At 43.4% G+C, this 277,353-nt stretch overlaps 38 protein-coding genes and 2 long non-coding RNA genes across 58 annotated transcripts; 24 read left to right on the top strand and 16 right to left on the bottom strand.

Annotated features, from left to right (window-relative positions):
- Positions 1-35,283: 35,283 nt before the first annotated feature.
- Positions 35,284-40,029, top strand: LOC108086584 (calnexin). Its single transcript, XM_017183542.2, is given in 10 exon segments — positions 35,284-35,666; positions 36,402-36,740; positions 36,854-36,925; positions 37,025-37,158; positions 37,655-38,243; positions 38,306-38,446; positions 38,794-38,922; positions 38,998-39,080; positions 39,082-39,229; positions 39,290-40,029. Coding segments are annotated over 10 exon segments (1,824 nt in total). The 5' UTR covers positions 35,284-35,522; the 3' UTR covers positions 39,335-40,029.
- An 18,141-nt stretch (positions 40,030-58,170) lies between these two features.
- On the top strand, positions 58,171-59,265 carry LOC108086514. The gene has a single exon (XM_017183442.1). It carries the CDS (start codon positions 58,171-58,173, stop codon positions 59,263-59,265), a length of 1,095 nt encoding a protein of 364 aa, XP_017038931.1.
- A 39,606-nt stretch (positions 59,266-98,871) lies between these two features.
- On the bottom strand, positions 98,872-99,098 carry LOC108086513. The gene is given in 2 exon segments (XM_043209263.1): positions 98,872-98,910; positions 98,913-99,098. Coding segments are annotated over 2 exon segments (225 nt in total).
- Positions 99,099-99,994: 896 nt separating this feature from the next.
- Positions 99,995-103,846, top strand: LOC108086588 (M-phase inducer phosphatase). Its single transcript, XM_017183548.2, has 2 exons — positions 99,995-100,858; positions 101,723-103,846. Exons 1-2 carry the CDS (start codon positions 100,803-100,805, stop codon positions 103,098-103,100), a joined length of 1,434 nt encoding a protein of 477 aa, XP_017039037.1. The 5' UTR covers positions 99,995-100,802; the 3' UTR covers positions 103,101-103,846.
- A 1,465-nt stretch (positions 103,847-105,311) lies between these two features.
- On the top strand, positions 105,312-110,887 carry LOC108086567 (aminopeptidase Ey-like). The gene is made up of 7 exons (XM_017183524.1): positions 105,312-105,402; positions 107,348-107,824; positions 107,888-108,043; positions 108,125-108,982; positions 109,042-109,591; positions 109,965-110,485; positions 110,546-110,887. The coding sequence occupies exons 2-7, from the start codon at positions 107,355-107,357 to the stop codon at positions 110,772-110,774; spliced, it is 2,784 nt and encodes a 927-aa protein (XP_017039013.1). The 5' UTR covers positions 105,312-105,402; positions 107,348-107,354; the 3' UTR covers positions 110,775-110,887.
- A 97-nt stretch (positions 110,888-110,984) lies between these two features.
- On the top strand, positions 110,985-115,056 carry LOC108086566 (aminopeptidase N-like). Of its 2 annotated transcripts, none has more exons than XM_017183523.2 (7): positions 110,985-111,224; positions 111,878-112,359; positions 112,419-112,574; positions 112,652-113,509; positions 113,570-114,119; positions 114,188-114,708; positions 114,766-115,056. In XM_017183523.2, the coding sequence occupies exons 2-7, from the start codon at positions 111,890-111,892 to the stop codon at positions 115,007-115,009; spliced, it is 2,799 nt and encodes a 932-aa protein (XP_017039012.1). In that variant the 5' UTR covers positions 110,985-111,224; positions 111,878-111,889; the 3' UTR covers positions 115,010-115,056. The 2 variants fall into 2 exon arrangements, with proteins under 2 accessions (XP_017039012.1, XP_043064890.1); XM_043208955.1 differs by lacking the exon at positions 110,985-111,224 and adding an exon at positions 111,239-111,308.
- Positions 115,057-115,284: 228 nt separating this feature from the next.
- On the top strand, positions 115,285-118,994 carry LOC108086598 (aminopeptidase Ey-like). Of its 2 annotated transcripts, none has more exons than XM_017183568.2 (7): positions 115,285-115,318; positions 115,854-116,325; positions 116,385-116,540; positions 116,607-117,464; positions 117,522-118,071; positions 118,132-118,652; positions 118,719-118,993. In XM_017183568.2, the coding sequence occupies exons 2-7, from the start codon at positions 115,862-115,864 to the stop codon at positions 118,936-118,938; spliced, it is 2,769 nt and encodes a 922-aa protein (XP_017039057.1). In that variant the 5' UTR covers positions 115,285-115,318; positions 115,854-115,861; the 3' UTR covers positions 118,939-118,993. The 2 variants fall into 2 exon arrangements, with proteins under 2 accessions (XP_017039057.1, XP_017039058.1); XM_017183569.2 differs by lacking the exon at positions 115,285-115,318 and adding an exon at positions 115,431-115,476 and having other exon boundaries at positions 118,719-118,994.
- A 465-nt stretch (positions 118,995-119,459) lies between these two features.
- LOC122320729 (aminopeptidase N-like) lies at positions 119,460-122,569 on the top strand. Its single transcript, XM_043208973.1, has 6 exons — positions 119,460-119,923; positions 119,979-120,134; positions 120,190-121,047; positions 121,107-121,656; positions 121,704-122,227; positions 122,284-122,569. The coding sequence occupies exons 1-6, from the start codon at positions 119,460-119,462 to the stop codon at positions 122,510-122,512; spliced, it is 2,781 nt and encodes a 926-aa protein (XP_043064908.1). The 3' UTR covers positions 122,513-122,569.
- Positions 122,570-123,192: 623 nt separating this feature from the next.
- Positions 123,193-126,576, top strand: LOC108086511 (aminopeptidase N-like). Its single transcript, XM_043208974.1, has 6 exons — positions 123,193-123,656; positions 123,712-123,867; positions 123,923-124,780; positions 124,840-125,389; positions 125,442-125,965; positions 126,022-126,576. Exons 1-6 carry the CDS (start codon positions 123,193-123,195, stop codon positions 126,248-126,250), a joined length of 2,781 nt encoding a protein of 926 aa, XP_043064909.1. The 3' UTR covers positions 126,251-126,576.
- A 474-nt stretch (positions 126,577-127,050) lies between these two features.
- Positions 127,051-132,390, bottom strand: LOC108086560 (ubiquitin carboxyl-terminal hydrolase 1). The gene is given in 6 exon segments (XM_017183513.2): positions 127,051-128,764; positions 128,822-129,461; positions 129,533-130,007; positions 130,010-130,540; positions 130,746-131,288; positions 132,012-132,390. Coding segments are annotated over 5 exon segments (3,279 nt in total). The 5' UTR covers positions 131,278-131,288; positions 132,012-132,390; the 3' UTR covers positions 127,051-127,663.
- A 134-nt stretch (positions 132,391-132,524) lies between these two features.
- On the top strand, positions 132,525-135,287 carry LOC108086583. Of its 2 annotated transcripts, none has more exons than XM_017183540.2 (3): positions 132,525-132,557; positions 133,750-134,398; positions 134,618-135,287. In XM_017183540.2, the coding sequence occupies exons 2-3, from the start codon at positions 133,947-133,949 to the stop codon at positions 135,285-135,287; spliced, it is 1,122 nt and encodes a 373-aa protein (XP_017039029.1). In that variant the 5' UTR covers positions 132,525-132,557; positions 133,750-133,946. The 2 variants fall into 2 exon arrangements, with proteins under 2 accessions (XP_017039029.1, XP_017039028.1); XM_017183539.2 differs by lacking the exon at positions 132,525-132,557 and adding an exon at positions 132,788-133,350.
- On the bottom strand, positions 135,269-138,184 carry LOC108086582 (bromodomain-containing protein 8). Its single transcript, XM_017183538.1, has one exon. The coding sequence runs from the start codon at positions 138,122-138,124 to the stop codon at positions 135,479-135,481; it is 2,646 nt and encodes an 881-aa protein (XP_017039027.1). The 5' UTR covers positions 138,125-138,184; the 3' UTR covers positions 135,269-135,478.
- Positions 138,185-138,408: 224 nt separating this feature from the next.
- Positions 138,409-139,675, top strand: LOC108086581 (CDGSH iron-sulfur domain-containing protein 2 homolog). Its single transcript, XM_017183537.2, has 3 exons — positions 138,409-138,592; positions 139,080-139,303; positions 139,384-139,675. The coding sequence occupies exons 1-3, from the start codon at positions 138,496-138,498 to the stop codon at positions 139,462-139,464; spliced, it is 402 nt and encodes a 133-aa protein (XP_017039026.1). The 5' UTR covers positions 138,409-138,495; the 3' UTR covers positions 139,465-139,675.
- A 125-nt stretch (positions 139,676-139,800) lies between these two features.
- LOC108086579 (elongation factor 1-gamma) lies at positions 139,801-141,723 on the bottom strand. The gene is given in 5 exon segments (XM_017183536.2): positions 139,801-141,167; positions 141,169-141,252; positions 141,314-141,463; positions 141,594-141,632; positions 141,702-141,723. Coding segments are annotated over 4 exon segments (1,296 nt in total). The 5' UTR covers positions 141,606-141,632; positions 141,702-141,723; the 3' UTR covers positions 139,801-140,117.
- A 613-nt stretch (positions 141,724-142,336) lies between these two features.
- On the bottom strand, positions 142,337-146,870 carry LOC108086591. The gene is made up of 2 exons (XR_001771139.2): positions 143,736-146,870; positions 142,337-143,290 (listed from the first exon to the last, which is right to left on the bottom strand). It is a non-coding gene; the product is annotated as an uncharacterized LOC108086591 (long non-coding RNA).
- Positions 146,871-159,118: 12,248 nt separating this feature from the next.
- On the top strand, positions 159,119-160,521 carry LOC108086525 (cytochrome c1, heme protein, mitochondrial). The gene is made up of 2 exons (XM_017183453.2): positions 159,119-159,240; positions 159,301-160,521. Exon 2 carries the CDS (start codon positions 159,452-159,454, stop codon positions 160,481-160,483), a length of 1,032 nt encoding a protein of 343 aa, XP_017038942.1. The 5' UTR covers positions 159,119-159,240; positions 159,301-159,451; the 3' UTR covers positions 160,484-160,521.
- A 117-nt stretch (positions 160,522-160,638) lies between these two features.
- LOC108086593 (guanosine-3',5'-bis(diphosphate) 3'-pyrophosphohydrolase MESH1) lies at positions 160,639-161,403 on the top strand. Its single transcript, XM_017183562.1, has 3 exons — positions 160,639-160,780; positions 160,848-161,192; positions 161,250-161,403. The coding sequence occupies exons 1-3, from the start codon at positions 160,730-160,732 to the stop codon at positions 161,364-161,366; spliced, it is 513 nt and encodes a 170-aa protein (XP_017039051.1). The 5' UTR covers positions 160,639-160,729; the 3' UTR covers positions 161,367-161,403.
- LOC108086592 (probable phosphoserine aminotransferase) lies at positions 161,384-163,121 on the bottom strand. Its single transcript, XM_017183561.2, has 3 exons — positions 162,706-163,121; positions 161,828-162,504; positions 161,384-161,772 (listed from the first exon to the last, which is right to left on the bottom strand). Exons 1-3 carry the CDS (start codon positions 162,748-162,750, stop codon positions 161,400-161,402), a joined length of 1,095 nt encoding a protein of 364 aa, XP_017039050.1. The 5' UTR covers positions 162,751-163,121; the 3' UTR covers positions 161,384-161,399.
- A 911-nt stretch (positions 163,122-164,032) lies between these two features.
- LOC108086530 (putative defense protein 3) lies at positions 164,033-165,866 on the bottom strand. Its single transcript, XM_017183459.1, has 2 exons — positions 165,378-165,866; positions 164,033-164,165 (listed from the first exon to the last, which is right to left on the bottom strand). Exons 1-2 carry the CDS (start codon positions 165,809-165,811, stop codon positions 164,093-164,095), a joined length of 507 nt encoding a protein of 168 aa, XP_017038948.1. The 5' UTR covers positions 165,812-165,866; the 3' UTR covers positions 164,033-164,092.
- A 1,210-nt stretch (positions 165,867-167,076) lies between these two features.
- Positions 167,077-191,747, top strand: LOC108086558. Of its 4 annotated transcripts, none has more exons than XM_017183511.2 (7): positions 167,077-167,195; positions 180,332-181,063; positions 183,460-183,612; positions 184,627-184,767; positions 184,881-184,995; positions 185,633-185,820; positions 189,001-191,747. In XM_017183511.2, exons 2-7 carry the CDS (start codon positions 180,493-180,495, stop codon positions 189,252-189,254), a joined length of 1,422 nt encoding a protein of 473 aa, XP_017039000.1. In that variant the 5' UTR covers positions 167,077-167,195; positions 180,332-180,492; the 3' UTR covers positions 189,255-191,747. The 4 variants fall into 4 exon arrangements, with proteins under 4 accessions (XP_017039000.1, XP_017038999.1, XP_017038997.1 ...); XM_017183510.2 differs by having other exon boundaries at positions 185,633-185,829; XM_017183508.2 differs by lacking the exon at positions 189,001-191,747 and adding an exon at positions 187,200-187,685 and having other exon boundaries at positions 185,633-185,829.
- Positions 191,639-197,364, bottom strand: LOC108086557 (probable multidrug resistance-associated protein lethal(2)03659). The gene is made up of 6 exons (XM_017183507.1): positions 197,178-197,364; positions 196,618-196,848; positions 194,612-196,522; positions 193,676-194,142; positions 192,661-193,618; positions 191,639-192,114 (listed from the first exon to the last, which is right to left on the bottom strand). Exons 1-6 carry the CDS (start codon positions 197,255-197,257, stop codon positions 191,790-191,792), a joined length of 3,972 nt encoding a protein of 1,323 aa, XP_017038996.1. The 5' UTR covers positions 197,258-197,364; the 3' UTR covers positions 191,639-191,789.
- A 711-nt stretch (positions 197,365-198,075) lies between these two features.
- On the bottom strand, positions 198,076-204,668 carry LOC108086571 (ATP-binding cassette sub-family C member 4). Its single transcript, XM_017183527.2, is given in 9 exon segments — positions 198,076-198,801; positions 198,866-199,814; positions 199,881-200,434; positions 200,494-200,731; positions 200,734-201,457; positions 201,459-202,479; positions 202,538-202,768; positions 204,095-204,302; positions 204,438-204,668. Coding segments are annotated over 8 exon segments (4,122 nt in total). The 5' UTR covers positions 204,175-204,302; positions 204,438-204,668; the 3' UTR covers positions 198,076-198,476.
- LOC108086572 lies at positions 203,576-204,047 on the top strand. The gene is made up of 2 exons (XR_001771138.1): positions 203,576-203,638; positions 203,698-204,047. It is a non-coding gene; the product is annotated as an uncharacterized LOC108086572 (long non-coding RNA).
- A 1,064-nt stretch (positions 204,669-205,732) lies between the features above and the next one.
- LOC108086547 (26S proteasome non-ATPase regulatory subunit 1) lies at positions 205,733-209,429 on the bottom strand. The gene is made up of 4 exons (XM_017183485.1): positions 209,314-209,429; positions 208,249-209,226; positions 206,879-208,186; positions 205,733-206,704 (listed from the first exon to the last, which is right to left on the bottom strand). The coding sequence occupies exons 2-4, from the start codon at positions 209,189-209,191 to the stop codon at positions 205,881-205,883; spliced, it is 3,075 nt and encodes a 1,024-aa protein (XP_017038974.1). The 5' UTR covers positions 209,192-209,226; positions 209,314-209,429; the 3' UTR covers positions 205,733-205,880.
- Positions 209,430-209,788: 359 nt separating this feature from the next.
- Positions 209,789-211,081, top strand: LOC108086549 (histone RNA hairpin-binding protein). Its single transcript, XM_017183487.2, has 2 exons — positions 209,789-210,090; positions 210,151-211,081. The coding sequence occupies exons 1-2, from the start codon at positions 209,935-209,937 to the stop codon at positions 210,817-210,819; spliced, it is 825 nt and encodes a 274-aa protein (XP_017038976.1). The 5' UTR covers positions 209,789-209,934; the 3' UTR covers positions 210,820-211,081.
- A 215-nt stretch (positions 211,082-211,296) lies between these two features.
- Positions 211,297-213,218, top strand: LOC108086548 (eukaryotic translation initiation factor 2D). Its single transcript, XM_017183486.2, has 2 exons — positions 211,297-211,797; positions 211,856-213,218. Exons 1-2 carry the CDS (start codon positions 211,398-211,400, stop codon positions 213,151-213,153), a joined length of 1,698 nt encoding a protein of 565 aa, XP_017038975.1. The 5' UTR covers positions 211,297-211,397; the 3' UTR covers positions 213,154-213,218.
- LOC108086551 (phosphoglycerate mutase 1) lies at positions 213,182-214,921 on the bottom strand. Its single transcript, XM_017183489.2, has 3 exons — positions 214,720-214,921; positions 213,640-214,137; positions 213,182-213,524 (listed from the first exon to the last, which is right to left on the bottom strand). The coding sequence occupies exons 1-3, from the start codon at positions 214,820-214,822 to the stop codon at positions 213,358-213,360; spliced, it is 768 nt and encodes a 255-aa protein (XP_017038978.1). The 5' UTR covers positions 214,823-214,921; the 3' UTR covers positions 213,182-213,357.
- A 307-nt stretch (positions 214,922-215,228) lies between these two features.
- LOC108086550 lies at positions 215,229-216,380 on the top strand. The gene is made up of 2 exons (XM_017183488.1): positions 215,229-215,446; positions 215,517-216,380. The coding sequence occupies exons 1-2, from the start codon at positions 215,343-215,345 to the stop codon at positions 216,196-216,198; spliced, it is 786 nt and encodes a 261-aa protein (XP_017038977.1). The 5' UTR covers positions 215,229-215,342; the 3' UTR covers positions 216,199-216,380.
- Positions 216,381-216,470: 90 nt separating this feature from the next.
- On the top strand, positions 216,471-217,714 carry LOC108086555 (UDP-xylose and UDP-N-acetylglucosamine transporter). The gene has a single exon (XM_017183504.2). It carries the CDS (start codon positions 216,578-216,580, stop codon positions 217,571-217,573), a length of 996 nt encoding a protein of 331 aa, XP_017038993.1. The 5' UTR covers positions 216,471-216,577; the 3' UTR covers positions 217,574-217,714.
- LOC108086552 (aminopeptidase N) lies at positions 217,571-224,402 on the bottom strand. 5 transcript variants are annotated; one of them, XM_017183491.2, is made up of 8 exons: positions 224,261-224,402; positions 220,506-221,205; positions 220,289-220,444; positions 219,510-220,226; positions 218,791-219,454; positions 218,521-218,726; positions 218,158-218,466; positions 217,571-218,100 (listed from the first exon to the last, which is right to left on the bottom strand). In XM_017183491.2, exons 1-8 carry the CDS (start codon positions 224,280-224,282, stop codon positions 217,875-217,877), a joined length of 3,000 nt encoding a protein of 999 aa, XP_017038980.1. In that variant the 5' UTR covers positions 224,283-224,402; the 3' UTR covers positions 217,571-217,874. The 5 variants fall into 5 exon arrangements, with proteins under 5 accessions (XP_017038980.1, XP_017038981.1, XP_017038984.1 ...); XM_017183492.2 differs by having other exon boundaries at positions 220,506-221,202; XM_017183495.2 differs by lacking the exon at positions 224,261-224,402 and adding an exon at positions 223,853-224,131 and having other exon boundaries at positions 220,506-221,202.
- Positions 224,403-224,413: 11 nt separating this feature from the next.
- On the top strand, positions 224,414-225,060 carry LOC108086556 (UDP-N-acetylglucosamine transferase subunit ALG13 homolog). Its single transcript, XM_017183506.2, has one exon. The coding sequence runs from the start codon at positions 224,511-224,513 to the stop codon at positions 225,024-225,026; it is 516 nt and encodes a 171-aa protein (XP_017038995.1). The 5' UTR covers positions 224,414-224,510; the 3' UTR covers positions 225,027-225,060.
- On the bottom strand, positions 225,061-232,133 carry LOC108086553 (V-type proton ATPase 116 kDa subunit a1). 8 transcript variants are annotated; one of them, XM_017183498.1, is made up of 13 exons: positions 232,049-232,133; positions 231,490-231,629; positions 230,892-231,068; positions 230,664-230,792; positions 229,243-229,343; positions 228,606-228,647; positions 228,045-228,171; positions 226,643-227,798; positions 226,361-226,578; positions 226,142-226,147; positions 225,765-225,975; positions 225,530-225,701; positions 225,061-225,464 (listed from the first exon to the last, which is right to left on the bottom strand). In XM_017183498.1, exons 2-13 carry the CDS (start codon positions 231,604-231,606, stop codon positions 225,362-225,364), a joined length of 2,559 nt encoding a protein of 852 aa, XP_017038987.1. In that variant the 5' UTR covers positions 231,607-231,629; positions 232,049-232,133; the 3' UTR covers positions 225,061-225,361. The 8 variants fall into 8 exon arrangements, with proteins under 8 accessions (XP_017038987.1, XP_017038985.1, XP_017038991.1 ...); XM_017183496.1 differs by lacking the exons at positions 228,606-228,647; positions 229,243-229,343 and adding an exon at positions 229,763-229,920; XM_017183502.1 differs by lacking the exons at positions 228,606-228,647; positions 229,243-229,343 and adding an exon at positions 229,763-229,854.
- Positions 232,134-232,383: 250 nt separating this feature from the next.
- LOC108086569 (augmin complex subunit dgt6) lies at positions 232,384-234,756 on the top strand. Its single transcript, XM_017183526.2, is given in 5 exon segments — positions 232,384-233,339; positions 233,398-233,604; positions 233,607-233,822; positions 233,883-234,400; positions 234,521-234,756. Coding segments are annotated over 5 exon segments (1,950 nt in total). The 5' UTR covers positions 232,384-232,477; the 3' UTR covers positions 234,668-234,756.
- A 476-nt stretch (positions 234,757-235,232) lies between these two features.
- On the bottom strand, positions 235,233-240,390 carry LOC108086568 (choline transporter-like 2). Its single transcript, XM_017183525.2, has 4 exons — positions 240,272-240,390; positions 239,705-240,005; positions 237,875-238,207; positions 235,233-237,734 (listed from the first exon to the last, which is right to left on the bottom strand). The coding sequence occupies exons 3-4, from the start codon at positions 238,196-238,198 to the stop codon at positions 235,662-235,664; spliced, it is 2,397 nt and encodes a 798-aa protein (XP_017039014.1). The 5' UTR covers positions 238,199-238,207; positions 239,705-240,005; positions 240,272-240,390; the 3' UTR covers positions 235,233-235,661.
- A 1,477-nt stretch (positions 240,391-241,867) lies between these two features.
- On the top strand, positions 241,868-245,857 carry LOC108086564 (yemanuclein; the record flags this gene model as incomplete). The annotated part of the gene is made up of 6 exons (XM_017183521.2): positions 241,868-242,122; positions 242,176-242,397; positions 242,530-243,370; positions 243,537-243,684; positions 243,742-243,981; positions 244,038-245,857. Coding segments are annotated over 6 exons (3,036 nt in total), but the record flags the coding sequence as incomplete, so codon positions are not given.
- LOC108086565 (beclin 1-associated autophagy-related key regulator) lies at positions 245,856-247,966 on the bottom strand. Its single transcript, XM_017183522.2, has 3 exons — positions 247,560-247,966; positions 246,443-247,494; positions 245,856-246,289 (listed from the first exon to the last, which is right to left on the bottom strand). The coding sequence occupies exons 1-3, from the start codon at positions 247,859-247,861 to the stop codon at positions 246,135-246,137; spliced, it is 1,509 nt and encodes a 502-aa protein (XP_017039011.1). The 5' UTR covers positions 247,862-247,966; the 3' UTR covers positions 245,856-246,134.
- Positions 247,967-248,152: 186 nt separating this feature from the next.
- On the bottom strand, positions 248,153-251,254 carry LOC108086585 (pyruvate dehydrogenase E1 component subunit beta, mitochondrial). Of its 2 annotated transcripts, XM_017183544.1 has the most exons (6): positions 251,142-251,254; positions 250,835-251,075; positions 250,168-250,329; positions 248,886-249,297; positions 248,703-248,822; positions 248,153-248,617 (listed from the first exon to the last, which is right to left on the bottom strand). In XM_017183544.1, the coding sequence occupies exons 2-6, from the start codon at positions 251,024-251,026 to the stop codon at positions 248,406-248,408; spliced, it is 1,098 nt and encodes a 365-aa protein (XP_017039033.1). In that variant the 5' UTR covers positions 251,027-251,075; positions 251,142-251,254; the 3' UTR covers positions 248,153-248,405. The 2 variants fall into 2 exon arrangements, with proteins under 2 accessions (XP_017039033.1, XP_017039034.1); XM_017183545.1 differs by lacking the exons at positions 248,153-248,617; positions 248,703-248,822; positions 248,886-249,297 and adding an exon at positions 249,387-249,909.
- An 82-nt stretch (positions 251,255-251,336) lies between these two features.
- On the top strand, positions 251,337-252,150 carry LOC108086587 (uridine diphosphate glucose pyrophosphatase NUDT14-like). The gene is made up of 2 exons (XM_017183547.1): positions 251,337-251,574; positions 251,636-252,150. The coding sequence occupies exon 2, from the start codon at positions 251,679-251,681 to the stop codon at positions 252,090-252,092; it is 414 nt and encodes a 137-aa protein (XP_017039036.1). The 5' UTR covers positions 251,337-251,574; positions 251,636-251,678; the 3' UTR covers positions 252,093-252,150.
- Positions 252,151-252,307: 157 nt separating this feature from the next.
- Positions 252,308-253,885, top strand: LOC108086599 (uridine diphosphate glucose pyrophosphatase NUDT14). Its single transcript, XM_017183570.2, has 2 exons — positions 252,308-252,950; positions 253,393-253,885. The coding sequence occupies exons 1-2, from the start codon at positions 252,547-252,549 to the stop codon at positions 253,625-253,627; spliced, it is 639 nt and encodes a 212-aa protein (XP_017039059.1). The 5' UTR covers positions 252,308-252,546; the 3' UTR covers positions 253,628-253,885.
- Positions 253,886-261,404: 7,519 nt separating this feature from the next.
- LOC108086510 lies at positions 261,405-268,854 on the top strand. The gene is made up of 3 exons (XM_017183439.1): positions 261,405-261,438; positions 263,146-263,500; positions 268,826-268,854. Exons 2-3 carry the CDS (start codon positions 263,155-263,157, stop codon positions 268,852-268,854), a joined length of 375 nt encoding a protein of 124 aa, XP_017038928.1. The 5' UTR covers positions 261,405-261,438; positions 263,146-263,154.
- The last annotated feature ends 8,499 nt before the right edge of the window (positions 268,855-277,353 follow it).

The following is a 277,353-nucleotide window of genomic DNA, read 5'->3' as shown; positions in this document are numbered from 1 at the left end:
AGAAAGTCCTGCTGTTCCTTTTTAAGTGGACAGTGCTGTTGATAAGAACTGGAAAACTGCCTCAGCAGGGGAAAAAATTTAAATATTAAAAAAAGGGTTTTTTTTTTTAAATTTGTATGCCTATTAAAATATAACGTTACATTATTTTAAAGCATTTTCAGTGCAGTTAACGAGGTATCTCGTTTCAATAGGCCAATTGTACTGGATAATTAAAGCATAAATACCAGCAAATCACTAAGAACTCAAAGTAATTTAAGATATTTAAAGGATTTTCCCCATTGTTAGCCCCACACTTTTCCATTGACCAGAATCGTTATTGTCTCGCTGCAGACGACCTGTGATTTCTGGCTCATTATTGCCTCGTTTTCGGTTCACTTGCCGCCCTTTTTGCGAGGCCTGTTAATTATGGAATTATTTGCTGCTTCCGCTTTGTCAAGCATTAACTTTTAGCTGCCGAACCGAGCCGATCGATCAGGTAAATCCAATCAAAATGCGAATGATTATTGTCGTGCAAACGGAAGGCGAATAAAGCAGGCAGGCAGTCAGTTCTCGCATTCTCCTGTCGCAATTAATTCGCTCGAGTCGGGTGCTGAATTTTCAACACCCACAAATCTGCTGGCATAGCTCTCATTAGGGCCACGTGTTTTCCAACTGAATATGGCAGCGATAAGCCGCCGCAACAGCAACTGCGGAAGCCCTCGGCCACGTTTACGTTTCAGGGCGGACAATAAAAATTGAGCTAATGCAAACACACAAATGCCAGCATGCGAAAACGGGTTAATATTTGCATACGTTTTTTTGCGCACTCACTCGCCGGGTTTATTGACCGAAATTGCTGAAATTCGAAGCAGGAAACTGCCAAATGGCCAACGTTCGCCCTGCCAAAACGAACGGCTTACGGTTTTTAAGCGCAAGTTATGGGCCATCGTGTGTCGATTGGCGGCGGTTTTAAATTTCAATAAAAGTGAATTTCGGAAGGGCAGCAAATAGTGCACTCCACCCCACATGTAATGCGAAATGGCTGAACAAGACTGTTGAACAAATCGGCGGATCAAAATAAAGAAGAAGCAGCGGAAAACGCCAAGCGAAATGGAAAACAAAAGCCGAGGTGGATGCAAAAGGGACGGAGGAGGGGTGGGAGATGTGGGGTTGTGGAGTTGTGGGGTCTCCCAGCGCATGACATTTATGCCTGACATAATCCGCTTACACAACAGGATAACAAGATGAGCACTCGTACATTTTTAATACGCTCGAGATACAATAATTTATATGCGTGGCACGTAAGCGCCCGGCAGCAGAATCAGTAGCGCCTGCAGAAACTGTGGTTCCACCGAGCGAATCCAGGATCCGGATCTGGAGAATCGGGTGGCAAGGTGGCACCGAAGGCTCAGGGGCAAACGTAAACAAAAAATGCGGCTAGAGCCCCTCTAGCTGCTCCTATTCCCTGTCTGCCAAACCATCCGAGGCATATGGCGTTGAATAGATGCGGATGGCGGGAATGGGTTGAGTAGATAGGGACATTAGAGACGGAGTATAAGGCCGTGGATACGCATACGCAACTACAGCACAAATTGTACAGGATAATGAGATGCCAGTAGTGCAGAGTGCCTCAGATTAGCATGCGATCAAAACACTTCCGATACAAAATTAATTTGAATACGAAATGCAGAGAAATTAAATTTCTTCTAGCTTACTTCAGCTTTCTTTTGTGCGAGCAAAAAAAATTTGTGATGTTCTTTACTTTACTTTTACCAAAAATTTTTTAGAACTGTTGCCCAGTCCCAACAGTTAGACACTTTTATATTTCATTGGAATCCAATTTTTCTGATGAGCAAACACGCGTTCCTTCCGAAATTATTCCAGTTAGTTAAATAAAATTTTAAACTCTGCAAAACGTTTTCCTATGCGGCACTTGTAGAATCAACCAGCTGGTCGCCGACGAGGTCAATGGAACCCGGAATCCGAATTCCAAATCCAAATCCAAATCCGAGCCCGAATCGAAGCCCAAACAAAAACAAAAGCGGAGCCGGAGCCGGAAAAACATCCCGGCCAAGTTGGAGCAATGTCAAGAGCCATTTACACACAACGCCAGCAGTTGGCGGGGCAACAATTTATGCGTTTTTGACTTGGTTCCTTGTTTGGTTTTGTTTTTCCAGCTTTTTCCCCGTATTTCCTCCGGTACAAAGGCGTTAAATTTGGGAACGCCCACACGTAAGCGTGTCGATACTCTACCCATGTGTGCGCTTGTGTGTTCGTGAGCACTTTATGTCTTAAATAAGTCAACAACAGGAGTCACAGGACAACGGCAACAGCAACAACAACAACAACAAGAAGCGAAACTGCGGCATCTACGGAGGAACACGTTTTCCAAGCTTTGTTTACACTTCTGTGGGTTTTGTTTATGATGTCAAATAAAAGTGCACAACAATACCGAATAAATATTTTATTACTTTGATGAGTCCGTTTGTCGAATACAACAACAACAACCACAACACCCGGATCGAACGGCGGAAGGCAACTTTAAGTATTATCCTGCCCAAAAAAAAAAGAAAGGAAGTTAAAGATGTCTGCGAGATTTGATCTCGTTCTTTTCTTTGCTTTCTTTTGAATGCGAGCACCACATACTCGTAAACAGCTTTTGACAAATGTGCGCCTAATAGAAATAAATGCAAATATAAACTTGTCCAACTCGAAGCGCTCACGGGCCTGTCGTCTGTCAGACATTGTCCATTTGTCAGCGCCATTCGACGACCTCCCGCCAGGAAAATGGGAAACGGGAAATGCGAAATGGGAAATGGGAAATGCTGGTGGAAAATGCGATGGCGAAATGGGAGCGAGCCTGACGTCTCTGCCGCTGCTTTTATTGTCTCACTCGTGTGATAAACATCTTGGCCTATTGCCGCCAGTATTTCGCATTTCTATATCTCATTCCCCGCCGACTTGCGCTTATCATTAAGCATTATCGCGCGACGTATGTAGCTGCGACTCGGTTTTTATTGTCTCCTCAACTTAACCGCCGCGCCGGCTAAAGAGTCGCGCCCTTTGCCTCGGCTTTGTTGCTTTTATGTTGATTAAATTATAAAATATTTATTTCGCAGTCGCCGTTGAGATGCTGTTGCTACTGCCGCCGTTACATATGTATAAATTTATCTCATACTCTGCGTACTACGCGGCGTATACACAATATTTTGCCGGCATGTGTCTACTTCCTCCTCTCACGTTCTTCTTTTCTTCCCGCCGTCAAATGATTTTAGAGTGATTATTTGCCATTGCTCCAGTAGTCATGTTATTATCTTTCTAGCTTAGCAGATTTACCCTTAACTCATGTCTGGTTTTTATAGACTACGAATTTATTCCTTACCTTATTTTGTAAAATCTTGGATGGAAAAACCGACGTTTCCTTTTAGCATACGACTAAAGTCTGAAGGGAATTCATCAAAATCGAAGCTGGGATTAGTCCCAGCTTGTTTGGGTGGCCGTCTCTGGTCGCAACAGACCATAAACAAACCAGCCACCCCATAGTGACCCATAAGTTCTCACTTTTCTGTGGTATGTGGGTAACCCAAATAGAGCCTGGCAACTGGCAACTGGCAACTTGCAACTGACAGGCGAACCCGATTCCGATTCCGACTCCTGGATCTGGAGTATCCTTCGACCACTGGACGGAGGAGAGAGCTGGAGAGCTGTGGAGCTGCAGCTGGAGCAGTTTATCAATTCCTAGCACATAGCGAAAATTGATTGCAACGATTTATACTTTCTACTTCCTTTCACTTTATCGTCGTAGTGCATCTACCACCTCAGTGTTCGAGGTGCTCCTTGCTCGGTGCTCGGTGCTCGGTGCTCGGTGCTCGATTCTCGGAGCTCGGGGCTCCGTTCTCTCCTCAGAGCTGCTTTGTCCCTTTCGCTGTATAAATACTTTTACTATAATATCCTTTCATTGCTTGTTTTCTCTGCCAAGTGCCAGGCATTGTTTCTTGTTGTTGCTCAAGCCATACACTTGAAAAAAAAAGGTCTTTAGTTGGTGCAGTTTTATAAACAGATCATTAAAAGGTTATGTCAAATCTAAATACCACAACTCTTTCTTTCAAGGCATTACCTCATTTTCATTGCCTTTCCACCTATGAATTGTTGTATATAAATATGTTTATTGTATGCAACTAATCCACTTTCTTTTCCAGTGCACCTATCCGAATCGTTTCGCTCCGTTTCGATTCGATTCGTTTCTTTCGCTTTCATTGGCCCTGCCAGGAGTCCATGCTTCCTTTCTCCAGTATCCTTTCTCCGTGCAGCTGGAGCCACCGTGAGCCACCCAACGAATCCATCGAATCCTTTGGGTGGCTCAGCGCTGGCAATCTTTTGTGTAACACAATACAATGTCCTGCGGTTGTAAAACGATTTATTTTGTTATTGATTCGCTGTAAGTGCGCCACACAGTCGTGAGCACGGTGTGCCGAGCACATCCTGCAGGATATGATGTAAATAAAGTAATGGCCGCTCCAAGGCTCCCCCGCCACCACCTCCTTTGCATACCCCACCACCACACCGCCTCGCCCCACCCCAAAGTCTCGTCCTCGTCTGCGTGCTAAACATGAATAAATATTTCGCTCAGATTATTGAAGTTTTATAACTCATTTTTGTCGATTGGTGGGCGCGGCGTGCCATCGATGCCATCGAACTGGGAGCTCAGTTCGAGTCCAAATATTGCGCCGAAGGAGGTCGAGGCTACTGATGGATACTGAGATCCAGGACTCAGATCCCTCCTGTCCTGTCCCCGTTCTCCTTCTCCTTCTTCTTCGCCTTCGCCGGCTGCTCCTTCTGCTGCACATTTTAATAAATCGTTTAGACTCCTGGGCCAGCGGGACTGGCAGGCAGACAAGGCCAACAGAGATCCACTAAGAAAAACATGTAAGACAATGATTGACATTAAAAGGATTTACCTTTGAAATAAGCACTTCAAAACCAGATAAACAACTATAAGATTTGAGAGTAAATGGGTTAAAGTTCTTCTAATGGTTTGTAAATACAAGTACTTATCATACGAAGTTATTTTACAAGATTTGTGACTGGATATAAAAGTGATTCCTTCTTTAAAGCCATCACAGTTTTTGTTTTAGTGCAGTGGCAGCAGCTAGCAGCACAATAAGAAAATTCATGATCATAAATATCCTGCAGGCGTTAAACGTTTGCCTCGTTTTCGTCGTCGTTTGCCGCCTTTAATCCTTGTGTTTTCAACTCGATGCTCCATGTAAACTCCCCTCCCCTCCCCCTCCTGTTCACCCACCCCCTCCCCTTTTCCCCACCCAGTGACCTCTGCTCCTGTTTCTGCTTTATGCACCACTTTTGATTTAATGTGCTCATTCTCTGCCACCGCCAAAGACAAAAACAAAAACCACAACAACAATAACAACAACAACAACAGCAATAACAACAACAACAACAACGAAAACATCAACAATGGGTCCTGTTTTGTTTTTGCTCCTTTTGCCTGCCGAGTTTTTGTGATTTGTGTCTATATTTAGGTGGCTCGTTCGTCTGATGTCCTCCAACTCGAATGCCTCGTCATCGCAGGCACTCCCTATTTCCTCCTATGTGTTTGTTTGTTTATTTTTACCATTTCCAAGCCATTAAATAAAGCGCCCTGACACTCCAACAATCACATGGAAAAACAACGGGACGAGAAAAAAAAAAAAAAGAAATATTTCCCGCGTAATGATTTGCGACACATTTATTTCTGACATAAATTAGACGAGTCTGAACTAGAAAAACGCCAGCAACTGACCAACTGCCACAGAAAGTTGAAATAAATCTTAAACGCTGCTTGCAAGTGGCAAATTCATTAAAATGCTGATAAGTCACAGTAAATAACTGATGAACTTTGCCGAGAAATTGATTTTTCTGATTAAAGATACGCAACGCGAATAGTACAAGCATAAAATATTACAATTGAAGATCTCCTTTCAAAATGTGTTCCATTTATTTATATTATATATAAATGCTCCTTTAATCAGTTTTCCAGTCGTCCTTTGTGCAAAATAATCCATAGTTGGCTTGAATTAAAGGTCCCAAATGAAAGTGGAACCAATTCTTTTTAACGCTCAGCCACGTCTCGGAAAAACAGCAACAATACTGGCAAGGACAACAAGGACAAAGGCAACAACAATGCGCGAGCATAACTAAACCAAATTGGCGCATGCAGACAGCTCATCGCTTATTCCATCTTTATGATTACCGAAGCGACCCAAAGCCAACATTCAGATTAAACAGCATGCGACATGTGCGACACAACCAGATACTCACACACACACAGACAGGACTCGCAGCCAGACACAGATACAGACACAGACTCCAACACACGTAGATACATTTGTATCTGCATGTCTAAGTTGTCAAATGAATGCAGAAACATAAGCTAATCAAAGCTAGTTTAATGCGTGCACAGCCAAAGTTAATCCTAATTAATTTAATTACGCTTTCGGCATAAATTATCGCAAAGTACGAGATACAGGCACACACATATGCATACATATATATGAACGCGGCCAGTGAGTTATGTATTATCCACAATTAGACGATTCTAATTGTTATTAATTGCCGATTCCACGGTGAAGTAAAACTCGCGCATCGGGATGAACGAAATCGCATTGACGATTCCTTTAGTCAGCCAATTTAGTTTCAATGGTTGGAAAAATATGAAATCATCGAAAGTTTCTTTTCTTACTTTACGTAAATATATTTTATTGAAATATTGCACCTGCCAGCCCGCCCACTTTTCCGCTTTTCCATCTCCGGGCAATCGAAAAACTTCGCTTTGCGATGCCCTGCACGTGCGGGAAATTGTCGAGATGGCAAATAGTTTTCCAGCAGCAACAACAATAACCCAAGATGGCAAATAGAAAACTGCAAATGTCCCAATGACAGACGGAGAATCCTTGAAAGGGAGACGGTCCAGTTCGGGCTGAGCTCCTCTATCTCTTCGGCGACTTCTGGAAAAACTTGAAAATTATTGTTTTTGTTTTCGTTACACTCGAAGCCCGGTCTTGTCGCAAAAGTTTTATTAGGTGTCTGCATCTCTCAGCCGATATGCTTCATCTTTGGCCAAAAATTACTTGAGGGAATACGAGAGCCGTCGAGTCCAAAAAATAATGATAAAACCAAAAACCTGTGCAATCACGGCAAAAGTTCGGGGCAATATGAAAGAGTTTTTAATTAAAATATTGTCGAAAGTCCCCCGACCAAGTCAATAAATCAACGACCCCTCTTTCAACAGGTTTTATCAAGTGCTCGAGCACCGCTCACACACACACACACACATACATATATTTTCAGGTATTTGCGGGCTCTTCGAGGGCCGGAAAATTGTGGCCGAACATGCAACCTTATGGTTGCCGAAAAACGGGTTCACGGGGTGGGTGGTGGCGGTGGAAACTCTTTTTAAGGCGCCGTGAGAAACACATATTTTATCTCCGGCCGAAATGTGAACTTGGCATGCGAACCATTACCTAGTGCACTACTTTCTTAAACAGAAGGAAACAATGTGGAAAAGGGACAAATCCCTGTTAACTAACAGGCTTCTTAACATTTAAGAGCACGGAAACCACAGCTGCGCAATCGCAAGGCTGTTAAGCATAACAGTAGCAGAGGAATGTGGAAAAACGCTGAGTGGAACGAATGGGAAATGAAACAGGACTTCTCCATAGGATTCCCCCATTACTAAAATTAATATTTCATATAATTCGTTTCCAAAATCTACATAGTTTTAATCAAAGTTGTAACCCATCTAAGTATTTAAAAGCAGTTGTCAGTTGCAGTCTAAACTGAAACCGAAGCGAAGGATTCCGTACGCAACCGTATATCCTGGTGTCTTAGGTGGATTTGTGTGCTGACATTTGGTTGGGCTCTGTGGTTACCTTAAGTGCTTGGATCGTCCACAGACGAGCAGCGGAATTACTCCTTCTCCTTACCAAATGACTGGCAGTGGCAGGAGTAAGGAGCAATCTATTTGCTCCTGTCAACCTGTTGGTTCTCCAGCTAGAGATGGTTGATTGGTTCCCAAGAATGTATTAAATACGAAACTAAAATATAAATTATAAAGATTGAAAGATATGGTTACTTAAAGTACATTTTCAATAAATTTTATACAGCCATTTTACTGATATATCATAATTTATATGTTTTTTTTTTTGCTCAGTTGCTTTGTGTTAAAACTTGCCCCTCCAATGTTCTAAAACGAAATCGAACTCCAGTCAATTTATGAACCACAACTGCTGATTGAGTCCTGAACAGCAAGTAAACAGAAAATTCACGCACATCCCTAATGCCGCGCATGGAAATGAATGCCGTTGGCGGGCAAACAGTTGCAACTCCGCATATCAAGGTCCTGTCTGTGGATCCGTGGAGGAGTCTGCGGCGAATATCAACGAGCACCTGAACCGGAATGCTGGTGAGCTGCATTCGACCGCAAGAAGCAGACATTAGCTTAAAGCCGCTTAATTTGAGAGGAAAATACAGACTTTGTTCGTTCAACTAAACTACTTAGCTACTCCAAATAAAGCGAAAGTACACTTCGGAAAACATTTCACCAGTTTTTAATAGCATTTTCTTGGTATGGAAAAATGTTTTTGTATGATTTTTTGCTATAAACTTTAGTGATTTGCAATTTTTTCTGCGCATCAGCCAAGCAGCGTAATTGAGCAAACTATCCAAGATTATTTAGCCACCGACAATGAAGGGTAGCTGTATGGTTATAGCCACCCCTATGGACCAACCTCCCCTCGTCATTTTGGCCATTAAGCCGACCCTCTCTCTTAGGGCTTATGAATAATGTGCACGATTTGCGGACGCCATAAATAATACGCAAATCGAAAGCGCGCTCGCCCTCTAATTGAAAATGCTCGACTGGGGAGCGGAAATCACGGGGAGGGGGGATTGATGGCAGAGTTTGGGGGAAAAAGGGCGGACAGGGGGCGGAGCTGCAGTGGTCAGCTGCGAGAAAGGCTCCGGCCAAATAGATTCATTCGTTTTGCCAATTAGACAGCCCAGACACGTGTCGTAAGCTTATATCCGCAGTCAGCTTGCTGAACTGAACACTGAACTGCACGATTCGTGGATGAATTATGGGAACAACGTAACCTGATATTGATAAATTAGTTCTTTATAGGTAGTAAACTTTGCAACAAACGTTGAAGTTGAAATAGGAAGAAGTCAATCTACAAAACATTTTGTTTAAGTACTTTTATTTAAAATTAGGTTTCCTTCCATTTGAACCTTTTTAGCTAACCCTTTTTGACCCGCTCTCCAGCTAATTGTTATTTTCAATAAATTTCCTACAACTCTTTCTGGGCTGCAATTACTCCACTCTAGATAAAATCCTAAAACAAAACCTCTGCCCCTGCTTGTCAGTGTAATTTATCTGCTGGAGTTCAAGGGAGCCTGACGATTGAGGATATCCGTGAGCTTACAACCGTTAGCCGTTAACTGTTAACTCGACAGTTGGCGGGGAGGAGGAAGTCCTGGGGGTGAGGCAAAGACAAGGACTCGCCGGGAGTAGGGCAAAACACCTCCCTTTAAGTGGGCCAAAAGTGCGCAATTGAACTACACACGTTACTGTTAGCGTTAGCGGCGTACTTTTATGGCCAGAAACGGCGAAGAAAAAGGCAAAAAATAAGAAGGAAGGAAAGAAAAAAACAGAACTCGAGATGCGGCAAAGTAGGCTATGAAATTTTACTGTCCTACATTGTACCGACAGCCACTTAAACTTTTTAACACCAATTTAATCAACTCAACAACAGCATTCGACACTAGTTGCCCCCTGACCTTTTTGTTGGCTTGGAATGGGAAATCGCACAATGGGTCCCGAAAAACTGAGAGCTGAGAGCGAAAACCAATGAACTGAATGACTGTGGATGCGAAAAGAAGGCCGATTGAGCCGTCAATGATCTGTGAGAAATGATGGGTGTTTACGCCGGGACATGAGGGATTTCCAGTCAATTATGAACTACAGTCTGGGGAGTGGGCGAATAAAACCGGAGAAAGCAGCTCAATTTGCGGCATTTAAATGCCTCGTAAAACATTTTTCTTGGCCCCAATTTTATGGGCCACACACCGAATTATTTATAAGCAGCTCACCACTTCTTAATGATTCAACTGCTGTGGCGAAGAATTGCATAAAATCCCGGCACTTCCTGTTTAATTTCCTCGGCGTGACTTTGGCCAGAGAACGGAGAAGGGAAGCCAAATAGCGGAGAAAGGGATGCTCGACTTTCACTCAAGCGAGCCAGAAGGCAAAGGTGCACTCAGCACTTTTATGGTTACTTCTTGTTGAACTTGCACACAGTTTTTCCGCTTTTCCTTAACAATGTTGCATGTTGCCATCGCAGCACCAAAAAACAAAGCACTAGCTGACTGAGGGGTGGGAAAAAACGAGAAACCCAAAATGGCAGCTTTATGGCAGTTGCACAAAAAGAGCGCAACTCTTACAAATTAACCAGCGACGAAGATGGCTAATTGGGAGGACCCTTCCTTTTTGGCGTTTTGCAGTTGTTCCCCCCCCAAAGAATCTGGCAGTATGTAAAGCGGCAGTTGACTTTTTGGCCGTCATGTCACCACCATATGGCTGATATGGGACTGCCGAGCTACTTAGATAACGTTTAAAAGCCAACGACAGCAACTTAAGTCATAACACTTTAAATAACGGCATCTACCGCTCCCCGCAGGCATTAATACACTAAGGAAATAGTTTTCCTAAAATATGGTTTATTTATATATTTTATTTATTAAATTAAAACCAGCTTAACAACATAACTAGCTTTAAGTATCTAAAAGAACTGATAAAGTTACTTACATTGAATTCATACTCTTTTTGTTTTTAAGGTTATATTTGATCTTAGTTTTTTTATCAGTGCACCACCACGAAGCGCTCCAGTGGGAACCCCCGGAATCCCGAATCAGTTGAGAGTGAAGTACTGACTGCGGACTACAGAGTAGTGCCCAAAAAGGCAACGACAACGGCAACGTTGACGACGCTTCATTGCAGCAATTTGCATTTTAAGTTGCTAATGACAAAAGTTATAATTGCATAACGCTCAGCTTCGAGGACTCGTGTGTGTCTTTGTGTGTGTGCGTGTGAGTGTGACAACGACACATGTGCATTGTATAGGTGTGGAGGTGTTGTTGCAACTTGCAAGGCAGCCGGAAATGAAAAGTAAATCAAATGAGTTGCCGTTGTCGAGTTGCTGCAAGTGCGTACTTCATCAACGCGAGCCCGTCCGTGCATTTCCCTTCTCCTTCAGCTCGTCCTTGCTCGTCCTTATTTTACCTTTCCACCTGCCACCCTTCCCCCTTTCCCCTCCTCCCACCACCTCGCACACATATATCACCTGTCGCCGTTTTCGTGTATCTGTTGCCATGCAACAACGTCACCTGCAATTGGCGACATTTCCATTTGTGATTGCTCGATTTCGCTGGGTCCTCAACGCTGCCGTGGGAGATCCCTCTAAATAGTACAGTTCCATGTAGTAGTTTTACATGGTTTCATAAACCAAACCATTGCAGGACTTCTGTTGGAAACATGTAATATTTAATTTATTCCATTCAATTTGTGCCTAAGTAATATATTTATATTCAAGAACATGAAAACGAATTACATCGCTTTGCAAACTTTTAAAAACAATTAATTGGATTCAAAGGCTTTGATAAATCAATTGAAGTCCCCCATTTGCAGCACTATCAAAACGTAATTAGTTTTTGTCTCACACGAAAAAGTGGCGACAAAGGCGACAATGAATGTAAAAGAAAAGCGCATTTTCCCAAATGTCAAACACAAGCCGGCCTTGAGGGCAGGGCTCATTAAAGCAGATGAATAAACAGACAAAAGCAAATGCATTTTCTTGTTGTGGGGGAGGTTCGGCTTAAATGGCTCAGGTGGGGCCAGCCCCACCAGAGCGTTCATATATGCAGGTTCAAAACAAGCAGAGCTCTTTAGAGAAGGAGACGGGGCTATTCGGGTGGAAAAGAGACGGAGAAACGAGGGAGAGAGAGAGAGAGGGCGGGGCGGGGGTCATGGCAACACACTTACAGATGAGCTCACATGCGATTCCATCTTTCCCCGTTCTTTGAGGTCACTTTGACAACTGCCAACCGCAGCTAACGGGAAGCTCTGCCACTTACCAACTTTGCAGAACGGCTTATTGCGACAGAGAAAGAGACAGCAAGAGAGGAGGGACGGGGGAGAGAAAGAGACAGGCAGACACAGAACGCTACTCGGTCTGAGTATCATTAGAGAAAATGTTAAATACACTTAAACAGAGGAGTTTAAAAGTCAAAAGCGTATGAGTGCGACATAAAAATAAAATGCAACAACGTGCCACTGAAAATAGCGTACACAAAAATTAGAAAACATGCCCCCAAGTGGGCGTGGCAAGGGAGGGAGGGATGAGGGGGGGGGGTCGGACACACTTATAGCGAGTGTAAATACTTTATTTTTTCTTTTCCTCCGACAACCTTGTTGTTGCCCTCCACCGATTCGAGAATCTAGTTGTAGTTACACTGAGCAAAAAAATACATCTTATTTTCAACAATGCAAATTGCTTTTTATAAGTAACTAAAAACAAAGCATAAAAAAGATATTCCATTTTTTATAAAAAGAAACCAAAAATAATATTTCAAACAATATTCCCTTGAATGGAAATTACAAAAATGAGTTCTACAGAAGTAAATACGTGTACTATTGTTTAGAGTATAAGCTTTTTAGCAGTGCACCGTTGCGGTTGTTGTTTTTAATATAAAATGTTGATGCTGACGCTGCTTGTTTTTAGTTTTTATACTCGCACCGTCTCTGGCCGCAAAACCGAAAACAAAATGACCCCCAGCAGCTACACACACAGCATGCGAAAGCCACCCCTTTGCGCCACCCCAACACCCAACCCCCCAACCCCCAACCTTCCAGGTCCTGTATCCGAAATGCTTAGCCAGGTCCTCGACATAAATAGGAAATGCTAAGCAGCAAAAGAAAACCGAAAGGGACAGCAGCAGGGCCAAAATGAAATATAAATAAATGTGCATGCCAAAGCAGAAAATCAAAGGGCACACATTATGCATATTGCATGGAACCACCCATCCACCAATCCGCCCATCCTCCGCCTCCCTCCGCCCTTATAAATTATTAATTGACCGCCGCAGATTGCCCTGCTTGAAAACATAACAAAGCCGCGCTGAAGCGGTTTTATTTTCCCGAAATAGTCGACGGAACTGTCGCATCACCAAACACGTTTATTGGCAATGCAGTTGTCAGTATAAATCAAAGGTAAAACCAGAAGTTTTCGGCGCCAATCACCCGAGAATGTAAGCAAACTTGGCGTATGCATTTGCCATTTACGAGGACATATAAAACCACTTTGCCAACGCTCCTCAAAGAATTGCCAATTTCCATTGGGGCAATAGAGTTGCACGTATCTAAACACCATCTCTTACACAGAAAGAGTGTGAAAAAAGAAGTTTAAGTAAGTTGAAGTTGTTTAATTTTCATACTTCCCGCTTGAAAATGTTTTGAATACATTGGTGAGAATTATAAACCAAAAATTTACTATATAATGGAGGCTATCCAGTTATAAGTCTTTTCTTTTTTTTTATTTTTTTTTTTTTTCCAAGTATCCTGGTCAGTGTGCAAGGAGCACTTCGCTGTCATATCGAATTACGAGCGACCCCGCCTAATGGCCACTGCAAATCGTTTTAGGGCCATCATTTTGGCATTGCCCTTTGGCTTATTAAGTCCCCCACTGCAGTGCAGAGCATGCATAAGATAATCATATTTCTTGCTCGCATGGAGCACCCTCCTCCTCCCCGGCGCAACTTTCCCCCCATTGACTGCAACTAAATAATACAAACTAAGTGTGTACAAGCCAAGCTGGCAAATTACGAGTTTCGGGGGGAGTTGGGCGGAAAATTCGCTCCCTGGGCGCAGCTTGCTGCATTTGCCAGCTGGCAGGAAACTAAAATGGAAAGCGCAAAAGTGGCTGCCAACAACAAGAGAACGGGCACGGCTACAAGCACAACAAAAGTCAAATTAAATTTCGCATAATTTTTTTCTGTTTGTTGCTCTTGCCGTTTTTCGGGGCGCAAACTTTTTGTTTTTGCGGCTTGGCTTGAACTTTCTTTTGGGGTTTTTGCGCTTCTTGTTTTCCTGCCAGCCACATGTCGCATTTGCTTTTATTTGTTGTTCTGGCGCAGTTTTCTTGTGCATTTCGTTTGATGAAAAATCGGTCCCGACTTTTCCCTACGAACTTGAACCAAATATGCAGCCCTTTTTATTTAACTCAAGACAGCTGCACAGATAATCTCCGCCGGCTGAGAGAAAGTTGTGACTTTCGCGGGGCAAACGCCAGTGGGACTCAGCGCAAATCAAAAGTGGCCCAATGAGGCGCACGAATCTAATTAGTTTGCCAGCTTAACGCAGCTGCACAACAAGAGCGCGAGCGGAAACGGAAGTTTGCCATCGCCATCGCCGTCGCCATTGCCATCGCCATCGCCATTGCCATTGCCTTCATCACCATCGCCATTTGCCATTGTTGTGTGCTCTTCAAGCAATTAGCCAAACTAAAGGCATGTCCCCCCTGCCTTTGGCCCCATGCCTTTTCGGTTTTAGTTGGGCACTGAGAAAAGAAATTGTTGTATAAAGAAATAATTATAGTTTCTATGAGGATTAAGTAACCTTAAAGTTTGTGTTTTGTTTTAAGATGGAAAACTTATTTTATATTAGTTCTTATAATCCAAATTGGTATTTATTAAATGTATTTCTTGAGAATTTGATCTCATAAAAGCACTCCCCTTTTCTCTGCGTGCAGTCGTAGCCCCAGTCAATGCATGTAAGCAGCCAGAGCTCCATTCAAACCGAGCCTAATGTCACCTGCCTCCTGCCGCTTCCACCTGGACTGGGCAAAACGTTGAAACAATGGCACCACGCCGACACACGTACAACAATATAAACAAAAGGCGTCTCCCTCCTCCCATCTCCCCTTCCCCTTCCCCTCAACCTCCCCCTTCCCCCTTTCGATTTCCTCCACCTGTTCTATCCTAAATCCCCCCTTCCCCACTTGGCCTGTGTGCTCGGCGCTAATCTGCACTAAATTGTTGTTTATTTTTTGGCTTTAAACGCTGTGTTTAGTCCGGACTGGCGGACGGTGGGCTGCGGACTTCGGGCCACCGACGTTGTAGTTGTCGCTACCCTTGGCTGATTTTGCGTGGCAATTGGCCATTGAGCGAACTGGCTAATTAGCCGGCGCTCTTTGTCCACTTGGCAACTTGGAAAGCGACAGAGGCACTGGCAGCGGCAGCGGCATATTAAAAATTAATACGTCAACTCCTCGGGACAAAAGTGTAAATGCATATTTATGAGCTACTCAGCTTGCAGCTTGTGATTAGCTGCAGTTTAGATAGGTTCGCCGGAATGGAGCGTCGGCTATTGAAGGGCTGTAATTATGTTTGGTGGGCGTGGCCGGGGAAATGACAGGCTAAATTGCGGCGAACAGTTAACATGCTAGCGGACTCCTTCCTTCCCCAGGAAATTGGCGAGCCAAATATAAATTAAAGACCCTTGGAAATCCTTTAAAATGTTTATACTTTTAGGAACAATTAAAGCTGACAAATTATTCATCTTTCAGATAGAAATATTTTTAAAAATTTTATAGCATCGTTGCTTGAACTCTTCGAATAATATTTAGTAAAAGAAAAAGAGAAAGCCTGTCATGAAACCGCAATTTCAGCACCCCAACAAAATATTTGTAATTAGTATTCTCCTCTAAAACATTCATGTGTGCGGAACAGGTGGAAATTCGCAGTCACAAACCCGAGGATACGCACCTGAGGTCCCTGCACCTTTGTCGTCTAATTTTTGCACTGCCGAGCAGCCAGCTGCAGCAATTCCCCAAATGAGTCAAAGCCAAAGCAGCAGATGCACTGGCTTTTGGCCTTAACAGGCTTTTGGCCAGGTGTGCGAGATTCTATTAACGCCCCTGGGCTCCCAGACTCAAAGGATTGTTCTCAGCTCGGCCCGGGCCCGGGAAATTCTCGCGGAAAGTGGGAAAGCCACAAAGTTGCGCTCAACAGGGCATGAAACGTAATTAGTTTTTAATTGATTTAAGCACAAGTAATGTTGATTAAACGAAAGGCCAGGCGTCTTGCACAACGACAGCCGCATGACAACAATGTGACAGTCGACAAGCGGAGTGGATGTGGATGTGGCTGTAAATGTAGCTGTTGCTGTTGCTGCTGCTGTTGCTGTTGCTGTTGCTGTGGAGCTCCACATATTCCCAGCTCCACTCGGTGGTCCCCAAGCCCTTTGGCTGCTCATATTTTCTGTCGAGCTGTCAGGCGACTGCTACTGCGAATGCAACTGCGAGCTGCAACAGAGCGAAGTTGTCCGTTGACAGCAGCCAACAAAAGTCCTGACATCGCCACCAGCATGAGCGCCCGAATCAGTGGCAACAAAGTGAGCCAGCTCCAGGACTTCAGGACTCGAGCACTCCGTACCCCCAGTCATGTTGCAGGATGAGGAGCGCAGGAGGGAAAAGGGGAAAGAATCAGCAGGATTCTGAGTAACTGCCGCAGAAGACATCTACGAACCCCAGGCGGGCCACCTCAAGAAGACGCCCCAACAAACTTGCCAAATGAGCTGCGAGCCACTTAGCAGAAGTAGGAAGCATTTTCCACAGAAAGGAAACTAAGAAATATATTTTTCCACCTTTTTTTTGTTGCTAGATACTATGGAAACAACGGTCAGATTGACTTCCTATTTTTGAGAATAAAATATAAGTTCATTTTGCTACCGAAATTAATAAATTATTTTAAATTTCTAAAGAATATTTTAAAGTTTCCAAGTTAAGTTTCTCGACTTCAATGGTCATGTTTTGGCCAAGTGCCCACCCCTCTCGCACATTATAAACCAACAGACTGTTCGGTACCAGCTGGGCCTATCTCTGCCTATTTGCACTCGAAGTGCGCTAATTTGATTGTGTTCAAGTGATAAACACAGGGCTCGACCCACGACGACCTGGGGATCTCAGACATGGACTGAAACCGAAACCGAAACTGAAACTAACACCCAGGGTGAAGCAATGGTAGTGTGCCGCTCTGGAAACCGGGATCTCAGACCATCAGACCAACGGCCTCGACTTCCGACGATGGGCACACATCCGGTGGCAAATAATTTTCGGGCCTCTAATACGATTTTGCGATTTATTTGCCAGCCGGGCCAAAAGACAAAGAAGCAAGTTAAGAATCCCAGCAGGCAGATAAGGCGGAAAGTCAATGCGAATGCGAAGGCGATGGCAATGGCGATGGAAGGCGGAGGAACTATGCAAAGTAATCAGGGAAACGCAAACGGAAAGCGTCTAGGCACCAGAGCACGATATCTTAATGAAGTATCGATTGGCAGGCGGTTGGCTTTTCCAGAATGTGTGGGTTTTCCGGGTGGCACAGCCGAGCCGGGGATATTTTTAAATGACAATTCAGTGGAGGGACACAATGGCGCAACTGAATGAAAAGGCGTTCCAGAAAAGTTTCATTCTAATTATGTCCTGCCACAAGCAAAGGTTTCCCCGTACGGACTGGGATTCTTGGAAAAGTGCTCAAAACTAATCAAATTCTTGGGCATTTAATCGGACTTTGGCACCCCATGGAATGCCTGTAATGCCGGAGATGCCATCAAGGTGTAAAAAAGAGCTGGCAAAAAATGTGCAAGCCAATTGCTTTTTATTATTTTTAATTCCATGTGACGGCAATGATATGAAAGTTGATTAAAAAATCACAAAAAAAGGTTTAATTGTTTCATGTTAATTGAAATAATTACAATTGACTATTTAAAAATCATGACATTTGATACTCTAATAGCTGATTTATTATAAAAAAGGACATAGGCTTTTTCTGGGCACAAAAAGGCCAAACTACCAGCAATGTCACCTGGCCCTGGGCGAGTTTGCGAGCCTTGTTCGCTTGTTTAGCGCTTATCTGGGCCGTAATCCCGGCTCATTTCGCCTGTCAGCCAGCCAGTCACTCTTCATTGGCCTGGCAACCGAATGTGATACGCAATCGGGCCCAAACAAAGAGCCAAAATAAACGAAAGGGATCACAAACAGCTGCGGGGGGCGTGTCAACCCGACTGGCTTTTGTTGTTTAATTATTTAAAATGGAAAAAGTTTCGGTTTTCTTTATACGCGATTTCTCGGGTCTAAAGCACGCATGCGAAATCCCAAATGAGTTCATTAGGCGAAGGAAGTCGGGAAGTTTGTGTCAGGTAGCTCGCTAAATATTCAATAAGCGGCAATTTTTGCAGCATACAAATGGGCGCATTAGGGCGTAATTTACAATCGACGCCGGCAGAGCCAAAATATGCACAGAAAGTCGGGGAATCCGGAAGAGGAGACCCCTGCGTAGTTTCCATCCCGGATATTTATGCATGCATGAGTTGCTGCCGGAGTGTGTGTGCTGGTGTGTGTGTATGGGTAACCAAATGAGTCAAAAGGGAGACATTACTCATGCCGGGAAAAGTGAAAAAAGAGAGACGTAAACGGTTGCGAAAACGTTGCCCCCAGAAGCTTTAAGTTTTCGCTAAGGGCAATATCGAAAATGTCCGCCAACGAGGTTTTAATTAGAAAAAATAGTAATAGTAATATAGCAAAGCATCTTGCATTAAGTAAACAGGGTATTATAGGTTTTTTCTTTTAGAAAATGCACAGAAATCAAATTCAAAAGAAACTTTGGGAGACTTAAGAATTAAACTGTCCTTTAGCAGAACCAGTGGACTTTAAGCCCCAGCCCGAAGCCAAATTGAAAACGGCTATCAACACGGTTTTAATTAGTGAAAAAAGCGTAAGTAGAATCTGAAGATGTGGAAAATGGAATGAAATTCATTTGGGGGACTTCGCAGCGTCTCCGCCTCGGAAATCGTAATAGAAACGCCGAAAAAAGATGCCAAGGTAAAATGTCTGGCGATGCAGTCGACTTCCTCTGATTTTGGACCACCGCCGCACCCCCTTCGACCACCCGAAACAGCCCCCCTTTTGGGCCAACTTTGCTGCTTGTTAGGAGGAAACAATGTCAAACTCATTAGTGCTCCCAAAAGGCTTTCTTTCACACTGAACACAAACTTACGCCCACTCCCGCACACCCACTCACATTACTATAATACACACGGTAGCTGAGAAGTGTCCTTGCCGGCCTGAGAATGTGTGTGTGTGTGCTTCTGTGTATGCGGGTGTGTGTGTGTGCTTCTGTGGGTGTGTGTGTGTGAGCAGACGCTTTGAACTTTTTCTTAGCGTATACTTAATGGATTAATGAGATTTTTTGTTTGCCCAGGCCAACAGCATGCGGAGACGCCTAGGAAAGGAAAATGGGAAATGGGAGGGGAAAGCGGAGACGGCCGAGCAAAGGATAAAGGACTCGGCGACGAGGTGCAAAGGAAGCTGAAACACGAAAGGTGGCATGAACCATTTTTTAAGGTAAACACTGTTTATGTCCAAAACGGTGCCAATGGGTGTGCCAGTGCAGCGAGGTCGTTCTTTTTAAAGGGCCAAGGAAATCTTAAATTCACTGCAGAGGCAAAACAGAATATAAAGGATTAAAATGCAAAAAATTCAATGCAGCAGCATATTTATAATTTCAAATAATTGTTTAGAACAAGTAATAGTACGGTTTTTATCTTCTTATTTTGTTTTCTGATTTATAGCTATCTTAACCAAGAGTTGATAGATACTCCCAATAAACACTAATTCTTGGCTTAGCTCCCCAATCAGCAGCCATTAGAGTACAGGCCAAATAAGTCTGTTTACTTTTTTGGAGCAACCACAAGCGAATGCAGAGTTACAAGCGCAAATAGTAACAAAGTTGCAAAGCAGTCAAAACACTCGACCTGGGCAATCGCTTATGGTCCTTCCCCTCGCAGCGTCTTCCGGATCAGAGCCCCTCTTTAGTGTCATAATCACCCGACATGGCAAAAAGCGTTGACACTTTTTTCACACTTGGCCAGCTACCTCGAAGAGCTCGCAGCTTAGCAGGAGCAGCTGGCAACTGGGGCCAAGTCATGGCGCAAATGACTTTGAATTATTTGTTTACCCGGGCTGCCTGCTGGCCTTTCAACCCACCTGACTGCCAGTTACCATTTGCCATTTACAAGTTACCAGCCACCGCTGGGTGAACCACCCCTTCCCCCCTCTCTCTCATTAGAGCTTCATGCTCTTGCAGAGGGTTATTTAATTTTGGCCAGAAGCTGGCCAGTCATTCAGGTGAAGCTATTGATCATGTCAAAATTTAGCGTGGCAGGACAGAATTATCAGTTTTTGGCCTTGAGCAAACGGAAGATTTCATAGTCGATTCGTTTACAACAAAATCTTTTAAAAATCTTCCTAAACAAATTGAGTTTGTGTCAAAAATAATAACAGAATATTTTTAAAGTAATTTATTCATTTTATTTAATACAGCGAAATGACTTATTGAACTATTTATTGACGTTATTACTTAATCTCTTTTTTCTCAATTAGCAACGCCTATAAGACCAGTATTTAATGCAATTCAATAAGGTTCGGAGCAGTGGTATTTCCCAATTAAGTTTTACTACAGTTTATTATCTGGCCATAAATTGTGTAGCTCCATAAGGGTATTAAAATCTCCGACCTATCAAAAATCAGCCTCCCCTGTGATTGTTGCGGTTTCCCCGTGCTCGATGAAACGCTCCTGTGGCCAACACGCACCATTGTGCGTAACAAATCGCAGCCATAAACAGGCAAAGGAAATCCCAAAGAACACCGACTGGCGCCTGCCTACAAAAACTGCGCAGGGAGGAAGGCGATCGGGGGCGTGGGGAAACTGCCATAATAATTCACAATTTTTCACAGTTAAGTGTCAGCGGTTGCGTCGCTCACAATTGTCGGGCCCTCTAAGCGGGGCACTAAATCAACCGAAAGACCAGCCAGCAAGAAATAAAGCCTAATCCCGGATCCTTTGTTTCCGGCGCGGTATCACGCGGCGTATGCGCGATATTCGCAGGGCAGGTGCACCGCCGCCGCCCAACAATTACTTGATTATGGTGCCTGGTGTATGCATTTGTCTGGGGAAAAGCGCCAAAACAGCTGGCAGCCTCCGGCGGACAGAGACAAGCCCATTAGCTGCGGAAAAGTGCATTGTTTAACCGGAAAAAAGGAGGGATACAGTGGGACTTTTCAGAGACATGTTTGAAAATATATTAAACTTTTTCTGAGAGCTTGTTTTCAATTCAAATAAAATTATATTAATAATATTTGTAGAGAAAAACTCCCAACAAGTGTTTTCATAGTTATGACAAACCTAAGGTTAAACAGCCATTGTACGAGGATTCCTGCAGGCGTTGCATGAGTTTTCACGGCATTTATTTGGTTGCCTGATGCTGCCGGAACGCCACTTTAACTGTCATCACCACAGGCATCAGACTCCAGACATCTCAGCCAAACAAAACCAACAGCTGGCAAGCTGACTGCAACTGGCCAGCAAAACAAACACGCACTTCACGTCCTGTGTTCACGACTGAGCCTGAAGGACTCGTTGCCCTGTGTGGGTTGGCTTTTGATGTCTGAATAGGTATTCCAGCCAGAAGTCTGCAAATTTTGATATATGAGTCAAAACATTTTATCCAGGGCCATGACATTAAGGACGCAATTAAAGTGAGCATCACAACTAAGCCAAAAATATAAACTTCTTCCTCGATAAAAGTTTGTGTTGCCCTTTGCTATTTGTTTAACTTCTTCAAGCTGGAAAACATTTTAATTAACTAATTTAATATTGACAAACAAGATGTTTCTCTCTAGAATTTGTCAACTAGAAATCGAAAAATAATAAAGTTTAATAACAAAACCAATTATAATGTCTATCAATTGTCAAATTCTTTTACTAAAACCACAATAAAACATTTTGTTTAAGACAAAACAAAAAGTAATTGTTATAAACACATATCACTGCATAAAGTGTTTAATTTGAGTTGCTAATGATTGCAAGGAGTCTCTAAACAAAAGTAAACTTTTTGATATCAATTTCTGCGCAGCTGAGTTCCCAGTTCAGTACTTATAGGCGAAAATTGCCTTTTATAAAATATATATACTCCGCTCATTGTTTCCATGACCCTCATGCAATGTCCACTTTCCTCAGCTCTCACTTCCTTCATAAAGAAGAAAACTTTTGCGCAGAGCTTCTTTTGTTTTGCTTGTTTCCACAACAATGCAAACCTAACTTTGCTAAGAATTATTATAGCATTTTCTAATAAAAGGAAATGCAATGTGGAATGTACGGGACAAATAATTCGAGAGCGGCGTACCAGGTGCCATGCAAATAAATGTGCCATAAAATTTATTAAAATTGCTTTGTGTTCGATTGCGCAACAGTTGGGCACCAGCAGCGTTTTCCCCTCGTGCAAAAACAAATAAGTTAGCCACACAGCTTTGTTTGCGTTTTCCCCGCCGATGGAAACTATCAGCTTTTCAATGCGGAACAAACAATCGAAGTGGCGATACACAAAAAGAAATTGCCGAAACTCTCATTACAGTTTACTCACTTGAGTAGTATACCATAATACCAATTTCTATGTTTTTTGAAATGAAAATATTTTTTATAAAATTTTTTTGTTTATATTAATGTTCTATTGAAATATTAAAATTTAATGATCTCTTTTTCGGGTGGAGAAGGAACATCGGAAGCGTAAACTTGTTTTCTGTTCCGAGTTTCGCCGAGTTTTCTGAGGCGCAAACAAACAACCAAGTTAGTTGCAGTCCCTACCCCTTGGCCAACTGCCCCTCCCCTCCACCCTTCCACACCTCCAACCCCCTTCTACCGTTTCCGGCCCTTCACCTCCTCGCACTCGAGTGACTGCAACTTTCAAGTTTTAAACATTTTCATTAGCGTTAATTAATTTGAAATATTCTTTTTATTCTTGTTCCCCCCATTTTGTTATTTTTTTTAGTTTGCTGTGTGCAAGCAAATTATTCAACGTGGCTGAAAAGGGGGGCGTAGGGATGGGGAGGGCGTGGCACCCGCTGCGAGCTAAAACCTCTTACGTTGGTCTAAACTAAAAAGCGCATTTAAGGGCAGCGTCAGCAGAAAAGGACCCACCGCAGGACGATCCCCCACCCACCGCTCGCTCCAGCAGCCCAACCATTTTCCTGCCTTTCCTGCGGGAAAGTGGAGAGGCAGGCGTTGAGAGGGGGTGGGTTGCACGGTCGGCTGGCCAACGCTAGCCGCAATTTTTAATTACGCGAAAGCCGATCCGCAACAGTTTTGGCTTTAGCCTTGCCAACATGTTGCGGGCAAAGGCGGAAAATCGGGTGGAAATGGCCGGAAAATGCGGGTAGGTGCAGCCAGCGACTTGCTAAGATTTGGCCGCAGGACAACCGTTTAATAAGCAGGGCCGTTATGAGGTCACCACTGCCAAGTGCAGGACCAAGACTTCGCCTTCGACTTCCCTTCGATAAGAGCGTAGATTTCCTCGAAAAGCGCCGGCTCTTCAACTTGATTGCGAAGCCAAGAAAAGTCGCAATCATTGAAGGAATTTCAATCTCATCATGGTTGTCACTGCCCCAGCTCTTCGGCCATTGTCTTTGTCTTTTTGCCCCTTATGAAAATCCCCATTAACACTCTGCTGTGATTTTATTAACCAACTTTTGCGCACTCCTCGACTGCTAAAGAGGCCGCCAATTGAGTTCATAACTTGGCATATTTAGCGAAATTCCTTTTTGCACTTTTGCTTTTGGCCAACTGCACTTCGTAAGCGTCTTTATGGCCGTTGGCAGTCCCCCTCCACCCCGCCACTCCTCCGCCCCAAAACCCCTTCGCCGACCAGGTGGACTTATTAACTACTTCAAAAATACAAAGTTACCGACCGTTGATTGCCTGTTGCTAGTGGCTCGAAGGCCATTGCACAGCTATGGAAATATTCTGAAATCGTGTAAGAATACATACTTTTAATTTATTTAAAAATATTAACAAATGGTTTTAATTTTAATTTTATACTTATGAACCACACCAATTTATAATACCCGCAGATAACTTTGTAACTTATTAGGTTCAATAGAGTATATTAATCTTATGAATATTAAAATTTGTTAAGAAAGCACCATGTTGTTTCTTTCAGTTATGAACCTCTATATTTCTGTATTTTTCCGTTTTCAGCAAAAACCAGCGGGCGGTCGAGGCAATCGACATTCGAGTGCCAACGGAACTGAATTACAGAATTGTGCATGTAGGGAAATTAGTAAATATTTTTTTTTCGCACTTGGCGTGCACGGCTTTAATAATTCACGTGCGACAGCAGAGGCAGCTTAATTAAAGCCCTCGTAGGCCGATTTAATATCCCCGTACCGCAAAACCCTGGAAGTTAGCACAAAGAACGCTCTAACTAATGCAGTGAACCGCAGGCCGCAGCTGAACGGGTCCAAAGTCCGAGGAGCGAAGAACAAGGAGCGAGGAACGTGGAACGAGTAACGAGGTCCGGGCACAAACTAAATTATGCTGATAAAACTGGGCGCTGCAAAAGTCACGTTAATGTGGCAGGAGCGACGGACAAGATATACCCGACATCCGACTTCCGACTTCCGTCCGGACGGGAGTACGTGAGCCTTCCCCGGAAAGTAGTGGATGTGGCGGCATGTGTGGACGAGATTGTTCGAGGCAAGGGGCTGGCCAAAGGACCTGGGTTGCCAGAAGGACCTTCTCTGAACAAAATTATTTTTGTTGATTTAACTAAATGGCGACAAGTTCAACGAGTGTCGCAGATGAGATTATAAGCGGGCAAGGGGCGACACGTTCGCAGATGCCCAAGGGCAAAGACAAGTGGATGCCACTTGAGCAGACGGGCTAAAACAGTGATTTACAAAAGTATAATGCATTAAAGATGCCAATAAAATTAATGCTACAAAACAATATATTTTTATATTCCAAATTTTTATTTTTATTACAATATGATTATGATGATTAATCGTTTTTTTAATCTTTTTATTACGTCCGCTAATTTAACATGATTCGTTGACTTTGCTTTCACCATTTACTTATGTAAAAATACTTTTCTTGAGGACTGTAGCTAGTATGGTTAAGCATATGTGTCCCTGACTAAGCTTTTGCCTAAACAAACACAGACGGATAAACCGGCGGACGGACAATTAGACGGACGGACAGAGACTCTGCACGAGCGTTGGCCAAAGTTTGAATAGCTGAGCGCCTCCCATATTGAATTAAACGTTTTAATATGCGGCCAGCTCTCAAATTTATAGTTTGGCTTTGAATTAGCATACGAGCACGTATGTGTGGGTGTGTATGTGTGGCCGGAATAGAGGAATCCGGGGAATACAGCCGGAAATGCAGATGGCGGCCATTTCTTTTCGCCGGCTAAACATTCGACAGCAAGGCCGAACCCAATTTGAACAAATTGTGTGCACAAAGGCGCTCATGCATATGTGTGAAAAAGAGGGAAAGAAAGTGAGTGAGCGAAAAGGAAAATCGGGTAAGGGAGATATATAGAGGTGGAGCTGGAATCAGACTTTCTGTTTATCTTCTGCTTCTGCCTCTCATATAAATTTTCCACTTCATTCTCGTTGTTCTTGAGACTTTAAGCTGATTCCAAGTTTTCACCCCTCATATGGAAATTATTCAGGTTCGCAGTGTTTAATCCTCTAACTGGGTGAACTAATGGGAAGAGTCAAATTGTGTGATGAAGAATATGTTGAGAAAGAATACCACTTTAATTAAGTTTTTGGTTTTTGTTTGCAAAGGATAGATTAAAACCACTGTCTTTAGTTTATTGTTCATTTAATAAAAAATCATTCAACTTTATTTAAATAACCAATATTGTATAATGCAATTTACGGATTTTCTACATATTTTAGTTTTAATAAACGGAAATGTAACTATGTATCTCAATACACACAAATTACTACGAACTCAATATACACACATTACTACGATTCCTTTCAGAAACCCTTTTTGCAAGTCATTCGCATTCATTCCATTTTTTCGGTATCAACGATTGTGCCGCCTTCTGTCATTTGTCATGCACAACGTGACGTATGCGTAATGATTCATTAACAAGCCAATTTGCCTGGCCAGTCAGCCCCTCTCTTTCCCACCGCCAGCTGTCCCTTTCCCTCGCTCACGCTTCATTTGCCATGACGTCGCCTACTGATTGTTGTTGCTGACAGTTTGAGTTTATTACGGACTTTTAATTTATTTCATTACACAAAATTAGCTCGGCTATCGCAAGCAGGAATCTTAACGCGACGAACAAGGACGACACTTAGGCAAATTAATGCCAAAAATATGTACAGACGAGCGGAAAGATCTGGCCGAATCAAAATCGAAATCAAAAGACACAGTTCAAAGCGTTGACGACGCCAAGCAGTCTGCAGACCGAGCCACGCCCCCTCATTTTTTTCCAGCGCCCCCGACCTCAAGGGTCGCGAGAACATCGCGATAAGCAAAGGATAATGCGGCCGTGTGGATTTTCCCTTGCCCCATTTCTTTTTTAAAGATAGATGGAGCTTCAAAAAAAATATACGAAATAAATACCGAGCGAAGGCTGAAATAACAAAGAAAACAAAATAAAGGCGGCCGCTATTCCTGTCCTATTTTTTGCTCGTTCTAAACCTCTCAGTCCTTCGATAGCTCGCCTAGCTTTTCTTGTCACTTTGGTTTTTTCTGAAACTCCGAATAAGAAAGGGTATATGAGGATTTTTGAAAACATAAAAAGAAAATCAGAAATGAAAGTTAAAGTATGGTAGAATTAACTATATTCATATTTTTGACTTGTCTCTGTATCCTTGATTATTTGTACATATTAATGTTTACTTCTAGAAATACCAGATAATAAATATAGCTTTTCCAAATGTTAGGGTCATTTAATAGTCGTTAAACTCGCGCTTTCGAAGTTTTATTTTTACCCAACTCCTGTCTCTCTGGTTTTTTAAGCTAAAGGATTATTTGCTTGGTTTATTCCTTTGACTCGATGTTTTGTTTTGTCTTTGGTTTGTTTTGTCGGCTCCTTCACATTTCGTTTGCCGTTCTGCTCTTGCGGTTTTTTCGGATCCCCGCCGCCTTTACCGCCTCTACTCCCCCCGCCCCCTGCCACACCCCTTTGGTTTATTTGCGCGCCTAAGCACGACCTTGGATATTCGCTGGTGTGTTTGTGTGTGCGAGTGTGTTTTTGTGTTTATTTAGGTCGCCTTTGGGTTAGGGAAAAGCCGGCTCTGTTAGTTTAGTTTATTGCTTAGCAGCTGATTTTGGTTTATTAATTTCGCATTAAAGCCGGGGTTTCCCATCGCTTATTTACAGCTCACTGGGGTCGTGCTTAAGCTTTAAGTACAGAATCGGGACTGTCCCCTAAACTGGTTTCTAAGAGCTGAACACATTACCCCTAATGCTGGAAAATGTCAATAAGGCAAGGGAATCTCGAATTACTTGGCAAAATAAAAACGGAAACAGGATTTAACTCTACCAGAAAGTATTGAATTTCAAGGTGATTTTTTTCTTAGAGAATAAGAATGAAGTGCCTTAAGCATTTTTTCTTTCTTTAATTTTGATTGTAACTTCACCTTGGGTCTATCTGCCATTTCCTATTTATTCTTGGTATATAAAAGGAAAAGGGAACTTGTCTTCCTCAAGTTGTCATCAAAAGTTGATCTGCAATCTGGGCAGAGCAATCTTTATGCTGCACATTAATTTCTGGCTCATATCCAATCTACGGGCGTCTTTCGAGCTCGTCAAATGTCTCAATTCCATAAAAATGCAAATTGTTTGAAGACGGGCACTAAGGCTTCCTGTCAGTCATTAAACGGGGACAAAAGCTGAAATTGCATGGGAATTATGACCTCTATGAGCCAGTCCGTCAGTCCGTGAGTCCGTCAGTAAGCCAGCCAGTCAGTCGGTTGGTTGGCGGGACTAAAAATCAGGCAGTAAGTGGGTCACAAAGTGGCTGGCAACTTTCGCTGCCCTCAGCGGATTTTTATCCCGGAGATTTATGAGCTGGGACAGGGAATGATGACCCGACCCTCGTTGCCTGACGTCCTGATCTGCTTTTGCAGCCTGGACACTTTTCATGCTCCGCCACCTGCGGTGAAATAACAACAAAAGTTAAAAAAGCGGAAAAAATAACCATCAAGCCGGAGAAAACACCATAAAGGGCTAATAAACCTGGCTGATTTGCATAAGAACAAATGTGGCCATTGGCTAAGCGTTTCTTATCAGAATGTAATTGGATTTGTGTGGCCAACATTCTTTTGATTAAAAATTTCCACCCAAAAAATGTGAAAGAGCAACTACGGAAAACCGCTGTGAGGAAAAGTTAAAAAAGCATGTGCGGTTTTTGGTAATAAATTTCCAAAAACCCAGCGCCGCAAATAACAACAGCAACAAGGCTAAGGTAAAAAAAATATATAAAAAATAAACACATAAAGGAAAAACAAAATTACTACACGGGGAGAAATGTTTTTAATAATAATTATTAAAACTAAATCCATCATATTTTTATAGAAATTTTATTAAATTGTTAAAACCAAGTTTTTCTTTGGATCATTTCCAACCAGCTTGAAATTTTACAATATTTTAGAAGATGAGAGTATATTTTTTATCTGTGCAGCAATTGTTGGCAGAGGCGCACGCGACTCCAAGGACCACGCCCCCTCGCCCCCCGCCCTGATAACCCATTACCTGTTTAATGCAATGTCTGCTAACCTGTTCGCCCAACCACCCACCGAAAATGGCCGCTGGCTGTTGGTCAATGCGGCCACCAGGTTGGCGTCGCTTTAGCCTTACATTATTTTTTCAGCCCCCCGATTTCCCACCCTTTTCCTTTTCCAGGTGAATGTGTGTGGGCTGATGATGATTTTTTCGTACTCTTTGTTGGTATATTTTGTTTGCGGCTGCTTTGTTTTCGCTTCGTGTGTCCCTTTTTTGCGCTTACGCCATTCTCGTTTATTTATTAGCAATTTTATTAGCTATGAATTTGTTTGTTTTTATCGTGCGCAGCCCTCTCACCGCAGAGAAAACGAGAAAAAGAACGGCGAACAAACAAGCAGCAACCTCTGAGCTCCCACTCATCCCCCTCATCCCTCCCATTCCCCCCAGTCTTCAGTCCAGCCATTAGCCTCAAAGGGTGTATAGGCCGACTTTGTTTTCCCGGCAAGGAAAGTGATTTATATTTCCAATAATGAAAGTGACTGCCGCCCCGGGAGTTTTGCTTCTGTTTACGTTTCGGCCCCGAAACATTTAAATTTAAATATTTTCGCCTATGCCCTGATTTATTATTTCAAAAAAGAGAATCCTTCCCCAAAGTCACGCCCGACTTGCGAACCGCTTTTATTTGTCTTGGCTTGTCAACTGAGGTGATTAAAATTTAGACATTCCAGAGCCCAACTCAAAAAAGAATTATCAAGCCAAAAAAATGAAAATAAAAAGGGACAGGTACGAGAATAAGGCATGCAAATTAGTTGCCTGGTAAAAGTTCCACAAAGAATAACTCTTTAATGCCGCAAAATGCCGCAGGACAAAACTCAATTTTTAATATGAATGACACTTAATGACCTGAAATCTGAATTCATTTCGAATTAGCTAAAAGCCCACTTCAGAAAATTTACCCTTTTTGTCTTTGAATGGTTTGCATAATTAAAGAACTTTTTATACATTAACTGCAATGACACACTTGTATTGTACATCTCATCCCAATACTTCACTAAAATGTTTTTAGCCAAATACAAATTTTGGGTTTCAATTTATTTTACTAATGCCACTTTCATGGGAATGAAACAGCTTTTGGCCCGAGTTCTGTTCTTATAAATGAATTGAATGAATTGAAAAAAACCTTATATACTTAGTTTGAATATAAGTTTTTTGATTGATTATCATAACACAGATTTAATTTTATTTAAAATACTTTTTACTTATATTCAACATAAATAGGTTAGTGTATACAAGTATTTATTTAAGTCGGCAAGGCACTGTGTTCTTGTTCTGTGTTTTTTTTCGAGATTCTGAAACACGCACTAAATGCTCCCCGTGCGGCAATTCAATAAATATAAAATCCAAGCAAGAGGCTCCGGCAAAACCTTGTGGAAACATTGTGGGTAAGCCCGGGGGCAGATTAAGATAAGAGAAAATGTAGTTCTGGAAGGAATTAAAAAAAAAAGAGAATTTAGAATGTTATATAATTTAAAACACATTTAAACATTCAAAATTTTTTTTAATTTTATAAGGTTTTATAAAAAAGTCTTTCAACATAATCTACATTGTTATCTTCCCTGATCTTTGAAAATCCGCTCCTGAATTCAGTGCCTGCATTAAATTTTCACTATTTCCAGTGGAGGACGGCGATGGGGAAAAGTCGGCGCCATTGGCCACGTCAATTGAATGGTAGGCGGAAAGCCGAAAGTGTTGGCCATAAGTCAGAAAACATGAATAACAAATCAATTCAGTTTTAACGGCGCTGCAAATTCCTCAACACATAGAGAAAACCCCATTCGAAAGGTGAGAAGACGAGGTGTTTAAAGCGGAGAAAAGGAAAAGCAAACGATAGCTGGGGAGGGCACTAAAGAGGTTTTCCCTCGAACTCACAGATACCCCCACTTCCCAAACACACACACACACACACACACACACACAAATCTATCCTGGGTGTTAATGGCGGGCAGGGCGTCGGGCATTTTGAATTTTTAATGGAAAATGGCCCGCCTGCTTACACATTTCCCTCGCCCTCGCCCCGCATTTCCTTTCCCCTCGACTGTTCCAGATTTTTTAGGCATGTTTGCATACACTTACGGCCAGCAAACTATGCATATGCATGTGTGCGGGGAGGGGGAGAAAGGGGAGACTAGGCTTGCCCCGCCCCCTTTTCGGTGGGCTCTCTTTTTTATGCCCCCGGCAAAATTGTCCGGTAATAAATTTTCAGCGTTTCCTGCCGACAAAGCGCCGCACTTTACAACACTTTTGGCATAAACAAACAAACACGTTCACTGTAAAAATATATTCTTGATTTAATATAAAAAAGGATGAAGCCTCTTGACCCAATAAAATTGAAGTCTTTAATTGGTTTCTGAAAAATAGTCAAATATAAATACATATTTGAAAAGTGGTTAATATACTTGATTGCAAATTAGCCAAAAAATACGCTATTATTAAAATATATTATTATCTCTTGCACTCCCATTTTCTCTGCGTGTGAGTATATGTGAGCCGCTGGCCATGCGTGTGAAAGGATGTGTGCGCGAGTGTGTGGGTGAGGTGTGCAGGTGTAGTGGTGGCCGTGTAACGGAAGTTAAGTACACACTAAGTTGAACTCGTGCGCTTGTAGCGGCGCTTCCTTCATATGTTTTGATACTCTCTCACACATGGATACTTCACCTCCCACCCCAGGAAAACCCACGGCCACCCGCTCTTCATTTTCCAAAACACCCCCCTTCACCCCGGAAAACACCTCTCTTCCGCTATTTGCTTGCAGGTGAAAATGTTTGAGATTCTGCCGGCGCTGTCCAAAAGCTTAGAACAAAACTTTTCTGGTATGCCATCAACATTGATGTCCCGCAGTCGCAGCTCCTCCCCATTCATCTTTCTCCGAAAACCCCCGCGTTTTCCCGCCGCTCCCACTTTCGACGCCCCCTCCATTAATGCCTTTGAGAGGGTGAGTGTGTTAAGTATGTTTTTTGAGTAATTCGTGTAGACAAGAGCTGCTGTTTTGAAAGAGGAGCACAATGGGAGACGGCTCCTCTCGCCCGTAATTTCTTTCCGAGGCGGGGATATTTATGTGCTAGGTAAATGTTATTATAAATTACCCAGGAGTTTGAAACTTGGAGTGAAAGGCTTTCGGGAATCTAAAAAGTGCTTTTTATATTCGTAATTAGCAACGATTTAGCCCAGCTCATACTTCCAAACGAGTTTGGGCACTTTTGCTAATGTATTCCAATTATTAAAAAATACAGTTTGAAAATTCGTATAACTTGTGCTGCTTAGTTTGTTGATACAATAAGTTTTTTATTAATAAGGTTTTTATTCATTTTGGAAAAGTTTTCCCAACAATTTAATTGCCACAAATTTTCACTTCCTCCACAGTGGACAGCGTGAGGAGAAATCCAGCTCAAGTGTTGGTAAGCTGGCCTCGTTGTTAATGGAACACTCGACAACACTGGCTGTTTATGCACAGGTGAGGTTCTCGAAAGGTATGTGTAAGATGTGTGCTTGTGTCTGTTTATGTAGTACCCCTGCAGTTCTGGCTGTCACCTGGTGACTCGTGTCATTTAAGCAATCGTGTGTGTAGGAAAGGAAAAGGGATATTCCTAAGTTTCCCTCTCCTTCTCACTCTTATAATGCGAATCGTTGCTTGCATCCGACGGCGGCCCGACTCCAAATTTGTCTTCGTTTTTTTTATTGCAATGTTGTCATTCTCCGTTAGAAACAATTTGGGTTTCGATGGGAAATATGGCTGAGCGGCGCTCGACTTATGTATACTCTTTTGATGCTAAAGTTCTTCATATATTAGGTATAATATATATATATATATATATAAACTTATATATATAATATAGTTTATATATACATTATTATGTAAATTATTGAACCAAGGTAACCATGTTTGGAGAGTTCTCTTGTTATGTTTATGTAAAGCGGGGGTCGGGGCTTAATAAAGCTTTCTCGCTCAGGCGAATTCGGCCGCCGATCTCCCGCTCAGTACTTTAGGTATAGGCATGTAAGAGAATTTTATGAAATTAAAAGTTTAGTTGAAATCTGAACTCCTTATCGTGCGCATCGCCGCAACTTTCGTCTTATTTTCGCTATTCGACTAATAAAAACCAGCGCAAAGAATTAACCACTGCAATCGCAAAGTTTTTCGTTTCGGCAATAAAAATGCTTATTGTTTTTTCACATGACATAACATTAATTACAAATATGGAAATAATATACATATGTAACTCGCGAGTTATTTATGGTCGGCTATAACCCAAAAAAGAAGGGTATACTAAAACGAAAAAAAACGGAGCAAAGGGTGAAAATTGAAATTGACCTGCGTCATTCTTTTGAGTAGTGCGTTGACGATTGGTTGTGAAATTCTTAATTTGTGCAACGGGCAGCGGAGAGTGTTTAAAAATCATGTAAGTGTCGATAAGATTATAAAAATAGTATGTTTTTTAACTAAAAACCTATTTAAATATTCTTAAATATTTTCAATATTCAGCCATATGTCCGATACATTCGTTTGAAAGGTAAGTTTGCTTTTAAATCATAAAAGTCATATATAATATGTAATAATAAAAATATTTTTTATACCATTTCAAGGGAGACGGACGCAAAACGCTGCCCTGCGAATATTCGTCAGAAGCCATTTTAATTTGTAACCACATATAAATGGTAAACAAAAACTTTCGAATTTCATATTATTTATCAACTTATCTCTTATGTTATAAAATAAGATATTTTAATAAAATTAAAAAAGAAATAAATATATATATATTGTTTTTCATATGAATTTGGGGATGACATTTTTAGACATTGACATTAATGATTTCACTAAGGGTATCCTCCCAAAAGCCATCGATGAAATTGTCTCCCCCACGTCACCAACGAAATCATCAATGGCTTATACGAATTTTCTCCATACAAAATTCGTATAAGCCACCGATGACTCGTTCGATGAAACGGACAAAATTGTCATCCAGAGCGTCATGCATGACAAAACCGGCGATCCCATACAAATGACTATATGAATTGTCATCGGATAGCCACCAGTGGCTGCTTCCCCTGTCATCGGTGGGTCGTCGTCCATTTCATCGACGAAAAGCCACTTTTGGAACTGCAGGGACCCTCATTAACTGTCATTACACAATTTCCATAAAAAAAAAAAAGAAACGTGTATGTGCACGCGTTTAGTTTTCTCCAGTCTGAAGCTGCAACAAAAGTTGCCTCTTCTTCGGCCCGCCCACCAACTATATACCTCCCCCATGTGTGCTTCCGAGTCTTTGTTTGTCTTTAGAAAAAAACTTTTTAAATTGTGTTAAATATTCCATTAAACAGAAAGCTTTTTGTATGCAGTTGCAAACAAAAAATAAAAGAAAACAAAAAACTGTCAATGGCAACGATGGAAAAAGAAACAGAGATACGCGTGCCGCAGATAATTTCCCTCAGTAAAAGGATGCGAAGCCCGCAATCAATATACTTAGGAAATTGTATTCATTATACATACTCCTTAAACAATTATCTATTTAGCAACAACACGGAATCGTTTCATTTTTAATATCAGAAAACTATATCGGTCAAAAAAGCCGTTGAAAGTTTTCTCTCTGTGGAAAGATTCGCTTCACACACAAACTCACTCAATAAGCCAGGAATTTTTATTATAATTTTATGCTCAAATGCATGCCACTTTACTTTACACAACAAAATACTGGAAAGGGAAACTTTTGCCAACCATCAAGTTTATTGCGGGCTTAGTCATTGCCATGGTGGCACATTAATTGAGCCACCGGGCTTTTAAAATAATTGCAACTGGCAAGCTTACTTTTATACCACGATTTGTTTGAATCAGATATGTCCGATTGTTGAACAAATGTATGCCAATATTTCAATGGAATAGCACTTTGCGGAAATATTAATTTCAAAACGGTCATCGGGGGAATATTTACCTAGAGGAGGTTTTTTGTGCTATTAATTAATGTTATGATACGACCCCAATTGACAACCTACACCTTTTTTAAAATTTGGCTTGCCAAAAATGAACAAGCTCCTGCACTTTATTGCCCACAACTTTTCCTTATAGGCTCCGATTTATAAACAAAACAGCTCGAAATACTCGTTGATTGATGCTCTAACAAAGTGCTTTTAAATTTTTAATTAATTTTTTATTATTTTTTTCCTTTCAAAGCATTGGAAAAATGGATGTTCTGAAATATGACCAATTTCAGCACTTGGCAGGCCATAACTTTGATATATATTGTTAGATTTACAAATGTAATACCTCTAAATGCTCGTGAACTAACAGTTGCGTCAAAATTTTGAAAATTATTTTTTGGTCGATTTTTTCGACATTTTAATGACATTCCCTTTCAAATTATTGGAATATCGGTGTTGCTGAAAATTTGCTTACTTTCTTTGACTGCAATTCTCATCTTTAAGCAAAGCAGTAAAAAGTATGCAATTAAAAATCTTACTGAGGGGGTTGGTTCACAGCTACTATTTTAATCGGGGCCCGAACCAAGGATTGCGTCTGAGGGGCGAAATCGATATCCCCGGAAAATCGTAAGAATGTGTGAATCGATTTCAGACCACCTCTAGGAACACAGTAGGCAGCGAGAATCAGAAAATGTATAATTTACATGTTTAATTTAATTACAAATAGTTCGACGTGCCAGATCTCGATTCTCGTTATTCCGCAACAGTTCGCCGTTCGGGAAAATTGGTGAAAAACAGCGCAAGCGGGGAAGACAATCAAATCCTTGGTTTTCCATTCACCACGGATAGAAAATCCCAGCGAGCTGAGAAAAAAGTGGCTGAAAATGGCGAGGAAAATGGGAGGAAACCGGGGCGCAACGCTGGCGTTGCTCTTTGCCTGCGGTTTACTGCTTATAAGTGCGGCTAAAGCCGCCGATTTGGGTTCGGAATCAGATGACTTCGAGGACGGTTATGTGGAAGATGTGCAGGTGAGTACCGCCATGCGATCCGAAAGATAAAAGAGAGAAAAAGTACACGTCAGTAGAAGCTACTAGAAGAGCATGGGCGGAGGTGGTTAATAAGGGGGCAGGGGGTGGTGCGGCCGGCGTTTTCGTTTTATGACCCACAATTAGCATGCGAGTGTGGTTGAGTTTTCCACCGACAAATCAAATGCGAGGGAAAATGTTTACCCACAGATGAGGTCAAAAAGATAGCAGTCATATTTATGGCAGCCGTAAAACTGCAAAGTAACCTCGAACTCCACAGGTTACATCACTTAAGAGAGAGTTACTTAAATGAGCTCCAATGGCATATTCCTTTGACTTTGTTTATTTATTCATCATTATTTTACTTTTATCTGACTATGCAATCGGTTTAGATTTCGTCAATTGGATTCGGTTGACAAAACTTCTCGCTTAATTAACTCGAAATTTATGCTTAGCAACAACTTCGCCAAAGTTGAAAAATATAAATCGTCCCGTTTACGCAAGTAAACTAGTTTACCAGAAGGATTAATGCACTTATTTATGTCATGACCTCAGTGGGGAAGCAATAAATCCACTTTTGAAGTTTGCTTGCTATTATTTTGCCCACCGGTGTAGCGTTCTACAATTTAAGACCACGTCTGCCACCCATTTTTCTCTCTTTTTATCACTTTCCCTCACTGACAACCGCGTGTTCCGGATTTTATCGCACTTTATCTAATGTTTGAACATGTATTTCAGGAGGAACCCATTGCCACTGAGGAAGACGACAAGTTGGCCTACGAAAGCCCAGTAATCGATGCCAAGAAGTTCCACTTTGCAGACCACTTCGACGACGTGGAGGAGTCGAGGAAGAAGTGGGTTCTGTCGCAGGCCAAGAAGGACGACATTGCCGAGGAGATCTCCAAGTACGACGGCATCTGGAACTGGGAATCTCCCCAGCGCATCGTTTGGGCGAATGACCTGGGTCTGGTGCTCAAGTCGAAGGCCAAGCATGCGGCCATATCCGCACCACTGCGAAAGCCCTTCGAGTTCAAGCCGGACAAACCGCTGGTGGTGCAGTACGAGGTCACGTTGCAGGTTCGTCACGCATCGAACCGCTCTGGGATTGCATCAGCCGGCGGGCAAATCCAATTAATACCCGCTTACTGACCCAATTCTCGGTTTCCCCACGTTGTTTTTTATTATTTTAGGAGGGCCAGGAGTGCGGTGGTTCGTATTTGAAGCTTCTGTCTGCCGGAAAAGATACGGAACAACTCAAAGCCGTAAGTGCGGGAGGCAATGCCCTCATAGCTCATAGCTGACTGAACCCCGCAGACCGAAAAACATAAACAACCCCCGAATTCGCATCTGTTTACTCGTAGTTCAATGACAAGACACCCTATACCATCATGTTTGGACCGGACAAGTGCGGCAACGATGTGAAAATGCACTTCATATTCCGGCACGTCAATCCAATTAATGGCACCATCACCGAGAAGCACTGCAACAAGCCAAAGTGAGTCCATAAAGCGAAAACAACTCTTTGTGAGATGGGTAATCAAGCGACGAAAGCTCATTCAAGCGTAATAATTATTTCTATGTGTGACAAAAGAGCATTCGACTTTTCATCACAAAAACCATAACGTTCCCCATAAACCTTGGCAGTTTTGCTTCGAGCTATTAGAGTTTTACTTTGAAAAGTAATTTTGTTTTGTTTTCGCAAGTGCTCAGTAAATTTTGCAAAAACCCCCGGGGTAAACCATTCAAAAAAAAGCTGATAAAACGAATTTGATATATGCAATTGTGCGAACTCAGAATCTAAAGTGATTCATATCTACTCCAAAATCACCTTTGCTCGCTGAAGCTATTGCAGTTTAAGACCATTATCACCCGCGTTTCCCATCGTCACTAATTTTGACTTTTGTACCAATTGATGAGCTGACTTTTTTAAGGGGGAGATAAGCAGTATATTTATAATCCCATCGTTAACCAATGGACTTTTGGTCATTTAGGAATCGTTTGGAAGAGCCATTCAAGGACAAGCTACCCCATCTCTACCAGCTGGTGGTGCGACCTGATAACAGCTTCGAGATTCGCGTGGATCACAAGATCATAAACGAGGGCTCCCTGCTGACCGACTTCAAGCCGCCAGTTAACCCGCCGGCGGAGATTGATGACCCCAATGACCACAAGCCAGAATCCTGGGACGAGCGCGAGAAGATCCCAGATCCCACAGCCCAAAAACCCGAGGATTGGGACGAGGATGCCCCACCTCAACTGCCCGACACCAACGCCGTGATGCCTGATGGCTGGCTGGAGGATGAGCCCGATATGATCTTCGATCCGACGGCCAGCAAACCCGAGGATTGGGATGCCGAAATCGACGGCGAGTGGGAGGCTCCCTTGGTGGACAACCCTGTTTGCGAGAAGGCACCCGGCTGCGGCAAATGGAAGGCTCCACTCATCCCCAACCCCAACTACAAGGGCAAGTGGCGTGCACCGATGATCGAGAACCCCAACTACCAGGGCAAGTGGGCTCCCAGGAAGATCGTCAATCCGGACTTCTTTGAGGATCTGAAACCTTTCCAAATGACCCCAATCGTAAGTGCTACTTTCATGATTTTATGCATACAGTTTACTGTATCAAAATTTATTTTATTTAGAGCGCTGTGGGTCTGGAGCTGTGGTCCATGTCCAGTGACATTCTCTTCGACAATCTTATCATCACCGACGATGTGGACGTGGCTCGTGACTTTGCCGCCAACAGCTTCGACATCAAGCGTCGCTACATCGACCGCGAATCGGTAAGTTTTGGCTTAAACCTTTTCCTTTCTCCCTCAACAAAACACACAGAGAAACATAATCGAGACACTGTTCTATCCGATCCGAAGAAAACCTTCTGGCACCGCCTGATGCGCCGCATGAACTACAAGCCCGGCTGGTGGGCCCTGTACTTCCTGTACCTTTTGATTCCGGCCAGTTGCTATGTCTTCTATCTCTACCGTCGCGCCAAAGAGGTTGGCCTTCGGCCTTATCTTTCGCTCTTAACTTAGTAATATGTACGATACACCCACATGTACACTCTCATCTTTGCCTTTTGCACCTTGCACCCGTAATTGCTACTGTTACATTTGGCTTTTTCATTTCATAGGACTCATTCGTGAATAAGGTAGTCGAGCTAGCCAAGGCCTATCCCTCGATCTGGGGCATTGGCCTGGTGGTCTTTGTGGCGCTGGTTGCCCTCACCATCTACTGTAGATTTGGTACCGCTAAGAGTCAGGTAATGTAGCTTGTTCTTCAGCTTTGAATCAAGTTGCCTTTTTGAGGGATTTTCTAATATTGCTTGTTGTCACAGGACTCTGCTGCCAAGAAGGCGGCTGCCGAAGCCAAGAAGACAGACGAACCACAGCCCGACGATGAGCCCGAGGCTGAGGAGGAGGGAGAGCGATCGGGCCGCTGGAGGAGACTCCAGCAAGGAGAGCACGCCGCTGTCCGCTAGTCCCAAAAAGAGCCAAAAGTCTGATTTAGATGATAACGAAGATGAGGCCAAGGCGGCGGAAAACGACGATGAGCCCGCACAGACTGAGGTGGGTTACAAAACAAAAGTCAAAAGAACCATACTGACTTCTGTTTTATATATCTTTCAGGAAACTACCACAAAAGCACGCAAGCGTCAGGCGCGCAAGGAGTAAAGCGGGCATCCTCACATGCCGAAGCCACAAGAAATACTAAAAATCTTAAAAACAAACTTAATCCAATTCCAAAAGCCAGCGGCTGCACCCAACAAGTCAAGCAAACATACATTTCAATTATATTGAACTTTCGCCAAGGCATCTGACATCATCTCCCTCAAACGAAACACCAATACATACACACGCAGAGAAACACACCAACACATATGGAGAAATAAACACACACTGTCACACTGTAAACATACAGATTCTAGTGAAGTCTCTAATTTAATTTACTAGTTTACACGGTTTGGTTTAGTCCACTTTATAAATACGTACTTTGCTGTATTATCGTTGCATTTCTGTTCAGTGCTCGACCCTCTGTCGCCACTATATCTTCTATGTTCCCTGAACCAGCCGATCCCCCTGCTTTATAGAGTTTAGTTGAAGTGCTTAATCCCCGACAAAGAGACCTTTTGATTTGTGTAAAAATAAAACACCAACTAGACCAATGAGGGAAACAAAACGAAAAAGGAAAATACCAGCAAGCAAACAAAACGGGGAACTAAAGCAGAGAAATATAATGGCAAGCGTCTAGTTTAATATTATGTAATTTAAACGAAATTGAATAGTACGATAGTTATACTCAAGTTTCCATTTTCATTTGTATCGATGAAAATTTACAGCGAAAAATAAAACTAAATGTCAAAACCAAAGCAACAGCGTTTTATTACGACCAACTGCCAGCAGCTAACCGAAAGGACTAAGCCGAGTCCTGCGGACAGAAACTGATTCAACCCCCAAAGGGCAGCTCCACATTACCACGTGGGTGTTAATTTAAATGTCAACCCCTGATGTTGGGATAGATCAGATACGAATCGGATTTATTATGCTCGATGGTGCATGTGGCGTCGACCAGACTAGACATTCGTGTGGTTTTTGGGCATTTCCCCAATGTTTTCATTATTTAGATGATTGGCTGATCTGGCGGCCATTCGGAATGAAATACATTTAACAATTGGCGAATCAAGAAATAGAAATGGAAGGAAACCCTTGCCAATCCAATTCATTTTTAGGAAACGATACAATCGACATGTGCATTAGAGGACTCCTTTTTGTCGCTCTGAATAATTCAATTCAATTTCCTAAGCTCATAAATATGCCAAACCAGACAGACAGCCCTTGTTAATGGAATTGTTATGACAACAGTAAGCCGATGACGATTTGCATACGCGGGAGACGAGGCAGTCACATACAGGCCATTCAAAATTGGGTTTATGCCCGCCAAACAGATGCAAACTTGACTCCGCAAAAATCCCTTCGATTGCCAAAAACTGGAGGGTAATTCAATAAAAAGATTAAACGATTCGCCGATGTCTGGCCCCCGGCTGGTGGTCTCACTTAAAAAGATTAAAATTTTGCGGCTAGACTGCGCTGCATATTAATATAAAATGGCACGGATGTGGCAGCCGGGGATTCCCCATAATTCATGCATAGACAAGGGCTTCAAGGGTTGCCATTGCACCCGAAAAAAAATATAAAACCACAAAAGCAACCCGTTGCCTCGGTTTGCGTAAGCATTTTAATTTTAATAAAAATATTTTCGTTTGTCAAAGGCAGCAATTCCCAGAACCCTTTGAGCAGACAACAAAATGAAGGGAAAAGAAACTGGGAGCCAGGATTTATCCCCCAAAATTTTGGAGGGGTTAGGGCTTTTAAGTGCTCCGGGTTCTCGAGTGAGCAGAGTTTGTTAAAAGTATTTCCTTTTGGCATTGGTCAGCAGTGGACACCCCAGGGAGTTCCCCAAATTTTGGGGGTCCTTATTGAAGTCAGATGCTAATCGATGCGTAAGCAAAATAGAACGCCATATGTGAGGTTTGTCCAACGAACCCCAGACACCCCATAGAGAATCTTGGGGTTGCCCCTGAGGGTTGCAATATCCTGTCATATAAATGTGGTGAGATTCCCCCTCATTACTCGCTATTTTGGCAAGTTCCGTGCAATTAAGCCGCACATTATCCGATCAAATCGCGGGATGCCCCAGGCTCGATATTCCCCCTTGACTCAACAATTAATTGCCGAGCATTGCAAGCTCGATTTCATCATAAAGATTACGTTCGACAGATAAAAGTTCATCAAAACAAATTGGTTTTTGAACCCTCAAAATTTAGAGATTTATTGGATTTTTATATCGTTTTATTGATTTCAGCATAAATAAATTCTTCTTAGCACTTCTTCTTTTTCACTGGGTGGTACTTTTTTGGCATATACAATTTTATCTGGGACTAATACATGATTGTTTGTTAATATCTCCCTATTAGCCTGGACTTTAAAAGATATCACCAATGCAAAGTAAATCGGGCATAATGCTATCCTCACAGAGATCGGTCTCAAAGACGTCTGTTCCATCATAACAGCAATCGGCAGTTACTCCGATGTAAAAAAGGCAGAAAACTGCAAGGAGCAGTAGAGAAGTAAATACTGTTTGCATTGTGGACTAAAGAAGACTGATAATGTTGCGCTGGGAAGCCGCTTATTTATGCTTTAAGTAATCAATAAGAAGATATAGAAGCAAATACAAAATAACAATGGACCCAAAATTCAAAATCAATTTAATTTTTTTCAGAATTTAATAAATTATATTGATGATTTCATAGCTTGGCTTGGGGAAATCCGTATAAACCAATATTTCAAGTGCTTCGGTTTGGAGCTCAGGTTTTCCCGACTCACGTTTCTCTTGTGTGTAGGGAAAAAACACTTCTGGAATTAAAGTAGGCATTTTACCTAAAAAATTGTTAAATATTTCGATTTATTAGTTAACCATACGACCACATAATTTCAGACATTAATTTCTACTTATGACTTAAAGACGTCATCTAGCGCTACTCTACAGTACTATTTTACATGTCAACAGAAATTTTTGACATTGAAATCGACAGCAACCATCGTGGAGTTCCAATTAAGGTGACCATTTCAAGGAATGCTTTCAAAACAAATTTTAAAATGTTTTGGATTATAGTTCATAAAATAAACGTCAAATGATAAAGGTGGCGACACTGTAGTGTAGGTTATTTTTAAGAAGGGGTCGCGAAACTAACCATCATATAATTCCATAGCAAACCAAATCACATAAGTATCCTTGTCAGTTAAGTTAACTTCATGCTGGGGGTCCTATCTAAACAGGATTTGCGCATTAGACACCTTTTCGAATGCATTTCCAGCAGGGTCCTGTCCCGCATGGTCAACGTATTCGTCCTTGGCGGTGGTCAGCCAATCATTAATATCCCTGACCGGCTTCTTGAAACTCGCAATCCCGGTGGTGTAAGGACAATAAAATTTTATTGTAAATCGTTTATCTTCATTACGCGGCCAGCGTCAAAACTCTGCAAATAACCGCAGCTTGAGAAAAATGGAAAACCGGTTGCCGCTGAATAAAAACGGTGGCTGTCAAAAATGCGCCGTTGACCAGCTCCGGGTTCAAGTGTCCACCCCACCGAGGTCCGATTCTATTCCGATCCGATCAACCCATTACAACCCATTGCAACCCCTGCAGTGCCGCGAATGCGAATGCATGAGTGACCCCTTCGCAATTATGACTCCTTTGTGCGCCGCCTAGTTTGTCTTTTCATTGCCTTGTTCTTGAGATTAAGCTTTTGTTTTTCCATTTAACGCTTAATTTCAACATTTCGATGCCCTAACGCGATTTGCTGACCCCTTCGGCGCAGGAGCAAGATTTTCCGGGGATCGGTTACACAATATCCCATCGCTGATCCTTTGAGCAAACGCAACTGACCGCAACTAAACAAACACTTGGCTTGACCAACGGGTTACGCTTCGATTCGCATTTGACTTACGACACAAGAAATTTTAATTGCATTAGAAGGGCCTGCATTGGGTGCTCCATTGTCCTGGCCTCGAGTTGTTTGTTTTACCGGACCGGATCGCTTAACCTTTCCTAAATTCCTAGCCATTGTCCGCTGGTCAGCTTTTAATGCACTTTCCGGTCAGCAGAGTTAAGCGGATCAGTTTCAACTCGAGTTGCGACCACAAACCTCTTCGCTCTTCAAGCTTGAATTTCGATTTGCATGTGCTCGATTGGATCGCACGTTTTCGCTCGTTTTTCGGCAATTTTCGTGAGCACTCCCAAAAACCCATTCAGCCAGAACTGAACTCAATTTGCCGGGATCATAATTTCGTAGGTACGTGCGCTGCACGCTTTTCTCTCTTTTTTGCCACAACAAAAGAAGTTAGTACATTTGCAAGAACAAATTGGGGAGACATTAAAAACTGAGATGGTCGCTTGTAGAAATACCCTTTAACACTTTGTGACATAAACAACTTACTTTTTCGAACACTAAAAGTATTTATCAACCTTACCATCTTTATATAATATCATGTATTTAGAGTACTCTTAGTTAGAGCAACCCTTTGAATCATTTTCTTGGGTCCCCAAGCCGACGCTCCCCATTCTGATTCGATCCTGGCATCCTGCCTCCACACAATATTGCGTGACTTTACGTGGGCCCCGAAATTGACTTTGATCTGGCACTCATTAGTACTCGCATTGCACTCATCGTCTGCACACACAGACTCCCCATGCAAGCGAATTATTTATGCAACGTCTGCCGCCCAAAAAATAAAATTGCTCAATAAGTTCAGAGCGATGCCGACGAAGGAGGATCGGATCAGGTTGTTCAGGCCGGTTGCCAAGCAAATCGACTAGGAGTGCCCACATATCCGAGAGTGGGCGATGCAGATTGAGCTGAAAAACTGGGTGTAGTGTGGGCATTGTCTTCAGAACATATATTTCAGAAAATATATAGGGCCACAGGAAATGCATTCAGACAAATATTTAAATGAAAACATTTCTTTGATTTGGTAATCAAGCAATTGCACAAGCAATATTGGTTAATATTAACTTGAAAGATCTTTGTTTATTTCAGAGTGTTTACCGGGTAAACATTTGCAGCTTGCCTTTCCACACCTGTTGGCCTGCGAAATCAGACTCTTGGCATTCCCTCGAGCAGACCCCACGACACGGTTCAAATGCCAAATAGCCCAGCTCAAGAACCACCCGAAATTGCGCGCTTTTTCCCCGGGTTTCCTGCCCGTTTGTTGAGCATTTTGAGCCAAGACAGTTAGCCACTTGCAGTTGCGTTACACGGTCCGTCGACCTCAACGCTCATAGTTCCCCTTTGAACCGCGCACTCCCCGCCCCTTTCACTTCCACTACCACTCCACTTCCCCGGCGGAAAGAAAGCCAAAATGCATAAAAAGAAACACCTGATCAAAATTTCAAATTATTACAACGAAATGCGCTAAACATAAGGACATAGCTCGTGCTACGTCGTCTACAGATGTCTATGCACCCTCAACGCGACCTGCAAACGCTTTGGTCTAATGAGCACCGCTCGATGTCGCAGTGGCCCAGTGTTTCAGCGTTCAGCGTTTCAGTGGCTCTTTGACCTGGCCCATAAGGAAAAACTTCGACTTGGCCGCTGTAATTACGCGCACGAAAAAGAGACGGGGAGTCTAGGCCAAGTGGTGGAAGGGAGACAGCGAGAAAATAAGAAAATGCATAGCCCATTTAGGGTTGGGGTCGCGGTCGGGGTCATTTCGAGGCTGCAGTGGAAGAAAATGTTAGGAGAAAAAACAAAGAGTATTAGAGTTTAAAGTTGATAAGAATTTGAAAAGTAGATCAAAAACTGGCTTAACCAAAAGATTGTACCAAAATTGTACGGTCTTATATTTATAAATATAATAGTCTTTAATAAATATATATAAGAATTCCTAATAGAAATAGACTTCCATATTGTATTAGCTTTCTATTATATTATATTTAATATTATTAATATTTATTTATTTATTTATTTTTATATTATTAAAAGTTCTTAAAAATATCAATCTATAAAAAATGATTAGATTCTGTAGAAAATATGGAACTCGAATCCAAATAGTTATTTTCAATAATAAAATACAAGTAATATTATTCATTAACTGTTTTGTTGGATAATGAGTGATAAGAAAACGTGTACTTTAATTACAGTTTAAGCGGTTTTTCTCCTGGTGCAACATGCACATGCACCTGACATGGCCAACTCATTACATTTCGGGTGCACTCGAGGAAGTTGAGGAAATGGCTGTGGCTGTGCAAGCGCGTGCTCTTGGCCCATTCCCACTCCAGAAAAACGCGGCCCAAAAGGTCGCCACTGAGGAGAAGTCGAAGTTGAAGGCCCAAAGGCAAACGCAAACGCTAACCTGAACCCAAAACCGAACCCAAACCCAGAAGACAGGGTCAGCGAAGCGCTGCAGCAACTTGAGCATAATTTGGTTGCGCTCCGCTGATCGGTGGTGCAAGGCACTCGGCGGTGGTGGTGATATATTGTGGATGGTGGTGCGGTGGCGGTGGCAGAACTAACAGTTTTCCTTAAGCGACAACCCCCGATCGCCTGGCGAGTTTTCCTTCCAGAATTGGGCGCCAAAAAAGAGAACAGCAGCAGCGCCAGTCAATGACACTCCACACGGATGTTTTTCAGGACATATGTTGGCTCGTGCCAACATCAGCATAACAATTAAAATAAAAATATTCTAGGATAACAACTTTTGGGCAATATGGGCGCGACAGCAGCGGCTGGTTTCCCTATACTTTCCTACTCTAAGATAGGTGTAGTTTTTGGGCATTACTTTAAACTAGAACAGAGGGTGGTTTGGAGTTTGAAGTTTGGGTTTGAGTTTCTGAATTTCGAGCTGGCCGGCTGCATTTAAGGGTTAGGACTTGCAGACCAACTGACGCGCGCCTGCGCACCCGCGTTTTGATCCTGGCCTCCGACTTTATAGTAGATAGCACTGAGTCATCGTGTTTGGCTCGTTTGTAACGGTCACGCACGCAAGGACCTCTCATCTGGCCCACACATGGGTGGGTGTTTAGCCCTGTTTGCTTTGTCCTTTTCGGGCCTTATGAGCTTCATGCTGAGCCGCCCCTGCCGATCGGGTAATTCACCCATAAAACTGACCAACTGACTCCTGGATCGCCGCCCAAATGTGCCGCCCATGTGTGACTCTAAAAACAGTGAAACTCTGTTCCTTTTGGTTTGACTTAGCGCGAAATGTTGCAATTATTAATTTCGGAAACAGGCCAGGACATGGCTGGCGGAATCTATTGGCCGCCATATGGCGACCTCTTCAAGTGGAACCGACTCGGTGGGAAGTTCCGCCCGCTGCACAAAGGGCCGGAAAGTTTGACTCCTTTGGGGTGGTCCTACTCGATCGCCAGCTGGGTGAGCTTGGGTTTGCAATGATCTATTTCTTTGAAGTGCAGATGGAAAAACACAAGTGGTTTTAGGTGGAAAGCAGATAAAAAACTACTGGAAAATATGAAAGTTACCAGCTACTTTTCTGAGTTCACGTTCTTGTTATTAAAAAACCAAATAGATATATCCTCCAAAAACCATTACACCTAATTCAATCTAATGATTCTGAGCTGAACCTTTCAAGAGGATCATTAATTTCATTGACATATATTTAGAAGATTTGTTCCAGTTAATGCTTGTTTATCGATCAATTCGAAGCCATTATCCTTAAATCTGAGGGACAGTGTTAATGAACCCAGAATTTCAAGAGCAACCACACCATTTCCCATTTGTTGACATTTTTCTGGAGGGGATTCAATGGAACCTGGCTGAATTCGATACATTTTGTGCTCTGCCACCAAGATAACCATAATTTCGTGCTCATCACAATATTCCCACATTAAAAGGCCACTTAATCCAGCCAGTAGCTGCCAAAGCAGCAGGAAGCACACATCAATGGACACTTGTGGGGATTCCAGCTTTGGAGGCACGTAGCAACATGTGCTCAGCGCAGAAAAGTTGCCAAAAAGCGATCGAGTTACACCAATGATCGTTGTGTATATACATATAGTAACCTTATAAGTAGGTCGCTCCGAGGGGGCATGCACCATGTTGCAACGTAGAACCTCGGAGGTCCCTGTGTGGCTTCCTTCGAACAAAGACGAGGCGCAAAAATATTAAACTGCCATAAAACGATCGAGGCGGCGAGGGCAGAGCAAGTGCACATACAAAATCAAATTAATAGTCCATGTCAGAGCCGAAAACTGGCACTTTGTTTTGGTGCGATCAGTGGGAAACCTCTGGCGAAAACAAAGGACGAACCTCTCGACAAACGCAATAAATTCGACGCACAAAGAAGAGCAAAAATCCGTTGGTCCTATCAGCTAACTGCAATCTCTCACCTTTCAATTGTCAATTAGTTCAAGTGCACAGGATCGCCGGGATCCTTTGCGGCAGGTAGATGTGTACTCCTGATTTTTGGCCTGTCTATCCCGAGTTTTATGGGTTGGAAAATCAATAAAATATTTATGGGGCGAGGGCGTTTCCACAGGAGCACTTTGTCCAGCACATGTTTTGGCCAACGATTTTCGCCAACTAAATGGGAGGCGTTGGAGATCGGTTGCTTGATCGGCAGGATTTCAGCCATATGTTGAAGAAGATGTCCTGTGGGCTGCCTCCTCTTGATCCTGCAATTAAGCAGCGGGTGGAGAGGGTGAGGAAAAGGAGCGAAGCGCGATTAGATTTCCCTGCAAAGGAGTGAAAAATGTGAAAAACGCCGTGAGTGTCGCAGCAGAGTCCTTTCGAAAAAGGACAATCGTTGCGCGTGCGCCCGGGCCGAAAAACAATGCAGTTAATTGCAAAGCCACCAAACTGAGAGGACGCCGCAGGATAGGCGCCAGCCTGGAAAACGCTTAATGAGCCGAGTGTCTGGATGTCCTGGATCGAGGAAGGACCTCTGGACGGGAGAGATCCCGCACCGATCGCCGCGTGGGAGAGGCGCAGGTATTCCCTGCAGACCGTGCGAAATTGCACCGGGATCGAAGTCGAAAAGTGTCCTGCTGTCAATTTGACACGTTAGCCAAAGTCCTGCGCCGAAATCCTCCATAAAACCCGCGTTACCAAGTCCTGACCTCGACTTGTGTGGTGGCAAATCATAATCGGCTTGCCAACTCCTTCACACCGCCGAGAAAATCCCTCGAAACTCAAACAGCCTCCCAGGCAAACAAATCCATCAGACAAACAAATAAATATTAACAAAAAATATCGAAAAAAAAGTTTACACAACACACTGGGGAAATATTAACAAGTGGCAGGGACTCCTTTAATTACTCCCAGTGTTATTTCTCATAATATTTTCGCCCAGTCCTTGTGTATTTGCTGGCTTCCAGGAACTGCGTCGACCACCAAGACTTCCCCACAGAATAAAAATCATAAAAGGGCGGCAAAACCTCAGAGAATAAAGGGCGACTCAAGAACCTGTGTGCATTTATGATATATTTTGGTTGCCGAGGTCGCCGATGACGCAGTGCATTTGATTCTAAGACGCCGACAGGACAGTCGGCCCGTGTTTGTGTCCCTATAAATTTGTTGCCTCGGTCATCCTCCTGTCGTCCTTTGTCTTTTGCACGCCACTCGAGGCCGCAATTGTGTGCAATTGAACATTTTGATTTCCCGGGAGGTCCATCCATCCATCGATCTGTCCGAGAATAGAGATCGGCTAATGGCACCGACTTCTCCTCTTGCAATTTCATGGCTGTCCGGTTTTTTAGGTTGCACTTTTTGTGGGCGGCACTTGCTTTATTTTCGCGTGTCACGAATTTTTACGATCTTATTCCTGCTAATGATTTTTTCAAGGCAGCGCCAATTGGTGGGTGGCCTAACAGATATTAGATAATGTTTTCGGTCGTAAATTGTGCGATTCGGGGAAACTAAAGACTAAAGTATGAGGGCTATAAGCATTTAAAAATCTTTGCAACAGTTTAACCGCTTTCAGAGAATTTTTATCCACACCTTTAAAACAGTAAAAAATATTTGGAAATTCAATACCAAGTCGACCTTTTAGGTAAACCGTTAAACGCAAGGAGAGAACCCTTTCTGCCACAGCAACCTTGATCCAAAATTAAAAAGGGCGCCAGATGTCCTCAAATTTCATGGCCAAATAGTTTTTAAGCCGAATCCGATTCGATCATTAATTAGAATGCACTTGAGCAAATCGGCCATGAAATTGGAGCAACCACGCTGACAGCTTCCAAATCGATGAGCACACTACCACTATATATACCATATACCATATAGCAGCGCACACAAATTGCTCAATCAACACCACATGCAAAGGAGCCCGTGATGGAGACCCAAAAAACTGGAGTGGAAGGATGAAACATGCATATTTCACCGGCGACAAGGATGTCGACGACATATGGCCGGGTTGCCAGAGGTTGACCACTTCAAGGATTCCGCACTGGCGACTCGGATTTCAAGACCTGCTCGTAATTCTCCTCTTTTTCCTGGGTGCCCCCTAAACCCTAATAAACACATAGCCGTAAACAAAACGGGCGGCAGCGCCAACAAGGACCTAATGAAAGCCGATCGCCGCTACCGTTATCCTGCCAGATTCCCGAGTCTGTGCTCTCTGTTTTGATAAGATCTCAAGTAACCCATGGTCATGGCTTGGCTGACTGCTCATTAGCAGCGTCCAGAGAATTGTCTTCGAGTTTGGGTCAAAAGTCGCGACTTCGTAGGATCAGCGTCAATTTATTGAGTCCTAAAACCGGGTTTTGTTTATGCCGCCGTTGTCCTGCAACATTGTCCACATGTGTTTGAAACTTTTATTTACTTGGCAAAGGAATGAAAACATTCCCAAGATGTCCAGCCATCTGAGCGACGATGTTTATGTCTGCTGTCCGAGGTTAGTAAATCAGGATTAGATCTATATAAATATAAAGAAACATTTTACAAACCTAATTTTCTACATTTTTCTACAATCTGGCTTTATTTTATTCCATTATTATGTTATTTGCATATCACTCCTTAACTTCTATATGTACTTCTTTCCACATTTTTCATAAGATCAATAAATGACTGCACAAGAATCATTTTCATCTTGCTTATGCTATCCTAAAATCACAAGAAACTCCAAACTGGACATTATAAATAATGCACATGTGATTATACAAATGCATTTGCTTGGCCCTGAAAATCAGTTTTTTATGTTTGGGGTCCGAGGTTCAATAGCCGGACTCCAACAGCCTTTTTTCCCTTTTTCCCAGGCCAGATCACAGATTCCCTGGGCTCCTTTGTTCGGACATTTACATTGGAACGCCTGCGCAGCGGCGAAGAATGGAAAATAATTTGGTAATCTGTGAAAAAGCCAAACCCCCATAAAAACCACAAGAGGCTCAACTCGTTTTCTTCTCCCCAACCCCAAACTATTCGTCTATGGACTTTGAATACAAAACTCGTTATTGGATCTTTGACGTTTGGAAGTGCGCAGTGCGCGTAGAGAAGAAAAGGCTTCATCATGATCGTGGATCCTGGGATCGTCCACGTGCAGGCCTCGCTTCGAAGTTGGGCCTCGGGGCTACTGGGGAGATAGGTCTTCTGATTCCACCCCCTCCTCCTCCTTCTCCTCCCTCCCTCACTGGGATTACCCCTCCCGCTACCTGTCCTCAACCTGTTTGCTTGGCATTTATCATTTTTCCTTTGCCCATCCTTCGGCACTCGGGTTTGTTTTTCCCATTTCCTTGCTGCAGGAAATCTCAGCAGGTCTTCTTATATGAGGGCTCGATTCCAGTTGGACTTTCCCCTCCGTCAAACAGGTTCTATTGTTCAGTCCCGGCTCTATATACATACACCTACCTGTATGTATTGGATTTTCTTCTATGCCCCGAGATTCTCAGCTCTTCTACTTCTCCCTCACTCCACGGACCTGTTTCTCCCTTTTCTCGGGTAGGGGGAAAATTATATGTTTTGATTCCTTAACGGAAAAACTGCTGAGCCAGCCAGTGGATGTGGAATGAACGAAATCGATGGATACGTGGAACAAAAACACTTCAAGAGATCGCAGACAAATAGTCCGATTTTAATGACACACTAAAACGCAATCATCTAATTTTTTAGTGTGTAACCTCTTCGGAACTCATTTGATCGAAGGGTTACCCGGATTCTCACGATCATTTCTCGGGGGTCATTCAACCAACCAACTTCAGAAGGATCCTCCACTCGCTGATTGCCCTCACTTAATTGCCTTTTCATAACCAACCGATTTATGCATCGCCCATTAGATACATATACCCGAAAAATAAAAAATAATTTCACGGCTTGTTAGTTGTGGTTGTAGGCAGGCGAGTGGGCGTGTGCTTACTGTTTGATTTCCATTTCAAGATAGGCTATATTCGTATCTATATGGTGGCGAATCGATTGGTTACCGTTATGGGTAGAAAGTCCTTTGATGATATTATCATTAGAATTTTGGATGGAAGTCGGTGCGTTTCATCTGCCAACTTTGGCTCCTGGCAAAAAGGTTTATTAATGATCTCCTGGCGGAATCCTACACCTCAAAGCATTGTATTCATATAACTCCTGTGGTTTGAGGACATTATGCTGTCGAGGATTGTTTGCAGAAAGTTAGTTTTGCTCATTTACAACTCATTTCTTTGGGACTCTGGCCAAAGGCAATTAGCATGCCCCAATGAGACGGCAAAATTGCATACATGCTTGGGTTTTTTTGCAACGTTTCGGTCAAATCTTTGAAGTTGAACTATGTGGCAGAGGCCACAAAGCAATCAAATGCACCGACACTTGATTGTTGGCCAAAGGAATTGATTCTAAACATAAAACAAGAACTACTATAGTTCTTTACATTTACTAGTCAAAACTGTAAAGCAGTAGATAACAAATTCCAATTCCACAGTATTTTATTATTAAGCCTATATATCTATATTCTTAAAATGATGTTGAAATTCCTTTAGAGAACACACATAAAAAAAAAAATCCCCAAAAACAAAAACATTGCGTAGCTCTTAACACTCTGCTCAAACAATCAAAGTAATTTACATTCGAGTCAAAATCCATCGACCTTTGGATTTTAGCGGCAGAGTGTGAAAAACTATTATGCATTTGCACCATATATCTTTGCCGCTCCTCACAAGTGATCTGCACGAGATTAGGTCCTGCGAAACAATAAAGTTGGAAATCAAAAAACAATAAAGTCTCTAGAACATCAAAACATTGCGTAAGTCAGCTTCTGTTTCAAGTTCCCTAGAAAAAATCATAAAAACTTCCGGTGGCATGGAAACACTTGTGCAAAAAACAAATACAAATGGAATACTTCTCCACGAGACATTCGATGAGTGCGGACTTCCAGGAAGTTGAACAATTTGGCCGTAATTTGCATATGAGCCGAACCTGTCTTGGGATGAACACGTGGACTTAGGGCGGCAACTGTTTGACGACAGATTGCTCAATGGATCGATAAACCATGTAGCTATGTGCGGTATATGGAAAACTAGTTGGCATCTGCCAGCTCGAATTTTGCACAACAAAAACCAGATGATCTCATATGTGAACAATGGCGTTTCGCACATTTACTTCCGAGTGAATGGACTTCGGTCCTTTGGTCCTGCATGTGTGGCCTGGTTGGTCGGTCGGTTGTCTCGGGTTCCAGATCCATCCTAGATATGCAGAAAAACGATCTAACTCGAGCTCTTATCCGAACTGTAACTGAACAGCTACAGGTTGCTTTTGTGGATAGTTAATCAATTTACAATAGGGCCAGCAGGGTTCGGATTTGGGTTCGGGATAAGCCTGCTTTAACTTGAAAATATTGCTAGAAAAGCATCGAGAGAATAACTAACTTGTCCGGGGTTTTGTTTGGTTTTGTTTGGCTTTCCTTAATGAATATTCCCGCTTCTATGTGGGTGGAATATTGTTTCAGCCTACGCATGCAAATTCTGCAAACGGGAAATGGGAAATGGAAAAATATAAGTCCTAAGCCGACCTAACTCTCGATGTGAGTTCGTAGATATGAACTACGAAATGCGCACACACTGTTAGGAGTTATTGGCTTTGGTCCTGCGGCTAACGAAAAATGAACAGCAGTGCGGCAAATCCTTTTCTTGAAAGGTCGCCCAAAAATCCTTTCACAGTAAAAATTCTCCTAGTCGAGTCCAAGCCAGGAAAAAGAGCGCCAAAAAATACCTTTGTCCTCTGCCGTTTTGCTCTACCCCAGATAACAGAATTCACGAAAATACAAAATAGAAAATTGGGAAAATATCCATGCAACGAGGAGAGGAGGTGGAGTTACTCAGATATTATCTTGGGTTCGGCTGGACCTCAAGTGGGCCGAAAAACTCGGGTCAGTCAGCTGACTGGCAGAGAAAATAAATAGAACCAAATGAAATCCTTTTTTCCGTAGATCTCTCCCTTCTTTGTTGACAGTCCGGTTCATTGAGGCGTTTATCATCTGGCAGATCCGAAACTTCAGATATAGTCGTTCGTTTGGGCCTCACTGTGGGTGCCATTGATAACTGGCCAGAGATCACTGTGGCCATTCATCCGCAGCTAATCTGCGTTTGCCATAATTATTTGCTCCGGGAAGACGATCTCTTCGGAACCTGCTCTCAAAAATTAAGATGATGATGCGCAAAATGTCGTTCTTATCGTGACATATCTGTATTTTCCCTTTTGGCCTCTTTTTTTGCTGCCCTTCCTGCGTTTAAGTGTAATGTATAGGGATTTGTGTGCTGATTTGTGACCACCAAGGAGGCAGTCGAGATTAAAATCAATTAGCCATAAAATGCAACATCTCAATTTGGCATCGACTTTCCAAGTGGGCGTGACTGAGTTTACTAAACGATACTAAAATCATTTAACGATGGCTATTACTATTAAACATAGAAAATTCTGTTTCACAAGATTGTGAAATTCCTTTTACTATTGCTTTTACTTGGCTAAAACTTAATATGCAGCTAATGATTCTAATGGACATGTGACCTTTTTTAAGCCTTTCAATAAATGAACATGCATTAAAATTCATGATTCCCCAAATAAACCCATCTTGCCAGGGAGGTCTTTGCCCTGACTTCTTAGCGTTTTCCGCTGTTTAATATTTTCCACGCATCATCATTTGGACTTCCTTCCGTCTTCGCTGGCAGCAAATCGGCTTATAGAAACGATTTCCTCCAGAGTTTCCGCCTGAGTTATATTTCTTCCACTGAAAGTCTCAGTAAACAGAACTGCGGTGAGGCAAGTAAACTTGACTCCTAGCCCAACGGAAAGGGGGCTCGATCGGCATTCAGATAGAGCCGAAAGGAAAACAACCGCGTTCTAAGAATGCAACAGAAGCATTTACAGCGGTGGGGAGCGTTGCACGTACGCAGTCGTTGCACTAGACAAACCTGTTGGACGTGCGCCCTTTGGAGAAAAATCAGGAAAAACACCTAGCCAGGAGAGGACTGTACCCACGTACAGTGAACGCCCTGCGACGGATGCCAGTACCAGTTTGGAGCCCACAAACAAACAAATAAGCGTGCAGCCATAGAGCTGCGAACCGAACTAAACTGGGATACTTTCTGTGGTGGGCTGGAGTTTTAGGGCGGTAGGGAGTGAACTTGGTCGTGATTACACAGTGAAATCGCGGAGGAAGCAGGCGACATGCCAGCCATAATAAAGGGGCAGCAGCACTGAAAGAAAAACCACTTTGATAGAATTAAGTTTCACTATCCCGCGGAAGTTCAGTACTATGATGTCTAAATAACATATTGTATTAGCAGATTGATCAGTGATTTTAATATTTACTATCAGTATAGCTCCCTCTCTATTAATCTTAAGATCATATCACAGACTTATAAACATTTTCTTGCAGTGCCTTGCAAAAGGCGACGAAAGGGGCAGCAACGTAAATGTTTATGTATCTACGGGATGCCTTACATATGCACACATCCATTTATGTATGTGCGGCCTAGGCGATCCACCGAAAGGTGACTGATCTTTACAATTCGACACTTTGACTTTACAAACGAGAAAGAGGAATCGAAGAGGGAATGGGGTCTAGGATGGGGTCCGCGGGGCTTAGGGGCATGTGGAATGGGGTCCCGAAACCAGCGGACAGCGCAATCAAAACAAAATCCATCGAGCGATGGCCCACGTCGAAAACAGAGTTGTAGAAAACGAAACCAAAGGTGAGGCGAGGGCAACAAGCCGACGAAACGAAACGAAGACATAAAACAAGTATAAGTATCCAGCCATCCAGATCTGGAGGAAAAAGGATGCCCAACCATCGCATCGCATCCACAAGATACTCAGCGGCAGGGTCAAGGCAAACGGAGATTTAAGTACTTTTTTAGGCTTGGCTTATGATGGATTTGCCCGGCTGAGCATGCTAATGGATTTTTCGATTTTCTCCTCCGGTTCGGGCAATCCCCCGAACATTTTTTGGAAAACATAAAAGCTGCTCGACGTTTTTCGTTTTTCGGGAAATGCGATAAATGTAAATGGATCTGATGGGGTTAGACGGAGCGGAGCAAACCAGTTCTAAATGAAAACGTATATACACACAGCATGCAGAACTTGTTGAGCTGGCAGCTGGCCGAGGATTTCCATGCTCCGTTCTTAGCTTTAATTTGGTCCGATCTGCACTAAAGCTGTGCAGTATAGTAAAGCCACCCTGCAGCCATGGCCATGCTGAGTGTGCGTAATTTTTATGACGGAATTATTACATCATTCATCTTCATCAGGCGACAATGACACAGACTTCGTGCTTATCATTGAGCGACTGCATAATGTCTTGGCCATTTCGCAGGGATGCGGGTTACAGGGTTACAGGGTTGGGCTGGGAAAAGTCTCGAATGCAAATGTCTCGGGCTTCTCTGATTCTCTGATTTGTAATCAAATTAAATTGTGTTTTGTGTTTTGTCCAAACAATGAGCGACAGGCGACAACATCCGTGATGATAACTGAAATTCCCGGTAAACGCCAAAGTCAGGCCGGAAAATGCAGTTTTCCCACAGTTACCGAACCGCTCAGCTCAGCTCCACTCTCCTCTTCTAGGGAACTCCCTCACCACTCGGGCTGAAAACCTCATAAATTCTCACTTTTTGGCAGGCCGCACACGGCGAGGGAAATTCGAGGCGGCAGGACTCGAAGGACACAGCGCCAGCAATGAATAGACATTCCCGAGATAATCAACGGCATTATCCTCCGATTATTATGTGTTCTTGGGGCAGCATTCCACAGAATCGAGTTGTGAAAGAGGCACCGAACTCGCAAAAAACTATATCGAACTATATCCGGGATGATCGGCGGATGATGAGGATGCCAGGACACCCGGGTGAGTGTCTGCGTATCCGCTTTCCTTTTTTTCGCAAATTCCCTGTGAGCTCATCATCATCTCCATCAAACCCTCGGTCACTTGAGGTTTAAGCCAACATTAAAAAAGAGCCGAAAAAAAACACCCAAAAACGAAGGAAATCGGTGGATTGAACGTGAGAACAGCGAGTGTCCTCGTACAGAAATTTGCTTGGGCTCCTCATTGTTCATTGAAGTGCTCGAGAGATTTGCTAGTTGTGTCCTTATTGTCTGCGGGTGAATGTATGAATGAGCGAATGAATGGAGTTCACGTCCGCATAAAGTATCCGAGTATCCGAGTATCTGAGGGATATTGCCGCGTTTTTAGCTGGAAAACACCGAACCGAACCGAATCCCGGATGCAGTCGAGGCGTGAGAAGGAGGCGATCTCTGCGGCCTTGGCAACAAGTCTATTGGGACCACTCGCTCACTTGTTTATGGCTTACGTAACTTGGGTGGCGGCAAAGGATGTGAAAAGGATGTGATGCCCTGATTTCTGCGCGCCAAATTGCGTTGGGTAAATAACAACACACACAGCAAACACACGGCATTCAGCTCCTCCAGCACATCCTGTTTACCCTTGACCGATTGCAAATGCAAATCACACATTAGAAGCCATGTGCAACTTTCCGCCCAGCAGTCAAACGTTATGCAACCAAAACCGAAGGCCGCCAGCCTCATTGATGGCAAATGGCCAATGGCAAATGGCAGGGAAACCCATTCGGGACACGTTTTTATGGAGGTGCGAAATGGCACATTTTTTGTCCACGAAACCTGCCGCGTCATTGAGTCCTTTTTGGAACCTCTGAAACCTGTGCAACCTGTGCTGCGACAAGCCTTGCAATTTGTCACCTGAGGCGACATTCAAACTGCCAACGCATTCCAGCTGAGTTTTTGCCTTTGGCCGCCTCACCGTTTCGGCCAACTGGGTCCTTTCATTTGGCCACGATTTGGTAGCAACGGTTTTATGAATCGGAATTTTTCCTCGCAACCGTTACAAATATTCATTCAATGCGGCAAACATTCTCGGGGGACCTTGAATGGGGCTCCGAATTTCGTTCAATGGGTTTATAAAATATTTATTAAATTTCCAACGAAAATATTTGTGCTCAGTTTGGCAAATCATTTCCTTGTGAAAAACGGGGTAAAACTTTCCCAGGCTTATGCTTGCTGAAATTGCAATTTATATTTATGCAATGGAAAAGGTTTGAGGTGGTTTGACACTCAAGGAATTATGGAAACCCCAGGAGAAACCCCTAAAATTCTTGGTAAAATAAAGGAAAATTAGGGGTATACCTTTGAAATCACAATGTTTCAATGGGAGAGACAAAAATACTTTAATTCTACAAAAATCACGATTTATTGATTTTTTAGTATTAACTATTAGGGTTGGCATTATTTTCTTAAAAAGATCTAAGTGACCTCTTACTTAAATTTTCAATTTAAGTTGACAAATGAAAATAAAAAGTCTGAGATTTGGAAATCAAAGCTGGTAAAAATGGAAAATTCCACATTTTCCCCACTGCCAAAGAAAGCAAAGTTAGCTAAAGTTGTTCAAGACTTTTCAGTGCCCGGAGAAATGGTCAGTTCCAGAATGAAAGAGTCAGGTGGGTGGAAAACCCAAATATCTATATAAAATATTATTATTTGATTTATCTATCAGCAATGGCTATAACGAACCAACCCGTTACAGTGGTAACCACCCCACCCAAACGATTGTCACTTGAAGCAGAGAAAGATCGGCGGATGTATATACCAGGATTGAATCAGGACATTACACTACGCGATATCTATGATTATTTTTTCAACTTCGGTCATTTGGAACGCGTGTGCGTAAAAAATGGCACCGAAAAATCAAACTACGCCATGGTCCTTTTTTTACGATCTGCTTCAATGGAAGAAGCCATCAAGTCAAGTCCGCATTTGATCAAGGGTCAACTTTTAAATTGCAGCAAAGCCTCAACGAGCTCTAGAAAAAAGAACAGCAATCCACCTATTGGGCTTTTTAATAATCCTAAAACCGAGTCACCAATTAAACTGCAACCCAAACCTGCTGCTTGCCACCTTAACAAAAAGGGATCAAAGGATCTTCAGAAGAATACTCAACAAACCCCACTTCGCAGGTCGATGCGCCTTCAAAAGTTAGTCGAGACCAAGTCAGAGAATTCTGTGGCTCCTAGCAAAAACGAAAGAAGCTATGTTTATAATGTCAAGGATAAAGACTCCCGGTGGAACTTCAAGTTGTCCAGATCTTCGCTGAGTCTGGATGAAGAAAGGGTACAGGAAAAGGGTCTTCCTCATGCGGCTCAAATGCTCCTGAATGCCCGACCAAAAAAGGCAGTCAAGTCCCCAAAATGTACAAGGCCCACTACTCCAAAAACTCCAAAGAGCCCTGAGTCGCCTTGTGATATAAAAAGTCCTGAAATAGTTAATGATGTTCCAAAGCAACCTCCCGATTCTCCAGAACCTCCAGTTTCAGTTTCCTTGCCTTCCCTTCTAGCTCATGCTCCTTTGGTTCCCTTGCCCAAAATAGTCATCCCAGAATTTGCAAAGCCAGATCTGCGCTCCGTAATATTGGCCTCCTTGGGTAAGGATTACGTTCATCACTGTTTCACAAATGTGGAGGCTTATAAGAGGACCAAGTGCTATGTCGATCTAGATCCCGATGAGAGGATGAGGCGACCCACTATCAAGGAATACATGGATAAAATATACGAAGCCAAAGAAATTGGATTCAAATCAAGACTTTCTTACAACTAAATAAAATATCTTATAATGACATAGGATTGACTCTCAGTAAAAATTGGGGGAACCCCAAGGGATTTGCCTTGATTCCTAGAAAATCTCAATGAAGTTGCTTGAATAAAACCCAAGATATAACCAAAAAGTTAATTCTACTTTCCGATCACACTTACAGTAGACCCTCTTAAGCTGAATGCACTCGAATTGCAGCAACCTGTCAACATAATTAATCCCCGGGATCAGCTGATGGCGGCACTGCCCTTCTTGAATGATCAACAAAATATGAACAATTCATAAGAGACAAGGGAATGCGATAAGGGAGAAAAAATAGTGGGCCTTGATTTCTTTTTAGCCTCTGTTTTGCCCGACATTCCCAAGGATGTGCCTCCAAAAACCTGGCCGTTCTTGTTGTTGGCCGTGTTAATTGTCCAACATTGTGATCGTGGACGTGAACAGGTCGGGTGCCATTAACAATCTTAACAACGATCCACAGCCGCAGCGATCCCACGGCTTGTCGCCTTGTTTCTCGAGCGGTTTTTTATGCCATTTACGGAGAAATCTTGCAACAAATCAGGAGCTCCGTTTTCCAAAGTAAATACGAGAGTGTGCGAGAGCGACCTTTATTCGTTTGATGTTAAAAAATTGTTCTACCTTTTCCCCCCTAGTTCAATGTTATTATTTTTTTTTGGCTGGCCAACTCTGTGAACCTGTGACGACGCAATTCTTTGCCATTATCAGCTGCATCCTTACAGGTCCTGCACTAGTTCCCAATCCCGATTCAATTTGGCTTTTATTGGGATCTCGGGCATCCCGATCCGAGGCGATCCTAATTGCGGTGGCAATAGCTCGGCGGTTAATCACTCTGTACCTGCGGCTTAGACAGTCAAACCCTGCAGTCACTCATCGCCGCGGAGGCGTATATGTATATATATATATCTCTTTATGGCGGTATATGGTCCTGCAAATGGATCGACCTCGATTTTCACCAGCCAAATTGCGGCTTTGTGTTACCTTTTTCCCATTTGCCGGTGGATACTTTTGGGCCGGATCGTTATCTGCGCTCCTTTGTGCTTTCAAGGTTTATGGTCGGGCAAACATATTTCCTGTGAGAACAAATCCCAGGCTTGACCTGACATCCCGACTAACAGCAACAACATTCCACTAAGTGTTCCCCTTCCGTTTTTTGGGGCGAACGTGTACTCACAGCCTGGAAAATCTACATAATGACAGGGCCATCCCGAAAACTAGTTCAGATCGCAAATTACGAACCGGTAAGGGATGGGATCGAATGGGATCTAACATATATGGTTGCAGTTCCCATTCGGGACAGGACATCAAGCGCAGCAGGAGACGCGGCCGGTGAGGTTCGGCAAAGGTCATGTCAGGACTTTGCATAAAATATTTGAAAATGTTTTCATTATGGTAAGTAGACACAAAAGCCCAACACGCACACACGACCGATTCCCACCGAAAGGGGTGTCCTTTCCCAGCCCATCCTGCGCCCAGGATCTTGGCATATATTGGTGATAAATTAGTTTAATGTTTGGAACACCGAACTTCTGCATAAAAAAAAAAACAACACAAAAAACCAAAAGACACTCGACCGCAGCTGAGGCGGCAAAGCTTGGCTGGAAAAATCGTCTTCCCATTTTGGCGGCATTTTCCCGACATGTACGTGTCCACCGAAATGAACTCGAGTCCTGGCAACTAATGAACTGCGCAAACAATGGGCCACTCTTTGAGGAAAAAACTACATAAAAATCACGTCTTGGGAATTTTCACATCGCTGATTTTAAATGGAAACTACACATTTCTAGCTGGACATTGCAGGACAAACAGGAGATCAGGACATGACACAATTGCAGGTCGCAGGACAATTGTTGCACTCACGCACGTGCAATGTGTCTCTGGATCTGTGGACTGCGAAGTCGAGTGCGCAGAGCCACGCCCATTGTCATATAGTCGACTATATCGTGCAGTAGTGGTTCTGAATGAAGCGAACCGAGTTACGAGTTACTTTGAATAGCGGCCCGAGTGGCAAGTGGATCAGATCCTGCGACAATGGCCTTTATGTCCTTTGTGCCTCGCCTTGTTGGGGGTGTGCGGTGTTGTTGCAATTTTAGTGTAATTTTATTGTTATTAATTGTATGAAATGGGTTTTTAAATGGTCTTTGTTTGAGCCGAATGAATGGCCATTCGCACAATCAAGAAAATAGTAAAAACGTGTCTTGTTAAAGGTATGTAATATCATATGTTTTTTAGGCGGGACAAATAAATCTAGCAGTTGGAACAATGGATTCATTTGTTTCTATACACCTAACAGGCAGATTAAGGATAAACCATTTATATATAAAGCAATCTCTTTGTTAAGTAACTAAGATAATCTATACTAATCTATACTAATATTATATAATCTATACTAATATTATAAAGAGGTAAAATTTGTTTGTTTGTTTGTTTGTTTGTTTGTTTGTTTGTTTGTTTGTTTGTTTGTTTGTTTGTTTGCAGGGAATAGGCTCCGGAACTACTGGTCCGATTTAAAAAATTCTTTCGCCGATAGAAAGCTATATTATCGTGGAGTTAAATAGGCTATAATTTATTTTGAAAAAAACTAGGGATCCGTAAGAAAATTGCAATATTGTCGCATATAAAGTGAGTTGCTACCTCATCACACTGACAAACACGCTCCCATAGCATTTTAACTCAATTTTTGTGTTCACTGTGAAATTGTGAAAAAAAAAGAATTTTTATTCAATTTAAGTTGAACTGTGAAAATTATGTGGATCGTGCATTTGAGGATAAATTCACCACTCTGTCCATAGTCCAAAATGCTTAGAGGACGACATGCAAACATTGGCCCCAGACATCCAAGCCAGCAGCCAATATATTCACAAAACTTAAGCGAAGAAAGACAAATGAGCACATCGAGATCATTGGCATCATTCAATCGCATGGCATTCCAATATGACCCCACTGCGAACTACGGTGATAATGAAAATTTAGATATTGGACTATATACCGATATTGCAGTGCGTTAAAGTTTAAAAGAGAAACGGCTGGATTGTGCTGCGCAAGTGGAAAAGTGTTAAATCACCATCTTTCTATATTTCCATATATTTGAAAAATGTTGCAATATTGACTTTTATGTTGTTAAATTGTGTTGACCAGCGAAGCGGACACAGGACCTCTAGTATAAGATAATATTAAAACTTAAAAGCTCAAGGCTGAATGTTTTTGTAACCCCCTTAAACTGAGTAATTATTATAAAAGAAAATATAGGAAACATGATCACTTTGAAGTGCTAAAGGAAAATTATTTTAAGGTCAGTATATAATGCTAGTAAGAATGGACAAAAAGTACTTAAAACGAAGCAACTCTTAAGAAAACAGCAGTGCCCTTTAGAAATATGAGCAGAAGTGTTTGAAACGCAAGAATCCTAGGGTCGAGCGCTAAGAAAACCGCAAGATACCTTCAAGAAGTACTTTCAAGTCGCCTCCTAAATTAAACAGAAGTTACTTTTAATAAAGGATTCTTTGGACCAAGTTCTCCTTTCACTTGTACCCCCTTGGATGCTATTCTTTCGCCTTTTCGGATATATCTTTTTGCCTGCTAAACCGATTTCCGCACAGCTTCCTATCTGCTGCTGTTTGTTTAACACCTACTTCAAGGATCTCGCGAACCAGAACGATGATTTTTTACGGCAGGCACTTAAAAAATATGGATAGTCTTAAGAAACAGAGTCGAGAAACCTGTTACAATGCCTTACATAATGGGAAAAACCCGTGCAGAGCGCGGCAGGTAACTCTTCGGGGAGTTTTGGACTCGCTTCGAGAGGCTTGTAATTCATATTTTCCAAACAATTTCTCTACGCAATTTTAACACTTTTGTCCTGCGTAATTTCTAGGTTTCAGATTCAACCGAACGAACATTCAACCTTTGTCCGCGATGGTGAAGCATAATAAAACCTTTAAAACCTTTAGGTGCTTGAAAGCCAGGCGGGGGCTCGAATGGTTTTTGAAGAGGCCGCGAGTTCGTCTCTCACTGTGTCACCCGAATGCTTTCCAGGAATAGTCTTAGAGATAGAGCAACCAGCGGTCATTCAATAAATAAGTGATTCTGGTCAATGGCAGGGAGTGGCCAGGAAATCCCATTCAGAGATGACCCGAGAACGATAAAATCGGACTTTGCCGGAATGCGGTTGAGCCTGCCGCCTCGACTGATATTTATGGATTCATTTGGTTATTTCTAAGAATGTTCAACGGAAATTTCAACTGTTTTTCACATAACTGTCTCGATACGCAAAATACTTGACATATAAACACAGCTGTGTGATAAGGTGCAGTAGGAATTTAGATTTTTCGGTAGCCGAATTAGAAGTTTAAGTGCTCTTTAAAAAAATATATTTATTAACAATCACTAACTAAGGAAATATTCTAATCTCTCTTTGAGTCAGGGTATCCAATACAATTTTTTTAAGATCCAATAAAGTAGGGTATTCAATAGCCTGAAGAGTGTATCAATTAAATCAGACGCTCAACTATATACAACACATAATTCGCTTCATTCACAAACCAAAGCACGCGCCACAGGCTTAGTAAATATTGAAAGAAGCAGAAAGTCAAATAAAATAAAATGAAATTTGCTCAAAACGTATGCACATATATGCATGGTATATGTGATAAGTCTGCATAAATTGCGGACTGGAATTGTAGCGAATTGTTATTTGACTTGAGGCCATGGGGAAATTGGAGGAGGCGAACAATTCCACAGTGAGCACGTCGCCGTCATTTCCGTAGTAAGATAAAATATGATTTGCAGATACACACATGTGTTGTTTGGCTCCCCATTATTTGCACACTTTCGTCTCGGGAGTATCTCATCTGGTCTTCTGGTTATATCTTTTCTGAGCTGCTCCCCAAGGTCAGCCTTCAAAAGAAGCGCCTCCACTCGGGAATATCGCAATATTCGCCTGCGTTCCATTGATAAAAAGCGGGAAAGAGCGGAAAGTCGGTTATAAAGCAATCAAAAATCCGTTGCCTTCATTCATAAAACTCTGTTTATCAGTGTCGTGCACATGCGGGTTAAGGGGGCAGTGGGGGGTTAAAACAGGGGGCGTATATACAGCCGATATCTTGCTGACGTCACTCGACTGCAGCTGGCGCTATTTTTTTTTCTGAAGCTGTATTTGCTGCACTAGCAACGATTTCCGTTTTTGCACAACCCGCAGACTCATATTTCCTCTACATTTTTCATAGAGAATCTTCATAGAGTGAAACGTTCCACAAATGTTAAACAGCATGCAAAAATCTTCCCCATCCAAAAAAAAGGAATGTTGTTAAAAATAATAAATCGATCTTGAAACATTTGGAGTTTATTGCTGGCATTCTAACCCCCCGCACTCCCTCTTTTTGTTATTGTTATTTATGCAAACAGATAAGTGACATTTATCGACTTTTTACGCGCTTTTAACTAAGTTCAAATATGTTTGCACACTTCTGTCGGCCAGCGCGTATCTTTCGACCAAATGTATCTGTATCTGCACTGCATCTGTGTGGTATCTGCGTATCTGATGTTTGCTTATCGAGACAAACAGCGTTTGGCAGTCAGCAGAGGTTTTATCACCAGGCCGAAAATGAAGAAAGTAACGCGGATTTCTTGTGACACCACGGATCTCTCTCGATTTTGTTGCTGCCCTCGAGCTGATACCCTTACTTTTTATCTGCGAGATGCCCTATCGACCCGGCTCTCAAGACCCGGAGTGCGGAGCTCCTCCGCTGCCACGCTTATCGAACAACCCGGAGCACTTATCTCAGAGCAAACTTTCAAATGTTTGCACAGACTTAGCAACATTGTTGCCACATCCGCGTCCAAATCGAAATTCCTTCCATCGCCGCGTTTCATTCATGCAATCTCATCCGTATCTGAACCTTTGTGCTAAGTATATATCGCAGTTATTTGATCGGGATTTCATTGATTTACGATACCTTGCGACCTTTTCGACCGGAAGAGTCGGTGTTAATGGCCATAAAATGTCGCTAGGGATCATAAATTCTACTTAATTTCTGACCAGCAGGTTATAGTTTGAAGCTATAACATGTGCATGGCAAAGAGATTGGATTTTTTACCTTATCTAAAGGTTATCAAAGATTCATTCAGTATTTAATATTCCATTGATAACTATTTTTTCATAAATGGGCTTGCATAAATTGAACAATAGAATAGTTGGCTTATCTTGCCTCCTCAACTTTCATGCAATGCAATTATTGAATAAAAAATATTTGGCTTTATAATTCCCAGCATTGTTCAGGTTCTTTCTTTTCGCCAAGGAAAGAATCTCTCTTCCTATCTTCTAAAATTGACACCTTACTCGGGGCCGTGAGAAAGTGCATTTATGGAATATATTGTCCTTTGCGTCATCGTGCCCACGTTGGCCCTAACGAAATTGACTCCCACGCACGCCAAATGCATCTGCCTTCGGTCCAGGACACTCGGAGTACTCCTTCACTTTTGTCCAGGGAGAGGTGCACGCCCAACCTTTCTTTCCCATTCCTTTCCTTTCCCAGACTCAAGTGGCCCGCGCACAAATTAGACTGTCTGTGATTGTCTTTCCCAGCGTTGACCACTTGAGATCGAGAACCGAGGATGCCGGTCGCATGGTAAACGCGTACTACACTTTCTTTGTGGCCAGTGGGAAGAAAATGGAAAAACAACGGAGCACAACAACAAAAAATTGGACACATTTGTCTAAGAAAACACGAACGAACGGACTCCGGCATTGGCGACACTTGAAGCCCACAGACAATTTTCCTTTTTTTTTTTTGTCACAATGCCCATTCCCACGATACTCTCTTTCGGGCCATCTATCTGGGCACAATGCCTGCAATTTCAACTGCAGTTGCAAGTGCAGAAACCAGAAACTGGAGATCTTTCGCAGTCCGAGGAACATAACTCATGCTCTTCACTATCCGATACGATCCGGTCCGATCCGAAACCAAAAAGAGTCGAGCCGAGACGTGTACACTTGATATCCTGGCGTGTTTATTCTACAGTACTCTTTCTTCTGTCTGTCGCAGTTTGCTATCTATTTTATTATTATTATTACTTGGGCCCGGGCTCTTTCTTTGGTCTGACTTTGGGAACTATCTTCCCAGTGACAGCATCGTTTATGGGCAGGGTCAGCAGGTCATTTATCTTGTTGTCCACTCGCACTGACTGCGCAATTTGCTCTCGTATTGCCGGTGGATATTGGACCTTTCTAAACATTCCCAACGTTCGGGATTCGCACGTGCATTGATCTCGATTTGGGAGATTTATGGGCCAGCCTCAAATGCGAATGCCATGAAATGATTCGTAGAATCGGTAATTGCTGATGCATTTTTAATGAACTTCAAGGAAGATCAAGTGGGTGAACAAAGAAATCATTTGAACAATGCTATTCTTGATTGTTTTATATATTTTTTATTTATTTTTTAGTAACTGTAATTACGGGTTCAATGACATTCTTAAATCTGATCAACGGATCTTAATTCTAAACAACGGCTCAAGCATTTGAACTGATTTTCAGTTTGATTTAAAAAATCGTTGCATACTTTCAAGGGCAATGTGCTGAAGAACATTCATTGCTTGTGTTAATGTTACTTAAAAATATGAGCATTTAGTTAAGGTGTATACCTTTTCTTAGGATTCTCCCATACTATATCCCACTGATCCTCTCCCACCAACTCTTTTTTACTGAACTTCATCTGGCTTGAGCCCCCTTTTTATCTCCACATCCTCCCCAAAACAATTGTCGCTTTCCGAGAATCTCATCTACAATAACTCCAACTTCCTCTCTATGGAAATGGTTCGGGCAAGCACTCCCCCGCCTAATCTCACTTCTGGTGATGGTGATCTGCCCCGTATGTTGAGCACACTATACTATATACCCCAATACCCCGATCTCCGCCCCGCCTGTTCGCTTAACCGATCCACCCCAACTCTTTTTGGCAGCACATAAACCAAACCAAGACTTCCTCATTTCCGCTCGCCGTTGATGTTCATGTGGGGTTAAAAATATATTTTCAATTTTGCCAGAACATTAATCATAAGTGTCTTGCTTTCGCCGTCTTGTTTCCCCCAACAAAATTGAGGCTGCCAGAAGTGGGGCTAAAATTGGAAGCCTGAAAGGGGTTTCCAAATGCCCGCCATCTAATCTTTCAGATATTTTGGGCATAAATAGTGAGCCGACCTCCCCCCCACTCACATTTCTCCATCTCTATCTCGCTATTCCCTTTGCTCTGTCTGGTTTTCAATTATTTGAATTTTATTGCCTCGACTTTGGGTCTGAAAAGTTGACACTCTATGCTGAGTGCACACAGAAAAATACAAAAGATAACTTATCGAGAATTCTTTACATACCAAACCTTTCAAAAATATCTTTCGGTATAAAATTTATCTTCAGCTTTTTTTGGGGAAGTCCCGAAAATCCTAGATTTTCTAACTATCAAATTACTTATCTTCTTTTTGGTAGTTATGAGTTTCTTGATGTTTCTACCATTGAAGTTAATACAGAAAAAACATTTATAAGGTGTTATACACTACACGGTTCATATATGACCATACATTATTATTTTTCTCTGTAGTTATGTAGGGGGGTTTGTGGGGGTAGGGGAGTTCCCAATCTCTATATCTCCTCCTCGCCGTCTAAGTGTGAGTGTGTTTGGCACACCGACAGAAAAATACGTTATTCCCGTTTATGTTGGCTGAGCCTCATTCTCGTTCCGAGTCGGATTCTCCAGTTCTGGAGATGGGGCATGAACACATGCGGAGCCAGAGAGAGAGAGCTCAATGTTGCGCGTTGAGACTCACGTTCTCCGTTTCCCTGTCTCACTCTCTCCTTCTCTCTCTCTCTTTCTCTGAGGGAGACTCTTTCCCGCGAGGGGAGTTTCAGTGGGAAGGGAATTGAAATGGGAATGTGCCCATATCGCATTTTATCAAACATAAACACACACTCACAAACACGCGCCCGGTTTCTCTCCCTCTTCTCCGATTCTCTCAATCTCCCTTTCTCTGTCGCCGAGCAGCAGATTTTTGTAACGGACAAATTCATTTTTTATGCACTTTGGCTCAATGCGAAAAGAAAGGGAAATGAAGAGAGGGTAGCTTAGAAGAGCGAAGCTTCCAAGTCTATTTATAAGGAAATAATGTAAGCTATGATCCAAATCTATTATAAAAGACCATGCTGATATCCTAGTTCTAGATACTATATTAGATTTATAACAACAAGGTTTTGTATTTATAAACCTAAAAGATTTTTAATCTTTTTATGCATTCCTTATCGATAAGAAAGTTTTTATATTTTAACACATACTTTAAACTTACGAATTTTAAAGTTAATTATCTGAAACATTTCCACTAAAATTAATACACTATCTATCTGAAATTCGATCCACGACTTAAACAAACTGAGTCCTATTGATACTTAACCCTTCTTCAGGGTATGACAATTAAGAATTTGTTGAGCCCCTTGAACGATTCCCCTTTTATTTAAATGTTTGCATAGCGTTTCGCTCATTGAGCGGGTGCCTCGTTTTTATGGGACCTCTTTGCTGTGTTGACTGCCGAAGTTTATGGTTCAAGGCGTGGGTTAACTGACGGGGCCCAAATGATCGGGAGTAGGGAATCTTGATCCCGGATTCCGCTCGGTGGTCCTACGAAAGGAAGGTGGAGCCGCTTCCCATGGCAATAATTCTGCAATTGTAACACCTCGAGGGGAGCGGACAATGGCAATAGAAACAGCGTTATTAGGGTCTATTTGTGATGGGAATATCCCGGCAGATCCCCCCCACCAAATCCAAGTAACCTGTCCTGACCAGCCCAGTACTTTGTCATTGACTCGACATTGGCATTGTTTGGCGAGCGTGAGATCAGCACACGGCAGGTACGATCCTTGATTTCACAATCCCGAATCCCAAGTCCCGAATCCCTGCCCGATTTCTTCGCCCACTCGCCACGCTCGTGCAGCTGGAAAAATGATGGTGCAATCCGACTTCGATTCCCATCATCATCATTATCATCGTCTTGGACGGCAGCACTTGATGATTTGCTGTGCCTTTGTTGGGACGAAAAATCAGGACAAAGGCAGCAAAAACCAGCAAAGCAGCAACAAGTTAGAGCATTAGGGCAACCCACACAGCTAAAAAAAACATAAACCAAAGCCAGTGGTAACAACAAAAGTCAAACAGGTTTAGCTACACTTCAGGACAAGTCAGCCGAGCTCGAGATCCAGAGCCCAAGAAAGCCGAGAAACCAAAAACCAAGACCCCTACTACGTTCCAATTTTCCCATAACCTTGTCGCCAACAACAGTTTCTAACGGCCAGGGGTTTATGTGCCACCAACAGCTGATTGAGCCGAAATTTTCCCAGCACTCCTCGGGCTCAGCTGATGTGTCCCCACGACGATCCCGTCTCAAGATCCTGCTCAACGCACACCGGCAAACACTTGTTGTTTGTCTAACAGGACACAACAACAGTGCAACAAGAGGACACCGCAGGACGGCGGCGACAGGAATACAAAAATGTCAAACTGCCTGTCCAACAAGGGATATCTCTAACTAGCCGTAAAAGAAACGCATACTTCTGCCGTTGTTGCACTTTATTTGGAGTGTCAACGGCTAAGCGAAGTGCACAACAGGATACTCGTATTTGTCCAGGATCCCTTCGCCGAGTGCTATCTCTCGGTACATTAATTGACCCAACGCATTGGCAATGATGAGAAAATTGCTGTTCGCCTCAAGTGACCAACGGATTCAAGTGCTGCGCTTAGATTTGTCCTGCCGATAGGCGCATCCTTAAACCAGGATCACTTTCCCCCGGTCGAGTATCGAATGTCTCGCCTACTATCTCTCTGTGTGTCACCGGAGGTCCGCAAAATCTATGGGCCCTTTGCGGTTCGATTCCACGAAATCGGAAAAACCAAGGATTGCATAAGAACGGTTAGTCACAGGTGCCTCGCCCACCGAAAAATCTCGAGGGTTTCCCGCTAAAGCAAACACTTGAAGAGCAAATACCAAATACTAAGTTCGCAACCTAACTGTCCCTCGTTCCGCCCTCCCTCTCAAGTTGCTCCTGATTTTATGGATTTGAGATCGTCTTCGGTCCAAGTGGCCGGCCATATAGCGATTATGTAAGGCAAAACCTGACCAAAAACCATTCGCAGCCTCTTCAAGCGTATTGGATTACAAGCAAATGTCACTTCGGTTCTACTTCTGCTCTCTGGGGTTTTTGCGGTCAATCGAACTTTGCTTAACGGCCATCGGAGATCTCCGGTTCGTCACAGTTCTCCACTGAACCTCAGGATGTGGTTATGCCTGTGGTGTATTCTTATTTACTTAGGACAAATCATGGTTGATATGCCAAAGGAAGGAGCTCCAGAAGTTGGCCTAAAGTTAGTCAGGATTTCCTTCCGCTGAAAGTGAGAACAGGAAAACGGAAGAGCCGGCATTATGGGAACTGCTAAACTCAAGAATTTCCCTTTCCTTTTCTTTTTTTTCCGCAAAGAATCTCGTATCGCATTTAACCTGCCCCACAGCAGCTCCACAAACAAGAGACGCCAACTTTTCGCGCCAAAAATTGAGTCACACACCACGAAAGCGATTGTGAACTGCACATTGGCGGTCTTTCACAAACACACGCCATAAAAGCAGACCCAATCACTTGGTTTACCCGATTTCTTAGGGGGAGGGCAGGGGGAACCACACATAACGATCTCGGCAAACAGCGATAACAGACATGTACTCCTTGCTGCTTTCAATAAACGAGAAAGATGTCGCGATTGTGGGTGAGACGAGGAGGCCAATTCAGAATCTCACTCACACCAAGGGACCCCAGCCCAAATCGAGCCGAAGATGGAGCCAAACCCCGGCGAAATGCACAATTTGGTTCTCTAATCACGCAGAGTCTCGCATTGGCGAATTCTTTCGACAAGCCGTCCAACCAAAAAGGCAGGAACTGACAGTGAGGACTTAAAAATACCTATTCATTTTCAAGGGATAGAAAACAACGTTAAGGGTATAGAAAGTTCTAGAAACCAAACAGCGGTAGGAGTTGGTTATGGTGGTGTTTTTTTGAAAATATTGTTGTGGGTCACCTTTTGGTAAACCATCGGAAACTTGACATGAACAGGGGCCAAAAAATCGACCATCACCAAAATGAAAAATTTTTAAGCAGATCTTTTAGAAATTCTATTAGAAATGTTTATAGGTATACCATTTTTAAATTGGATTTGCCGTTTTGGGTCACCTTTTGATCTAGGAAGTGGTCTTTAGAAGCAGTAGATACAAGTAGTCTTAGAAGGCCTTTAGCAACAAGAGCCCAGAAGACCAATATTCCATAAATCTCGACCAATACCGATTATAAAGGTTTCTTAGCTTTCGCATCCGATTCGCTTCGTTCCGATCCGATCCGATCCAATCCGATTCGAGGCGAGGCAAGGCGGTCGTGGAGCCCTGCACTTTCGGCTGTTAAAAACATTTCGCCGAAAATGTGTCTGGCACGTTAAATGGTTTGGTCAGGTAAACTTGCAGTTCTAACCAGACAGTGCAACAACAAATACGGATACCACTGATCAATGGCTGGCTGCTTAGGTCTTTGATACGTCCGCGGTGTTTGCCGGCCTGCATTTTGGTAGTTTTTGCGAGGCTCTCTTGGTGTTTTACTCTTGGCTTTCGGTGGATGTCCCATGGAATGCTGTGGCACCAGTTCTCGATATGCTTCAATAAGGAGCCACGGCACCGGCCGAAGTTCCTGGGAAAAAATGTTGCACAACTTTACTACCTGCCGAGGTTTTGATGACGGCCACGACGACGATCACGTCCAGTTTCGTACCGCTCACTCCGCTTAGATTCATTAAGTGAAAAGTTTAAAGGCTCAAATTTTTCGTTCATTCTTGGCAGTTCATTTTTATGACTCGGCGGTCCTCGGCTTCATTCGCTGAGAGGGGGAGGCGATGGTGGTCGGTCTGCGGCGGCATAAAGACACATTAGTCCTGGAGGTTTATTACAAATTATGCGTCGCCTTCGCCGCTGCCTTTCGTCTGGGCTCTGAATCTGGGATCCAACTTTTTGGGCTCGGCCCTTATACACTTGTCTTGGTGGAAGAACCTTAAAGGCCATCAATTATTTTAGTTTTTTAGATTAATCACGGAGGTCCTGATGGGCTTGGCTTAAATTTGTGAAAGCCATAACGTATAATTTTTACTGATTTTTTCCTAAGTTGAAATCATAATTCCTAGAAATGCAAATGGAATAATTGGTGCTCAGAAAAGTTCTTTGCTGTATTTAAATTTGTAGTTAGTAAGACTTAATTTTGGGGTCACTTAAGTTCACTGCGATTCTGGGGTGGCGGAAGGGTATTGGGAGTTCATTCTGGTTTGCCCCTTTTTTCAAACGCACAAGTATCTGAGGCTGTGGGCTGCGTGTGTGTGCGAAAGCTCGCTATAAATGTAGACCGCACTGACTGCCTCAATGACGAGCGGCGATAAGAACAGCCACATACACGTATGTACATATGACCGTGCAGACGTTGAAAAAGGCGCAAAAAAAAAAAGATTTGAGCAGAAATATGCAACGCAACTGGTTTCTCAACTTGCATTTGGCGCCAAAATTTCTGCAAATCTCTTCGTTGCCACGCCACGCTTTAAACGCCCTTCGTGCACACACAGATACTTTTCGGCGGGATTGTGTGTTGTACCCCTTTTGCATATAATTTTCGTTTTATTGAACGAAATTAATTGGGCGCCAAGATAGAGGCATTAAAAGCCACTTAAACTTACGAAGCACGCACGAAAAACGATCCGAGTATACGATCCTTGCATCCCGCAGACACTTGCTAATGAAATTGTCCGACATTAAAGCCCACACACACTTGCCGTCTATTCTCCGGAGGGTTTTTGGCAGCTTCCTGTCCGATTATTTGCGGTCAGCCCGGGGAAAATTAGCAACAATGTTGGACCCGAGGATTAGGACCATGTACGTCATCATCTTCGGGGCGAGCGCTCCATTCATTTGCCATTTTCGGCAGCCGTACATCCTTGGCCTTTGTGCGAAAATTGGAAAATTTGAGAAACCCTGAATAGAGAGATTTCCGCTTTGTGCACTTGCTTCCTGTGATTGTGATATAGTGATTCATCGGCCAATAAAGAGATCTCCTTGCAATTAGTGGTTGACTGGTGGTCTATAAGATCGAGGATCGGAGATCTGTTTATTAGGTGGTCCTGCGGCTCGCACTTTTGTACCTGTCCTCCGCTGCGAAAAGCAAACAAATTATGCGATTAGGATATATGAAAGATACGCCTATCGCATTGTCTGCTTATCTGGAGATTTGAGCTCGGTTTTAGCGCGATTCGCGGTTATTTGAGGATCTGACAAATAGGGCCTTATATCGAAGGCATTGTATGTTTCATTTTCTCCTCGCCGTTTTGTTTCTTTTCTTTTGTGGCTGTGTCCGTTGGTCCCGTGGGAATAATATCGGTCCGTCTGGTTGATTTTTTCTGCCCATAATTAATATGCATCGGGCATGCCATTTCACTTCCGATCAGAATCTGGACAAATCAGAGTGTGTGCAAAAATGTGTAATGGGCTTAGCCCAAGTCATTCATAAGCGGGAAAAAAACATAATGAAAATAAAGTATTTCATTGAAAAAAGATAACAATTCAAGCTGATATATTCTTAAGACTTTTAGATATACAAATCCAGCAAGTAGAGTATGCTTTAAAAATGTTTTTTTTCTTTCGTATTATTCAAGTAAATTATGAAGTACAAGCAGCCTATAATTCACGTTGAAAATCTTCTGACCTCCCCACAAGATCCTCAAATAGAGTTCAACTTGAGCATCAATTTGAGGCAATTACAGCTCGGCCAACATAAAGGCTCCCCCAAGTCAGAATTTTCCCCTTTTTTTCTCCGTAGAGTTTTGTAGTCTTTGTTGGGATCAACTAAAAATATAAAAGAGCAAATCAAATGCCCCCATGGCCATCGACGCCAACACGAAGAAGAGGAGCGAGTGAGAGGCGTGCGATACATAGAAAAGATGCAGGACAAGTTCAAGAACCACTCCCCACACACCAGCTCAAACACAGCTACAGCTACAGCTACAGCTAAAGATACAGATACAGAGGCAGAGATACTAAATACAGAGCGAGTCGTGCAGTTAGGTCGTTACATCCATGGGGATAGATACACGGAAAACTCGTATTTCTGCCACCAAGTGAGTCGGGAGGCTGAGGGCTGAAAAAACTGGAGGAGCCGAAAGGTCAATGCATTTAGTTAATGCATCCATGCCGGCTTATTGTGTACTATACTGCATAATACTGGATCCCTGTGGGTATCTGTGTGTGTTTACAATGGAGCTGCCTGCAGTTGCACTTAAAGCAGCCCCCTCACAACTGGAGCTACATTAAACAAGGCCCATGGTCTCCAAGCCACTCCGCCCCTTTTATCTAAGGTTCAAGAAACTCCCGGCAAACACAGCCAACTACAATCCAAAGGAACTGGAGATTGTGGAGACTTTTCGAAGTTAAATAGTTACTGCATCCCATACAAACACAGATTAGAGTGAACCAACCAGTTGGGCTAGAAATTTGTATGTGAAGAACATTATCTCTTAGCTATGGACATTTCCCATTTTGAAAAGAAGCCCCAAACAAATGTTTATCAGTTCTGAAAGGAAGTTCTGGAAGCTCTTAAGACTCCAAGGTTGCTTGGATTTTCCAAAACTAGATAAATAATTTAATAATGAAACGCCATAAATGTTGTAATCTCCTTAATTTGACCCACCCTAACCCGTACCACGCAAAGGAAGCCCCAAGAGAGCATCTATTTTGTAACGGACAAAAATCATGGGAGAGCTGCTCCAAACAAAATATCAGCCCCCACACAGATGCTCTCTCTCACACACACACACTCACTCTTATCCAGCTGCGCGCCAAAGTTTGTTGTCAACCCAAATAAACATCATCATTACCATGCCCACCGATATCTGGAGCCAAAAAATGAACCATAAAAATAAACCAAATAAATAGAACCGCCCAAAAAGACCGCTTAGAATATTCCCACGCAAATTGAAGCCTCCGCCCTCGGCTTAGGATTTTTGCTACAGTAAAAATTAGAGAAAAAACACAAGATAAAAAAGAAATATAGGCGGGTCTGGACCCGAGCTCAGAGCAGATCAGCCAAGATCTATAAACGCCGATTGGCAAATATTTAATACGCTGCGTAAACTTTAAACAACTTGACAATTTCACACTCGCCTGCGAAGCGAAACAACAACTGCTGGCGTTGTTTTATGATCTTCAAATATGCATGTCTCCATGCGATGTGCCCACCAAACCATTCCGCATACCCGCCATCCCATCTGATCCCAACTCCATCTCCATCTCCATCGTCGACTTGTTGGCTTTGTTGAGCCCTTGGACTGTCTGCCAGTCCGTCCGGAGGTCCGGCTGCCTGCCTGAATATCTGGATATCTGGCTTTCCTCCGCCTCCCTCCGGATTTTGTATGTTCTACAACAAAGTAACAGGCAGCGACAGCAGCTCCGCCAACAAAAATAACAACAAACGCAAATATATAACGAGACTGTTATGCAAAAAAAAAATAACTTAAATAAATAATGGTTAACCTCGAAACTTTAGATACTCTTGCTAAGCGATTGAAGGCAAAAAGATACTACTATATGATAAGTAAAGAAGTTAATGTAAATTATTCATTGCCCTAAGAAGGGCTATCTTTTTTATGGTTTAATTATTTTTAAATAAATTGTTACAAGTATATAAAACTTTCTTATAGGGTATGCTAAGTGCACAGATCTCTGTATGCATTGACTGCTCCATAATGGACCCATCTCCCTGCCCAAGTTCATTTTCCCCGGCTCCATTCTTTGCTCCTCTTTTGTAGCTCCCTTTTTTTTTAGCGAGATATATTTTCATAATTTTTTGCATATTCAAAATAACTTTGGCACAATATGACAGACGGCGCTCGGCGTTTCCGTTTGTCAGCTGGTTTCTGGGCTCTGGTGTCTGGAGTTCCCGAGATCCCAGTGTACCGAGCGCTGGAGATGGAGATGCTGTCGCTGCTTGGGGTACAAAATTCCGGGCCAGGCAAGCATTCGCAGAAAATGTGGAAACAAACAATTGTTTTAACTGGAAGAAGCCGTGCAAAATGCGTCAAATGCTCTTCACACTTGGCCTAGGCGCTAGTGTTCTTCATTCTTCAGTCCCTTCGCATCTCCGCAGATTTCCCCAGTCGTTCCCACACTCTTCGCACATCCCAGCTCGAGTTCGAGTTCAAGTTTTCTGTTTTCAGTTTCATTCATGTTTCTGTTTATTTTCGTAAGGCGTGAAGTTTGTGCCCAGCGAACTCGGGATGCTTGGGTGGCCGCATGGAATGCGTGTTCAGATAAGTCGGGTGTTAGTCATTCCAAATAACGGGAAACTTAGCTATCAGCAAAGAGTTTTCTAAGGAATTGGCAGAAAAAACACTGAGAGAGATATGTTTGTAATATGATTAAATTCTGAAGCTGAAAATCGTTGATAAACCATAGAAACCATTAAAAAAACACTTGAAAAAGTTAAAAACTTTATAACTCCGATTAATTCCTACTAGATTGCTTCGGGGAATATCAATAAACAGCACTCATAATAAACCAATTAGCACTTTCCGCAGAGATCAAAGGTCCAGTTTCACGAGATCTCTCATTCGATCTCAAGTCTCCTTTTTCGCAATGCAATTGCGAATGCAGTTTGTATCTGCAACTGCATCCTACACGTTCCATGCAGTCCATCCATCTGTGTCGTTAAGTACACTCAAAAGTCACGAAGCATTAAAGATGCAAACAAGCTGAATGAACGACGACCACAGGCACAAAATACATAAATACAAAGTGACTACAGTTTGTTTTCATTTAAATTGAAATTGAAGTCCGGCCCCACAACTCCAACTCCGATCCCCGAGGCTATATGAAGTCCGATCCGTGGGCCTCGGGCTTTTGGCTCCAGGCTTCAAGGCGACCGCAAACACAAACACAAATAAAAGCCCCGACTTCAACTCAATATGAAACTCCAACTGCGATGCAGATGATTTTCATTGTTTTGTTTCGCTGTAATTCTCGCGCTTTGAAAATTGCATTACAAACAAGGGCAAGAAATCAAGAAGAAGCCGGACAAAAAAAAAAACCAGAGCAAGTCTCCTCTGGGGATTCTTCCCTGGACTCTCCTCCGGATTCTCCTCTTAATTCTCGGCGGATAAGTGACGAAGATGCTGGGGGACACAAGAGCGTGTTGCAAAGACTCACAACATGCCACGCACTATGTGATCCCAGTTCCCCCAGTAAAGACAAAAAGACAAAAACAGGGTCTTGAATTTAACTGCCCAAGTCGAAGAATTAATAATCTTATTGCAGTATTCATAGGAAATGAATAAATGTATGGTTTTTCCTTGGATACAGTATCGTATTATATGTTGCAATTTTGCATAAAGCCTTGAAACTTTTGTAAACTATACAAAAATATGTTATTAAATAATCCAAGAAAAAACCTATCTAGTTCTTGAAATTTCGAAAAGTTAAAAATAAATTCGGCTAAATATATGCAGTTTCCGGAAAGAGTATAAAGAGCTTTTTTCTGTCCAAGTCAAAGTGCGTCTCGCACCAAATCGCGCGGCTGTTGATGATGTCGTTTCCCGTCCGATAATCATGCCAATGATGAGCTCAAGTCGGCTCTCGACCGGCGGTAATGACGCTGTCCCTCCTTCAGCTCCAGGCGCTCTCTTTTCCGAACCACATGCGAACAGCGAAGCCAACTTAACCCAACCCAACCCAACCCAACCCAACCCATCCCATCTCATAATTATAATTACACCCCGGCACCGACAGAAGAAGGGCCAGACGGGTTCCTCCCCCGGAATCCCCTCTATAAAGCTTCCTTTCGAACCTGATGAAGCGGTGGAATTCGCTTTGCAAATAACAAGCAATTGTCGTTGTCAATGTTCGTTTCCGTTTGGCCTGGAAGAGGAGGACCGAAGGAGGAGGCTTCTGAAGAGGCTTCGATTCGAGCCTCCGAAGTGCGTGTTAGGCTCCAGGGCGATTCTTTATATGGAAAGACATCAAAACTACACAGAAAACAAATCATAATGTAAATAAGCCACCAAGCAAAGTGGTAAAACAAGTACGAAATCAAAATATTTTCACAATTTTAAATGGCAACTGAATCTTTCTAATTTTGTTGACTCTCTCCAAAGATAACAATCTTATTAACTTAATTTTTAAATCATTTTTTTCTCTGCATACACTTGCAGAGCGTTTTGTGAATGATTTGCTCACTTTGTGCCGCCAGTTATTTACTAATGAGTGCAAATTGAGTTTAAAATGCGACTAAGAGGATATACTTAAGGCTCTGGTGTTTGGTAGGCCCTGATACTTGTGGAATTGGGAGGCTGGGGAGGCAGGACTAACGGTAGCCCAAGTGGAGCAGCAAATGCCGCACGCATTTCGGTAAATGAAATTTAACAAAAGCCGAAAATTACAAGCCACGAAGATCTGAGCAGCTGTCACTCAATGGGGAGAGTGATATCGCCCCTCGATCCTCTCGGGAATCTCGAAATAAGTGACTGTTGATGGGCATTGTGCAGCAGGATCGCCCCAATTTCCCGCAGCGCTGACAAACAGCTCAAAACTGAAAACTCAAAACAGAAGACGCCCCCAATGAACTTTGCTATTTTTAGACAATCCAAATGGAGCACAAGGTGCTGGGGAATCAAGAAGGGAAACCACTTCCGGTTTTGGCGCGTGCTCGAAACCACTCGTGAAATGCATCTCAAGAACTTGAAGTGAAAATCAAACTAATTTCTGTTTATTACTGCAGTCAACGACCGTTCCGAAAAACTGGATACTTTCGGCGACTCGCCGGCTTTTCATAAATTATGAAACTTTAATGACGCCACTGACATTTATAGGCCCGCAGCAAGTTGGCAAAATAGGTCAAGCCAAGCGATAAATGATGACGCAGCATCCGAATAAAGAACCCTCTGGATAATCCTCCTTACCCTTTCGCCCCGTCTCAATGACCAAGTAAATCACAAAGGAAAATAAAACTGTCCAAAGAAAGTGTCCACAAGAGGGGCAACAATCCCAAATAATACAAAAAAACCGAAGATCCGAACTGAGTTGAGCTGATTTTGAATGCAAATTTTCCTCCAAGGGGCTATTTGGTGGCATTGTCTGGTTAATTGTGCAACTGGGCATTATTTTTTCCTGCTTGCACGGTCATTAGCCGCATCCGTGACCTTATAGCGGACACTCATCGGGGACGGAGATCCCTGAGATCCTGAGATCCTAAGACCTCGCAGATCGCGAGATGCTGCCCGCCGCACTTTCCCATCGCAGCTTTTCCACCCCATTTTCCGCGACCTCGGGCCATAAAATGTAGCAACTTTTCTGTTTGAGTTTGGGATAGATGTTGGTCCAGTTTCTGGGTTGTTTTGTTGGGCGGAAAAAAGGGGCCAGGAGCGAGCTCATGTAAATTACGAGGTTTTACCCTTGCCATTCAGCATCCCATTCGCTGATCATTTCGTTTAGCGCTCAAACGGAGTAGAAAATTTTATGCTTAATTTTAAGTGCCCTTTTTTGGGCCGGAAAAGCGAAAAAGAATGGAAAGTGTCTTAAGCTGCTTTATGGGAATTACACTCACCTCTGCAGATGGCCCATGTCAGACCATAACCAGATGGGATCGCAAAGGTCGTTACAGCTTTCTTTTTGTGTTCCAAGATGAAATGCCACATAAAGCTGTCCGAAGGCGTGATGCTTCCATTGTGATCTCCTCTTTTCTTTCAAAAGTAAACAGCAACAAAAAGGAAAACACTTTTGGTACACAAATTTCAATAAAAGAACCCAGTGAATTAAGAACTTGAAGCTGCGTTTGCTCGGTTACAAGTCAATTTCAGGGGACTACCCCCATCAGACATACACATTCATTAGATCTCAACAGAACAGAACTTTTATGGCCGTTTCCCATGTCTCAATTAGCTCGAAAGCCCTTGGAAATTGGGGGAAGTTGAGGAACATACTACGATTGATCAATTAGAGGACCATATGCCATTGATGATCTCACAATCAACCCACTTTCCCGCTCTCAGTTCACTTGAAGGAGATCTTAATCGTCGAGCAAACCGAAAAAAGAACGGCTCCCCCTGGCCCAATTACACTAAATCATTGAGGAAACGAAACAAATTTAAATATGGAGAAATCTATTAAAAATGCTCCAGCATAAATTTCAATTAATAACGCCTAGGCCAGTGAAAAACAGAGGGACTCGAGATCCCAGCTCGAAATGAGGCCACAAAAGAGTACAACGAACCCCCGCACACAATACGAATTCATAGAAATCCAGCGACATTAAAATCCCCTAAACGGCGCGAACACAAGTGTTCTAAGCTTACCCCTGCACTGAGAAAAAAGTAAAGCCTTTCCGTCAAACTTTTTGTTATCAACTGCAAAAACTGAAGATCAATTGGTGATGAGAAACCATTTCAGTTTAATGAATATAAGTTTTCATCTTTTTTAATTTTATTGAAACATTTTGGTTTAAAATAACTTTTCCAACTTTTTTTAGTGCACTAGACATTGGGTTTTTTGGGGAAACCGAAACTTTTTGTTTAAAAAACAAACACTCAAGAAACCCGATAGCAAAATGCTAGGCACTCAAGATTGTTGAGCTTGAATCGTGTTTTTCGATTCGAGATTGGGAGGGTCTGCTGCTCTACTTTCGCCCCCAACTCATATCGATTATTTACGATCTGCCGCAAATGGGTTAGACGTCACGTAATATAGCGACAAGCGTTTCCGACGATTTATCAACAGGGCCATTGTCCTATCTCGATGCGGCGCACTTTCCCAGGATGCTGATCACGGCCACATGGTGGTAATTGCGTTTTAAGTAGCTCCATTGGCACAGGTGGCTCCACTCAGGGGATCGATGCTGCAGGAAATGTATCTAGTAGATACATTCCACACAGAAGCTGAAACTCGTTTCCCTTCACCACCCGAAATGCAAATGATCGCCGAATTAGTAATGCATTCGCCAGGGATCGTAAAGTATTCGGAAATATTCATTAATTTGTGCCGCCGCCAGAGACAGATTTTTCATATTCAAATTAGGTTTTTCCAGACGCCCGATTTTTCGCACTCTCAACGCCTGATAAGGGTCACGTATATGATTATTATGCAGCAGCAACAGCAGCAGTAGCTTTGTGCCAAGGCGTCAAGTAAAAAATGCATTTGCCAGCATCCCGCCGCCAGACCCTCCCAGAAAAATTATCTGAAGGATCGGGGAGGGGGAAGGGTAAGGGGGTTAGGGAGAAGAAAAAAAACAACAAGAAAAAAAACATGAGCCTGACGCCTTTGACGGCGTGGCGTGTGAAATCTTTGGGTTTACTTAGAGCTACTCAGTGCAGGACTGGGTGAGCAGCGATGCTATTTCTGGCACATCCAGTAGGGTGAGGATTTCTTTAGTTTTTTTTTATTTATTTCTTCTCCTTATGGATCTGCCTGAGATGCCAAGTCGACGAGGGGTGGTGGCACGGCGGGTCTGGGTGACTGACTGGCGCAAGGTTACTTCGATACTCCGATTCGCCGATCCTCTGATCCTCCGGCTTCTGGGTTCTGGCTTCTGGTTTCCCTGCCCAACTCTTTGCCAGCTTTTTTTCCATGTTTTCCTTTAGGATTGCAGCCTTTTGCTTGGCTGCATTCGCGGGTAACGGCAATTTGTACTTGTTTCGGGTTTTGCTTTCTGCTTTTGGGTTGCTTTCTGTCGCAGGGTATCATTTCAATCACTGTTCCCTGCCCTGCTGCACAATAAGCGGTCGCAAGGAATCAGGATTTGTGTAGTAAAATTAATTCGAAGGAAAAATACTCTTATTGAATGTATAATTAAAAAGGCTCAAAAGAAATATAAAAATTCTTAAATGCACCCTTTTAGCCATATGACTCAAACACTTTACAATATGTGAGCTTAAAAAGAGAAAATTCTTCAAGGCATGTATTGGTTTACTCGTAATATAAGCATATAAGACATTAAACATTAATCGTTCCTTGAATTCCAAAACTAACTTTTATGATAACTGCTAAGCAAGTTCAAAGATTTATACATACTCCTTAGGAAAGGGTATAAATAAGGAATATAATCAAGCAAACTTTTCTTCCTCATTCTTTTGTTTTTTTTTTTTGACGTCTTTTGTAGTTATGGTTTTTTCATTGAAAAATTCTTAGGGTTGATGCATTTTTTGTGATCTTCGGCTGGGCTGCGCTACTGCGCCTTATTACAAAACACTTGAAATTTTCAACATGAATTTTCCCCTTTTCCCTATAATTTATAACATAATTTTGACTGTTTTTTGTTATTTTTTTTCCAAGGCATATCAATGGCAAAACCCGGGGCGGTGCTTTCTTTACATGACAAGGGGAAGGGATTGTGAAAAAAAAGACACGAAAAAAGCATTTTCAATTTGGAGAAATGTTTTGTTCGAAATGGGATAAAAATTAGCTTAACAAAATGCTTTATTTGGCAGGCCGAAGCGTGTTCAGGCGCAAGAAGTCTCAATAGAAAAAAGTCTTTACAAAAAAAGCACAATAAAGGATATTTTTTCACTCGTTTTTTCTTGTAATAAATGTAAATAAAAGTGCCAAAGGCGGAAAGAGCTTATGACACTCAATTTAATACAGTTTTCCACGAGTTTTTCCTTTGCAGCAATAAATATTAATTAAGGTTTATTGCGTATCAGGGAAATCTGTGAAATAAATTTGCCATCTGGCAGTGGAATTTCTAATTATCCCTTTTCAAGTAAATCCCAGATCAAACCCTCCCGAACGCCTCAAATTCAAATTGCAAAAATGGCAATTTCAAGAAACGCAATAAATTATTCGCAAAAGAATAAGACGAAAAAAACGAGAAAATCCCCTGGCATTGCATATTGAAAACTTCATTGAAGGCTGCACGGATCGATTCGCTTTCCGATCGATGGGAATCGGCACCCTTGAGACCCACTCGCCACCCTGTTTACCTAATCTTGGGCAAGGGCTGCAATCGCGAAGGGATCCTTGTTGAGGAGTCCTTGCAAATTGCAAAAATTCGAGACGCACCCAAATCGCAATCCCTTTTCCCAAAAGGAGTGCTGTGGAGTGAGGATCTAGCAGCACGATATTAACCGTAATGTATGTTCAATAAATATTTGGTAATTAAATAAATAGCAGCTGTGCAGCTTTGATCAATCGAAGGGTCGATTTTCAGGCAGAGGGTTGAGCAGTGGCAACGGCCACAATTTCACTTTCCTCGAGTTTGTCGTGGGATTTTCCCGATCGCGATGGGAAAGTTATTTAAGGCGTAACTGGGTCAGTTGCTAAGGTAATATTGAATAGACACTTTTTTTGGGGTTGCCTTGCACCCTGGGTACATAAAATTAGAATACGCGAGCTGTCTTATCTTGTGGAGTTAAACCCTCAATTGCTCCATTATAAGTATCACCCAGGAATAAGTATTTCTTTTCATTCTAATTCTGATAAGTAGGGTTATAAATCGTATGAATTTAAGGAATAGCCTGATAAGACAACTGTAAGTTTGAAGTTTAAATAGTATATGAACATTATATATATTTTTTTTAATGCAAAGTTTCAACTGCTTATCTGGCAACCATTTGTAAAACTTTTCCAAGCTCTGATTTATCACGTGTTCTTCGATTCCTCCCCTTTTGACATTTTCCACATTTTCCATTCCCCGTGTCTCCTGTGACTTTTCCCAATTTTTGCACAATTGCCCTACAATCGATGCTTTCTCCGCAAATCAATTGCGAAAAAAACACAAACAAAACCCCATGACACATTGCGCTGACGAGAGGAGGAAACCTTACCCGACCTCACCGAACCCCCTTCCCTCTCACCTGGCTAGACCTCGACCTACCTTGCCTCACCTTGCCAATCCCTTGGATTCCCCCCGACCAACGAACAAAGGCAGAAGGGTAAGAAACCCGGAAGGGTTGCGATTTGGGGTACTGGATGTGCCAAAGACCAAAGACCGAAAACCCAAAACCAAAGACGTTTGCTACAAATTTTTCTGGGAAGGGGCAGGCGAAAAAACCAGACAGACTGTGAGGGGAATTAATTGCATTTTTTAAGCGCGCGCTAAGATTTTTGCGAGTTTTCAGCTGGCTTTGGATTCGAAAGGACTCCCGAGGAGTTGCCAAAAGGATCGATGCAGCCAGCGATCAAGGATCGATCGTTTGATCGGTTAGAAACGCTCGAATGCACATCCCAGGGGCTGAATAAAGTGCGCTTTGTCATGTTAATGTTGCGAAATGTGATTTTGATTGGGATCAATAAACCCTAATGAGCCTATAGGAAAAGCCCATTTGCATTTTGCACCAGCTTTCAGTCGGGAATTTTCCGTTTCGTTGGCGCTGAAAAGCGCGTGTGCCAGCTTTAGTTTAGATTTTCGAATTTCCCCCGCAGGGGATCCTCCATTCACATTTAAATTCGGAAAATCATGTTGTGCTCGAATTGGCCGCAAGGCGTTTTAAGTTGCTTTCTTTTCGGGTAGCAAGTTAATTGGTTTGAAGTTTTACACATTTCAGCATCGAATTTGCATAGGGGAGTTTTCTTTTTCAGTTCCTCCAAACTTTGATTAGGCAAATGAGGCCATTCTTTGTTGCATTTAAGGTGTCAAGAAGTTGGCGGGTGGGCTTTCTTTGGCTAAATGGAGAAAGTGCATTAGCTAGAGCAAGCTGAAAACTTTTGTAAGGACCTGCTAATGAAGGCAGGCTGGCAATTTTTCAACTGACTTGACACTTTCACCTAATTGGAAACTCCCGGATGGCCGACCACTTCCTGAAGGCCGACAAAAGGAAACCCCCAGCTTGGCGAAAACGGAAAGGGAACCCCCCGATGGAACAATGCCAAAATAATTAGCTCCTATTGATAATGCCGGAATCGAACTCCCTGGGCGTGACACGTCACAATATGTCCACACACGCCCCTCCGCTGTATTTCTGGGCTCCGCTGCCTGCTGGCAAATAAATCTCCAAAAGAAAGTCAACCGACTTGGGAGGAAACTAGGGAAAAACGGCGAATGTCTTGGCACGGGACAAACGGCCGGGGATTCCTCTAGATTATCCAAGTGACAGCCAGCCGGCATCCAGCATTGTTGCAGCTTCATCATTTTCATTTCATTTTCCTCACATTTTGCAGCCACATCCCACAGCAGCTGCAGTGCCAAGGACCTCGAGCAATCGAGGATCTCGATTGTCTGGGGGGGAAATGTTTCACTTATTTATGTCCCAGCAACTGTGTGTGTGTATTTGAATGAGTGTGTGTGTGTGTGCGTTTTCTTGTGTTTATATCGAGCGCATTATTTTTGCATATATTTTCACACACTCGGTTTCCTTGCACTTTTGATTGGGTTTTTTGTGCGGCTGAGATTTTTGCATTTTGCGCGCATTTCTACACCAAAAAAAAATTGAGAACAAAAAGCACCACCGGCTGCGTTTGCCGTTGCCACTGATCCTTCAGGTCCTGCGGCTGCTGCTCCTTCCTGAAGGAAAAAGCAGAAACGGGAGGCGGAGAAGCCCGTCGTCACCCCATGGGCAAAAGTTTTCATTATGCCATTTCTCCTTCTCCCTAGTTTTGTGACTGCCTCACTACCGCCCTTCGTCCACTACACTGAGCAAAAATAGTTGCTAAAAAATGTATACTATATTTTTGTTCAATGAAAAATATTGAAGGAATATAAATGTATTTATATCTGCCAAATATATATAAAAAACTTATAATAAGGAAATAAATATTTTGAAAGGAATCTGCGTACTCCTTGGAAAAAAAAAAACTTATAAAATCTATAAAACTTCACATAAGACGTATAAATACTCCTTATTTGTTTATCTTGGAATGTAGAAAATAGTATGGATTTTTTTTCCAGTGTAGCTTCCCACTTTCGTGCTTCCTTCCTTCCTGGCTCCTTTGCTTCCTTGCTTTCTTGCCTCGCTCTGCTCGGCTGGCTCTGCTCGCCTGCTTGCGTGTGCATTTGCCACATAGCTCGCGCCAAGAAAACGCATATGCCACCTCGATCGCCCATCGGTAATCCTGCTCCTTGCACTCACACAGCGGCGCTGGCAAGGACACACGCACACAGACACACAGGGCCATGCAATCGCATTTGAAATGAAGCAAAAATTTTAATGAATCGTGGCAAGGGGCCAAAAGCAGGGACTCAGCTCAGCAACAGCCTCGAAGTCTCGGGGAAAACTCTCCAAGTCTCAGCCACAAGGAGCAGCTGCTCGACGGCAGTTCCTTGGCAGGGCGGAGGGTTCAACTTGATCCAGAGATTCTTCGACCCGAACTCGTACTCGTACTAGCAGCAAAGCACCACCAGTAGTGGCAAAAGTACCAGTAACCACCGGCAGCAGCACCACCACTATAACCACCCGATCGATCGACTAGACTTCACCCGGAATCCCAGGAATATTGATGATGTTTGCTGGCCAAACGGGATTCTTACGTGATAAAATTAGATATTCATAGAAATCCTCTTAAGTGTGGGATATTAACAGGAATTCTTAACAAATGTTGATGGTTGATAAAGAAGATTTGGAAAATGTTTGCTTAGCTAATAGATCGTTTGGAAGATAAAAAAATATTAAAGCTTATTTCAGCTATTTAATAAGACTTTTTTTCGAAATAATATCCATTAATATCTTAATTTTCTTATAATTTTCTTACTTACACAAGAGCATTCCTGCAAGCACACTCAATACGAACCAAGCATTTTCATGGGGACTACTAATATTTTGGGTGAAAAGTACTATAGGGGGAGAAGACAGTTGCCGACATTTATGCGCCGACTCTGTAACATAAATAAATGAAACTGCCGGCGTGACAATGACCCCAAAAGTAATTAATATGCTGCTGAAAATGCAGCGGTTCCGTTAAAGCGGGGAATTCCGCGGGGAGGGGGGTGGATCGGAAAAGTCAGGGTGGAAATGGGAATGGAAATGGAATGAAATTATTCCGAGCACCGCATATGTGGGGCACTTATCTTGCCAATGTCTTAGGTTAGGGACAGCAAAGCAAACAGTTCATTGAACTTCCTTAGAGCGTGCCATGAACACCCCGTATCTATGAGCGATATAAAAAACAGACACAAACTTCCCAGAAATCTATTACACGTGATAAGCAATAAGGCATTAGACAAAATACACAGAACTATATTTAGAATTTAATACCGCACGGAAGGGGAGCCCAACATTCCCTAAAAGCCTCTATAAAGAAGGAATTTTCAACATATGAGCTAACCCAACTATTTGATAAATATTTGTACAACATTCCTTTGCTGTTAGAATAAAATGACAGTTATTGTTTTGGTCATCAAACTAATGCCATAGCTTTACTAAATACATATTTGTAGAAAAATAAAACAAACATAAGCGCTATATTTTGTTCTTCAAGATTAAAATCATATCAAGTTGTTCAAGAAAATCTGGGAATTAGTGGGAAAAGTATTTAAGCCAAATAAAAATAGTGCTTCTATGTGAAGAACAACAATTTATGAACGAATTTTCTTTTTAAGTCTAAAGTAAATTTGAGAATTTCTCTATTTTTAAACCTGTAAACCTTATATCCAAAAGCAATTGGTAGCTATATTAATGCTTATCTCCCTATTGAACTCTTATTTATGATTATTTCTTTTAACGGATCTTTAATCCAACTGCAAGCTGCTGCAATCCCCACATTTGCATAGGCGACATTATTTTCACCTTGCGCCTATTAACTCTTTATGAAAATGACTCTGGGGGGCAAGATCAATAATTCGAAATTAAGCCTGCCCATGCTAAATATGAGTTCAATTCAATTGGTGGGGATGCAACCCCTGTGGATATTTTCGATTTCAGCTTGAAGTAGCCCCCTAATCGAACTCATTAGCCAGCAATACGCAGTCCAATTGAGGGAAGGAACCAAAGAGCATTGGTGGGTCATTAAGGCATTTGCTGTGGGGATAGTGTAAATACTTGGTGGACCCCTTTTAGCTAGGGATCACTTACCGAATTTGTCGCCACGCGATAAGGTCGCTGGCACCTAGAAAACATCAGTCCGTACATTAAAACCGCACAAAATATGGGACAGATGTTTGGTAACGAAAGGTTCGTGGTTCTTGGTTCTTGGTTCTTGGCTTGCGCCAAGGAAAACACAAATTGAAGGTGTCAGGCTGACTCTGACGCGGAGGAGTGGGATCGAAGGAGTCGTGAGGGTGAGTCGGAAGAAGGAGCGGCAAAGCCGGCTGGCAGGACCTCATTATTCGCTGCATTTGCCCGATCCGCTTGGCTCGGCCGTGTTACAGTTCGAACTCCCTCCTCCTCTTCCTCCTTGAAGACGAAAACCCCGCGCACTTTGGCACGAGCTACGATCAGCTGTGGACTTCAGGGGGATGAAACGCTAAATGTCCTTCCAGGTGGCGGCGTCTAGCTTCGTCCTGCCAAGAACCTAGTGCACTGAACCGAAAACAAAACAGTTCTTAGGGAATTATGTAAGATTTTTTAACAGTCTTTTCACCTCAGTGTTGTTTACTTTTTAGTTCTTTAGTTTTGTTACTGATTTTAGACTTCATATTGATATTTATAATTATTTATTTAAGTGTTTAGGATTTTTTTCATTTAATCATTTATGAAAAATTGTCTAGTTAATAATATAATATCATTATATTTATGACCAAAATCATATTTCAATATATTTTATGTAAGATTTTTTCCATTTAGAATCTATGAGTAAGATTTTCCTCAGTGCTTTCGTAGCCACCCCTAAGAATTCTTGACGATCGTCTTGAGCATTGGAAATTGTGCAAAATCGATTACAATGATTGCATTTTGGAGACGGAAGAAGCCGGCGATCGGGGATGGAAGCTGCTGCCCGGCAGCAGAATCGGAGAATGCGAGCCATATCCACACAATGGGCCGATGTGCGCCGGAAGAATAATGGCATAAACATTGGGTCCTTTTGTCCCGGGCGAAAGGGAACTGCAAGATGTGCGCCAGGAGCCCGGTGTTGCACTGATTTTCCTTGGCCGTTCATTGTGCGATGCATTGTTGATTTCTTGATTCCATTTCTTCCTCAAAGAGATTTTTGCACACACAGCCGCTCCTGGTGACATTGCGCAATGATTACCGTTGTGCGCAGCTAATGTCCTGCCAGTAATTTATATGATTTTCGGAGGGAGCAGCCTGCAACACAGTGTTTCCTTGCCTCGTGCCGATTACTTTTGGATGGACGGTTGATGGCCCGGTGTGCCCGACAATGTCCTTGCGATTCTGTGGTCAGTTGCTTGCCGTTCTATTGCACAAATTTGACTATTGTCCTGCACAGCGAATATCGAGGAGAGTGGACCGTGCCCAGCTGCGAATTCAAGATTGTTTGGACGGGGCCACAGAGCTTTTGCAGCTGTCGATATTCAAGAGGGTGCCGATCAATTCGAGTGGCAATAAGTTCTCAATAAATTTTAAATGTTATAATAAAAATTCTTTGGAAATATTTTACATACATTTTTTTTACTCTAGCTTTGGAACCTAATCCAAAGAATTACAAAATTATCTAGAGATTTGCTCAAAAATCTGTGGTTAAATGGACTATTGTTCTGGCTATCGCATATCATAAAGCCCAGACTGTACCCTGCTGGGGTATAGAGTTTGTTTAGAAGGGGAAATCGAGCTTTTGCAGCTGCCTCTAATGTTGCTGATGTACCGCCCTGATTTATGTCACCCATGTAATCACCGCACTGATTAAGCTGCACACGGTCGTTGACTCCGCAAGGACTCGAGTGCAGCTGCCGCCCGTAGGAGCAGCATCACCAGCGGTGGAGTGGGATGGCAAATCGAAATCAGGACTGCAGGACTACAGGACTATCATCAACCGCCACCAGCATGAGACTGCACCTGCCTGTTTACAACTTACAACGGGAACGTGCCATATCCTGGGGGTTGGCAACCACCCCAAAAAGGTAGCACCACCACCACCAATAAAACACTGAACAGAAAATCGCTGTGAAAGCCTGAATATCCTGACTAGTTTGATCACAGTTCAAAAATATGATGCGATGATTTTGTTTATTAAGGTTTTTGAAGCTTTCATTCTTTGCAAATATAGATTTGCTATATGATTACTGCCTACTTAATCCATTAAAATACGCTAAAATCGTTTATAAAAGAATATAGTTCCTTTTTTCATCAGATTTTTAAACAGATTTTTTCTCAGTGAGTCGCCTGGCACCAGCGATGCCACCCTCTCGCGCAGTCTCAGCCGTTGGATTCACACGCGCATTATCCTGGCGCTGGTTCTGCGCACTGTACCAGGATAACGACGCCACCACCACCACCACCATCAGTATCACTACCACCCGTACCACCAGCACCACCATTAACATTAGCATTAGCATTGCCACCACCACCATGCAGGATCAATTAAAGGACTCGAGCCGTGCGGAAATTGCGTTCACTTGTTTTCATTTTCCAGCCCGGGGGTGAACGTTTCCCATTTCGCGTACAGGACTTCCCAGCGCACGTGCGGAAGGTCCTGATTTCGATTCTACGGCTGAAGCTGAATTCGAGGCTGATCCAAATCCAGATCCTGCTGCGCCTGCGCCACACTTTCGCGCATTTGGGCTGACAAAAGGATCTGCTGGCGCATACACACCCTCTACACATTCTGAGTTTGATATCCTCATGCCGGCCCTCTAACAATGCCACTTTAATGCAAATACAATCGCACATCCTTTCCATCCTCGCATACAAAAGGGACCTTATTGTGAGCGGTGCATATTAACAATAATATATTTTGTCGAGAATAAATACATTTTATGCGGGACAAATAGAAGAGTTGAAATTGTGTGAGGAAAACGCCGAGTAGAACGTGCCCGCCGATTTCCATGGCAATTTCGATGAAAATTGTATCCGGCACACGTGCCAAATTGTTTGGATTCCCGGAAAATGCAGATCACGCTGCTCGGGTTTGTTTATTTTTGTGGGCGTGAGGTGCAACGTGGCAAATTACGTCTTTAAATTGAGATATGCAAGGCAGACGAAAAGGGAAGGAAGGAAGTGTGGGTAACAATTAACATATTAAGAAGAAAATATTTCTAAATAATTCTAGGTTAAAATAGGCTATGTCGATATTATAATTAATTTAAGAAATATAAGAAAACATTTTTTTCTAATTTCATCTTTCGAGTATCACACTCCCATAAAACATATATATCATAATATCATTTCAAATAAGATCTCCACCGAAGTCAAAGCACTCGCTCAGCAATCGGGCTACAGAACTATGCACACATGCCCCTCTGCAGATTATAGATACATGTGAAGATATTTTTTATATCGGACCCCAAAGACACACCAAAAGGCGAGTCACAGTCGCAGACATGCCATGCAAACGAAGTTATTTTTGTAGAAATCCAAACCTGCAGTGAGTGAATTATGAGCCAGGGCTGTCAAGGCTATATGGACTTGGACTTGGACTTGGGCTGATGCTTGGCAAGCGACACACACACGCTGGGAACTCGGCTCGGATCGGATCGTATGGGATCGGATCGGATCTGGGAACGGGGTGAAGGTATAATGCCCGATCCGAAACATAGGTGTGATCGCGGGAGGAAGGGAACACCTTACGCCGAATGCACAGAACAGGTTGCAGCTACGAACCCTGGGATCCGAACAATAGGTAGACAAACTCACGTACCCAAAAATCAGCGGTGTTGTTGTGGCTGTCTTCTCGTTTCTAACGTTTTTGAAATCTGCGCAATCTGCTTTGGTATGCACGAACCGGGGGACCTGTCAATAAGGTTTCCCAGACAGCGATGCCAAATTGGGTATTTTAAAGCCAAAGAGGTAAAGGTTATAAGATATACAAAATCTATAAGTCATAAAAAAAGAAATAAAAGTTCTTATCAAAAAGCTTTACTTCTACCTTTCTTCGAAAATTGGAACATTCAAGAATTTAAATCTTTTTTCTATTTCTTTGATATTTTTCTTGAAGGTTAGATTTTATATATTTGATTTGTCTTTTTACCTAAGTATTTAAAACAAATACATTAAATTCAATTGTTTTTTTTTTAGTCACCTTGTATCTTTTTTGAAGCCAATTCAGCTACTTTCCAAAATCAAATCCAGCCAACACTGTGCGCATCTTCAGGTGGCTCAGGTTGCTGATGATGATGATGTTTGAGTTGATCATCGGCAATGACTAGGAAATATTGCCTTTCCTAAGAAGGATTTGTGTCAGCAAACGTGACTCGAAATACCAAGTTCCGAGTGCGTGCATGTGTATGTGTATTTGATTGCTGATCCCTTTGTGCGTGCCTATTGTTTGAATAGTTAATTATGGGCTGGATCGGCGGACACTCCTTTAAGGAGCCCGTAAACCCTCAAAACAAAAAAGAAATTCTTTTCCCGCTCTCAGTGGCAGCTCAGATTGTTTTGCCGCCACAAGCGTTTTTAACCATAATTTGGGAATTATTCTTAAAATTTTTTCGAATTTTCATATATGTACATTGTTAGTGGGCGGGGGGCGGCCGTGGGTGTGGCTGCATTGACAACTGCTGACAATGACTTCATTTGTGTGCCAAACGGCAGGCGCTGACAAGTATCGGAAAAAAAGAAAAGATGACAAGACGAACTCCCAAAATTCTGTTTTGCAGATTAATATTGCACACATATGGTGAGGCTGGTTAGGATCTGGTGATGGATCGATGCTATGTACTTGTCGAAGAATTCATAAACGTCATGTGCCCATTGTCTGGGCCACAATGTGCTGAATGTGTGCAATTACAGATATTCCGGCAAAAGATTGCAGACCAACAATCCATGCGATGAGCATGTGATTGCACTTGTAACGCCTTCGAATTTCGGATGGATAATCGCAGGGGTTTCGTTGGCGGTTTTCCCTCTGAAAGATGATTGCTCACTCATCGGATAATCCTGAGGTTCAGAGAAGGCATTCCCACTATCAGTTATTGATCACTCAATTTTTTCATTAAGGTTTTTCCGAAATCTTTCTGAAGTAATTGCTAAATATCTATTTTTATAAAAGGAGATTTGTAATAAGAGATCACCTTTGTATGACGTTTCAGGTTTAAAAGCAGAAAATTGAACTTAAATATCATTCAATTATATAATGGGTTTATAATCCGTATTCAGATTTTCTAAAGATATACGATTTGTTACAAATAGCCAGGTAGTTGAAGGTAGTAGTTCCAACTCATTTATTTTTGTTGACCAATATGTATAAGATCCCATGAAAAATGTACGCTAATCTTGGCACGTACTTTTCCCATGGACTCCTTGAAAATCAGGCAAAGTCGCACACCAAAGTGGAGATTCCCTATTGATCTCATTTCCTTCCCAGAAGATCAACTTCCTTATGCAACCCCCTCGCTGAACCCTGCACCACAGCACCCAACCCGAAAACCACTGGAAACTGCAGAGGGACAGGAGGCAATTGCAAATTGACATGGACCATTTGCTGATGTCTTCGGGGCGATCGGTATCTTCAAGTTTTCCGAATTTCATCCCACGGCTGCGGGGTAGAATGCACCCATGTCACATAAATAAAATTTGTATATGCGATTAAATTTGAAATTCGAATCGTAATGCATCTCAAGGTGAGCTAGGGAATGCTGCTGTCAGTCAGAAAAGGGAAACTCAGATACTCTGAAACTCAGACAGTCCGTCGATCGCTGGCATCTCGAAACTCTCCCTCCGCCCGAAAATTCCTTGGGGTGGAGTACAACGTGATAGACAAAATCCTGTCATAACTTTGATGTTGTTAGTAAAACAATGCAATTGGCCGTTCTGCTCCTGAGACTTGCTCGCCGGCTTTCCTGCTTTTTTGCCTTCTTGCCCCTTCCTTCAAGGCGAACAAGCTGTCCGGATCCCAGGACTTCTCCTATCCTATCCTATCCCATCCTATCCTGTCTGGGAATGAAAATGGTGCGAAATGGGTGCAGCTGCCAGAGGGAAGTACCGCTTTCTGATTATGCAACAACCACGAGCACATCGATGTCGTCTAATGTGCTGTGTAATTCGGCAAGACATTGAAAAATCACTGGACCAGGACATGCTTAAGATCATTTTTTTGACTGATTTCCCCTCGTGTCATGGGGAATTTGTCAAAAGTCCGTCTATTTCCGAGAACCACAAAAACTGCGCATTAGGCAACACAAAGATGAAGATCAAGATCAGCTTTCTAGAGTGGATCCAGAGATGCCCGAACTTCTCCAACCCTCCCTCATCATCTTATCCCGTATTCATTGTCCCAGATCTGGACAGGCCAAGCAAAAAAAGGAAAACAAATCGCCGATGAAAGGGTTGGGCCAAATGTGTTGAAGACCGCGCCGCTTTCGAGGCTGTAACGCGATAAGATCGACTCACATCAATCCCGGGAATATAATGTTATCCCTAAGAACGTTAATCAATTAATTACATGCTGCGCATACATGTAGGGATCGGGGTAAAAAGGATTCGCCACCAGCAAAGGGTTGCCTCTTTCCTTTTTCTTGATTAATTTCCAACATTTCCGCAGGCTATCGGGAAATTGCCTGGCCCGGGAAATTAGCTTGACCAGTGGTCAGTTCGTGGGCCAGTCGCGTGGCTGATATTAATATACAAATAAAATATTGACCATCATCAAAGGGGTGAGCAATAGATCAAAGTCAGGGGTTTGTTGTTCTATCAAGGGATTTCGTGATCAAGGAATCAAGAAAGATGAAAGGGTTTACTACTGATCGTTAAGAAATTAATCAGTGAAAATGTCACGGTATAGAAGGGTATGACCTCAGTAATCCAGGCAGTAATTACCATAAATTCTGCAAATGGGACCTGACTTTATCAGAGAAAAACATAAAGATTGCATCACTGTTGCCCCAAGGCAATCATCTTTTGAGCAAAACTCTTATCTTGCCGCTTGACGACAAGGTTACTGTGGATGCTATTTTAAGAACCCCTATATCTGGGCCACACAACCGAAGATTTGCGCGCCAAAAAAGTCGAACCACTTGAGAAGTCATTCGAGGCTCGTAAAAAACCGAGAAAAGGAAATATCCCAACTGCCTGCTGTGTGGGAACCAAATCGGTCGGATTGCATGTGACAAGAACAACAGTATTTTTGCACTGTCCGCCGGACAGTTTCGGAAGGACAACAGGATCAGAACTGTTGCATTGTACGGCACTTGTTTTAGTTGTGTTGTTGCACACATTGTGACCCAAATTGCTATTTGGCGAACACAAAACAGTGCGGACTGCGCAAGAAAGGAACGGCCATGTGCCGAGCCCTGAATAAATGACCATCCACTTGACTGGGACAAAGGACTGGCCGCTGCTACTATTCAAATTATATAGAAAATTGCCAGTAAAACACAAACTAATTGTGTTTGCCAATACAGTTCGGAGCTATGGAAGTCGGGAGGGGGTTCTGTGGGAAACCTTGCCAATCGAAAACAGATCACGTTGGAGTTATTGAACAGAGCCTGGGAAACTCAAGTGGCACTCAGCGTGTGCTCTTTGATGGGGTCTCATCGCATCGCTTTTCCTTTTTTTCTTTTTGCATGGCAGCAATGTGGCAGGCAGATGAGCCCTATTCGGATTCCAATCTAATCTCTACTTTTGCATCACCCTGAACTGGCCTGAAAACCCCGATATGTGCGACAGGCATATCAAAATCGAATTGAAGTGCGCGCAACTCATAAAAATATTTAAATAAACATAAAAATTTGGGTAGGATTAGAGTTCGAAGTTGGGATACCCTTGCTGCTCGTAAAATATCATAGATATAGTTAAATCTCTATCGTTTCTTGTAGGGTTTTAGCTCGAAAAACTTTAAAAAAGTTTTGCAAACAATTCGGTTATTAAATTTATAGAAATAGAATATAAAATGTGCTTATGATTTCAAGTACCTTATCAAAGAGGGAGTACCTCCTCCAAAGGGCATTAAAATACATATGCGATATCTAAGCATGTCAAGAACATTGTTCGCTTATTAGAGAGGGCGAACAGTGACTTTATGTTGATCTACATACGGAACTCCCCGCATTCCCCACTCACCGATCTTGCCACACAATACTAACTTTTGTTGTACCGCCCAGTCGTAGGAAACATGTATGTGGAGAGCGTGGCGGAACAGAGAGAACGCACTGAGGAATAACGCTGATTAGTACTTCCTGGGGCTGCTGTATAGTTCAGATATGAGCGCCAGTACTTCCATATCATGGAACAATGCTATGAAAATAAATATTTGCATAGAGCTCCGGCAACGAACAACTACAACAAACAGAACTTGAACTCAGCCTATCTGAAAAGCATATTAGGACTGACATTTATCGGTTAAGTACAATGTTAGAATAATGTATGAACTCTGTATTCCTTTTCATTTCTACAAAGCGTATGTCAACGCACCCAAAATCATTCCACTTTCATTATATAAACTCAAAGCTTAAACTTATGAATCAGGGCGACCGTCCTCCTGTTCATTACGGTAACTTCCTTTCCCACAAATCACATGATGACACAACACCCACCCATGGAGATCCCGGGCCATTCAGCACTAATGGACAATTGATTTCCTCTTTCTCAGCTTTCTTTCACATTTAAACTCTGAACCCGGCAATTGATTGTCCGGGAGAGAGCTTCATTTCAGTGGACAATGGAGCGCGTATATAGTATATGGGTGTGCGTTCTCTAACATCGAAATGAATTGCTTATTTTGACATTTATTAAAGCTTTAAATAAAATTTATGCAGAGAATCAATTAGTGGGGCAAGACCATAAAGACGATGTGAAAAATGAAAGAAGAACGGCACGCAACGGCGGAAAGTCAAGTAACGAAATGTATCTCGAAGATACAATATTTCTCACAATCAGTTTGTAGACGAGAAAAACGAACAGAACGCGACTAAAAAAATACATATAACAAAAAGGCAAAAAGACAACATGAAGCGACAAAGACTGCAAGAAATCACGGCAAAGGAGAAGGCAGCGAAAGATAAACAGAATGCCGATCGAACTCCTCTTTCGCCCCCTCTCTTTCCCACCGAAACGAGTCCTGCGCACACACACACACCAGTACGAAAAGGTTTTGGCGCAAAAAAAAATAAGTAAGGCTATTCCCTGCTCTTCACCTACTTCCTCGCCAGCGCTGCACTTCTCCGCTTCTCTTTCTCCCGAGAAATCTCAGCGCCGCGCCTCCTTCGTCCTTCCTCCTGCCCCCACCCCCTCGATTCTCTTATTCTCCCTCTCTCTCTTTTCTCAGCTCGTGTTAAGGAATTTGCGCGCGCACGTTGTGACCGATCCTTTTTATCCTTGCCCCTTCCCTTTCCCCTCCTGGCACACACGCACACACAGCAGGACTAATTTGGTTTCCTTGCTGCTTATATCCTTCGGTGCTTCGATCAGCTGATCGAACATATGAGAGAGGGGACCGCTATCCCTGTCTAACTGTTTCTTGGTCCTGTGTCCATGCGTATTTGTTCTAATCAGTATCTGTGTGCTGTTCTTCTTGTCTCCTACTTTCCCACCTTATGTACTTAGAGATTTCCCCTGTCCGCACCTTTACCCCTGAGATTTTCTAAGGACGAGGAAGGAGAGGAGGGGATTATGTATTTCAAAGGTATTTGGAGCATATTATTGCATCATGGTTGAAAGCTTGATTGGTTTTTGATTGAAAGATACACTGTTTCTGAAAAAGCTTGTCTGTCAGCTTAAATAAAATAAAATATTTTATAGATGATACTTAACGGATACAAAAAAGCTAATTATGTACATACATATTGCTCACCTAGACATCCAATCCTCGACTGCTCTTTGCGCCTTCTTCTAATTGCATTGCATTGTCTGTCGCACACACACATTGAAAATCGGGGACCGCCCAGCCTTTAACCCATTCCTGCCCACCTCACCACCCCTAAACCCTTTTGGCAGTGATTTGCGAAATGCGCGCGCGCGCGCAAAAGTATCTCAAACGCTTTTTTCGCACACTTCACAGGCTTTTTAATGCACAGACGTACCGAAAAAAAAAACCGATGCTCAAAGCTCACTTCTTGGAATTTCGATTTACAATTTAGCTCTTCACTTTTTGTTGGTCCTGTGTTGTTTTTTTTTTTTTTCTGGTCCCCCCGCTATTGTTGTGCTCCATTCCCATTCACGTTGTTGCTGCAATTTCTTTCTCTGAAGCCTATTCTCATTCTTTATCAAATTTACCCACACACACGTTTGTGTTAACCAAACGAGTGTGTGTGTGTGCTTTTTGCATACGTTTTTGATTTTTCCGTTTTGCCTTTTTTTTGCTCTCCGATTCTGGAGGCTAGCGATAAGCACGGTGGTATCTGAAATATTTCCAAAACTATTATTAAACTGGGAAAACAAAGCTGGATAAGAGAAGAAATTCAAACTCAACTTAGCATAGCTTAAATTAGCTGTATAAAAGAGCTGTCAAAAGGTTTGTATGTTTATAGTTTTCAACCTACAGAGAGTTACTTTTTTAAAGCGGAATAACCAATTTACAACCACGGTTCTCACTGATCCACTATGAATGAGTTTGGGTCTGAGCTTTTTCTTTCCTTTTTCCCCTATGCGCTTTTTTAACTTGTTCAAAACCACTTTATGATTTCTGCGTCCTTTTTTGTGTTTTTTTTTTTTTTTTTTGCTGCCCTGTTTGTTGGTTGTTTTCCATAAAGATGATCCTCTCGGCTCTTCCTGCAGCAACAACAAAAGCTCGCCAAAGGAATTCAGCGGAATGAAACCGTAGCTCATTTGGCTGTTTCGGCTATGGTTCATCATAAAATCATTTCCTTTTGGCATAGTTTGAAGTAATGTGAATGATATCAGCTGGCTTTCCTTGGCTGTCCTTTATTTGTTCGCTGGAGATTTTACAAAAACACACTCTGACTGCAGCCCATGGGTGTTCGATCCCCTCGAAAAACCCCTTGGATCCACCAAAGTGACTCCCGCAGGGCCTCGGCGCATATGTAACTCGATTTCTGCTTTAACTTTGCCGCGATTGCACACAAGCACAAAGCTACAGGGGAGCATCCTTAACCCTAAGTCAATCATCCCATCCTTATTGATCTGCCTAAAATCGAATATTTATTTTAAGTGAACTTGATGTTCCGATTAGCATAACGAAAAGTTATAAGCAATATTTTCTGCCTTCCAATTGCCGCAATGAATTCGTCTTATACAGTTTCTCCTGTAAATGGATCTGCGGCTGGAAGCTTTGCTCATTTAACGACATTGGCGTCTACGTCTGCAGAACACAAAGGAGCCACGCCCCCTCCACAGCTGCACCATCCCGCCGGTGCGGCGATCATATGACTGCGTCCACTACCTGCTGATATTTTTCAAGGAGGTGGAGCATACCAAGGGGGTTACGGTGTTGTGGGGGGGAGACACCAGGAATGCGTGGATCTCACATTATTACCTGCAAACGACACAATCGATGCCGCCTTGAAATTCTGCTTAAAGATTCGCTGAGATTCTTCTGCTCTGCCGCCGCTCTTCTGCCCTCGAGGGCTCCACTATTTTCACATATGTTCGTGGCTTCGGCTCCAATTCTTGGCTCTTCGGATTCACTTCGGCAACCGAGGGGAGCTTCGCGTCTGGGTATAAAAGCTCGCGCGCCAAAATCAGAGGCCTCCATAGAGCTGGCGACCTCCAAGGCGCCTGTTTCTTCCTCTCGGGTCGTCGGGATTTCTTCGGTTCGAGGAGTATGTAGGGGAAATGTAGGGGAAAGGATTCTGGTCTGGGGATTCTACCTGTTGCGGAGAACGCTCCACAGGGCAGAGATTTCAAAAACCATATTATCCCGATTTTCCTATTTTCCCTTTTCACATATTTCCTTTTGCACATGGATCTTGCGCTCCGTTATGTGTTGGTCCTCGCCCCATCTCGTTTCCACTTCCATTTCTTGGGAATCTAAGAACCAAAAAAATAAGGAACTAAGAAAAAGGCGCCCTGCAACAACAAAACACTAACTAACTTCTCTCGCGCTCGCTCGCTCCCGTATCAGCTGTGCGCCCGCTCTCCGACGATCCTCGGCCGGGGTGCATCTATAAAAACCAGCCGCTGCAAGAGAGCCAGCACATTCGTTCTCCGTTCGTCGTCGAGTTAACAGCTCTTCTTGTTCTACCTTTCGGTTCCTCGTTCGGTGACTTGAACTGTGCGGTTTCAAAATATTAACAAAGTATAACCCTCGCACAACCACACACCAACCTCAAAAATGAAAACATGCTGAAACGGACACATTAAAGAAAAACTAAACCAACTAAAATGCAATACTAGCGAAAACCAAGGACTACCATCCAAATTTCAAACAAACCAACTGTAAATGAGTGAAGAGTGAAGACTAAGAAAAAATTGTGTTTTAGCAATTTTTCGGCTACAATTAAAAACTCGCAAGCGAAATCAAAATTCTTCAGTTTTTCGAAACCCGAAACACACTACACAAAAACCAACAAAATGCTGTGGGAAACTATTGTCGAAGAAAACAACTGCAGCATGGATTGCAATATCAGGTAATTATACCGCCCAGGGATTAGCAAAACTATTTTGCACCAGGAATACCAGTTAAAAATACTCGACTCCATGAAAAGTGCAAGTTCAAGAACAACAGCAAAAAAAGTAAGACGGGGCCAACAAAAGTAAGAGTTTTATACACTCTTATTTTTTATCACGCTCGGCACGTTTACTTTTTGCCCGATTTTTTTTTGGCGCTCAGCTGTTGTTGTTGTTCGCTTGCCGTTTTTCATTCATTAAACCGGCTTCCGCGAGGCTCCAAAAAACAACAAAAAGCCCCACAAAAAATGTTTTGTCCGTCAGTCAGTCATTTTTTCGTACTTTTTCCTTTTTTCCCCCGTGTTCTTTGCGGTTCTTTGTGCTGTTTTTTATTAACGTTGCGCTTGCGTGACGTGTGACCCAAAAGTCAAACTGAAAGGCAGATGCAACGAAAAGGGAATTCCGTTTAGAGTACCGCAAATGTGAACAAGACTCTAGAAGAAGAACTAGCAGGGTTTCCTGATCTTTATTTCAAGTAAATTTTTAATTCTTAGTTCCATTACTATTGTAGTTATTTTAAGAGGGAATTTCTAAAATTGAAATTTTTTTCAAAATATAGCTCCCAAATTGAATTTCATCATTTCTGGTAAATTTCTAGTTTCTAGCTCCCTCACTCTTCACCCATTTACAACAACCCCTCTGTGTTTTTTTTTTTTGGGATAACTTTGTTGTTTTTACACCACCAACGCCACCACCACTTTGTCAGTATTTTTAGCTGGGTTTAATGACCCGCTCTTCGAGAGTTTAGGGAAGCAAAAGCAGCTCTCTTTCTCGATTCCGAACAGTTGACTAATCCTCCCCCTCTCTTTGTTGCTCTCTTGCAGTAATAACACCAGCGGTTCCAGTAATATCAACAAAATGAGTGGATCTCGCCGTGCCCGCCGTTCCTTGGAACTGATGAGCATGGACCAGGAGGAGCTGTCGTTCTACGACGACGACTCTGCGCCCCAGGATCAGCAGCGATCTGCCAGTCCGGAACTGATGGGTCTGCTCTCGCCAGAGGGCTCGCCCCAGCGCTTCCAGATTGTCCGCCAGCCGAAGGTCCTGCCAGCAGTTGGAGGAGCCAACGATGTCTTGACCCACACACCGGCTCGCAGCTTCCGCATCTTCAACAGCCTGTCCTCCACCTGCTCCATGGAGTCCTCCATGGACGATGAGTACATGGATCTCTTTGAGATGGAGTCGCAGAGCCAGCAGAGTGCCCTTGGTTTCCCCAGTGGCCTGAACTCGCTGATCAGCGGACAGATCAAGGAGCAGCCAGCGGCCAAATCGCCAGCGGGCTTGTCCATGCGCCGTCCTTCGGTGAGGCGATGCCTCAGCATGACGGAGAGCAACACTGCCACCCCACCACCACCAAAGACCCCAGAGACTGCCCGGGATTGCTTCAAGCGCCCGGAACCGCCAGCATCGGCCAGCTGCTCGCCCATCCAGAGCAAGCGTCACCGCTGCGCCGCCGTCGAGAAGGAGAACTGCCCCGCACCCAGCCAAATCGTGACCAGCCATCCCCCGCCGTTGAGGAAGTGCATGTCCCTCAATGACGCCGAGATCATGTCCGCCCTGGCCCGCTCCGAGAACCGCAACGAGCCCGAGCTGATCGGCGACTTCAGCAAAGCCTACGCCCTGCCCCTGATGGAGGGTCGTCATCGGGATCTGAAGAGCATCTCCAGCGAAACCGTGGCCCGCCTGCTGAAGGGGGAGTTCAAGGACCAGGTGGCCAGCTACCGGATCATCGACTGCCGCTATCCCTACGAATTCGAGGGCGGCCACATCGAGGGCGCCAAGAATCTGTACACCACCGAGCAGATCCTCGAGGAGTTCCTCACCGTCCAACAGACTGAGCTGCAGCAGCAGCAGAACGCCGAGTCGGGACCGAAGCGCAACATCATCATCTTCCACTGCGAGTTCTCCTCGGAGCGCGGTCCGAAAATGTCCCGCTTCCTGAGGAACTTGGACCGGGAGAGGAACACCAATGCGTATCCGGCGCTGCACTATCCCGAAATCTATCTGCTGCACAACGGTTACAAGGAGTTCTTCGAGTCGCATGTGGAGCTCTGCGAGCCCCATGCCTACCGCACCATGTTGGACCCCGCCTACAACGAGGCCTACCGCCACTTCCGGGCCAAGTCGAAGTCCTGGAACGGCGATGGCCTGGGCGGTGCCACCGGGCGGCTCAAGAAGTCGCGCTCCCGACTGATGCTGTAGGCGCTAAGGAGTTCGTTATCTAAATTTGGGTGTTATCGTATTGTATATATAGACGTATAGGGGTATTTATTTCACGCTGATTTTAAGTTGATTTTTGTTGATTTTCATTTGTTAATCCGTAGACTTAGTTTCTCGCACTCGCAGTCGCACCCAAAACAACACTCTCACTCATGCAAAACAGACAATTTCATTTGGAATTTAACGCTTTTGTTTAGTTATTATTGTTTTTTATGGATTCGGCTTTAGTTCAATTATTTAAGCACTCTAGTTCAAATTTTAAAGATAACCATCGAACAAACAAACGAAAAATGTGCATTATAATCTAAAAACGTGAGGAACACTGTCGTTAAAATTTAAGAGAGGCCGATCCCGAACACAGACCCCTTAATCATTTCTAGATGATAAGCAGAACAAAATGGCTAAAAACTAAAAAACACAAAAAATATCTCACAAAAACACACACTCTCATTATTCACATCCACATCCATTTAAATGTTTAAGAACTATCATTTAAGAGTTGAAAGTTGAAAACTTCTGCTAGGTACAATTTACGCTTATTATTTGTTTATTTTTATGTAATCCGTAACCGAACAAGCCCCTGAAACGCATACAAGAAAAACAAATATTTTACCATGTAATGATTATTATTTAAGCAAAGCTTATTTTTGCATCAAAAAAGGCAATATTATTGAACAAAGACCATCAATTTTAATTATACTTAATACACGACTAAAACAGAACTGAAATCATTGGCATTTTTATCATTGAATGGCGCCAAAAGCGCAAGATGGGCGGGGCTTTGGGAATTCAACTTGATTTTCATGGAATTTCACTTTGAATTTGGCGCGCAAAGAGAGCGTTTCAAAATTTGTGAAAACCAGAGGGCGCTGTTTGTTGTATAAAATGGAGTATAACAGAAGTGAATTCGTGCGTTTCTGTTATACATGCGTACAACATATCTGTTACTTTTGGTTGGAGATGAACGCGTGACGAATTTTAGACACGAAATGAAATTGACTCAATGTTAATGTTAATGTTATATACACCAAATTTAAAAATCGGAATAAATCGGTATTTTTCTTTCATTAAATTCGAAACAACCTTACTTTCGCCTTTGTAAGTAATTTTTCTTTAATAGTTTAATTTCGTTTTTTTATTTTCTTTGTTTCCAACCAATGAAGCTTATTTGAAATCAGCTTAGTTGATATTTTTCCGTTTCTTTTCTATCAATAAATCTCTTTAGCATAAGCTGATTATTTTCTATCGTTGCTATTCGATACCCGCCCACACAACAATTCAGCTTTCACTCCATCTCCTTAAGACCACACAAACATTAATTCTAAAATGTGGACCAATGCCAAGAGCGGTTAGTGGCAATTAGCCAAAGTCATAACCCTTTCGACCAACATGTTTTCAAGCTGCATCCATTTTTTCCTGTAAGCTTAACCCTCTAAAATCCGCATAAGTCTTAATTAAAAGCATAAGTATAATGTGACTAAATTAACAAAGAAGTTTACATTTAATCTAAACAACAATAAAAACCGAATGAAAAAACTTTAAATATTAAACTCTTTTCATAGCATCATTTAAGAAATGTTTTCGCAATCATTCATGGCTCAGAGGGTTAAAGGCCCCCTTCTGTGGACCTTCACGACGTGTTTGTCGGTCTGCACTTGGTTTGTTATGGTTTGTTTTCGCCACTTGTCATGTCCTCTTATCTGGCGAGCTCCCTCCACGGGGGGCGCGCCCAAAACAAGGGGCGGTGGGTGGTCGAGTGGGTGGGTGAACTCTAGGGTCGAGTGGCTGAAGTGCTGCTGGCATACGAAATAGAAAGAAATGGGTTAATCAGCGCAATTAAGGTCAAAAACACGTAGTGACATCTAGTCGCGCGATGTGTGAGTGTGTGCAATGTGAATCAAAATTGCGCATACGCCGGGTAAGCCCTGCCATTATTTCATTGCAATCACCCGCTGTGTTTTTCGTGTGGGTCACACATGTGCTATTTTTTTTTTTACCTCCCTTTTCTACTACATATGCTCTATGATAAAAAATAAAGAATCTCGGCTTCTCTGCGCCGACGCCAAAGCAGCGATTCAATCGCTAAGCCGTCGACGTTTCATTGCTCTCCGGTTTTTTTTTCCTCCGTTTGTGTGTGTGAGCGGTGTAACCACGGGCTATAAGATAAAAGCGCCGTGCTCAGTAAACTTTAGATTCGCGTCGACCGTCGAACAGGTCGCACTCGGTCCTCGTCCTCGTCCTCCTGCGTTCTGTGTTCTCCACTGCTCTTCTGGCGCTCTAAACGGTTGGTTTTTTTAGAATCTTTGTGTGTCAAGCACCTCCGGAGTGCAGCTTGAAAATAATCACAAAAAAGTCAAATAACCCCGAAATCATGAGACAGTAACAACGCACATACCCCAAAAAAGAACAACGTGATACAAATGTGTTAAGAACACAGCACCAAAAACAAAAAAAAATTACCAAAGTTAAGAGAAAACAAGTTTGAAGTGCTGAACTGTGTATCATAAATTATCTGTTTGCAAAAAATTTGGTGTCAACCAATTAGAATTACGTAAACGTACATTTTATTAAGCCGCAGTAAGAATCGTGAAACACCAGAAACATTCAGGAGTAATGGAATTTTATAATAACTCATTGAACAGACTTTAAACCTGTGTAGTTCATTGAAAAACACGACTTGATTTCTGACTTTAATTATTCCGATCTGATTTAAATGCATTTTAAAGTTCTTTCACCTTCTTAATATAATTTACTAATGGAAATAATAAGTTATTTATTCAGCTTAAAAGAAATTTTGGTATAATATAAGTGTAACTTCCCCTTTAAATTTCCTCAAAGGGCAGTATCTTGGTGCTAGAATTTTGACCGCTGTTGTATATGCTAAAAGGGATCAATTGATAAGTCAATGTCAGAGCAGCACGTGTTTGACATTTACGGAAAATCATAACAAAGTTATTGACTGCGTTAAATTCAATTTCAACTTGACGCTTTTATTACTTTTCAATAAGGAAATTCATTTGCACATTTTTATAAGCAACTTTCTTCCTTAGTATTTAATCAAAGAATAAAGTTTTCTAAGTTGAAATACCACAAGTTATATCCAAGGATGTACATTTAACCATCATTTATTTCTATCTGTGTCAGTCCCAATCAATATTCGGTTATCATACCTATATGCTAATCTTTGAAGTTCATTGGCCGTGCCCGCATTTACATTTATTCATATGCAACCAAAAGAGCTCAGAAAGCCGAACCGAAAGAACAACTTTTGCATAATTAAGAATAAAACAAAGAGAAGCGCAGAAAATAAACTAGAAGGGCGTTGCAATCTGGTTTATCCAGTATGAAAGAAATGTATGCAAGTCGTCTTTTTCTTTATTTTCCTGGGATGTTCTAGCAGGGCTCGATCTAGCTGGGAAAATTAATGGTTTCTGTGCAAGTAAATTACACAGCGCACGATGGGTGTCAGTTTTTCTGGTTAATTGCAAAAAATGTAAATCACACAGAACTGCAATAATTTATTTTAGTCAAACAAAAAGTACAATACTTGAAGTTTGAAATGAATGGCTTAAACTGAAGGCGTGGGAATTTGATTGACAGGTTTTAAAAACTTTTTGCTGTGACAATGAACTATGTTTAACTAGTAATTTAAGAAACAATTAACTTAATGTTCACATCAGCTGATTAACTTTGAATATCTCGTTATCTCAAAGTATTTCTGACAAGGGTATTTTCCACTACAGCAGGTAGCCGGCACATAATGCCAATTGTGAGGAGAGTCTCAATCGGGTTCCATTGGCCCAGACCTTAATACGTGCATGGCATAACGAGCCGAAATAAACACTGGCAAAGAAAACATAATAAATAAACAATTTGCATTAATTTGAAGTAAATCAGCGAAACCGCATAAACAGCAAAAAGATCGGTTTGATTTATTCAGTAGACAACAGTCGGCCGTCCCACTCGCTGATTGTTGTTTTCTAATTGTTTTTTTGTTTAGTTTTTAATTATATTTGAAATAATTACTGATTAAGAGAAAGTATAGCTACAAACGGACAATTTGAATAAATTATATTTAAGTTCAGAAAACAATAATTGAAAAATGCAATCATCTGATTTTGGTAAAGCGATATCCCCGGTTAATAATGTGCCAAAGTGATTAAGTTAATTGCTTCGGCTTGCTCTGCTTGAACGCGTTGGTCATAAACAATTTTTCCCCATTTTCACAGAATCAGAATGAAGTGGCTTTTGTTGTTCGTGGTGGCCCTTGGTTTGGGCTTAGCCACGGCCGAAATCGACTCCAGTTATAATTACTATCGCTTGCCGACTGCGTTGCGCCCTCAAAAGTACAACTTGCGCGTCTTGACACTGCTGGAAAATCCAGAGGACCTTCGCTTTTCCGGCTCTGTTAAGATTCTGATTGAAGCTCTGGAGAACACTAGGAACATAACGCTGCACTCGAAGAATCTGACCATCGATGAATCGCAGATTACTTTGCAACAAATCGGTGGAGAGGGGAAGAAGGATAACTGCGTGTCCTCCACGGCTGTGAATCCCACCCACGACTTCTATATCCTTAACACCTGTCAGGAGCTGCTGGCCGGAAATAAGTACGAGTTGTACATTCCCTTTTCCGCCGACTTGAACCGACAACTGGAGGGTTATTACCGCAGCTCGTACAAAGATCCTGTGGCGAATGTTACCAAGTGGGTTTAGAGAACTAAATAGTTAATACCTTAAAAAACTAATTTAATTATATTTTACCTTAGATGGATTTCCGTTACCCAGTTTGAGCCAGCTTCTGCTCGATTGGCCTTCCCCTGCTTCGATGAGCCAGACTTTAAGGCACCATTCGTGGTTACCTTGGGTTATCACAAGAAGTTCACTGGTCTGAGCAACATGCCCATTAAGGAAACCAAGCCGCAGTAAGAAAAGCAAATAAACTCCGTTTTATTACCCAACCCTCATTGGGATATTCCGTACTTATTGTAACCCTTTCCTTTCAGTGAAACCCTTGCCGACTACATTTGGTGCGAATTCCAGGAGTCGGTGCCGATGTCCACCTACCTGATCGCCTACTCCGTCAACGATTTCTCCCACAAGCCATCCACCCTCCCGAATAGTGCTCTTTTCAGGACTTGGGCCAGGCCCAATGCAATCGATCAGTGCGATTATGCCGCTGGTTTCGGACCCAAAGTACTGCAGTACTACGAGCAGTTCTTCGGCATCAAGTTCCCGCTTCCGAAGATCGATCAGATCGCCGTGCCCGATTTCAGTGCTGGTGCCATGGAGAACTGGGGTCTGGTCACCTACAGGGAGATTGCTCTCCTCTACTCGGCGGCTCATTCCTCGCTGGCCGACAAACAGAGGGTGGCAAGTGTGGTGGCCCATGAGTTGGCTCACCAGTGGTTCGGCAATCTGGTCACCATGAAGTGGTGGACCGATCTGTGGCTCAACGAGGGATTCGCCACCTATGTGGCCAGCTTGGGTGTGGAGAACATCAACCCCGAGTGGCGTTCCATGGAGCAGGAGTCGCTCTCCAATCTGCTGACCATCTTCCGCAGGGACGCCTTGGAGAGCAGCCATCCCATTTCCAGACCCATTCAAATGGTTTCCGAGATTTCGGAGAGCTTCGATCAGATCTCCTACCAGAAGGGTTCCACTGTGCTGCGAATGATGCACTTGTTCCTGGGCGAAGAGTCCTTCCGCTCCGGTTTGCAGTCGTATCTGCAGAAGTATTCCTACAAGAATGCCGAGCAGGATAACCTGTGGGAATCGCTTACTCAGGCAGCCCACAAATACCGAGCTCTGCCGAAGAGTTATGACATCAAGAGCATTATGGACTCGTGGACTCTGCAAACTGGGTGGGTAATCCAAAGTGGTTTGTATTTAAAATAAATACTAAATATATATAATCTTTTAGCTACCCTGTTATCAACGTGACCCGAGATTACTCCGCCAGGACTGCGAAACTCAGCCAGGAGCGGTATCTTCTGAATACCCAAATATCCCGAGCTCATCGCGGTGGTTGCTGGTGGGTTCCTTTGAGTTACACCACCCAGGGAGTTCAGGACTTCAACAACACCGCACCGAAGGCTTGGATGGAGTGCGGCAAGAACGGCGAGAGCCTGCCCAAGACCATTCAGGACCTTCCAGGACCCGACCAGTGGGTGATCTTCAACACGCAGCTGTCGACGCTCTACAAGGTCAACTATGACGCCCAGAATTGGAAGCTCTTGATTGAGACTTTGACCAACGGAGACTTCGAACGCATTCATGTCATTAACCGAGCTCAGCTGATCGATGATGCTTTGTATTTGGCCTGGACTGGGGAACAGGACTACGAGATCGCCATGAGATTGATTGAGTATCTGCAGCGGGAGCGGGAGTATCTGCCCTGGAAATCGGCATTTGAAAACCTCAAGCGCGTGGGTCGCATTGTTCGTCAAACTCCCGACTTTGAGTTCTTCAAGGTAGGCTTTGCACCTTATAGTTCCTTAACTTTTTTCTACAACTCGCTCCTCGGCGTAACCTCATTCTCATTTGTATTTCGAAACGAACCTTTCCAAATTGCTCACAACCAACTCCATCCACTCACTTGCCATGGGTAACCAACGAAAAGTTGTTCTTTGTCGTAAGTCTGAGAGTGTCGTAAAAACAAGTAAGAATGACATGGTCGGTTATTCGACTTTAAGATACTCGGCACTTCAAACACTAATCAATATTAAATTATTACAATAGAAGAGTGCTGGGTATATGAACTCTTCATATATTTCTCCTTAAATTATTTAAATTTCCCCAAATATTAAGCGAATAATATTTCTCCATTCATACCAATGTCCACAGCGCTACATGAAGAAACTGATCTCCCCGATTTACGAGCACCTCAACGGCATCAACGACACATTCAGTTCGATCCAGCAACAGGATCAAGTTCTTCTGAAGACAATGGTGGTCAACTGGGCCTGCCAGTACCAAGTTTCCGATTGTGTGCCCCAGGCTTTAGCATACTACCGCAACTGGAGATCGGAGGCCAATCCCGATGAGAAGAACCCGGTGCCCATCAATGTGAGGAGCACTGTTTACTGCACCTCCATTAAGCATGGATCCGATGCTGACTGGGAGTTCCTGTGGACGCGGTACAAGAAATCCAATGTGGCTGCCGAAAAGAGGACCATTTTGACTGCTTTGGGTTGTTCGAGGGAGGTGTGGCTGTTGCAGCGTTATCTGGAGCTGACCTTTGACCCCAAGGAGGCCATTCGCAAACAGGACTCGATGTGGGCCTTCCAGGCGGTGGCCTTCAACGAAGTGGGCTTCCTGCTGGCCAAGAAGTATTTCATGGACAACGTTGACTTCATCTACAAGTTGTGGGTTTCTATAAAGATTATTTAGTGGATTCCTTTCTTAGTTTCTCCCCTTGTTTTTAGCTACCATCCCCTCACCAAGGACATGTCTCGTCTACTGTCGCCGCTTTCCGAACAAGTCATCACGCTGACCGATTTCAACGAGTTCAAGGACTTCGTCAACAACTCACGGCCGAGTCTCAAGGGCCTGGAGCAGGCCATCCAGCAAACCCTGGAGATAATGCTCACCAATGTGCAATGGAAGGAGCGGAACTACCACCAGATGTCCCGCTCCATCCAACAGCTCCTCTAGATTACCCAGTAACCAGTCAAGTCTCTCATCAGCTCATTAAGAAACGAATCTCTTAATTTCAGCAGGATATTATGAACGTTTAAAGTCCCCTAAATAAACTATTTAATACTGTAGTATTATTCGTGTATCTCGAAGAGAAAGAGTTTTTTTTTGAGGTGGTTATAAATAAGTACTTGACTTAATACAAAAATGAATGCCTAAGTATGCACTTAAAAATACTTCAAATAAAAGTATATGTGAAATATTGTTTCTTCACGTTTGAATACTTATCTATTGATAGTTGCGTATACGCCGGGTAAGCCCCGCTTGGTTTATAAAATGATAACGACTCATTGCGCTCTCAATTTTCCGAGTTAATTTCGCTTTGACGCCTCTCTGAAAAAAGTGCTCTTCGGAACTTGTAAGCTCGGTTCGATCGTCGAACTATTCGCATTTGGTCACCGCGCTCTGGTGAGTTAACTTGTACCGCATTAAGTGCTGGTTTTATTTTTATTTTTATTGTTCTTAAACAAACAAAGTGCTAGAAGTCACATAGTAAGTTAGCACATCCTAAACAAGTTTCAAAAGTACCTTAAAGTGATACCAGTGCACTTAAAGAAAACACGTTTGGTGTCTCGAAGGAACTGAACTTTCATCCAAAACTTGGCAATAGATGAAATTTTTAATTACAGCCTGTTGTGAACAATTACAACTATTAGCTGTAATACAAAAACAATTTCGATAAAAAAAAAAAAAAAATTGGTTAGTTTCTATTGAATTAAAAAAATTTATAAACAAAAACGATTAGTTTATTTACATTTCCTATCAACAACACAATATACAATAATCGGGATGGAGTTCAAGAGTTCAGATTTCACTTTCTGATAGTGATTTATCGATAAGCCAATTGAATGAAAATGTTTGTTAATGAAAGCTACATCTTTGTGATTCATGGATCTCTATAAAAACTAGAAGCTTACAAAGCAAATGTTATTAAGATGTTACGTCTCAGTTTGTTTTAGAAGTCCCCGACAGATTTTATTGAAAATACTCGTAACATGCTTGACTAATTTATTTTTACGCTTTTGTTTGTTACTATAACTTTTACCTACTTTTGCTTTCAGAATGATTCGGCTATGAAGTGCTTTCTGTTTTGTTTACTAGCAATTGGCCTGGTTTCAGCCTCGGCCAATTATATTACCAACTATAACTATTATCGGCTGCCGGCTGCTTTACGACCACAGAAGTATTATTTGCGTATACTAACAACTTTAGAAAATCCAAAGAACCTAAGCTTTTCGGGCAATGTGAACATCATAATTGAGGCGCTGGAGAACACCAGGAACATAACGCTCCACTCGAAGAATCTCTATATTCACGAGCCTCAGATTAGGCTTCGCCATATCAGAGGTGTTGATAAGAAGGACAACTGCGTAACCTCGACCTCGGTTAATCCCTCCTACGACTTCCTTATCCTGCACACTTGCAATGAGCTGGTGGCTGGTAATATCTACAAGCTGAGCCTAACCTTTTCTGCTGAATTGAATAGACAACTGGATGGATATTACCGCACCTCTTACACGGATCCCGTGGCTAATTTAACACGGTGGGAATTCAATGTTTATGTTATCATACATCTAAGTAATATTCCTAATTACGTTTCAGTTGGTTATCAGTTACCCAATTTGAGCCTGCTGCAGCCCGAAAAGCCTTTCCCTGCTTCGATGAACCCGGGTATAAGGCACCCTTTGTGATCACATTGGGTTATCATAAGAACTACACGGGTCTTAGCAATATGCCGGTAAAGGAAATAAAGCCACAGTAAGTTCCCTTAAAAAACTCAGATTACAATAAAAAAAATTATTATATTTAATGTAATATTTTTTCTACCCTTGCAGTGAAATCCATCCCCACTACGTATGGTGCGAGTTCGAGGAATCAGTGCCGATGTCCACCTACCTAGTGGCCTACTCTGTGAACAGCTTCTCCCACAAGTCTTCCACTCTGCCGAATGGCACTCATTTCAGGACTTGGGCCAGACCGAATGCCATCGATCAGTGCGATTTTGCGGCAGAGTTTGGACCCAAAGTACTGAAATTCTACGAGCAGCTATTCGGCACCAAGTTCCCACTGCCGAAGCTCGATCAAATTGCACTTCCGGACTTCAATGCGGGTGCCATGGAGAACTGGGGACTGGTGACCTACAGGGAGACCAATTTGCTCTTCTTGGCCGGCCACTCCTCTCTGGTGGACAAGCAGGAACTCGCAAATGTAATTGCCCACGAGTTGGCCCACCAGTGGTTCGGCAATCTGGTGACCATGAAGTGGTGGACCGATCTGTGGCTCAACGAGGGATTCGCCACTTATGTGGCCACCTTGGGTGTCGAGGACATCCATCCCGAATGGCACTCGAAGGACAAGAGCTCCTTGGCCGTTCTGAGGGGCTCCTTTAGTGTGGATGCTCTGGTGAGCAGTCACCCCATATCGAGGCCCATTCACAAGGTGTCGGAGATGGAGGAGAGTTTCGATTCGATCTCTTACCAAAAGGGATCTTCGGTGCTGCGCATGATGCACTTGTTCCTGGGAGAGGAGTCATTCAGATCCGGCTTGAAATCGTATTTGGAAAGGTTTTCCTATAAGAACGCGGAACAGGATAATCTTTGGGAAGCCCTAACTCAAGCTGCACACAAACATGGCGCTCTGCCTAGGAATTACGAAATCAAGACCATCATGGATTCGTGGACTTTGCAAACCGGGTGAGTTATTGGTATAGTTTGTTACGATAACTGAGGTTATTTATTATTTCTTTCTTTTAGGTATCCCTTACTTAATGTAAGCCGTGATTACAAGTCAAGAACCGCGGAGCTCAGCCAGGAACGCTACTTAAGAAACAGTCAACTACCTAAGGAATACCGCGCTGGTTGTTGGTGGTTGCCTTTGAGCTATACCTCACAGGCGGAGCTGGACTTTATTAGCACAGCTCCCAAGGATTGGATGGAGTGCAGCAGAAATGGAGAGAGACTACCCAAGACCATTCAGGACCTTCCAGGACCCGATCAGTGGGTGATCTTCAACACCCAACTCTCGTCGTTTTGCAGGGTCAACTACGATGCCCGAAACTGGAACCTTTTGATTGCGACCTTGAACAGCGAGGACTTCCGGAGCATCCACGTGATAAATAGAGCCCAACTTGTAGATGACATCCTGTACCTCGCCTGGACAGGAGAGCAGGACTACGAAATCGCACTGAAATTGACCGATTATTTGCAGAGGGAACGAGAGTTAATTCCTTGGAGATCAGCCTTTGATAATATAAGAGTGTTAAATCGCATTCTTCGGCAGACATCAAACTTTGGATACTTTAAAGTGGGTTTTATATACTTTTCCCTATTGTTTTTAACCCTTTAATGTTATTTATTATGCAACTTTTCCAGACCTATATGAATAAGCTGCTTACCCCGCTTTACAAACACTTCGATGGCCTGAACGACACATTCAGTTCAATCCAGGATCAGGATCAGGTTCTGCTAAAAACGCTGGTGGTCAACTCGGCGTGCCAGTACCATGTTTCCGATTGTGTTACCCGGGCGAAGTCCTACTTCCGCAGGTGGAGAAGGGAGCCCAATCCCGACGAGATAAACCCCATTCCAATCAACTTGCGTTCCACGGTTTATTGTGCTGCCATTAGGTACGGCACTGAAGAGGATTGGGACTTCCTGTGGAATCGGTACGAGCAATCGAATGTGGGCTCCGAGAAACGGACAATCTTAAGTACGCTGGGTTGTTCGAGGGAAGTTTGGATCTTGCAGCGTTATCTGGAAAGGGCCTTCGATGAGAAAGGTGCGATTCGTAAACAGGATTCTGTACAAGCCTTCCATGCTGTAGCTCTTGGACAAGTTGGCCATCTGCTAGCCAAAAAATACCTAATGGATAATATAGACTCCATCTATAGATAGTAAGTTTACTCAGTTTGAGAGAAGTTATAAGATTAACAGGACAATTTTCGCTTCAGTTACCATCCGCAAGTCAAGAGCATTTCCAAACTTTTCGGAACATTTTCGGAACAGGTTATTACCTTAAGGGATCTGAATGGCTTCAGGGCCTTCGTCAACAATTCGAGACATCTGCTAAAGGACATTCAACAGGGGGTTAAACAAACCCTGGAAACGATGCTCACCAATGTCCAGTGGGTGGACCGAAACTATGACCAGTTTTCCCGCTCCATCCAGCAACATTTGCAGATAGTTAGATTGTAGATTGTAGTTATAAATGTTATTTCCCTAATAAACTTCTTAATACTATAGTATTATAAGTGTGTAGAAAGATATTTATTTCTTTTATTCAAAAATAAAAAGAGTAAAAGAGAACAGCAGCGTCTTATTAATTTATGGGCGCTTAATCGTTTTAGAGATTTTAAATATAAACTCGAATAATCTGAGTCATTCTCTCTTTTTCTCTCTTCAATGATGAGATGAGCTTGAAAAATCCATACATATATTATATATATACTCGTCTCGGTCATAAAAATAGCCGCATTCGGTCGACAGAGTTTATTCTGTTCAGAGGTAAAAATAATTACTCCGTGTTGTTCTTACTAGTTTTTTTCGTGTATTTAGTATATAAATCATTAATAAATCGCTCACCATACCATAAATTAGATTAAAATACGCGTTGTGAGTTGTTATTAAAAAAAAAAAAAGTGCGGTGATCTTTTGTCATTTAAGTTCGTATTAAATGTTCACAGGTTTTTGCTTTTGATAAGAACAGGGGCGGACGCAGGGGGGTGTCCGGGGGTCCGGACCCCCCAAAATCTCAGACTTTTTCAAATTTTCACATTTTACAGCACACGGCTTTTCAACCATAAAAACTAAAATTTTTTTTGGTCGGACCCCCCCAAAGGAACAAATTTTTGATCGGACCCCCCAAACAACAAAAATTTTTCGATCGGACCCCCCCAAAATTTTTTCTGCGTCCGCCCCTGGATAAGAACTATTAATTATAACAATAATTCAAATAATGTAACTCAAAATCAATCAATTTTTAAACAATGGTGTATTTATTCTTCTAATTTTGTATTATAACTTGTTTGTTTACCAACAGCATCGAACATGAAGTGGTTGCTATTATTTGTGGTGCTTCTTAGTCTATATTTAGCGAATGCTGATTTGAACTATAATTATTATCGCCTGCCGACGGCACTTCGACCACAAAAGTATAACCTACGTATTCTTACTCATTTGGAAAATCCCAAGGAATTTCGCTTTAGCGGCAGTGTGAAGATACTAATTGAAGCCCTTCAGGACACAAATAACATAACCCTTCATTCGAAGGATTTGACCATCGACGAATCGCAGACAACTCTTCGCCAAATTAGCGGAAATGGAACGATTGATAACTGCGTAACCTCAACGGAGGTGAATCCCAACCACGACTTTTACATTCTGAACACTTGCCAACAGCTTCTGGCAGGTCATGTCTACGAGCTGAAATTGATTTTTTCTGCCGAGTTAAATAAACAATTGGAGGGCTACTACCGAAGTTCTTACACAGATCCCGTGGCTAATGTGACAAAGTAATAATTGGATTAAACGACTCGTTACCTTGACTTACTATTCAACGATATTGTTGCAGATGGATCGCCATTACTCATTTTGAACCGGCTTCGGCTCGATTGGCATTCCCCTGCTTTGATGAGCCTGGTTACAAGGCTCCCTTTGCGATAACATTGGGTCATCACAGGAAGTTCACGGCTCTCAGCAATATGCCAGTGAAGGAAACAAAGTCCCAGTAAGCAGAAATTCCTCCTAACTAAATTTGAAATCAATTTGAATAAGTATTCTAACCTCTTTACAGTGAGTCACTTCCCGATTACATATGGACCGAATTTCAGGAATCTTTGCCAATGTCCACCTACCTAGTGGCATATTCAGTGAATGATTTCTCACACAAGCCTTCCACTCTGCCGAATGGCACTCTATTCAGGACCTGGTCAAGACCCAATGCCATCGATCAGTGCGACTATGCCGCTGAGTTTGGACCCAAGGTTCTCAAGTACTACGAAGAACTATTCGGAATAAGGTTTCCGCTTCCGAAAGTGGATCAGATCGCTCTCCCAGACTTTAAAATTGGTGCCATGGAGAACTGGGGTCTGGTGACTTATCGAGAAACTGATCTTCTTTACTCAGCTGAATTCTCCTCATTGAAGGACAAACAGGAACTTTCAGACACGGTAGCCCATGAGTTGGCCCACCAGTGGTTCGGAAACCTGGTCACCATGAAGTGGTGGACTGATCTGTGGCTCAAAGAGGGTTTCGCCACATATGTGGCTACCTTAGGTGTTGATTACATACATCCAGAATGGCATTCCGGTAAGCTGGAGTCGCTGTCTAACCTGCTCGCCATTTTTCGAAAGGATTCCCTGAAGAGCAGTCATCCCATTTCGAGGCCAGTTGGAATGGTTTCCCAAATTACTGAGAGCTTTGATGAGATCTCGTATGAGAAAGGATCATCGGTGCTGCGCATGATGCACCTGTTCCTTGGAGACGAGTCATTTCGATCTGGTCTGAAGTCCTACCTTGAAAGGTACTCATATAAGAACGCCGAACAGGATAATCTTTGGGAGTCACTCACTGAAGCTGCCCATAAAGCTGGTGCTTTGCCAAGTAACTATGATATTAAAACTATTATGGACTCGTGGACTCTGCAAACTGGGTAATTATATTCAAAAATGAAGAGGTTTGCTATCGTAAAAAAATTTCAATCTTTCAGCTATCCTATCGTTAATGTGACTCGTGACTATACGGCTAGGACTGCAAGTCTCAGACAAGAACGCTACCTTCTTAATACCAATTTATCCAGAACCGATCACAAAGAGTGTTGGTGGATCCCTCTGAGCTTCACCAACCAGGAGGAAAAGGACTTCAACAACACGGCTCCCAAGGCGTGGATGGAGTGCAGCAACGGGGGTAAAAGCCTTCCCAAGACTATTGAGGATCTTCCTGGACCCGATCAGTGGGTAATCTTCAACACTCAGCTGTCATCACCGTATAAAGTCAACTACGATGCAAGGAACTGGAAACTTCTTACAGAAACTTTAAACAGCGAGGATTTCCGAAGCATTCACGTAATTAATAGAGCTCAACTAATAGATGACGTCCTGTTTTTCGCATGGACAGGGGAGCAGGATTACGAGATAGCATTGGGAGTGGTCAACTATCTGCAGAGAGAGCGAGAACTTCTTCCTTGGAAATCAGCCTTGGACAATCTGAAACTTCTGAACCGCATTGTTCGACAGACACCCAACTTCGGTTTCTTTAAAGTGAGCTTTGCTTTTCAATTTTTAAAGATATCGCTATATAATTTAATTCGTTACTTTTAGAAATACGTAAAAAAGATAATCACACCTGTCTACGAACACCTGAACGGCATCAACGACACATTCAGTTCGATCCAGCAACAGGATCAAGTTCTTCTGAAGACAATGGTGGTCAACTGGGCCTGTCAGTACCAGGTTTCCGATTGTGTGCCCCAGGCTTTGGCATACTACCGCAACTGGAGATCGGAGGCCAATCCCGATGAGAAGAACCCGGTGCCCATCAATGTGAGGAACACGGTTTACTGCACCTCCATTAAGCATGGATCCGAAGAGGATTGGGAGTTCCTGTGGACGAGGTACAAGAAATCCAATGTGGCCGCCGAAAAGAGGACCATTTTGACCGCATTGGGTTGTTCGAGGGAGGTGTGGCTGTTGCAACGTTATCTGGAGCTGACCTTTGACCCCAAGGAGGAAATTCGCAAACAGGACTCAAGGTGGGCCTTCCAGGCGGTGGCCAAAACCGAGGTGGGTTTCCTGCTAGCAAAAGAGTACTTTATGGACAATGTGATCTATATAAGCAAATTGTAAGTGCGGTGTTATTGGGAGTACGTAATATAAGCAAATAAACTAATTGATTTAACTGTTTTTAGCAACCATCATCAACTTACTAAGTTCATCGATCCCCTTGAACTACAGGTATTCACTCAGAAAGACTACGAAGAATTTAAGAAATTTTTCAAAGATTCACGGGAATCCTTCAAGGATTCGAAGGAGGGTGTCCAACGGGCATTGGAAGTAATACTCACCAATGTGCAATGGAAGGAAAGAAATTATGAGCCTTTCTCCAGTGCCTTACAAAAAAATCTCTAAGCAAAATAGTTTGGTGTATTTGTGAGAACAATATCAAAATGTTTTAAATAAAATAATTAGAAAAAAATAATAGTTTTATTTAATTCTTATTATTTCATTAGAAACTTCTAAGTTATCAGCAAAAGCGCTCATCGTTAAACATTATGAATACGCAGATTGAGTGTTCGTATAAAGAGTCTAAGTTAATCTCTCTCAGGTTTTCCCCCTCGAAACAAAATGTGCTTCTAAACTTTATATTCAGTTCGATCGTTGAATTTGCCGCATTCGTTTTTCGTTCTCTGTTGCGATCAGAGGTATAAGCTAATACTAGTTGCTAGTTTCTATTTTCAATCTAAATAAATAACATTGAAAGTGAAAGTTTCAAAGAATCCTGTTCACAAGTGTTGTAATAGTGGTTTGGAAATTTTGAAAAAAAAGGACTAATGATAAACCTTCTTGTGACCTTTGCGGCTTTAATTAGATTAAATAATTTATAAGGCAGCCGTACTATTTCATTTAATCTTTTTTCGTCAGATTCAGACATGGGTTGGCATCTCTTATTGTTGCTGACACTTGGCCTGCTTTTAGCAGCAGCCGATTCCAACTATGACTACTACCGCCTGCCGACAGCTCTTCGACCCCAAAAATATTACCTAAGCATCTTAACTCATCTGGAGGATCGGGAAGAGTTTCGCTTTAGCGGCACAGTTAAAATCCTAATTGAAACTCTGGAGAATACCAACAACATTACGCTTCACTCGAGATCTCTTGCCATCGATGAATCACAAACTACTCTTCGCCAAATTAGCGGGGAAGAAAAAAAGGATAACTGTGTAGCATCCACAGAAGTGAATCCCAATCACAACTTTTATATCCTCAAAACTTGTCAGGAGCTTTTGGCTGGCAATGTTTATGAGCTGAGTCTATCGTTTTCCGCCGAGTTACAAGATCAACTTGAGGGATACTACCGAAGTTCCTATGTGGATCCTGCGGACAACGAGACGAGGTGAGCTATACTAATAAATGGTGACTTTTGTTAGTACTCTTTATTCTTTTTACAGATGGATCTCTATTACCCAATTTCAACCAACTTCGGCTCGAATGGCATTTCCCTGCTTTGATGAGCCTGCTTACAAGGCTCCCTTTGTGATCACATTGGGTCACCACAGGAAGTTCACGGCTCTCAGCAACATGCCCGTTAAACAAACTAAGTCACAGTAAGCCAAGCTATTGAAAAAAATAATACTGCAATTATTTTTAACATCTCTGCAGTGACACCCTTCCAGACTATATCTGGACAGAGTTCCAGGAGTCTTTGCCGATGTCCACATACTTGGTGGTATACTCAGTAAATGATTTCTCACACAAGCTCTCTTCGCTGCCCAATGGCCCCCTTTTTAGAACTTGGGCAAGGCCCAATGCCATCGATCAGTGTAATTATGCCTCTGAGTTCGGACCCCAAGTACTGATGTTCTACGAGCAGTTATTTGGCATTGGGTTTCCTCTCCCTAAAATGGATCAAATCGCTATTCCAGATTTTAGTGCAGGTGCCATGGAGAATTGGGGCCTGGTATCCTATACGGAGACCTCACTATTGTACTCCCCCGAACATTCCACACAGATAGACAAATTAAGGATTACAAATATTGTGGCCCATGAGTTGGCCCACCAATGGTTCGGCAATCTGGTCACCATGAAGTGGTGGAACGATCTTTGGCTCAACGAAGGGTTTGCTACTTATTTGGCAAGTTTGTGTATCGAGAGCATCCATCCGGAGTGGCATTCAATGGAGCTGGAATCCCATTTAAATTTACTTACTATCTTCAAAACAGACTCTCTGGAGAGCAGTCATCCGATTTCGAGACCCATTGAACTGGTTTCGGAGACTACTGAAATCTTCGATGAGATATCTTACGAGAAAGGATCATTAGTGCTTCGCATGATGCACTTGTTTCTCGGGGAAGAATCATTTCGATCCGGCTTTAAATCGTATCTTGAAAAATACTCTTATAAGAATGCCGAACGGGATGATCTTTGGGATTCACTCACTCAAGCTGCCCACAAAAATGTCGCTTTGCCAAAGGATTATGAAATCAAGGCCATCATGGACTCTTGGATACTGCAAACTGGGTAAGTTTAAAACTGGAGGGCAAAAGGATTGCAATCTATATGAGCTTTTCATATTTCAGCTATCCTATCGTTAATGTGACTCGTGACTATACGACAAGGACTGCAAGTCTCAGCCAGGAACGCTACCTTCTCAATACCAATTTATCCAGAACCGATCACAAAGAGTGTTGGTGGATCCCACTGAGCTTCACCACCCAGGAGGAAAAGGACTTCAACAACACGGCTCCCAAGGCGTGGATGGAGTGCAGTAATGACGGTAAAAGCCTTCCCAAGACCATTGAGGATCTACCTGGAGCCGATCAGTGGGTAATCTTCAACACCCGACTGTCATCACCTTATAAAGTTAACTACGATTCCCGGAACTGGGAACTCCTGATCGCAACTTTGAACAGCGATGATTTTGAAAGCATTCATGTGGTTAATAGGGCCCAGCTCATAACCGATGTCCTGTATTTCGCCTGGACAGGAGAGCAGGACTACGAAACCGCGCTTAGAGTGCTAGCTTATCTGCAGAGGGAGCGGGAACTCCTTCCGTGGAGATCGGTTCTAAATCACCTAGACAGTGTTAGTACCATCAATCAACAGACATCGAAATTTGGCGTCTTTAAGGTAACTTTTATAACAAATTTTGTTCTGTTGCAAGCATATATTTTCAGCGCTTCATAAGAAAGCTGATCACTCCAATCTATGAACACCTGAATGGCATTAACTACACAGATACAACAACGATCCAAAACCATGATAGGTTCCATTTAAAAATAATGGTGGCGGCCTGGGCCTGCCCATCCGAGGTATCCGATTGTGTGGCCCAGTCGTTGGAGTACTTCAGCAACTGGCGATCGGAGGCTAATCCCGACGAGAACAATCCAGTGCCGCTGGCTGCTCGCGACACTATTTACTGCACTGCCATTCGGCACGGAAGCGATGAGGACTGGGAATTCCTTTGGACGCGATACCAAAGGTCGAATGTAGCAACCGTAAAGCAAACTATTTTGAATGCTTTGAGTTGTACGCAGGAGATGTGGCTTCTGCAGAGATATCTAGAAAGGATCTTCGACGGAAAGGGGGAAATTCGCAAGCAGGATTCTCTTTTAGCCTTCCAGTCAATTGCCGCGAGAAAGGTTGGCTTTTTGTTGGCCAAGAAATATTTCATGGAAAAAGTAGAATTCATCTCGAAATTGTAAGTAAAACTTATGTTTCCCGAACACAAAATTACAAATCGACAAATGTTTTCAGTTACTATCGCCAACCCGAAATGATGTCCGAGATGCTGCTGACGCTTTCCTTTCAGACATTTAACCGAAAAGACTTGAATGAGTTTCAAAACTTTATTGCCAATTCCAAAGAACACCTCAAGGATATGGATCAGGCAATTAGTCAAACATTAGAGATGATCCTGATCAACGTGCAATGGATGACGCAAAAACAAAATCAGTTTAACAGTGCCATTGAAAAGTTCCTGTAAAAAAAATAGTACCGAAAGAACAACTTAAATACCGCTTCTTTTCTTGTTTTTCGTTAATTCTATATTGATTTTTCTATCTTCATATATACATGATATAAATTTTATGAAACTTTTTCTCGATTCCAGGGTTGTTAAAAAAGTCAATGTTCAAAAAATCATGAAATCATGTGGAATAAAAAACAACGTTATAATTTTGGTTGCCATTGTACCATGATTTAGCTATGTTCAAGACCCTTGAACTACCGGTATTCACCGGAAAATTAATAGTTGATTAAGCTGATTAAATTATTAGAAACTTCTAAATTATCAGGAAATCAGCTCTTCAATATATTTTATGCATCCGCAAATCTCTCTCTGGTTTCCCCTCTAAACAAAATCTGCTTCTAAACTTTATATTCAGTTCGATCGTTGAATTTGCCGCATTCGTTTTTCGTTCCCTGTTGCGATCAGAGGTGTAAGTAATACTAGGTGCTGCTTTCTATTTTTAATGAATGTAAATAAATATAATAAAAATCAATGAAAAAGAATCCCGTTGATAAGTATTGTAACAGTGTTTTCAAGTAAAAACGTGATGCGAACATTTTGCAAAATAGTTTGTGACCTTTGTGGCTATAATTAGATTAAATAACTTGTAAGGCAGTCGGACTATTTCATTTAATCTTGTTTCGTCAGCTTTTGGCATGAATTGGATTCTGTTATTATTGGCGGCCCTTTGCCAGGACTTAGCAGCAGCCGATTCCAACTATGACTACTACCGCCTGCCAACAGCACTTCGACCCCAAAAATATTTCATAAGCATCTTAACTCATCTGGAGGATCGGGAAGAGTTTCGCTTTAGCGGCACAGTTAAAATCCTAATTGAAGCTCTGCAGAATACCAACAACATCACGCTTCACTCGAGTTCTCTTGACATCGATGAATCACAAACTACTCTTCGCCAAATTAGCGGGGAAGAAAAAAAGGACAACTGCGTAGCATCCACAGAAGTGAATCCCAATCACAACTTTTATATCCTCAAAACTTGTCAGGAGCTTTTGGCTGGCAATGTTTATGAGCTGAGTCTATCGTTTTCCGCCGAGTTACAAGATCAACTTGAGGGATACTACCGAAGTTCCTATGTGGATCCTGCGGACAACGAGACGAGGTGAGCTATACTAATAAATGGTGACTTTTGTTAGTACTCTTTATTCTTTTTACAGATGGATCTCTATTACCCAATTTCAACCAACTTCGGCTCGAATGGCATTTCCCTGCTTTGATGAGCCTGCTTACAAGGCTCCCTTTGTGATCACATTGGGTCACCACAGGAAGTTCACGGCTCTCAGCAACATGCCCCTTAAACAAACTAAGTCACAGTAAGCCAAGCTATTGAAAAAAATAATACTGCAATTATTTTTAACATCTCTGCAGTGACACCCTTCCAGACTATATCTGGACAGAGTTCCAGGAGTCTTTGCCGATGTCCACATACTTGGTGGTATATTCAGTGAATGATTTCTCACACAAGCTCTCTTCTCTGCCCAATGGCCCCCTTTTTAGAACCTGGGCAAGGCCCAATGCCATCGATCAGTGTGATTATGCCTCTGAGTTCGGACCCCAAGTACTGATGTTCTACGAGCAGTTATTTGGCATTGGGTTTCCTCTCCCTAAAATGGATCAAATCGCTATTCCAGATTTTAGTGCAGGTGCCATGGAGAACTGGGGTCTGGTGACCTACAAGGAGACCTCACTATTGTACTCCCCCGAACATTCCACACAGATAGACAAATTAAGGATTACAAATATTGTGGCCCACGAGTTGGCCCACCAGTGGTTTGGCAATCTGGTCACCATGAAGTGGTGGAATGATATTTGGCTCAACGAGGGGTTCGCTACTTTCGTGTCAAATTTGTGTATCGAGCACATCCATCCGGAGTGGCGTTCAGTGGAGCCGAAAATCTTTGCTAATCAGCTTAGGTTTTTCAATAAAGACTCTCTGGAGAGCAGTCATCCGATTTCGAGACCCATTGAATTGGTTTCACAAATTTTTGAAAGCTTCGATGAAATCGCTTACGAGAAAGGATCATTAGTGCTTCGCATGATGCACTTGTTTCTCGGGGAAGAATCATTTCGATCCGGCTTTAAATCGTATCTTGAAAAATACTCTTATAAGAACGCCGAACGGGATGATCTTTGGGATTCACTCACTCAAGTTGCCCACAAAAATAATATTCTGCCAAAGAATTATGAAATCAAGACCATCATGGACTCTTGGATACTGCAAACTGGGTAAGTTTCAAATTGGAGGGCAAACAAATTGAAATCTTACTTAACTCCTTATCTTTAAGCTATCCTATCGTTAATGTGACTCGTGACTATACGACAAGGACTGCAAGTCTCAGCCAGGAACGCTACCTTCTCAATACCAACTTATCCAGAACCGATCACAAAGAGTGTTGGTGGATCCCACTGAGCTTCACCACCCAGGAGGAAAAGGACTTCAACAACACGGCTCCCAAGGCGTGGATGGAGTGCAGCAATGACGGTAAAAGCCTTCCCAAGACCATTGAGGATCTACCTGGTGCCGATCAGTGGATAATCTTCAACACCCGAATAGCATCACCTTATAAAGTTAACTACGATTCCCGGAACTGGGAACTCCTTATCGCAACTTTGAACAGCGATGATTTTGAAAGCATTCATGTGGTTAATAGGGCCCAGCTCATAACCGATGTCCTGTATTTCGCCTGGACAGGAGAGCAGGACTACGAAACCGCGCTTAGAGTGCTAGCTTATCTGCAGAGAGAGCGGGAGTCCCTTCCCTGGAGTTCGGTTCTAGACCACCTAGAACATTTTACTTACATCTTGCAACAGACATCAAAATTTGGCATCTTTACGGTAAGTTTTATAATAAATCTAGTTACACTCGACTGCAAGCTTATATTTTCAGCGCTTCATAAGAAAGCTGATCACTCCGATCTATGAACACCTGAATGGCATTAACTACACAGATACAACTTCGATCCAAAACCATGATAAGCTCCGGTTAAAAATAATGGTGGCTCCCATTGCATGCCTGTACCGGGTATCCGATTGTGTGGCCCAGTCGTTGGTGTACTTCAGCAACTGGCGATCGGAGGCCAATCCCGACGAGGAGAATCCAGTGCCTCTGGGTGCTCGTGCCACTATTTACTGCTATGCCATTCGGCACGGAAGCGATGAAGACTGGGATTTCCTTTGGACGCGATACCAAAGGTCGAATGTAGCGAGCGAAAAGTTCACTTTTTTAAATTCCTTAAGTTGTACGTGGGAGGTGTGGCTTCTGCAGAGATATCTGGAAAGGATCTTCGACGGAAATGGGGAAATTCGCAAGCAGGATTCTGTTTTCGCCTTCAAGGCAATTGCCGCGAGAGAGGTTGGCTTTTTGTTGGCCAAGAAATATTTCATGGACAACGTAGAACTCATCTCAAAAGTGTATGTAAAGCCTATAAATAAAAAACAAAAATAAAAAAAAATACATTTTTTTTCAGCTACCATTCCCAACCCGAAATTATGTCCGAGATGTTGCAGTGGCTTGCCAAACAGATTTATACAGAAAAAGATTACAATGAGTTCAAAACCTTTATTGCCAATTCCAAAGAACACCTCAAGGATATGGATCAGGCAATTAGTCAAACTTTAGAGATGACCCTGATCAACGTGCAATGGATGACGCAAAAACAAAATCAGTTTACCCGAGCCATTGAAAAGTTTCTGTAAAAAATATAAGTTTTGATTAAGTCTCAGCTGATTATGTGTATGTTGTATATTTCGTATATTTAGTTAAGCATGTTCTATAATGCTAATCAATAATAAACATAAATATAATTGGAATCAAACGGTTCGCGCTTTGACAAAGCCGATCCGTAATCAAATTTATGTGCCGTATTGAACTGCTGAATCGGTTCCTTTTGTTGCTCAGTGTTGATGTTATTTTTAATTGTTAAATGTAAACTTTACACATTACAATGTACACAAATCTTTTCTCTGTAAATGTTAATATCACTATATCAGCGCTCTTGGAAAATAAATCGAACTGAACTAAACTAGAGTCATGTAATGCATGGAGAAACTAGGCTAATCCGCTAAAAATATTGCGTAAGTTGTGTGCTAATACAATTATTACAGATATTTTAATTTTATTACAATGATTTATTAATATTACAATCGTGTGTGATTTGTGAGTGAATGAAGTTCCTTTGCAGCTTGTCATATGAAAACGTTTTTATAAACTATGCAATCAATTTCATAACAATTCTCAGTTGTTCGCTTGATCTGTGTTTGTCGGCCACTTTCGATTCAATCAATTACATTCCACATTTGAGGTGTTTCATGAGTTTAACAACTATTCAACACTTCGTATATATTTGTGTGTTTGCATGGGTATAGCTCATTGTTTACAATAAACCATTCCAGTTACTATATGTATAACTGACGCTGTAATTATTACAGATTTCATCTTCATCGCCTTTCAGACAGAAAAAATCAACCGCCGCTGCCGTCGCAACTTGGATCGTATGTCCTATGAGAATATTGGAGATTATTTATTACTATTTATATTAATTACTATCATTACAACACCAGCTTGCTCTGCCATGCACTAATTTGAATCAAAGGTTTGTTAATTTTATTGCTTTCGCTTTTAACTTATGTACGAGTATATCGAAAACGTTTTTGCAAATGTCAGTTACATTCAATGAAGCAAACAATCTCAACGTTTTAAATTCGTGTTTACAATGTGACGCGTTTGGTAAGTAAGTATATTTTATTTAATAACGATAAGAATACAATTATAGAATGCCAAAATCAAATGCATCGATTGAACAGGCTGAACTGATTGCTGCTAAAAAAAAACAAACGAAATTTATTTAATCATCGGAGTTTGGGAAAAGGGTGCCTTAAGGCGTTGGAATTGAGGCCTCAGTCAAACCACTGGTTAGTTTATGAATAGTTATGCATGTAGATAAACGATAGAGCTTAGTACGATTACATTGTTTAACAAACAGACTTCTTATTTTGCTTATTATTCTAGACTACGGACATCTCCAATCCGATCAGTATGCCGATATACGTTTTGACAATCCGTCCTCACTTTCCACGCCTGCCATTGGATCTCTGGGTCTTGGGACAACCTCAAATCTTGTGCGAACAGCTGGGCACGTTATCATTCGACCAAGAACTTTGTGCCGACGATGGCGGCGGAGGCGTTGAGGATGTTCCTGGCTTCGGTGGCGTCGCCTTCGGCGGCTGGAGATCAAATCGTGCGTAGAAGAGCAAGTACGGAGTTATTGTGATCTTGCGAGTGGGGGACAGCAACTCCTCGAACTCCCTCTGGGTCATGGCCTTGATCTTGTCGTCGTCGCACATATACCAAATGGGATCCGTGCCTCCGTGGGCGTAGTTGGCTCTCACACCACCGCGTCCCGTGCTTCCGTAGCCCGTGGGATATGTGCCCCCCGCTCCTCCAAAGCTGAGATTGCTGTTGCTGCCGTTTTGCAGGGACTCCTCACTGAAATCGCTGCAGCTGGCCGAGTTGCTGCTGCTCGTCTGCTGGGTGCAGCAGAGCCTCATGGCACAGCAGTTTACTCCCTGGCAGGTGGTGTTCATGCTCATCTTTCCGATCCCATTGGTGATGTTCTTGCTGCTGGTCCCATTAACCTGCTTCACGTTCTTGCTCATATCGCCACTGCTCGAGGCCTTGCTGCGGCCGAACTTCATCTTCTTCATTAGAATATTGCCCGAGGAGGCCAACGCCGAGGCAGCTGCAATGACTGGAGTGCTGGCCACGGAGCTGCTTCCATTGTTGGGAGCTGCGTTCTCATTGGAGGTCGCGCTTTGCGAAGACATCGTTTGCGAACCCGTCATCGTATTCCTTCGATCCTTCGGACAGTTCACGTAGTCACTGGCCAAATCTAAGAAGCACGTGTAGGCGATGTAGTGGCCGACCGTCAGGGTGGCTCCCACGTGGGTGATCACGCTGTACAGCTTGTAGACGTGCAGCTTGTGTCCTTCGCTCAGTTCACAGCAGGTGGCGCAGAAGCAGGGCAGCGTAAAGCTGGTGGGCACGTACGTACTCACCTTCTCCATGCCGCCGGAAAACCGATTGAGCTGGATGACCAGTAACCGTGGCAGCACCTCGTACGAAATGGAACGAATGGCCTCGGTGTAGCCGGTACACTGGTTGCAGCTGTACTTATTCTCCCCGCGAAAATACTCCTTCGTAATACAAGAGTTCTGAAAAGGGTAATGTTTTAGCAAAATATTAATATTTTCAACCTTGATCTGGCTTACCTGTATATAGGTGCTGGGTTTGTCCTGCAGATCGGTATTGTCGTAACCCGAGATCGGCACTGGCACAGAAATGTCAAGCATGCCCTGCTTTTGCCGTGTGATCGTTTCGCAGCTTAGGCACTTCGTGGTTAGCACCACAATGCCCTCAAAGTCGGAGCTGAAGAAGTTCAGATTCAGCTCTCGTATCCGATCCTCTAGCCGCATATTGTCCTTCAACGCTGTAGCCGAATTCACCTCATCGTCGCTGGAGTATTTTGTGGCCTGGGGCGCTGGTAAAGTCGGCAAGGCAACATTCGTGGGAACAGCGCCACTGCCACTAGTTCCGCTGGTGCTACTGGCGCCGCTGAGATCAACTGTGTTCAGGTAAAACAGGCTGTTGGCGGTGGCATGAGCCGTGCCCGCTCCCGAAATTCCGCCCGCCGTTGGACTGTTGTCCTTAAGCGGCGACTGAACGCGCGTCGACTTAGTTGACTTGACCTCGTCTTTTCTCTTCGATTTGCGAGAGAAGAACGACGTTTTGGTCGTGGTTGTTTGACTAGTTGATAGCGATCCATTGCCAGAACTCAGGTTCTGTGTGGCAGTGGAATCAGTGCGATCCTGGGACTCTCCGGTCTCAACCTCATCTGGATTGGCTATGTAGCTGCAAAGATAACGAAAATACATATTTAACACTGTTCAAATACAACTTTTAATTTTGTAGACACCACTTACCCATTTGCAATGACTTCGGGACACTCGCCGATGGCCTTGATAAGGGATTGATTTGTTTCGCGGATGCAATTGAGCACACACATGAGAAACTCGTGCGCGTCTTGCTGCTGGTTGCCCTCGAAAGTGGCATTCACATCCTGGATGGCGTGCAGCAGCGTATCCGCGTGGTAGGGCTCCGTGGAGTCGGCCATCTCGTTGCCGTGCAGGTTGTTATACAGCTCGTGAAGTTTTTCGGTTACCGACTGATGACTTGACTTGCTGGAACTGCTGCTACCGCTTCCGCTATTCACTCCGCCGTTGAGGCCGCTGTACTGATCCGTACTGGTGGCCAGATCCTTGCTGCTCCAGCTGCGTGCATGTTCCAACTGGGCGGCACTTACATTGCGGCCCAACGACGCCGACTTGGCCGTTTGCTGCCGCACAATGGTCTGCTGCACCACATTCAGATCCTGAATTAAGTGGTGCAGACTGTGCAAAAGTGTGGCGCGAAGCGTAGGGTGTATACCACCGAGTTCAAGTAGCAACTGTTGCCAATGTTGCAGAGCGTGCCCATCGAAGGAGCGTGATTGAGGGCCGCAGCACTGCCGTTTAAGCCCGCTCCCGATCCCGTGGTATTGCTGCCCCCGTTGGGCCCGTAATACTGATGACTCTGCAGCTCTTGGGACTCTATCTCGTTGGATGCCGATCCGGAGCCCGATCGCGCTCCATTGCCTCCGTATCCGTTAGCCACGCGACGCTCATCGGTGGTCGTCTGGAACCGACGATCGTACAGCGACATTGTGGTGGTCCTTTTGCGGCTGGCCCTCTGACCCGAGTTTCCTGCAGCGTTGAGTTCCGCCTGCGCTGCCGCAATTGCGGCCGCCGTTTCCGGCGAATGGATCTCGATCTCTCTCAGAAGCTTGTTGACCCGCGTCCGTTTCGATCCCCCGGCAGCGCGTCGCTTTTTGCCAGCGAGCTTTGGCTCCTGCGCCTCCTCAATTCGGTTCCAAAACTCCGGCTTAAAGAGGTCTACAAGAAAGATGATCATAATTAGCAGTTTCGCAAAAACTGTTTACGTATATACAAGAGATTATTTTAATCTTTTTCCTTATCGTTATTATGTAATTTTATAGCCAAGCTAATCACAATATTTGTTGTTTGTGTGTACTGATCTTCAACTTGGCAACAGTAATATTTGGCTAGCGATTCTCATTCAGTTCGAGATCCTACCTACCTGCGGGTATGCAATCGGAGGAATCTGTGGGCGTGGGTGAAGGCGCCTGGATAGATGCTGGTGCTGGAGTTACTTCCGGCTGTTTTAGGACGACTTCAACGGGATCCTTGGTCGCTGATTCTCGACGTGAACGTAAACTGGAGCACCGCAACGAGTCAGCAACATAAACGCGACGCTGTCGCTTCTTTACTGGTGAACCCTTTGGGATGTCCTGAGGTAAAATATCCTGGCTGGAAGGCTCCTGATCGAAAACTACCCGAGGATAAAGGATGGGAGTCTGCAAGAGGTCTTGCTGCTTCCGGTTTGAATGATCCTGCAGGGGCTGGTTTGGTTGATTGTGCTCCTGGTTTGACTGATCCTGAGCGGGATCGCTGTAGTTGCTTGGTGTGTCCTGCAGGTCTTGCTGCTGTGTTGGCTGATCCTCCTCTTGCTTTTGATCCTGCCTGTTGCTGATTGTGTTGCTGGTCTCGTTTTGTGTGGGTGGAAGACTGGCTGGTTCCTCTTTTCGCTCATTTACGTCATATTCGTGCATCTTTCATTATCCTTGAAAAGAAAAATTCATTGTTAATAACTGACATGTTGCAGCAGTTACTATATGAAAGTGAAGAGCAAGTGAGCAATGACTACAATCACAACAGGTTCCAACGATAAGGGGCCCGATTGATTATAATCAATTTACTAATCTACACATGTGGGAAACGAAATAGTGATTCATTGTCAGGTAAATACCGAAGTTCAAAAGGGAATATAGTATCAGTATATCTGTGCCATCTTCTCCAGCTAATAACTTTCAAAGCTTGCTCCGCAAAGCTTTTTAATTCAACCTCGGTCAGCTGTTTTTTCCAGATTTATTTTCGGTGGGTCCACCTTTTGTCCCGATCACATGCGGTGTCATCCAATCAAGTAATTTAATGTCATAATCCCACGCTCGCTACTGCAGCCAATCAAAAACCAATTGGACAGATATAGACATGAACCCGTGAACTTGGCCATAATTATGTAAAAACGCAAAGGGGTGGTGGGTGGTCGGTAGCGAATGCAACGTAAACTATATTACTATTGATTTTGTTGCTGCTCGATTGAAGGTCACTGGGAAATACGGACGACTGATTTGTAAAACCCGACCAACTTTCAGTACATCAAAATCGTACCCCAAAAATCGCACTAGGTAAACAGTTATAATTATGGCGATAATTTATGCACGGCTATGGGTTAAAGTCGGTTAATTAGATTCACTGAGCTCTGGCCTCCAATTAGAACACTCACATGTCGGGGGAGCAACATTTGAGGGCAATGCTGCGCTTCTCGGATCGGGGTAAAAGTTATAGAACGCCGCTTCAGCCGCCGATCAAATGCAAAAATTGTAAAGAAATTTTGTTTGCAACGTAAGACACGCACACACATACGCACTGCCGCACTCACACACGCACACACTTTACTCGCTGTGTTAACAGCACTTTTCACTTTTTCCTAACGCACAGCTGCCCGGTTTCTGGCCATTTATCACACTTTCGTCTTTAAGTTTTAATGGCGGCCAATGTGCAGCTGATTCGGGTCAGTTTAGTCCCGATTTAGCTGGGGTATTTTATTTAGTTTGCTGAGTGAAATTATGCGCGGATATTGGAGCGGACGACTAGGGATGCAAGAGAAATAATCGATGGCTGTCGTGCTAGCGATGGCCCGTTATCGGTAGTCACGCAAAGCTCAGCAATCGAATAATGCAAATCGAATACCTTTTTGAATTTTAGTTTATATGAAATTGGCCTTCTTAAAACCGGGAAATGTGTTGCAATATTTGTTGATAAGTTACAAGTGATTGAGTTATTTAATAATTTAAAAAATTAAATGATATCAGTTTGTGTTCAGCAAAGTTTTGGCATATTTTGTGAACCTTTACTTTCTTATTTGGATTTTTCTTAATTTCAATCTTTCACATAATATTTATATGCATCATATCTAGAGAAATATATGTACAATTTCTAAAGATGTAAAAAAGACATAAAAAGGGCGCGGTAACAGACTAGACTCCGCTGTTGATCAACATAATTTAAATATTATGCACTTCTATTATGGGAAGGTGATAATTAGCTTTGTGCGCTCATAAATATGCATAAAGAAGCAACGGCGTGGGCCGGTGATTAGCGTACCCAAATCCACTAACAATAGCAGTACAAATTAAACTCTAAATGTGATCCAAGTGCTTACAAGTGCAATTGACTTGTTTACTTTTGCTTTTCCTTTCGAGCGCACTGAGCCACTGAACCACTAAGCCACTGGACCACCAAAACCCACCGAGTGGGGTAACGTAACCAGTAGGCGGCCACTATAAATTACCGCTGTGCAATTGCCAGTCGGCGGTTGTTAAGTTGGCTTAACTACGCGCACGACTATATAATCTCCATGCACACGGCTGGATATATTTTATCTCGATTGTCAGTTTTGTTTTGCACACACAATTTCGCAGCTGGGAAAGCAGCCAAGTCACGCAGTCTAAATTGTTACAATTAAAGCCCTCTAAAAGTTGACCATGAACTGCTTACGACTGCATCGGGTTCCATGTCTTCTAGGGCTCGACCTTCGCCTTAACTCTCAAACTGGAATTTGGGTAAGTGACCACGCATCAAGTGGCTTCGAATTTGTGCCACCGTTTTGACCACCCACCAGCCCCTTACCACCTTTAATGATTTATAAGTATATTTTTATGGCCCACACAGAGAGAATATTACAAACATTAATCAGCGCTTCTTATTTTATATTTATTAAAATATTAGGCAGTTTGAATGTTTATGCTGTTCTTAACATGTTTTTGTTGAACTGTTGCTGCTTTTAACAGGTTTGCGATTGGTACAACTATAAACAAATTGTTCTATGTGTAAAATTTGTTGAGTGTATTTGCACCAAATCTGCCAAAATTGTCCGCCTGGTCATTGTTATTATTGTTGTTGTTTTCACTGCTCTTACTGTTCGTTTTCAACTGCTGCTTTGCTATTAACACGCTTTTTAGCCATTTATACCGGTGTACTTGGCGCTGTCGGCCAACACAAACTCCAACTACCAACAACCCAACTACCGCATTTCCCCAGCGAAGCCAGCTTCAATTTTCGATAGCCAGTCGAGGCGAGCGGTTCGCATCGGATCGGAGGTGTGGACTGGTGTCCAACGAATCAACGTCAGCGTCAGCGTCAGTTCCTGGATTCGAACATGTTGTGGATAATGGGGCTAGTAGTGGCCGCCACGCAGCTCAATTGCCGGGCAAATGCTGTGGCAAATGTCACGGTGATTGAAGACATTAGGAGCGCCTTCAGAGGCGTCACCAATGACACGGAGCTAGTGAATCACATAATACCGGAAATGTATGGGGCAAGCATGCGCAGTGCGAATCCCTCGTTTGTCTTCAAAATGCCCAGAAAATCGATCGGCGGTGGGGAGAATTTCGAACTGTTAACAATGCAGCGATCCGATTTTGCGAAACCGATCTTTCCCAATGTCACCCAGTTGCCCTCGGCCATCGATTCATTCACGACAATTGCGCCGGAAACGAGTGTGAAGACCAGTCTGGTCATCGCACCGCAACTGGAGTGGCATCTGATGGGCCTGGAGGGCTGGACGGGGGAGCTGCAGCCTCCAGTTCCCTGGCTGGAGCAGAACCACAAGTGAGTAAGAGTTAACAGAATATATTCACAAATAGGTCAATATGCTAAAGATTCTATAAGATTAAATCAGCCACTCAATAAGAATATATTTAAAATTCTTATTAGACCATTAGTAAAATTAATGTATACATGCAATGTATAATGAATGTACATAGATGTATGTAGATAACCATTCTTGTAAAAAGCAACCTAATGTTTACGCTTCAAGTTGATCCACAGGGACATTAATCCGCCGATTAGCTTACCCAATTCATATCCACACGAAGAGATTCACTTGGACATCAAGAACCACCAATTCGATGGCCGAGTGACGGACATTCGTGTTATAGCATCCACAACTGGTAGACCCGCGGAAGTGGAGGACCTGATGAACGGACAAAATGTCTACATAGCAAGGGTAAACGATCCCTTCGGTTACTCCATGAAGTGGAGCTTCAATAACGATAGCAACTGGGAGAAGGAACTCCCTCCAAACGGAGATCGAGGAAAGAGGGACGTAACCCGACTGTACTCAATGATCAAGTGCTCCACGGGCTGTGATCCGCTGATCTACAAGGGCTACGGATGTTATTGTGGGTTCGGTGGCCATGGAGTCCCTGCTGACGGAATCGATCGCTGTTGTCGCCTCCATGACAAGTGTTACGGCCAAAGCAACTGCATCTCTTATCTGGAATACTTTGTGCCCTACGTGTGGAAGTGCTATCGAGGAAAGCCGCTCTGCGCTGTGGACCACGGAGAATTTGGTGGACCAGATTCTTGCGCCGCCCGTCTCTGCCAATGCGACCTGCGACTCTCGAGGTGCTTGAAGAAATTCTACTGCCCCCATAGACGCTCCATCTGCCACTCGTCCAGATCACGACGCTTACAGAATCTCATTTTCTTCGATTGATGTTTATTGTTGATGGTAGTTTGTGATAAAGTTATAAAGTATCAAAATCAAATGTTTTTTTGGGTTGATGGATCAGATATAAAAAATATTTCATAATTGTGCTCTGAGAGGAATATATTCCACAGTGACATCCTAAAAGGGCATTTATACCTAACCTTGTCCCATCTTTAAGTTAATTAAGTGATTTAAGTCTAATGGTGCCTTTGACTCTTTCGGGAGCCGCTTCTCGCCTTGCTTCCAACTAATTTCTCCGCTCGAGAACTTCCCGTGTTGCCCACCGGCGTGACAGGGATCCCAGCAACCGGCGGATCCGACATTTGTGAGAACTCCTTGATCGCCTGACAGTCCTGCACGAATAAGCGCGCCGTCTTGTGTTGATTTGTGTGTGGTTTGTAGGCCACCAAAATGTTGTGGCCCATCAGCAGAACATCCCTGTGCAGCTCGCTCAAACTGCGAATGAGTCCCGAGTCGATGTTCCGTTTAATGGTGGGGAAATCCATTGGCCGAAGGCAAAGATCCGAATGCCGCTGAGCGTGCTCGTCGTGAAACGGACGCTTAAAGGGAGCTGCGTGCTTGCTCTCCAGCAAGGTGGCATAAATGGACAGGAAAAGCTTCTTGGAGGCGGCTCGCGTTTCCCGCCGGTCATCGGTGTGTTCACTGGATGCCGGTGAGTTTGGGACACTGTCGATTACGGGCGTGGAGGAACATCTGCGTCGGGTCGATCTTGCCGTGGAATGGTCGCTGGCCGTTGTGGCATCATCGTCAACCATTGGACTTTCCGATCGATCCCGATGTGGGAGTTTGCGCAGGAGTGGAGTACGAGCTGGCGCCGAGGGAGGTTGCGGAGTTCCACTTAGCTCTATCTCCGATTTGGAATCATCTAGAACCAACTTTGATACTGCTGGCTTGGCCTTTGCACTCTTCGGTTGCTCATCCTGTTTGCTGCTGTCCGTCAACGAGGACGACTCCTCATCGGTATCGTGCATAGAGGGCGGTACAGGTGCGGGTGCAGGAGTTACAGGAGTGGCCACCTTCTCCTCCAATGACGAAGGCTTTTCAGTCTCTTCCTTGATCACTTTGACTTTTGCTTCTCCAGACTCCTGATTACCAAGAGGTTCCGGTTTTACTGTGGTTTCTACAGCTGCATCTTTGCTTTCCATGCTACTTTCTTGTTCGGCTTTCACATCCTTCGATTCCTCCTTCTTTGGCAGAGATTCAGCTAACTCTTCCTCCTCAATTTTTGTGGGTGGCGAATTGGCAGTGTCCTCACTGGATGTGCTGATAATTGTAATGGTCTCACCAATCTCTTCCACCGCCACCTCGCTGGCCAAAGGTTCAGACTCTGCATCCTCGGTGCCTCTGGTTGATTCTCCTCCAGATTGTCCGCGATCCTTGCTTGCCTGGGAAACCACATCAGCCAGGGGAATATTATCATTTGAGTCATCACTGGATCCAATCACCAATTCCACCGATTTCGGTTTGTCGCTGACTGGTGAACTCTTGCTTTGCTCCCGCTTCAGCGCATCCAACTTGTCCTCAAAGTCAATGACTTCGGCTTTATCGTTCGTAGGCGAGGCCACCACGTCATCCACTTCCTTTAGAATCTCATCATCAATGACGCTAGCCATGTCGATGTCGATGTCATCGATGATTTCGTCTATGTTTGGAAATACTGCAAGTAACTGATCGGCCTCATCGGAATCTGCGGTTCCAGTATTCGCTGAAGCAGTATCATCCACTAGTGTTTGTTCCTGACTTCCTGAACCCTCGGATTTTATTAGGCTGCCACCTTCGTGGGCTTTGGCAGCAGCCTTATTCTTCTCCAACAGCATGGAAAGGGTAGGAGCCGCCTGAGAGGGACTCCGTTCGAGAGTGGGCGTAGTTGGCGCCAACGCTTCAGTGGCTGGGGGACCGCTTATTGGTCGGGACATAAAAGCCGCATCCGTGGGGCTCTTCATGGTAATGGCTGGTTGATTGGAAACGGCTGAACTGCCACCGCTGGTCAGTAGGGAAGTGATGGTGGGTGCTGTGGCTCTAGCCACACTGCCAGTTCCTGTGGCCGGTGCTCCTCCTCCTGAAATTGGATTAGCAGGAGCGTTGCCCGTGGGGGATTTAAGCAGGGATGTGAGCAAAGGGGATGGACCCGTTTGCTGTTTGCCACCATTACCACTGCTGTTTATGTCCTCCACATCCATATCCACAGATGTAGTGTCCGCGGCTTGATTGGAACGCCTTGCAGCGGGACTGCTGTTCCGCCAGTTGCCCGCCAACTCCTTCTTGCGCTGCTCCCGCTCCCGCATGCGGTTCTCCAGCTTCATCTCCTCGATGCGCCGTGTTTCCTGCTCCTTCTCGATTTCCAGCCACATGGCCTGCAGTTCCTGTTCGGTTACTGCATCCGATTGCAGGGAATCAATCTCGCGCTGAATGCGGCGGTAGGTCTCCTGATCCTGGCGCATCTGGGCCTTTATTTCCGCCTGGCGCTCCTCTGTCAGCCGGCGAAGCAGTAATTCCGTTGGCGTTTCCACCGTGGCCGGCGAGGATACTCCGGCACTGCTTTCGCTACTGCGTTTCTTTCGCTTAGTGGCTTCCACGCTTTCGAGAAGATTTCCGTACTGGACGGCACAGTTCTTCTGGGAAAACCAATCCGCCGGTCGATTGTTGTGACCACCTCCGTTGCCATTGCCGCCGCAGATCGTTTTCAGCGTGCGGCTCACCGTGATCCAGTTCTGGTCGCCGCTACAGGATACAGCTGAAGCCAGGATGAGCTGCTCCCGCTTCGACCAGGTGTCTAGGGGAGTCCGGCTAAGTTGCAGGCGCTCTTGTACTCCAGCAGACATTTTATTGCAATTAATGCAAACAATTGCTGAAACGAGCTGGTGATGGCACTGTACGCTAGAGATGGGCAAGTATCAGCCATGTGAGTGTCGTGTCACGATCTTACTTCACGTTTTTGTTTAAATTAAAACTTGTTACGATTAAATAATTAAAATATTAAAATTACTTTATATATTCAAATACTGTCATCGAATTTCAGAAACATGTGGGCGACATACATATTATGTGTACAACAGATTAGTGTGCCAGATTTAGTTATCGATACCGCTCACAAATCGATGTAGTGCCACAACTAGCCGATAGCAACAACAAAAACGGGTTTTCAGACTCGCTATTTATTTAACTAACCAGTCAAATACAAAAAAAATTTGAAATGGAGCCCATATCACAAATTGTAAAATCCACTTTACCCAACTATCTTTCAAATCTGCCGATTCCTGACAGTTTCGGCGGCTGGTTTAAGCTCTCCTGTAAGTTTATAAAATGTACAAGAAGTTGTACGATGGAATTTGATTTGCCCTCAAAAGGGCGCCCCACAAAAGCCCAAAAACCCACGATAATGACACAGCATCTAGTTCCCGAAGTTAAGGGAATAGTTGATAATAAAATGTGGCGTGATATAGTCCAAATATATAAGTGAAATGAAACTGCAATGCATGCATTTCCAGGCACTCAGGTAAAAGTTAAAATGCAGCGATTATGCAACATAGTTTGAGCTCGCCAAGAAATGTATAATTGGAGCAAGTTTATCTGGCATATGATAGGGAACTAGATAAACCTAAAATGCGTAGACGCTTCATTGACCACATACATATATATGCATACATATATCTTTGTGCGTTTATAACCTAATCTGTATTTAGCAAACGACCTTGTGCTGGTTACGGATGGTCGCTTTAAATATCTAGTTTTGTGCCTTAAAATACATCTATAATCTTACCACAACTGCATTTTTAGTCAAGGACTGGTTGGCCCTGATCCCACCAACTGTTGTGGTGGCTGGAATCGGATATACCGGATACCTGGCCTTTTGTCCGGCGGCAAAGGCCAATTGTGCGGCCAAAAACAGTGGACGCTGCAATAACCAAATCCGAAAACACGAACCGAAGGTGGTGGACATGATCGATGTGGAGGACATTGCGGAGAAGGCAGCCTTCTGTCGGTGCTGGAAGACCAAGAACGTGAGTGGTTTCGTGCTTATAAAGAGTGCTAACTTTAATTATGTGTAACGAATTCTAAACAAATCTCATCTTAATTACAGTGGCCCTACTGCGATGGCAGCCATGGCGAGCACAACAAGCTCACCGGCGACAACGTTGGACCAGTTGTGGTGAAGAAGTAGATTCCAGAGGTTTATCGACATACAACACAACTAGCATTTCCTTGTTTAAATTCTCTCCGAGCTTCTGTTTGCTTTTAAAACCAGGTTTTATGGTTGAATTTTCTTCGAAATACTTCTACGCTGTCAGAACCCCTTGTAATAGTAAGCAATGATTGATGATATTGATGGATTAAGTTAAAAGGAGCCAATAAAATTGCCCAAAAATATTGAATTATTTTGAATCATTTTATAGTTTAAAACTATAATAATAATCAATATAATTGGATTGATATCTATTTATTGATAACTTAGAAAGATGCCCAAATAAACCAGACAAAAGTTGCTCACGAAAAACAGTGTTATTAATAGAAAACCTTTTATTGTTTATAAATTATTTTCTGGCTGCAGGCGGCTGATCCGTTGACAATATCATGGTGTATTTTGCTTAGGCGGTTACAAACAAATTTTCCAGTTACAAAATGCAAAAAGGCGAAGTACACAATACCGAACCCGGCAGGCAGCTCGACATAGATATTGTATATCTTTTAGGATTCTATCAGTTGGAACTTAAAAAATAGGCATCGTGCTCTTCCTGCATTTTAAATCTCAAACTTTATTGTTACTGCTGTTGTGTTGAAGGTCTAAATATGTGCTGCTGCTTTGAGCTGAGCTGTTTATTTGAAGATTTTGCCCTGGTTGAACTTGCGACCGTCCTTATCGGTACCGGTCCATGAGAAGTACTGGGTGACCAGCTTCTTGGTCTCCTCGCTCTTGGCATCGAGCTTCTTCCAGTCGTAGACCTCGTAGTCGATCTGCCAGTCGGGCGACAGGGTGAAGGCAAGATCCTGTCCGCGCCACACCCAGATTCCGGAGATGGTGCTGTTGCCATCCTCACCGAACAAGCACACAGAGGCAAAGGCCGCCTTGCGCATCTTGTCGAGACGCTGGAACATGCCGGTGATCAGATTGCAGGACATGAACACCTTGGACAGCTCCTCGTTGTATTTGTACTCGCCAATCCAGATCGAGTAGTTCTCGGCATCGAACTTTTCGAAGAAGTAGGGAATAGACTTGGCCTCGTCCTCGTTGGAGTAGACGCGCTTGAAGTCATCGAAGTTGAAGGTGCCCTTGGGCAGGGCATCGAAGGGGTCCTTGGACTTGGGCTCGGCGGCCAGGGCCTCATCGGCGGCATCCAACTCCTCGGCGGGCTCGGCGGCCTTCTTGGGTGCCGGCTCCTTCTTCTCCTTGGGCTTCTTCTCCTGCTTCTGTTGCTGGGCCTGCTGGGGCTTGCCGGCGCCGGTCTTGGCCTGGAACTCAGCGTACTTCTTGGGGTCGAAGACCAGAGCCTTCTCGCACAGCTTGTAGTCCTTGACGACGGCCTGGACCTGCTTCTGGTTGAGGATGGTGACGAACCAGCGGTTCACGTTTCCGAAGGCACTGCGTGCGCTGGGCTCCAGGACGTACTCGTACAAGTGGAGGAGGCTGCTGAAAACGACGATGTCGGCCAAGGTGATCCTCTCGCCGGCCAGGAAGGTGGCGTCCTGCAGCTTCTGGTTGAGCTGCTGCAGCACAGCCTCGGCTTCCTGCTTAGCAGTGCTGTTCTTCTGCTGTGGCAGGATGCCCAGCAGTGGGAAGACCCACGCACAGGAGGCAGGCACAATCTCGTTGTCGGCGAAGGAGATCCACTGTTGGACTTGGGCCTGGACATAGGGGCACTTGCCGCCCGCGCAGCTGCTCGTTGGCCAGCAGGTAGGCAATGGCATTGGACTCGCTCAAGTACTGGCCTTCGGCGGTCTCGAAAGCGGGCACCTAAAAGGTGTCAAATAAGATGATGACATGGCACATAACCACACCCAAAAAAAAAACGCACCTTGCCACTGGGGAACTTCTTGAGGAACTCAGCCGACTTGTTGGTCTCGCCGAACTTGAAGTTCTCGGCCACTTTCACCTGGGCTCCGGAGTACTGGGCCGCGATGAGCGCCTTGTACGCGCGGAAGTTCTCGGGATAAGTGTACAGAGTCTGCCAATAAGATAAGATATAGGGCAAATTAGTAAATGTCGTGGCACCAAACCGGCTTTTGAAAATTCGCAAATTCGCATGGCGCAAGGCCCAGATTAGTAAATTTTGCAGTGCTTTTGTGTCTACGTACTCCTTGCACCATGGTGGATTCGCCGTTTAAATCGTCTGCCTACAAATGTAATATAAAATATAATATAATGGCAAATTCAGTGGAAAAACGAGGAGCACACGCACTCACCGGAAACGAAGAAGAGAAGGGACGGAAATAGGGCTGCAGGAATCATCGAATTTACCTCGGTATATCGATATTTGTGTAGCTGTTTCAGTAATCGATTTGTTAATTTTAAATACATACTGTTAATTTTCAATAGAAAATGAAAACAACTTAAATATTCAAAAGCTTGTTTGTTTTTGGCCGAAATAGATTTGAAATAATGTTGCTGGTGCTGTTAAGCGCATTGTGTTCCATCTCTAAGCGGCTGTTAGCAACAGTAAAGACAATTTGAAAACCGAAACATTGGGATATTGACAGTTACTTCTCAAATCAAATATTATCCCTTCAAAAAAAATTATTGACTGAACTGAATTATTAAACTGTTATTAAAGGATTTTCCGATGTCAGAGGCGTTGTAAGGCCATGATTTTTGCCAATAACAGCAATGTTAGGCCATTGCCTATAGTCTCTTGAAACGACGGTCAACGTATTTAAAAAACTTTTAGATACAAAACACGGTTTATTTATTTTTGAAGATCTCTTGCCTTTGTCATAAGCTCTATTTAAAATCAAATTCGAAAATCCTCGTTTATAAGAACAAAGAAAAAGCGCTGTCCGACCCAATCCAAAAAATCAAAGAAATCACCGTCTAACTTAAATGCATTAAACATATTTTATTAAGATTTAATAAACGTGATTACAACTTTTCCCCCTTGCAAAACGCATCAGCATTGAATCGATCAATAGCTTCGGCTGGCTGCATCCTCTTTTTACCCAGAACGGAAATGCCGCGCATTGGGACAGCGACGACTGCGACTTGGGGATTGGGGCAAACATTTTTCCAGCTGCCGCCGATGAAGGCGATGATGAGGATGACGATGATGATGGCGTGGAGTTGTAGAGTTCAAGTTCTGCATTGCTCTAATCGCTGCATTGTCATCTTCTCCAGCAGCAGGCCCCTTTTCCCAATCACCTCTTGGCAAAGTGCAGGCTTTTGCTGTTCTGTGCTTGTTCTGAACCGATGTTGCAGTTGCAGTTGCTGCCAATGTTGCTGCTGCATCCACTGGTGGCTTTGCTACTTGTGGGAACGAGCACACATAGCAGGAAAACTATTTTCAAATTGGAAAGGTTTTGCACTTCACCAACGCCGCGCGTTCGCCAACGACAACCTCTTTCTCGTTAGTTTGTTATTTTAACTATTATATCAATTAGTTGCGGCGTTTGACGGCTTCTTGTTGCTGTTGCTTGCTGCTGCTGCTGTTCCTGATTGCTGATGTTGCTGGTTCGGCCGGGAGGAAGTGGAAATCCAGTGCAGGGAAAGCCAGCTGCCGCCGTCGTTGCAACTGAATGCGCTTCTTGGCTTTGCCACCGCCGGGGTTGCAAACTCGTAGCCACCACATTCATTTAGAAAATATGTAAATAAGCCAGTCGAGCAGCCAATGTTTTGTTAGATCGCCTCGCTCTCCTTTTCCCCCGGTGCGTTGGCATTTAAATGAGCGTGAAGCAAATGCGAGTGCGATCGTGTAGGAGGAGTAGCTATGGTAGCCATAGGTAGCAATAATAATAACAATGGCTCGCAGGGTTGAAAGGTGTTCCGGCTTCATTCCTTTGGGCTGAAATTAAAATTGGAGAGCAGAGAAATGTTGTGTTAATGGCGGCAGCAGGTGTTACAGTTACACTCAAACGCCCACGCAACAGTTTTTTATTGTTGTCGTTGGCAATAAAGTGCACTGGCATAAATATCTTGAGCTATGATCAATTATATTTAAGTGTTAACCATTCAATAATATTTTTTTCATTATTTTCATTTTTTAATAATTAAGTTTTTTAGACTACTTTGCAATTCATTTGATTTTCTGTCGGAAAATTATTTGTAATAAATTTTTGAATAGAAGGTATAGGAGGTATAAAAAATTTGAGTGCATTTCGAGCTATGATATTCTAGGCTTAGAGTTTATACGTCATGTAAACTCTTTGGAGACATTGTCCCAACTATGTTGTTTGTTTGTTTTTTTTTCTCACCATGTGACAAAAGGCGGGTAAAAAGCCGTTACTTACCCGCAGGCGCCACAACAGCAGCAGCAGCAACAACAACAACCCTCGGCGACTTTTTCACACGGAAATCTATTGCAGTTTGAGTTCCCCGGGTTTCTGCTTGTGTGCTTCTGTCTCCTGGTCGTACGGGCCTTTTGGATTCGATTTTTAATCGCGTGTCACCAACCCATAAATTGGTGGGCCGTTGGCTGTCACGGGTTTTGGTTTTGGTTTTCCACATTCTGCGACCGTTGGCAGTTACTCCATTTGGCAGATAAAGGCGCACAAATCGGCAAGGCTACTGTGTTTTTGTCCAAGTAAATGCACACAGCATGCGGGATAGCAGGCCATTGACTCTTTTTTCTCCTCGTTCTTTAGTTTTATAACACGCCCTCATTTTGGGAGTTATTTCTGCGGGGCGTGTGCCACTCTATGTGGGTCACGGGTCAATCAGGCAAATATACTTTTCCCATAATTAATGCGTCTGCTAATTGGCCACTCAGCCGGAGAGGGGGAAGGGGGTTGGATGAAGGGGGTTTCGAAACTCCCCCGAGAAAAACTCTCTTCGTTGTGCTGACCCAACTTAATAGACGAGCATGAAATCTAGTCACGAACTTAATCATGAACCACCGTGCACTAGATCCATGTTCGCCGACAAAATAGAGTCAGAAAAGAGCATCCTTCCCCAGCTTCTTTTTTTTTCTCCTTTCTCGGATGATGATTATTGCCCCTGCACGACTTTCTGTGGCATTTTTGTGATTGGTGATTGGGTTTGGTTTTCGTTTGGTTTCGGCTTCGGTTTGGGGTTTAGTTTTTCCTGCCGCTTTTGCATGTCATGTCATTGCTCTCGTGCCTGGCAACAATTGCTATCGGTTTGATCGGTTTTCATAGCTCAATTGGGTGGTCAGCAGTCCCCGTCAGTTTCCCCGTATCGCCCCCTTTTCGAATCCCCTGGGTAATATGAATGAATCAAGCTCCGAGCTTCGAATTAAGGTTTATTATTTTTTGTTTGCCCGTCCGCTGTTTGCTGTTTTTTCTGCTGATTTATACAATAATATATATCAACGGACAGCAGCACCCCTCTTCATCTTTCACCCGATGATTCTTCTCTGACGAAAAGCCGACAGAAACGACGTCGTCTTTGAGAATTGTTTAAGAATTGTGGCGTCGTTGCAGTTTGAATTTCTGCTGATCGGGGCACAAAACCCAAGAGCAAAGTTGGAAAAAATCCGATACATAAAGTGACAGCCAAGCCAACCACATGATTCGACGGAAATTATTGTTTATTTGTCAAGTCGGGGGTGTATATAACTATTAATCTGAACTATGCGACATCAGTGTCTTCTCGGAATTTAGTATTTCAGCAATTTGTTCCGGTAGAAACCAGAGAGGAACAAGTCAAAGCAGTTAGGGAGGCGGAACTATAGAAATACAGAAACACACAGTTGCGGGGTTGAGAATAGTATTTGATTTTTAAAACCATAAAGAATTAAGATTTTATTAAAAAACAAGTTTGAGTTTACTATCCTCCGTTAAACTTTTTTGAACTAAAAGCAAGTAAAAGTATTTTCATTGAGTTTGTAATAGATTCTTATTACTCTCGTAGTTTTAAATTCAAGAAAACTCTATTATTTTGGCCGCAACTGTACATACTGAATTGTCTGACTCAGCAGTAGTTGATGAACTTTTAACCTTTGTTGTTAGGCTAACAATTTTCCCACTTCTACCCAAGTCGTCTACAATTAATTGTGAATTTGGGGGATCGTTTTCTGAACCTTTTCTTTGCCCGAAAATGGTCTAAATTAGCATTAATGTTAATTTTGGGTCTGCAATCAAGTCTCTCTTCCGCTATCTCTCTTCCTCTTCCTTTTGCACTGTTTACTCTCTTATGAGCCCTCGAACAGGTGCTCTTTTACTTCTGTCGTTCTGTCTGACTGACGTTGTGTGCGTGAGAGACGTTGACTAATTACTTTGTTTTTTTTTTTTTTTTTTTTGGTTTAAAGAACACCACCTGTTTGTCCCTTTACTTTTTAGAGGGAAATATACTACCCAGAGAACACGTGCTTGATGATTGAACTACCGTTATTAATGAGTGTGGATCTAGTCACAAATACTAAGAAAATCAATGTGAAACACTGGACCCCCACCCACTAAAAACAGTAGTATGAAATTCCATTATAATGGGATTTTTGCGTTCTCCATTTCCCTCGCCTCCTCTTTAATTTCAATTATTAAGCGATAGTGCAAAAACAATACACGACAATGTGGTCGACCCATTTAGTTCGTTTATTTCAATTTTTTCTTAGTGGCGTTGATAAGCGGCGTCTCTTTTCTGCTTTCTCTGCGTCTTATCAGTTCTACACACACGCACACACTTGTGAGTAGTGTACGCAACGAATCTTTCCCAATTCCAATTAAAAATTCCACGATCTGAGCTGCGGTGTGGCAACTCCGCCAAAGAACCGCTTATTGGCAGGCGCAAAAAATATAGGGAAAATTGAGCGCAATGTATAGCTTTTTTTTTTCCTTTGCCCGCTTATATACATACCCATAAACTACTAAAGTGAAGCTTACACACGCGCACAGCAACAGTAAAGAGCGGAGAGAAAGAACGGCGTACGGAGAGGGGGAGCGAGAGAGCCTGCGCTGATGGCTCAAGTTGATAGCGATAGTTGTTGTTGCTTTTATTTTTCAAGTATGTCTTGCCCTCTTGTTGTTGTGTTCTTCTTCTGTCTGTTCTTTGAATTGAAGAAGTATGGCGAATTACACACAGGCACATCCATGCATATACAAATATATGTACATACAAAAACACACGCGGCATCGCTTCGTTTCGTTTTGCAAATTCGTTTTTATTAAATCGCTATTGAAATTAAATCATTTCTAATTAGACGGCACATTTAAACTCAAACTGTAAATGCTGCGTGCATCCGCTCGTTTTTTATCGGCAAAGTCTCGAGTGTGTGGGTGAGCTTGGCTTGTAATCAAAGGCAAATTGAACAGAGTCGGCACACAAACACGCAGACAAAAGGCACGCAGAAAACACGCGTCAAATACTTTACTTTTTAGTTACTATTTGTTTATGGCATTTTTCTTAAAGTTCTGTCTCCGCTTTTTTCTCGCAGGAGCAAACTATAACGCGGCGGCGCACAGATGTGGTTGCTCTTATGGATTTTTTTGAAACGAAATGCTAGAGAGTGACGCTCTCCTATTTATATGGCTCACGGCGCGTTGCTATGGCTCATTTTGAGCTGCGAGAGAGCAAAGCCGCTCTCTCGGCACGATCGCAGGGTTGCCTAAGCACCCGTTTCCCGGACACTTAAGTTGTTTGCTTGTTACGGTTCAATTTGTATAATTGTTTAATGAAAAACTCCTTTACCCGTTTGGCTTTATGTTATTTGCGTAAGGATTATAATTTTCTGGTTCCTTCTTACTGAAATTCCGATGACGTGACAACCCTTAAGCTCTGGTAATTGAACTCTGCTCACATACACACTTTTATTGCTGAGCGTGAATTTCTCTCCCCCTCTCCGCCTTTTGTATGTGTGCAAATGATACAAAGAAGAATTATATATCAAAGGCAGAGAAAAATAATGATGACGCAGTGAAAAAAATTATTAAAATAATTACAACGGCCGTCGACTCTTCGACAGCGGAGAGAGAGTAAGACAGGGAGAGAGTTGTGTGGCACCTTTTGGCTCCCTTTTCTTCTGCTTAGGGTAGTTTCTTGAGGATTGGAAGGTTTTCCAGACAAACAAATGCTTTCGCGAGCACAGAAAAAAAAGTGGATTGCAGTTTTTTGAAATTTCAATAATTTTACAATCATGGTTTTTCGATTAACTATTAAAATTAATAAGAGAAAAATGATTGTATATAGTTTGAAGAATATCACTTAACAGCAACGGAGATAATATAAGATATCATTTCGTTTTAATATTGAAAAGATTTTTCCTCAGTGTATTAAGTAATGTCCAGTACACAGACATGCGGAATTTCTGTTGTTTCCTTTTATTTCGGTGTGTCAATGGCTTTGCCAAAAACTAAGAAGGGTTGTTGTCTGTCTTAGCTTTCCCCTCCCTTACTTTCCCACCCTCTTCGCAAAGCGCTTGCGCAGCTGTTGCTCCCTCTTCTTCTTCTCCGTCTTCTTTTTTTATATACAAAGTAGCTGGGAGAAATACATTATATTACCTTATTTTTTGTTGTCTTCTGATCGTATTCTTTTTTACCGTCAAGGTGACACAGTTTTCTGCGTTCTCAATGAAATTTGCAGAACTTGCATTTCCATACGCGTATTTTCATTCATTTTCCGCTTCCTGTAATTGAAATTCGGTGACGTGGTTTAATTGTCCACTGCGTGGGCGAAAATGTACATCTCTCGGGTCTTTGTACGTATCTTCTACATACGTAAATAGGCATTAAGTGTCCCCCAATTCCCATAATAAAAGCCCAGAGGAAACCCAGCTCACCACTCCACTTTAGATAGTGCTAATTGGTTAGACTTGCAAGCGGGCTAAAACGGGCTAAAAAGGGGCTACAGTTAATGGTCTTGGATCAGGTCATCCACTACCGTTTGTTCGCCACCGTTCTTCCCCCAAAAACATAAACTAATCTCGGTTCATCTGACAAGCTAGAACGTCTTTATGGTGGCTGCTCTTGAATACTCACTGTGCACTGGGGAAATAATGTTTGTGGTTTCTACAAAATCAGAGTCAAAAGAAAACTGTCTAAAATATTTATAAAAATATGTAATCCATTAAAAAACAATTTTGGTAATATAATTATTTAGCTTTAAAATGCTATTATAGTTTTTTTTTACTGGAGAATGTTTACTGTGTATGGTAACTCCCTCCCCCAATCTTTCGCTGGCCCAATTAAACGCTCTGTTCTTCCCACAGTTGGTCTAACCCAGTTCAAAGCCCAGCCTTAGTGGAAGACCAATGCTCGGAACAACACCAGCTCTTGGGTAGATTAAAGAAAAAAAAAAAAATCACACACGCCTGGGCTACTTGTCATTGCGAAAATTTCGAGGTGTGTAGGCAGGAGCCGAATTGACAGAGGTGTTGTAAGGGGGCTGAGGAGGAGGGGTGTTCGGAGGGGCTTTCGAGGAGGAGGTTATCCGCGGAAAGGTGCGGTGGAGGATTGGCTCAACGGCCTGACCCGGGCAAACTCCAGCTGGTGCTCGGACCCGTATCTTTCGCATTGTAAATGTCAGTTGTGTTTTTTAGCCATTGCCCAACTGCCACGGTCCATGGTCCCCATCATCCAGCCCCCATACCATGATGGCCCGAACCGAACCGAACCAAACCAAAGCAAACCATTCCAATCCCATTTCTAGGCCCCATCCAACGTCCGACGTCCAGCGTCCACTCACATTAAATTACATACACTCCTTTTGTTTGCAATATATTTAAATTGCTTGGCCGGCCTGTCTAAACAGTCCAAAAGCAGCGAGAGGAGCGCTGAAAGAAATACTATAGGTAAAAATAAGAAAAAAGCATTGCCAAGAAGAAAGATCGGCCTATCCAATGGCTCAAACAAATGGCAAAGTTCAAACGAGGTTAACAGCATTTCATGCCACTTCCACTTCCATTGAAGTTGAGGCTGGATGGACTATTGAGGATGGAGCAGGGATCTGCGCGTTGCAAGTAGGGAGTCGGGAGCTGAAAGTCGGGAGTCGGGAGCTTCGAGCACGGAGGATGGAGCTTGGAGGATGGAGGATGGAGGACAGGCCACCAAAATGGATAAAAAACTGTGCAGGCCAAAACAAAACAAACAGCAAGCCAAGAGCCATCTTAAACGACAGGCGGTGGTAACATGACCATACACCCAAAGAAAATGATACTTTTCAAGTGCTTGCTGATACATAGAACTTCCTTAGGTAATGCTAAAATAAACCTGGTTACTCATAAAAATGCATTCTTAATAGTTACGAAAGACTATCAATATTTCAGTAAGAAATTTCGAAGTAATTTCCGTTTCGCATTTATATATTATATTTTCTGTGCAGAAAGCATAGGTCCAGCACACACAAATCCAGCCCAACTTCAGATTCAGCTATGGCTGCAGCTTTTCAGTTTGGCTGCGGCAACTGCAAGTCCAATAAATAGACGTGAGCACAAATCTGAAGACATGGCTTCATATAAAACCTTTCTAACGATCGTTTACCTCCAGCTCGCTCGCAAAATGTAACAAAGGAGTTGCGCGGAAAAAAGTTGCCCAACGGGAGGAGGAGCAGTATGAGGAGGATAAAGGGGAGGGAGGCTGGAGGAGGAGGAGGAGGAGGAGGTGGCCAGTCTCGATCTCGGTTTTAGACCAAGTCCAGGCCAAGCCTTCGCCAAGCGCCCACTTCCTACTTGTTGTTGCAGGCTGCCCACCAAGCCTCCACTTAGAAGCTGCACCACCGAGATTTGGTTGTCGTTTGGTGCCCCGCTTGAATCGCTCGGCTAGCTGACTACAGTGGTTATTGGCTATTGAAAACAGGTGTAAAGATAAAATATAATAACTTTGTGTTCGAGAGATGCAAGCATTTTATTCAAAAGTAGACTGAGTAAAATTGATAAAACAATTTGTTAGGTATTAAAATATGTTTTATTCATTGATATAATTAATGTTTGTTATGGGGATCTTATGAGATCTAAATAAAAGGAATCAACGGAATTTAAAATGTTCTCTAACCAAAGAAGAACTATTTTTTGAAGTTCCCTTCTAGGCAATACCCCCTGTATGTGGTAGCTATTGGCTAGAAGCCTAGGAGGCTGGAAGCTGCGTGGCTTGTGCAGCGACGTGGTCGCCGGGACCTCTGCGCTCCTCAACGTGGCCAACGGGGCCCCTTTGCATACATGTACGCCACTGGGGCCCCGAAAAACAGAGGAAACATACGAAGAACGTTGGAGAGACCACCGCTCACCTAACCGAAAAAGCCAAAAAACTAAAAAAAAAAAAACGAAAAAAAAACCCAAACACAGCGAGCAACCGAGCCGAAGAAAAGGCGAGAGCAATAACCAGTTTTGTCTCCCAAAAAAGCCAAACAAATGAAGTCAAGTCGCGGCGGGGGAAAAGACAAAACCCGGCCGAAAAGAAAGGGTTGGGGGAATGGGGCAAGAACGTAGCTCATGTTTACGAGTCACTGGCAGAAGAATCGGGAGATCGGGAAGAACGGAGAACGGGAGGGGGGCTTTTGGCGGGGAAGACAGGGCAGCAGGTCGGGTCGGGTGCTCTTCAGGCCTTAACTTTAACGTTAACGGCCATCATCAGATAGAGCACGGCCAGAAAAACTGAAAACAGAAAACTGAATGCTGAAAACTGGAGACTGAGACTGAGAGCCCCGAAGAGCAGCAGCCAGTCTACGTACCAGTACAGTTCACTTGAACCGAAGTCTGTGGCAGAGGCAAAGCCAATGGCAAAGGCAAAGGCAATGGCAAAGGCAAACGGGTATTGAGGGAGTTGCAGAGTCCACAGAGCCGAAGAGCTCGTACTCCTAGTGGGTCTACGCTTTTGTTTTTGTTTTTGTTTTTGTGTCTCTGTTGTAGGAGTTTTGGCTACACAGAAGTTTAGTTACATGCTCATTACATAGATACAAACACACACACCAGCGCTCGAATGGCATAAGAGATACATTGTAGACCGTATAGATACATACAATTTATGTATTGCAGATACATAGATACTCGGCTCGGATGCTGCTCTTGCTATTGCCTTTCTAAACTTCGGGCTTTTCCGATCTTTATCGCGCGGCTCAGAGCGAAAATAAAGCCAAGCTAAACCGAAAAAAAATAAAAACCAACAAAAAAAAAAAAAGAAAAAAAAAAGAGTGTGCCGAAGAACTCCCACAAAAAGCGGACCATTTCTTCTGCCAAAGATCTTTCTTCTCATGCATAAATTGTGAACGAAAGCAGCTCCATCCGCGGATCGGTCTTCTTGTTTTTTCCAGGCTCGCCTCCTCGGCATCATTAGTTTTGAAATTTTTATGTATTGTGCCCCGGCTCTATTGCATGTTGTTAGAGCTGCGATTGCCGAGGATTGGATTTGATTGTGACCATGGTGGAAATGGTGGAAAAACTCTTGAACTCTCTTCGCTTGCTTTCCCCCGGCTGTCACCCCGGTTTTTCTCAGGTTGCCGTGTGTGGGTAATTGTGAAAACAATTTAGACGAATTTTCCAGTTCAATTGCGCTTTTAATTTAAATTGCAGACAGGCTTTGTTTTGCCTTTGCTGTTGTTGTTGTTGTTTTTGCTCCCTGGCTGGCACAAATCAATTGTCAGTCCGTTTTGGAGTTGAAAGTTCCATGCGCGAAAATTGCCCAAGATGATCGTGATACCCACGATCCGGGGCCCAAATTCGATGGACAAAAGCACTGGGACGTCCGCGTTGCAAATGGTAAACTCTCGGACTGGGAATGTCAATTTGGTGGCAGTTCGATGGGAGTTAATTAACGATCGATCGACCGACCGACCGACCGATCGAGATGCTTGTTTGGGAATGATTTTTCAGGGATCGACGGCTGCTTAATTGATGGAAGTTCGAGTGAGCAAATATACTTGGTTGGCTCGGGTTTCAGAAACATAATATTTACCTCTTCTTGGGGTGGTTAAACGCAATCTGGTTTTGGTCTTTAATTTGAGGGTAACAAATCAAAAACAATATTGTAGGGTAAGATGGGGTAAAACCGCCAAAAATGTATATTTGACGATGTCAAGCTTTCATTTATAAAATGATCAATGATCAAAATCATATTTCTCAAAGTTTAATCCCTTGGCTACATAATTCATTTAGAAAGTTTTTATGTAGCTTTTATTTTAAAAGAATTGTGATCGTTCAGAAGAAAAGTTTAAAACGGCGGTTTTACCCCACCTAGTGGGGTAAAAACGCCATTCTGGTTTTAGTGTAGTTAAGTACCCAAATAATGTCAATAACTTCTGAGAAAAAATTTTTTCAATTCAAATGGATATTACATGTTACAACGAATATATTATATAAAAGTAAAAATAAGAAATTGAAGCGAAGTCATAAGTAAGTCGTCGAACTGCTGTCCGAGAGAAACCATGAAATATAGCTGATGCTTTTATGAGCTATTTCTCAAGCGATGCCTCTTGGTCGTCAGTAAAAATCTGTAAAATAAGAATTACGTGGTTAAAATAGTTTTAAACTAAGAAGAAATGTCGCATTAACAAAGGTTTAAAACTGAAAATTAAAATATTCTTATTTAAAAGATAAAATCATTTTATACAATACTGTTTGCAATTATCTGTTCAAAAATAAAGGCTGTTATTTTTAAATTGAATTGAATTCAAAATCATGACATTACATATTGTTTCAATTGACAAAAATTGTGAATATTTGACACTTTACCTGGGGATGATGGCCATAATAAGCGTTGTGCGCTTTGTTGACTCGGTCTCGCAAAGTCTCTCGGGGAATCCCATATTTTTCGGCAACAACTGCCACCTTGCTGCCCTCCTGAACTTCCTCGATTGCCCGTTGAAATATATTTTCATCAATTTTTGATTTTTTTCTTGCGTAATTGCGAGGCATGATGCTGAAAGACATTCATTCTCGATTAAAACGAGTTTTTCCGTTATCAAATTGTGTGGCGTTTTTACCCCACCTTTTCGCGGCGTTTTTACCCCACGCGCCAATTTTTTTCGAGGTCACTTAGTTTGTACAATTTTGGAAATATTGACTAACTTGATACATGTACATCAGTATCAAGGTTCGTACTATAAGCGGACACTTACCTCTTTTTTTTAAGCCGTTCACTTACACTTGATTGAGCAATCTTTATAACAAAAATTTTTTGGCGCCGTCGAGTGAAACAAAAATGGCGCTATAGAATTTGTCACGATAAAGCTGCAGTATTCCGACCGACTTCAAAAACCGCGCATTATTAATCAGAATCTACATTATCAACGGTTAATCGTTTCGGCGCTTCATTTGAATTTGAAATCCAAATGGCGGTTTTACCCACCGGCGGTTTTACCCCATCTTACCCTACTTATTAGACTAAAATTTGTACTAAAAGAAATTCGCTAGATTGTATTTAAAACAAAGTTTTCCAAGAGACTTTAATACTTAACCCACATTTTTTACCCAGACTATTCATTTTATCTTCTTCTCCAAGCTAAGCACCTCTTTTATCAAACTCCACATCTAGAGCCATAAAACAGATCAGCAGATCATTACATTAAAGATCGATATCTTTCTAATCATTAGATTTAAGATTACTATCCTGCCGATGGCCAAGTAATTCACGAAGCGATCGTAAAGAGCTTTACACACTAGAATCATTTCTTAATAATAGTTTGCGCTAGATTCGAAAATGTCTTATTGATCGCTCAAGTCGTTTGGCGGATCATGAGTCATAAATCTAACGATAGATCGCCGGATTGATCTCTTTGGCCGCTGCAAACGTTCTCTGTCCCTCCGAATCGACGATGCCCACCACCATTTTTTATTTGTAGAATGTAACAATCATTGATGACTGTTTAATAGGCAAACATTTCGGGGTACTCGAGTTCCGTGGCCCGAGAAGCGACGACTGACGACTCTGACGAGCTCCCTGGTACTTATTGACCACTTGAGGCCTTTCACCGCTGCCAGCTGGAGTTGGGCATTCTGCCGCGGATCCAGCTGGAGGCCAGTAGATGTGGTTGGTGGATGGGGCAACCCAACAGCCCCAACAGTTAAACGAAACTGCACCCGAAACTGGGATTCGACTTGGTTTCGTTTCGTTTCGTTTCCAGAACATTAGGCCTGAAAGAACAACTCAAATCGCCTGCTGCTAAATTTCACTGTTTATTTCTTGTGCTCCGGCTGAAATTAAAAGACTATAAACAATCGTGAGAATGGCACTTGAACATGTTCAAAACTATAATGGCCTAAAACGAAATGTGCAAGAGAAGCCGCAACCGAAGCTTGCAAAGGGGAGGGGGAAACGAAAAGGCACTGTTAAAAAAGTATGGAAACCTTTGGGGAAAAATAACCCAAGCTATAAAAACTATGGAAGTCTATTTCATGTAGCCCTTTAAACTGTTTTTTTTAATATATATATTCTATTATTACTTTAAAACCCAGTTATTGGAGAACAGTCATAAAATTGCATAGCCTTAGGTTCCAATTTCTCCAACTCTAAAATCTTTAGCTCGATTTTCATAGGTCATAAATATTGAAAGTAAATGTATATTCAAATTTGAAGTATTATTTTATGTTGTTGTGTTCTTCTGAAGATGTTTGGGTAATAAATAAGCCGAAAGTAAAGAAATCCATTAGAGAAACACTCCGAATATCTTATAACCTTTTGAATAGATATACCCTATTTGCTATTTACATTTCGGTTTTTTCTCCATGTAGCACTGAGAGCACACAAAGCCAACAAACGGAGCGAGCCATGGACAAGCGGCTAAATGAACAGACAGTCAATCAACTTTTAGTAAAAAGCAACGGCCAAGACAACTAAAGCAACAACCATGATGACTGGTAGGCAGGCAGTACGTAGTATGTTGTATGACTGCGACTGTCGATGACGTTGGCTTCAAAGAGAAAAAGCGCGGGCTCGGCTCAAGCGAAACGATCACGAGCCGCGGATTGGTTGGATCGGCCAGATCGCCGAGATCGGCCAGATCGGTCTTGGCCAAGATGATTTAAGCAGAGCACTGAGGAAACTATTACGAAATGATCAAAGCAGCTAAAACAGAATCAAATCAGCCGAAGACGATGGCTACAGCTATGGCTATGGCAATCGATGGATGTGGCTATGGCTATGGCAATGGCTATAGCGGCCTGATCTTCTCAACCCCGAGCGGCGATGGCTGTGCGCTATTGCGATCGTATCGTATCGGATTGGATCGGTTCGAGACTCGATTACAATAATTACAATCGGCTACGCGCGATTCACCAAATCACAGCAACAACAACAACAACAACAACAACAACGAGAGTGTGGCCTGCATCTCACAGATACGGATACAAATACACAGAGCCGTTTCTTTAACTTGGATTTTGAAATCTGAAAACGGGGATTTGGAATATTCTTTGATTGCTCAAATAATTTTGTAAAACTTTTTACTCATACATAAGCACATTCAGTTTGCAGTTTATTCTTATGGAGAATATATGTATTACAATATCTTAAAGAGCTAAAAATGAACTTCAAAGTTTTTTTTGCAATTAAGATCAATGATGATCAACCAAGAGATTATTTTTTTGATTGTAATACAATTAATCTGTTAAGTTAATCAAAAATTAAAACAAACTTTAAGTTCGACTTATAGGGGATTCACTGTATTACGTGCATATAAACAATCTTTATAAGAAATTGAAGTCAAGAAGCAGAATTAAAACAAAACTCATCAACATCAACGGGCACACACACGCAGAGCCGTCAATTGCCGATTGTGTGTGTGTGTGCGTGTGGGGTGAGAAGGGGGCAAAGGAAGGGGAGAAGAATCGTGGAGAGAATCGAGAGGAGGCAGAGATCCATCTTCTAGGCTCCATTTGGCAAAGCGAATCGGGCAGAACGAGAAATTGAAAAGACAGTTACAACGTCATGATGAAGTTTGCTCTTCGCTCCGATTCTCCCCCTTTTATCCACCAACTATCTGTATCTTTCTCCCGAAGCTTGGTGACTGAACACTGCGAAAAGTTTACAAAAATCCGCACTAAAACCGCATGATACACATAAACACACAATCACAATCCGCGCACACTCAGATACACTCACCCATACACACTCCCAAGTCGTGATGTTGTTGTATATAGGGGAGCATAGCTTTTTTTTGTTTTTGCGAAATTGAGCGGTAAATGGGCAGCGAGAATGAGAATCTAAGAGAGAGAAAAAGTTGTGGGATTTTCTCTCTCGCATGCGATTTCGGTTCGCGTTCAACGGTAGCTGCGCACGCGTTAAAACGATCTTTCAGATACGTCATAAAATAAAGATGTTCATTATGAACAAAGAGTTTGGAAAAAAATCGATGGGTTCATCCGTTGAATATTAATTTTTGTTTTTTTAAACCTGTTTCAAATGGGAGCCACTTACTTGTTATAAATCACAGTTTTTGTTGAAATGTGTATTGGTACTGTCATTTGAATGAACAACCTAACTAATAGGACTCTTATTTTATTCAAGTTTTCTTCGTTTAAATGTGATTCTTATTTTGAACCTAAGTTAAGCTTTATTTCCTTATTGCTTTTGGAGCGTTGACCAGCACTGCGGCAGATGCAACTTGTGTTGCATTCACTTCTGGCCAAAGGCGCAACTCACACAGATACTCTGGCCAACCGACACAGATGCAGTGCCCCCGCACTGGCACACACACACACACATACACATAGCACACAAATAGCACTCACCTACGTGGGATCGGTGGCAAAAGATGCAAGATGCACTCGCATTGCAACTGGCTTTTGGTCTATAATTCTTGTTTCTGGTTTTCGTGCTGCCAAGATAAGGAGTGGGACATGGCCAGCACAGCCTGGTCGTTATTACGATCCTCTGGCAACATCATCATCACCTGGTGCTGGTGATCATCAGCATCAGCATCAGCATCAGCTTTTCTGCGAGAAGAGGCAACTGCAACTGCCACAGGAAACTGCAGCAGCATGGCGCTTTGTCTCCCAAAGGAAGCGGACCAGTAATATTTACATTTATTGCTAAATTATGCACACTTTTTGTGCTGTTCGCTGGTATTTTTATTTGCAGGCCCATCTTTTTCACGAATAATTATTCAGTTGATAAGTCATATCTCTTGCATTTTTTATCTGATATGGCAAACGCGGGGTTTGTATTCACCCTGAAGTCACTGTCATATTTTAGACACTCAGGCATTCAAAGAAATGATGATTTATTTCGGCTCATTGGGAGTATAATTAGGAAAGCATATTTTTAGCAACTGTAACTTGGAAAGGGTATTCCATTTATCGAAATCCAATTTTCAAGATACCAAAAAGGTTTAATTAGACCGAGGAAATGTTCATGGATGTTTTGTAATCATTTCGTTTGAACAGATTTTCCAACAATGCAGAAATTGAGCAATCATGGCCGGTTCGTTTTCTGCTTAAAAGTAAACAACGCTATTTATTAATGAGTTTGTAATTTGAATAAAATTCATGACGTGAGCCCATTTCTATGGGGTCGCAGCACAATCTCTGCGGTTTTCCACGGTGAAAAGCGTTGCGATTGCTACTAATGGCCGGAGATTTTCATGGAAAGTTGGTGCGGTTGGCTGTTGCTGCTTTTTCTTGCTTATGAAAATTTCACGCCAGTCGAAAAGAATTATTAATTGCGCAGCGGCAACGGGAACAACAAAAACAACATTTAGCCACCACCGCAGAAGACTAAAACAACAACAACAATAACAACAACCGCACACAAATTTCAAAAGTGGGAATTATGCATCGCTGCGCAGAAGCAGAACTCTAAAAACGCACATAGGGAAAATCCGGGGGTATCTTGTATCTGTATCTGTGTGTCTGTAAGCGCGTGTAAAATATGGTAAACATGGAAATACGTAATAACTGAAAAAAAACAACAACAGCAACAGCAACCGAAACAGTGTAACGAAAAAGGGAAATATAAAATCAGGTACAAATTTTCACCAAAAACTGAAAAAAAAAGAGTTTACATCGCTCGCACTGCCGGCGTCGTTCGTTGCATTGTCATTATTGGTTGCCAGGGGCGTAGTTAAGGGGGATCCTCATTAATCATAAATCAGTTTAACCAACAATACGTTTCTATCGAAATTTGTTGGTATACAATTAGCTCTTAATTTCTAACATCATGTTATTTCATGTTTAAGTGTCCTTAGGTATTCGATAAACAAAAAGAAAGAACTTGTTATATTGTATACAGCTGGGTTGTGATCAGTTTTCTTCCAATGCGATCCCCTTGAAATGTCTAAGATCACGCCCATGCCTCTTAGCCGTTGTAAAAGCTGGCTTGGCCTGACTTTGACGATTTCGTGGTCACACAGTGTGAAGAATGGCTAGGAAATATTGTATGCACCGTTGTTTGGTGGGCTGTTACAGATTTACAGATTACTGCGCCAGATAACAAATGAAAGTGCCCTGGCATTTGTTTTTTTTTTCGTTTTTTTTTTTTTTCAGTTGCTCCGCTCGTTGGGCAGGAAAGAAACGCCAGAAGGAGGCGATGGTTACAACAATAGTAGGAAAACCTTTTAGCTGTAAAGAATAACAGCAATTTGGGTGGGTTTTGGTTTACATATGCTTTATGGAGAAAGATCTACGATAAGAATCAGACTGATCTGGACTTAATTTTGAAGAAAGTCTGGTCTTGGGATTTCTAGGCATCCTGCCCTTCTTATTCGAGCTGACTTGTGTGATTTATAATGTGTTTTTAAATGATTTCAATTTCGTGAGGTTGAGATTTGATCTTGCAAGCTTTGTATGTAATATCATATTAAGGTATTGTCACTAGCTCGTATTTTATGTACACATTTAAATATCCACATCATGTACACATTTTCTTCGAAATGGTGATTTTTGGCCAACCAAGAAGCAGGATTATTATCTCACCCTAGGTGAGTATCGTTGGTTCTATCAACATTTTAAAGTCTAAAACTCTCTTTTTCATTATGTAGTGATTTTAAACTTTTACAACTGCTGCCAAAATATTCACCCCGTGGTGACAACCCTAGTCAACCGAGTATTTCAGCCCTGGTCTTTTTGACATATTTTTAACTGGAAATCCAAGCTCGTCATTTTATAAGGAAAAGCTGAACCGGACCGAAAATGGCCAATAAATTCCGGAATCTGGGCAGCAAACTCCTCCACCTGGCCAAGAGTAGCTTCAACCGGACATCAGTGCGTCCGCGGATGAGCTTCTCGAGTCGTGGCTTTTTGGGCGGACGACCGAAGTTGCTGGGAGCTTTGGGCGCTCTAACTGGCGCCACAGGACTCCTGATCTACGCCCTGGAAACCAGTGTGGATGCCTCCTCGGATTGTGTGCATCCGCCGCACCAGCACTGGAACCACAAAGGATTGCTGTCCGCTTTGGACAAGGAGAGCGTGCGCCGGGGATACTTTGTGTACAAGGAGGTCTGCGCCTCCTGTCACTCCTTGCAGTACATGGCCTATCGCAACTTGGTCGGCGTTTGCATGACCGAAAGCGAGGCGAAAGCCGAGGCGGAGGGCATAACAGTGCGAGATGGACCGAACGATGAGGGCGAGTACTACGAACGCCCGGGCAAGTTATCCGATCACTTTCCATCGCCGTATGCCAACGAGGATGCGGCCCGTTCCGCCAACAATGGCTCCTATCCGCCGGATCTCAGCTATATAGTTTCAGCCCGCAAGGGTGGCGAGGATTATGTGTTTTCACTGCTCACGGGATACTGTGAGGCTCCGGCTGGCTTTGCTCTGCGCGATGGCCTGTACTTCAATCCCTACTTCTCCGGTGGAGCCATTGCCATGGCCAAAGCCATTGACAATGAGGTGGTATCCTATGAGGATGCCGACGTACCTGCTTCGGCTGCCCAAATCGCCAAGGATGTGTGCGTCTTCCTTAAGTGGACTTCGGAACCGGAGTCCGATGAGCGCCGCATTTTGCTCATTAAGGTTACGCTAATTTCGGCCTTCCTGATCGGCATTTCCTATTACATCAAGCGTTTCAAGTGGTCCGCGCTGAAGTCTCGCAAGATCTTCTTTATCCCGGAACTGGAGGCCCAGGCCAAAAGAGAAGCGGAGGAGGCAGCAGAGGCCTTGTGCAAGGAGAGGGAACTGGCGTGCAAAAAGTGCGAGGACAAGAACGAAAACCCAGAGTAAACCTTGTGTACTTACAAATAAAGGCTTTTGAATTTTCATTTTTATCGCGCGCATGTGTTATCGATAGTTGGTTTAGGGCTGCACATCAGTGCTGTAAAGAAGCCCTGTTATCGGCATGGGCCGGTCTGTTATGTTATAACAGCTGCTCTGTTAAAACATAAACAAAGTTTAGGTTGGGAAAAAAGTATTAAAATCAAATAATTATTTAGCGGGTTTAAAATTACCACTTACCCCTCTTCCAAGTTTATGGAGTGTTTGCAATATGCGGCTTTCAAACACCGTGAGCAGCGTCGTAAGGTAAGCTTTATTTAGCCAACAAAATAGCCGGTTAAAAACAATAATCTATTTTTTTTAATATTTTAAGGACCCTAAAGAATCACCTTATGTGAATCATGTGATAAATGTGAGCACTATTTTGTCCGTGGAGGGTTGCATCACAGATGAGGCGGTTCTGATGGCTGCCCTGCTCCACGATGTGGTAGAAGATACTGATGCTACTTTTGAGGATGTGGAGAAACTTTTTGGAAAAGATGTTTGTGGTCTTGTGCGCGAGGTAACCGACAACAAGTCCCTGGAAAAACAGGAAAGAAAACGTCTACAAATAGTGAACGCACCTAAAACTAGCTGCAGGGCCAAGCTAATTAAACTGGCTGACAAGCTGGATAACTTGCGGGATCTACAGGTCAATACGCCAACGGGTTGGACGGAGGTGAGTTAGAAAAACCAACAAAACCCTTTATTCAAGAACATCATTTTTGTCTTAAAGGAACGTCGAGAGCAGTACTTCGTGTGGGCCAAACAAGTGGTGGACAATCTGCGGGGCACCAATATAAACCTGGAGCTTAAGTTGGACGAAATTTTCCGTCAACGTGGTCTATTGTAAACCCAAAATCCAATTAATTACAAAGGAGCATTTTTAATTTTTATTGTTTTTGTAAAAGGCCAGCATGAGATTGGCCAACTGCTGGGTTTCGGCCAACGTAACAGCATTGTAAAGCGAGGCCCGAATACCGCCCACCGAGCGGTGACCCTTCAACTGGATCATGCCCTCCGCCTCGGCCTTGGCCAGGAACTCCTTCTCCAACGCGTCATCCCCGCTGGCACTGCCAATCCTGAAGGGAACATTCATTCGGGAACGAATATTCACATCCAAGGGGCAGTGATAGAAACCATTTGACTGGTCAATGGTGTCGTAAATGAGTTTGGATTTGGCCGCAGACAACTTGGCCATCCCGGCAACGCCTCCATTGCGCTTAATCCACTTGAAAACCAGACCCATAACATAGATGCTGCAAAGGAGAATATTACTTAAGTGTTTACCAACTTTACACCTTTTTTACTCACCCAAAAGTTGGAGGAGTATTAAGCAGAGAGCTGTTCTTATCCATCAGCTCAAAATTCAGAATGGAGGGAGTGATCTTCAGGTGCTTGCCTATTAAATCCTCTCGGACAATGATCACTGTGGTACCCGCTGGTCCGACATTTTTCTGAGCTCCCGCATAGATAACGCCAAATTTGGAGACATCAATAGGACGTGAAAGGAAGTTGGAGGACATGTCAGCCACTAGTGGAACTCCAGCTGGAACCTCGGGCACAAAGTCGAACTCCACACCCTCTACGGTTTCATTGTCGCAATAGTAGACATACGAGGCCTTGGGGTTCAGCTTCCAGGTGTCCTGCCGTGGAACGGATGTATATTTGGCGAGCTTAGGCAACACGGCGTTCACTGTGCCGTACTGAGCCGCCTCCTTTGCCGCCTTCGAGGACCACGAACCGGTGATAACATAATCCGCAGTGCCAGTTTGCCCAATTAGATTCATGGCCACTGCTGCAAACTGCCCAGTGCCACCGCCTTGCATCAGCAGAATCTTGTAGTTGCTGGGCACATTCAAGAGCTCTCGAAGATCGTTGATAGCCGCCTCTTGGATCTTGGCATAGTTGCTGGAACGATGGGACATTTCCATGACCGAGATTCCACTTCCATTGCAGTTGAGTAAGTTTTCCTGCACCTCTTTAAGTACCTAAGGGTTATATATGGATTTAATTAAATGTTTGCTGTACATTTAGGTATGTTTTCAACTATTAATATAAATTACTAAAGCTGCGTCGAGGATATATGTATGTGGTACTGCAATCAACACAATGTAACAGTTATTTACAATTTATTACTATTACAAAAATGTCACGTGTTGTTGCATAGCAATCCCACCCGTTTTACTGACCTCTTCGGGCAATTTGGCTGGACCAGCGGCGAAGTTGATAACCATGTTGCTGTTTTGGAGCGTCTGCGATCTGTAAACCTCTCTGGCTAGTTGCTAAGTATTAACTAAAGTGTTGAGCAGCAAGTATTTGCAATCGCTGATAAACGAGACGAAGAACAGCAACAAGTCACCGGGCAATAAACAAAACGCGTGCGGAAAAACAGACTTTAATTCGCCCGACTGGACAACGAACTCGATTTGTTCAGGTCCGCAGTAACAAAAAAGCAGGTGTTTACCTAACAACCATCGATTTTGAACTGCGCTCCTGCACTATCAGCGAAGCCAGACAAAGACTAGCGGTGCGGCGAATTCGATCAAAACAAGTCGGCAAATCGGATGGCGAATACATTCGCAAACAAGCAACGCACGAAAACAAAGTGCTCCCCATGCCCCCTTCACCCCCTTTTTTTCCATTCAGAGTGGGTTGCCATGCAGCCAGCGATGAAATGACAATAACAACCGAACGACTGAATTTGCAGTCGAGTAAACAAGCTCCAAGCAAAGCATGCGAGTGCATTGTACAGTCAAGCTTCGGAATATGTGATATATTGAATATTTTTTTGCGGATGAAAATGTTTACGGTAATAAGTATATTGTTTAGATTTAATTGCTCTTATAAACATTCAAAATAGTGTGTAAAGAATACAAAATTAATAAAACGTACCTTTCTAACACGTTATAAGTTTTCAAAGCATACTCGTCTGCCGATAAGGACTTCCCCGAAATCATTTATAACACCTCATATCTGCAAATGATTGCTTATCTGCTCCGTTCGATTAAAAGCCATTGTAAAAGGGCAATCAGAATTGCCTTAGACCTATGCTACGAATACTTATCTTGGCCTATGTTTTGGCCAAATGCGCTGACCGTCTAATTACTTTATAGCAGCCTTTCTGCACAGCCGGCATGAAAGGTGCTTAAAGTTTCCAATTTACCCGGACACCCAAAACGAATTTCCAATGAGAGGCTGGCCAACGTGTCTGGAAACCCAAACGTGCTCGGCTCGTGCGTTTGATTTTGGTCCAGGAGTGGGCGGATGTGGGTGTTGTCGGGTGCTTTGGGGCGCCAAGAGGAGTCACTGGGGTACTGGTTACCGCTGGGCGGCGGGAACAGGTTCGCTTGCTCGAATGTGGGCTGGCTGGTCATTCATAAACGTTAAGCCAAAAAGTCAATAATTTTGCCCTGTAATGTTGATTGCACAGCTCAATGGGGCGCTTTTGGCTCCAAGACGTCGGAATGGTATTTGAAAAATCTTCAAACAACAATTTCGTTTTGACTAATTAGGGTTTTTACGATTTATTGCCCGGCGTTGTGTACAGCTGCCTTATAAGTAAGTACATAATTTCGGTTATTGCGGCTCCGCCTGCACTTTGTTAATAATGTCGCTCCAAAAGGTTCCGTACTCCTGTAGCACAGTGCCCCTGCAAGAGAAAAAACAAAAATGTAAAATCCTCCGATAAGCCAAGTCATGATTGTTTTTAATTTTTACAGCAGATTGCATGCGAGGTTTAGCTGTGGCTATAAATAGGTAATAATTGATGATTCGACAATTTCAGGAGATGATATTTAAGGTAAGACAACAGTGGACTACATTAATTTCAATTAAAATTAAATTCTGAATAATAGGTGTGCATAAATCTAAAGATTTGTCTATCACTGTTTTCTGTGTTCACAAGGGAATTCAATTTGCATTTCCTAGGTTTCGTGTGAGATTATTTCTGCAGTATTATCCTTCTTGTTGGATTTAAATTATTAAAAGTTGAAGAAAAAACATAGAAACTTCTTCCGAGTAAAGTTTGTGCAAAATATGTTTCCAAACTTTGCTTGTCTGTTTTTGATTAATTCTTATATTTGCATATTCTCTGGTTCGACAAAATGATAAATGATACAAGAGTCCGGAAAATAACTTCTGCTCGGTTAATTCACAGTTGGCACTCCCCCATGTTGGCCAGTGTTATCCGCTGACAAAGTTGATGTTGTCGTATAAAAAGCATTGACAACTTTTCTTTGGGGTTTTGACGTTGCGTCTTTGGCCATTTGATGCCTTTTTTGTGGACAAATGATTTGGAGACACTTTTCGGCTGGCTCTTTCCAAATAAATCAATTACATAATGCCTTTTGTGCGATTATCCGGCAAGTTTTTGTCGGCCTGACAATTATGCCAGCATTACATTATGTGGGTCAACGTGGCGTATGATTAATGAATCCCTTCACGACCCACGATGATGGTGCTACTACTTGCACACTTCTACCCCCACTGATGATGATGGTTATTATGATGATGGTGACGGACGATAGAAGACACGTACTGTATTTGTACGAAGCCAGTTTTGACAAAGTGTTTCATTGAAACTGCCAAAAAATGGGTGTTAAACACCATTTTATTAAATTACCATGCTCATGAAAATTGCCCGTGAATTTAGTTTGAATTCAGGAAGCTTTGAGGTAAGATATAAATAAAAGAATATTTGTATTAATTTATCTAATTAAATATGTTGGTAAAATAAATTCATTAAAAATTTATAAGTTTTTATTTCCCTATTATTATAGAATTAAGAATCTTCTTGAAATGTTTCCTTTTTTTGTCTTTCATCAATGAAAACCATACCTTTCTATATAAAATTTCGACTTACGTAAAGTAGACATTGCCGCGTTTATTTTGCGGAGCCTTCCAGATTAGTTTGGCGCCCAGTTTGTCCCTGTTATCCGAGTGCGTGATGGCCGAGCACTCCGGAATGGTCTTGGTGTTCTCGCTCTGCACCCACTCACCGATCCACTCGTTGGAGTTGGCATCCCGCGCCTGCAGGAAGAATCCCCGGAAAACGGTGCTCTGGTCCGAGTGCGGGTATATAACCACCGATATCTGCTGACCGGGGTGATATGTCTGGGCATCGGCCACCACCTCGTAGGGATTCGAGTGGGCCGGCTGCGTTCTGGCCTTGCCGTGATTCGGTTGATTGGCTCGCTGTTTTACACACGTATCCGCGGGAGCGCCATCCGGAAAGGCTATGGCTGTGCCGATCAGAAGGATCAGCTCCAGGGATATCCAGTTAAATCGATCCTTCATGACTATAATTTTGATTTTCCTCAACCGTGGGAAAATGCGCGCGCGCTCGGCTAATCTAACGGTAAAACTCGGCTCGCGGCCGCCATCGCTGGCCGTTTATAAAGCCACAACGCAATGCCAAAAGCTCCGCTGCCGCCGAAGACATGGGCGGTCGCTCAAAATTAAGATATACTTACAGTTGGCGTTGATACAATAGTTCCATTTATAAATATATTTCAAAAAGATAATATTTTGATTTATTGAAAAAATATTAATTTTCTTTCTCTTCAACTCCAACTTTTTATGTGAGTACAACAGAAATCATATGATAAATAGATCATTGGCATTTCATTAATGATTTATTTTTACTGATTTGTGGCCAGCTCTGCTTCTATTAATCTGACCGCAATCGTACATGGGCGCTCAGCTGCGGGCAACCAGTTTTTAATGATCAAAAAGCAAATAGCCAAAACACACATAGTTCCTTTCCTGCACAGTGATCCAAACTGGGTCACACATTAGTCCCTCCCCTGAGTCGCCGATTCGGATTCGGAATCGGAGTCTCAGTCTGAGTCTGAGTCTGAGTCTGGGTCTCGAGCTCCAGCTCTAAGTGCTCCATTGCGAAATTCTATGCTTCTAATCGCTGAAAATGTTGCCAGTGTCTGCCGCTTCGGCGTTTGTTTATTTTGCGCCTTTTCGCTGCATTTTTCAGCGCGTTTTAATGTTTTAATTGACAGGCAGCCGCCGTTGGCGTTGATTTCGCTGAATTGAATTCAGTTTGCTTTGGCTGGGCTTTATTTTTCCGTTTTTGTTTCTGGGGTTTTCGGTGCTTTCCTCTTTTGATTCCGCTGCGTTTCGCATTTCTCGTTTTGCAGTTGAAGCCGGTGGTTTCCTTTTGGGGTGCCGCCAACGCTGTTTCTCGGTGGAATATGGTTTTGCAAAACTTTTTTCCACCAAATATCATATTCAATTTAGTTTTTGGCCGAGTGAGACTTCAACAGCCGTCAGCAGACGGAATGCAAATGGAATAATTGGGTAAACACTTTAACATTTGGTATAAACTAGTTATTTCCAAAATCCTAAAGAAGAAGGAAATTATTTTAAAGAAATTTCAGAAATTAAGAATAATTTGAAGAATAATCAAATAAAATGGGGGTGCCTTTTTTTTTAACAATGTAAAACCTTATCAGCTGTTCTCTCTATAAGATTATATAAAAGTCTCCACACTGCTCGCCCGCCACTGAATTCTGTTATTCTAAGCTAGTCTTAAACTGATCCCCCGAGAATAAAGTCCAGTGTTGTTTTCAAAGTCTTATATCGGTTTTGCCTCGCTCGTATCTTGGCTTTAGTCCGGTTCACTCCATTACAAACGTGTTTCTAAAATTATTCTTAGCATGCAATAAAGGTAAACTCTCTTTAAACAATTAAAATGATTGTCTAGTTAAAACATGTACATACATATATACAAAATCAGATCAACTAAAATTTTTTCAGCCTGCAAAAATCAGTTACGATATAAATCTGCAATATAAATGTTTTTATATGATTTAATGAAGCAGCCATACGCATTTAAAATGATTAATAAATAAAATTCATAAAATTGCTCGAAAAATTCATTTTTTTACCAATATCTGAGGAAGTACTCTTGTCAAATTGTCAACTAATCCCTTCAAAGCTTTCCAGCCTTTCTTGTTTGAACTGTACCTATATGGTGTTCTATGCAATTAACTAACGTTTAAATTTATTTAAGTACAAAACCAAAAGTATGAATAAATTGCCCATTTAGTTTTTGCTCAGTTTAATTAGCTTTATACTCCGGCTTGTTTGCCTTCCATGTTCGTGTACCGCAGCTCAAAGAGCTTGCAAAATGGTACAAAGATTTTAATTTGATAAATATACGAAAACCGTTTTGGCCAAAATACTTTTTTAATGCTTAGCTATTACCCCCTCAACCGCACGCAGACACACTTTGAGCAAATACAATTTAAAACTAGTTTCATTAATTAAAATGTTTGGTTAAATATTTAAATTGGAAATGCCAAAATCAGCAACTCCGAGTGTGCTCAAAATTAAATCGTTTACTTTTTCTACGATGTGTTTGTGCGGATATGCGATAAATGTTATTTCAGATTGCATTTACCCAGAGCACAAACAGTGCTGGACATAACAATAGGGTATTGCCATTTATTTGCATTTCTTGTTAGCCGCACTGCGAAAGGTCAGTTAACTCGGAGAGCTTAACCCAAAGACGAGGTTGGCCGAAAGGGCATGTCATTCATTATGGATGTGGCAAATGCGAATTTTCAACTCCCTGGACTGGGCAGCAGCATCCCGAAAATATTCGGCCATTGAAACTGACTTTTTCGCTTTGTCACGCCAGAGCCTGCGACGCGACACTCAGAAAAATAGTTTTAAATATCCTATATACAAATTTCAAACCTAAAATCATAGTATTGCATAAATATTAAACATAAATATTGATTTAAGCTCTAATTTTTTTACGTTGTGAAAGGAAGAAGCATCACACACTATTGCGAATTTGTATTTCGTTCAGTGCACCCATCCTCCGGGCAATGCATGCTAAATTCACTTCAAACTAAACTACGAAAAAGTAGGGAAACGAAGGAAAACTGCCTGCTGCCTTTAACCGCTGTGCCATGTAAATAGTAGAGTTTATGGGCGAAGCGGCCGGGACGAAGTAAAAGTCGGAAAATCCACTTCATCGGCGACGGTTGGCGCGGAAAAGTGTGTCACCTGCAGGTTGGAGTGCGCAGGTCCTGTGAGCGGAAAATCGCCTGCCGCCTGCTGGTGAACTTAAGACTTTTCACCAACGAAAATTTCGCATATTCCACCAAGGCAGCGTAAAATCAAATTCAGAACGTGGTCAGCCGTTGTAGCGCGTGGTCGTGAAATTTTCCCGGGAGAAAAACCAAAGAAAATACAAAACAGTGCGGAGCAGCAACAACACCAACAAGAACAACAAACTAGAGCAAAGGAAATTGTGAGCAATTTGTATTTTACTAGTATATTTCTTTACGCGCGCGTCTGTGTGCGTAATTGTGTGTGTGTGTGTATTTGTGCGTTAGTCTGAGTGAGTGTTTGACTGTGCTGATGAACTGAACAGCGTGCAACAAGAGCAAAAAATAACAAAAAAAAATGCCAAAAAGTGCCAAACACAAACAAAAAACAAAAACAGAAAAAAAAAACTGACGAGCAAATATTTTTCTGCTTGAGCTGGGCAAAGAAAAGCAGAAAAGTGCAGAGTATCCATGCTTAAAAAGTGAAAAGCAATCAAACTAATAAACGAAACGAAGGGGCGGTGGCGGTGGCGAAACCGAAAGCAAATCAAAAAAATCAATGCCTTTTCTGCGGAATTGTACGTTGCGTATACGTGATATGTACCGAACCAGCCAAAGTCAAATAATAATAAAGGAAATTCTCACGTGACGCATAAAAAACCCAACGCACACACACACCCACATGTACACACAGCGACACGGCATGCCCCCTAAAACACACACACCTCGGTAAACTTACTACCTGGGACACAAATTGAAGTTGGCGAAACATATTTGCGCAGCAAAGTTTTTACACGCGAAAAAAAGTACAACAAAAGTGGTCCATATTGTGATTTAAAGTTTTCTATTTGCATTTCTTATAGGAAACACTAACAAGTTTCTGAAAAATTCAATTAAAAGTATTTATTCCTAAAACTAGGCAACAAAATATTTATTTGGACAATTTTAAAACTTAAAATTGAAATCGAATAAGTTATCAATCGGTTTTCACAAGATTTGATTGATTAGTAGAGTTTTTTGACTTGGAAATATCTCATTGTTATGGTGAAATACCAAACTTGTATTTAAACAGACGAAATCTGTTCCCTTTTTCCAAATATTCTTTTCAATCTATTTATCCTATGATTTAGAAGATTTTAGTTTTCTCGCAGTGCAGTAGGAAGCATATGATTATGATGAGCTTGTCTTGCAATCTCTTTTTGGGGGGTCGTGGCTGGAAAATGACAACAGCTGGATGGCCGAGTGGGGGGCAGTGGGGCGGCCTAAGATTGCCTTTTGTCGCATTTGTTGCCGCTATTTTGCATACATTGAATTTAATGAACTGCCTGTGTGTTTGTGTTGGATTTGCTTTTAATAATTTAGCTGGCTGTGGACTAAATGGCGCTTTTAAAGTATGAACCGTCAGGCGACCCCAATATGAGCGACAAACGAGCGAGATGAGGCAAAAATAAAAATATAAAAAAAAAAACAAGAAGGAAAACACGAACCATTTAATGCCCCTTCGCACCCTCGTTGCGTCTGTGTGAGTGTGCAACCCCGAGTCGGAAGACAGGCACACTAACACACTTTGGCCGGAGGACTACGTCATCCTGGCCCACTGGCGTTTTGGAGCCAGCAGCCAAGCCAATCCAAGCCGAGCCAAGCCAGGCTAAGCCAAACCAAACCAAACCGAACCGAAGCGAACTGGGCTGAAAAGCCCCGGGTCCTTCCAACTTTCCTTTCCTTTGCCGTCGCCACATTTTCGCACTCACAATCACATCGCGTGGCATATTCATAGGCGTGAGGATACGCCGCAGGCATTGGGTCCTGGCCTCCACTAACACACGCTCCCCTCCACACACACACACACACCCTGAATGGCCAGCACACACAAACACACGGAAAGTGTGCACATGCACAGTGGGGTGAAGTTATAAGAACTCGAGTTCTGCTGCTCCTCCTTCGGATCGATTCAGGGTAACACAGACTTTGCGGCAGTTGCCATCGCATACACTGCGGGGAATAAGTGCTACTAATCTTTTATTTTCACAAACTCCACTTCAGACATTTTTATGGAATTTATCTACTGTTTTATAAGGTGTCTTTTAGTATATAAATATTACCACCGCAAACTTTGATGATTGGAAGTTTGTGACTCGTTTTTGGTATAAGTTGGATGCAAGTTTAAGTCTGAGAATATTTTACAAAAGAAAGAGTCTCAGCATTCTTGTCTTCCAACCATCCCACATATATTATATAAGGTTATATCCCTAATTTCCCTTGTTCGCTTAAACCGTGACGATTCTTTTCTCAGTGAGTTGCTAGCAGTTGCAGCTACTTCGCTTTCTGCTGCACGACAATCTGCATGCGGCATGACATCGAACTAGGAACTAGGATTACAGGATGGAGGCAAGGGGCGTGGCGAATACCACCTCGATGGAGACGTCATCAATTTCAATCCAGCCTATAAATATACGAAAAAGACTATTTCACAAAAGATGCCTTCGGGCCGCCGGCAAGTGTTGCAGTAAATTTCATGACCCTTGACCTTCGACGTGCACCATGTGCCATGTGCCCGCTCGATTTGCCCGTTTATGCTTCGATTTGCCGCCCTCGAAACGGTATAAGCTCCCCACGTCGAACTGCAAAATCATTTGCCAACCGAATCGCATGTCGACCGGCTGAAATAATACTGAAGAAAAAACAAAAAAAAACACAAATAAGACAAGCAGAACAGAACGTAGGAAACCGAAAAACCCAACCAGAAATCCTTGTCGCACAGTTTGCGTTTATAATTTATATATTACGTTCCTGCACATGTACGAGTCTCCTCTCTCTTGTTTTAGTTGCGCATTCGGCCTTGTCTTGGCCAAGTATCCGTATCTCCATTCGGCTCCTTAAGCGAGTATCTGAGTATCTGTGCCCATTGGCGGCGGCCTTTAAGTGTGCCCGCTGGCATTTCGGGCTCTTCTCCCGCTTTATGGCTATTAAAATATGCATTTAAATACAGGCCATGCCACAATGAGCCATATACCATATAATCTTCGATGCGGCCTGCGTCTGTCTCCGGTTTTCAAGGGTTCTGGAGTTCGGGGGCTTGGTTCTCGCTCCTTTGGGGCGTTGTTGAAAATTGAAATTGTGCGCTTATTTATGGAGCCCTGCCTGGGACGCTGGCGTTGATTGCCGTAACGCCCCATTGCCTGGTACATGACTATAATAATGATTGCCATTTTTATAGGCCAGCTCCGTCGCGAAGATAAATTGTTTGTGCCCGACGCCGCTGCCGCTGCTGCTGCTGGCTGGAAAATCGTTTAGCTTCGACATTTGAATCCTTCTGCTCGAAAGTTTCGGCCTGATTTTTCCTTCCTTAGCAAATTGCTGCTGTGGCGGGTCAGCATGAATGCCAATGAAGTGGAACCGCATTTCGGCACAAGTACAGCCATCGCAGGGGCATCCACTGCGTATACTTAATTTTTTGGACAAATACTAAATGGCGGAAATGCCAGGCAGTTGACAGGTGCTTCCCCTGGCGCGGTTAGCTTAATTGCACTAATTAATTTGGCTGAGGTGAGTCTGTGAATTGCGTTTATCCATGCTGAGTGTGTGCTATTGTGTGTGTGCTGGTGTTTAAGTAGCTTAAGGATAACTAACTGCCTGCCTGCGTGTGTGGGTGGGTGGGTGTCCATCTCTGGGGCTTTGAGTGTGTGCATGTCTCACCTCCAGGATAAATAATACAATTGCCAGCGGTCGGTCGACTGGCCCCGTTTTGCTGATGACACACAGACCAGTCAAGGAGTCGAGTGGCAGCTGAACTCCTAACATCGCCAAGTGCCCCTCATTATGACCCCAGTACATGTGTACAATATATATGTATAAATCTAAGTACGTGTGTATGTGTGTGAGGGTTGTGCACGTGTGGAATATTAAGCAAACTGTGCAAACAGTCGTTGTCACATTAACCATGTCATGGCAAGTGCATATGCCAGTCTATCACTCCCGACTGTTAGAGTCTCGATTAAAGAGGGATACACTTGGAAAATCATTTACACATAAAATGAATAATTTATTTCACAATAAAATAAACAGGTAGTTTTAGAGAAAGAAGTCTTACCAAAGAAAACATTAATGGTGACTAAGGGAATTGTTATCAACATTTATTTGTATTACAAATGAGCTAAAATATTTTACTGTTTTTCTATTCTATTTATAGTACGCATATAAAACATATTTTACGTGCGTGATCAATTGAGTGTGCGTTCCGGGCATTTTATGCGCAATTAAAATGACCGATGGCCAAATGGCCGGCTAACAGCCGCCGCTTAGCGCCACTTCACGCTCCCCCAAATGGATTCCCGAGCTCTTGGATCCCCAACGCCTAAGCCGGGCAAATCGCATTAGCAAAGTGGGTGGGTGGGCCGTATGCACAGGCACCTCTTTTCGCACGTGTCCTGCCCACGACGCAGAGGTTAAATATTGCAGCACTTTTATGCGATTTCTGGAAACGCCATCCCGGCGCAGCCACATCCGCATTCGCATCCGGCGAGCAACGGCAAAAAGCATGTCGAGGTCTGATATCAATGGGTATTATTGGGTATACCGAGAATTATGGTGTAGTTTTAGTTTTTTTTTTTTTTATAATGGATAAAACGTATTACGTTGCAATTGTGGTTATCAAAAAGTTTGCTTTTTAAAAAATAATATGAAAGCAAAGACTGAGAGCACAAGTATATTCGTATATTCCTATTAAAAATGAAAAAACAACCAAAGTAATCTTGTTTAAAAAAGCTGAGCTCTTTGGAATGCCTTCAAGTGATAAAAGCAAACGTTCTCTTCTTATTCAAAAGTACATAAAACTATAAGTTATTCGAGCAGTAAAAGTAATCGCTTGCAAGCAGTATAACTTACAGAAGAAACTCAAATTGATTGCGTATTCAAGGGGTATTATAGGATTTAAAGCCCAGCCTTGACTTCAGCCATCAGCCTGTCCGGTTGACTATAACGTGGTTAAACCTGCTACATTTTTCGTTAGCTCGACACGAGCAAAGTGCACCGAGTTTTGGATTGGGAATTGCACTGCGATTCCGAATGCAACTTCGGATGCATTGTTGATGGCTTTTTGCATGGCAAGCGAATTTAATGGCTGAAATTTCCTTTGTTCGGAAAATTGCATTAAAATTGCCCCCGCAAATCAGCGCCAGAATAGAACTGGGCCACACTAGATCGAACACCGAGTGATATCCGCTCATTTCCCCCTTGAATTTGCCACCGACAAAAGGCGCCAGATGAATCGGAAAGTGTATTGCCATGGTGTGTGACATGCTGACATATCTGATTTTCGTTAAATCGACCCTCTGAACGCCTCGTTGCGTGCATTAGGAGCTCATTAACCGGGCTCGAATTCGTTTCAGGCCTTTGGCTCACTGCACACCGGTCGTATGGGTGATATGCAGTAACGGGGTAACAGGGCGTATGGATGATATTGCACACAATTGTTATGTGGCATTTGCACAGCGGAATATGTATATATATGACAGCTGCAAGCGCAAAGTCAAACCATTTATTTATAATGTGTCAGGCGGCAAAGGTTAAAAGTTGCCCATCGACTGCCAACTGCGAGTAGCTGGAATCAATTGCAATGGCAACTCGATGGAAATCCGTTTACATTGAACTCGCCCCCAACTTCCTTTGCACATTTCAGCCCATCCCTCCCACTTCCCTCCTCCTTGCAAGCGGAAACGGAAATGCACAATGGCAAAAGGCAAGCGCCGCCGACGACAAAGGCCCGAGTTTATTTATTATCAAAGGGCATGGGACATACATCCGCTTGGCAAGACAAGCTGCAAATCTTCGACGGCATACATCGCTTTATTCAGCTTTTCGGTATTTAAGACACGACCCTCGCTGCTGCCGCTGGTGGGGCTAATTGGGCGGTGGGGCGGCACAGAAGTTTCCAGGCCAGCCACCCTTTTCTCTGTGGCATCGCCATCGGCATCGGCATAGAGGCAGTGTGCAGGAACCGCCGCTTGCCACGCCATGTTTCGTGATTTCCTTTGATTCAATGCGTTTGCTTTTGGGGGGCGGAACGCCGAAGGATGAAGTGGAGTAGGGGCAAGGAGTGGGGGAAACCCCCTGCTCACGCCCCCCACAACGTGTACAACTCACGCCATTTCCGCTCGCCAGTCGCCTTGCTGTTGTCGTCGTCGTCGTCACAGTACACTTGCAGAAATAATGGAGTAATTATAAAATTAATTAGAATCAACAAAGGGTTCTCTCAGAAATTCAAAAGAGTATGCTTTTCTTTTGATTATTTTTTTGGGACACTTTCAAATAAGAAAAACCTAAGAAACCCCAAAGTTACATCTATTATGACCATTTACCTTTGCTTACCTTTTTGCCCTCAGTGTTTCGTTGTAACCTTTGTTTGTTTGGTTGCTGGCAATACTTTATTGTATTTCGCATTTTTCGCCATTTTATTTATTGCCCTTCACATGGCAACCGAAAAGGGAACCAGGGCGCCTCCAGTAGAGCCAAGTCCTGCGAAGTCTCCATCCACCTGCGTCTGCTAAAATCCGCCTCGAAGTTCAACAGTTTCGCCCCGTTCCAGCGATCATAATTCATTCATATTTGCCCTGGAATTCGTATATCCACTTAGTAATCCGGGCCTTTACCGCCTTTGCCGTCCGTCCGAAATGAAATGCGAACCTAAATTAATTCATAATGAGGCGCAGTGGAGCAACAGCAGCCAGGAATTTTCCGAGCTTTCGTTTTTGTTTGCTGCACACTGCGATGGGCCATTTGACAACATGCGATATTTAATTGAGTTTTAATATACGTTATTCACACACACACACACACACACACTGCTACCACCACCATTTGAAATATAAAACTAAATGTAACGTAATTTAGCCATGAATGCGATAAGCATTACTCACACTCGGCCGCCAAGTAAATGAAGGTAAATGGATCGGATTTTACGTGGGAAGTGGAAAGTGTAACGGAATGAGTCACAAATTAACTAGCGAATTTTTTATTTATATACGAGCACATCCACTTTTTGTCGCTGCTGGTAATTTTATTAGACAGAACACAGGAGCGTGCGAACTAATTTAAAATGTATATGAACAAAACAACTTTTTAGCAGTAATAACTGCTCACTGAGGGCGCTTGTTTAAGGACTTGGCGCAATTAAAGTTTATTTTCAATTTCATTACTCCACCTCTGAGGGAAAGTGGGCCTCGAGGGTCGGATTCGTGGAGCGTGTGGCCACGGAAATGCATCGACACTTGGAGACCGGTACAAAGGAATGGCATCCAATGACCTGTAATCGACTCGAATCGATGTTCTCGCCCACTGATTGCTCAATCGCCCATTTCATTTGGGTTTAATTTTCGCCAGAAAATTCAGAGCGCTTCCCCGTGGGACCGAAAGGCATTCAATTTGCCACACTGAAATTTGCAAGAGCTGAGGGCAATCCAATTAGCAAATTTATTGCTCTCAGCATTTTTCCCTTCAGCCTCATATTTTCATATTTGACTCGGTTTAATTAATTCTGAAAATTCCAATTCAATCACCGGGCTAAAATTGAGGTCTCTTTGGAAGGTAGAGCATTGATTCAATTATTGAGGCTTAAGATTGGGCTGGTTTTAATTTGAGGTCAAACAAAGCAACTATAGTTGGAAGAAAAATTCGGAAAAAATATATTTTATTTCCAATCATTACATTTCAGTGGTAGAAAAACATAAATTCGCAGACAAAACAAAAGAAGAAAGGAATCATTTTGGTGTTGGAAAGTAAATTAATGATGGAAGCCTTGGGCATTAGCAAAACGAATGCTTTGTATTTAATCTGTGGGATTTCACCAAGAAGAACTCATTGTACTAAATCGATTCGACTTCATTTTGGACATTGAAATATTGATTTAATCGTTGAATCGTAGCCGCAAGCTGGATTATTTTCGGTTTGCGAGTGTGCTTTCTTCAAACGAAATAAAATGAGAGCAGATTCTATTAGTTTGGCTCAATCTTGGTGGACCATTAAATGACATATTCAGGCGCCATTGTGTGGGTGTCATTCGTGCTGGCCAAGAGCAATGGTGCGGTTATCCGTCTTCGTCCTTTGTTCGACTCACTGACTGCCTCTTGTCTCTTGGTGTCTGTGGCTGTGGTTGTGTGCCAAATGCCAAGCCATTTGTTCCGAGCGTATAAATCTTGGCAAATAATTGCTGTAATGGCACGCATTCGCAAAGATTCTGGCCTCAATCGATGGAGGGCCGCTTAAAATATGCGAAACGCGCTGCATTTTGGCTCTGCTCTTTAGATTCTGCTCTTAGATATTCCCATCAGCAATCAATAAAGTTTAGCATGCACCGAGTACAGTTGGTCTTCTATAACACAAATATATGCTGTTTTTTTTCCAACTTTAGTTTTTCAAAACTTTTCGGTATTTCAATGCAAACTACATGAAAAGTAATCGAAAACCTTCTTTATATTCCATTTTTTGGCTAAATTTCTTTCTCTTTTTTTTTAATCCTACTTAAAGAAGTTCCCCTGTATCCGTATCGGGGTTTATATCTGTATCTGTATCTGATTCGAGTATCTATCCGGCTGGCGCTTAGCCAGAGTGCGTTCCGTTTTGGCGGCGTCTGTGGAGCTCAGGCCCACTTGGACCGGCGCTATTTGCCTTCGTTCCGCCGGCTTTTCCATGTGGAGAAGCCCATTGTTTGGCTTAGCCATGTTTGGCCATGCATTGTTGTTACTGCAAATACTCGAGCACACGCACACACACACACGCAATATACACACACTTACACACGAGGGCGCCGGCACATGTGTGTCCTTAGCCATTGTTTGCTGAATTTATTGCACGAATTTCTGAATTGGCTCTTTGCGACTGTTTGCAGTTTTATTTTCTTATTTTTACACCCCTAAGCGCGTGTCCTTGAGGCTTATGCTAAAACAATGGCTATTCCTGGCCCCAAATATTTATTGGACCAGTGGCATCACATCCTGTTGATGGTGGATGGTTCATCCCGCTGGCTGCTTTATGATTTATGCTTGTGTCATGTTAATTAGCACGATCTTGGCCTGATTAGGGTTAGCTCGTCGGCGTTGCGTATACGACACGTTGCCGTATGTGAAAATATTTGGTAGGGCCGACGGCAAAACAAACACGCCACACGTGATACAGTAAATTCCCTTTTATTGGAAAAAAAAACCTGAAAAATAAAGCTGCATGCTAAACTATTTATGAAGTATGCGGAAGAAGCGATAAGATAAAAACCTGTACTTCACAAAAATAAAACCAAAAAAAAAAATAGCTACGGTTCATAAACTTTAAAAAGTTAAAACATTACTTAAAGTTTTACGCTTAAATGTTATTTTGCAAAATTCTTAAAATTCCTTTTAAGAAGTCCTTGAATATTATACACCATGTCAATAAGCTGCCTCTTAAATATCAAATCAAATCTTTTATTAGCGAGAAATATTTAATTACTTTCTAAGTTAGTTTGTGAGTTAACCAACTTTGTAAATATCAAGAGTACAGTGAACTTTGTGTGATTGCCACCGACCAACGACCGCCGAACAAAGAAGGCGAATGAACAAAGAAGTGCCATGAAATGAACTTTACTCTGATTTCATTACTCCAGTAATTAGTAATTAGTGAGCGAATTGAACTTGTGCTCTTGTTGGCAGATAAACTCACCAGGATTACGGTGCTCGATGTGGGAACCTTCACTGTATCCGCAGAGGAGGCCCAACATCCGTTGCCGCAGATGCTGTTGTGGCTGGTGTTATGGTTGTAATTTCCTTGTTCGTGGCTGCCTTTCATGTGTCAGGCATTTGTCCCATCAGCATCGCCATGGCGGTGCCCCAATCCTCTTTTGTCATCCGCTTAAACCCCCCAAGTTCCCCCCTTTTTCCCACAGCTCCGAGGACTGAAGGCAGTCACATGGAATATATTGCGTATACGCTACGTAATGAATACTCATCGTCCAATTGACAACGCATGAATTTATGAAAAACGAAAAACGTTTCTTGGGGCTTTGGTATGGGGATCGGAGGCGTAACATATGTGCATATATATATATACGAGTATGCAACATGTCTTCCGTTCATAATTTGCGCCCCAGTGCGCCACGAGTTTACGAGCTTCTCCTCGCAGGACATATATATCCGTAATCGTAATCGTAACAGAATCCCCCAAACCAACACCAAAAACGGTCTTAAGCCGATGAGTTTGTGCTACATATTATTTGAAAATAAGCATAAATTACAAGCGGATAGGGATTTCCACAGTCTGCCTGCCTAAAAAATCCTGGCAACGTCTCTCTCGGGTGCCCGAAAACATTTATTCTCAAATCAGCACCAAAGCTGGCTCATTTGGCTTGTAACCAAGGCCCAAAAACAAAGGATTTTCCCTGTCAAGGACTGCTCTTATGTGGGTTTGTTTTCATAAACAGTTGCGATTAGCCCTTCATTTTTGGCAAATCTTTATAAATAGAACTGCGGACATTTTCATACATTTTTTGTGGGTTCTGGGTTTTCAATTTTAGCTGGATTTGATCCCAGAAATAAACCATGAGGCTTAGAAAAGTTTCACTTTTTATTCAGTAAACCGTAAGTCTGTAAGCTCATGACATACTTTCCTATCTTTAATAAAACAAAGAGCTACCTCCGCCATAACCCTGATCCCTCATACAAGAATATGAGCTACCTACACTATATATATAAATGGCCCAAGACAATAGACCTTTCCTGTCAAGGACTATTTGTACGTAGACAAATTTCTAAAAATACTTGCGGTTGGCATTCTTTTGACAAATCTTTATAAATAGATGTGTGGACATTTTAAGGCCTCAAAAGCAGACAAGCTTCAAGAGAATTTTGCGGTTATAAATGTTCGGTAGCCGTGTGTATTTGGGGCATTTTGTGGTTTCAGTCGCAAGTTTAAACGTTTGTTTGCCCAGACTGCACTTTAATAGTAGTTAAGAAGTCTGAAAGTTTGTGTTTTACACTTGAAGCCTGTCAAGCCAAATAATCATCACGAGAACCCAAAGCACTGCATTTAAATTAATTCAAGGATTACTCTTAACTTGATTCTAATTAACGTTGAAAAGCTCTGCCTTATTCAGTCAGCCTGGAGTGCATGTTTCAACCAGATATGCAGATGCGTGCCACTATTTGGCCACTAAGCCCGACACGGCCCATAATCGCTGACTAAACAAGCATCGTTTTTGGCCAACATGCGTTGCATGTTCTAGAATCCATGATTTATTTATCGTTTGGTCGTGTCCTGGTCACCCGTGACACACAAATCATTGTCATGCAATTAAATAAAATAATGGAAAATGGATTTTAATTAAGCGCTGCAATATTTTTGGTTACACAATGGCTTTTGAACGTCAACATCCGTCCGGCGGTGTCTGTGGGTGCGCCTAATCCAATTAACTGTCATAGACACACAAATTGGCCGTCACTCAATTTGGTGTGCAGTGTCAAAAGGCCAAAAACGCCACCGCCCACAACTGTGACACTTTCGGTTCTGGCCCAAATGGGCAAATGGGCGTGGCAGCAACTATGTGTCAATTTTGGTTTCAGTTACAGACTTTTGGTGGCACTTTCGGAAATTGTTTCAACAACGGTTTGTAATTTCACACGCCGCAAAGTGATTAGCCCGGCTTTTGTCCCCCTGATTGAATCCGAATCCCCCGCAGGCCGAAAACTAACCCAAAAACCATTTTCCCTTCCGTTTCTTCTTGCAGTGACAGACTTTGATGTGAACCGGAAACGAGGGCGAGCTACCGAACGCCACCGAAGGAACCAAAGGGAAACAAGGGAAGCCAAAGCGCAAAAGCAAGCAATAGTGTGCAAATTGATATAGTCGGAGCAGCATGGATGAGGAGCACGACGACGATCGAATAATATGAGATTAGATGGGGCTCTAGAGCCCCGGCCCCGTCAAGGAGCTGCCACGTTCAAGGGCCGCCAGCCCCTGAGGCGCGACACCCGCGAACGATGTGAGACGCAGCATCAGCAGCAGCAGCAGCCAGCTGACGAGGACGACGAGGCCACAGACGCCGAGTGTTTGACCACCAACCGCAGCAGCAGCAGCAGTAGCAGCAACAATTGCCAAGCCAACTTGGTCCTCAGCCCAGAGGGTGTTCCAGCCAGAATAACAGCAATCGCAGCCACAGAAGCAACTGGGGTAAAAGGCAAACTGGTAGCCACCCAGCGAACGCAGCATACCAGGCCACTATTAATGGCGCCCAACGTGGGGCATCAGCGGAAGAGCCTTGGCCTTCGACTTCCGATGAAGCAGATGAGCGGAAGGATGGGCGGCGGGGCGATGGGATGGGAGCGCCTTAACGGCCTGGTCCTGTGCCTTGTTTCCGTTATTGCCCTGCTGCCGCCGTTGACGCTCGGCGATGACGGCGATAATTTCTTTGCCGTGAATGCCTTTAGCGCGGGTCCGGAGACGACAACGCCCGAGTTCGGTAAGTAGTCCATGGTCTGTGGCCCAGATAAGAATGCTGCATCAGGCAGCGAGATTACAGCAGGCTTATTCCTATTTATGAATGGAACCAGACCGCAATGGCGTCAGCTAGGTGTCATACTCGTATATGCGGCTGTCGTGACAGTCTTTTGTTCACTTCGCTGGCGGCGATTCCATTGCAATTGCATAAGCTCTGCAGTCACATTAAATTCCAAGAGCCATATAAATGCGTCATTTATTGCCCATAAAGAAACTCTTCACTTAATTATTCTGTGTCTCTTTTAAGGAGATATAAGCAAGAAAAACAAGCTTTAAAAAATTGTTATCTCAAACTTTTACCTTGAAAAAATTTGTCAAATTATTTGCTTTTACCTTGAACTGAGTTCATGTCCAAATATGTATTTTTTAAACTTACCCTCCATGGAGGCAGCATCTCCTAAGACATTTTCCTCTGCCGTACAAAAATTCTTTATGCAATTTCTTTGCCTTCTTGTAATCCCATTTGCTGAAAGCTTTTAAGCCACTGTGCTCGGTTTCGTGATTCGTACTCATCCCTCTTCGAGTTAGAGTAGTTTGCTCATCCCAAACTTAAATGGCCTGTCTGCAGTGTGTTCTAGTCGGAATGTGAAAAGTTTTCCATGTACTCGCATGGCTTTTTTTTTTTTGGAGAACGTCGAGAAGGCCTAATGATGGTGCCGAAATAAGCAAAGTTGGCTTTAATGGCTCGGCCCAGTTCGGTTAATTATAAATGCCGGCTCTGTTGCAGCTCTTGCTGTTTAATGTGGGGCCCTCAACTCGCCTGACATGTGCAATTTGTAGTCAGATTTTAGGCCCTTCCTCTGCCGGTTGAAATATGGCCATTGGGTAATCGCTTTTTGGTAAGGCTATCAAAGGTCGACCTCGGTTCACGGACATGGTCCACACAGCGGCAGGGCCCCCAGGCAGCCACTTTGTCAACACTTTCACAGAATTTCCTCACTGCTGCAGTGGCACGGAAGCCAAAACCAAATAAAACTCATCTGGGGAAAAAACGTAAGCAAAGCTGCGCCAGCTGGGTTTCCTCTTTGCCGATTGCAGGATGTCGAGGGTGCGACGGGGTCGATTGATGTGGGTCCGCTCTCGATGCATAAGTAATGGCCGCAGATGGGATAACGAAGGGTCCGTTCGCCAGGTTCAGGACCTTCATGAAACAAATATACAAATACCTGAAAGTACCCAAAGCGGGCATTAAAGTTTAATACGGTAAAAATTGAATAACTCGAAAGCCGTTTAATGTTCAATCATTATACTTTCTCTATCTGTTTCTTCCCCTTTTATGTTGTTAATCAAATTTGATTTAATTAATTTGTATTTCCTTCTTTAATTTAGTTGGACAGATGCCTTTAGTTCACTCAAACTGCACTCGAACTATTTATGGTTGGGTATCTGGCAGTCTAGCACTTGGTCGGCGCCCCCATTATTCGCATTAGCATTCATTTCTCGCTGAACCTCGAAGCTCGCAGAACTAGAAGCCTATTCATAGCCGGGCGGTGCATTTAAAAATAAACCGCAGGCAAATAACGCAGACCTCGCCCCACATGAAGCAAGCAAAGCACTAATACTCGCACATGGGCATGAGCTGGAAAATGGCGCACCCGTTTGTGCATGAGCAGCCATTTTGTTTTGTCTTTTCGCTTCCGTTGGCTTAAATGTCGGCGCATCCGCTGCTTTATGGTCGCGGTTTTGGTCTTGGTCTTGGCTTTGGCTCTGACTATGGCTTTAGCTTCGGATTCGGTGGCTTTGGCTGTTGGGGCGCCGGTAATTACGGTCGGAGTATCAACAGAATTAGAGGTGGAAATGCGGAGGCTCAACCCTTGGCTGAGATTTCGCACACACATCGCCGGGCGGGGAATCCCCAAGCCGGAGAGTTGCTCCCAAGAGCTTAATTAAGATGTGAAGGGCCGCAAACGCAACTCACAGCCGACTCGAGTGTTTTCATTCCATTCAAAGTTAATGAAGGATTCGTAGCCGGGCCAGCTCGAGTGCACCGAAGTATGCTCGGGGAGAACCACACACACACACACATCCCACATTCACACGACTGAAAAGCAAAGAAAAAAAGAAAAAATAATAACAAAAATGTAAAAAAAAAACCGAAAACGAGCACACACAAACACCTCGAAGGCAGCTAAAGAATTTACATTTTAATCTGCCCCCAAGTCGTTGGGGGATTTCGAAAACATTTCGCAGAAAGTTTGTTGCCAGGTTTTATTTTTTATTGATATGCACAGTGGCGAATCGAAAGTTCGTCGGCGGTTTCATTACAAATTTTACGCCTGGGATTAGTCACGCTGACGTAACCAACATGTTGGTTATCCTTATCCCCTATCCCTAATACTTTATTCCTTTTTTCGACAGATTATGCCAGCCGTGGGCAGAAGAAGTTCGGGGACAAGTGTGAGAATACCCTGGAATGCGGCTTCCCCGGCTCCATCTGCGATCCGAAGAAGAAGTCCTGCCAGTGCACCGAGGATCTGCCCGTCACCAATCACATTGACAAATGTGGCAAAGGTAAGGCCATTGCCTGGCACCCCTTTCCTCTAACCTGCTGGCCTGTCAGCCTGCCAAGTTTTCATTAAAAGCGAGTCAGAAGAAGGAAAGCTGCACTGGCAGCAAAGTGAAATCCCCCCAGCTTGATTGTCTTGATTGCGAGGCGCTGGCGGAAATTCTGTAAATTAAAATAGAATCTTGGCAGCCGCAGCAGCAGGAGGGTGGAAATTGCAACTAATGCACATTTGACGTGATTATAATAGATATTCCCGCGCTGCCGTAAATTAAAATCAAATCGGGGGGACATTCCGAAGGCGAATTTATGGCTGGGGATCGGACATCAGTCCGCTGACAGGCGAATGTCTATTTTTATGGGCGTGACTCAACTGAAACTCCTGCTGGCCGAAAATCTCCGGGCCATTGATCATCGACACGGCTGACAGCCGGTCTGTCAGTCTGTCAGTTAGTCAGTCAGGTGTCCTGCCATCTGGCCAAGTATCTGCCTCTCGCATCGCGGCCTAAATCCCCTATAACCGGTGCAGTGTCTCCGGGTCTCAGAGTCGCCGCAGTTGTTCCACGATAATATTTGTCAGACGAGTGGACAAACCAGCGGAGAGTCAATCCGCCCCGGCCATATCGCACTTCAATCAGCCATTAAATCAATCCGCAAACAGGCGAGACAGCCGAGAAATATTTTCCCTGATAGGGCCAACAGCACTTTGTTGCTTCTTTTAATGGCACTGACAAAAAAATGTGGTGGTGAAATTGAAAATAATAATAATAGAACAGGTCCTCTAAATTGATAAAAATATTTGGTAAAAACTCAGAATGGTGTATTTATCTGATAAAAATATTTAATTTCATGTAACAGTAGTTAATCTATCTAATATCAAGATTTATTACATTTGCTTTTAGAAGTAAATTCTCTGGGTTATTGTTACGTGTATAAATCTCTGCCACTTGCCAAGTCAACAGATTTCATTTGGTATTTTCTTTCCGCCTTTCCACCTCTTATCCTGCAATCCTGCCACACAGAGGCCGCCGTGAACGAGTCCTGTTTCTTCAACGAGCAGTGCGAGATGCGATACTTCCAGACGGAATGCCGAGACGGGCGCTGCATCTGCCGGTTCGAGATGTCGCCCATTTGGGCCAAGGACGGATCCGTGGAGTGCAAAGGTCAGTGCGGTGGTCGAGGAGCAAGTGGAGTAGTTAAGCCGGCACTGCTTATGGTTAACTGTTAACTGTTTTCTGTTCTGTTTCCATGTTGTTTGCCACTTGGCTGTTTGCAGGGCGCCAGGACAAGAGGGGACCCGAGACCTACATCGATCCGGCCATGATTGGCGTGCTGGTAGGAATGGCATTGATGTTTATTATTATTTGTGTCGTCCTGCGATTGTTTAGCCAGTGAGTAAATTGCAATGCAAACATCTCCATCGCCCCAACACCCCACACCTACGCAAATAGTTTAAGCATTAAATCTAGGTTAACAGCCACACACAAACCATTTAGGATATTGTATATCGCTTGAGTGCACGCATAATGGATTTCGATGTTTTGTATCCGGATCGATTGAGAGCATGTTATTATATTTTAACTAACGAAGCATTTAGATTTCCCATAACCCAATCAGTATAATATTTCAAGCTGACTCTTCCCGGAACATTTAATTAGCGCATCAAATTATATAGAAAAGAAATCTGTGTAGCTGAGCCACGGTGCAAAGGAAACCCCTTAATCTTGGCTTCAGCCAGCTCATCCGTTGGCTTGTCAATAAACTGGGTCAATTGGGCTGTCGATGCTTTGATGGGGCTTCATTAATTTGTGGTTGGCAAGCTACACATAATTCGAGCACCAATTAATTTCCAGTCTAATAAACAGCATTTCTGCATTAATTGGCATTACATCGAAGTAACCATGGCCCCCGATTCGTCTCCCCGAACCAGCCAACCCACCATCCATCCACCCGCTTGCTCACCCGCATAAACCGGATAATGATCCAGGGAGCCATGAAATGTGACTAATTCTCCGTCGTAAATTGCAGGGCTCGCTGGCGTGAGAACCGGACCATCTTCAATACGCCGAATCCGCGTCTGATGAACGTCTCCCTTCTGCGGGACAGCAAGCTGCTCCACGGCCAGGAGCGCCGGGGATCCAGGATGTCGGTGCGCGCTCCATCCCGGCAGCCCAGCATGGCCTCGCTGAGGCCCCACTCCCCCAACCCGTCGCTAGGTAAGACAGGTTTGTATTCCATGCCCCCCCGGTCGATGGTCAACCTCGTCAAGTCTCCTCAAGTCCGCCGCGATTGCATTTTCGGTTATCGTTTTTACTTACGTACATTTCTACTTCCCGTTTTTGCGTTTGTCTCCCTTGTTTTTCGTCTCGACAACTTGCCGAACTTTCTTTTTACAGCCAAAAACTATACGAACAGAAAGAGAAACCCCCCGAATACTTATCCAGTCAATCAATCAGTCAGCCAGTCAGCCAATTGATCAGTCAGTCACCAAACAAGAAACCTACCAAATCACCCAAGTAAACTAAAGTCAGTTGAGGTGGGTGTGGATATACCCGAAAAACGTGATGGGATTGAAGGGGCTACCAGGCCAAGCTCCCATGATATTCGATATAATAAAAAGGTTTATCTAGTCATCAAAGGGGTACAGTAACAGACAATTAAATAGTTTGAGGATATTTAAATTCAACAGAATAGAAGAAATAAAATAGAATAAAATTCCTTTAGAAGCGTATAGGTTTAAAGGAGCTTGTTTGAAGGAAACTGATAAATTTTTATTATGAAAGATCCTCAGACTTGAATCTGTTTCAGCATGATTAGTTAGTTTAAACAGCTTGGAATGGTATGGTATAGTTTTGGGCCTGCTTTTCGATTCAGCATTTTGCTTTGTTAAGAGTTGAGATAAATAAAAAAAAATATATTCCATTACCTAACATACAAATAATTTCAAATTCATATTTTGTTACTCCCAAAAGTCAGTTTGTATGCTTTTTTAAACGATCCAAAAAAATGCAGCTTTTATTTTTAATTGGTAAATTTGTCGCCGGACTGATGATTGGTAAAAGCTTCTGGAGCACCTGTGACCAATTTACTTTGGTACTCTTTTAAATTTTATTGTGACTGAAAACTAATGTGCTGGGCGAAATAGTAACCAGTATCTGGCCATATTCGCCACCTTATTCCACCTTATTATTTCGACGACGGACCGCTGGCCAAAAGCTGGCGAAACAGGAACAACAACTCTTCGGGGGGCTCAATCAATTTGACTGACAGGTAAAGAACCGTTTTACTCAACGCCATTACGGTGATAATTGTTGGTGTGCTAAGCCCAGCGGACAGTTGTTTGAAATTACCTTTTTTGGGTTATTTATATTCTTGTTTGAGTTTTGCGACCCCACTTAAATAAGCCACCCACCCGATGAACCCACTGACTCGATGTCGCGTGCCCAGCTAAAGGCGAAATATTAAACGTATCCAACCGCTCATTCCCCCCCAAAAAACAAACAAACCAACAAACAAATAAACAAACACGAAACAAACCGAAACCGAAACTGAAAACACACAAAAAACGAAACCCAACCACCCAACAAAAATAAAGGACGTATGATCCGCTCGAAGAGCAATACGCGGTCGAGCGACTCGCGGGTGAGCGATGTGTCCACCTGCTCCCGGCTGCTGGAGCATCCGAGTGCCGCCAGCCAGCACAACCTGGTCCATAGCCACTTTCTGCCCTACGTGCCAACGACCACGGCCCACAGCACAATGACGGCCGCCCATGCCACCGCAACGTACGCTGCCTCGGCCACGCCCTCGCCAACGCCCACGCCACCGCCCTCGGCGGGCCACCAGCCACCGCCGGCGAGCGCCACCAGCACCGCCATCACAGCAGCCACATGTAGCGCCACCAACGCCACCACCACGACCACCACCTATGTGTCTTCCGCGGGGGCGGCACCAGCCTGTGGCCGGACCAACAAGTTCTAGAGCCCAGATCACCCGATAGACTCGCAAGCGAGCCTATCTGTACATGTCCGTAAACGTATCACACTCAAACGCTAGAAACAAACGCATCCATATCAGGGTCCAAAGAGGTAGGCAGACCTGAAAGCAAACCACCACCCACCCACCACTACCCCTAAAAAAAAGCCCCTCCCCATTCGTTGACAGTCTGCGTAGTGTATTCGTACTCGTAAAGTTGATGTCTTGTCTAGCGAAAGTTGTGTCCCAGCAGTTGTACTCGTATCCGTGCACGCGGGGAAATAACTCCAGCTGAAATCAGAGATTATGTTAAGCAAAAACATTTATTATTTTTTAAAATATTGTTTTAAACAATTATTTACTTCTTGGAAATTCATCAGAAAATTAGAAAAATCTGACATGAATAGGGGTCAAGAAATCGACCATCACTAAAATGAAAAATTTTAACGCAGATCGTTTAGGGATTCCATTAGAAAAGTTAAAAGGTATGCCACTTTGGAATCGGATTAAATTTGACAAAGTTATGGTATCAGGAACTTCAGTTTTGGGTCATCTTTTGGAGAGTCATTAGAAAAATCGAAAAAATGGGTTAAAAAAGATTAGTTTCGGGTTTTACTCATAATTTCAACTTGCCTAACATATACCTGATTTCAGAACGTTTTTCCCCAGTGTACCCGTAGTGGTTGTTCTCGTTGTTGTTCTTGTTGGCTCGAAGTGTTGTCGTTACCCTAGTGTTAAGCTGTAGTCCAGAGTTGCGGTAAACCTATATGTACTACTACTACTCCAACTTCCACCACTGCTGCTAAGCTCCTTAGAAAACACCCAAAGATACAAATACAGACTCAGATGCAGACACGATTCACAACAGATACAAAAATAAACGATCGTAGATACTCGTACAGATAAAACCTCATCGAAACCCTTTCTCTTTCTAACCTACTCTGATCCATTGCAGCATCCCTTTTGAGTTCCGTTTCCGCTTGAGTTTCTTTCCTTTCCAGCACGGCTAACTATCGATAGTTTTCTTAACTGGCTTTGTTAAGATATATAATTTATAACTCTTACAGTGAGCGATCCAAGGAGTGGTTTATAAGTGTTGAAGAACTAACATTTATAAACAACTTAAATGTAAACCCAAATATTTACCTCATAGTTCTTAGTTACACAGGTTTCCCATAGACAAGATATTATATAATAACTCCTTTGATCGCCACCTATGTATAGAACCATCCACGTAGATAAAGGAACTCGAAATTGAAAGTGGGCCAATCCACAAGATGTCGAGTTCCCGTTGACCACATTGCTGTTGTCCTGTGATGCCAACGATAACTTCCCTTCAGTCGGTTATCCGTAGAGCGTAGCTGAGACCCTCATCCGTCAGATACTTAACCCTCTTTTCCGGCTGAAATTCTTCCCCACAGGATCCCATTCGGAGTCGCATGGCAGCAATGCATCGGCCGCCTCGGTGCGCTCCAACCGCAGCAACTCGGTGGCTCCCGGCAAGGTCGTCCACCACGAGCGCCACGGATCCGCCCATCGCCAGCACCACTCACACGGCCACCAGTCGAAGGAGCAGCCGCAGTCGCCGCAAGATCAGTCGCTGATCACCAACATCACCACGAATCCGGTGGCCGAGAGCGTTACCGTGGAGATCATCGAGCCGGGAGAGAAGTAAGGGATTCCAGATTACAGATTCCGGAGCAGGATCGCCATTCAAAGTACGAGGAAGCAACAATGGCATAGGCAAGATTAACTGGCTAACTCTCTGACACACGAACACTGGACACGAATTACGAAAAACATATATAGTCACGATATATGCACGCGATAATAAGGCGGGCCCGCACCCAAATGGGGCGTGGCCCCGGCAACCAACACACAAAAAACTAACAAACAAACAAACACACATAAGGCCATTGTTCGACTCTTTTTGACAAAGACAATTTTTGCAATTAATGGAAATTTTTTAACCAAACCAATTATATACTTATTATATAAATACAGAGCATATAAAACACACACACATACACCCAGAACAATGCTAAATGAATTACTTACGTACGACTACACCGTAAAAAATAATTGAAAAAAACCTTGCATAACAAATTCATACTACTCTTTTTTTCAACCAAAAAAAAAAAAAACGAAGAAGCAAACAAGAAAAAGAAAAACCGAAAGAGGAAAACTTTATTAATTTAAATAACATATTGTAATGCAGTTATATAACTAAGCTTTGGGTTAAAGGCTTTAAGGATTAAAACACAGCGTAGAAGAAACCTAGAGCATGATCTCAATCGTAGTGTTCTATAGCCAGCCATTGGAGGCACTGCATCGTGGCCAAGGATGCGATTAATTGGCAGTAACCAAATGCAAACCGCTGATACAACGCCTTATCTATACTTATATTATAGATCCAATTGCCGCTCTAGCTCCCAAATACGGATGTTATTACCCAGAAACGATGACGAAACCAAGTTGATGAAATATTTAACAACCTCGGGACCATATTTTATAATCAAAATATGCGTTTCATTGCGAAGCACGCACGTTCACATTATCCTCGTTTTGGTATTGACTTTTCGTTCTCGAACCGATTCGGGTTCGGATGTAGGGGATACTGAAAAGGAGTACCTATATTTTTAACAACTAGCTGAGCAAATTTTAGGGAAGACTCACAACATGATATTAAGGATAATGATTATACAAGCTCGCCAAGAGTCCAAAATCTAAATTGACTTCCAGTTGAATGACATATGGTTTGACTTTAGTTCTGAACAAGGTAGACTTTATGCTGATTTTTTGGTTCGACAGCTTTTCTCACGCCGCACACCGCAGATCGGCACTGATTTTCGGATTTTCGGACTGTGTATTGGGCTAGTCGGGAATAGGGGAAGATTTCCGGGTCTGTCCAATGCGGAATTCGTTATCAGATCGGACCGCAGATCTCCAGATTATAGCCATAGTAGGAATAGAATCGATATTGATAAGGTTTAGTTGTTGCCCCCAAAACAGACGATTCTCATTTGCTTTTGTGCTCAATCAAAGAAGCTTAACTGTGAGAATACCAAATGAATACAAGATACAAATAAACGTAGAGCGAAAAAAATCTTAAAGTTGCTTGAGAACTTCTAGCTAAACAATTACAATTAGAGTAACATCAAGAAAACTTAAAAAAAAAAAAAAAAAAACGAAAACATTTTATTAAAGCATCGAATTTTTCTCAAAACAAAATGAGCAAACAAACAATCTTATTTCTAGGACAACCAAATCTAGATACTTATTTAAATTCTAAAGGGCATTCAATAAAACAATTTAGGCTTTGGAATTTGGGGAAGAATTTCAAGGTTTAACTTTGTTTTTACCAACCGCAAAACACTTACATCTAAGCACCAAAGATTTAGAGTATATTACAACTAATTATAAATGAGAATACAAATAAATGAATCACTGATTTTTCTATTTACATCAAATATTGTTGAAGGCAGACTTTAAGCGAATTTTAAATAAGCTAAACCAATGACGAGCATAAGAAGAGAATATTTTAAAACCAATTATATACATACATGAATATGCTTTATTTACTTTAATATTTACATTATACACAACAACTACATACAACTATTATATGAACTTGTATTAAAGTTTCGTGAAAAACTGCTACCAAACCGAATGCGATAAATTCATTTACACTCTACCAAAGGAAAACAAAAATTTTATATACGAAGCGAATCTTGTAATGCTAATATTATACATCTAGAATCAAATGCCATTATCGCACATCTAAGTCATACGAAACAACAAAGAAAGAAACAAAAAAAACTAAAGTAATGAAGAGACAACCTAAATCTTTAAGCCTAGAAGAGAAGCAACTTATAGAGTTCAACAGTTCGATTTTTCATGTGACTTGTAACTACAAAGAAACCAAAAGGAACCTAGAAAGGATCGTAGTTATAGAGAGCGAATCAAAGCCAGACAGTACGAGTAGCAAAATATAGACGATGGTAACTTAACCTTAACAAGATAATTGCTTTTTCAAATTCAAGAAGGCAAACGATCGAGTTGAAACAACTAAGTACGAGTATATTATGAAGTACATATAAAGTATATACATATATAACTATATTTAAAGATCAGTTCACTATAATAAAGTCTATATTACCATACCTAACGGAACGGAAAGCCCTCTTATTTTCCCCACCCCGCCAGTCTTTCACAGGGTCGTCCCCTTGTACCCCACATCGAGCACGGATCCCTGATCCTCCGACTTCCTGCCCAGCACCCTCTTCCGGTAGCTCTGCTCCGCCAGGTGCCTCAAGTGCTGGGCGGTGCCCACGCCCGTCTTCTCCACGAATCGGTGCAGGTATCCGTGCCGGTTGTGGAGCAGCTCGTGCGGATGACCCAGCTCCACCACCCGGCCCATGTCGACCACCATCACCCGGTCGTTGTCCATCACGGTGTGCAGCCGGTGGGCGATGGTCAGCACGGTGCAGTGGGCGAACTTGGTGCGGATCGCCTCCTGGATGAGATTGTCTGTCCTGCAAGTGAAGAGGGTAAAACAATTGTGATTAAAAATAGCAGAAAAATCATTTCATTACATTCTGATTTATGAGTGGAATTGTACGAGAATAGTATTTAATTATCTTTGTGGGCCCAACCTTTTAGTGCTTTGTAAACATTTTAAGCGAATTAATCCAAATTAATCAACAAAACATTTTTAACTGTCAAGATGAAAGGAAAATTCAAATATATTCTGCGACGACTTTCATTGATAAATTATAATGACCAACATCAGCTGATTTTGAAGCGAAAATTATACTTTTTGATTTTTTGCTGTCACTCTTGACATCGCATTTTTTGATCTTTCTTAGCCATGCAGACCTAGGGTTTTATTGAATCAATCAAATGTTTTGTGGTCTTCCTAAACCTATAATGTCAGTCAGCTGATTTAAAGTTCCAGAATTCTACGGTTCGTACTTTAGAACTAGCTTTTTGTTTGTATTTACTGTTTGTTTATATTTTTAAGAATTGCTTTATTTGCTGCTTCACTTGGTAGACTACTTTTTATGAATGGAGTTACTTACTCGGGATCCACGTTGGCCGTGGCCTCGTCCATGATGAGTATTTTGTTCTGGCGCAAGAGAGCTCTGGCCAGGCAGACCAGCTGCCTTTGGCCCATGCTAAAATTGGCCCCGCAGTCGTGGAGGACACAGCATATGCCGTCCTTCAGATTCGAAACGAACTCCTTGAGCTTGACGGCCTCCAGGGCCAGCCAGAGTTCCTCGTCCGTCTTCTCCTCGAAGGGATCGAGGTTGAAGCGGAGAGAGCCCGAGAAGAGCACCGGATCCTGCGGTATGATCGAGATTCTCCGCCTCAGATCGTGCAGGCCCAGCTCGGATGTCTCGAAGCCATCGATGGCGATGTGCCCATCGATGTGAGCCAACCGAAAGAGAGCCTGGACAATGGAGGACTTCCCCGCAGCCGTGTGACCCACGATGCCGATCTTCTCCTCGCCGCGTATCGTGAAGTTGAGTCCTTTCAGGATATACGGACCGTGATCGCTGTACCGCAACCGCAGATCCCGGAATTCCAGCTGCCCACCACTGGGCCAATGCTTGGGCAGATTGACCGACTCATCCGTTTCGTAGGCGGGTTCCGAGGGTATATTCACGTACTCCATCACCCGCTCCACGCTGGTCATCATGTTCTCCAGCTCGACGGTTTGCCGCATTCCCGCCTGGCACATCAGCACCAGTTTCATGGACTGCGTGATGGCCAGACCCACATCGCCACTGTAGTATCCCCTGTGCCTCTTGTCGAAGAGCAGGAAACTGAAGGTCACCGCCAGGATGTACAGCACGCAGATGAGGTCCGTCCAGAAGGCAAAGGCCCGATTGATGCTCACATGGAGGTACAATGCGGAGGTGTTCTCGTTCTGGTAATGATGGAACTCCCGCTCCATGTATTTGGTTCCACTTAGAGCACGGATGGTAGCCAATCCCTTGAAAGTGGCATTCGTGTGGGAATAAATGGGACTCCGAGCTAAAAGGGAGTTACATTACTACTTGGTTAAATAAAATGTATCTGAGGTCTACTCACATATAGTTTCTATGCGCTTTAAACTCCGACTAGCTCCTATATAGAGACACCTGCAGCCGTACAGTAAAGCCACCACCACGATGGCCGGAATTAAAAGCCAAATATTGGCCGTGCTGACCACCGCAAGTACAGCCAACCCATTCACGACAAACTCCAAGGAGTCCATCAGCGCCTGGGGAAGATTCACGTCTATTGCCAGAATATCACTGGAAAATCGGTTTAAAATCCTGCCAGAGGTAGCCAAGGTGAAAAAATGCATGAAGGCGCGGATAACGCCTTGAAAAAGTTGAACATGAATTCGGAGCGATATTCGCAGAGTCATCGTGAAGAATCCAAAGGTACGCAGGACATAAAAGATGAGGGTGCACAGGATAAGGACTGTGTAGAGGATCATCATGCGCAGTCGAGTCCTATGATATTCCGGAATCGGTTCATGCTGATTGGGCTCCGTCTCCTCCCAAGTTGCCCTGCAATCAATAATAGTTTAATATTAATATATTTTTGAATTTTGTAAAAATTTAAATGGTGCGTTTCTTACTTAAATCACGAAATTCTCTTGGGTATTTCTACTAATTTCACTTCCCATTGATATTAGTTTTTTAGTTACAATCATTTTTGACCTTCTAATACTAAACTAAAATACCATAAATAACATATGGCTTTGTGATAGTGAAATCTGCTCCATCTGTCTGGAAATACGTGCAATATTTATTACCATCAACAACTGGAACATGTTTTTTATCAATTGGCAGTGTTATTAATCGTGTCGCAATCTACGAGTATAAATCAAACTGAATCATCCCTGTTCGAGGTTACTCACTTTAGCCTAAATAGCCCAAATGACTTTTAAATTTTGTGGGAATTTACCTTAGATTCTAGCAGAAGGTAAGCAAAGTCAAATTAAATGATAGGAAATATTTTATACGAATTACTTACCATTTGGAGAGAAATATATCCATGGTGGCCTCCGAAACCCGAGCCACAACGAACAGGAGAAGGATTAGCAGCACCACTAAAGGGTGACCCAGAACCCTGAAATACTCCTTGTAGGTACTCAGTTTGACGGATCCCACTTGCTGCTGCTCCTTGAACTGCTTCTCTATTTGGTCTCGATCGAGGTGCTCCTCGTGGGAAAGCGATTTCCTTGGCTCCGGCTCCTCGTAAACACTGTCCGTTCGCATGGCCCGCAACTTGGCCACCTCCACATCATTGGCCGCCGACATCCTGAACCGAATTAGTCTCTTGAGGGCATCATATTGTCCCTGGATGGAGATGCGACCCCCTTCTAGAAGGACCAAGTGATCCACGTGTCGCAGCAACTGAACACGATGGGTGACCAGAATACGGATTTTCTTGGACAGAAACTCATTGAGACAGCGGTCGAGGAGCACCTTGCTCACATGGGAATCGACGGCTGATAGCGGGTCGTCCAGAAGGTAAATATCTGCCTTCCGGTAGACAGCTCGTGCTAAACTGACTCGGGCCTTTTGTCCGCCACTCAGACTGGCTCCACCTTCGCCCACTCTTGTGCTGTCACCCGAAGGCAGCTGTTCCACATCCGCATCGAGATGACAAACCCGGAGGACCTCCAGATATCGCTGCTCGTCGTAGGGTTCCGTAAAGAGGATATTCTCACGGAGTGTGCCACGAAGTAACCAGGGTTCCTGCGGCGCATAGCTTAGCACTCCATTGAGATCCACACTGCCACTGATAATATCCAGCTCGCCCAGGATGACTTGAAGCAGCGTGCTCTTTCCAGCACCCACAGTTCCTACGATTCCCACGAACTGCTGATCCGTGGCCTGGAAACTCACATCCTCGATATGCCGGTGCCGCTTTTCCTGATTCGCCTGATCCCAGCTGGCAGTCAATTTATGGACCGTAATGCTCTTATCTTCAGCTTTCGGCCTGTGAGTGCGTCCTGGGAAGTTGCCATGATTTGGATTGTCCTCGGGCTCTATGAAATTGCTTGCACCACCGTCTGCAGGATCTTCGTTCTGGAAAAGGAAGTCCTTCACGCGATTGGCCACCACGAAGGTCTCTACCCACATATTAATGGCCAAGGGCCAGGAGTGCAGCAGAGAGTCATTCAGGCGATCATAATAGCTGGACACTATAAACACCTTCTGGGAGGTGACTATGTCACCAGTGAAGACATAGGTTACCAAGGAAACAAAGAGCGACAACTTGGAGATCATTCCAGTACATTGCAGTCCAGCATAAATGTAGGTGGAACCTTTTATGGACTTCATTTCCTCCTTCCTCACTTTGCCAATTAACTTCGCGAAGGATTTCTCCCAGGCGTACATCTTAATAAGCTGCATGGCTGCGATGATTTCGTTCATTAGCTTCACCCTTTCGTCGCCCACATCCGCAGAATTCCTTTTGTAACGAGCTATGGCACGGGCGGCCCAGGCTTGGAGCGGTATAAAGGCCACAATGGTACCCAAACCCACTACCGCCGGCCATCCAATCAGTTGGTAAATAATGTAGACAAAGACCGCGGCCTCCAGCGGTCCGCGCCACAGCTCGTGGAAACAGTAGAAGGACTCGTTGAAGGTCGGCAGGTCGGTGGCCATCAGGGATATGGCATAGCCACTCACGCCGCTGCAGTCCGCAGCCACCGAGACGCGCAGGAACTTCCGGTAGACGAGACCGGCACAGGCCAGCCGGACGCGGGAACCCACTCGGAACAGGTACTTCATGAACGGGTGGAAGACCAGTCCCGAGAACAGGGAGCAGAGCACCACACCCATGGCGTACAAATAAGCCGAGTGCTTCGAGATTTTTCCAGAGCTCTCCGAGAAATAGGAAACCAAGCCGCCCAGCATCAGAGGTTGCGTTGTGCTGGAGATGAAATTTAAAATGTAATTACTCGCAGAAATATTTAACCATCAGTTAATTATAAAAACATTAACATTTCACAATTCGTTAATACTTACTGAATGGCGATGGCCATGATGGAGTACACAATGCTCGCCGGCACAAAACTCCAGCCGTACGCCTTGAATATCATTCGCAGGACATTCGGCTTCGATCGTTTGAGCTCCTGCTCCCAGTGCCTGAGCAGATAATCTGTTACGTGGGTGCTTTCTAAGCTTGGCTCGGGTGCGTACAGATCGGCAGGATCCAGACATCGGCGTAATCCTTTCACGAGAATCTCGCGCGTCCAGCTGCAAGGATAGAGAGAAAGAGCACAGAGCAGGTGCGCGGGTTATTGACGGACATGACAGGTGTCGCCGGACTGTCGCGGATTCTTTTATCGCGCTTCAAAGGAATCAAACGAATCCACTCGCGCCGTAAATTCCGATTGACGGCCAAGGTGCTCCGACCATAAATCACAGGGCGAGCAGTCCGTCAGCTGGACAACTCTGTATCTTATCAGCAGGACTTCAAGAGGGGTCAGTTAACTTCTCACAAGTTCACAATTATAGAAACATTACGTATACGCTTTAAATATTACGTATACGCAGAGATGGAACACTCTTCACTTTTCACTCACATAAAGAACCATTTTGAAAGGAAGCTAGCCTTTGTGACCGGATTCGGTTTGCGCTCCTCATGGACCGCACACATTGTCATACAAACACTTAACCACCAGATACATATAGTTCGAGTATGTGCAGCAATCTCACGAATAAATATCACATATGTTAGATCCTTGACACGATTCAAGACACTCGCGTGCGTTTCTTGCGCCGTTCCACTCGCCACTGACTGCTGCCCGTCCGGGCATTTCAATTTTAACTAACCACTAGCCACTACGCCGTGCTCGGGAATCATCGCTATAAATCAATGATCCGCCCTATCGGCCAGCGGCAGCCCAGTTTTATCTTAATGCCGGCTGACAGCCACCCATCAGTCGACATCGGAGCAGACGCTGCAGCAACTCTAGGCCACGTTTTTATAATTTTTTTCGGCTAAGTGGGTTTCGCTGTTGTTTACGAGAGTTTCGGCCCACGAACGGGGCATCCCGGGTGAGCGGAAAACAAGGGACACCTCTTCAGTATCTTATCGTAATCGCAGCTACCGCGTTGACTTACTTTGATTACACTTTTGAGCAATTGACAATTTTAATTGGAGCTTCGAAAGGTTCATCCTTATCGATCTACACACGACTCACACGGATCTTGACAGTCACGGTCAAGATTCTAATAGAATGTCAATGAATGATAAACCAACAAAATAATTGCATTCTAATATCTTAACTCAATAAATGCTATAATTTGTTTGAACGTATCCGTTATTAAAAGACAGATAAGATTTAAAAAAACGATTTTAATTTAAGTACCTCATTCATTACTGGTCTTAAAATACTTAATACGACGTTAATCGCTTGTTGAAGATCAAAGACGAGCACCGCCAATTAAAACACTTATTTTTTTTTGATTTGTAGGAAATAATTCTCAGGCACTTTATTGAGATTGTACGTATCTATAAGTACGATGTTGTAATCCTACATTAGCTACATATTTTAAAAAAGTAACCTAACAAACTATTTGTCTTTGTTTGATTGAACTTGCTCTGATTTGTGCACGGCGTTTGCAAATTGCTTTTGATCGGTTTGCCAATTGAACACATGACGTACAAAACATAGGTGATTCATACTCGGTACTTGGTACTTTATGGAACAGATACATACATAAATTCGTGGCGATAAACAAGCTTACAAATATTCCGTAAGTACAAGGCAATAGGTAGTTCGTTAGCTTTAAGTACAACTCTTTTATGTACATAATACTTTCAGTTCTTATGATCTAACCCTTGGGCAAATTTACAAGTAGGGGAGTGTGCGTCTCGGTCACTGGGACTTCTCCTCCATGGCCAGTGTGATGTTTAGATCCTCGGCGGTCGTGTCATCGCCCAGAAGCTGTTTGCTGTAGCTCTGTTCCGCCGCCTGTTGCAGGGCGTAGGAGGTGGCCGCACCCGTATTGTCCACCAACTGGCGCAGGTATCCTCCGGGTCGCTGCAGCAGCTCGTACGGATGTCCGAGCTCGCGAGCCTCGCCAGCATCCATCACCAGCACTCGGTCACTATCCATTACGGTGTGCAAGCGATGGGCTATTGTCAAAACAGTACAGTGAGCAAACTTGGAGCGGATGGTCTGCTGGATAAGCTTATCAGTTCTGAAAGAAATTCACAAATATTTAATTACAAGGAACAAGATTATGGTCGCCTTTTTAAACTTACTCTGGATCAACGTTGGCGGTGGCCTCGTCCATGATCAGTATCTTATTGTGCCTCAGAATGGCCCTCGCCAGGCACACTAGCTGCCTCTGGCCCACACTGAAGTTGGAGCCGCCATCGTACATCCGACAGTTCAGTCCACCGATTAAAGTGGACACATACGAGCGCAGCTCCACATCGCCCAGAGCCTTCCACATCTCCTCATCCGAACGTTCGTCCATGGGGTCCAGGTTGTAGCGCAATGTGCCAGAAAACAGAACCGGATCCTGGGGTATAATCGAAATCTGACTACGCAAATCGTGCAACCCAATGTGCTCAATGTCCACATCATCAATGCGAATCATGCCCTCGTTGCATGCCAATCGAAAGATGGACTGGATGATGGACGATTTGCCTGCGCCAGTGCGGCCCACAATGCCAATCTTTTCGCGCGACTCGATCGTAAAGTTGAGGTCCCTCAGCACTGGTGCCTCTTTGGGCGAGTAGCGTAGCTTAAAGTTGATGAACTCGATGCGACCCTTGCTGGGCCACTCGGTCTTTGGCTTGAACTTCTCTGGGGTCTCCAGCGGCGCCTCGGACGGCTGCTCCGTGTATTCCAGCACTCGCTCCACGCTTGTCATCTGGTTCTCCAGCTCCGCAGTTTGCCGCATACCCCATTGACACATTCCCGTCATTGTGGTCGAGTGCAGTATGGCTAATCCCACGTCTCCACTGTCGAACTCGTTCTTCAGCAGCAGGAAACTAAAGGTCACTGCCGTCATGTAGACAATGCACAGCATGTCCGTCCACAGGGCGAAGGCACGGGTGCAGGACAAAAAGAGAAACCAGGCGGATGTGTTGGTATTCTGGTATTCATGGAACTCCTGCTCTAATGCGCTTTGGGCCTGCAAAGCACGTATGGTGGTAAGACCCTGGAAGGTTTGGTTTGTCAGCGAGAAAACAGGACTGCGAGCTGAAAGAGAGAGCAGGATAAAATAGGTTAACAGTTTAATTAAAATAACCAATTATTTCTACTTACATATGGACTCCAGTCGTTTAACGCTGCGACTGGTATTTACATAGAGGTACCGAATCATGCCCAAAATCACACCAATGATTGTAGCAGGAACCAGCAGCCAATAGTTCGCGATAGCCACGATGATCACCACACCCGAAACATCGATAATGAAGGCGAGGCAATCAAGAAGTGTGTGCGGCAGATCGGTATCCACTGTGCGTATATCTTTGGAGAACCGATTAAGTATTCGGCCAGAGGAGTTTGTGTTAAAGAAGTACATGCTGGCTCGGGTGATACCCCTAAATAGTCTGTCGTGCAGGTGCAGCGAAATACGCAGGCACATCTTAAAAAAGCCAAAGGTACGGATTAGGTAGACGATCAGTGTGGCTCCCAGAATTGTGGCGTAGAAAAGGACGAGTTCCTGCCGGATCCCTGCTTGGATGTCTCCGGCAACTAAAGGCGTCACAGAAGGGTCCGTAGTGTTAAGAGGTAGCGTATCGTTGGCTGGCATTGCATCATTTTCCTTTAACAAGGTTGTAGTGCTATTAACAGCTATTTGTTCCTCCCAAATAACCCTGCGGATTAAATTATAAAATTAATGTTGCGGTACGACCATTTAAAAACCAATATTTACCATCTAGAGAGGAAGTAGTCCACTCCGGTTAGCATCACCCTGGCGCAGACAAAAAGCGAAATAATTATGCCGAGCAGGAAGGTGCTGTCCAAAGCCTTGATGTACGAGGCGTAGACGTGCATTTTGATGGAACCCACGGACTGCTGCTCCTGGTTGAGTTCTTCCACCTCCTCGTCTGGGCGGAGGAGCTGGTTGTGCTGGTGCTCCATGCTCTTTTCGGAATCGCTGCGCGACAAAAGCTGCTAACACTGTGCGTGTCGATGCCACTCTCGTCGTGCTGCGTCTGCTCCAAAAACTGGAACTGTCGGGAACGCTGCAACTGCTGGTAACTTCCTTGGGCCATAATCTTTCCGTTGCCCATCAGCAGTAGGTGCTCCACGTCGAACAGATATTGCACCTGATGTGTAACCAGAATTCGTATCTTGTTCGATAGAAAGTCTCGTATGCAGCGGTCAAAGATGTGTTTGCCCACGTGCGTATCCACAGCAGAAAGTGGATCGTCGAGGAGATATATATCTGCCTTGCGGTACACTGCTCGGGCCAGACTGACTCGGGCCTTCTGCCCGCCACTGAGGCTCACTCCCCGCTCGCCAACCACTGTCAAATCTCCTCGAGGTAGCAGTTCCATATCGCGCTCTAAACCGCACACCTTCACCACCTTTTTGTACCTTCTCTCGTTGTAGTCCTCCACAAAAACGATGTTATCGCGAATGGTTCCTTCGAAGACCCAACTTTCCTGGGAGGCATACGAGACCTTTCCGTGCACCATGGCCTCTCCTTTATCAATGCCCACTTCGCCCAGCAAAACATTCAGAAAGCTGGATTTTCCGGCTCCCACAGGTCCAACAACAGCGGCCAAAGTTTGATCCTGAATATCCGTACTGAAGTCCTCGATGGCGCAGTTTGCATGACCATCGCTTGCGTCCCACGAAGCAGACACGTTTTTGAGCACCACACATTTTTTTCGTTGCCTCCGGATCATAATCTCTCAAACGATTGTGCTGCGGTTTTCCATTGGAAAGTAGTGATCCGTTCAACTCCACATTCTTCTGCTTGTCCTTCTTGCTTATTTTCCGCTTGTTCTTGACCGTTTGCTGATTTGCCTCCAGGTTTATTGGCACTTCGGCTCTGTCGCCGTCTAGCAGGAAATCCTTGCAACGTTTCGCCGAAACCAGAGCTTCGGCAATAAACGTAATGGACATGGGCCAAAAGGTTACCATCGAATCGTTAAGCATGTTAAAATAGGACGACACTGTGTACACCTTTTGGGCCGTCAAAGGATCACCTAGGTAAACGTAGGAGCACAGAGCCAGGAAAACAGACATCGGCGATATCATGGATGTGCAACCGAGGGCAGCATGGATGTAGGCAGTTCCGCGAATGGCTTTCACCTCCTTGAGTCGAACCTCGGCGATTACTCGGGCAAAGCTTTTCTCCCAAGCATACATCTTGATCACCTGAATGCCCTGGATGATCTCGTTCATAAGCTTCACACGCATATCCGTTCTTTCCGCCGTCATTTGTCGATAGTATGCCGCCTTCTTGGCAGCCCATGCCTGCAGTGGGATAAAGCTCAGCATAAACGATACGCCGATAACAGCTGATATTCCAATCTCCCGGTACATAAGGAAACCAATCAGGATCGACTCCATGGGTCCCTTCCACGTGTCGTGCAGGAAACACAAGGCTACATCGAAGCGACCAAGATCATTGGACAAGATATTTATGGCTCTCCCTCGGAGCCCATCGTTGCTGCTGCTCTTCGAGACCTGCAGGCACTTTCGGTAGATGAGTCCCGAGAGGGCCAGCCGCAGCTTGGTGCCCACTTGAAAGATGTAGAAGATGAAGGGGTGGAATGTTATCACAGGAATCAGCATGCAGATCACAATTCCTAAGGCGTACAGATAGGCTGTCTGTTCTTTGATATCCGTCTGATTTGTGGCAAAATAGCCCACCAAACCACCTAGGAAAAGAGGCATGAGAGATCTGCAAGGAAAGTCAATGGGATTAGGTAATCCTCCGTGCAAAATCACGTTCGACCTACTTGCAAATCGTTTCGCTTATGGAGAAGGCCAGACCCATGGGTACGAAAATCTTTCCGTAGGCCCGAAGGATCATCCTCACAACACTGGGATCACTACGCTTTAACTCATCGTCCCACAGTTCTGCGAACTTGTTCGTAACCCGTTCACTATCTAGGGTCTTTCTGTGCTGATACAGCTCCTCGTCCGTCAGCGGACCCTTGAGGCCTCGCTTGAATAGATCTCGCATCCACCTGAAATGGTTTTAATTATAGTAAATAACATAAAAACAAATTTAAAGTCTGGCTCCTCCAGCCACCGCCCTCCTTTTTCAGTGTATTTAGTTTTTAGTTTCATTAATTGCTAAAAAATGGAGTGACTTAACAGAATATATAGCGTTCATACAAATTAAAATTAACTAAAGCTACTTTATACGCAATAGTTTACGATGCCATTCTAAAAGTCTCACAGAAGACCTTTAAATGACTTGATAATAAGGCAGGCAAGGTTAGTTTTTTTTTTTTTTGTAAAGCCCTTAGATTTTGTATGATTTCCTTGTCTTTATTGGTATTTAATTAAGTAGAGTCTATGTAATGAAGACCTCAATTAAGATATCTTGGGAAGAGCTGTTGTTGTGGAAAGCCTGTCTGATAAAACATAGACACACGTTGCAAACAAAGACGTTTTCTTGGGAATTTCGTCAGACTCACGATTTGCGAAAACCCCCTGAGAAGTTGTTTGATTACATATTAATCAAACACTTGTAGTTGGGTAGACACTTGCACATACAGTGGTTAATTGGCAAATCAGACATATTGGGAATGTTATACATACATAAACTTCAGTGTTTAATTAAAGCTAACCATTCAGCGGTTAAATTTGTATATATGATTAAAGCTTTCAAATTTTACTAAATACAAATTATATATTGAACACTGTAAAGTCATAAGAATACGAGAAACAGTACTCTGCAATTCAAAATAAAAACCGAGCTCATGTGACAAGCCCGACAAAAAAATTATTAAGTCGTTATTAATAAATTACAATTCAGCCTGTTTGTGTTTAGAACTGTCTACCGATAGAGGCACCCGAGACTTTGTAGTAAACGTGACATTGTAGAAACTGTGAGTTCAACTTTTTACGTTATCAATTCAAGTGAGACTACAACCGCTTTGTTTATTAGAGGAAATCGTAATAAATCGCGGCTGCCAGATCCATCTGGTTGCAGTTGGCAAGCGTTCATTGCGAACGCCCGATAAAGATGTAACCTTGTGGCCAACAATGACATTTAATAAAACTATGCCGTCCAATTTAATGGATGTTTGTCCTACTTCTCATTAGAATGGGCCCAACCTTATCAAGCCTTGCGAACTTATCGGCCTAAACAAGCTAATAGAACTAAAGTTATTATACAATGGGTGTGAACCTGATAAAGACCTGATACTACAATATGGTCAGAACACGTGCTACATTGAACTCTGTAAGGTGTGATTTACCGTAAAAAAATTTGCTCATGACTAATGAGTGACTATATGTATGGCTATTCCGATTTCTATAACACGATTTTTCGTAACACTTACCAGAAGGTCCATTGTGAGAAGTAGCTAGCTTTGGTGTATGGGTTCTTTGGGCGCACGACCTTCCTTCTAGTGCGGTTCATAACTTTGTGATGAGTTCCTGGGCTTGTTCGGGACTGGGATTTACCGTTACGGCTCTGATTCTATCGCACGCGGGCGAGGGGCGTTCGCTTTCTCCTTTCTCCGCTCCACTCCCCACTTACTCACTCCCCTGGAAATGGTAGTGAAAATCAATAATGCATAGCCGGCAACAACAAATCGACAGTTCGTTTTAAGTATATATCTATGTATATATGTTGTCTAGGTCGAGGTCAGCAGTGATTTATCCACCGTTATCCGCAATTACCGTTTTCTTTTTTTTGAACCACAGGCAATAGTAACAAAGCACTTGGTTCCGCGACGAGGATGAGTTGCAATTCGTTTTTGGTATATATATTTGGTATAAGTGCTATATGCTAATTAACAGCCGTCTGGCACAACATTCACAATTTTGTCAACACTAGGGACTATGGGAATTTACACTAATATTACGCGGAAAGAGCACCCGCACGGAATAACAAAAAAAAATCTACTGAGTTCGGAGAGAGAAATCGCTGAGCATTTATACTCGACAGAAGTCGAACGTTGCCACCCGGTTGTATTTTTATACCCTGTGTTTCTTGTTTGCCAGGGTACTCTTGCTCATAAAAATGTATGCAACAGGAATAATGAAGAAATTTTTTATTCCTGATATATATGTATATACGTTCTCGCTTTGATTAAAAAATTAATTTAAAAAAAGTTTTTTTGGAATCCAAAAGATAATTACCATTAAAATATAAACCTTTGTTTATTTTTAAAACATTAAATCATACTATTTAATACATAGTATGTTGGAATGTTAGAATTCAAGTGTAAGGTAATCGAAAAAAAGAAGGAAGGAGTTTATTAAAAGCTTTGTGTCCAATATTAAATCAGTTGTACCAGGGTATCTAGAGGTCGGTAACATATCCCATAACGGTTATTTTTGTTATTGTTTGCCTACGGCGAATAACTGTGATTCGTGTTAAATGTTTATTTTTATAAACCCTTTGAAACGTGCACCCTTAAATTATAAAAAGCTCTTACCAAAGATTTCTGTTTGACGATCATATACCTGTAGAATGATTGTTTTCAAATTTCAAAGTTCCATGGCAACAAACAAGGCGGAACAAAAGGGGATTTGAATCAATTACCAAAGTTATAAACAAACAATCCGCTAATAAATCATGAAGATTTCGGGTCAATTCAGGAATGCAGGTTCTGCACATATATGTAAAAATGTAAGAACAATGCATTTGTTGTTTTTTAACTCCCAAACATTATTTATTCGTTGGCACCACAAACCCCATTTTCTCCACCAATACGCCCTTGTTAAGAGAGCAATTCTTAAAATACTCAGAGAACAACAAAATGCTATACCAATTCGAGATCAAATAATTGCTCAGCGTTGTGAAATCGCAAAATTATGTTTGAGGGAAACTTCTTACAACAGATGGCGAAACAGTCTTGTTTAATCAAAAGCTATCTAAGACACTTATAACTGAAGTTTAGCGCCCGCCACAGAAGCGTCACAGGTAATTTAAAAGATTGGTGGGTACCCATAAACCAAAGTACACATTATTTACATCTTGTACGATGAACATTTTATTACTGTGTTATAATTAGGGATAAGCTTTTCGTGATTTTTGCTGATTAGTACCTCTCGTGAAAAGTATGCAAGGTTGAAAATCGAACATGTTACTTAGATAATGACAAACAGCATGCCCATTTAGTCCTCGATGTACTCGAAGGGCTCTGGGGGCTCCGGCTCCTTCTCCTCGTCGTTCATGGGTCCAAAGGCGGCTACTGGCTCTACCAGCTCCTGGTCCTCTGCCTTGCCAGTGTGTTGGAATACTATGATTCCACCGATGGTCACATCCTTTAGGGGTTCATACGATTGCCCATCAATGACGCTGAGGACCTTCAGTTGCTGGCGGAGCACGCGGGCGGGATTCTGCAGAACTTCGGAAGTGGGCTCCGGTTCCTTCTTCTCCTTTTTGTCCTTCTCTTTTTCTTTTTCCTTGTCCTTTTCGCTGCTGGTGGCAGCCACCTCCTTGTCCTTTTCCTTGTCCTCTTCCTTTTTCTTTTCCTTCTCCTCCTTCTTCTTGGGCTTCTCCTCTGTCGCCGGCTTCTCCTCGGTCTTGGTTTCCTCGTCCTTTTTCACCGCAGTACCCTCCTTGCTGTCCTCATCGACATCCATCTTCTCGTCCTCCTTTTTGTCCGCATTCTCGCGTCTCTTTTGCCGTGCGGCAATCGACAGAACTGCGGTGGCTACCTTTTCACGCTCCTCGCTCTTTTTCTCCTCCAGCGGGGCGGGATAGGCGTACAGCGAGGGCTTTGCCGCTGACTTGTACTCCATTTTGGGCATCTTCAGGTCGGAGTTGAGGCCAATGACGCAAGTGGGTGTGAAAGCAAGCGATAGAGTGTGGGCCAGAGGGAACCAGTACCAGTACTGAGTAAAGGCCAACATGCCAACCACCGCCTGCAGATTGGTGTGTCCTGTTCGTGATTGCAGGGACAGAGTGGCATTCCTACCACCTGCATCAATAATGCCTGAATATTATAAAAAAAATATATATATTTTTATTACTATATTTTATATAGACTCTTAAGAAGCGTTAGTATTTTAAACACGCAAAAAGAATGTTTGAGGGCTTGTATATTTTCTAGAGCTAATTATTAAAAATCCACTCAACCCTTCTGTCCTTTTTTTAAAATTACACTTACCCTGAGCCAGAATAGCGCCATACTTGGCCATCACATCTTCGTGCTTATTGCTTATGACTTCGGCATAAAGCTGGCGGAAGAAGGTAGATTTTGGACAGCTTTGATCCGTGTGCTGGATCAAGATCATTGCCGAGGCGATCAGCGCTCCCTGACGAACAAAATTCACAGGGTCGAACTTAACCATGGGCTCCAGCAGGGCGATTGCTTCTCGCAATCCTGTGCCGGCACAGGCAATACCAAGTGCCATCGCAGCTCCGTAACGAACATGTGGGTTGTAGGACTCGGCCAGCAAACTCACCACCGAGGGACACTGCTCCGGGGTGCGGAACAGGATGAAACCGATTGCAGTCACTGCAGCGCGACGCACATCGTCATTCACGTCGGAGACGGCCACGTGAAGCAGCTTACGGATGGCCTTATTGCTACCGGTTCCATTGTAGGCCATAGCGATGGTGTACATTCCAGAGCGACGCAGGACCGGATCCTTATCGGTGGACAGGCTGGTCACCAGCGGATCGGCCTCCTCCAAACGCGAGAACATGGTGAGGGAGATGCCCACTGCCAGACCTCGTAGAATCTTTTCGTGTTGCGTTTCCTGTGCATACGACACCATATCCTCTATGGCCTGAGCGTTTTTGGAGCCCAGCATGACCATGCCCATGGCGATACCCGCCGCCTCTCCAGTGACGGCGTCATCCTGGTAAAGGTTGAACTTCAGCTGCTCGTAAAGGTCCTGGCGGTGAGTGCCCATTCCAGCGAGTCCCAGTCCCAGGCATCCACCATGGCGTACGTTCTCGTTCTGGGCATCCTTCAGCTGTTGCAGCAGATAGTCTATAATGTTGGCTCCGTGATTTGCGTGAATCAAGCCTAAGGCGTATAGGGCACCACCCTCGGAGTATCCAGAACTCGGGCCCGCCTCCTTGGGCAAGTAACTTTGCATTAGGGCAAGCGAGTCCTTCTCGTGGCCCCGATGAATGACACCGAGAGAAGCAGTTGCCGTCAGCTTAGCCCAATTCGTTGCCCTGGCTAGCCAGTCGAGGTTGTCACGCAGAAACTGATCGGAGGTGGTACCGCTGTGCATGAAGGCATTCGCAATGACGGTCGCTGTGTGGCAGATAGACACACGGACAGCTTCCTTAGTGCCTCGCAGGACTTGCAAGTCAGCATGGTTGCTGCGTATCAGGAATTGAAGCTGCAGATCGATGGAAACCTCGCCGGACAGGATTGATATAAGCTTTTCAATGTTCTTCTGATGCAGCTTTTCAACTTCGTTCAGCGAATCGATTGTGCGCTCTACCTTGGCGTCAGCTAGGCGTTAATAATTTTAAGTTAAATAAATCGAAAACATTGGGTAAGAAGACCTAGCTTACCCGGCTTATCCTCTGTGATATCTTCGTCAGACTTTGACTTGTCTCCTTCCGACTTAGTTCCGTCTTCGGAACTAGTGCCCTGCGGCTTAAAAGTGCTGGGGAGGGCGGTGGGAATGGGAGCAGTGTCTTTCAGAGCCTGCAGCACGTTGCCCAGGAACTCCTGCGTGGCAGACTCGTAAAGATCGAAGGCAATCTGGTAGGCCATCAGATTGTTTGTCTCCACCGAAGAGCGAGTCAGAGTGTCCAGCATCTCGGCCACCGCCAGCGGATCCTCGAGGAAGATGAGGCACTGGCACATGTTCACATAATCGGGCACACCCAGATCCCTGTACAAACCCACCAGGCAGCGCAACACCTGGTTGCGGAAGCCACGATTCTGAATCAACGACATGGTCACGTTGTAAGCGTAGGCCAGCATGCCACGCACATCATCCGACTTCATGATGGCCGCCTCGAAGATGTCCATGCGACGGGTTTCTAATGCGATACCCAGCGCTTGGCGGAACTGGTTGTCGTCCAGGCAGCGCTGGATCATCCTGTTTACGATCCCCTCCAGTCGGTCGTCCACGGCGCTCGCTTCCTTGGGATTCTCGATAAACTCCACTCGCTGGGCAATGTAAAAGTCAATGCACTTGGCAATAATGGTCTCTGTGTACTCGTTCCTTGCGTTCACATCAAAGAGATCGCCTGCGCCCAGGGCGTAAGTGAGGGCGTCCTCGAAGGAACCCAGGTGATAGAACACCTTGGAGGCCACCATGCCAGCCAGCTTGTTTTCGGGAAAGCTGCGATCTTCATGCAGCATTTCGATCTTCTCGATGGACTCCGAGATCTCCGGCCAGAACTCGTCCACGATGTTGTCCAGTTTTTTAAGGGCAAACACCTTGAGATCCGGCATCGGCTCATCGAGTAGGGAAATTATCCCCGCGGCGGACGTAAGACTCATTTTCCAGCTGCGTTGTTTCCAGTCAAATGTATGCTCTATAGATTTTAAATTGACATATGTTTAACTCGAGCTCGAAATCTTGTTGTATATAATGAAAACAAGTCAATCTTTTGCGTACTAACCAACGATTGCACCTTTTCAATTTTCAATTTTCTTTTGTGCCGAAAAATGCTAAATCACTCGAATAAGCAGACAGTGTGCCCTTGTTGGCGAAGCATTGAAATATCTTAATAATAGTGTTGGTAAGGGATTGATTAAAAGCTGTATCCGTTATAAAAAAAATCCAAATGAAATAATAACTAAATTCAAAATGCTTATTGATGTAATACAACATGTATGTTTTAGAAAATTTCTTTTTGCATTGTTTTCTTATGATTTATGTATTTCTTGAATGGACATTTGATCAACTCTACAATTTTGAACTTATAAATAATAATTCTGTGATTGGGCATCACGGATAACAAAAAATAAAAAGTCAACTCATTTACGGGGCAAGTTAAAGACTTTAAATCAGAAAGAATGTTTAAAACGTTATGGGTGACCAGTTCGCGGATTTGATATTCCGTCTTCTACTTTACCCATTTCTCTACTGGTCACACTCTGCAGCCTGGCGAGCATCACAACAAAAAACGCGCGAAGGTTGTCAAACACAAGACCCAAAACAGCGCGGTGATAACATCCTCACCAGCAGCGGACCGCATCCTTCTAGCCACAGTAAACACTCGGAACACACGCGCACAAACATGCTTTTTGAGGATCAACACATGTCTGTCGACAACACGCCGCAGAAGGGCAGCGGTAGCCTAAATTCCTCGGCATCCTCCATATCGATCGATGTGAAGCCCACGATGCAAAGCTGGGCACAGGAGGTCCGAGCAGAGTTTGGCCACAGCGATGAGGTAAGTGAAAGATAGATGAAAACGCCGGAACATATTCAAACCAGTTATTTTTGTGTTTAGGCCTCCAGTTCCCTAAACAGCAGCGCTGCTAGCTGTGCCTCTTTGATCAAAAGGGAGCAAGCTGAGGTCAAACTGGAGCCCATCGAAGGCGAGGGTCGGGAGATGGCCTTCGAGTTCCTGGACGGCGTCAACGAAGAGAAGTTTGAGCGTCTTGTCAAGGAGGAAAAGCTAAAGACGCCCTATAAGCGCCGCCACTCGCAAACGCCGCCCAGCAATGAAATAAGTCGCTCCAACAGTCCGAACAGCAGCAATTCCTCGGCCAACGGTGATGCAGCTGCCACCAAGAGTGGCAACAACCCGCGCCCAAAAAACCACAACAAGAGCGGCAACTTCCGAGGCCACAAGGAGGAGAAGCGGGTGCGCCACAACAGCTACACATCCTCCACCTCGTCCTCCTCCTCCTATACTGAAACCGATCCTGCCGTTCTGGCTCGCCGTCAAAAGCAAATAGACTATGGCAAGAATACAGCTGCCTACGAGCGTTACTTGGAAATGGTGCCAAGGGCTGAGCGGGCTCGCGAGCATCCTCGCACTCCAAACAAATACGGAAAGTACAGCCGCCGTGCCTTCGATGGTCTCGTTAAGATCTGGCGCAAGAGCCTACATTTCTACGATCCTCCCACTCAGCAAAAGGCCACAGCTAGCAACTCCGACTCGGACTCGGACTAGAATCTTGTTAACGGGCCGGGAAACTTATTTCAAATATTAATTGGGGGTTCACCTACATATATCAGTCTAAGTAAGATTTTGAGCTAAAAAAAGTATGAATCAAACACACATTTTCAAGTTACAAGGTCGTGCAAAGAATTGTTACCACAGATGTTTTGTTGAATAAAATGGCGTCTTACAAGATCCTTGTTATTTTCTACCTTTTGCTACCTGAGAAGGTCCTTGGCATTTGGATAGAAAAATACGTCAAATTTTCCAGAGAGTCGACGTTTTTTGGTACGTGTGTTATGGGATTGGGAAAAGGTTTTTAGCCTATAACTATAATTATAGCTTTATAAATTAGGTCTCTAGAACTTTAAAAATAATAATTAAATATGAACTTAAATTTGACTTTTGGTCACAATTAATAAATATCTTCACCGAGTTCCGTTAATGTTTTTTTTAGCCGAAAGTGGTTGGAAAATAGCCAATTTAGCATCTCCGATGGACGGTTGTTTGTTTTCACTGAGGCATGTGCCAATCCAATCTTTTTGGCCAAATCTTTTAAGTTCTTAAGCCAACACCACTCCACGGAACAAATGTTTCTTAAGCCCTACAGACCCAAGAGCAGTGCGGCCCTTAAGGGATCCGAGAGCAAAAAGTTCCGGCAGCGCGTGGAGGCGGCTTTTCCCAATGTGTCCGTGGATCAGCTGGTGCCGACAAAGGCGGCGGTCACCCAGGTAAAGATTCTCAGCCACGGCGGTGTCCAGAGCGTGGTCTACTGCGTGGACAAGCTGCCCCTGTTCTTTGAGCTAGACGGAGGTCAACTGGTGCCCACTCTGTATACGCTGTGGTCCATTCCGGACATCCTGCCCTATTTCACCACCCACGAGGGCGTTTTACCGAAGCTGACGAACGGAGCGGATCTCATGCTGCCGGGCGTAGTGCCCTTGGGCGTAGGATTGAACATGTACGGGCACTTTAAGAAGGGTCAGTTAAGTAAGTATATTGTATGTATTTACTGGTATTTCGTTAATTAACCTATTATCCAATTTAGTGGCTGTAAACCTTACAAACAATAAATCCGCAGTGGGTGTGGGTCAGTTGGCCCGTTCAAGTGATGAATTGTACATGTGTGGAGGTCATGGCGTGGCCATCAAAATGCTCCATTTGTTCGGCGACAAGCTCTGGTCCCATGAGCCCAGCCTGATTCAACAGATCCCTCTGGTGAAGACGAAGGCCTTGTCTGGCGAGGATTTTCCCGCCCTTGGTTCCGAGATGGAGAGAAAAAAGGCACCCGCCAACCCCGTTCCTTCAGCTCCTGCAACCTTTGCATCCGTAACTCAAACTGAAGAACTGGAAACTGGAACTGCTGCCTTAACCTTAGAAAACCAGGATTCCCCAGAATCTGAGGAAGAAGTTCAGGAGGAGGAGGCCTCCCCAGAACTGATTCTCAAGAATGCTTTCCTCTCCGCCCTTAAAAATAATGGAAAAAAGTTGCCTCTTCCACTGTTAACCAGCAATTTCTACAGACTGTATGTGGTCACCGAGGCGCCAGAACAGATTGATCTTAAGAAGACCCGGTACAAGAAGCTCTCCAATTTCCTGGCCGAGATGGTGGATCAAGGATTCATTGTGGTGCGGGAGGAAAGTAAGGGAGTGGATAAGATAATATCCGTTGACCTGGAGCACCCCGAAGTTGTGAACTTCATAACCGATGTCAAGGCAAACGAGGCGAACGGAGCGGTGTCCGAGACACCTCTGTTCCACTCTGAGCTAAAGGAAATGTACATAGTAACCGATGCTACGGCGGCCTTTTTCACAAAGCTGAACTTTAAGCGCGGCGAGGGAATCCCGGCGGGACAAATTAAGAAGATTGTTCGGGAGTATGTGAGCAAGCACGGGCTGCTTCATCCGTTGACCAAGTTGGTTCGCCCAGACGAAACGCTGATCGAGCTGTACGGAAACAGGGAGGCCTCGCTAAGCGAGATGTGCTCCCTTATCACCAGCAAGATGGAGCACTCCTACCAGATGTGCAGCGGGAAAGACACGAGCGGGAAGCCCCTCATTCAAATGTCGTTGGCCACGCGTTCGGGTAACAAAAAAGTGACGCTTGTAAGCAACATCGAGGCGTACGGCATCATCCTGGCCGAGTTCATCAAGTTGTGCAAGCAGGGAGCCGCCGCCAGCACAAGTGTGGTGAAACTGCCGCACCAGAAGCACGAGCAACTGCAGATCCAGGGCAACCAGGTGCGATTTGTGCATACACTGCTCACGGAAACCTACAAGGTGCCGCCCAAGTGCATCCTTGGTCTGGAGCTGGCCAAGGATGGCAAGAAAAACAAGCGAAAGTGAACCAGATAATAAACAACGACTCTGCCTGTCCTCTGAGTGTAATAATAAATTATTTAATAACTGTAGTGGGGATGAACCAATTACTGCTACGCGAACAACAACAACGAATGGGATTGGCTATATCTTGAACAAAAGCGAAATCAGAATGTTCTGATTTGTGCCGGATTTGTGTGGATTCTCAGTTGGGCAGGCCTCTCTGCTAGCTTACTTGGCTTTGCCCTGAGCGGCCACAGCCTCGATGGCCTTCTTCACCGTCTCCTCGTCGCCGAGGAACTGCATGGACACCACTGGCTTGAAGTTCTCGTCCAGCTCGTAAACGAACGGAATGCCCGTGGGCAGGTTCAGGGCCATGATGGCGTCCTCAGAGAGATCTGAAAGGGATGAGAATAAGATATGGATTTTAGTTTATCATAATGAATGAATTAATAGCCCCTCCCACGAAAACAATTCCTGCTGTTAAGTATAAATCTTTGCCAGAATACTCACTGTCTAAATGCTTGACGATGCCGCGCAGACTGTTGCCGTGGGCGGCGATCAGGATGCGCTTGCCCTCCTTCATCTGGGGAATGATGACGTCGTTCCAGTAGGGCAGTGTGCGCTCGATGGTCAGCTTGAGGGACTCGAACTGGGGGAACTCCTCGGGCTTGGGCCCGTCGGCGTAGCGGGGATCCTTAACGATGTTTTCGTAGTAGGGATGACCCGGCTCCATCGGTGGTGGTGGAGTGTCGAAGCTGCGACGCCAGATCTGAACCTGGGCCTCGCCGTACTTCGCAGCGGTCTCAGCCTTGTTCAGGCCGGTCAGACCGCCGTAGTGGCGCTCGTTGAGGCGCCAGGTCTTCTGGATGGGGATCTCCTTGTGGCCACTGGCCTTCAGGATGCTGGCAAGGGTGACCTGAGCGCGGGTCAGAACCGAGGTGTGGGCCACATCGAACTCCAGACCCGCATCCTTTACGGCCTTGCCGGCGGCTAGAGCCTCCTCCTGTCCTGTTAACAAATAAGGGAAACATTAGGTCTTCTTTTTATTTTTGAATACGAATATAAGATAACCTTTGATTCTATGTTTTGAGTTATGCTAGCATAAGAACATATGTATGTACATACATACATGCATAGGACGCATGTTTTCACGTACAGAAACAGAGATAAGAATATTATAAAGATATTCTTGTACATATTTTAAAGGGTGTTATTGATTTTTTTAGAAAAAAATCTGAAGGATACCTTTGTGTTGTAATTATTTTGGTTTGAATTACATACCAGAAACACTTCGTTTTTAATATATGTACATATGTATATGCATATATGTATATACATACCTACATATACATATAGAAGTTGACTAGGTCAAAAACACTTACAGCTTGATATGAAATTGTTAAGCAAACTTCCATTAAACTGTAAAATACTTTCGTTTTGCAATTAGGTACATATCTAGGTACCTAGGGTTTAATATTTGGATTCAAAAGATAGACACATACATACATATGTATACATATGTACGTACAAAAAAAAAACCGACTAAGTTAATGTTACGGAATAAAGGCTGTGTTTGATGTAATCACTTACCTTTCTCGCTGAGATTGGCGTCGAACCATCCGCAGAACTGATTCTTCTGATTCCACTCGGACTCGCCGTGGCGCACCATCACAATCTTGTACTTGCCGCCCATGTTAGCTGAATTAATTATTTTACGGAGAATTGTGCACTCTTAAGCCGACCGCCCTCAACTACAATATGCGAGAAGTTCTGCTGAAATTTGACCTACAGGGGACTTCCAAGGTCGCAGCTGTCAAGCCGCGATATTGCCAGTCTTGCAGAAAAACAAAACGGACACCTAAAATTTGGTCCTATTGGAAAACTTTTTTATTCTTATTGGACCTATTGTTTAGGTGAAGGCGGTTTTCGATGTTTTAATAATTTAATACCTTTAGAATTTAATAAAAATGTTTCCCCTTTGTCATTTTTCTAACATTAGGGGTTAGCTTATTTTTATTACTTTTTGAAGTATTCCTTATAAAATTTCCGATAAGCTTGTCTCTTCCCACTAATTGCAACAGGTTAGCATCCTCCGCGACAGTTATCGGTCTATTTGGCCACCACTAACTGGTTGTTTTGATTTTCATTGTTGCCTAAACAAACTCTTTTTGAATTCGTTTCCTTCAAAATTAAGCTTTTATGTGAATAAAACCATGTGCGAAAAAGTTACTGCCCGCTGCAATTGGCCCCAAATTGCGGGTAACGAGTTAGGACAACTGGTGGCCACCCGTTTGTCCGATGAAGACGTCTTTGTAAAGTAAGACAAAGGACTCCACGCCCCGAAACTGGTTTTCATCTAGTGATTTCGCAATCTCCTTTGTTTGCAGGCCCGATTTGGATGATGTCGTAAACGAGGATCGCGCTGTTCTGTTTTCCACTGTGGATAGTCCGCCACCACCTTGTGAGCTGAGGTTCCAAATCCCGACTCGCTTCAAAATCGCAGCTCTTACCCTGGTTTGTAGTGCTCCCAAGGTAGAGCTTTTTATTGGTCCGTCCCAGGAGTACTGCGAAACCATTTATGGAGTCTGCGTCGAGGAGGAGGACGCCGAGGTTCCTGTCCGACCATATCGCTATGACATGGAAATTGACCGTTCTGGCATTAATGATATAAACTTAAGGATGCTCACCTCGGCAAACGAAATTTGCGTTTATGGCGCCATGCTGCAGACTGCTCCCAATCCCAATGGCATAACAACCCAGTTGCCTAGGCCAGTGGATCCGCAAAGAATTCAGGAGCTGCTGCAACGGGGCGGCACGTATCCATCAAAAAAGGAGGAGCAGGAGGAGAAATTCAAGCAGTTTATGACCCTGATGAAGGGCTGTTCCCCGCAGGCGGAGGTAAAGCCCCAGGAAGCTGCAGCTCCCACGGATATCTCAATTCTCATGGACCATATAGACAAGAGATTCGAAAAGCTGGCGCAATTAGTGGCCAAACGTCTGGACAATTTTGAAGCCCAGCAGACAGAAAAATTAAACAAAATTATCGCCTTGCTGGAAAAGGAGAATTAATATAACACAAAAAAAACTGTCTATCATATACTGTTTGTATCATTCATCATTGTACTTTGTAATTGCTCAAAAAGACTGTTGGTGCGACTATTTCGAATGTGATTAAACGAAATTTGTTTTTAAGTTTGATTTGTAAATGTAATAACAATTTTTAAATAAATCTACAAATCTTGGTTTTAATAATGCATATTTTATTCCTACTTTGAGATTAGCTTCCGATAGCCCAAGTCAGCTGGGCCAGAAATGGCGTTTATCGATAACCACCTGTTGGCTTTGTTTACGTTTTGCTGGGCCAAAAAGAAAGTTGGCTCAAAAGCTCGCTATGCCCAGATCACAGGTTAAAGTTGGTTGGAAGAGTAACCTTTAATAATCCACTCCTATGAATTTATCAACTCGTGCTGTTTTGGCCATTGGCGGCGTGTTTTTGGGCTGTTGCAGTGGTGTTGTGTTCCTGGAGCACCTGGTAAAGTTGGATCCCGGCGCTGGAAACCTGATAACCGCCGTCCAGTTTGCCTTCATAGCCCTGGAGGGCTTCATTTTCACATCGAGGTTTGGATTGGCAAACAGAGTGATTAGCCTGCGTGACTATGCCCTTCTTGTGGCCATGTTCTTCTTGACCAGCGTATGCAACAACTACGTGTTCGAGTTTAATGTCCCGATGACGCTGCACATGATCATTCGAGGCGGTTCCCTCATCTCGAATATGTGCTTGGGCACGATGATCCTAAAGAGGCGCTATCGGCTCAGTCAGTACATATCGGTGGTCATGATCAGCGTGGGAATTTTTATCTGCACATATTTTTCCAGCCTGGATTTGGATGGCAAGAAGGAGGAAGTGGATGGAACCGCAGAAGCGGATATATTCTGGTGGCTGGTTGGTGTCCTGCTCCTTGTGCTGGCTTTGTTTGTATCCTCCTACATGGGCATTACCCAGGAACTGCTGTACCGACGTCATGGCAAGTGTGCGAGGGAAGCTTTGTATTACACACACCTGTTGCCATTGCCCGCCTTTTTGCTGATGCAGGAAAATATACAGACGCACTGGCGAATGGCCTTTGCAGGCGTGTCCTACCAGCTGCCCCTCCTGGGCTTCGCAGTGCCTCTAATACTACTCTATTTGTTGGGTAATGTACTCGCTCAGCATCTGTGTATCAGTTCTGTTTACACTCTGACAACGGAATGCAGCTCGCTGACAGTTACCTTGATCTTAACCCTTCGAAAATTCATCTCGTTGGTATTTTCGATTATTTACTTTCGGAATCCATTCACCTTGTACCACTGGCTGGGTACACTGTTAGTCTTCGTAGGTACCTTAATGTTTGCAGATGTAATTAGAGTTCCGCAAGGAAAAACACAGGCTGTGAAACAGGACTAAGCTTTACACGACTTTTTGTGACGAACAAGGGTATATTCCATTTACATTTACATTTAAGTACAAATTAAAAATACAAGACTCTCATAATTGTTATGAAAAGAAGGCATACATTAAAATTAATGAAAAACGTGATGCTCTGGACGATCTGCCAAGGGCTTTTTCTCTTTGGCGACATTAAATCGGTAAAACACGGGACATAAATACTAGACATAAATGCATTAATGGCCCATCTTATGCAGTTGCAGCTGCGGACTCTAATACTGCTGCAGCGTTGATCCAGTCAAGCTGCAGGGTTCTTTTCTTACGCCCGCTCCTCGTTCTGCAACCACTTTACGATAGACTTATAGTTCTTGTTCATCCAGTCAACGCTGGTCTCGATCTGTTCCACGATCTGTTGGATGGGTCTGTCGTAGTCCCAGTGGGCGTCCTTCACAAAGTTCTCGAACTCGCCTAGCTGGAATTTGGTGTTAAAACGCTTCGTGGCGAACTTGAATAACGTGTGGATGTTGGACATCTGGGAGCCCATACTGAAAGAAAAAAAATGATTTAATATTCCGTTCCTAAGCAAGAGTATTTTAACTTACTAGCTTTTGATCTCCTGCCAGTTGTTGCGCAAGAAATCGAATGCTATCTGCTGACCCACCAAAGTGCTGGAAACGGCTGCAAATACCCGAAACAGGTCTTGCTTCCTTATATGCTGGCCGGCAATGCCACGACGCAGGTAACGATAGAGCAACCAGGGTTCCTTGGAGCAGCCGAGAGCACTTAAAAGCAGGTCCTTTTCTCCAGGAACATTGGTTTTTAGGTAACGCTCAAAGGCAAAGTCCCACTCGTACTCGGTGCCGTATTGTATCGCCGAGCAATAAACGACTCCCCGAAGGTTTGGCACAATGCTGGAATAAAAACGAATTAATACTATGTTTAGGTTTTAGAAAAAATTTTCTTACGGATTGTTTGAATCAGGGTTCGGGGTCTGCACCCAATTCTGGAAGTGCCGACTGGCCTCAGATATACATTCCTGGTGACCCAAATGGCAGGCCATACCCAGCACATCGGCGCGCTTTAATTTCAACAGAATATCCTCCGAATCGCCCTGCGAGTCCTCGAATCCCACCTGGTTGTAGACTTTATTCAGCTGTTTCAGTAAATAGTTCTAAAAACACAATGGTTAGATTTAAATGAACAAAAGAGATTAAATAAATATTTGAAATAAATACCTTTAAAAGATCGTAGTCACCGGAATTAACAAACATTGAGTCGATAAAAATGAAATTACTGCTAGCCGCCTTCCATGGCACATGACCCAATTCATGAGCCAGGTAACGAGTCAAATTCATGGCAGTTTCATAGGAGAGATACGAACCCCTGGCCAAATTCATCACATCATCGATGAGCTGGGCACGATTAGCCGGAGCAATCTCCTCAAAGTGCTGCACGTCCATGAGGTGATCGGTAATTGCCTTCCAGTTATCCAGTTCATAGTTGACCCGATAGTATCCCGTTTGTTGAACGTTAAAGATGAACCACTTAGCTGTAGATAGGTCCCTGTTCTCCAGCTCATACAACTTAGTTCGTGGCATCCAAGTAGTGGGTCGGGTGTTGGCAAAGTTTAACTCCGCAGCAGTGGTAAATGTTATGGGTATCCACCAAAGCAGACTTTCATCCTCCCTGGTGGTGTTTGTGTACACAAATCGAACCTGTTCCAGGCGAATCACATTCGAGTTGGGATGCTTCGATACCTTTACCACTGGGTAGCCCGTTTGCAAAGTCCAGGTGTCCATAATCTCCTTGACACTTCTGCTGTGGTCCAGCAGCCCAGAGGACTTTGCCTCATTCGTTAGGAAACGCCACAAATCGTCCTGTGTTGCGGAGTTATAGGCCCTGGAGGTAAATATATTTACTAAATTATAAGCCACAAAAATTTTTCGTAACTTACATTTCTTGAAGGTATTTGCTTAAACCCCGGCGAAAAACTGGATTCGTGAGAAAGTGCGCCATCATGCGGATTATAGTCGATCCCTTGGCATAAGAAATTCTATCAAAGATCTCAGAAATCTCCTGTGGGTTAAATACTTCGTGGGAAATCTTGTGAGAGGTGGAGAGGGCATCTAACTGAAAAACGGTTTGCAGTTCATTGACCACAAATTGATCCAACTGTTTCCACTCCGGGGCAACTGCATCGGCCGTAAGATACTCCATATAGCTAGCGAAACCTTCGTTCAACCAAATATCCGACCACCAACTGGGCGTCACCAGGTTGCCGAACCACTGGTGGGCCAATTCGTGACCCACAACAGATGCTACTCGCTGTTTGTTATTGGCAGTTGCCACTCCAGGATCATAAAGCATGGCTGTCTCTCTGAAGGTAATGAGTCCCCAGTTCTCCATGGCACCTGCTTGAAACTCAGGCAGAGCAATCATATCGATCTTCGGCAAGGGGAACGTGACATTGAAGAAGTCCTGCAGAAAGGTGAGAATTCTTGGACCCACAGTCAGTGCATACTCTGCCGATTTTATGGCATCCGCTCGCGCCCACACGGAAAAGTTGCCGGAGGAGATGTGCGTAAAGTCGGATATGGCATAGGCCACCAGATAAGTGGACATGGGCAAGGATTCAGCAAAGTGATCCCACACGTAACTCGATATGGTGGCGCTACACGGTTTAGGAAAATTGTTTTAGGTGTTGCTTATTGGTAAATGAAATTAAGTACTCACTGATCGTTGGTGGAAACAATGGGCATGTTAGAGACGGTGGTCATGTTGCGAGGGCGAGCAATGTGCAGGGTAAAGTTGGCTTTCAGTGCGGGCTCATCGAAGCAGGGAAAAGCGCGACGAGCATCTGTAGCCTGGAACTGAGTTGAAGCTACCCACCTAAAAAAGAATTTAGGAGTAAGTCAAAGTTGATTCAAAACGTGTATTTTTTTTAGCTCACCTGGTTTCATTGTGCACCTCGTAGGAGCTACGGTAAAATCCCTGCAGATAATCCTCAATAATTCCGTCGAATCGCAAATGCACCACATACTCCACGCCCTTGAGCAACTTGTCGTACAGCTCAATCACGAAAAACTGCTTGGCTCCCACTAGATACTGTTTACGGATCCGCAGACTGTCCCCATCGAGCTCATCGCCTGCTAGCACCCGGCGAACAGAGACGTCGCTACGCGAGATGTTTAGCTCCTCGGCATGCATGGTGATGTTGTAGCAGTCCTCCAGCACTTTTATTTTGATTTGAACAGTACCGGCAAAGGAGAAGTTGCCGCTGAGCTGTGGTTCCAACGTAATGTTGTACTTAAGCGGGCGGATGGAGCGGGGTAAACGGACATCTCGATCATATTTGGGTGGTCCATCCAGTCCAGATTTTAGCTTTCTCAAATGCACACTAGTGCATACTATATCCTCGTCGGAGTCCGGCTCAGGTTCAGCGCACGTGGCAAAGTTATAGACAATAAATCCTACCGCGAGAAGTGTGCAGATGAAAACGGAAGCCAGCAGGATGGCAGTGGTTAGGGAAAGACTATATCGACGTCCCACTCGAGAGAAGGTGGTGGTCGTTGTTGGCGTTGCGGCATTGGCAGATCGAGTCTCCATGCTTAGGTTCTCGTGGAGCGGAATCTCTTTAACGACCATGACTGCTGCGAATAAAAAAAAAATTTATTTATAAATTTCATCAAATATTATTCTGTAGACTGAACATAAACTCGTAGTCTAACAAGATAATTTGATTTCCCCCAGTCTTTAAACAGGAAGAAGCTATCGGTTAGCCAAGGATCTGAGCACACCACTTCCACTTCCGTTGTGCCTTACATTATAAACCTATGTAATACGATACCAAACTGCAGGTTGACCGGTATGCAATCTCGGGTCTCAACTTAAGTGGTTTCTCTGGCCACGGGGCCAACCCCTTTGGTTGTCTTGTGTTCCGATTAAATTGCGTAAATTGTGCATGAGCCATGTCCTTGCAATGGAGAGGAGAAGCCACAGGAAGGGGTTTACAAAAAGAGTTTTCGAGTAGGAAATCGTTTAGTTCTCTGTTGAGGAGGGGGTTGTTAAGAACGTATGTAACTGATTCATTAGCTCATCATCAGAGGGAAACGTAATTAATGGTTTACAGCGAGCAGCAAAAAATTATTGTTTATGCAATATATAAAATTTAAGTATACCCTTTGTTACCTAATATAAACTTATGGCTCTCGAACTCAAAATAACTTATAAAGTTCTTATTAATATTTTTATTAAATTTATGATTGAATCCTTTCCAGGTGCTTACAATTATTCCCACCCATGTTGGGCATAAAGACCGGAAACACGAATGGGTGGTTTTCGCGTTGCTAAAACTAGCTTTTGTTAAGCGCACTAAGTAACCTGACAGGTTTTTTTATTGGAGTCTGCGTTGGAGAAATACATGCATTTCATTTAATGGGAAGGGGTGTTTCCCGGTATCGCTGTCATCAAAAATATATTTAAATTCGTGATAATTCCCATACACAAGTTGCCCAAGTCTAAGTCGGGTATTCCAAATCAGTAAGCTAAAGTAAAACGAGGTTTTTGATGCATAAATGTAAACAAGCCGAGCAGTTCTGGATAAATTAATAATGTATTTCTGAAAACTGTTGTTTACTACTATTACTTGTAAGTGTACTTATAACTATGGAATAAATAATACCCACAGAAATGATTTTTGAAACAAAGAGGGTGATCTTTTTGATCTCTGATATTTCATTGAACTCGTTCTTATCAATATGTCAATACCCTCTGCGACCCGTTTTTCTGGCTACTCTATACTAAAGCTAATGTCTTTGTGCAGAGTGTTTTTTAGATTGTAGCTCAACTGAGAAATCTTCGTAGAGCAGCGCTATTATCAATTGGCAAAAGTTTAAGCACAAATTGAGCGGGCAACAACATCGTCGTAAATCAACTTATATATTCATGCAAATATGTCCGCCGGCTAATTGAGTTATGACATTAATTTGATCAGCTTCTGCTGTAGCCTTCAGTTGGGGCTCCGTGCTCTTTCTCCTTTGGCGGCTGCTGTTTTTGCAAATTGCTGCAATTAAACGCCGACAACTACGTACAGAAGTCAACCCCGATGCTGGCACGATGACCTTCATTAAAATAAGGCTGCAAATAATACGATGCCACCATCCGCCCACTCCACCGCCCTCCGGGAGTCCCTGGGTCGCTCGTTGGGGATCCAATTTATAGCCATATTTCATTGGTAAACTGCGTGTAAGCCGCCGGCAATGTGTCAGCATATGGTGATGGATAAAATTTGTACACTATGGAAACAGTTAGTCACGATCCATTAAGTAAAAGACATCAGCATCTTAAACATCACATCAAAACATTTCCGAACTCAAACTAAAGTAATATTACTTTTGAATCAATTTTCGAACCACTTAAAGAAATAATTTGTACAAATTTCCTTTAAGTGTAGCCAATTAATAAACACAAGGACATTGATGTCTGCTAGTGGGGAAAGCGAATATTGACAAATCATTTGGCAAACTGAGGGGGCAACTATGACCCCATATGACAGAGATGGGGGAAGACATGTAAATATTGGCTCTTCACACACCCACGATTAAGACATTAAATTTTAATCGCTCTTTTTTTTGCTCTCCAATCCAAAAAAACATGAGAGCGGAATTTATTGTCTGTTGAGTGATGGCCCGTGTACCCGATCGCTGGCTGGGCCTCCAGATAATTTGCACGAGTGCTCTAATTGAATTTTGGGGCAGCTCCAGATGATTTCTACAAATTCGGATAGTAAATAAGCGGGAGATCACCATAAATTGGCGATCACAAGAGAAGGAAAGTTTTCGACCGGCAAATTTATGGGTCCTGCATGAGGTTCTCATAATATGTAGCATCTCCTATTTGTTTTTTGTATTTTAATCGGTACCAGATGCTATGCAAACTTGAAAAGCGTTTTCAAAACAAACAAATGGCGAGGGTGCAGAAATAAAAATGAAATTAAATGAAGTGTTGATTAGTCAATTACCTTCCGACGTGCAAACAGCAGCCGGCTCCCGCACACAGATAAAAATTTATCAAAGGGCGCAGGTTTTATTATCATTCACAAACTATGCTTAAAATCACTTCAATTTGCAAAACATGTATTTTTTAAGCTTAATAAATATGTAACACTAAAAAAACTGACAATTTTATGTGCTATTAAAAGTTTAATAAACTTTTGTTTTCAGTGCTCCCACACGCACCAGAATCACCCACACTCTCGCACACACTTGGCCTCAGAAACGTGGGAATAATTCAATTTACCGTTTCACCTCCGTCCTGGAACCGTTTGTCCGACTTTTTACACCTTTACTGTTATAAGAGCGCGACACCAATGCAACTTGCGGTCACCCACGTACACAGAAGCACTGCTTGGTTTTCAAAGGCTTCTAATTAATTAAATTAAATGTAAACAAATCACTTGAACTAAGGCCGAGCTGCCAAACTAATCATAATTCAATTCGCACAGGAACATTTGCGAAGCGCTACACAGTTCTTATTTATTTTTTGCGACGAACCGTTAGGCTTAACGGTTGAAAACGGAATAAGCGGAATAAGAGCTGCGTTGAAAGCATAATGAGCGAAATGGCGAGAGCGGAGATCGCGATGAGGCAATTCACTGAGTCTTGCGCGCGAGAAATAAATTGTGCTCTTCTGAAAGTAAATACTTACATTTAAAATTGAATTTAAGCATTTTGCTTACTTACAAATTGCCGATATTATACTTTAATATTATTTTTATATTTATTTAACACACTACACTTACAACTAGTTGCAAAAGTAACGGTTACTGCCGGCGGTTTAAGCTTCCAAGCTGGCATTTAACTTAAAGGCGTTAAAAAATTCTCATGGTGAATGGCAAAATAAAAAGAAGAAGCCAAACTTGAATCAGCTGGTACTTGTTTTTAAAAGTTTCATAAAAATGGAGTTAAACAACGTATATATTACTGTGGGCACAACCAAATTTGATGCCCTTATATCAGCTGTAACTTCGGAACTTGCTCTTAAAGCATTGCAGATCCGAAAGTGCGCTAAACTTGTTATTCAGCACGGAAATTCGCAACCATTGACAGAGGTGGAAACCCTCCTAATAAGAAAAACCTTTGGCATCCAAGTAGAGCAATACAAATTTCGGCCGAACCTGGAGGATATACGAGCTGCGGACCTCATTATCGGACATGCAGGAGCCGGAACCTGCATGGATATTCTAAATAATCGAAAACGTGGACTTATTGTTATAAATGATACGCTCATGGACAATCATCAATTGGAGTTGGCCAAACAGTTGGCCTCTGAAAACTATCTGTACTACTGCAAAGTTCAGGATTTGGATGCAGAACTAATCTCCCTGGACTTTGAAGCCTTAAAACCCTATGAAACCCAACCAGAAAACCTTACAAAATTTGTATCCGCTGTTAACGAACTGATGTCCTTTTAAAATTCAATAAACATTCCCATAAAAACAAGTAAAATGTGTAGCTAATCCCTAGCGGGATAAGCTTTTGCTATTTATTATGAATTTACGGTTATAGTTTATAAACACGAGAACGTCTACGAAGAACATTAATTATCAGCAGTCTAACGCTTGCTGGGGCTATATGAGATAGATAAATTCACGACAATTGAACATTAAAGCGTACATATTTGTTTGTTACTGTAACTGTTAGATTCCACTTATTTAAATGGTTAATTTCGTAATTTCATTTAACGCAATGAGACTCTCAACATGCTTTGGTTGTTGCTCTACTAAATCCTTGTCTAAATCCGCATAATTTATTCCTCAGCGGAGGCAGATCCATTTTCTATGATGGCATCGAACGAAAAAGGCTGGAAGGCGTATCCCTGGCCCTTGTAGAATTTGCTCTGGAACTCGACCCTAAAGGATTATAAAATCATTATGTTAAAACAGGGTTTAAGTTGCGTAAGGAACTAGTAATTTACCAGTGAAGACGCAGTGTATGCAGAAAGGCGGATAAACCCTCCATAAGCACCAAAATGCCAACGGTGAGAATAGCCCAGAATGCAAACACGCAGGTCAACACGATTCCGCCAATGGGTCCTTCCTGTTTCAGACCAATCGATAGGACCATGGTCCAAAGCACCTCAGCCAGCTCTGTCGAATTAGAATAGTTGGGATAAGTAATTTCTTGAAACTAGAATTCACTCGATTTCTTACGGGCATGCGCCAAGGAAAGCGCCCACAATCGAAGATACGAGGCGGTGTGGGAGACTGAACCCAGCACGTACTCGATGGTGTGAATGCTCTGGTGGATGAAGATCTCCGATAACTCTTCCTCCTCCTCGTGACCGCCACCACCGCCATGGCCTCCGCCATTCGACACGCCGCCTGTTTCAGCATCCGAAGTGGCTCCGGCAATGGGCTGCACCTGAAAATGAGTAGGATCAGTGTTTGTCTTTATGTTGGATACCTAAAGAATCTAAGTCGAACTTTTCTAAAAAAAAATTATTAAATAACGTTAATACATAATAAACAATTATAGTTAAAAGTTAGAAAAGTTCGACCTCAACTGGAATACAAACGACACAACTAACCTCTTCCTATGGATTGTGGATTGGAGTGTTTTTTTTAGTTTATTCGGTGTGGTTTTGGTTTTGGGGATTTTAATTTTGTTAATCGGGAACACATATAAACGAGAAGCAGTTAGTATAATGTGGAGAGCTGGGAGTGCGATGTGCGTTGATATGTTGTGATGTTGATGGAGGGCTTTTCTATGGGAAGTGATAGAGTGCATCGAGCTAATGTCTACTTACGTTCGCCTGTTTGCGAGCCTGCATTATAAGGATAGGCTTGGCCAGCAGCATTACGGGAATACAGCCGACTGCCACCAGCACGAAGAGCACCTGGATAAAGTGCTGGCCAGTGAACATATAGATCTCGCACTTCTCTGGCGCCGGTTTAGGCGTATTGAAAAGCACCATGTCAATGAACGTGATCAAAATGGAGGGAGCACAGGCTTCGGAGTATGGCTCTAAAATAGAATGTAAAGTTACCATTGAGTTTTATAGGGCAAAGTTAAAAAAAAGAAAACCTACTTTCATTGGTGGCCGCGAACTTGATCCACTTGATGAACATCAGCAGAACCATGTAGAAGAAGAGCAGCAGGAGGAAGACCAGCTGGGGAATGAACTCGTAGAGCAGGGAGATCCTATTCCGGAAATATGTGTGGTTGTGCCAGCTCATGACCACGCCGAAGATCATGTGGATGACTCCAAAAATGATTGATATCTTCATCTTGTAGGCGTTGTGGAAGATGATTTTATTGGCTCCTGCTACTTGCCAAATGGGATCCATGCCGAAAGGATACGGAGCACCTTCATAGTCGCCTTTCGGGCTCAACTGTAGAAACTTGTTCTCCATCACCGTAGACTTGTTGTATGACATGTGCCAATGGGATCCAAAGATATTCAGGGACTTCGAGAAAATGTCGTTGTATATAAGACCTGTGTACATTGAGAAGACGCCCATGAGGAAGATTATGTACCGTCCGCCGAAGAAAATGTTCCAGATTTCGTTGTCCGTCTTTTGGGCGGCCAGTCCCTTCTCCTTTCGAATCATCCACAGACCAAAGAGAGCCATGATCGCTCCATGGCCTAAATCGCCAAACATTACAGCGAAAAGGAAGGGAAAGGTAATGATCGTATACGGAGCCGGATTCATCTCCCGATAGCTGGCCACTCCGTAGGCATCGATTAGCGCCTGGAAGGCCTTGGTAAACTTGTTCGTCCGGTTATAAGTGGGCGGATTCTCGAACGTCTGCATCCGGTTGAGAATGGGCGGCACCGATGATCCCGATCTCTCAGTTCCGCGGCGCAAGGCCAGCTGGATGGTTTCGATGTCCAGGAGCGGCACCCAACACTCAGCGATTAGACACTTCTGAGTCACGTCCAGGTTGAAGAGATTCAGCGTGTGGTAGATGGCTTTGATCTTGCGCACCTTGACGAACCAGTTCTTTAGGTTCTTGGCCGCCGCAACGAGGACACGATGGCGATGGTCTTGCGTTTGCCCCAGAACAGTGTTCAGATCCTCGATACGCGTCATCACACCCATGGCCATCTCGCGGCGATCGGCAGGAGCCTCGGGGCAAGGATAGAGCGTGGCACGGAAGCCCTCGCAGATCTTCTTGACGCGAGTTTTCAGCTGGTCGCCCTGGAAGAAGATGATGAACACGGACTTGTGCACCTGGTCGCCCTGGAACAACAAGGATATGGAGATAATTATTAAATTTTGTGAATTGGATTTTCTTCTCTTGCTTTAGTGTTTTCGGCAATACAATTTTAAGAGCACAAGTCAAGAGTCTTTTAATTTGGGCGTACAAATAATTGATATAAACTTATTCTCAGACATTTGAATGCTACTGTTGTGAAGGCATATAGATAAGATTTTAAAATTTTTTTCTGTGTTAAACGATAAGATTAAATTGTCCTCCGGACTTACATTGGTGGGATCCTCCAACGGCGTTTCAATCATCGCCTGACGCAGAAAAACGTTGCCCCTGCAGGCGCGCCATAACATCCTCTCGAAGGCCGGCAGACGCTCCCTCAAAATGACGCCGGCGACGAAGCTAGAGGGGATTGAGAAGCGGCGATTAGTGACACATCCCCGCTACTGGGCATCCAACAGAGTCATTCCGGTTATTTACGACAAACAAGGAAAACTAAACTCTCAAGCACAAGTTACCAATGGACGCGCGATGCAAGAGCAGGGAGCGGGATGAATGAGACGCTGGGAGGGATCGCTTGGATGGGTTGGCAGGTGGTAATGCAAAACGTTAGCACTCTAGATGGCTCCCATATTTCTAGACAGGATGAGGGACAATGCTGAGAGGCAATGCGGGGCGAGCGAAGCTAATGACATGTCTATATATACAGCTGATTGACCGATCGATACGAATACGGATACAAAAAAGATTGATGAGCGCTGTTCGTTGGCTAATGGATACGAATTTGACTGATTGTTTGGCCTAGTCTGGTATTTTTAAAAGGGCAGGGTACCAACCATGGAAGATAATCCTCACGTTCGTTCGATTTCTCCATGTAACTAAATTTGTTTAACATAGTTTTTTCGATTGGACATTTTTGTATTTGTGGGGAAGAGAGGAACATAAGAAGAGAACGACGTTTAATTTATTTGTTTTAGACGGGTCGCTTGTGGAACTTTGCACAGAAAATTATTGCTCGAAATTCCGAGAGACTCCAAGCTGGTGGAAATGAATGGACATGGTTCGGTTAATCGTTTTCATTGGCGGCGCAGCTGCTTTAGCTTTTTGTTAGTTTGGCGTTGGCGGCAATAAGCAATAATTTTGTGTGGCATTTCGTTGGTTAAGAGCTAAAGAAAATTACTTACAGAAAAAGTTTCTTTGGGCAGAATTTGAATAATAATTCTAACATTAATTTAAATTATTGTTTACAAGCTATTTAAATATAAATAAACCAAAAAATGTTGTTTATACAAGTAAGGGCTGAAATATCCATTTTTTATGGATTAAACGGATAAACACAGATATGGTTCTTTGGCATAAAAACTGTTTTTAGTGCAGAGTTCCGCCCAAGGAACATTTTCCTGTTAGTAGAGCAAAGATATAATCCCGAGTGTGCGCCTTTCCAATCTTGAATGCTGGTTGCTGGATACGTACCCGAGCTGTACGGGACCCATGGAGGCACCAGCTGTGCGCGCCTCGTCCGTGATCAAGGCGCGGGTCATCGACTCGGTCGTTTGGTTTACGCCGCCTTCTTGCTAGAAATTGTGAATGTTGGGCAAAAGGTCATTTCGAGGTGACTTACGAACGGATTAGCTTTGGGTTAACACTATGGAAAAGGTTAGTTGAACCGCCTCCAAATCGTAATTTTTGGGTTTTGTGGGGGGATTGGATTGGATTGGATATAGAGCTTGGAAACCGACACCAGAGCAAACTAGTAGAGGATGTGCTTTATGTTTGAAATCAATTCGATAGCCTAACACGTGGAACATGGAACACATGAAACACTCATCAATTGTACAAGGATGCGACACAAACAGCAAGGAGTGAGAGGAGCAGGAGAGCGAGAGCGAGTGGGTCTTGGCCTGAGTTTAGTTTTCCTTTTCGTTTCGTCGTGGTCTGTTGTCCCAATGCCCGTTTCACAGTTAACAGTTCCCAGGTCCGCTTCAATATTTACCCAAGCTTCAAGTTCTGGCCCGGCTGACTGGCCCGGACACCCTCCTCGCCCAGCAGCTGCGCTTGCTCGTCCTCGTTCTGGTTGTCGGCCATCTGCGGATAGCGCCGATATTTGCTGGATGAGTATGCACCACTCGACTTGTACACCGTGGGCACCGACTTTTGGCAACACAACCGGCAGTGGGCGGGGCAGGGGGTGATTTTTTTTTGGTGTTCGTGTTGTGTGCAGTTTTGCGTTTTTGTTTCGGTTTTTGATTTTTGGTCGGGGAGTGGTTGGTTGATTGTTTGTGTATTGATTGATATGGAAAAACAAAATGGAAAAACGGATAATAAAATAACCAAAAATATAAAAAATTAATTCTAAACAATAAGGTGGTACAAACATCTAGGTATATATATAAACAGTGTGTCGGAAAACACAGTCAGGAAAAATAATACAAAATAAGTGTCCTTAAAAAGCAAAAAAAGTCTGATGACTTTTTAGAATGATTCATTTTTGACAGCTTCATTAAGTTTATACTATATACGGTTTTTTTCTTCTTCAGGAACACATTCGATATAAACAATAACCAATAATAAACGCACAATTAGAAAAATTTGTACAAACTTAAATTGAAGGTAAAGCACATATCGTTTGCCTTTGGAAACGGAGAAGGAGGGGGTGGAGATTCATGCAGAGTGGTCGGGGGAATCTTTTGAGTGTGTGGTTCTGGGAGAGATTGCTTATGTAACTAAAAGCCATGTCTGCCACACTTGTGTTGTCGGTTGGGAAATGGTTATTGCTTAGAGAAGTTGGTTAGTTATCGGCCACTTTTCTGGCCGACATATGTTAATTCAAAATCGGTAACCGATCCGTGTTTGTTAGCTGATACCCATTAATTCTTGCTTATGCGGTTGCTTACCTCGTCGAAGAAGACCTGAGTTTTGCGAAGAATGTGCTTCAGCTCCGTCAACTCCAGAAAGTTGCGCTTCAGGGCCTCGGCATTCTGATTCACCTCTCTCAGTTCGTTCTCCAGTTTCTCGAACGTCGCCTAAAGGACGGGAGAAGCCATATAAATAACAAAACGGTTGGCAAACAGAAGACCAAAAACCACATACTGTCAGCAGTGTTTTGAGGGTTTTGCACTTACCTCCAAGTCGATCATTTCACGAGGCTGTGGTGCTTCGGGACTCTCTCCGGTATCCAGCATTGGAATTTCGTCCTTCTTTATCTCCTTTTCTAGATAACGCAGCTTGCGTTCCATTTCATCGCAGCGACGAACTTCGTTAACAAACTTCCTCTGGAAAGCGTTCACATCCGGATTGAGCTGTGGATTAAGGATTATTTTTTATTATTAAGAACTTCAGTACATCCGACCTTTACTGCGGGCAAATAACAGCACTGGGATTGGTGTTGTTTTAATGCAAAGTATATATTTGCTGTTTTAAGTAACATGTAGTATACTTTTAAGTTTATTAAATTACAGAGGTATGAAAGGCTTTACACGAAAAGCTATTAATTAAAAAACACATTTAGAACGTGGCTACTTAACCAAATTTGTATGTCCAGTGGTTGCCTTCATCCGTTTAGAAATGAAAATTTTCAATAAATTTGGAGGAATCGACTTATGAACTATTCATTAAATTTTTAATAGGCAGTTGCAGGCTGAACAACTTTTTAGGTTTAATGTTAAAATATCCCTTGTGCTATTACTTGAACCACATTTTTACATAATCCACCTAACTTACATCTCGAAACTGGACCAATCCCAGTTCTCCCAACTCGGAAACGCAGGCGTAGGCCGCCTCACTTTGTAGGAAGAGCTGGCATAGAGCCATTTCCTCACTCCGGAACAGGGAACCCATTGTGGCAGCCCGATCCCCGATATCTGAAAATACAGAAGAGTCACTGAATCAGTACACATATGTATGCAATGATTTCCCATTTAATTTAATGATTCATGGTCACAACAAACGCGGCTGCAATCTGGGTTTCTTTGAAAGATATTGGGCTTTGTCGAATACATATTTTTACGCTGACTGGTAATCAAAAATTAGGGGGCGAACGTCCACTTGTCCTCATTGAGATATCTGTAATCTATACTATATGCGCGGAGATTCGATTTCTATACCCCATACATATATTGATTTTTCTCCGCGGCAAGCAAAAAGAAAGTGCTACGTTGGACCCGGATGTCAACGTTTATGGCCCAAGCAAGTTTACCAAATCACTGGGGTTTTGCTTAATCACGAAACTCTTTTGTATGTTAATAGGACTATTAGCTATTAGCATTGAATAATTAGTTACCAATTGCTTAAAAATAAATAAAATTCGTCCTACGAATTCCAGCAATCCGACCAATTCCCGACAAAAGAAAACTATGCAATGTGACCGTGGCTTGTCAACGAATGTATACCGTGCAGTTCACTTAAAAAAATTACTTGTTGGGTTTCCCTTTTTTATTTACTAGGTATTTAATATTATGTAAATTTTCATACAACGTTGAAGAAAAGGCATAAAATTATCAAAAAGTCTTAATTTTTTTATTTCTTATCAATATTTTATGCAGTGTGAACACTGTATTTGTTAAATATGTTTTTGTTATGAGTTGGGTTTTACAACTTGGTAACACTGCACAGAACCAAAGCAAAGGCTTTGAACGAAACCGCCATATTTCCTTTTTAGTTTCTTTTTATAAGTTTTAAATTTAAGAAAATTTGATATTTATTTAAAAGTATGGATCGTACAACCATCGCGCCTTGGAGGGCCGAAGAGAAGGAGCAGAGCGAAAAGTTGCACAAGAAGCTGCAAGGCCTGGCGCTGGTGCATCCTTTGCCAGATGAGTTGCGAAAACTTCTCGCCTGGGACATGTTCCTTAAGCCCAACCAGGTGGCTTTCTTTCACGTCATGCACTACCTTTTCCGGCTTCTGGACCCGGCCGAGTTCAAGAGGCGATTCTTTTGGCCTATCACTGATAAGAAATCGGAGGCCAATTTCCGATCAAGCACGGTGGAGTACCTTAAGCACCTGAACGAGAAACATCAGCTGCACTGGGCTAACATCAAGTCCTACCTGGTTGTCATGCCTGGAGGAATGAGGTTCATCAACTTCTTGCTGGAATTTGTAGGCTTTGTCATCCAAGAGCAGATTAAGCAGCGCGAGAAGTCAATGGGCTTGGAGGCAGGTACTTCTCATGTTAGTGCCAAGGTTATGGCCCGCCAAAATGCTGTGATGAAGGAATATGCCTCAGGCTATATCGCCAATTTGGAGGAGAACACGGCCCTGTTGCGGCACAAAACTAAAGAGATCAGACGCATGATGGCCGAACTGTCCGAGGACATAGAAGTTCCTGTGGAACAATTAGTGGACGATAGCTTTCTGGATGAATTCGAAGCTAACGTGGCACTTGGAGTAGATCATGTTGTTGCAAAACGGAGTAATATGACATTAGACGTTGAGGATTCGATGATTGGCCTCAAAGAGGCCATCGAACTGTTCCAGTCTAAGCAGGCGGAGCTTAATCAGAGTAAGGAGGCAGTGGATAAGGCTCTACGGGGAATGCGGGTATTATTTAATTCCGACCCAGTTCCAGAAGGAGGTAAGAGGTCTTCGGTTATGTCAGCCAAAACTTCTAAACCTTTGCCATTTCTTCTCAGATTTATTCGAACAGGATGGAATGGAAGCCCTTATAAATGCGTTTAATCGTGTAAGCGGAACAATTGCTGAGCAACTGGATGCCAACGACCACTACAACGAGTCCAACGCCTTTGTCACCTCTGAATTGAAAGCGTTGCGAGAGGACGTGACCCAATCTGAAGTGCAGTTAAACGATTTACTGAAGAAACTAAACGAACCATCCAAAAAGAGAAGGCAAGCGGCAGCGCAAGTTCCTCTGCCCGGGCACATCTGCTTCCGCCGGCCACTCCTCGCTTTGATTCGCTCATCAGCTCGAAGTTCGTGTCCACTCCCCCTATTAGGATAGACATGGCCGGGACCAGTGGCCGCAATGCTCCAGTCCGTCTTGCACTCCAGGACGACTTTAATGGCAAACAATTTGATGCTTTAAGCAACAGTTTATTGGGTAAAGCTTTAACTTAATAAAAATGTTAAACTGTCAATTCTTATATTCGGCCCTTTTTAGCACCAGCTCCACCTCGATCAGCGCGTAAGCTTAAATCGCTCGACCAGTCGGCGTGCATGGATCTGAATGGCACTTTAAACCGATCTAAGATCAACGATCCCATGCAAATGCTGCGCACCATCCACAAAAACACATCCAAGGTGAAGACTGCGCCGCAGCCAAATCTATCAGCTTTGGGAAGCAAATGGAAGCAGATGCAAGCCTCTTTTGGTTTTGATGAAGAACCAGTGCCAGGAGCAGCGGTGGTTTCGCCACAAACTTCACCAGCGGAACCCAGCGATCCCTTCACTCCTCTGAGCAACAGCGAGTGCACTCGCATCGAACGTATTCCCCGTACTTCAGAAAATAACAGCTCTCTGGTCGCCATGAGCGCAGCTGTAATGAAGGTCCTAGAGGTTTCGCGGAATGTTCTCAATCTTAGCACCTCGCCATCTGGACGGTTGGATGCCCTGGTACCGCCCACCGAGGCCCAGCAGCAGGACACACCTCGCCTTTTGCTTAACGATAGAACCATAAATGTAAGTAAAAGATCGTGCTGGCACTCTATATTTATTGCGGAACCTACAGTTTTGAGTTTTATTTCCTTAAGTCCTTTCCTTACTTCTCTGCTTACCAAAAGTTTTCAATTTAATTTGCAGGATTTACAGTCACTCGATTATGATTTAAATACGGAAAACGACCTAAATGCACTGAATGTCTCAAATAAGTTTAATTTTGATGAAATCGGTGGCGATGATGACCTGCAGAACATCAGCGATAGCGTTTTAAAAGATATTATCTTGTAGTTAAAGGCAACAAAAGAATGAAAGAACTGTTATGGTGGAAATATATTATTATTGCAGCTTTCCTATTGATAAATATTACTATTTTGCAATGAATATTCTTTTTTCTGGTAAATTTGTTGAATTGAACACACTACTTACAATTTTATCTTATAATCGAGGAGAGTTACTTGTAATGAAAGTATAATTGTTGAAAAGCATGTAACAGGTCGAAGAAAGAACTTGCCACGAATGTTGCTTGTTAAATTTTTCTGGCACGACTCTATAAGGTATAATTTATGTTTTTTTCAATCGCTTCGAAGAAAACAAAGGATAAATGCTCTGCATGCTAATTTCAAGTAAAAACAAACTTTTGGGCAGTATGTAATGTTTATATATATATTTTTTTTTAAGTCACAAATACTTATAGATACTTTTTAATATAACGGCTTCGATGGTCTTTACTCTCTGCAATATCAGACTTTCTGAGATGAATTTTTTTGAGCTTTGCTGAGAAAATCGTATAATAAGGTAAGATTATGTTTTAGGTTAAGTTTTTAACAAAATGAAGAAAACAAAACAGAAAATATGACTTCAAATATATTCATTTTTATTAAATTCGAAAATAATAATCAAAGTGATATACATAAGGGTAATATACCATCGTAAACTTAAGCTGTGTGAATGTGAGATATGTACGATTGTGTGTCTGAAAACATATAGTTTTTATTGCTTTTGGTCTTTATGGTCCGCGCCTATCACATATCCGATCGAACGTCGCACAAAAAACTTTTACATAGGGATACTGGCGTATTATATACATTAAATTTAAGATTAAGAGTATTGGCAAACAAGTTTGCATTTAATGCAAAATCCTATTGCAGCCTGTTGAGCAATCGCTCACAACCCCTTCGATTTTGGGTAAGATTAAATACATACATGTATATATATATATATTCTAGGTAGAACTTGTCTCAATTAAATCATAATTTGCACTGCCATTTCCCGACGGAGGCTTTTACTTTCCGCGACGCTGACGCGGCGGCAGATTGTTCTTCTTGCCCAGGATCTTCATTAGCTGCTTTGACATGAAGAACGGCTTCTCCGGTGAGCCGTCGTTACGCTCGCAGTCCTCCAGGAAACACAGGAAAAGTGTGTCCACGGCTGTAGAGTAGACTCCGAAAAACACACTCGTAATGAGGAAGGCGGCAATTACCACCACCGTTGTGGGCACAGCATTATAATGTAGCTGAATAATTTCCGGATTATTGGACAAGAAGTAGAAGGTGGAGACTCCCGCGCCGGCGGTTAGCAACAATTTTGATAAAAAGAACAAAAAGTCCGTGACCTGGTCTAGCGTCACCACTCGCAGGAAGTTTCTCATAATCAGGTTAAATGAGTCCGCGGCACTCGAACAGAAGTTCTTGCCGTGAATGGCGCACATTATGTATGCATTTCGGTTGAGGAACTTTAGGAAGGTTTCCAAAAGCCAGAAAAAGCAACGCATACAACAGAGAATTGCCCTGGTTACCGCATTGTCGTACTTCTTCAACTTCTCATGGATGTACTCTAGCACCAGGCGGATCAGGCGGACGATGGCCAGGATTAAGGAACCGAAAGCCACAGTTCCCAAGTGATAAAAAGCAGTTTGGCAAAAAGCCCGGGTAAGGGTGAAGTATGGAACATCGCGCTTTTTAAAAGTCCAATACCAGCGGGCGAACGTGGAAGCCAGCACCATGTAGCTGAAGGCAGAAATGAAGAAGCTCAGCCAGAGGAACCCGAAGACGTTGTAGAATATGGCCCACTTGATCGCTGTCGGGTTATCAATCGAGTTAAAGCTGCAGGTGGTTTTCGAACAGGTGAACCGCTGCGATTGCTGGAAAAATGTGGTCTGCCGAACGTAGCAATTTTGCTGGAATACTTTCGGTTCACAAGAGCCACCCACTGTGTAGTTGATAGCCGCACCCTCGCAGATACAGTCCTCGTTTGTCACTTCTCCACTTTCAGTCAACTGACGAACCATCCTAAAGGAAGGCGTTCCAATGGATCCCAAGTACAAGCCAACGCCGATAGCGAACGCAATAGTGGCTATGAAGAGTATCCAGGACAAGATGGGGAAAAAGACGGTGCTAATCACACTGCTCACTGCCTTGCTGCCTTCCTTGGTCAGAGCAATCGCTATCCGAATGCGCTTTCTTAGCACGATCACTAAGAGCAGTATAACGACAAAGCACACGCCCACGAAAATCGATAGGTAGAGCCAGGTGTTCTGGTTTTGCAGGACGTTCTTGACCGTGGATTGTAGATTATAACTGTGGATCGGAACAGTAGCGGTCTTTTCCCAGAAGATGTACTGATTCACAGTGTAGTATATGCCTACGAGGAGGCCGATGAGCACACCAAAGATGGAGAACCACAATATCGGAGCCGACAGCCAGCGCATGAGAGCTATGTAAATCAGAGACGCAATCAGCGTGCAGAAGCAAGCGACCAGGACAATCGACCACGAGTTGACCAGATCTTCTACTATCTCCTCGCCCAAGCGCTGGGAATCGTGAGTGCCGTTGTAAAAGTGGGCTACCATGTTGCCCACCAGCTTGGCCAGTCGTGTGTCCGTCTGCTTCATCTTTTCCTTAATAACGGCCTCGTTTAGCCTGCGCTTGCACTGTACGATTGGTTCCTCCTCCACCGCCGTCTGTTTTGCATTCGCCTGTGGGACCACTAGAGCCTGGGCCTCTGCCATGCTCATGGCCAGAACCTGGGCTTGCAGCTGGGTTTCAGTGGTCGCATTTCCCGACAGCAGTTGAAGCTCTCGTCGCGATCTTCCACCTTGCAGCAGGAACGAGGGTATAAAATCACAAACACCCTGCGAGAACTCAAACAGACATCGTTTCAGGAATGGAGCACTCTTGATGTACCAGCGCGCACACTGATTTTGCTGAATAGCCTTCTCTATGTCCGATTTTGTGCGTATCTGCGCCTTGAGCTCCTCCGAGAGGCAAATGAGGCGATTGTGCAGCTCCGCAAAGCTGAGTTTGTCCTTCATCGTGTCCCAAACAAATGTCTCCCTGGGACAGGTCTCCACACAAACCTGTTAAAAAACGGATTTCAATTTGTTGTTTTATATGTTGTTACATTATGTTATGTTATTATGTTATGAATTTTAAATTGATAAAGTTAAATTTTTTGCCTTTAAAAATTGCTAGATTGAATGATTTTTCTTTGACTTGCCTGCGGTGTTGGACATCCCGTCAAAGGTACGATAGGATCAATACACTGATTCATATCGAAGAAGAAAAGGTTCTGCTTGTTCAGCACGCCGGAGTCTAGTCCGCATTTTCTGTTGAATGAGTCCGTGGGCACCAAAAGTTTGTTAAGATCGCCATTCTTGATCGCGTACTGTGCGATAAAACCCCATCCCACCAAGAAGAGGACGAAAAGCAGCAGGCAGGGAATATCAGTGCAGCTGCGATCCCTTTGCCGCGGGCCCGTAAAATTTCGGTCGTAGCGCAGTGGCTCGCCGTACTTGTTCATCAGTTCCACGCTTTCCGTCATTGCTCTTTACTGAAAGAATCAAAGAAGAATCGAATGTTATATATATCATCGATGGGTTGTCGTCTATAGGTAATGATTCTGTAGTGTTGGGCACATATCATGTAATTTATTTCCGTAGATGCGTCATGGTTTTAAAAATGGAACCAGACATGAATAGTGGGTGGTTGTATTGTGGTGAAGGCAGTCACTAGAGGTTGTAGGATTGGGGAAAAAACGCTTGAAAAATGAAAATGTGAACACAATTGAAATGATCATTATCTATGTTTGAAAAAAAAGTTATTTTTTTTACATGTCTTTTATCTCTTTAATATTTCAATCGTTTTTATTTTTAAAGTGCTATGTAGCTTTTGATGAAAGAATAATAATTTATAAAAGACTTAAATTTATTATCAAACACAGTTCGGACCACTAGTTTTTTCCTCCATTTATAAAGTAAAAAAAAATACAAAATGTTTAATTAATCTGTTTAAAATCGAATTAAAGCGTTTAAAAGAATTGTGTTGCCTTTACTCAAAAATAAACTGACCGCTTTTAATGCCATGGTACGTTTTATTTGTGTTCGGATATACATAAATAGGTACCTTTTATTTGTTTAAAGATAAGCATAAATACAAAATCCCATTTATTTACAAATAAGATAACGTTATCATGCAGTTTATACTTCCGAGTATAATCTTAATCTTGCGCAGGAGCAAGCTAAAGAATAAACGAATATTAAACTTGTAATTAAAAGGTTAAGTATCGTTTGTTCACATTTAACAGCTTGCCTGTCGCCGATCTCTGATAAGAATCGTTAACTACGAATCAGACGATGAGAAATATCAGTGAAACTGGAGGAGCTCGAGCATGTCACAAATTGGCAATAATGACGCATTAAAAGCAAATTTAATTTGTGCGCTCACTTGTTGCTGCCAGTTGTTTGTTTATGTGTATCGCTATATTTTTGTTTGCGGCTTCTGTTCAATGAACATGAAAAACCCGCTGCCGCCTTTAATGGATAAATTGCCAAAAAAAAGAAGAAAAACACAGCTTTTCATAGAAAAACTGAGAACCAATTTTGGCTGGCAAGGTAGCTCGGGCCACATGTTTCAAGGTCGATTACCAAAACTCCACTTCAGTGTAGGAATGGGGGTTTGCAATTTCATGTGTGGAGACTAGTTTGTCATTTCACCAGTGGTACAGTGAGAGCTCTAAATAATAAAAATTTATTGTAAAATGATTTTAAAAAATTGAAGTGTGAAATTGGTTCAGCTAAATAAATGATATCAAAGTAATTTATATTTTTTGAAGAATTATTAAAAAGGTAATTGTACACCTCTGAATTTCAATAAATCAAATGTACACTGCATTTGCCTTTGACTCGTCACCAAAGATATAAGACAGCGCCCTAACAGTTTCTTATCGCATAATGGTAGTCTCTTGTTTCCGATTTGAACATTTTCTCCTTGTAGTTTTAGAGCTACAAGTACAAGGCCCCAGTAATTTAGTAATGGAGATATTACTCACCTTTTTTTTAGAGCCAAGCGATTCTTTGGAGATGCGACAAAGGAGTTCCACTCGTCTTCTCGCTTTTCCTTTCTTTGTTTATGCTCCTTTATTGTCTCATGACACTGTTTTCTCAAGTGGGGGTGGGTGCCTTTTGTTTAGCTTGATTCCTGGGACGGAATAACTGCTCTGGCGAAAGTCACCGGACCACTAAAAGCGGGAAGCCTTTGTTGGAGCTCCGTACGTTGCTCTTTCGGACGTCGGTCACTTGCACTCGTTGGATAAATATATACAGTTCATATATAAAACCATAAAGTGGGGGCTGCAAGCATAAAAAGCAGCATAAGTATTTATGTGTGTGTTGTACCACTTGGGGATTGTGTTGTGCAAAGAGCAGCACGGCACACTTTTGTTAATTGCACAATCCTAATCGTTTTCACCCGATAACAAGCACTGGCCATTCCCGTTATAATAACAGCTTGCAGTTTCGACCAAATTCGAATTTCTGTGCATGCAAACTCTTTTTGGTGGAGCGGGCGCATAATACTAAACCCCCTTCCTCACGTACTACGATTCACTTGCACTTACGTTAATTAAAAAGCGAGCACTGGATTTTCCACGGAGCGAAGTAAACAGCTCCACACACGTAAAAAAACTGAGTCGCCCCAAAAACTGGCCCCCACCCGCGGCCCCAAACTAAAGAGCAGCTGTCTCCGTCAGTGTTGGGTAGCAGCGCTTTGCGGCCAAAACAAACCTAAAATGTATGTAGAATGTGCGCACTGAATAGGGATGCATCGCAGCTAGTGCTGGAGTTAATCACTTGCAAGCCAGATCTAGCTAGTTTTTAAAAAGCTTGCGGACCTCTGCGAATTAGGACGCGTTCGCACTGACTTAAGTGCACAAGGTGCACAAGCGCAGTATAATTTAATTTAATACAATTAAAAGTGAAATAAAAATATGTTTTTATAACTAAGATTTGTCGAAATTAAAAGCACTTCGAACATGAAGCACCAGGTTGCTTTAATTTCAAGACAGGCTTGAAAATAATTTTTTAATACTCAAACCACTATATGGTTGGAAAACCAATTGGCTTGCAGAAGAAAAATCTTAAGGATTAGCTTATTTGAGATTTAAGCTTGAACTTTTAAACAACAATTTTCGAACTTATAATTTCTTTAACATGCGTTTTTTTACAACTTTGTGGTAACTCCAGATATATTATTACGATCATATAATCAAGGACATTGTTGTAAGGCCCTTTTTATAACAAATATCTAATACGAATAAAGTTATTCTTTTCTAAAAGTTCATCATAACAACATCAAACTACATTAAAGAAGTTTTATTACAAAAGTTTTTAAAAGTTATTTTACTAACTTTCTTTAAAAAGAAGTGCAAAAATAAACAGGAGATTGCTGCAGCAAAGCGCAGTAAGACAACGCGCAGTGTGAACTCCTGCTTTGTAAATTGCGAAAAACGCGACCAGTGCTGCGCAACGCGGCAGCGATAGCCAAAAGCAGGGTCGGATTGGTAGGAGAGGGGTGGAGCGGAGAGAATGTAGCGTTGAGGACGGATTTTAATAAGAAACAATTTAAGAATCGCGCTCTTGGCCGTGCGAAAAGCGCTTGGCCCAATCGTCTAAATGTCCCTATTGATCGTGTCCAGCGAGTGTGTGTAGTGCCCGGTGCTCTGCCGATAAAAATTGTATTGTTTTCGTGCCGGCAGAGCTCTGCAATTTGGAAACCCCCCTCCAAAAAGTTTCCACTTTTTCTTTCCCCCAGAAAAGTGACAATTATTCGTGGCCGTGGTAGGCGGATGCAGCTGCAAAGCGGGCGGCAAATAAAGAGTGGCGATAAAAGTAGTGCAATCGGCGCAGGTCCTCTATTTGTTTATGTTGATAAACGGTATTTGTGGGCCAGCTAAGTGCAGTTAAAAGTGAAATTGCTACGGTTAATAAGTGGTTGCTTGGTGTACGTGCAGAAAACCTAAAACAGACATCCCCACAAGAAGAGGAAGCACGAGGAGAAGAAGGAAAAGGAGGAGGAGGAGCACCGAAGTCTCAGTTGTTTTTGTTTGGCTGCGAGAGGAAGAGAGAAAGAGAGTGAGAGCGGGCCAGAACACGCGGCTCTTTTATAGAAAAAGGGCGGGAAGGCCCTTTGGTTTGAATAAACCTACTAATCCGTAATTCCGCCCGCCGGAAATGTCGAGGGGGGCGAGCATAAGCGCGTCACCCTCACCTCGATCATACAGGGCGATGCGGGCTTCTCGCGATTTGGCAGTAACTTCTTGGAGCCGGACGCTTCAGCTGCAGGACCTAACAATAACTCCAAGCCTGCGACCAAGCCCGCCAAGTGCATCCGCATCAAGCTCGATCTTTTCGAGACAGATTCGAATAAGTATCCCGAGTTTAACTATTCCCGGCTTTTGTACTTGGAAAAGGTGAAACTTTAAATTGCCTAGTGTATCACCTTCTTAACATCCATTTCCAACAGAAAAAAGCTAAAAAGCTTAAGCAGGTGACAACGTGCAATGGATCCACCGGCACTGATCCCTTTGCAGACAACGATGACGATGTGGCTCGAATCGTTAAGGAACTGGAGGCCAAGTACGGAAACTCCTATGCCACTGGCAGGGGAAAGAGCAAAAAGGACGACTACCGGGACATTGGAATGGGCTATGACGAGTCGGACTCCTTCATTGACAATACGGAAGCTGTAAGATGAAGTTGAATATGTTTAAGTTTTATAAGAATAATTTGTGCCATGCACTTTTGTTATCTTTTCAACAAATTGGTTAAATATTTAACGAATTTATCTCAAACTTTTAAATTTTTCTTTGCTTACTAGTACGACGAGATCATCCCAGAGGAGGCGGAGACCCTGGAAGGCGGATTTTACATCAATTGCGGCGCCCTAGAGTTCAAGAACCTTACCAAGAAGTCCTATACAACGCGAACGGATGCCATCATCAAAATGCCGGAGCGATCGCGCAAGCGCATGGTCTCGTCCAGCTCAGAAAGCTCGTCTTCATCTTCATCCGACGATGACGACGAAAATGATGATGATAACAACGAGGAGGATGAGGAAAGTGATTCCGAGGACGATGACGAGGAGGAGGATGAAAGCGATTCCGAGGATGACTCCGAGAGCGAAAGTCTCGATGACGAGGACTCTGCTGCCACAGTTAAATCTAGCGGGAAGTACAAAGACAATCATGTGGCCAAGCGGCCGAAGGTTCTCGTTACGGGTAAGCCCAAGCCAAGCTCCAGTTCTGTAGCGGGAAGCAAAAAGCCACCGGCAAAGCCGATCACCACTTCCTCATCCTCAAATTCGCCACGACCCAGTACGGTGGAGATTTCCGACACGGAAGAACGGCCCGTTCAGATCCAGTCCCAGATTCAGCCACAAAATCAGCTTCTTCAGGGACTGCCACAGCCGCAGACTCAAGCTCAGGCTCAGGCTCAAGCCTTGAAGAAGGTGGTCAAGACCACAACGGTAAAAGATATGCTGAAGGCCAAGCGGGATAACTTCCTTAAGTCGCAGAGCGGCGCGGCACCTGCCAAGGGAGTCAACGGCGAGCTAAAGTGCATCTCATCTGACCTGTCGAGTCCCGATAGCAGCGATATGGAATCGGAGCAAGGTCGGAGTGACAGGCAGGCATCCCAACAAGGCAAGGAGGGACAGGAAAGTAAGTAACAAAATTACTATTATTAAAAAGTCTAAAAAATGCAGTCGTATACCTGGAATCATTTTTTGAATATTATTTGTACTAGTTGACTAATTTGAAATAATTTGAAACTTATATTTCAAAAGTTACTAATTATACACGTTTCACCTTATCATTTTCCTTTTAGATCTTCGTACCGCCGATACGTTACTGCCTACCACGCTGGATGCGGACATTATGACCGCAGTCAACAGCTTTAAGGAAGCGGTTAGAAGTCGAGACATGTGTGGCAAGAAGTTTAACCTGGATGCCAGACTGACTCCACTGCTGCTTCGGTAAGACAAAAGCCGAGGTTCTCATCAATACCCTATAATCCTATAATCCTTTTGCAGGGTCTATGAAGCGGTGCTGTGCACGGATCGCAACGAGCGAAATATGGTGTTCTCCCACATCGAGTACCAGCTGCAGCTGCCCAAATACTACATGCTGCGAAAAGGAAAGCAAGTGCGCGCAAAGGAGGAGAAGAAAAAGACCAACAGCATGCTGGAAAAACTGCGGCGAGCTGTAGCTGTGGTCATGCCAAAGGCGATAGCCAACTACGAAACGGAATTGCGTGCTTTTGCGGAACAGGCGTAAGATTCCGGCAGCCAAAATTCTTCAAAATCAATCTAACGTAATTTTTTTTCAGAGCCGCGGATGTAAATTCAGAGCTGCCACCGAAGATGCCACGGAAAAAGTTCCAGTGGACGAGCGAGTTGAGACAACTCCTGTACGATGTCTATCAAGCGCGGTGGACCTCCTACGCCTTTTTGGCCAAGCGAAAGGATTCGCTGGAGGAGTTCATCAACTGGTATCTTAAGGAGAAGGTTGTGGATCTGTGGCCAACCGGCTGGATGCGCTTGGATGAGCTGCAGCGGGAGATAACGCGGTATAAGAACGCCAGACTGAAGGCCAAGGAGAAAGCAAAGGCGGCAGCAGTATCCGCATCCCCAAAATTATTTACTGCTGCACCTGCCGCCGAGCAAATGCCGCAGGCAAGCAGCTATCTAAAGACAGCGGAGGAACCCCGATCTCGCGGAAACTCCGACACGGACTCAGCTACAAGTGCCTCTTCAAACAGCCTAAAGCGAAAGCTGAAGGATATACCGCTGCAAACCACTAAGCCGCCGAAGAAGAAGGTTGCCAAGCAGTTGACCCAACAGCCGCAACTGCAAACGCATCCGCAATTCCAGCTGGCGCCGGCTGCCACCGCGGCGGTCAGTGTGCCAGTCATTACCAATAACAATAACCACCTGCCCCACCTGGACACCCTGCTCTCGATGCCAAGCACCTCATCGCAGGCAGCTGCCCTAAATGCTGCTGCGGTGGCAGCTGCGAGTACGGTTCTCGATCTGGCATCGCCCAGAGGGAAAATTGACCTTAACAGCAGTAGTAATTTTTACAATCTGATAACAGCAGCCACGCTGGCAGCAAGAAAAAACCCCAGTCCACTTTCCATCGACGGCCAGGCTAAAGTGATCGTGGCACCGCGGCCATCACCGCATGTGATTAACCTGGATGATTACCAATGTCCCAGCGAAATACTACAGACGTCCAAGCAGCTGGCTGCCACCACCACCGTCATCACGTCCACCTCGAAGGCTGCCCAAACCACGACGCCGGTGGGCAGGGAGAGCAGCAGCGAATCGGATGGTGTTGAGATCGTGGGCGTGTTCCCTGCCTCGAAGCCTCAGCAGAAAATCGCGCCAAAACCCAAGAGTAAGACTCAAAACAAGGGGAGACATTCCTTGGGAGCCGTGGGACAGGTCAATGGATCGCTTGGATTCAAGGCGAACAACATGTACGTCTACAATAGCCCCCGAGCAATCGGATCCATGTACGATCTCACCTCCGACCCGCACATAATGAAGACCATGTCCGATCTGAAGGAGCTGGAGAAGAAGATGCAGTCGGTATTCTCGCCAAAGGCAAGTGCAGGAGTAGGTTCATCCGCACCGAGCACGCCGTCGCGCCAATGACAATCGGGTCCGGTCGCACAGCAGCCCTTGCCGGCTGCTGTGACGGCCTTCTACAATCAAGAGGCGATGGCAGCCGCCATAGTTCTTTCCACCATGAGCCACGCCTCGCCGCGCTACGACCTACTGGCCAACGGATCCATGTCCGTGTCAGCCGCCCAGGTGGGAGCCTCTGCCAACACACTGCCACAAGTATTTGTTAAGCCCAGCCTGCCGCAACCCAGCGCTGCCGACGAGGTGATGACCACCACGGGAGTTGCTCACCCGCCCACGCAACAACTGCCCACAAAGTTCATTTAGCTAGGGTCACTCAGCTCACTCCCTTGCGATTATAATCTAAGATTCTAGGGCTGGTTCTAGGTAGGTTTCATTCGCAGCCATGTCTGCCTTCCAATCATTTGCACGAGTTTAATTTTTGTTTCCCCATTGAGTCGTTTACCCACTAAGTCAGTGTACTTTGCAAGCATTAATAAAGCAAATTTATATATATATATATTTATTTATAGAGAACCATTTTTATTAAATAAAGGCGAATAAGTTATGTAATAAAAGTAAATCAAAGACTCCTTATTTTCACACAGCTGGTATATGTATATGCATATAGAATCGATAGAAAAATTAGTTCTGTAAACCAAAAGATAACGCTAAAAGCAGCGACTGCCGGCAAACTCCGGCACGCTGTCACAGAAACTATAACTTAGCCTAATTTGTAAAAGATAACACACGTGCCTGATGATGATATCGCCGAAGGATCTGGCGGGCGGGCCTGATTACTTGATCCATCGGAGCACCGACGTGGCCGCCATACGCACGAAGGCGATAGTGGACTGCTGGTTGGCCGCCGGCATCAGATTGGGATCCGCCAACTCCGGTTGCGGAGTAAGACTGGGCACTGCCTCCCAATCCATGCGCAGGGAGTTCTCATCTGAAAAGGAGTGGGAGAAGGTTGTTATTTTTATTTTTTTATAATTTTTTTAAGTTATGGATAATCAGTCCTGTTTTCTGATCTCATTTTATATTCAAGGATTTCGTTTTTAAATGTATTTATAATTTTTTTTTTACAGAAAGGCAAACTTACCCTCGGACTCCGATTCCGTCGCCGTTTCGATACCGATTAAAAGGGAATCCACCGACTTCATGAGTGGCGCATTCGTCACGTCTAGATGTCCGAACCGACCCAGATCACTGCGCTCTAGATCCAGGATGGCCAGCAGGTTCTCCAACGTATGCTGTTCGTTGAGAGCGCGCAGCTTGACCTGCTGCGTGTAGGCCAGATACATGATATTGGAGTTGAGACGCGAGATCTTGCGTCGAAACTGCTCCTCGTTGAGAAGTTTACGACAGAAGTCCCCGTAGGCTATCTTGTGCGGCAGCCGCACGTTCAGGTAGAAGCTGAGCAACTGCGTCAGCTGCGCTGTGTAGGTAAGAGCGCCCACTATGCGGTACGCTTCAAACCGACTGGGCGTAATCTCATTAGCTGTGGCCTTCGGAACATCATCCTTGTTGTCCGCCAGCCAGTCCAGATAGGCAGTATAGTCGCCATTGGCGGGCAACGAAGGACCCACTATCCTGTACTGGACCTCACTGATCCCACTGCCGTGGAAAACCCATTTTCCACGTATGTACGAAGTGTTCTTGGCGTCTGCCAGAGCTGCTATTGTTTCAGCCTCCTCGCTGCGCTCCACACTAGCTCGGCGCTGCTGCTCTTCCTTGAGCACCACCTCAGCGATAGGAAAAACATAGGTGACCAACTGGTGGATGCCCCGCCGAGCCGCCTGCTTGATGCTGTCCAAAAGACCCAGGTGGGTCTCCCTTAGTTTATCTATTTTCTCCACTCTATCCAACACGTAATCCTCAAGCATTTTTACTTTGTCTGGATATTTGGGTAGGTTTTTTCTCTTCTCGGCATTCGCCCGACGTAGCTCGTCGCGTCGCTCGCCCAGGACTCGTAGTCTCTGGCCTGTGCCAGAGATAAGTTGTTGCAGGAGCTCCAACTGCTTGCGCTTGGCCTTAATGGCCATTAGGCGATCCTCGTTGGAGCGGTGCTGCTCGATGAGGCGTTCGTAGCGCGTGCTAAAGGTCTTGAGGCCCGCCTGCAGGTTGATATAGCGTTGCTGTTTTTCTGTCAGGCTGAAATGTAGAAAGATCGATCCAGATTACATGGCTTTTCCAGATAAGAGCGTTAGCTAGCAAACCTTTCGGGTCTTTCCGCCTGGCTGTGAGTAATGTTTCCGTTTCTGACGCAATTGCGACAGTGAAATCGGCTAGCACTACAACTGTGGCACAACGGGCACCGCATATGGCCACCCGATCCCGCGGTGACGTCTGCATCCTTGGCACTCGCATCCTTCAGCAGGTCCTTGGCTGTTGGCCTGCGCTTTGTTGTGTATCCTGCGACATCGCTGGTCTCCTCGTCCTCGCCGTTTGTGGAGGCACTCGAGATGCGGAAATTGTCGGGCGCCTTGCAGCTTTCATCTGAGCTGGAGCTGCTTGCCATTACAGCTAGAGCATCGCATCTATTGTTATTGTTTCTGCAGATTTACACTTTTTCTGCCTATCGATGTTGTTTTTTGAGCCCAATATCGTTGCGTAGAAAGAAGCAGTGTTGGGCAGCATTCGAGAGTGTGTGGGTGAGAGGCAGTGTTGCACAGCGGCGAGGATCTTAGGGCTGCAGAATAGGTTCGCGCAGTTTTTAAAAAAGTAGAATGGTGATAAGGACTGAATTTACTAACTCAATCTACTAACTATTTAAAAAACCAACACAAAAAAATTTAAAATCAATATTGAGTATGTTTAAAGGTTTCGTTTATTTTCACAAGAGATTTCTATAACCAAATAATTAAACTAGAACGCTTGAAAAATAAACATCATTTTTGGTGCTGTTTAATTTCCAAACAATTCAATTTCCCGTTTTCGGATTCCAGTTCGGTGCACTAAAGTTGGAGGCAGCTCGGTTAGACCAGAGGCAGCGTTACAACGAGGACAAAGAATTAATTTAGCTCGGTGTAGTGATTTGCTGAAGGTCGACTAGAAGTCTACTCTTACTTGGCAGCAGCCACAGCCTTGCCCGCCTTACCGCCGAGAACCTTCAGGGTCGCGTCCACCACATCCTGAACGCGGGGAAGGGCGTGCGCCTCGAGCGTCTTGGCGTATGGCATCGGCACATCCACGCCGGCACAGCGCCAGACGGGGGCGTCCAGCTCGAAGAAGGTCTGGTCCTCCATAATGCGGGCGCAGATCTCAGCTCCAACACCTTTTAGGATAATATTAGAAGAAGAAGAACGAGTGACAGTGAGTTTACCTATTTCATTATAAGCTGCGTGCCCTAAGTCACTTACCATGCTGGGGCCAGCCATTCTCCACAGTAACCAGATGGTGGGTCTTGCGAACGGAGGCGAATATGGTTGCCGTATCCAGGGGACGAATGGAGCGCAGGTTGATGACCTCGGCCTCAATGCCTGAATGGTAAATAAACCAAAAGTTAGTTTATATTTAATTATACAAAGAACACCAAATCCTACCCTTCTTGGCAAGCTCGGCGGCTGCCAGCAGCGACGTCTCCACCGCCTTGGAATGAGCCACCAGGGTGATGTCCTTGCCGGGCCGCATGATCTTCGCCTTGCCGATGGGCACGACGAAGTCCTTGTCGGCTACGTTGTCGGCCACGGGGAAAGCGGTGCCGTAGACCAACTCGTTTTCCAGGAACACCACTGGATCGGGATCACGGATGGCGGCCTTCAGCAGGCCACGAGCATCCTCGGAGTCGTATGGCGAGATGACCTTTAAGCCGGGGCAGTGGGCGTACCAAGCGGCGAAGCACTGTGAGTGCTGGGCAGCCACTCCGGAAGCAGCTCCATTGGGACCACGGAACACAATCGGCACGTTCACTGCACCGGCGGACATGTAAAATGTCTTGGCGGCGGAGTTGATGATCTAGGATCGGGGATTATAAAATTATATTAAATTGGTATATGGGATGTTTATTTGTTGTATGATCCTCCCTCTAACTGCCAATTCTACAATTCAACTTAATACAGTTCGCACTTTATTGTTTAAACTCCACTTCTTTCTCGATCTTCACTTTATGCCTAGTTTCTGCTTAATGATAAATGCTGGCAGGCGACGTCCCTTCCAGAAACGCGGAAGTGGTGTCTCGTTGGCTTGTCGCAGGACATCGGCCACGTGCTGCTCCGCACTGAAGGCCTCGGCCTGCTTGATCTGGGCCATCAGCTTGGCCTGGAAGGCTTTCTCCTTGCGCATCTCGCGGCGCTGGCGCACCTTGGCCCACTCGAACTTCATCTTGCGGCGGAGCTTCTTGAGCTTGTGCTTCTTCATCTTACGCCGCCGGATGACAATAAGACGAGCAGCCTCCATTTTGTCAGGCTTGCTTCTGTCCATTGGCGGGGCAATCACTTCGCCCACTCGATCTCTGTGCACAATGTCGTTGATTTCGTTCAACCAGGTGGAACGAGGACTCTCTATTATGCGGCTGGTGGGCAGTGGGCGATCACCAACTGGCGGCCTTACACAGCCGAGTATCTTCGCCTGCACGTAATCGGATAATATGGGTGGGGATTAGTGAGGTCCGATCTATGACTGGGGGCAGGAGCTAATCCACCCATATTATCCCATTAGGCGCCGCGATCTTGCACTTGAATTGGTCTATTAGCTAGCTAGTGGAGTTTGGGCATTTGAATTGGATATTCGTGTTCTCTTTTTCATTTGGCAATGAGATAATATGAGTAGTTAGCCAACTGCTGGAGTGCGGGAAGTGTTTCTTAGGGAGAGGATGACAGGACTTACGTGATCGATGGCCTGCATGGAAAAGTTCCAGGTCATGAACTCGCACACGGGACGCAGACCAGCCATGGCAGCTCCAACGGCGATGCCAGCGAAGCCCATCTCTGTGATTGGCGTATCAATGACACGCTTGTCGCCGTACTTCTTCCACAGGCCACGGGATACCTAAAACAGGAACGGCAAATATTAAACACAAGGTTACAATTTATAGTTTAATAGAGAGTGATTATTCTATAATCTTCATCTTTCCTATTCCTACAGAAAGTAACTGTCTATTGTTAGATATTAATTTTAATTTAAAATTTGTTAATTTCTCCCAAAGTTGTAACCAAATTTTAGTCATCAATAGGGAAAACTTACAATAAACATATGCCGGCTACCAAAGCCGCATACAGATACGTAAACAAATCGCGATTTTATGGGGCAATCTAATATTATCAGCAGACAGTCACACACATTCTGCGTGACCTTGTCAATTTCGATCACGCATTCAGATTCGTACACTGCTATTCCAAATCACTATCAGTAGTTACATATAGCACGCATATATCACCCTCTGCCCACCGATTTCCCCTGTCCTAACCACCTGCATCAGCTGTCATCGCAAACGCCTGGTTGATGGTGTTTACGTAATCAGGGGACGGGAAAAATGATAATAACGGGGGCCTACCTTGTAAGCACCATCGTACTGGGCAACTTCCTCGCCGAGAATGAAGACCCGGTCGTCGCGTTCCAGCTCCTCGTCCAAAGCACTGTTGAGGGCATCCCGCACGGTCATCTGCTTGGCCGCCAGCGCCTTCTGGCTGGTGGAGAACGCTCGCTGGGCGGAGCTAGCCGCCTGGATAAGTCGGGATCGGAGCATGTTCGTCTTGTGGTTCGCTTGCCTATGGATCTATCGGTTTCGTATCCAGCTGCAGGTGCGGAGATCGTGGTTTAAGAGCTATTATCTAACTTGAATGGGCAATGGGTCTACGCACCGACTTCCGTCCCGAAATTTTGATGAAAAAATGCGCGAGGTGTGACCAGCGGACGAGATAAAATTATACCGGACGTGCAGCTAACAAAATACTAAACTATTGGCTGTCCAAACTTAAACAATATTTTTTATATTTTTTAATAACTTGTAATTTCCTTTTATTAGACTATTTTTGGCATTTCTCTTTGAAAAGTAACTCAAAAGTATTTCTATGATTTTAAAATGTTTATTTAAAATAGAAAACATGTTCAAGCTTTTTAAATGCGTTCGTCGCTCCTGGTCATCATCATCGAGTTTTGAAAAGCAACCCGGATGTATATCGCGTATTTGGTTTGGACCTCTTCCAAAGAATTCTGACTGGATTAAACCAGGTCGCCTACATTTTATTGAAAATGATGTTGAAAAGCACGTAGACATTATAAAAACATTGAATGGTGTGGTGGTGGTGTTGTTCAACAAATCTCGGCAGAAACTGATATTCGTTCGTCAATTCAGGGGAGCCGTATACCAGGGAATTTATTCTGCTGACAGTGTAAAAATGTCAGTTGGAGAAGCAGATCTGGAGAAGTTTCCTCCCGAAGTTGGAGTTACCTTGGAACTTTGTGGAGGCGCCGTGGACAAGGATAAAAGTGTTGCGGAAATCGCCAAAGAGGAAGTGTTGGAGGAATGTGGGTACGATGTACCCACAGAAGATCTGGAGCTTGTATATGATTACAGATCGGGTATTGGAACTTCTAGTAGTTCGATGTCCATGTATTATTGTGAAGTGTGTGATGAACAACGAATCTCGAAAGGTGGTGGTGTAGATAATGAGGAAATCCAGGTGGTGGAGATGTCCTTGGAGCAGTCGCGAAAGCTGGTCGAAACAGGCGCCACCACTAATGGTGGACCTTCCTGTATGGTGGGATTATTATGGTTTTTTCTCCACAAGGCTCCTAAGGTTTCTAATTAGTATTTCCTTAAAATTTGTTGAAGGTTCACAATAAAGTTTGTTGCAAATATCTTATGCATATGCAGGGCTCATTTCTTTAACAATTTTTTTTTATTTTAAAGCGGAAATTCCCAAGCTGCTAGCTTTTCTAATAAATTTTATAAAATACCTGCGTTTCTATTTCGGCAAATTTTTATGTCATTTCTATTGATTTTTGTCGCTGTCAATGTTATTGTTCACTGTTTATCTATTGAATTAAGTCCAAAAATTTTTTTTTGAGAAATAACGAACTTTTTAAATTCTTATAGTGTTACCATACGCGGCCTGGCCTTAAACGTTTAAAAAGCTCAGACTGCGCTCCCGTGAGCTAAAGCTATCATCTGGTTGCGGCTCCCCATCGCCGGTTGGAGATTTGACAGTCAGCTGATTGTAGTACCACTGCCGTGTTTTCAAGTCCCACGTCCAAGTATTTAGCATGGAGAACGTATCCAAAGTCTGGCTAGGCCCGCTGCCAGAGGATTCGCCCTATGTGAAACCCTTCCGGCTGTACTATGTGCAGAATGGCGTGGAGAAGAACTGGGACCTGCTTAAGGTGCACGATAGCGTGGCCATCATCCTGTACAACACCTCTCGTCAGAAGTTGGTCCTAGTGCGCCAGTTCCGACCCGCCGTCTACCACGGGATTATCTCCAGCGCAAAGGGCACCTTCGATAAGGTGGACCTCAAGGAGTTCCCGCCCGCCATTGGGGTCACCTTGGAGCTGTGCGCAGGCATCGTGGACAAGTCGAAGAGCTGGGTGGAGATCGCCCGAGAGGAGGTGGTGGAGGAGTGCGGCTACGATGTCCCCGTGGAGCGAATCGAGGAGGTCATGGTCTACCGGTAAGTGGGTATTGGATTGGTAAAACAAAAAAAATATTTCAGAGTTTTTAAAAGTGGTAAATATGCGACTACTCGTTCTTAAACTCTACTCGGAGTTCAAATATCCCATAATTGTACCATGTATTCTAGTTTTAGCCAATAGGAGATTTTCTTTTAAATATGTATTCTTTATTTGAAGAGCATTAGCAGTTGAGTTTTTTGAAATACTTAATTGATTTTTCAAAAAATTCCCTAACAACGAGCTCTAACAACTTTGATTGACTTAAAAAAAAAAAAAATGGATAAACAATTTGAGGAACCTTCTTTAATTAACCTCAACGGGAAATGGGTTTGAAAATAAAATATGAAAACAGAAAGATATGAAGATAACCTAGACATTTTATGGTTGCAAATGTACTAGATGTGCGAGTAAATACCCTTGTAACCCTTATTTAATTTACAGATCTGGTGTTGGCTCATCGGGAGCAAAGCAAGCAATGTACTACTGCGAGGTGACCGATGCGGACAAGGCCACCGGTGGCGGCGGAGTCGACGACGAGATCATCGAGGTGGTGGAGCTGTCCTTGGAGGAGGCCAAGCGGATGATCCAGCAGGGAGCCGTGAACAACAGCCCGCCCAGCTGTCTGATGGGCCTGATGTGGTTCTTTGCCAACAGGGCACCCACTGCCAGCGCCTAATGGCCAACGTTGCTGTTGATTCAGCGAGATAAGCGGCGGCCGTGATAAGAGATGATAAGATGCCTGCCTCCGCATCCGCAGCGTTGCCTTAGAAAACTTGTATTAGCCAACACGAATTCGAATGCTTTCCAAACGAAAACATTGTGAGTGCGCCTAGCGCATACGATAATACTGAAAATTCCCGCGCCTGTCGAGGCTTACCTTATGATATGTACCGTGTAATATGTAATAAACCCTGGCCAGCTGTCTGCTCATGAATTCGGTCAAGACGTCTCCCACTTCCACTTCCAGTTCGAGTTCCACTCCCACCGCGGCAGCCAAGTGCATAAATCGCCTATAAATCAAAATGCCGCAAGACGCTGCTGCTGCAGAAGCTCCAAACGGGTTCCGCTTTACTCCGATCCCATCCGATCCGATCCGTTGCGATGCATTGGGACCCCAGCCTCAGACTCGCACTCAGACCCCGTCCCAATCTCAGTCCCGAACCATCCGAGCCGAAGCTGTGTGCCGTTTTTGGGCCCCTGTCAGGCAGCGTGTTGCTGGGATCAGGTTACTTATTTATACACGGCCAGGGACTTTAGCTTCCATGCCCGCTCCTGGTGCTCCTGATCACAGAGAAAGAAATATATCTTTTTGTATTGGGCGTCATACTCATACATTCAATCATTACATTCTATATTTCTTTCATGATCTTTGCTAAAATGCAACTCGCACTCGAGTTGAATTTACGATCCAATTAATAAGCTTTACATTTTTCTAACCTTCCATATTGCTGATGTGCAAAGATAGTAAAAGATACATATGTGTATACTCATAAATATATATATTTTAATATCATAACATTTTATTTTACGTGCTTATTATAGGGTACTAAAATTTATATCTCATAAATTAATTAAAACGTTATAGTAAGTCGTAAACTGAAATGGTTGTAAATCATCGAATTATTTTCTGTGTACCAGCATCTATGTATTTCATCCTCCAGCCTCGAATCCATCCTCCATTTCCATCCATCCCGGTTCAGCGGTCATGGCGAGTGGTGGCGTGGAAATTTATTTACCCCAAAGCCATGATTTGGCAATATTTCAACATTGTAATAGAATTTCTTTCAGCCTTTTCAAACTTGACTTCCTTTTCGGCGGTTGCCCCTGCCCCAGATCCCCTGCTCCCGAGTCCCATGCCCCTCCCGAATCCTCTCCAGCATCCTTCGCATGTGCGTGCATTCGATTTGCCGCTGATAATCAAGGCCGGTTCTTTGTTGTTGTCTGCTGTTCGCTTGCGTGTTAACCTCATGTAAATTATGGACCCGAGGCGGAGGAGCCGTCGGCAGCAGAGTCAACAAAAATGCGAGTGTTGAAATTATATTTAATTTGCATATGTTGGCGGACGACCAGGCTGACCAGGAGGCCCCTCGGGGGCTCAAAGATGCAAATGAGTCGGGGGAGTTCCACGTGGATCAGGTGTAATGTCGACAAGAGGGATTTGTCACGAAGGCAGTGGCTCTGAAACTGTGGGTGGAGTAGGTTTATGAATGATTGGATTGATAGAAACTTAAAGGGAAATCCATTGGAAATTAAACTAAATTAGGATTATTGCACTTATTTTGTTACGATCATGTTAGGGAATTTAAAAATGGCAATCCTTCTTAATTTTTATAGGATTTTTAATCTCAAGTTTCATTATTCTCATGTTGAATTAAATTGATTGTGAAGGCTGTGAAAAACCTGATTAGATTGCGGTTACAGTTCCCTTGAAACCTCTAATGAATGAAAGCGGTTTCTTTGCGTTAATTTAATGGCAGTTGCGTATTCCAGAGCGATTTCTTTTGATTTGCTGGCGACAGTTTCACAGCAGCAGCAGCAACTTATTGCTGCTGTGGATGTTGCTGTTGCCGATATCGCTGCTGCTTCCTCATCACACTGAAACTCATCTGTCGCCTGTCACCTGCTCCCGTTTGAAGTGGTCGCCGTTGCTCCCCAAGGTGCAAATCGAAGCCAGCGGGCAAACTGATTGCCTTTTTGCCTTTCCACAGTGAAAAATAAGATCACTTGTATTCACACATCATAAGATGGTTTTCACAATATGCGTTTCACCTTTAGGTTCGAATACAGCAATTTTCTATGCATCTGGAGTTGTTGCGATATATTTTCCATTTTCCAAGACAAGATCCACTTTGTTTTCTGAGTGGCTTGCCTTTTGGCTGAGTTGCTGAGTTGCGCAAGTCTAAAGTACAGAATTGCAATTATTTCATAATCACGTCCCAATTTATGTGCTGCCGGAGCAGCGGCTGCGATAGGCCAGAGATTGCCATTTCGAATCAAAGCTTCTTTCTATTCCTGCGGACCCAACTGACCTCCAGTGGCTCCATGGCTATAGCCATGGCTATAGATCCAACCGCTTGCCTCTGAGAACCCAATCCCAATCGCAAAATGGCGTCCGCACACGAACGGGAGCGAAAAGTTCCATTCGGTGGGGATTCGGTGGGGGCTGCGTTGGGAGGTTTCAATTCTGGGATGGAGCGGACTGGTGGAATGGGATGGGAAGACGGAAGATCAAGAAATCGCGATCATGAGCTGCTGCGCGGCTCGGTTTCCAGTGCGCATGCGAAAATTAAGTGCAGCCAGCAACAATCATAACAACAACAGCAAAATTACCTGTAAAACAGTTATGGTTTTTGTTGTTGCTGCTGCTGCTGCCGCTGCTGCTGTGGAGCAATAATGAAATTTTTTATCGGATTTGATTATAAGTTGCCCAGCTACATCCCGGCCACCCCGCCGTCGTAATCTGCCAATAAGAAGAAAAGTAAGCAAGGTAGGTACACTAGAAAAAATGGTATACCTTTTAAATTTCTACCTTTGTATTTATGAGAGTATCATTAATCTTTTTGTCCCTTTACTTTTTCGCAAAACCCTGTATTACTTTTTATATTTTATTGCTTTGCTCATTGGTTATATTTAAATTAATTTTATTGTGTGTTTGAGGACAGGTAATCACCATTTTTTTCAGTGTTCCTTGCTGGTAGCTGCCTAGCAGGGAATGGGTCTGGGTTGGCAATCCGCGGGGATTTGGGGGAAACTATGTAGCCGCCGCTCATTGATTCCGCCTGCCGTCCATTGGCCGTTGTCCGTCGTGATGCACTTTAATGAAATGAAATCTTATACTATCATGAGGCGCATGAACTGTAAAGCCGCAGCTGAAGCTGAAGTTAAAGCTGAAGCTGAAGCTGAAGCCAAAGCCAAAACCGAAAACCAAAGACTCCGAACTGTGCAGTCCAAGTCCGCAGCTTTGGCCACTCAAAATGTATAATTATCTGGCGGTTTTATCCGTTTGCCAATATTAAATTTCTCATCACGCCCAGAGAGAGGAAAGCGCAGTTGCAGTGGCTGCTCCCGAAGCTGCCGCTTCACCTGGGTTGGTTCTTGCCTGGGCTTGCAGGTGGAGGAGCGGGGTATCGAGGAGGGTTTCCAGATCGGAGGAGCTGGTGGAGTAGGAGGAGGAGGGGATGCTTCATGGGCACGGGCGCCGTCAAACAATTAATAAAAGGCCAAATGTCTGCAATGAAATTTATGCGGCTGCCTTTGCCATCGAGTTATATATAGGCTTTGAATTTCGGGCTGGCGTTTTGCTTTTCCGCTCCTGACGCGGCGGAGTGGCCAAAAGGAAAAGGCTTTGGCGACGTCGGCGGCTTTACCGTTTTAATGCTCGGCGGACTTTCTAAAATCGATGCCACCGGCTTCGGGGTCGAGGGCTTCTTGGGGCGTTGTTCCTGCACCTTGCTCTCTGGTGCTCCGATCCGGAGATATATCTGCTCCGCAAGGTGCGGCATCCGACAGATTGGGCACAAGAGCGGCCATAAATGTGTGTCAAGTGGGCACACAGTGATTCGAGGCAACGAGCGAACATAATTATGGTTATTAGCCGCGAATCAGTTTAGAATTTATAATTAATCAAGTTCACTTTGCACAGCAGTTGGGATAGTCGCAAAAAGGTTGTGAGCTATAAAAATAAATTAGCTAATAGGCAGGCTAGTCATTGTGAGTTCGTGTGGTAAGTCTTTTGTTTTCTGCTAGAGAATCGTTCATGAGCGTTATTTATTATTTTTACTGAAATCCTAACCCTGACAACAACTGAAAAGCCATGAACCTTTTAATATTGATCCATTTCCCAGCCTTCATGCTATCGAAATGCATGAAAAATTCGGCACTGTCGTTGTCTGTTTGCACGTGTTGCCATTTTAATTGCCTGCAAAGTGCCAACAAATATTTTTGGCCAAATGCGTATAATTGAAATTAAGTCATAAATGGTTAAAAATGCCGACCAAGCGCGGCACATTGGACATGGCTAGAAAATACTAATGAAGCCGGGCCAAGTCGGGCCAGATGGCGAAAAAATTTCACACTCTTTGCCTTGATTTATGACAGTCCGACATAGCACACAACATAACGCGAACAACCTCCGTGGAAGGAAACTCGTCGTCCAGTGGCTCCCAAACCGCTGCACCTGCCCAACTGATTGATTTGCGGGTCTTTTTTCCAGCACTCGAAGCCAGCTTTAATTACGCGTACTTTTCGGCCTCCGCAGCGGAGTTCTCTTTGCCTTTCGGCCCGAGTATCTTAGCTTCTCTGTTTTCCCAGGGGTTTCTCTTGATCTGCTCTTAAATGTCGAGTCTCTTATGCCGGAGGTCCTCTCTTAAGCGCTCGTTAGACCCGACTTAGATGTGTGCTCCGCCCCCTTCGAGCGGAAATCGAGAAACCACAAACCACAAACCACGAAAAATCCACAAAGAAAGTGCCAAAATGGGGCGATTCTCATTTACTCTGCCATTGGGTCTTAATTAATACTTTGGTTTAAATCTTTGTGAGAAGTGACTCATTTTCAGCCTCCCGTGGGGTCCAAAATGGTAATGTTTATTTCCAAGGAGTTAAGTTTTCTGTTGTGATTATAAAGACATATCTGCTATTTTAACCCTTTAAATATAACACTAGGATTTTGAAAAAGGTTTTTAATAAAATAACGAAATTTTTCCCATTCGCAACAGTTATTCTTTTATGTTTCTAATTTTTTTCTAATGTAGACAAATAACTGATCCTCTATTATAAAAAATATCTTTAAAATGATTGTCCTGATAACCAAACTCCCATTTATTTTTTCCACTTTTTTAATACGAGCCACATGAGAATTCAAGGGGTTAACAAGCCCACAGAAGGACCAACCACACAATTAAAAACCATTTGCATATCAAACAATAAAACAAGCACTCCAACAAGAACCCCAGCGGATACATCGATGACTAAGGACGGCTGGGAAGTCGGCGAGGGAAAAGTGAAACTCGGCCCGATCTGGCTGATAAGCCGGAGGGAAGGCCGCCTGCACGGACACACAGAAAGCCAGAGGCAAGTAATGGGGCATTAAAAGTCAAAGTCAAAATCAACAAAGCACCGAGATGGCCTAAACAAGATCCTGATAAAGAACCAATACCAATCATGATGCCGAGATGGGGACCCCGGCAGCTGCCACCGGCGACGTCCGGCGATCCGGTGATTCGGTGATTCGGCGATCTCGACGACAACGTTGACCGCAACAACTTTGTTGCCGCTTGCCAGTTGTTGAACTTAACGCGAAATCTTTCCCTCTGCGCCTGGGAAATTAACTACAGTCAAGCTTCTAAAATGTGATTTGAATTATTGGAAAATATAAATAATTGAAGTTAAATTTTCAGAAAGAATAATAACAGTTCTATATCTTTAAAAAATGGTAAATATAGAAGCTAGTTTATAATTTTATAATAATAATATTTTAAGCACAAGTTTTTCAGTTTGTAGGATTACTGTCAGGAAGGTTATAAAGTTTTATTAAAGGAGTTCTACTGTCTATGAATACAAATAACATAAAAAAGAGCACCTCCTAAACGGCAGCCCATTTCGGCAGACTCCAACTTCCAAGTCTGGGAATGTCTGGGGCTCCGTATGCATTTTGAAGGAGCCGAGTTGATCTGAGGTGAGCTGAGCTGAACGGACAGCGATCGTTGGTTCTGGTCGGTTCGGCTGGGTTATCTGATTTTAATTAAACGGCATCGCATAATAAATTATCTTCATTAGGGTTGCTGGGGGATTCGCTGGGATCCCGAAGCCGAAACGAAATGAAACAGAATCGAGGAGTCCGAGAAGTCTGAGAAGTCCGAGGCCTGACGAAATATTCGAACTGGCCGACCAACCAACCCCCTGCTTTCTACGCTCCTGGCCCCCGGGAATCCCCTCGAAACCCAGTTACTATATGCCCATAAATCAAAACAAACGCATCCAGCGATGCAGTGCGTGTGTTCCACTCCTAGTCGCTCCCCGTTGGCCATCGATCCGCCATGGGCTCATGTTCATTAATGAAAAACCGGACCAACTGTCAAACAGAATCTGCAAATCATTCGACGCGACGGCTGTGCGCCGTTGACAGTTGGAAAAGCGCTGCCGCCGAGCCCGGGAAAAATCAACACATGCTTAGATAATAAAAAGAATAATAAAATAAACAAAAACTAGAAGGAAAAAGTGCACCCAATAGCTAATTGGGATCAGACGAAGATCGAATATGCTTTCGAAAACGGAAAGATAAGATAGGATTTTAAAAAACATTTCTGTTTATTAAATATTTTTCTAATAAAATAGAATCTGGCTTGCTGTATGTAAAATATTTCTAAAAAATCCCTTTTTCTGATTACTTATCTTTTAATAATGGATAACAATTTGTACAAATCATGCTTTTGACAAAACTTCTTTGAGTCCAAGTAAGCTACAATGAGTGGTCAACCGGAGTTATCTTCCAGATCGGATATCTTTCCGCAGAACAGTGCTCACCCTTCAGGGAAGCTGATCTAACCGCGCGATGAGGGTATGCAGCTATGTGGAATCAATCGAGAGAAGATTTAACTGGAAGTGGAGCAGAAACCGGTTGCACATGGTCAACTGATTGACGAGTTGCGTACCTCAAATGTGCAGCTAACACGCACACAGGTGCGTGCCCCTCGAGGGAGCATCCATCCACCGGCGGTGGATGTGTGGAGATTTTATTTATTTTTTCTGTGTCTTTTCCATCATCAATAATGGCAGCCACAGCCAAAGGAAGCGCATGTACATGTCCATGTAGCGCTTAATGATCTTGAAATCGAAGTTGCATTAGCATTGAATGTGCGCATGCGCAGCAGTCGCAAAATGTTTCAATTATTTGTAGGCATTCGAGAGATAAAGCAGCAACAACAAATTATGAATAATCGAAATCATTAATCAAGTGTTAATCTTCATGCATGGGCCGCATTACAAGCCGAACAGCAGAAATACTATAATAGGAGATACAAGACCGAAATCCAACCCAAAACAGACTCTCCAGCCTCCGAGCCGAAATCTCTAATTTATTGCCCTCCGAGCATTTGGCTAATGAAGACATAAAAACCGCAATCAAATTAAATATTTTTCTTCATGGGAACAAAATGTAAACGTGCCGCATTACTCATCCAACACCTTAGTTAAGCTAGAAATTGTTTGGGACCTAATATAACCTTGTCTGGCCACCAAGTGGAACTAAATTGTTTGGCGCCCTTTAAACCCTTTGTCTTAACCGAGTCGAAGAAAATCATACAGAAGTTCATTGATTTTCTGGTCCGATCTCCCATTGTGCTCATATTTTAATTTAGAATCCAGAGTAAAATGTTGTTCGCCCAATTGGAAGCCGTGAAAATGTAATTTCTGGACTAGGGATTGTTTATTAATCAAGTTATATGGGGATTTGTTTTCAGACTTCCTTGGGGAACGGCTTTGTAAATTGAGGTATGTACTTTAATTTTATAAAAACTGGAATCATTTAGGAAAGTTTCGAAAAACTTGTACACTCTTATTAATCGTAAAAGAAAACGACTAGTCTCATTAGTTTTTTAATCCAAAACTCAATATCTTTGACCCGAATTTCGCAGCTTAAAAACCGGAATTAAGTTCCAATCACATGCAAATACTCTGGGCAAACAAAAAACCAGAAAGCTGGAAAAATCTCGAAAATTGCTGAGCTAAGGCCGGCTGGCCACGCCCCGTTTAAGCCGAGCTTCCTCATTTCACATAAGTCAAACAAAATGCGCCCTTTTGCTCGGCGACTTCGCCTCCAGATTATGGCTCCCCTTATTAAGGCCGCATAAACCCAAATTAAATTGTCGAATTAAGGCAACATTTAACGGCCGACCAACCACAAAACTCGCGGACCACAGAGGCGCAAAGGGAATGGGATATAAATTTAAATTAAAACATATACAATAAAATGTAAATCTCGCGAAATAATAAACGTCTGCGCAGCGACTCTAAGTGATGTAAAGCCCGCACATTTATAAGTCCGTCCGTGGATGTTGGCTAAATGTACGTATAATGCGTCGGGGATCAACATGGCCACAATTTGCCGGTCTTGTTGTTGCCACAAATTATATGGTTGGGCCAAAACTTGCGAATTATGTACGGGGCTCGTGTACAGTGAAATATGAATTACACGCACGACGGCCGGGGAGTCGAAGAACGAGGAATCTTGGCCGGCCAGAAATTAAGTTAAAAATAAAACTCAAGTTGAAGACCAACTCGAAAGGTAACAAAAAACATGCAGGCCACAACTACTGTAGGTAAACACAAACAATAACAAAAACACGCCAGCAACATCCAAAAAATTTACAAGTCACTGGCACTCACACATGGACTCATGGCATGGGTCCATCTACCCATGGACATGGACGTGGACGTGGGGCAGGGCTGCAGAGCAAGTTTTGGAGAAGAAGACCTGGAAGGAGTATAAAAAATCAAATTAAACTTCTTACGGATCCCGCTCTTCTTTGGGGTCTTCGAGAAAACATAAAGCTCCCAAAGTCCGAGAACCAGAGCATAGTAAACACAAAAAACATAAAGCACACACACGTGAGGCATAAAATCGTGGCTGGGATCTAGAGATGGGTCCGTGAATCTTGGCTTACACCAAAGTCTTTACCTCTTAAAACAAATATAAATATTTCTTTAATATCACCATTTATTTTTTAAAACAAAAAAACGTCGTTTACTTTTCGAATAACAAATCTTATTTAAAGTTTTTAATACATAGATTATTTCATTCGTCAACAGAAATCACTTTAATCAAATTAACGCGTATAAATGTCAGTTAATAAGGTATTAAAAACAGGAATTAATAAACTGTTATCTAGCGCTTATCACCTACTTGCTAACATTTTTATCGTCTTGAAACTTATAATCCCCAATTCAATAAGCTTAATAGCCATTTTAATTTAAAAGTCTTTAATATACGAACATTAGTGCCAGAGATTTGTAATAAATTCCCATGTGGTCTGCCCATTTATGCCCACCTGATATTCCTTCCATAACTTTCGAGGTGCCATTCACGCTGTCATCCCCATTCGGAACCTCGGCGAGGCGCATAATCCAAAGAACCCAAAGGGGCTCCAAAGAAACATTTGTGAGTCGAGCAAATAACACTTTATTTCATTCATTTAACAGGTTTCATTTATGAGCGGCCAACAACACCAGTCCGTCAGTCAGCGTCAGCCGCCGATTCCGAATCCGAATGCGACTTCTCCTCCATCTTCATCTCGAAACTCCAACTCCATCTCCATCGCCAGCTCCGAACACCAACCACTAAACTCCAAACTCCGAACGGCGGCCCAGTGGTCAGCGCGATTCAGGCGGCGGCTGCAGCCCAAGTTGGCCATAGAGCTCGGAGTCAGTGCCAGACTAGGTAATGTTCCCACGAAACAGGTTGTGGGTCCACCTCAGCTCGACGGTCCTGCAACGTCGGAACCCGGGGCAGCGGCTCAAACTGATGCCGATGCTGCCGCTGAAGTGTTGCGCCTTCGTGCATGGCCGAAAGCTATGGGCCACCGCCACTCCGCTTCAAACGGGCTGGGCTCGCTTCTTTTAGTCTGCTGGGTACTCACAAAGCGCAGGAGGGGATATCGATTATGTTTTCAAGCTGTAAAAGTATATTAGAATAATAAATTAGTCAGTTTGATAAGCTCTTCATTACTTTTAAACTTACTCAAATTAAAGAAAAGGAAAGGAGTTTAATCGGGCTAAAAGTCAACTTAGATTAACCAAATTTTACTCCAGATCGTATCACTTATACTTGAAAGATTTCTGTTTTAAATTTATACTTTAAAAGGTAAGGTTTAAAAAAATATATGTAAATTCAAACAACTTTAACTCAAAAGTTGTAGATCATCTGCTTATTCACCTAAAACTTTGTAGCACAAAAATTCATAAAAAAGAACACAGTAAGTATCCTATAGTCTTGACCTTTTCTGTACCATTCTTGTCAGTTTTTTATTTACAGCTATGTGCGAGCCGGGCCGAATGCATTTATATGGCCATGGGCAAGGCAAGCCAAGCCAAGCCAAGCGGAGTGGAGCGGAGTCGACTCAGGGCTGGCAGTGGAACTGCGGAGGAAACTGCAACTGCAACTGCAACTGGAAGTTGGTAGCAGCACCTGGGGCTGGGCTTTGGCCAAGTCAGCGCGGCTCGCACTTACTGCCGATGGCAACGGCAAATCAAAATCTGTGCACAATTATGGCCTACACATCTGGCCAGCCGGGCCGGAGTGGAATGGAATGGAATGGATCTGGTCGGGTCGGGTACGGCGATGCTCGTGCTCCTCATAAATATTTAACGAGTTTCATTTTTAGCCAGCATTGTCCACGGACCGCGGCATTTGCAGCACTCGGCTGCTCGCCATTAGAAGATGTGGACGCAGACGCCTCATGAGCTCCCAATTAGTATTGGATTACATATTTGTAGCCCGATCCTGCGGCATTGTAACCAAATTGGAACATATAAATTATGGACAAATTCGGCGGGAAGCCGAGCCGGATAAATGGAGGGTATTAGAGCGCGACTGATGGTGAATTATAAGTTCATTTAAAGCATTCAAATTGGAAATTAAATCGCAATGAATCATCAGAAAACCGAACGCCGTTCGATTTAACGCCCCGCAATCGTTGTGAATCAACGAGATATACTCCGACTGGCTGGCGCACATTGTTAGCAAACAAATTTCATTGTACCTGGGAAAACCTATTTGTTTGTGCCCATATACTCCGATCTCGAGCGCAATCCATCAAAAAGAAAGGGGCTCCGAGGAGCAGCGGGTTGTCCGTCCCTCGAATCCAGAAATGCCCATTAATTTATTGTTGTTATTACGGTGTGCTGGTAATCAACACGTTCCTTTGATGACCTTGCACTATACGACCATCGATCGTGTGATAAATCGAACGGAAATCATTAATAATCAGGCAAAATCAAAAGCGTTTCTTCACCTAATGATTGGGATCGCTGCCCGTACCAGATACGAGTACTTATGTAAAATGCCAACAGCAATTTGAATTATGACGATTTAAATGTAGCATCGACAAGAAAGGAAAGCCCGACCGACGATGAGATGCCCAGCCCATAAATAAATGTGCACTGAAGGAAAAAGTATTTACAAATAATTAACAATTTCCTGAAATTATGAAAAATAGAAATTTCTTGCTTGTATCTATTTTTTGTTAAAATATTTTCAAAATAATTTTTAAGCCGAAGTATCGTTAGGATTGGAATTTATTTTCTGTGCAGAGGTGGAAACCGTTTGGTTCCCATTCCTCACAGAGCCTCGGCGCACTTGACGCTCTTTGTCGAGTGGTCAGCGGGGCGATGAAAGTTCAAATCAAAACCATCTCGGCGAGACTCCATCGGCGGATGAGCTCCGGAGTCCGGACTGATGTAACGCCGGTCTGAAGTATTTGATGGCATCTGGCGCGTCTTCGTTTGGCGTTCCGATGACAGCAAAATTGCAACTTCAGTTTCCCCCACTTGGCTGCGGATCCCGGGGCCATTGTTTATTGGTTTTCGCTTTGCTTAAATTATATGGCAGCCGTATAAAAAAATATCGAGAAATGCATATTTATAAGCAGCCAGTCAGGCGGGGAGGATCGAGCTCACGTTTTCATTTGCCGGGGAGCAGGCAGCAGTGAACATGCGATGACAAAACGACACGAAATCCTTTTTTTCCATCGGAGTCGGGGGTCCCCTCCCAACTTGGCCCCCTTGTTGCATTGTTGTTGGTTGTATGACGGGATGCGACGCTTTTGACATGATCGGACATTTTCACAAATACCAAAAAAAAGGGGGGTTAAAAGAGACTCCCATAAAACCAAAGCGCATCAAGTGCAGGTTCCGATCCGCAGTGCCATTCCCATTCCCATTCCCGTACCCATCCCAACTTTAGGTTCTGAGTTGTCCCTGTTCCTTATTGTTCCTACTTAATGTCTTTAATATTCATGACCAAGCGAAAGTAAGCGACTTTGTCTCGATCGTGTCCAGCAAATCGAAGTCATCGAACGCTGATCGCACAACGAGTTGTGTCTCGTATTTGAGTTTGTTTTCGTAGCATGGCAGCAACACTGAAACATTGAAATGTCGCGATGCGTGTTTTGGTATCTTCATGTTGTCGGGATTCCATTTTTTGGGTATACCAAATAGGGGATTTTAAATCAAATTTGGATATATTAATTACTGTTTCAAATTGCTTATCAAACATATTTTTTAAATTTATAGATTGTATCACAAACTTCTTAAAAAGAAGTAGAGTTTTACAGAAGGACTACCTTTAATTTTATAAAGAGTATCTCTTAGCCGCTTCTCCCTTTTTTTCTGGCTGATTAAACCGAACGCGTAATTCAACTTGGATGGACGTCTTGGGCCCTGTCCTGTCACCCAATGCCCCAATCCCCGCCGAAACCCCGCCAAATGGAGTGTGCCCGTGCATGTTTATGAGCTTTGATGTTTCTATCTGAGTGTGTGGGAGTCGGATTGACTTGCAGTGGATCAGCGATGAAACATAAAACCTTTTATGGGTAAAACTGAGACCTGGGATCTAACACGGCCAACAAGCTCTACTGTATGTGTGTGTGTGGCATACAAAGCAGCAGCTGAAATGTCCGCTTCCGGTGCATTTGGACATGTGTGAGTGGAGCTGACCAATCGATGCGATGCAAACGCATTGATTGTTAACGCTTCGAAAACTTTCCAAGAACGCCACTCTTTCGGACGTTCATCAGTTGGCCCCTGGGTTTTCGCTTTCCCTCGACCTCCCCGCTGGCATTTCCTCTGGCCCAACTGCTGTCCGGTGGCCAACAACACACCTTCTGGCGGCTGCCAGTTTGGCCAAAAGCCGACGATCGCCGATCGGCGGAAGACGGTTGGCGGTTGGCGGTTGGCGGTTGGCGGACGGCGGCTGGCGACCTGGCCAAGTCACGACTTCGGCAAAACATAAAAATATCGGCGGCAATAAATAATAACAACGATTTTCCAGACTATCTAGCCAGTTCGGCCGGACTCAACTAGCAGATAGGAGGAAGAGCTCTACACAGTAATAAATTGAAAAATGTCGACGAGATATATTTTAGTACGAGAATATTGTACATCCATTAGTGGAACATTTAACATAAATTTTTAAATAATATGTAAAGGATTTTTGGAGCTGATTTAGTGGTAGTTTTGCCTCTTTGCTATCTTCTATTTTGCATGGAAATAACAACATTAAAATTTAAAAGCAAATACTCTTCAATTTAATATTCAGATCATTATTTGATTTAAATTATGGTATTCACAAATTTTGCCCAATAAAACCGCAGTAATTTATGTATTTTTTATGTAAGCTAATTTGTGAATAATGCTCATAAAATAACCATTTAATGGATTTTTTACTGCTTAGATTTTATTTATATTCATCTTGTTCCCAATTATGTTTTTCTTTGTATGTACGAGCTGAGAAAGAGACAGAGAGCTGTGGGAAGAGAGGGGAAGGTCCTGAGGGGCGGTCAGACTTCATACTACGCCTGTTGTGCCATTTGCATGGCACTCTGGATTTATATTTATTGCACACACACCGCACATGCATGGGCATACAGACACATGTTTTTGGCATTTTATTGCCGCGGCTAATTTGCCATAAAGAAAGCGCCAAAAATTATTTGTTACCAATAATTTTGTTGCCTTTCTTGTTTTGTCGTTGCCTGAATTTATTTTGCATTGAAAATTCGTTTGGCAGCCAGCGTGAGAAATTCTACGCCTTTCAATATTTCAGACCGCACGCAGTGCGGTAGGCGAAGGGGGCGTGGCACCAAGCCAGCCCACCTCCGAATGAGGTGTGAATTATCTGAGGCCAACGTGGAGCACGGATTGGATCGGATCGTCTTAGATGTCTCGTAGATTCAAATTAAAATACATTTATGCAAATAAATATGGACTGGGCCCGCTGGGCATTTTGACAGTTTGTCGTAGTCTTGGCCATCAAACTGCCGTTAAATGTCGGGTTTATTGAGCCCACTAGGTTGGGCCAACTGCCAAGCGATAATGAGAAGCGCATTTCTAATCGATCTTGCCAACTCGTTTGGCTTAATTCACGACCCATTTGGCCAACGCCATGGCTGACATTAGTTGCGTGTTTTCAGATTTCAACTGTCACATAAATTTGACCCCTCGACCAAAGGAGACCGACCAGCAAATATCAATTAAATCGCCGGAATGGCAGATTCTACCAAAGTCGCTTTGTGGAAATTTGAATTCCTAATGGCGTTTAGTGTCCAATAATGAGGGACATTTGTTTTATAATTTCATTAGCCGCTTGTCCGCTCTCGGCCAGCGCCATAACTTATTATAATTGCCTTTTGATTATAATGCGAGCAAAAAGTCAATGCGATTTGCATAAACATTTTATTGTTAAATTAATAAAAATTTTGTGAAAAGAGCGGACACAATGCGACGATCTCCCAGCCGATATCGGAAATCGAATCTTCAAATCTGCGACCAGTGACATGGACAGCGATCTTTTATTGATGTTTATTACAGGTCCAAAAAATTGTCGCTTGTTTCGGTTTTTTATTGTCTGTCGGCTGCGCTGACAAGTGCTACATGTTTTTTCGCTCGTTTCGATTTGATTTTTGTGTCTTTGATTTGAATTTTGGGATTTTAGATTTCACCCAGCCAAATACATATTTAATGTGATTGAAAATTATGGCAACTGTTTGCACAATCTTATGCGATGCTAAAGGAGAGTGTGTGTGTGTGTGTATATACTTTAGCTAACGACTGTGTGAGTGGCGGAAACTTTTGGCTTAACCCTAATAACCTTGTTGCTTTTTAGTGGGACAGCAACAGCAACAGCAAAAGTAGTTGCTAGTTAAGGCAAGACAAATTGACAAATAACATAACCTCACTTAACCCGGCTTGCAACGCCTTTTTGTTGGCCAAAATACCAGTAGCACTCGACCCGGCCTAAAACGCGCTGTGTGGTAGGCCAGCAAAGAGCCAGCAGGAAAAGCTCCTCCAAGGTGGAGCCGCCACAAAGCAGGCGGTTTTAATTAGATGCCTCATGGGAGTATCTTTTTCCCAACCTTCTGTCACTTCGATACAGTGGGACAAAATGGTCTCCGATTAGCTTGGGTTTTGCTATTTCATCTTAAGATTGTCGAATTTAATGGAGTAAAAGTAAACCTTCTAGTGTTTCCCACACCTGAACCACCCGGCGTATACTTGATACTCGCAATTACTTTCTAAAACATCAAGCTACATAAATTCCACAGCTCATTTTGGCAAACATTCGCCATTCGCTGGGCGCTCTCCTTAAAATTGGCCATTGGAACTTTTTCTGCTCAACAATTTCCCCGCTAACAACAACAACACGATGCAATTCGTGTAATGGCGACAATTCGCATACGCCCAGACAACCCAGAAAAAAGAAATCAGGGGGAGGGGGAAAAACATCCTGAAAAAGAGATACAAGAAACGTAACCGAGTCAGCAAAATAAAAAGGTTAATTGAGGAAACATCAGTGGACGGGCGTGATGTGAGCATCGCCCAAGTTGAGGGACCCATTTGATTTGAGCCACAGCAGCACAGCAACACAGTTCAGCGGGGTCACCGCCATGCATACACGTACACCCGTATATTGGGGGGCCACCATAGCCAGTGCTGACTGTACGAGCCTTTCGGCTCTTGTCAGCGTCTTCAGTGGCAACTTGAACCAAAGCCCGGGGCCATCTCCTCGATCGGGAGGCTGGAAATAGGGGGCCTTTTTTTGGCAGCCGAGCTCCTCCCTGGCGTGCCTGCCAATTGGAAAACAATACCGTTTCGCTTGTTTTGCTCGGTTCCGTTTGATTTACAATGCAACACAAAAACAGAAAACAAGCCAAACGTTTGTCTATTGATTGTTGTTTGCCAGTGCTTGTTGTTGGCCACTTTGTGGTAGGTAGGTGGAGTAAGCGAAGCCAGGCCAACATGGTCGCCATCATCGCCGCCGTGGTTGCTCCAGCTGCTCCAACTGCACAAATAGAAAATATCACAATTCGAACATAAAATTACATTTTGATTTCCTTTTAAATGGGTGCTTAACTTAACGATCTTAGATAATGTAAAGTTTTGCAAAGCAAAAATTGTGTTATAATTAAAGCATTAAAAAAATCAATAATAATATTGGTTTACTTTGAAGTTACTCTGGTTTAATCTAGATGTTTGAGGAACAAAGACTGTAATAGTTTGTGTTTATATGTTTCCTATTGCGTTTTTAGAGATTTATTTTAAATTTCAATTGATTGTTTTTATTTAAAGTGAAGACATTCTTTACTTAAAGTCCCGACATTTTTCCTTAGTGTTCTGCTGTCGTCAAGCGGCAAAATATTTTTCTTCAGCCGCACGAAGCTCTGTTCCATCTCCATCTCCGTGGCCGTGCCCGTGGATTTGGATTTGGAGTTGGCCAGTGGGAGTGAGGATGGCGGAGGGCCTCTCATTCGCTACTTGCTAACAACAAAAGTGTAACACAAAATCCGTGAGTCGATTTCTGCAATACATAGGCCCCATCCCCAGTTTTGCCATTGGACCGCCTGGCCCCTCGATGTTTTGGCTTTTCAATTTCATTTTATTTTATTTACCTCCCTCGCCGCCATTGGAACGTGAGTTGGGCGGCGATTTACTTATTTTATGGCAAACTGCAATCGCTCTCAACTTTTTTATAATCGGCAACTTGTAATTTTCGTTCGGGCGGCGCAGAGAGAGATCTGCGAACCGCGAGGTTCATAGAACCTGGCATTTTTCCACCCCCCTTTCGATCTCGAGGAGATCTCGGATCCCCGACGATCCCATAACGGGGCCTGGGCCTCCGAGTCCAATAACCAAATCATTGCTCAATCGAAAAGCGTCCACAGTGCTCACGATTGTGCCACTTTCGCGGTCAGTCGATAGGCGATAGACGATAAATTGCCCGATCGGGTCTCGGATGATGATAGCTATAGCTATAGCTGCGGCTATATGGATGGGCTGCGGCCTGGGAAGCGGAGCTGACGATCGTTTTGATTTCCAACTTAGTTCGATTAAATTTGCTGCTTTAATGAAATCATAAATTATGCCGCCATTGCACCCAATGCACGGACTTAGAGCACATTGGATGCAATGGATTAAGTCTCGAAGGTCCAACTATGATTATAATTAAGTAAGTAATAATAGTAAGTATTATTAAGTATTTTATTTTAGTTTAATAGTAATTTAATAGAATATGTAAAGCTTCATCTCTGATCTTCCTTAGGACTTTATTATATAAAAAATATTATCAAAAGGTGTAGGATTTTTTATAAGTTGTATTTTTATTAAATAGCTCTCTCATTTGTTCATATTTTTTATACAATATTTTTATATCCTTTTTTGGTAAAGCATTAGATACGAATCACCACTGTGCAAGTTAGCCCGCAAGTCATAGTCAATTGACCAGCTGACCGCCCTGGCCGCTCGCTTGGCCAAAAACCTATTTGCGGTTTAATCGAATTTACCGTCCATGCCCTGCCAAGAAACAAGAGGAGGAGATGGCGGCGGGCGGGGGAACTCAGCGTGGGACATCACTTGTTGCAATTGGCCGGCAACCGTTAAAAGTCGGAAAAACTGAAGAAGCTGCACTCGGAAAGAAGTAGTGGTAAAGTATTAAAGTATAAAATATTACAAAAAATATTTAAGGACTATGTCATGTTATTTTAAACTAATAAAAGAGAGGTACTTCTAATACAGCAGATATTTTTGGATGGTATAATAATGGAAATTAATATAAAAAAGTTTAAATTAATTAAAAATAATAAGTATTTGTTTCAAGTGCTCAGATCGGAACGAAATGGACAGATGGAGGCTGCTCCATGTAGGATGCGAAGCCATGCGGGCTGTACATTGTGGCTATTAGGGGAAACCAAATTCGGCATTTTGTGTCGCCGGCATTATGATTGCATATTTCAATTTTGGGCAACAAAAGGCAATTTTCTCCGAGAGTCCGGACCGAAGGACCGAACCGAGATTGCAGGGAGCCTTCAACCGAAATGAACGGAGCCTCACTGCACTGCACTTAACTATTTTTCCGCCTTTTCGTCATTAAATTTTAATTGTGTTTTCTGTGAACGCCCATTTCAAGTTGAAGTTAAAGCCAAAGTTAAAGTTAAAGTTAAAGCAAAGGCTTCAGCTTCAGCCGGAGCGGAGTGGATGCTTAAGTTGAACATTTAGTGGCCGTGGCGGGGATCGATTTCATTTACTTTCGAGTGCCTGAGTGTTAACTGTTTGGCCAAACAGCGGGCCAGAATGGTTGGTTGTTTGTCGAGTCAACAACTGGCCTTTGTTTTTGTTTGCAATTTGTGGCTGACTTGCAGCAGTTGGAGTCGAACTTCTAATTACGAATTCCTTACGCTTCGTTCCTAAGTGCCGATGCTGGTGGTTCTATCGCTGGGAATCGAGTAATACGTTCCATTCCCAATGGCTTTTCGGATTTTTAGCATTTGAGCGTTAAAATTTGTTTGCCCAGCACACGGCGGCTGCGTGTAAATAGAAAACGGACAAACGAACCAACAAACTAACAAACCAACAAACAGACCCCGAAAGGAACACAAAGAAGCGTGAATAAATGTTTTTAGTTACGTTTTGTTTGGCCCACACGAGTTCGTACATGGGAATTCCATCAAACACAAGACAAATATGACTTTTATAAGCCATGAAATAATAATTTGGCTCTCGAGTGGTAAGTGGCAAATGGGCAAACTGCATACATCACAGCCCCCCTCTCCCCCCTCCGATTTCCATCGGCTCTTACCACTATTTGCTGTTCGTATTAGCTCTTGGCTCTTCAGCGAGATGAGGCGTGCGAACCGCGCGAGTCTGGACCAACCAACCGAATCCCCAGATCACCCATCAATTGGTAAGGGAACACATTTTTACACCCTCTTTTTCAAAGGGTTTTCGAATTCTGTTTCTGAGGGAGAGACATTTGAATACATTACATATTTTCAAATTTACAACTTCAATTTATCTGAATTAATTTTTTCACTTAAGGTAATTACTTATTGACTTACTTTTGTCATCAGATAGCATGTCTAAACTTCTCTGATGTTCGTGGCAAGCTTACCATTTCTTCACTTCTAATTAAAATCGCCACAGAAAGTGTCAGGCCCTTGCCGCTACAAAACAAAAAACATTTGGGTCGCCTGCGACTCGATTCTGTTCCGAGGGACATGGACATGGCAGTGGGTTAAGGAACGGCCAGGGGGCAGGAAAAGGGGAGCTTGGGGCTGGAGTTGGGGTCTGGAACAGGGACAGTGTCGTTTTGGGGCCTCTAATCTGGCTTGTCATCGCCTGGCAGCTTTCTGTCTGCGTCTGCGCCTTCCACGAAAATGTGCGGCCTGACTAATGAGCCGCCAAACCGCGGGAAAAATGACAAATTTTGTGCAGCGGGCTACAGAAGCGGCAGCTGGCAGCGATTTGTAGGGCCCCGTTTAATATTTAAAACAAAAGACTCTGGCAACGAACGCTGCCAGCCAGCTGGGAAAACACATAAAGCACAGAGCCATGGGCACGAAACAAACGTAAACGTAAACGTAAACGGAACATTTTGCCAGCTCGGTTTCATGTAACTGCCATTTTTAACACTTAAATGAGCCACAGAAACTGCAGCCTCGCGTCTTTCGCCTCTCGTCGTCTGCCATCTTTTGGCCAAATGCAAATGAAGCCAGCGGATCAGGGCCAGGCAACGAAGTACGAAAAGCAAAGAGCTAACAAACCGCGAAATGGCAAATCGCGAAGTGCAGTTTGCAGCTGGGTCTGAAAATGTTCTGCAAACAACTTTGGCTTTAACTCCGACTAATTTAATTGATGATTTCCACTGGCAGACATCTCGATGTGCCTGTGGTCACAAAGAGGTGTCATCGCTTTCCTCTGTTCCCTGATTTTTGTTACCTCTTTCTGTTTTTTTTTTGTAACTTTTTATGTCGTGGCAGCGAGAGCATGTCAACGCCGTGTTCATTAATGTCAGCCGAACAAATCGAGTCAAATAAATTCAGGCTACGCGACGTTTAATTAGAAGTAACCAAACGATCCCAGACAACCACCACTTCCGCATTGGGTATCCTCCAAAATGAAAAGCAAAAGAAACAAAAAAAAGTTAAATAAACGAGCAGCCATCCGAATAAAATGTATAAATCTTAAGCTGCAAACGCAATTCGATTGGCCGATAAATGCAATAAATCCTCGACCTCAGCCTCAGACTCCTCGAACTTGGCTCGGATTGGAGCTGCTGCTGGGCCAGCAATCATGCGTTAATTTAGTTGCATGCGAAGATTAATTAATTCCCAACGTTTTTACTACCCTGGCATTCCCGGCAGAAGCAGCGGGTGTTGTCAGGAGTCGGAGTCGGGAATTGCGGATTTGCAGTTCGGCCGTAAACGTTGGTAGCTCCAGCCTCGGCAATTGACGTTTTATGGCCCCAGAAACGAACTTATTTGGTTTGAAGCCAATAAAAAAGGTCCATTCGCTGGCCCACAACCGCAAAGTCTGACTGGTTGGCAGACAAAGTTGGTTAGTTTCGATCATAGCTAAGCTATATTTACATAGAATCTGCCGCTGTGGCTGCCACAATTTCAAAATTCCATTCCCAAGCAAAGGAATTCGATGCTCGGATATTGTAGACACAGAGAATAATATGATATTTATACTGGAAAAAAATTAAAAGAATTTAATGAAGGTTAAAATAAATTTAGAGTAAAACCATTCATGCATGAAATTACTTTATGTTTGCCTAATATAACAATTTAAAATTATTAGAGAGTATGACTAACTTTTTGTTGTTTCAAGTGTGTCCTAATCCACACAGCGGAGCACAAGAGGACGACTTTGGCACGCAGACTCGTCGGTTGCTATCTGGAGTCGCTTTTGGCCAATTCGAACCTCTTCAAAATCGCATGTTTGCAACTGCAATCGAGCTAAATGGCGAAACGTTACCCATATGTCTATATGTCTACATGCCTATCTGTCCGTCCGCCCGACTTCTGCCCAGTCAGCGTTTCTGGTGTTTTCTGGTGGCTGCTCCTTGCTTTTCCCTGCCATTGTATTTATGGCTATTCATTTCGTGATCTACTGATTTCGCATGTGTTGGATGGGAATCCAGAACAGAGCCGAGCTGCAGATCCCGGGATGAACTTGTAGCCTTTTTTTTTTGGCCCCGTTGTCACTGTGCCGAGTTCTTCGGGCAGAAGAAGATACAGATACAGATACTCGTATAGATATAGATGCAGACAGGCACAGATTCTGCGGCTGCAGGAAAACGAAATGAAATAGAAATCATTAGGGCCCAAAACACACATAGTAAATCTCATCAAGAATTTGTGGCAATTTCCTGTTCGATGATTTCGAAACCTGGGAAGCAGCCCGAAGACCTTGGCCAAAAGTCCGACTTTCGGACTGAGTCATGTTGCCGCCCAAAGTCCCCGGATTGTTGGCTTCTTCGGGTCGTGTGCACAGTTCATCATCGGAACATAAAAATTCACTGCGTTCATAAAACAGAAAAAAAAAAACAAGGGAATTTCAAAATCTCCATCTCATGCTGATGAGGAGAGCTCCAGTTTCAAAACTCACACTCTGCAGCCGAAAATCGAAAAGCCGAACGGCCGAAAAAAATCGAAAAATAAAGCAATGCAAACGACACGTGAGAAAATCTTCGTCGCCGGGTCCAAGAACTTGAACGATTTTTTTTTTTTTTGTTCAGAGCGTCTAGGGCGACGCTTCATATCCATTTATATGTGAATGTATATGGCCAGAATCTTCGACCCTCCGTTGGCTTTTTGTTCAGCTCTTTTTCTCTGTTTTTATTTATATTCTCATCACAACTGATTGCGCTTCGCTCGATGCGATTAGTGTTAAAAGGTATTAAAGCGGCAAATGCACAGAACACTCACACACAAATCGAGAGTGGGATTCATGGGGACAGATCCCATTCGGAGGCGGAGATCGGAGGAAGGAGGAAGTGAGGGGCACAAAGGGGCTGCGTCGGCATGAAAGGCAACAAAACGTTACAGTTGCCACTGTCCCACTGTGGCCCGCTTTTTTTTGTCCATCGCCCATTGTCGCTCAATTTGACACTGCTGCCGCAGTCGACGTCGCAGTCGCAGTTGACGTCGCCGTCCGCAGTAAATTTGTTGTCATTTGATATGCGAGTCATGAGGATTATTAGGTTCAGCCGACGAGCAAAGAAATAAGCGGCCATGCGACCAGGCAATATAACGAGGAGGGCTTAAGGAGTAGAAAATTTAGTTAGATATCTTACCATTTAAAAAATTGTAAAATATTTTAACATTACGTACAACCTTTGCTCCTTTTTTTTTAATTTCTGTAAATGTTTTCTTGGGAAACTAAAGTTCAGCTTAAGTTCAGCCTTACAAATTTCTTATAAATGTTGTTTAAATTATATTTTTCATTTCATAGTGCTCTTGTGAAAATATTTAAATGTTCAGTGAGCATACATATTTTACTTACAATTCTTTTAATATCAACGACTTATGAAAACTTACAAAATAACTTTCTTTCCTACCAATTCCTTCCTTTGAATCACGAAACTCTTCCATCCACCCTCGAATCCGTTTAAGCCAGCACAAAGAAGACATTTGCCTGTGTCACTCTGGAGACAGAAATCCCCACCAGTCGGAGTCTCGTTCTCGATCGTAGCCCATTCCCCATTCCCCGATCTCCATTTCCCATTCCCCCTGCCTCCCGGCAAAGCCTCATCATCGTCATCATCATGGTCGTTGTCACCATCAACGGGCTGTCATTATTGTCGTCTTTATGGTTTTATACTTTTTTAATTTGGAGCAAACTGTCGAGCTGATCTGAATGCTGTTGGCCGGGCCAGAATCGAATCGCTTGGGCCCGTTTGCGTGGAATGCTCAGTTTTGGGTCGGTCTTTTGGGTATTGGTTCCTTTCTATTTGGATTTTAAATTGCTTTTAATTTGAGTTATAGAACGATGGCTCGTTTAAGCCAGCATAAATCGGGATTTGAGCTCTTTTATGTATTTATTTTACCATACAATTTACACACTCCATTTGCCGGCCGAAGAACTTGGGGCTCTTAGCTCTCAGCTCTTTAGCTTTTCTGTGGCAGGTACGCACTTCATTAAGGCTTTGTTTGCCAAAGGTGTCGATTGGTGCCTGTTTTTCCCCCACTCCCAGGGAAAAGCCATATTTGTCATCATAAATATGCTGAGGCCAAACAAAAGACTGAGGCCACAAACTTGGCCAGAGTTATGCGCCGATTTGGAGATTGGAATTGAAAGAATCAAAAGGCTGACACCTCATTTTGTACTTGGTAATTTCTCAATAAACGACTGCGT

This window comes from Drosophila ficusphila, unplaced genomic scaffold (assembly GCF_018152265.1).
Source record: "Drosophila ficusphila isolate 14025-0441.05 unplaced genomic scaffold, ASM1815226v1 contig_791, whole genome shotgun sequence".
NCBI lineage: Eukaryota > Metazoa > Arthropoda > Insecta > Diptera > Drosophilidae > Drosophila > Drosophila ficusphila.
This window is presented reverse-complemented; position numbering and strand designations above follow the sequence as displayed.

Bases quoted from the DNA above. Each gene is read 5' to 3' on its own strand.
- LOC122320729 (XM_043208973.1), top strand. From the start codon at position 119,460: ATGGGTTGGCATCTCTTATTGTTGCTGACACTTGGCCTGCTTTTAGCA. The intron at 120,135-120,189 runs GTAAGCCAAGCT...ACATCTCTGCAG, and splicing joins GTTAAACAAACTAAGTCACA to TGACACCCTTCCAGACTATA. The intron at 122,228-122,283 runs GTAAGTAAAACT...AAATGTTTTCAG, and splicing joins GTAGAATTCATCTCGAAATT to TTACTATCGCCAACCCGAAA.
- LOC108086530 (XM_017183459.1), bottom strand. From the start codon at position 165,811: ATGAAGGATCGATTTAACTGGATATCCCTGGAGCTGATCCTTCTGATC. The intron at 164,166-165,377 runs GTAAGTCGAAAT...TTTCTCTTGCAG, and splicing joins CGCGGCAATGTCTACTTTAC to GGGCACTGTGCTACAGGAGT.
- LOC108086551 (XM_017183489.2), bottom strand. From the start codon at position 214,822: ATGGGCGGCAAGTACAAGATTGTGATGGTGCGCCACGGCGAGTCCGAG. The intron at 214,138-214,719 runs GTAAGTGATTAC...ATTTGTTAACAG, and splicing joins CGCCAATCTCAGCGAGAAAG to GACAGGAGGAGGCTCTAGCC. The intron at 213,525-213,639 runs GTGAGTATTCTG...CATCCCTTTCAG, and splicing joins CATCGTCAAGCATTTAGACA to ATCTCTCTGAGGACGCCATC.
- LOC108086555 (XM_017183504.2), top strand. From the start codon at position 216,578: ATGAATTTATCAACTCGTGCTGTTTTGGCCATTGGCGGCGTGTTTTTG.
- LOC108086548 (XM_017183486.2), top strand. From the start codon at position 211,398: ATGTTTCTTAAGCCCTACAGACCCAAGAGCAGTGCGGCCCTTAAGGGA. The intron at 211,798-211,855 runs GTAAGTATATTG...TATCCAATTTAG, and splicing joins CTTTAAGAAGGGTCAGTTAA to TGGCTGTAAACCTTACAAAC.
- LOC108086585 (XM_017183544.1), bottom strand. From the start codon at position 251,026: ATGCTCCGATCCCGACTTATCCAGGCGGCTAGCTCCGCCCAGCGAGCG. The intron at 249,298-250,167 runs GTAAGTCCTGTC...CCCCGATCCTAG, and splicing joins CCATGCAGGCCATCGATCAC to ATCATCAACTCCGCCGCCAA. The intron at 248,618-248,702 runs GTAAGTGACTTA...TTATCCTAAAAG, and splicing joins GAATGGCTGGCCCCAGCATG to GTGTTGGAGCTGAGATCTGC.
- LOC108086588 (XM_017183548.2), top strand. From the start codon at position 100,803: ATGCTGTGGGAAACTATTGTCGAAGAAAACAACTGCAGCATGGATTGC. The intron at 100,859-101,722 runs GTAATTATACCG...GCTCTCTTGCAG, and splicing joins AGCATGGATTGCAATATCAG to TAATAACACCAGCGGTTCCA.
- LOC108086553 (XM_017183496.1), bottom strand. From the start codon at position 231,606: ATGGGTTCCCTGTTCCGGAGTGAGGAAATGGCTCTATGCCAGCTCTTC. The intron at 230,793-230,891 runs GTAAGTGCAAAA...CCCGTCCTTTAG, and splicing joins GTGAAATGATCGACTTGGAG to GCGACGTTCGAGAAACTGGA. The intron at 226,579-226,642 runs GTAGGTTTTCTT...ATTCTATTTTAG, and splicing joins GTTCGCGGCCACCAATGAAA to AGCCATACTCCGAAGCCTGT.
- LOC108086566 (XM_017183523.2), top strand. From the start codon at position 111,890: ATGAAGTGCTTTCTGTTTTGTTTACTAGCAATTGGCCTGGTTTCAGCC. The intron at 114,120-114,187 runs GTGGGTTTTATA...CAACTTTTCCAG, and splicing joins CAAACTTTGGATACTTTAAA to ACCTATATGAATAAGCTGCT. The intron at 114,709-114,765 runs GTAAGTTTACTC...TTTTCGCTTCAG, and splicing joins ATAGACTCCATCTATAGATA to TTACCATCCGCAAGTCAAGA.
- LOC108086581 (XM_017183537.2), top strand. From the start codon at position 138,496: ATGGAGCCCATATCACAAATTGTAAAATCCACTTTACCCAACTATCTT. The intron at 138,593-139,079 runs GTAAGTTTATAA...CTGCATTTTTAG, and splicing joins CGGCTGGTTTAAGCTCTCCT to TCAAGGACTGGTTGGCCCTG. The intron at 139,304-139,383 runs GTGAGTGGTTTC...TCTTAATTACAG, and splicing joins GGTGCTGGAAGACCAAGAAC to TGGCCCTACTGCGATGGCAG.
- LOC108086514 (XM_017183442.1), top strand. From the start codon at position 58,171: ATGGCTATAACGAACCAACCCGTTACAGTGGTAACCACCCCACCCAAA.
- LOC108086587 (XM_017183547.1), top strand. From the start codon at position 251,679: ATGTCAGTTGGAGAAGCAGATCTGGAGAAGTTTCCTCCCGAAGTTGGA.
- LOC108086549 (XM_017183487.2), top strand. From the start codon at position 209,935: ATGCTTTTTGAGGATCAACACATGTCTGTCGACAACACGCCGCAGAAG. The intron at 210,091-210,150 runs GTAAGTGAAAGA...TTTTGTGTTTAG, and splicing joins AGTTTGGCCACAGCGATGAG to GCCTCCAGTTCCCTAAACAG.
- LOC108086593 (XM_017183562.1), top strand. From the start codon at position 160,730: ATGGAGTGTTTGCAATATGCGGCTTTCAAACACCGTGAGCAGCGTCGT. The intron at 160,781-160,847 runs GTAAGCTTTATT...TAATATTTTAAG, and splicing joins ACCGTGAGCAGCGTCGTAAG to GACCCTAAAGAATCACCTTA. The intron at 161,193-161,249 runs GTGAGTTAGAAA...TTTGTCTTAAAG, and splicing joins CGCCAACGGGTTGGACGGAG to GAACGTCGAGAGCAGTACTT.
- LOC108086558 (XM_017183508.2), top strand. From the start codon at position 180,493: ATGAGATTAGATGGGGCTCTAGAGCCCCGGCCCCGTCAAGGAGCTGCC. The intron at 183,613-184,626 runs GTAAGGCCATTG...CCTGCCACACAG, and splicing joins CATTGACAAATGTGGCAAAG to AGGCCGCCGTGAACGAGTCC. The intron at 184,768-184,880 runs GTCAGTGCGGTG...GGCTGTTTGCAG, and splicing joins CGGATCCGTGGAGTGCAAAG to GGCGCCAGGACAAGAGGGGA.
- LOC108086552 (XM_017183491.2), bottom strand. From the start codon at position 224,282: ATGCTTAAATTCAATTTTAAAT. The intron at 219,455-219,509 runs GTAAGTTACGAA...ATTTACCTCCAG, and splicing joins AGCAAATACCTTCAAGAAAT to GGCCTATAACTCCGCAACAC. The intron at 218,467-218,520 runs GTAAGAAAATTT...TTTTTATTCCAG, and splicing joins AACCCTGATTCAAACAATCC to CATTGTGCCAAACCTTCGGG.
- LOC108086525 (XM_017183453.2), top strand. From the start codon at position 159,452: ATGGCCAATAAATTCCGGAATCTGGGCAGCAAACTCCTCCACCTGGCC.
- LOC108086547 (XM_017183485.1), bottom strand. From the start codon at position 209,191: ATGAGTCTTACGTCCGCCGCGGGGATAATTTCCCTACTCGATGAGCCG. The intron at 208,187-208,248 runs GTAAGCTAGGTC...ATTAACGCCTAG, and splicing joins TATCACAGAGGATAAGCCGG to CTGACGCCAAGGTAGAGCGC. The intron at 206,705-206,878 runs GTAAGTGTAATT...TATAATATTCAG, and splicing joins TGGCGCTATTCTGGCTCAGG to GCATTATTGATGCAGGTGGT.
- LOC108086565 (XM_017183522.2), bottom strand. From the start codon at position 247,861: ATGGCAAGCAGCTCCAGCTCAGATGAAAGCTGCAAGGCGCCCGACAAT. The intron at 247,495-247,559 runs GTTTGCTAGCTA...TCTACATTTCAG, and splicing joins CAGGCGGAAAGACCCGAAAG to CCTGACAGAAAAACAGCAAC. The intron at 246,290-246,442 runs GTAAGTTTGCCT...ACTCCTTTTCAG, and splicing joins GACGGAATCGGAGTCCGAGG to ATGAGAACTCCCTGCGCATG.
- LOC108086583 (XM_017183540.2), top strand. From the start codon at position 133,947: ATGTTGTGGATAATGGGGCTAGTAGTGGCCGCCACGCAGCTCAATTGC. The intron at 134,399-134,617 runs GTGAGTAAGAGT...GTTGATCCACAG, and splicing joins TGGCTGGAGCAGAACCACAA to GGACATTAATCCGCCGATTA.
- LOC108086598 (XM_017183569.2), top strand. From the start codon at position 115,862: ATGAAGTGGTTGCTATTATTTGTGGTGCTTCTTAGTCTATATTTAGCG. The intron at 116,326-116,384 runs GTAATAATTGGA...ATATTGTTGCAG, and splicing joins CCCGTGGCTAATGTGACAAA to ATGGATCGCCATTACTCATT. The intron at 116,541-116,606 runs GTAAGCAGAAAT...ACCTCTTTACAG, and splicing joins GTGAAGGAAACAAAGTCCCA to TGAGTCACTTCCCGATTACA.
- LOC108086599 (XM_017183570.2), top strand. From the start codon at position 252,547: ATGGAGAACGTATCCAAAGTCTGGCTAGGCCCGCTGCCAGAGGATTCG. The intron at 252,951-253,392 runs GTAAGTGGGTAT...TTTAATTTACAG, and splicing joins GAGGAGGTCATGGTCTACCG to ATCTGGTGTTGGCTCATCGG.
- LOC108086511 (XM_043208974.1), top strand. From the start codon at position 123,193: ATGAATTGGATTCTGTTATTATTGGCGGCCCTTTGCCAGGACTTAGCA. The intron at 123,657-123,711 runs GTGAGCTATACT...TTCTTTTTACAG, and splicing joins CCTGCGGACAACGAGACGAG to ATGGATCTCTATTACCCAAT. The intron at 124,781-124,839 runs GTAAGTTTCAAA...CTTATCTTTAAG, and splicing joins TCTTGGATACTGCAAACTGG to CTATCCTATCGTTAATGTGA.
- LOC108086510 (XM_017183439.1), top strand. From the start codon at position 263,155: ATGAGCGGCCAACAACACCAGTCCGTCAGTCAGCGTCAGCCGCCGATT. The intron at 263,501-268,825 runs GTGCATGGCCGA...GTTGCTTTTTAG, and splicing joins CGCTGAAGTGTTGCGCCTTC to TGGGACAGCAACAGCAACAG.
- LOC108086582 (XM_017183538.1), bottom strand. From the start codon at position 138,124: ATGTCTGCTGGAGTACAAGAGCGCCTGCAACTTAGCCGGACTCCCCTA.
- LOC108086550 (XM_017183488.1), top strand. From the start codon at position 215,343: ATGTGCGAAAAAGTTACTGCCCGCTGCAATTGGCCCCAAATTGCGGGT. The intron at 215,447-215,516 runs GTAAGACAAAGG...CTTTGTTTGCAG, and splicing joins GATGAAGACGTCTTTGTAAA to GCCCGATTTGGATGATGTCG.
- LOC108086557 (XM_017183507.1), bottom strand. From the start codon at position 197,257: ATGACAATGTGTGCGGTCCATGAGGAGCGCAAACCGAATCCGGTCACA. The intron at 196,523-196,617 runs GTAAGTATTAAC...TTTCATCTCCAG, and splicing joins ATCATGGCCATCGCCATTCA to CACAACGCAACCTCTGATGC. The intron at 194,143-194,611 runs GTAAGTAATTCG...TATTGATTGCAG, and splicing joins GATATATTTCTCTCCAAATG to GGCAACTTGGGAGGAGACGG.
- LOC108086567 (XM_017183524.1), top strand. From the start codon at position 107,355: ATGAAGTGGCTTTTGTTGTTCGTGGTGGCCCTTGGTTTGGGCTTAGCC. The intron at 107,825-107,887 runs GTGGGTTTAGAG...ATTTTACCTTAG, and splicing joins CCTGTGGCGAATGTTACCAA to ATGGATTTCCGTTACCCAGT. The intron at 108,983-109,041 runs GTGGGTAATCCA...ATAATCTTTTAG, and splicing joins TCGTGGACTCTGCAAACTGG to CTACCCTGTTATCAACGTGA.
- LOC108086592 (XM_017183561.2), bottom strand. From the start codon at position 162,750: ATGGTTATCAACTTCGCCGCTGGTCCAGCCAAATTGCCCGAAGAG. The intron at 162,505-162,705 runs GTCAGTAAAACG...TATAACCCTTAG, and splicing joins CAGCCAAATTGCCCGAAGAG to GTACTTAAAGAGGTGCAGGA. The intron at 161,773-161,827 runs GTGAGTAAAAAA...TCTCCTTTGCAG, and splicing joins AATACTCCTCCAACTTTTGG to CATCTATGTTATGGGTCTGG.
- LOC108086568 (XM_017183525.2), bottom strand. From the start codon at position 238,198: ATGACGGAAAGCGTGGAACTGATGAACAAGTACGGCGAGCCACTGCGC. The intron at 237,735-237,874 runs GCAAGTCAAAGA...GTTTTTTAACAG, and splicing joins CGGGATGTCCAACACCGCAG to GTTTGTGTGGAGACCTGTCC.
- LOC108086556 (XM_017183506.2), top strand. From the start codon at position 224,511: ATGGAGTTAAACAACGTATATATTACTGTGGGCACAACCAAATTTGAT.